General features: G+C 32.6%; 8 protein-coding genes across 44 annotated transcripts; 2 read left to right on the top strand and 6 right to left on the bottom strand.

Moving 5' to 3' along the window:
- Positions 1-33,124: 33,124 nt before the first annotated feature.
- Positions 33,125-34,614, bottom strand: LOC106619355 (putative glutathione-specific gamma-glutamylcyclotransferase 2). Its single transcript, XM_014237400.3, has 2 exons — positions 34,359-34,614; positions 33,125-34,282 (listed from the first exon to the last, which is right to left on the bottom strand). The coding sequence occupies exon 2, from the start codon at positions 34,260-34,262 to the stop codon at positions 33,234-33,236; it is 1,029 nt and encodes a 342-aa protein (XP_014092875.1). The 5' UTR covers positions 34,263-34,282; positions 34,359-34,614; the 3' UTR covers positions 33,125-33,233.
- Positions 34,615-40,098: 5,484 nt separating this feature from the next.
- On the bottom strand, positions 40,099-148,496 carry gish (casein kinase I gish). Of its 35 annotated transcripts, XM_070108284.1 has the most exons (16): positions 148,385-148,496; positions 143,939-145,508; positions 115,680-115,729; positions 90,200-90,414; positions 75,335-75,403; positions 74,638-74,748; positions 72,284-72,447; positions 65,429-65,543; positions 64,057-64,325; positions 63,824-63,994; positions 60,312-60,389; positions 57,541-57,621; positions 56,946-57,011; positions 53,367-53,465; positions 43,956-44,062; positions 40,099-43,804 (listed from the first exon to the last, which is right to left on the bottom strand). In XM_070108284.1, the coding sequence occupies exons 4-16, from the start codon at positions 90,309-90,311 to the stop codon at positions 43,729-43,731; spliced, it is 1,518 nt and encodes a 505-aa protein (XP_069964385.1). In that variant the 5' UTR covers positions 90,312-90,414; positions 115,680-115,729; positions 143,939-145,508; positions 148,385-148,496; the 3' UTR covers positions 40,099-43,728. The 35 variants fall into 35 exon arrangements, with proteins under 35 accessions (XP_069964385.1, XP_036229023.1, XP_036229024.1 ...); XM_036373130.2 differs by lacking the exon at positions 115,680-115,729; XM_036373131.2 differs by lacking the exons at positions 115,680-115,729; positions 148,385-148,496 and adding an exon at positions 147,197-147,404.
- Positions 148,497-148,806: 310 nt separating this feature from the next.
- Positions 148,807-150,365, bottom strand: LOC106619360 (JNK1/MAPK8-associated membrane protein). The gene is made up of 5 exons (XM_014237415.3): positions 149,966-150,365; positions 149,690-149,902; positions 149,445-149,611; positions 149,248-149,382; positions 148,807-149,189 (listed from the first exon to the last, which is right to left on the bottom strand). Exons 1-5 carry the CDS (start codon positions 150,187-150,189, stop codon positions 149,035-149,037), a joined length of 894 nt encoding a protein of 297 aa, XP_014092890.1. The 5' UTR covers positions 150,190-150,365; the 3' UTR covers positions 148,807-149,034.
- A 1,341-nt stretch (positions 150,366-151,706) lies between these two features.
- On the bottom strand, positions 151,707-160,454 carry rod (rough deal). Its single transcript, XM_014237402.3, has 22 exons — positions 160,257-160,454; positions 159,856-160,193; positions 159,469-159,792; positions 159,191-159,396; positions 158,910-159,118; positions 158,762-158,851; positions 158,532-158,690; positions 158,005-158,459; positions 157,526-157,904; positions 157,073-157,459; positions 156,468-156,969; positions 155,796-156,181; positions 155,397-155,730; positions 154,964-155,316; positions 154,726-154,905; positions 154,371-154,635; positions 153,442-153,644; positions 152,843-153,375; positions 152,702-152,779; positions 152,135-152,630; positions 151,947-152,078; positions 151,707-151,881 (listed from the first exon to the last, which is right to left on the bottom strand). The coding sequence occupies exons 1-22, from the start codon at positions 160,350-160,352 to the stop codon at positions 151,771-151,773; spliced, it is 6,216 nt and encodes a 2,071-aa protein (XP_014092877.2). The 5' UTR covers positions 160,353-160,454; the 3' UTR covers positions 151,707-151,770.
- A 968-nt stretch (positions 160,455-161,422) lies between these two features.
- Manf (mesencephalic astrocyte-derived neurotrophic factor) lies at positions 161,423-163,508 on the top strand. 2 transcript variants are annotated; one of them, XM_014237417.3, is made up of 5 exons: positions 161,423-161,518; positions 161,884-162,006; positions 162,099-162,223; positions 162,282-162,423; positions 163,270-163,508. In XM_014237417.3, the coding sequence occupies exons 2-5, from the start codon at positions 161,925-161,927 to the stop codon at positions 163,434-163,436; spliced, it is 516 nt and encodes a 171-aa protein (XP_014092892.1). In that variant the 5' UTR covers positions 161,423-161,518; positions 161,884-161,924; the 3' UTR covers positions 163,437-163,508. The 2 variants fall into 2 exon arrangements, with proteins under 2 accessions (XP_014092892.1, XP_014092891.1); XM_014237416.3 differs by lacking the exon at positions 161,423-161,518 and adding an exon at positions 161,525-161,670.
- A 140-nt stretch (positions 163,509-163,648) lies between these two features.
- On the bottom strand, positions 163,649-190,572 carry LOC106619362 (uncharacterized). 2 transcript variants are annotated; one of them, XM_036373182.2, is made up of 5 exons: positions 190,052-190,572; positions 187,848-187,977; positions 165,500-165,751; positions 165,285-165,438; positions 163,649-164,316 (listed from the first exon to the last, which is right to left on the bottom strand). In XM_036373182.2, exons 3-5 carry the CDS (start codon positions 165,740-165,742, stop codon positions 164,216-164,218), a joined length of 498 nt encoding a protein of 165 aa, XP_036229075.1. In that variant the 5' UTR covers positions 165,743-165,751; positions 187,848-187,977; positions 190,052-190,572; the 3' UTR covers positions 163,649-164,215. The 2 variants fall into 2 exon arrangements, with proteins under 2 accessions (XP_036229075.1, XP_014092894.1); XM_014237419.3 differs by lacking the exon at positions 187,848-187,977 and having other exon boundaries at positions 190,052-190,568.
- A 6,685-nt stretch (positions 190,573-197,257) lies between these two features.
- Positions 197,258-199,670, bottom strand: LOC106619353 (putative SERF-like protein). The gene is made up of 3 exons (XM_014237399.3): positions 199,511-199,670; positions 198,067-198,172; positions 197,258-198,001 (listed from the first exon to the last, which is right to left on the bottom strand). The coding sequence occupies exons 1-3, from the start codon at positions 199,515-199,517 to the stop codon at positions 197,926-197,928; spliced, it is 189 nt and encodes a 62-aa protein (XP_014092874.1). The 5' UTR covers positions 199,518-199,670; the 3' UTR covers positions 197,258-197,925.
- Positions 199,671-203,929: 4,259 nt separating this feature from the next.
- On the top strand, positions 203,930-208,277 carry LOC106619356 (phenoloxidase-activating factor 2). The gene is made up of 5 exons (XM_014237401.3): positions 203,930-204,379; positions 206,777-206,937; positions 207,046-207,302; positions 207,400-207,829; positions 207,942-208,277. Exons 1-5 carry the CDS (start codon positions 204,187-204,189, stop codon positions 208,101-208,103), a joined length of 1,203 nt encoding a protein of 400 aa, XP_014092876.2. The 5' UTR covers positions 203,930-204,186; the 3' UTR covers positions 208,104-208,277.
- The last annotated feature ends 19,096 nt before the right edge of the window (positions 208,278-227,373 follow it).

Here is a 227,373-nt window from a genome sequence, read left to right as displayed (position 1 = left end):
TTTTAAGAAACTCTGATATGGATATTTATGTATAAATATATATATATATACATATTTAATTGGATATGTATTGGGTCTATAACTGCACATATTTGTGTGTTTGTATTTTCAAAATTTGAGCGTGTATTTAAGAAAAACGTGCACAAAATTGTGGTTCAAAGTATTGCCCAACTGAAGCTATACAATCTTCTATCTTTCTGGAAATTAGTGGATTCAACTCCCAAAAGAACTGCGTCGGCTTGGCGGAAAAAAATTAATCAATCAAAAATTTAATCACTTTTCTAATAGTGAACCGCATACCAGTGAAGACGTCCTGTATCGACTTGAAGAAATGGTGGTCAGAACGGACAAGTTCTAAGCTATAAGGTGGGAGGAGAAATTTGTTGTATTTATTTTTCAAATAGTTTCCAACCAATCTTACGACATGAGGTCAAGCGTTGTCATAATGAAAAAGTATTGCCTCGTGTCTAGGCCGAGCTTTTTTTGGCAATCATTCGCTTCAATTTGTTGAGTTGCAGTGGGTAGCGTTCCTCATCAATGGTTTTATCGGGGTCAGAAGCTCATAATACAGCACGCCATTCCGATAAAACATTGAACGGTATATAGGGTGATCCATTTCGAGGTTCCCTACTTAAAAAAAAACACAGAAATTTCAAATTTATTGAGTAATGTTTATTATCATTCGAAAGAACATTTTTTGGCATTCATTTTATATTCAAATGTTGGCGGCGGCTACGTCTCAGATGGTCCACCCGCTGAGTCCAATTTCGATGACTCGTTCAAGCATATCGACTGGTAACTGGCGAATGACACGCGTGATGTTTTGCTCCCAAGTCTGAATCGAAGCGGGATTGTTCGCATAGACTTTAGACTTTGCATATTGACACAGGAAAAACTCTAACGGTGTGATATCAAACGATCTTTGAGGCTAATCGACCGGCCCGAAACGTGAAATTATCTGCTCACCGAAGTGTTCTCTCAATAAATCCATTGATTTATACGATGTGTGGGAAGTATCGCTGTCTTGTTGAAACCAAATGTCACCCAGATCACGAGCTTCGATTTCAGGCATTCCTCGTGCCGAATGCTACAATTTTGCTTATTTACATACCTATTGAGCCAGAAATAGGCCTCATAGCTAAACAAAATTTGGCTTGAAAATGTCAGATCTTCTTGATAGTGCGAAGCGATGTCGCTTGGGAAAGTTGAGCGACATCAATTCTTGCAGAAGCTGTATTTTCGTCGTTCCATACGTCAGTCCGGGTTGCTGCGAAAGGCGCCAAATCAACTTTCCAGTGTACACTCTCTGCCACGGCCGTTATATTTTCTTTACTGCGTGCTGGACGTGGTCTATTCGGTCGAATATTATTCAATAATAAATGCTGAGTCTTAAGATGGGTGATGGTGCTGCGAATAGTAGTTGAGTGTTAGCTTCACGCTTAACCTCATTTTTATTTAAAATTAAAATTTAAAAAATTGATATAAAAGCTTATATCATAAGGAACTACAACAAAATAAGTTGGAAACTATTTACTTATTAAATTTTTAATGGATATAGACTTAGAGGTATGTATATCAGATTTAAAGATGATGTTAGAATAATAAGACTATGTCACTAACGATTTCAGAAAAAACAAACAAAGCATCCCACATATATATAATTAAACTATAATATATATATATTCATTACCTAAACTTTCATAACGACTTGTTCATCACGCTTAAGTTGAGCTTTTTACAAACATAAACTAACAACAACAATGTACACACACCAGCTGTTATTGATAATCGCCAGCCTACTAGTGGATTTACTGCCAATTATGGTAATTAAAAAGCCACAACAACCAGTTGCCTAACTGGCTACTTTAATGCCGACCAACTGTGGCCATATATGAACATATATTGTACATATATATAAGTATATGTCACATTTATGTGTTCAGTTCCAGCAATTAATTCATTAAAGCACACATTTCGTAGCCATTTTAAACATCGCCGGCATTACAGCCATTTTATAAATGACATACTTGGTATTTGAACAATTCGAAATGATTTTCCAATAGTCAAGTGGCGGCAGTAAACGAGGCAGCTACAAGATAAGCTTGCCAATAAAATGTCTAACTAACTGCAATGAAATCAAAAAAATAAACGACAATAAAAAAATGAATTTGATTCAATCAATTAAGCAAAGCAAAAAGCGCGCATGCGCTAAATAGACGCGGCGTCATAATTTGCATTGAGTTTCTGAATTTCGTGCGCAGCTGTGCGCTTGACGCTGACGCCGCCGCATGAACATAAATAAATATGATCGCGTTTAGTTTAAAAATGTTCGCCTTTCTGTCGCAATCTCTGTCATTTTTAATGCATGCAATTCATTTATTTCCACTAACCATTAAGCTACTGTGCTGCGCTGTTGTTTTTCATTTTGACGCCCGCAATTTTTGTTGCGATGCCGTCGCTTAGAAAGACTTAAAACTTTTTTTTTTCTTGTTTTTTTTTTTTAAAGTGACAAAATCTTTTGAATACCATGTGTTTTCCCATTACAGGCATTTGTTATTTCTTCTATTTGCACTTTTGTTAAATATCCGCGGTTTCGTTCGAAAATAAACTGCGCTGTGAAATATTTATGTTTGTTCAACAAGTAATTAATAATACGCGATTGTTATCTTTCACCTTATTTGCATGATTTACAGCTGTGGTCACTGCTCATTTCTAATATATGATTGCATATTGTATATTTGTAAATATATAAACTATAAGATTAAATGTTAGAAAGGCTCATGCATATAGCTGCATGCTAACCCATACTCGTAAATACATACATATATCTCTATATATAAATATGTACATATATAACTATATCTTTATAATAATATTTACATTGTTAAATGGTTTGGTAGCAAAAATTTATCTTCGCAATAAATCCAAGTTAATGTCATGATATGAATATGCTAATAATGATTACTTATTGAAAGCAGTAATGAAATATCGCCATAGCAATTATTTAAACAAAGAACCACCATAATAATTGCAGGAAGTTTGTGCTAAACTAACTAAAAGATGGCTGGCTTGTTTCAACAGATAATTTAAAAATCTTTTCTACATATTTCATGTATATTTAAATAACTTAACTTAATTTTTATGTGAATATTTTAAATACTTTTGAGTTAGAGTCTTTAAAGTCTTTAAACGCGTTTTTCTCAATATTGCATTTTTCAAATTAGCTTGAGTGATTATTCGGAGACAAATGACTTTATCACTATAAAATATTTTGAAACTTATTCTGTATATACAATAGCCAATTTTTTATCCGAACTTAACTTAACTACAATTATTTTTTTAAAGAAAAGCAATTTTTTTTAATATCATCGGAGATCGTGAGTAACTCGAAAAATATTTAATTTTTTCCTTTTGTTTCTTTGTATATTTAAAATGTAAATAAATATAAATACTCTTAAAGTTTTAAAAAAATTAAAATTAATTTTTTTAATTCCCTAAAAGCACCTTTTTTTGGCTATCACACTAGGGGTTTCTTAAAAAGTTGTGCGAAAGAATTCAATATTTGTTATTTGACGAAATTATGTATGAATCACAATCATATTTGATACCTAATTTAAACAATGGATCACATAAGCACTTTGATTTATTTCTACATTTTGCTTTATGTCTATATTAGTGTTTGGGGCTTAGACCTATTCATTCATATTCAGCTAGTGTTTAAGAAAACATCTACATAAGTTCATTAAAATAGTTTGAAAAAGCGTATATTAAGTATATGGGGGCTAAGAGAAGTATTGACTCAATTATAACCGTTTTCGACACAAAGCCATAAAAAGACACTCTCTGAAATTCATTAAGATAACACATATATTTATCGTTATAAGTATACGGAATAAAGTAAGGAAGGTCAAACATTTTTATAGCAGGTATATGGGGGCAAGGGGACTTATAGAACAGATTTTAGCCATATCTGACGCAAGGGCAAATTATTATTGGAAACAAATTTTCTTTTGAATTCCTTTAATATTCCCACACATCTCGCTATAAGGTCACTAATAGGTACTGTGGTTCACATATTCGGTATTTGGGAACTGGGAAAATTATTTGTCCGATTTCAGGCATTGAAAGATAAAAGATTATTTATATAATGTAAAGGAACAGAATCAAATATAATTTAAAATTGTAATATATTAGAAGTATGCAGGGTTGTAGTCCGATTCTCAAAACGTAACATATAACAGATATTCGTAATTCAACTACTCTTATCATTCTCTCCTTACCTCCTCTCTTACCTCCTCTCTTGATCATTTTGATATACATAACTCCTTATCTATCTCTATTAATTTTAGGTGTTACAAACAACCACCTTTAGCAACATGTTGCGAAAGTAAAAAAGAAATAAATTAAGTTGGCAAAGATTAGAACATTTTTTGTAAAGCTTACTTAATGCCTCTACCTTATTTATATACCTATATTGAAACTTATCTATATTACATTATTTAATAAATTTGTTATATGGAGAAAGTTGAAAAGCTTCAAAAATAATTCAAAATACCTATGTGCAGTTATCTAAACTGCAGCAATTCTGAAATTATTGCCTACAATTTGGCTTATTATTTAAAATTTATCAAAAAATGCTATAAAAATCTTTTGTACACAAATTTGTTTTCAGAATTACAACAAAGTATGTATTAGGAATCTCCTAATATACATCATTATTTTAATGGTTAAGCCACATTTCATTTGTTTCGTTCCATAAAACAATTAAACATATATTCACGTTAGAAATTAGCGGATTAAAATCAATGAAGCTAAATTGAATTGTCGATGATGGAAATGAAAGAAAATACTCTAGAACTCCTTCTCACCAAACTGTATGATATTCAAGAATCGGAATTCAGTTATGAAAGATCTGAATGTGTGGTTACCATCAAAAGAGTTGCGGAAGCAGAAGCTAAATTAAATAAATTATTTATTTTTAATGGCAGTCTCTCCTCGAAAACCAGTGTAACGCTTTTGAGCGCGCTTCTAACTTAGCAAGTGTTTGTTCCTAATTGCTTCAAGTCTAGATTTTCTTCAAGTCTAAGTTCAATTTAATATAGAAAAATAAAATTTTAACTTTCAGTTCCGCTTTTAAGACAAGCATATCTATTTAAGTATGCGCTTACAAATATATATTGCATTTTATTATACTTTGATATATCTTTTATCTCTTAAAAAAATTTCTGTTCGTCTTTTATTCGCCGGCATTCATATCCTTCACTTTGTTCGGAGTTTTGCAGTCGCACCAAGTGACTAAAACTAATTTGCATGCAACAACATTTCGCATTTCACTTCTGTTTTGTAACTGAAAACAGCCAACATGTCGAGTGAGTGAGTGAGTGGTTGACTGCATAACCAACCGATTGGAATTGTGCGCTTTGCCAGCCACATTGGCGGACATTAAATGACTTTAAAATGTCTTAAAAGTCACAAAACTGTGTTATTTCAGCACATATGTGTGCATGTGTGTGTGTGTGGTGAATATGTGTTTTTGGTCTGCACATGTTTGCGTGGTGGCTCACATTTTTAGCAAACCGATTTCGAATTGCACGCTTTTCTTGTAATTACAACTTAATGTGATTTTTTGCCGACTAAATGCGATTTATTTTACATAAAATTGGAATGTTTCCTACAAAATTATGGCGATAAAATTCGCTTTTTATAGCATTTATTTGTGCAATGCATTTACAATTACAAGCACTTTAAATATTTTTTTATTGTTCGTATATATAATGTGAATGTTTTCGTATGTACTACCGTTTTGCATTCTGCTTTAGTTTCTTGTTTAGTATGCTGAGACTTTTTTCGCTTTTTACTTTCTGGATATTTTTTAAACTTTTTTGGTTTGTAAAGGTTTAGTTCTTTTTTTAAGTTTTGTAAAAAAAATTTATAAATCGAGCTAATACAGCCACCCAGTTCTATTTTTTAGCTGAGATGCCATACAATAAGACTTAATCTTGCAGCGAATCTAGTTGAAGAATAAAAACAATATATAATCAACACATTATTGATTAATATAGAAGACTAACAGTAGTTCGAAAAATTTCAAAAATTAAGCAAACTAGTTTGTACGCATAGCTACCCTCAACATTAAAATTAACTCCACTTCGCTGAGTTCAATCTCAATTGTTTTTTGGCCATAGGGCATAACATGGATTAAAGATCTGTCTTATAGCGACCCGAATAATGTATTTGAACTCACCATATGATTTTATATTTTAGTATTTCTAATTTTGAAGAGCGATAGTGACAGGCATAGAGCAATAGTGAGCTGGATCTCAGGTGACTCTTCTTGCTTCCAGAAAACTGCAGTATCTTCCAGATGGAAGTCGTTGCGGTCAAGAAAACGGCTGAGATGACTAACAACGCAGGAAACAACAAAAAAAGATCAATATATACGTCGATAGCCAGGTGGCAATTAAGGCAATAATTTTACATTGCAGTACGTCAGAGAATATCCTTGGAGGCAATGAGGCAGTCGATGTATCGGGTGGCGAATAACGGCTAGATATATACTAGATTACAGGAAACAAAATAATTGCTGAGTTAAACAAATCTACTACCATACCAGTATAGGATATACGGAAATCACTAAAACGATATTCAATGAAATTCCCGAAAGGACTGACAGACGGTTCACAGAGAGATGGAATGCCTTCAGATCAAATTAAATCGAACCGGCATTATTAAAGACCACCATACATGGAGGTGTACCAGCCGGCCAGATTAATCTAACATAACCAAGAATAGTGGTGAAGAAGAAAAGCAGCCATTTGCAAGTGCTTTGCTAAATTCGGTACACCGAAGACGATGCACCCAGTGGACCTCCAAGAGAAGCTGTTACACTACAAAATTACATTGAAGGATCATGAAATTAAATTCATCAAAATTGCAGATATCAAAGAAACATGTTAGCCTAGAGAGTGCCGCGGGTTCATGTTCTTTTCGGATCTACTTTTCCACTCTTAGGTTTCCAGAGAATGGTATCTGGGAAGAAAGTGCTAACACAGAATTACAAGTTCATTAAAAACGCTGGACTGACATTATATAATAAAAGCAGTAGAAATTTTCTATTTTTTTTTTGGAAAATGTATGCTTAGACTCAGGACCAGAATTTGGACTTTCATTTCTTATAGCAACTATATGTATAACTAAATCAGTAAACGTAAGTGACCAACAGTGCGAATCCAGTGGAAACCGTTTTCTACAACCTTCAAATCGACTTAAGCTCACTTTATAAAGAAGAAATTATAATTTTATATAGTTTGTATGACAGTTATATGCTTTAATATTCCGATACGAGCAATATTTTCGGAGATTGGAGCGTTACTTTAGACAATAATCTACGCCAAGGACATAATTTTGAGCATTCATTTTGTATGGCAGTTCCGTTATATGCTTTAGTGGTCCGATATTAGCGGTTCTGACAAATGAATAGTTTCTTGGAGAAAATGGACGTGTGCATTTTTTACTCCCTGACTCTGGGCTCATACAAGTAGAACTCTAGCGTATGAGTATAAGTTCAAATTTTAGATCACAGAAATGCACGCAAAATTGCAATTGTTCTTGTTCTTGTGAAATCATCAAAACTATTAAAGAGCTCTACATTTTACATATCTTATTTCTGATTTTTCCTCTTTTTATCAATTTACTTATTTATTTACATATTGATTTTTAGTTCTGTCAACTGCAACTACCGTGTTGTTACCAGTTTAATGACCCAGTAATAAATTTCAGTTCGTTTTTCAACATATCAATTCGCACAACATGCAGCCGAAAAAACGCGAGCGAAACTTCGAATCACACAAAAGACTTAAGCAACGAACTCGTATGCACAACACAACGAAAAAACGCAGCAAACCCTTTTTTTGATTTTTATTTATTTTTGATTTTTATTATTTTATTTCTTAACACATTTTCATGCAGTGGCCACTGGCTGACTGGCGTCAATGTCACAGCGAAGCAAACGGCTCGCTACAGAAACAAACACAGCCAAACAAAGCCAAGCGCACAGCCGAACAAAAGCGAAAAAAGGCAAATCCACTAAATATTTGAAGGAGATAAAGGATTGACTGCAACATTGAAATTTGTATAACAACAAAACAGTAGCACCAGAAACGGGTGTTAATGTCATGAAATCATATACCGGCAATAATAATAACAATAACAGGAAAAAGAAAAAGAAAAAGAGCAACAGCAAAAACAAGCAGGCAAGAAACGCACGTATATATTAAAGAAATGTAGAAAAAATCTGAAAAAATATTTATAAAAATGTGTATGAAATACAACGCAGCGAGGTGAGAAATAATGCATTTGAAGCCGACTGTGTGTTATCCGAAACAATGTGGCGCTACTTGCGACACGACGGCGTCAAAATCAAACTCTTTCCATTTATTTATATATACTTATTTGCAGGCTTTGTTAGTTTGGCTACCGAAACGAAATCAGTAGAAAGAAACAACAAAAACCAAATATGAAAACAAATAAAGAGGCAGAGTTAAGCGAAACAAAAGATTCTCGGAACGGCCAGCAGACAAATGTGAGACTTACAAAAACAAAACCAAAACAAGAAAAAACGTTAACTTCGGTTGCATCGCAGCTATAATACCCTTCACAAATACAAAAGCTTCCTTACAAGAACTTCATTCCGATCGCTCAGTTTGTATGACAGCTATATATTATAGCGACCCAATCTGAACAATTTCTGCGGATATTGCATTATTGCTTTAGGTAATAACCGATCGCTCAGTGTGTATGGCAACTATATGCTTTAGTGGTCCGATATGGGCCAACAAATAAGCAGCTACTTGGGTAGAAAAAGACGTGCGCAGAATTTCGATTGATATCTCAAAAACTGAAATCGACTCAGCTCAACATGCTGATCATTTATATATGTTTTACATATACAATATAATTTTTTAGGGCCTTTTCTGGGTGTTATAAACTTCGCAGAAATCTTAATATACCCTGATATATATACAATAGTAAATGAATATGAGATAACAACAAACGAAGCGAAGACACCAATAAGGGTTGCCGAATTACTGTTAAATAAAGTATAATAAAATTAAAGAAATTAAAAACAAATTAAATAAGTGTAAAAATATTAGAGTAGATTAAAAAAACAAAACCAAAAAAAATTAATAAAAAAGAAGTAGGCAACAACAACAACCAACCTACAAATAAACGGCGCCTAAATAGCACCAATATTGACTAAAACCACTTTTTTAACATCGGCTCGCTATTGTTGTTGCAACAAAGGCGTTAGCAGCAGCAGTACTTAAGTAAAGTTCGCTCGCCTTCTTGTTGGTCCACTCGTACGCTGTAGTTTTGTCGAAAATTAAAGTGTGCAATAATTTGTCTTTAACAACAAACGGCAGCACATTAATTTTATCCTTACACCAGCGTAGTAGGCAGCCACTGCTGCCGCTACAGTAGGCGCTTAGTCAACGTGCTTGCCAAATATGTGTTTGTGGCAGTGTGCAACAAGTTGCTTAAGCAGCATGTTTCGCCGGCAATTTAGACAAGTAACAGCTTTTATAGCAGCATCAACTTCAGCATCCTGTAGACGCCGTCCAGCCATCCTGTATGCCTCGCTTTCGGTTTATAGCGCCTTTTGTCTGCCATTGTGTTATTACAATGGGCGCTGAGGTGATGCTGTGTTTAGCGCGCTGTCTGCCATATGGGTGGTTGTGCTTTTAAATAGCATCATGCCACTGCACTGTCTCACTGCTGGCTGAAGTTTGGTGGCGATTTATTATTTTGCCATAGAAGAAGGTCTAACAGGAACTTAAAGCCTTCCTTACGTGCGTTATTAAAGCAAACGATCTCACACGTATTTGGTTTTTGTTTCCGTGGGTGATTTTGATTTTGGAAAAATTTGGACTTCCCAAAAATTTACTTCCAAAAAAAACTTCAGAGTGGTTTAAAAAACAAAATTAATATTTTCATGACAATATATGTATAGGGTATACCAACAATAATGACGTGATGATAAAATAAACAATTCAAATTTGGTAAAAATGCGTGCTGTATTTTATTTTTGCTATGCAGCTTCTTTTATGCCATTTATGTTTTAAACAAAATGCCGGCCAAAGGGCCACCATGACTCCGTTTGCATATCTTAACCCGTTTAGGGTAATTTTCGATGACTCGGTGCAGCATTTCAGCTGAAATTTCGGCTATAGTGCGCTGAATGTTGCCTTCGAGCTCCTTGAGCTTTGCTGGTTGATCGGCATAAGCCTTTGATTTAACATACCCCCGAAAGAACATTTTCTAGAGGTGTTAAATAGCATGATCTTGGCGGTAATTTGACTGCACCATTTCTTGAAATTAACAAGTCACCAAACTATACACGCAATGTCTCCATATTTTGACGTGGAACTTGAGACAGCGCGCCGTCTTTTTGGAAATAGAGATCGCCCACGTCAATCTCGGCAACTAATTGATGGTAACTCGCCTTAAGATGACGAACTTTTTCTTAAACTTTCGAGCGCTCAGTTTTTTGCTATACAGCGCTCTTTTTTATGAAAACAACAAACGAAGCGAAGATACCAATAAGGGTTGCCGAATTACTGTTAAATAAAGTATAAAAAAATTAAAAAAATTAAAAACAAATTAAATAAGTGTAAAAATATTAGAGTAGATTAAAAAAACAAAACCAAAAAAAAATTAATAAAAAAGAAGTAGGCAACAACAACATTTTATGTTGTTATGTTTTTTATGAAAAACGCTCGATCTGGTAGCCTTAAAATGGCTTTACCGCTACTTTTTCAAAAACTATTGATGACAGCTTTGTCTACTTTATCTAATTTGAAAAAATAGCATTCTCAATTGATGATACATATTTGTTGTTGTTTTTTTCTATTTTTCTAAAAGACGCCAATATGTTTACTGCATATAAATTACATATAAACTCTGAGTCATTACTAATTTGATCATTCTCTAACTTTAATTGGTCTATGATAAATGCATTTTTTGAATAACAATAAAAAATCACAGGCATTTTATGTAATTTTATGGCTCAACAGGGATGACACAGACGCTAGAAACGCTTTGTCTTTATTATCAAACACTTATCAGCGTAAGCTTTAATTTGCTGCACCAATGCAACTAAACCACTTAGTATATACACTAAGAATACAAAAGAGAAAAAGAACTTCTAACGGTAAAGGCTCTGTTGAGTAACTTAGAGCCAAATTGAATGGTTTTTTTAGACTGAGGGACAGATAAATATTCGCAATCAACAAAATCACTTAGCTAGAACTTATATTATAAATACTAACAATATGAAATGCGATGGAACAAGCATTTGAAGGTTCATACAAACAGTGATGACGCGTAAGTCCTAGAGCAGCAGACTAGGAATATTTAGTTGGATGTACACCATAATCAGGAGACCAATATTTGTCTATCTAGCAGTGGAGACTTTATTCCATCAGCAACTCACGCAGTTGCAGAGATTTATGTGACACGTGCTATGAGTATATGTCCACTGTGAAGAAAGTCATTTTAAATCATTCGACGCTCGATACAAAAGTTTAAAAATCGACCTACGCCAATCCAAATAAATTTTAGGGAAGATATATACAGAAAAAAGTCAAAAAAAAGTAGTAAACCTTTCTAGAGATAGAGCCAACGTATTTTCTAGCTACATTATCTGATCAAATTTGACCTGGACTAGTCCATTTAAGCTGCGCAAAAATAATTGATAAAAACATTTCTCCTTGATTCATGCAATCATTTATAAATTTGTAAGTCAAATCTGATCGGGGATCGGGGTGCGTCGGCAAATGAGCTCACCTGCTGTTGGCAGTTTAAAATTAAGTATATATTTTTAATACCAGAAAAGCTCTCATAACAATCAGTTACATCGATTATATATAAACTGACTTGTCAGATAAAAAGATAAACACTTTAGTCAATTAAGTGTACTTTGGTAGTTATTTCATCTATTAACACGTTTAAAGCATTTCCATAAGAGCAATATGGTTATAACCAAAAAAAAAGGGAAAAAACTAGAAGGTACAATATAAAAAAATGTTTTTTCTCTTTTTATGTTAACTCAGCTTTGTGCTTCAGCACTTCATCGCTGTGGTTACGACTGCCACTAATGAGCAACCGCAATACGACAACAGGCGCTTTAAGAATTTGTCACCCGAAATATGCTGTCGCTTCTTTATCAATGAATTTTTTATTGACAGCAATTTGGGAGCTGAAGTTTAGGCTGAAGTTGTTGTATTGTCTGGAGCTGCGTGCACGAATGTGTGCGTGTGTCCCTTTGTGCACTCTTTGTGGTCAATTATTTGCTTTTATGGCATTTAACAGTGGGGCAAGAGTAAAAAAATATAAAATAAATAAAAAAATTTAAAAACAAACGTTAAAAAATAAAAACATAAAAACACAAGACTGCAATAAAAATATAATAAAAATGAGAAAAGAAAATCAAATTAAGATCAAATGTGAATAAAAAATGAATAAAAATGAAACAAAAAATTGAAAGCGTTGACAACGATTAAAAATGCATACAAATATTTTAAGTGCCTGTCTGCACCGATTCCGTTGGGGAAGCTGTGTGTGACTTTATTGATTTGCTTATGTTGTTTTTTTATACTTTTTTCGTTTACTTCTTTTCGCGTTTGAATTGCTTTTTCGCTGCATTTCTAGCCTTTCATGTATCGATTTCAATTTTTTTCTCATATCGTTGTCGTAACATTGGCTTTGTCTTTGGCTGCATTTATACTTGTACCACACACTGCCGAGACGCATTGTGGCAGGTGACTTGGCGCTCTTACTACCAATCTGTCGCGGTTGCCTGCCTATTGACTGCCGCATTGGCGCTTATTAACGCTGACTCATTGCTACTAATGTGAATATTTTTGTCTAACGAAAATTTCTCTACTCAAGTGATGGGCACACGCACACACATATGCACATGCTCAAACAGTTACATTGTGAACATGCCACTTATGTGTGGCATAAGTATTGCATATGAGTTATCATTGTAGGCAATTTGTTATTATGTAAATGTGAAAAAGTTCGGCGCTTAAGTCTTTTGTAACAGCGCCACATTTCTCATGGTAGACTAAATATGCAACAAAAAATAGACAAAACGGTAATTTTTCAAACAGTTATCAATGAATGTGAAGTTTTCTCTCAGCGCTTGCTTAGCTTTCTTATAGTTTTTTCTATAAAATTATTTTTCCTTATTTTTTTTCTGAATTCATTCAAAATTTCCACGTCCACCGCGCCGTGATTCATGTATTTGCGCTGCGTCCGAGTGAGGCGTGTGCGACGTGCCAAGCCACTTGCGATTGCGCTAGCTCGTCTGTTGCACAAATGAATTATGTTTTGCCGCAAATGCGAGTAGTTGTGGCATTGCTACTGGTTTTTCGCTTTTCACCAACTTTTCACCAACAACGCTCAATTAACCACCAGCCGGCAATCGAGCACACGAATCAAGCAGACAATTTTTGGTTTACCGCAAATAAATGCAACTATGGCGGTAGCAGTGGCAATGGTAGCAACATTTTAGTATTTTCATCATTTTCCCATATTGATTTCTATACCCAGATGCGACACTTCGATTGGGGTATTAATGTTTTTTGCACTAAAGATTTTTTTATAAAGAATATTTTTAATACATATAAAACAAAAAATAAAAAACAAAATTTTACTTTCAAAAATGAGCAGCTTCTTGCGGAGAAAAGGCCGTAAATATTGCATTTAAAATTGATTTGAGTTAACATTCAAATTAATATTTTTTATTTTGTAAACTCGAAACTCGTGTTTAAAAATAACTATCGTATTTCCAATCCCAAATACCGGATTGAAAATTAAAAAAAAGGTTTATAATAAAAATTAACAAGTAACTGAACTTTTTATACTCTCGCCACTTGCAAGGCTCATAGACGGTGATATACCTTCAGGTGTTGGCGAAACTTCAAATTATAAAATCTTGCAAAAGAATTATTCGACGAAATCATAAATGAATTGCAATCAAATTTGATGTTTTAATGATTTATATTGAAGGTCATGTACTTAATTAATTTTATTAATGTATCTCAATTGCGTCAACGAAAATTATATTAAAATCATCCTTAAAGTAGAAGTATGTGATATAAACTCAATCGAAGAGGCTAACTTTAATATATTGAGTTGATGAAGAAAAAGGTCAACCAGCGGATCGCAATTCTTTGTATTAGGGATATGAGGTTTAGACCAAGATTTAGACCAACTCCATTCAGATTTAGCGCTAAGCCATATACTTTTTAAGAGAGCCTGTCCACTTAATTTCACTAAACTATCACATATTTTGACCAACCTGAAGAGTTTAAAGTCAATTGGAAGTCGTAAATCACTATACATGGTGTATTTAGGACAGAGAAAGGTCTGGGCTTGTTACAATAACTTTTGACACATACTGCCCGACTTATTTGGCATAAGGTTTTTTAGAAAAACGAAAATCATTTTGCTATGTAGCATATGGGTGTTAGGGTAATTTGTGGACAAATTTTAAATATTATCTATAATATAACAAATGTTATACGTTCTTTTAATTTTGCTAAGATGTTCTACATATATACTGCTATACATATAGGTATAAGTTTATAAGAGTATATGAGGTCTAGGCCAAGTTTTCACTCTCACATAGGGCCGACATATGCGGTATATTTTCGGGCGTAAGATGAAATACCTTAAAGGCCCTATTTGTGCAAAGTTTTATTCTGATAACTTCATTAATGTTTGATTTGTATACTGTAAAGTGAAAAAATCAGAAGGCTATTAAAATTGTGTTATATGTAAAGTATGCGCGGTTCTCGTCTGATTTCGCTCATTGTCGCTCTGTAATATAGAAATCTCGGGATAATATTATCTAAAGTATTCGAGTAGGTCCCGAGATATGGATAAATGTGGGCGGTGCCACATCCATCGTCCAAATTTGGCATCGGATCCTATAAACTTCTTTTGTATCATTTCGGGTGTAGAATTATATGTCTCTGACGCATTTATTTATAGATTTATCGCACTTTTTGTAGTTTTGTACAAAACCGATGTTTGTGAAGTGGGCGGGGTTATAATCCAAATTCACTCATTTTCATAGAGTTGGTAGAGATGCCAAAACATTTTCGCTGAGTGAATTTGTTTATCATAGTTTTAATAGCTTAGGAGATATGTGCATTAAACTTATTTGAGGACTGGGCAATTTTTTACAATTTTTTCAACCATGAAGACCTTCCCTAATGCAATTATTTGTACTAAATAATTGCCTTCTATCTTATTGTGGAGCTTATGGCACTTTATAAGTTTACATTTAATGGCATTTTATGGGCGTGACAATGTTCCGATTACGCCCTTCTGCAACACCAAGAACTACCAAGAAACACGTGTACCCTCACCATCATAACATGAGTTTCATCAAAATAACTCAATTTTTACTCCATTTATTGCTTACACGTACAAGCAGACGGACAGACAGACAACCATCCGGATTCAAACTCGTCTCGTCATCCTGATCAGGTATATATATATAACTCCATATCTCTCTCCATTAGTTTTAAGTGATACAAAGAACCGTTAGATGAACAAAGTTATTATACTCTATTGAAACATGTTGCAAGAGTATATCAATATTTCATCAATTTTAAATTCTAATATTGAGAGCAAAAATTAAAAAGTTAGAAATTTAATTTTAATCACGAAATTGAAACTAAAAAGCACGAAATTGAAAAAAAATTCAAAATTTTATAAATATACAATAAAATTGACAACCTTATTTTCGTGTAAATATTATACAAAATTTTAGTAATTTTTTTCGGAAGTAAGCACTTAGACACAAACTTGAGCACATTTTCTTATTACTTTAGTTCCAACCGCAACGAATACTTCCTTATTAATTTTTTGCGCTATGCAAAGCATAATTCACATAGCAAAATTGCAATTCCAACAAATATTTCATTCATTTGTTCATTCATAAACCACAGCCGCAATGCCAATACTGATTGTATGTATGTATATATGTATATATATGTGAAATATTGTATATGAAAATTAGCGTTTGATTTCAATTTTATTTTTTGGTTTGCAATTTTACCACAGCGCGCAAAACCAGTAGCCAGCAACAACAAGGGCAACAACTACTATTACTCGCAGCTCTAATGCTAGTACAAATAACTAAAATATATATATACTCGTACTAACTTTACACCACTCAAATCACTATATCCCACTCAGTGTTCTCCATCAAAGCCGCATTTTATTGGCAAGTGGGCGCGCGCATGAAAATTATGATTATTTTGCAATTTCAATTTGTGTTATTTATTTTTACTCGCCATGCTTAGCCGGACGCTATCTAAATGGCCACCACTGTTCTCAGCTTTATCGTTGTTTTTGTTGTGTATGGTTTTTTCGCTTAATCAATAACTGTTTTTTTTTTGTAGTTGTTTTTCATACTTCGCGTCAGCCGCGGCTTTGTGGGAAAACGTAAAATTTCCTCGCCAACTGGTTAAACCACGACAAAAGCTGTCAAGCGGATGTGTTAAAGGCACGTTAAGATTTAAGCATTAACTAGTGAGTTCGACTTCCGTTAATTATGAGTAATTTGTTTGCTGTATCTGTAGTGAAGCTTCTAGATATCTGCTGTAGGGATATTTGAATTATTTGTATCATTAATCAGCTGATTTAACCTTATGGGGCTAACGGTAGACTGGCATATACGATCAAATATCTACTCTCTGTCACATACAAGGTTGCAAAGGTTGACTTCGAAATATTTGAGCAAAAAGTTAAAAACGGAATTCCACAGCGTATTATCCACACCCAACTTTGGTTTCATTACAGAATCTCAAATGTTCGTAAACCACCAGAAATTGGTCAGTCCCCTGAACATTCTGACGTCTTTATGTAACTGAACATAATTTTTCGAAATTAAACAGCAATCTCTCCAACATTTGAAGTAGTTTCTGAAGCAATTAGTTACACAATGAAGCTTTTTAATAACGAGCTAACAGTCTTCGTGTGGCCAAACACAGCCTGCAAGAAGACATCGTGGTCGCATTTGGCTGCCCCCTCTGGAAGAGCCAAGCGAAAAGCTCCTGAGATGCATCCAGTTGCAAAATAAATCTGTACTGAATATAGGTGACTGGCAGGGGATTAAGGAAGAAAAGTCCAACAAAGCATGTAAGCCCATACTAGTGGCCATTTGCGACGAGTCGAAAGGAGCTCTATCGAAGGGTGATGAAAAAAAATCTGCGTCGGTATACGCAAGGCCAGATTGAAGATCAGACGACAAAACGACTGATGAAGACGACACTGAAGAGGTCGACTACAGCAGCCAGTTGCTAAGGGAGGTGGCAATAAAAGGGGATGTTCAAGAGACTTAGATGCTTCATGAAACCAGAGTATAACTCGAACAATTGCGTTCTTAATATTGAAGCAATTAAATATAAGTTGCACTTGGCATTATAAATATATATTCTCATTTTACATGCCTTCCTCAACGTTACAAAAAATACTTTTTCGACGGTCCACCTCGCACATCCGTTTGGTTGTCTTACCATTGGGCGACATTATGTCGACCTATAATTTTTTACTGCTAGACCAGAGTGTTTGTGTAGCCAATAGAACAGCAACATGACTTTACTGATAGAAGAGAGAAAATTTTATAAAGGACCACTTCCGTACACCTTCACGATTGATAGATCTCATAGGAAACCTATTAGTCGAAGTTATTTCCCTTATTTACACATTATCTACGGAATGCTTAGCAAGAAAATACATCGATGTAGTAATCGAACGAAGAAGCTTTGTTGAAACATTCTCCTCTTTGTCACCTAGCGAAAATAGAGGCTGCGATTTCTGAAAAAAGTTTGGTCATTATTCTTCTCCAATATTTTGAATGTTGCAAAATTAAAAGAAGAGGCTCTTGAGCTATACAAGCTCTCTAATACAACTTTCAAAATAGACTTTAGACCAAAACCAGAAGTAAATTTTGAGACTATAGTCTTCGAAGCTCTCTAGAACCGGCACCATTATATTTAGATATCACCAATATCCTAAAAATATCCTGCAAAAACTTACCAAGTCAAATAAGAAATAGGTTTAAGAAAATTCACCACTGCGACTCAGAGAACTAAACATTCTCCACAGCCATTTCAATTACACAACACAAAACTCCATCAACGCACTGGACAAATCGCCACAACTAATCAGAAACGCATCGAATGAACACATAAAATGTGTTAAATCAGCGCCAAAGTTGCAATAAATGCGTGTCCGCCTGTGTGAGCACGCTCGTAGATATCCCGGCTAGGCGCCCACTGGCTTTCGCACTTGTAATGTGACACCAACACTGTTGCCAATGCGACGCCGCGCGCAGTCAGCTATGAATAGCTACATGAGTATATTTCACCAAGCAGCAACAGCCAAACGTTTTCCCTTACCTTTGTTACTTTTGGAGCTACACAGTCCACAGGAAAGTGACGCGTAACGCCACGCTGCATGTGCGCCGCTTGAAAGAGTGTGAGCATCCATGAGCGCGCGCGCGCATCCTCTTAGTCATAAGCGTAAATATTGTTTATCGATCATTAGTTACAGCAGGGGGTCGAGCAATCGTTGCCCAGCATCACCGCCAATGTGCTGTGAAGCGAAGGGGACAAAAGGAGACAAGAGCGTGGCGCTGAGCGCGTACTGCTGGGCGCGTTGTGTTTGTGTACCGCGCACCTCTGCGGTATGTGTTCACGGCGACAGCAGCTAATGGCGATGAATTACGCGCTGCAATGCTCCGTTCGTGTTAAATTTCGTAAGAGCGCACCTGCGCTGTGATTTCGCATCGATTTGTACGTGTGTGTTACATAAAAACATTTTGCCGGTACTATTGTAGTGGTGATGCAGCAACTGGCACTTGTGGTTGCTTCATCGTGTTGAAGCGCAGTTTATTGAAATTAATTGAAATTACAAGAACTTAAGTGTTTATTAATAATTTTTATGGGAATTTATGTGGCAAAGGTGATTGGATTATGCGGAACGGGGGCTTATATTGGTGTGTATTGCAAGTTTTAAGATAGAAGTAAAACGTTTATTCACACTTTTTACTTTTGAACAGTATAGGTCCTTTTTTCTGAAGCAATAACATATCCTTAAGCTTTGGCTTTTCATTTTTTTAATTTGCTTTTTCTCTTGCTCTTCGTAAAAATTTAACTATTTAGGAGCTTTTCAAAAGTCTTTCAACGTCAAAAGTCTAATTCGCAAAGAGAAAAGTAACAGAATTTTAGCTTGAAAAAAAAATTGTAGTTTTTGTCTATGTAATAGTTTGACGGAGAGTTTCATACAGAATACTTCCCGTCCAACTTTCCCTGCCAGCTTGGATCTCAGGCCGGTCCATTATGGTACCTAGAAGTCCTATAAAATTGATCTTACATAATTGACAAAGCGTTTTAAACCGATTACAAGAGACGGCTAATGTCAGTTTCGGCTGTGTCTATTGGTTTGCCGAAGGTATGACTGTCAAAATGTTTTCAACCTCAGTCTTTCAAAGGGTGGAGAATGGAAAAGAAAGTGCTTGAACGTTTCCACCTCACCTTCTTCCATATAATTTCACAATCTGCGTCCGACTGGAGTTTTAGCCTTACAACATAAATGCCTATTGGGCAATGTCCAGTAAAAACTCCTACGAATACGGCGAGATGACCTTTGCTAAGGGCAAGTTGTTCAGTAGAACTCCTACGTCCTACTCTATGCCAGATAGATCTCACAATCGCACAGATGATGATCGTCGACCTACGCCTGCTAAGCGCACACAAGGTCCATAGGTCCAATGCTAGAGCACAAGGTGACAACGGAGATTCAACTCGTTCGATCTAAAATGGCATTGGTAAATGGCTATTGTTAGTGTACTCCGCAGTCCACCAAAGATGCGCGTGGACACGTTCAAACCTCTTAGCAAGTGTAGCCTTTTCGAGCGCCCTCCAGCAGACGAAACAACAACAATTTTTGCTTATCTTAGGTTTCTTGGAACCAAAGGACCACTTTTGGTGAGAGTCTCCACTTTTTCCCTATACCTCCTCTACAGCAATATAAGGCAACCGATGCATTTCTTACTCTTCTTTCTTTCTCTTTCTCAATATTTAGCCTCCATGAAAGCTTTCTATCGATCCAAATGAAGGGAGAAGAACATCTGGGATATTATACCTGCTGGTAAATCAACTCATTTCAGTTTCACTTGTGTTGACGGTTAAGCCGCTTCTATTTGTCTAGTTGGATATTACGCTGAAGTACTCAATAATATTACTTTTACGATAAGAGCAACATCGTCAGCGTAGGCTATAATCAAACATCCATGGAAGTTATAAATTCTAGTAAATAAAACTTAACACATGTGACGCTTTACGGATGTAAAACATGGTTTGTAGCCGACCGCCTTACTGTAAGGATGGCGGTCCTGTGATCTTAAAGATGATAGCAGAAAAGATAAGCATATGAAAATGCTTTAATGAGGTTCTATACTCCAGTATAAAATATAAGAAATGATGATCATGATTTTACAACTGAATAAATTGGTGTGTAAAACTTATTTCCGAACCAATATACAATAATTTCATTTCCAGCAAATAAATATAAAATTCACTCGCAAAATTCCTGAGCATGCTAATCCAACTGCCGACAGCGTAAATCACACGAACTGTCATTACCGTCTACGCGCGATGGCTAAAGTGACGACAACAACACAGCGTGTTGATTGTCTAGTGAAACAAGGCACAAAAAAATCAACAAAAAACAAGTAAATGTGCGCAATCAAACTGCAAATAAAGACTGCGAGTTGCATTTTTTCGGATGTAAATTTTGACAGCAAAGAAGGTGCAACAGAGAAGCGGAATGCTGTTTAAAATGCAGACAGCAAGTGCATCGGCGTTTAACGGTGTCAGTGAGTGTGGTGCAAGCAAAATATGGGTATATATAGGTATAGTATATATATAAATAAAGCATACACATATTTTTATTTAATTCTTAAAGCAATAGAAATTAAAAAGCTCATGCAAGTCTTATTGCCTCTGGCAATAATTATTTGCACAAAATGTTTATACATGTGTTAAATTCATTGTAAATTTTATACATTTCTGAGAAATCTTCAAGCGAAGAATTGACAAACACTTGCATTTTAACGTCGATTAAAGGGAAAGTATTGTGCAGCGGTCTAGAATACGAGGTCTACAGATTTCTTATGTAATTTTGGTAGACCTTGAAGAGCTGCATACGCAACAGGCATGCAAGAAACTAAGTATTTTCAGAGAGCGTCTTTAAGTAGGAAATTCTTCCTGTTAGCAACGGAAATAAATATAAGACTCGATTTGTGAGTGAGTGAAAATAGAGAAAGGTTTCAAAGCAGGGAAACAAAAATGTTCGGTTACTAATAAGAAAAAAACGAACTATAGAAATGCTTTATAAAACTTTAATAAGAGTAAAGTGAACGATTTTATATTTATAGAAGTCTTAGAATCAATGTGGGTAAATTGTATTGAAGGTATTTATAAATATTTGTATCTCCATATAACGTATAACTAATAATATTGGTATTGCAGGTTAGCACCTCTACCTAATTTCAACTTGCTAGATACATATATATACAATTATCTGACAGCTTAAACTTGAGAACAGCGAAAAGCTTTTGATTTAATTAGGCACCTACTCCTAATATTCTTATCTGTTTCGAATTATCGGCAAAGAAGTAGAGCCATCGATTGTTGGTACGATGAAGAAGAATTATCATTACGGAGATAATCTACCGATTATATAACAATCAGAGTATAAACTGAAAATAATAATCGATTTTTTTACACCCACCCTAATATACACTCTCATATACACACACTGCACACAGACAAGACTCCACAGAAATTATATAAGACTATTGTGTGGTAAATTCTTGAATTTAGCAAATTAAAAAGTTGCCAAACGATCGCAATGAGCCTAACATAAAAATCCGGTATCCCTTATATACATGCATATAGGTATGTACCACTGTCCTGCGGCCACAAAATGAGTGCGTATTAACATTTTCATTTATTTAAAAGGTTTACATCAATTGCAAGCTTTCAACAACCAGCCACAGCGAACCACTGCACCGCGCGCCGCTCCAACGCCTCAACACCGCCAATATGCATTTTATTATTTATTTATTGTTCTTACTTTATACCAGACTGCTACGCGAGCTTGAGGCGTTTGCATTGGTTGCGCATCAACTGCAGCGCTGCGGCGGTCGATCATCTCCGCCACCCGGCCGTGCTGTGCCACAATATGCTGTTGCGCATGTGCAAATGTAAAATGTAAATGCAGACATATGCAACTAAATATTTGCCTGCCACAGCTGGCATAAAGCACGCATGTGCAGCATACTATGTGGCAAACAACATGTGTAGGCATGTAGGGAGGCATGGTTGTTATTGCCATTGTTTTTGTAGCACATGCAATATTTATTTCAATGATGATATCGATGTCGCCTGCGAGCACGTGCTGTGAATTTTATTAGGATATTTTAATTATGGTCACTGCGCGATGCCCGGTGACAGGCGCGGCGGCGAGAGCAGTCACCACGGCAATAATAATAACAATAATAATGAAAGCGCAAGCTCATGTGCAATTCTGTGCGTATGTGTTTCTTATAGAAAGCCTTGCTCTATGAAAATTTAAAACACTTTTCGAAATTCTCGTTTTTTGCTCCACTTACATCAATCGTAGCTGCTTTTAATTGATTTCATGCTACAATTCGTTGCATATGCAACACTCAAAAGTATTGATCAGCACACTTTGATACCAATACGAATATGTTAGATGTTTAATGTATCTTCTGCAATAATTTTTTCCATTTCAATTAACGCCTGGGCTCATTAATTGGGCGCTAGTTAAGTGCTGGAATTGGATTTGCAAGGAAGCGATAAAAAGCGGTAAATACAAGGAACGTTTGTTACTTCGGCGAATTTTCGATTAGAGTTATGTGTTAGATTTTAATTCCGTTTTACTACATTGTTCTCGATTTAAATATATTCTATTTAACTCCCTATATTATATACAAATCTACAGCATATACCAAAAAGTAGCTTGAGGAGTGTTATCTGGGCTCTACACCAGGCGTAGAAAACATTAATTAATTATTTACTGGAACCCATATAGATGATACCGAAAACGATGAACCCAGGTGACATCCAACAGAAACTTTTATTGAAGAAAACGTTTACTTCGGTTACACCCCGGTTAAAATACCCTTCACAAATATAAAAGATTCCTTACAAGAACTTGATTTCGATCAGACAGCTGTATGCTATAATGATTCGATCTCAACAATTTCTGCTCAGATTACATTAATGCCTAAGCCAATAATCCGTGATGAATTTCGTGAAAATTTCTCGTCACTTGAAAAAGCTTTCCATACAAGCACTAGATTCCGATCGTTCAATTTGTCTGACAGCTATATGCTATAGTCATTCGATCTATACAATTTCTTCGGAGATTGGATTATTGCACTAAATAATAATACATGCCAAATTTCGTGAAGATACCTCGTCAAATGAAAGAGTTTTCCATACAAGTACTTTATTCCGATCGTTCAATTTGTATGACAGCTATATGTTATAGTGGTCCGATATTAGTGGTTCCGATAAATGAGCAGCTTCTTAAGAAGAAAATTACGTGTGCAAAATTTCACTATGATGTCTTAAAAACTGAGAGACTCGTTCGCTCTTCTTGTTATTTATTTATATATATATACAGACACTATAATATCCTTCTGGGTATTTGTGGTAAACATATACCCTGTTCAGGGTATAAAAATTCTCAAAATTTTTTTGGAAGACCCTTAAATGATGTTAGTCAACATAGTTGATATACTAAAGTTTTCAATGAAACTATTTGATAACATCCTTTATGAAAATTCGGGTAAGCAAGAGTTTTCTGGAAAATATGTGCCACGCTAGCTCCAATCTACCAATTCTAACTCTAATTTAAACATTATAGCCTGTCCATGCTTAACACCCTTGATTGATTATATTACCGCTCATCTATATAATCGAAAACGTCCTTTCTTCAGCATTCCAAGTATAGTCGTGTTGGTCACTTAGTCACTTGTTGAACTAGGATTGATCAGTACTGTGTCCAGAAATAAGAAGTTTAAAGTTTTATAGAATACGCGTAATTCAACCTCATACCCAACTTGGTTTTCTATGAATATCAAGAATTACTTCGAAGACATTTAGATTATTTATTTTCATGGCTCTGGCAAATAGGGCTATTCCAAGTGGATGACATGACACTTCTTCTTCTTCAGAGCAACCTACTGAACTAATTTCTATGTATTTGAGCTTTTCGACGAAGTGGAGCTATTGTTATTGCTGGTAGAAAACAAATTATTTTACCGAAAGTCTATGGTCGGATAGAAAACGAGCTCCGCGATTAGATCCAACAGTCGTAAGAACATACGAAATGGTGTACTGTATCCTCCATTAACTTCCAGGGCTGGAGCTAATGTGACGTCATAGCTAGTTCTGTGGGTGTATTTTCATATACTGAGCCTTATTGGCTACTTTCCTTACTCCATTCTATCACTTATTTCTCACAAAATAGTTCAAGTCCCTATACTTGTATATCGAACACCCGGTGGAATTTATATTTTATTTAGACTAAATTAGCTCATTAGCTTAGACACAATGTAGTTTGATATCGGAAACTTGGAAAACCCAGTCAGTGCAATGGGTACCGCATTTGCTCAGTTCGGAGTATGTGTGCAATCGTTAAACCACTTTACAGCAGTATGTGATGAAGTGTGGTCCGAAGGACTTTCTGAGCCATTTCGTGACTGTCGACGAAACATGGATCTATTGCTTTACACCAGAAAACAAGAAATAATTGAAACAGTGGACGAACCTGCTCCGAAAAAGACAAATGCTGTCCTATCGGCCTAGAGCTTTATGGCCTCCGATTTCTAAGACTCCCATAGTGTGATCTAAACATCGGCTACAAAATGGTTACAGGGTACTACTATGTCGTATTGTGGGATTCGTGGCTGAATGGGGGAAAAACGCCTTTCACCTTCCTCACGAAGGTTATTTGAACCCTAAGGCTAGTAATGACCACCTCAATGTAGCAGTTAGAAATATACTCTACAATTGCTGGGTTGGACTCTTTTTCCTACTAAAATCAAAAACATATTTTCTAAATGAGGCCCCGATACAAGGTATGGCAAACCTCTTCATCTTATAAGGCTCTCACTTTGTCGGATAATTTTTACGCCAATAAGAGACCACCATTGGAAAATCATCTACTAATAATTTGGCATATACATATGGTACATATTCCAAGGGGTAACACGCACATAGATACATTCAATCACAATTATATACTGAGTGGAATTAACTATTTATGAATATTCTCCAAAACATTGCAATCTTAGTTCATGACCGGACTTTCCAATCGTTTACTAAATAGAAGACGTAAAGAGACTGCCATATAAAATTGTACTGCCGAACTAACAAATAAAATCCTAAATTTTTCGGAAAAAATTTGAAATTCTTACAAGTATACTATCTCAACCTACCCTCGTAAATATATATGCGAGTCATCACCAATGCGTGGGTTGTCATCGTCACTTCACCAATTTATCGTACAATAGACTTAAGCAACGAACTCGTTAAAAGTTCAATATATAATATATAGAATATTCTCAATTAATGAGACTGCTGCATTGCGTTTACTAACGATATTCGATGATTTTAATGAAACTCTGATGACTCAAAGCACAAGCGCTGAAGCTAAGGCACAATACAATAATACACCACAACATAGCAACAAGCCAACGCCGAGTTAAAGTGATTAAAATCGATGTGCGTGCGCGCGTCAATGGTAAATAGAAATCAAAGAAAATTCAAAAATGGAAATGAAGGTAGCAGAAAACAACAATAATAACAGAGTTTAAAACCAGAATCATAACACATTAGCGCACGGCGTGATGGCGCGTGTCGCATTACAAACACAGACAGACGTCTCATTCGCGACAGCGGCGGCGGCGGCATCAGGCCAAATGTCTTTTTACTCATTTTTATTATGATTTTGAAGCTACTTGAACACACGTCACGCATTTGCAGCCATCTAATTTGAAAATGAACAAAAGTCTAACAGAAATCATCGGTTTTTCGAGTTGAAGACTAGAATAAATGATGTTCGGTTGTCAGCGTGTTGAGCGCTTGCGTGCGGAAGAACGGAAGTGTAACGTCGCGTCACGTTTGTGACAATTTTTTCTGAACTTTTCTCTCTACACTACTTATTGTTGTTGCTTTAGTTAGTTTAGTTGCGAGTGTTATATGTTATTGATCGTGTGGCAGGCATTGTATGCGCAAGCGCATTTGCTTTGTAGCTTCGCCGCGCATGTTTCAACAAGCAATTATTTAAATAGTGTTTAATGAGCAAAATTATAAAAAATAAATTTGAAAAATGTATTTAAATATATTTTAAACACGTGCCTAAATTGGAGCTACCCACAACGCGGAAGTCAGACTCTTGCTGATTGTTAAGACGTACCGGCCTTTAGAAAGGTAAAACTAAGCAAATCATTTAAAAATGGACGAAATCGAGCTATAACTTTCAAAGCCCTCGGATAGCAAATACGATGACGTCAGTACCTCAGCCTGAGTTTATACTGAAAATTTCAGTTTATTATTAAAATATTTTAAAGAAAATAGGTGATTATATTTTCCAAATAGCAATGTTGTTTGGTGATGAAAATTGATAGAATCGATTCAGTACTTTCCGTATCCTCCATATACCAAATTCCCAGCTAGCTTTTACATATGTACAATATATCGCACAATATGTGAGATATTTTAATGAAATTAATTTAACTTATTATCTTAGACATACTGGGGTATGAGACCAAAATTTGATCTACCGGTACATACCCGAAGCCAAGAAAAGGCGAAGAAGGCAAGCACAGCCCTATCGGTCAAAATGATGATAGCCTACGTTTTCTGGAATTCACAATGTGTGATCTACATAGACTACAATCTGCATAGAGTACAAAACGACCGAATTAATGCGGCGATTCGACAACGAATTGTTGAAAAGTCGGTCCAATTGGGTAAAGAATCTCGTCCTCTATGACTAGGTATTGGCTTACATTTCCACTGTCATCAAGCACAAGATTGCGAACTGCTATCGCATCCACTGTATTTACTAGATTTGGCTTCGTACGATTTCCTTTTGTTGTATCAAACTTTAATCAGCCACTCGACGGACAAAAACTTTAGTCGAATTTAGTAGAATATCGCCGCCACGGGGACCTTTTTTAAAAACCTTCAGAATTTTTCAGGTTGGTTAAAGAAATTAAAGAATCCTGTGATCAAGTGTATTGAGATAAAAGGCGACTATGTTAAAAAATAAATCGCCATTTTCCCAAAATAAACTTTATAAACCTTTAACTGAAAAAAAAGAATTATCACATTTCAAAACAATATTTACAATATTTCCTTTTCTTAACTTTATGCTATTGTGAAATATCAAATAATTGTTTATATTTTATACAAGGTGGCAACTTCAATAAATAATTTTTGAGCATATTAAATAGTATTAATTTCACAATTATATTGATTATTTTAATTTAATGTCATACAGATATTCAAAAAGTGTGGCAACTCCGTTTGAAAATAAATTTTAATTTTGGTTCAAAGCCATGAGTCGTGGTTTAAGTCATTAAATATGGCAAACTATTCTACACAAATTTAATTTAATAATTTTAAATATAGGTGGCAACTCATTTAATTAATTTTGCAATAAAGCATAGTAAATATGTATTACTAAGATATCTATATTACATAATTTTATTTAATTTTTTTGTTGTACCCAATTTTCTACATGTGGCAACTTGTTTTAAGCGCTATCCAGCTCAAAATATGTAAAAAAAAAAATTTCCATTTAAGTATGTTTTTTTTTTGCCTTGCCAAATATGTGGTAAATTTTCCCATATTATTGAAGCTAATTGAAACCATATTGATTGCCTCAATTAATGCAAGTGTTTGCCCGCGGCAAAACCAAATAATGCCTTCAACAATTTTTATGTTGATTTGAAACAGTTACTAAGATCATAAGACACACACAACCCTATCGACATTCTTACGTCTGCCGCACAGAACAGAGCAGTCAGCAACACCAACACCAACGGCACGCACACACACACACACACATGCGCCACACGGCGTACGCACCAGGCGGATAAACCACGAACGGCGTGAGCCAAACTGCGCGCGAGCTCAGCTAACTGACTTATTTGACAGGCTGCACTTAATTTAGCGCCACAATTTGATTATTTTCCAATATTGCAATGAGAAAATTGAATTTTTCTGCACAACAACACAAATGCATACACATACTTTCATACAAAAAAGGAAGGATATTGTTTGAATATCGCTTACATATAAGTATTATATAATATTTGTATTAAATATGTGCGTACTTGACCCCAGCACAGTACACACTGCCTTTGTTGTTGGTTGACCACTCAACGTTGAGTTCATTGCATTCACGTCGCTTGCGGTTGGGGCACCCTGCGGCTCCAGCTGTTCTCTGCGTTTGCCAGCACATTTATTTGCCATTCGCACTTGGCCGCCAAAGTGGGAATGCACACGTCCGCGCCGCACCGCCTCGCGCAGACGGCGTTCAGCGCGCGATCTGCGGCGGCGCGGCACACAGAGAATTGGCGCTGTTGTTTTACCACTTAATTTTGAGTCAAACAAATGAGTGCGTTTAGCAGCGATTGGACATGAAAAATCTGATACTCAGTGAAACAGCGCAAAGAACAATAAAAATAATATTAAGAACAATATCAAAAATAAAAAACAACTCAAAGGGAGTATTTTCAAGTCGCAAGTCGCAAGCTTTGATATTTAGTTTTTGTGCCGGCAAGCGGCTTTTAAGCGCTTAGAAGACATACATATGGAGCTTTTGTCAGAATATATTTGCAAGCAATGAATCATAATGCACGCAAAATAAAAGTGTCATATTAAAAACTTCGTTCTAACATTTGTATCGTGTCTTTTTGTGCTAAATAATCGGTGATCGTTATAAGACAAAGTAGCTTTGCTATGAACCTACTAAATGGACCACTATTTTAACTTCTCACTCTATAAAGAGAGAAATTGCATTAAAAAAGCTAAAATTTCATTAAAAACAACGCTCCAAATCGAACTCCATATCGAATATGAGGACCTCCTTGCCTACCATAATAAAGCGGAGCAAGGTTCTGCTACTCAGGTTCCAATTAGATCCACATCAATGCGGCAAGAGTTTATATACTAATTGAGACTCGGCTACCAGAAGAAATCTTCAATTTATTTAACGTTCTGATTCTATTGTTGAACTATTATTTGAATTCGACTTTACTGAAATATTAAAAAAAAAGTAAAAAATTACTTATAAGTTACTTACAACACTTTGCAAAACAAACTGAGCAAAAAGCTCAATTAAAGCTCTTAATCAAGTTTTCGATAATATAAGATAACACCATCATGCATAGAGAAAATAATAGTATATCTTAACCAACCAAGAGATAAAAATTTCCCATTAAGAGGTCTTATTTTCCGGTTCCCAACTCGCAAGGCTTACTATCTTTATATAGGCATCACATCATCACTCTTTTCACCGCTAACTAAAGCTCAACATCTTGTTCAAATATTGAACTTTCTTGAACCAGAGCACAATAATCTTCTATTTTTGGCAAATCCAATTTTGTTATAATACAATCTTACTATTCGCATTCACGAGACGCACAATTAATTCAAATCGAGTTACAGTTGCCATTCTCCATCACTAAGCTTTCATTTTTCAAACGCATTCGCTTCTGCCGGGCAACACCGCGGCAAAAGATCAAAGCGCGCGCATCATTTGTTGTCCTATCTTTAGACCATTTTATTTGCCTGTTACAAATTTTAATAGATTAGTTTCACATGGACCATGTAGCCTAGTAGAAGGAGCAAGCGGAGAAGGCGTACAACGCATACAAAAACGACGGCAATGGAGGTGGCAGCAGCTGTGCGCATCAATTTCCATATTGCACTCAAACGAAAGGGAAATGCGCCACTACCACTTCACTTTGCAGACGGCGATTGTAAGGATGGTCAACTTTACAGTAATGCGCGCGCACCGGTGTAACAACAAATCGGATGCGCAGCCGCGGAAGTTATGAAAAATTAATAATAATGTCGAATCGATTGATTTTGTAAAATCAAAAGCGGCACAGCGCTGCGGCGCGTTGCAAACTGATATGGCTGGGAGATACCCAGGGCGTTTGCGATGCGATGCGATTGCCAACACAGATAGCAAGCGCTTCGTTATCGAGCGCAATAATGTTGGTTGCCGTTTGCGCGCACCGCAGCGGCGGCGGTGGTAGCGGTGACCGGGTTGGCGGTGGCGCGCGCGCATATACACGCAGCCGCAGGCTACTTTTGGTTGAAGTTTTTCTTTTATACTTATTGCATTGCATAAATTTGTATTTAGAATATCTTAGTTACTTTTTTACTGCAAGCGCCTATTACTGCGCCGCTTCATTTGGTGAAGCGCATACCATACACATATACCTGCATTTCTTCGTTTTCCCCGTCAATTGCCAGGCGCGTGCATTTTTGCCTGTGCTCCACTCAACGGTTGTGGCGCACAAATTTATTGGCAAATGAAAAATAGCGCCAATTGCCCGCGGGGCGATGTGCAACATAAACCGCTGCGTTCTATTGATTTACTTTATTCGATTGTTATTGTTGTAATGTATGGTAGTAAAAAATCGTCTTCTTCCTTCATCGACGAGTTATTTTATGCGCAATTAAAGCAGCAACAATACGCCACACCATCCAGCTGATCACACCACGCTCCATGGACTGGAAGTTGTACTCCAATAGCCAAAGAAGTCTACGCTTGAAGGCGACAACATCGTCATCGCCTGCTTCATCTGCGATCACAAGCGCCATCTGCATCCACTGTCTGGCTAAGTATTATCTTACTTCCGCCCACCGTACCGTACCGCTTGCTACGTTTCGACAATTGCTGTCGTCACGCATTTATGTCGCGCCTTTTGTGAAAATAATTTCACTCGTTTCTTCATTTTTCCACATTTATTACCGATTTTAATATTCAATTTGTCCGAATGCCAAGCGTTTTAAAGCTTTGTTTTGTGCGCCTACTTCGAGCCTTCAGGGTCCATTTTAACGTACTTCATACAAGTATACTATATGTGTATACAGTGTTGACCATTCTGCGGCCGTCGAAATCGCAGGGTTGACAGCTATCAAATTGTACTGTTAAGTCAAATACAAATAGTTGACTTAACCACTTCTTATATTTTTAAGCTGGCTCGATTCCATCTTCGAAGTGGCTTCAAAAATTTTTTTTCTATCAGGGGCGCCCCTCAATCGGTGAACCTCCGGAAAATCCTAACTTCTCATTAAAAAACATAATCTATGTTGTAAGAACAACCATCTAATCTAGAACGAAAGAAGTGGCTTGTTCCAAATGTTACAAGTTTGTTAATACGACAAATAGCTTTGGAATATGGCAGCAGAAGCCGCCCTAAGTCGAACAGAACTGCAGTACAATTAATTGTATCCGACAGCTAATAATTCATGTTTCTAAAATACCAGAACTTGTCTATCTTGATAAAATCTTTTTCTATCTGTATACAGTCCCAACTTGCTGACAGATGTATTAGAACTCTAATATTGGAAGTTCGCTCAGAATTTTGGTTGTGGTAGTCGAGGTTAATCGCTTTTTGGTTACCGAACCCGAAACTCAATAAGGTTTATGCATGCGCTGAGATAGTTAACTTTCTTTGGATCTAGACTGGACCTTAAATATTAAAAACCGATGGGGGTGAGATTGAGCATATTTTTTATCTAGCCTAGGAAGATTATATACAAGTATTGTACGTGTGTCGAGCTTATTTGAATTTGCTGGTCAAAGTTTTGAAGACTGCAAAACAACTCATACACGGTCATATTCACGTTCTATCCAAATGAAACACCCTATTATATTGCGTTTTTTTTTTATCATCTAGCGAAAATACTAAAATATGACTAAGCACAAACCTCAGTTTATTTTATAGGCGTGGGACTTGCCATTTCGTTAGGTCGCTGCTAATCACAGTCCAGCTCTAAGACTCTCTCAGCTCTTTGACTAAAAAAGCAATATGAAAAAAAGACAATATTATATTAGAAAAATGACAAAAGAAGCATAGTGTGATTTTGTAGCTTAGTACCCAACAGCGTGACAAAAGTGTTGACGAGCCACACTCAACACTATGGTTCGATGTGGTGGCTTGTGTGAGCACGCGCAACTCTGTTCTAACTAAAAAGCATAAGCAAAGCTTAAGCGTGATGCTGTGAAATTAGCCGCAGGATAAACGATTAATGTCAATCATTATGTTAACGTTTCTGCGGTATAAACGTATTTATGACCCAATTGCTGTTGTTGCTTAACCCTCCCAATGAATTGTGGACGTCGTAATTCTATTAGGAGAGTATCAATGGCTTATATTGAGTTTCTAAAATCAAATTTGTTTAATTAATTTGTTAAGTTCATAGAGCTGGTTCATATATATACATACCAGATCTGCTATTTAGCTTAAGCAATCAGTTCATATAGTAGATTAATCGTACGTGTGATAAGATATCATAAATATCAGTATATTTAGAGTACAAACATCTAGCGATTAGACCTCAAATTATATGGAAGAGGCAGTTTAACCAAAAAGAAAAGTTTCAAATAATCAGCTTGGAAGATCAGAAGTTCCCACGGCAGTCGGGCCTATGTAACCGGAACGGACCCGGATTGTCAACTCGGCAGAATTCTGCCGCTACAACAACAACAACATCAGAATAGTGTCCGGCTACGAAAGTAATAAAACTGTTTCATATAACTTGTTGTAGATGGGACAAGGTATCAATTTATAGATATTTGATACCAATATTTCGTGCAATTTATGAAATCGGGTTTAGGGTACCCTGGACGTTACTATTACACATGTAGATATGTATTTTTTTTTTGTCTGAGTAAATTTGACTTGAGCTGAATTTTCGAATACGAAATTTATTTTTTATTTAAAATTAATATGTACATGCATAGCAATATTTCCTTATGCTCATATATCACATATTTAAAAAAAAATCGAATTAGTTTTAAGAGTTTGTGTCCTGAACGTTTTCAATTTGAGTGCTAATACTCTTTTTGATTTGAAGTGAATCTAGTAGTTGCTTAAGGCTATCCAATTCCTTAACCAGAAAATCCTCACGCCAACCAGGTTGTGTGCATACTTCGTATAAATGTTCCACATCTCTTACCGTCTCGCGCACATCGCCGTCTGTATTGCCCGTCTCAATAATTTCTACAATTTCATTCTTTAAAGCCTTCTCTAGCAATTTCGGCTCATACTCTTCGATTAGTTGTTTTACTTCCGATTCCAATTCAAATAAATGACGATCTCTTTCGCCTGGGAAGAGTTCACGCATGGCATTGGCCAAATTGAAGAGGTATTCACGATTCGGTCCGCTTGGACCGGCAGCTGTGAATATTTGTTGCGCTATCACTGGTATTTGCCACATGTTTCCTGCATACGATGAATTATCCGGTGTCGCTATATACATTGTAATACCAAAGTGATTCTCCAAATCTTCTGGATACTCAAAGAATTGTAAATCGCAACGTTCATAACCATTCTTTTCGCGATAATCCAAATGTGCCAAAACTTCCTCACGATGCTCCTCGGAAATACGATAAGCTATGCCATAAACACGACTTTCTAAACTAACGGTCGGTAGTAGCGTTACAACACGACCCGGACGTATTTTCGTGCCCCGATGATCGATGCTATTTTGGTAGAATAATCTACGGTAACCACGTATGTAGCCACGTTTTCGATCAATGAAGGGGAAGTCTGGTTTCCATATGAGCGAACCATAGCCAAATATCCATACATCATTTTCACTGGGTTTTATAAAACGTGTCTGATTGGATGATATGTGTAGTGATTTACACAGGTTATTAGTGGAATCACGCCATGGTGGCTGATCGGCTTCCGAAATTCTTCTTTCAAAATATTTCTCATAAATATGCTTCACAAGTACTTCCGTGCTGCTACAAATTTCACCATTAAGCGGCAATTTCAAACCTTTACAAAGTTCCACAAAATTCTCTCGGTTTCTAAGCATTTCCTCCCCGTTGTTTTCACCTAAATGCGTTTAATTTTTATTTCATTAAACAATTTTTTATATTTTATAAAAGAAACTTATCATGAATGAACTTACAAAAAATTTTGATAATAAACACTTGTCAACTCGGCAAATGAGACAAAGAGAATCGGCAGCGCAATGTAAATTGGAAAGAGTTGTATATATGTGCATAAACAGAGTTATGTAGACTTGTCGTTATTACAAATTATAGATTATTACCACTGTTTAGTCACCAAAGGTTTCCTTTGTATCTCGATATCAGAACTTAGTTAAAGCCATTCAGACATATCCTGTCAGCGATCTCTGTTGTAAATATTTACGAATGTTGTCGAAAAGCAAACGTCAATACTTCTGCACTGCCAACTGATAGATGATTGCGCGCTACCAGATGTTTATAGAAATCATGCATTTATTTGAAAATAAATTACCCATATAACTTGGGACATTGCTATCAGAGAACGTATATCTATTTTACGTTCTCTGCTATAACATTTCTAAAAGCTAATAATGGGCAAATTTTATTTCAAATTTGTTTTTAATAAATATACTATTTTTTCAGAATAAATTGGTACTTATTAGTAGACATCCAACTTACGAATTTTTTGTAAATTGATAAAGACTCGCAGCTCTTTGACTAGGAAATGGAAAGGTAGCAAAAGGAAATGGAGAAACCCCTTTTTTTTATTCTGAAATTTCTAAACATAATATAATGCAAATATTTCTACTGTGATATAAAGTTTTTATAGTCGGAAAATTTAATGCACAATGGATTAAACAAGGGTAATGAATCCTAACAAAAGAAGGGCAATCACGAAGAAAATCTTTGCAATCATGGGCTTAACACCCTATGATAGGGAGATGGCAAGTGTTCAAAAGTAAATAACTATCTCACCGTTGTTTTAAGCTTTTTTTCTGCAAGGAGCCTGACCCTTTCAACCATTAAATCCACAGTCACCATTTTCAAGAACTGGACGAAGAAGTACAGATCGGATCTTAATATCACAATCGATAGCATTAAAATATGGAAGATTTTAGGTGTTACGCTTGACATCCTGTGCTCCTTCAGTCCGCATACGACCGCGATTATTGCCAAAGTACAGAGAATAAAATCCCCAAGTCGCTAGCCAGCAGCACCTTGGAAAAAGACACAGAAACGTTGTTGGCAACATACAATGCAAGCGGGCGACCGGTCATTAACTATGCAGCACCGATATGGTCGCCTGAATTGTATCTACATATATATTGTCGTAAAGAAACTCAAAAATTTCCGGCATGTCAAAAGACTGTACTCTGTACGATAACAGGATGCCTCCCGATATCTCCAGTCGAATACCTGCATAGTGATCCCTGCATGCTCCCAGTTAAGTAACACAATGCACTGCTCTCCAAGCAGTTTCTGCTGAGATATTTTCCTAGAAATCATCCCTTACAATACATTAATACAGCTTTTTAAAAAAAAGAAAAACTAATGCCTGTTCGAAAAATTTTTTAATATCGTTTTTTTATAAACAAATAAACGTTGGTTTTTTCCCGAAAATCTGGAAATAAATTTCCTGAGGCCGCCATTTTGTTAATTTTAAATAAAACCAAAAAGAATCGTTAACTTGTTATCAGGGTACAAAAAAGTTTTGATCAAGTGCTGGATTATCTATTAATAAAACTAATTATACCCTGAAAAGGGTACATTAAGTATGCCACGAAGTTTTTAACACCCAGAAAACGTCGGAGATCCTATTAAATATATGTATATATTATATAAATTAACAGCATGACGAGCTTAGTCGATTTAGCCATGCGAATTAGTCCCTGAGTTTTTGAGATGTCGATCTAAAATTTTGCATATGTCATTTTCACAAGAAGCTGTTCATTTGTCGAAACAGCCGTTATCGGACCACTAAATCGATATCGGAAATAACTGCCATACAAATCAAACGATCGGAGTCAAGTGCTTATATGTACAACATTTTAATTTGACGAAATAATTTGGCATGGATTATTCTTTAAAGCAATGGTGCGATATCCGTAGAAATTGGTTAGTTGGTATGGCAGCTTCGGTACAACCGAAGTTAACGTTTAATATAGCTTTTGTTTTTTTTGTCCGATTGAATTTAGTTCCCTTATTAAGGTTTTCAACCAAACTGCATTTTGGTAAAAGTTTTGAAATTCAAACTCAAATCAAAAATCAAATCCAAAGATAAGTAAAAAATTTGTTGAACTGGTAGAGTAAACACCTGAAACTGGACGAGACAAGCTATTATTTGGAAACATTAATAAATTAAAGAGTCGATACAATTTACTACTTCTAGTCATATACTTTTTGAGTAAAATTCAAATTTTGAAGGGTTTTGCTTCTCTTCTTGGTGTTCATAATATTTAAAAGCAGGTTTTGTAGCAATCATAGATATCGTAAGTTGCTTCAGCCCAAAATTAAAATCATCTAAAATGCATTCTTGATAACAACCGGCAAAGAAATTGAGAGTTTGCTTTAACTTCAGTTCAACCGAGTGGAGTTGAAAACCGTAGCATGGCTATAGATTTTTGTTTATGCCTCTGACTCCACCCAACCTTTTAAACCCAACAGCCGGGGTAACGTGCAACAATCTTCCGTCAAAATAAAAATTCACTTTCAAATTTTATTTTATATATTTTTTTCTCATTTATTCACTCACTTTGAAATCAATACCATTTCATTCAATGTAGTAAGTAATTGCGTTTAGATTTGATCTTGTTTCATACTTTATCAGTAAATTTTTAATGCTTCCTTTTTTTTTTGTTTTCGTTTTTGTTTTTTTCTCATTTCATGCTATAATTCGCTTAAGTTTTCATTTATGTAATTTCTAACTCGTGAGACATTGATGTGGATTTTATTTTTGTTCTTTCATTTTCTTCTGTTTTTAATTGTTCACTTTTAAATTTAACATCAATATCATAATACACATACATACACGTACATATGATGATCCAAATATATATATATATAATCATATATAATTATGAATGTGAATATGTATTTTGCTTAACGACTTAATTAACTTAATTTAATTAGCATCAGCATACTCACAATCATCATCATGAACATCACGTTCACCAGCATGTTGATCATATCAATCAATGATCGGCTCAATGCAAATAAAATTACGAGTTCCAAGTACTTAATACATATAAAGTTAAATATGCGTATTTTGTATATATATACGTATATATATATATATATATATATATTTATATATATTATTTATTTATTTAATTTAGTTTATTTCATTACTATGTATATTTATATTTAAATGTATCGCTTATACATGATTTTTTGTATTTGTTTTGCGTTTTTTTTATTTAAATACAATATTTAATTTTTTTGTTTTTGTTTCTGAATTACGCTGAAGTTGTATTATTTAACTTCATTTTTATTTTTTCGATAGATTTTGTTTAGATTTCTCCTCTCGACTATCGCTATCGATTAATTATGTTTGTGTAATCATTTATACAGATGTATGCTTGTATGCATGTACGTATATATTTTTAATTCTATATACATATACATATTTGTTAAATTATTTAATTTTATTGTAAACATAATTTCTTTATTTGCTTATCAGTTTTATGTTTTTGTTTTCTTTTCATTAAATTACTACTAAATGGTATTTTACAGGATTTTTTGCGATTTGTAATTTTTATATCATAATTGTTTGTTTTCATATTTTGTTTAATTAATTAATTTTATATAATATAATGTTTAGACTATTTTATCATTTAACTATACAAAAGAGTGTGTGAAGAAGAGCGTAGAAAGAGCGGTGTGTATGTTTTGCCTTAGTTTAAAAATTTGTCATAAGTTTTTTTATAGAATCTTGTTTTGTTGCTTTTTAAATTTAAATTCTTTTAACTAAACTGCAATGTAATTTTTTATTTGTATTTTTAATATTAAACGTTGGAGTGATATCTTCTATAACTGTCATCAGGCAACCGACTTAAAGTATATTTTTCATTTATTTATTTTTTTATATATTTTTATTTTATTAATTTTTTTTTTTTGTTTTTTTTTTTTAATTTTTGTGTATTTTTTCCATTTCATCATTCAAATTCTCTTTTTATCTCATCACTATGCATACGTTTTATCCTCGATTTCTCCCATTCACCAACTTGTACGTGTTTTTGTTTTCTGTTTTTGCTGTGTATTTGTTGTCATTGAGTTTATTTGTGTAATTTGCATTTTTTCTTTTTTAATAAATGTGTTATAAATATAAAACATCTGTTGGTGGCGTTGATACAATTATGTCTCTTATTTAATTTAAACAAATAAAAATTTGAAAGCAACTAAGAAGAATATATATAGAAAAAAATAATAGTCATCGTAATTATATAAAATAAAACGCATTTTAGTTATTTATTTCTATACGTTGTTTTTCCGGTTTTTTGCTCAGTTGTAAAATCTTTTTAAATCTATGAATTTTTATTTAATTTACAAAAACAGAAAACAATTACGAAATCACTAAAATACAGAATTATATTTAATTTTAAATTGAATTTACGTGTTTAAATTGAATAAAATTATAGTAAATTTTATAAAAAAAAAACATTATTTCAAAATTAGAAATAAAAATAAAAAACTTAAATCAAAACTTGTCTATATTATTAAAAAAGGATTATTTATTATGAAAAAAATTGATTCAGCATAATGTGGAATATGTATAACACCATATATTAGAAAATAAATTTTGAACTTTTGAATAAAATATTTTATTTTATTTTTATTAATAAAGCAAATTCATAAAGCATTAAAAAACTAATTTTTATTGTACATAAAAAAAATATAAAAAAAAAACAAAGAATAAATAAATGTCTAAAATCTTTGTTGGCATAGTTTTTGAAAATTTTTCGGAAAACAAATTTGTAAAGCATTTCAAAACTAATTTTATTAAAAACCGCAATTTTAAAAACATTTATTTGGAATATATTTTGAACCTTTTTTTGTCAAAACAAAGTTTTGTTGTAAATAATCAAGACACAGAATTAGCAAGACATCAAAAATTGGAACTTCATAAACATTGTATTTTTAGATACTTTTCTGGAAAGAAAATACGTAAAGCATTTCAAAACTTTTTTTTTTTTTGTAAATAAAAAAAATACCAAAAACTAAAATTCTAAAAACATTTTATTAGAATATTTTTTGCAACTTTACTGGAAATCGTTGAAAGAAATGAAAATTTAAATCAAATTGCTTGAAATTTTGATTTCAAATTTGCAAAGATTATTAAAAATATGTTTCAAATAAAATTCTCTGCTAGGTTTTACAATTTTTAATATTCTTTTTTATTCGTTTACTAATTTTTTTAATAAAAAAAAATTTTTTTTAATATAATTTCAATTTTATCAAATGAAAAATTTTTCAAAAACCTAAAAATATTAACAGAGTTTAATTCAGAAATAAATTTTTAATCTTTTTTAATACAATTAAAAATAATAATAAAATTCCAAAAGAGATGTATATGTATGAATATATATATATTATTTTTAAGAATTTAAAAAAAATTTTCGAATTTCAAAAAACAAAGAATATATTTTTGATAAAATAAAAAAAAAATTATAATTTGTGTAATGTGCACTAAAAAACTATAATATAAATGCAAGGCACTCCAATCTGAATAACTTTATTACTAAAAGCTTAAATTTTTTCTTGTTTTTTAATTATGCTATAAATTAAACAGTTGCCGTTCTCACAAAATAAATTTTAAGTAAAAACTATTTATAATCTTTTTTCCAAACTGTAGCACTAGAAAAAATGTGTGTTTAAACAAATTTTTAATAAAAAATACGGTTTAAAGATTTTGTTGCTGATTTATTAAATAATACAATTTATGTTTACAACTTATTTATTTAGCAGCCAATTATTTTACTATTTAAAAAAAAAATTTTAAATACGTTTATAAGTTATTTATAATTATCTCATTCTAAAAGCCAACAAAAAACTGCAGCATTTTTGTAATATCGGCATTTTTGGATTTCAACCTTTAACTCTTCACCTACGAGACATATTTTAGATTTTTTCACAAATGCTTTTAAATGAGTAATGAGCAGTAGAACTTAGCCTAATTTACAATTTAAGTCATTTTAGTTGCAATAATTTTGTTTTATGTGATTTTTTTTTAATATTTGGTCTAGTTAAGTTCGAAATCCACATAATTTGAATAATTAAGCCATTTACTAAGAAACTAGGTATGTGTAATTTAAAAATAAATTTTCAAAATTTGGTCTAAATTTACAATTTATGAAATACAATTGTTTTACTTAAAAAAAATTAGTAATTTATAGCATAATCAGCGTTTTACTCGTACTATTAATACAAATAATATTTTAGGCGAATAATTTTTTGGATACTAAAAATACTATACATTTAAATTTTCATTCCCTTAACAAAAAATAAAAAAAATGAAAAAATTATTTTTTTTTACGATTTTCACAAAATGCAGAATTTGCTCAATTAAATTTATTTAATTTCTATTTCTATATGTTAATGCGTTATAAATAATATTTTTGGAAAATATTTAATTTTTTCTATGTTCATGTTTATTTTCATTCATCAGTTTACAGGGTAAATTTTTTCGAAAAATTGAGGTTAACAAAAATTAATGACTGAACCACAATTTTCTCAACGCACAGCAAACAAAAAAAAAATCGGTTAGCAGCAATTTTTTAAACGCTAAATCGCACAGCCATAATTGTATTTTGGAAAAAATGAATCAATAATAAAATTTAACAGTCATGATTCAAAAAAAAAAAAACATAAAATAAAATAAATAACCCAACTGCGCAGCACAATGAAGAGCCAAAGCAAATAGTACCTTAAAAATCATAACAAAAATGTGCCAACTGTTTCCAGCGCTTGTTAAAAATGGTTGTTGTTGTTGTGGTTGTTAACCTAACAATTCAAGTTGCGCAATAAAATTTTTGTTGCAATTATTGTTATAACAGCTTAAAATGCGCTCCCAAACTATTTAACATGAGCGTACTTGTTCGTATATAAATATCTGTAGCTCCTGTGACAGCTTTGGGTACAAGTATCTGCAACACCGCTGCTAATGATGATCACAAAATTAGTTTTGGAAAAAAATACTATTCTGTTTTGAGTGCACCTATTACAAGGTTTCAAGGAAATAGTGGAAGTGGCAATTGGCTGCAGCTAAATAGCAGTAACCAAATATGGTGCATATTTTCAGGAGTCAAGCTGTGATAATTGTTGCCCACCTAGCGGCGTATATTTTTTTGTTTTTTTAGAATTTTTCTATAGCATAATGAAAGCGTACTGTTTTTTAAAAAACTATGTTGCGCCGCCAACAATTTTTTTATGACTTTTTATTTATAGCAAAATTAGTTTTAGCAAAAATCGGTGCTCGGCTGCTGTTTGTATTGTAAGCCAATATTTGTTGCAGAAAATCAAAAGAAAAATTACGACACATTTTTGTAAAATTTCGCTTTCTTTGTTTTAATGTAGTATATGGTTGTGTATGTATAGATGTGTGTATATTTTTAATTATTTTTGTTTTTAAATTTACTTCTTTCATTGTGATATAATTTAAATTATACAATTATAAATTAACACAATAACGTAAATATTATTTAAAATAAAAATATTATAATAATTATAATCACTTATAATTATAAGTTATCAATATAATTATAAACATTAATTAATTAATTAATAGTAATAGTATCTAGGTAAGAAACGTTTGCTTTAAATTAAATAAACAAAAAATATATATATGTATGTATGTATATTTAAAGAAAAATCTGCAAATACAATTTGTTTCTCTTTCTTCTGGCGTTAGTTTTCGTTTGTTGTTTTTGTTTTTCGTTTAATTTTTTATATATTTTCCACTAAATTATGCATACAATGTTTGTCGGTAGCGCAAACGCAAAAAATCTTTGCCTTACTGCTGTGAGGAGCTGAACGAACAACTGCTCACATTTCAAAATATTTGACATTTTTCAATTTTTAGTAGTAACTTTTCGCTTTCAAACATAATCCATAGATAGCAGCTAATTAGTTGTTGTTGCATACACAGTGCTGGTTTGGTTGTGTTGATTGGCAGGTTGAACGCTTTAGGGGCGTGAAGGTGGGTGGTTGTGTATTAAATGTAGAGTATAGCTTTAGAATTCAGTGGGAAATTGAGGCGTAATGCGCAAAAGATTTTTTACCAGGGTTGACCGTGGGTAGGTAAAGCACAACGGCACCTTTAGTTGCTTAAAGTTGGAATTTTTCAGAATGGCGTTGATGGTTGTGCACCAGCTGTTGGGCGTGCGCTTTATTAGACGCATGAAAAATTGCTGTTTCGTGCAGAAGTTTACATATATGTAGCGTTAAAGATGGCTATTACGCGAGTAGCATGCCAAATTTGATAAAGCTTTTATATTTAAGATAAATATTACTTTATAGCAGCAATTATTACAGAGCCGATATTGTACAGCTACTTATTTTCTTGCAATAAATTTTCCAAAAATTAAAAAAAAAAAGATTATTTGCGCAAAATTATTGTTTCTGCACGTGAAATCAAATTTTCCAGCTAGTGCGCCTAAAATTATGCTACTTATACAACATGGCCGCTTTTAGGCAACGATATTTCAAAGCAAAGATTAGCTGTTGCACTTGTCACTGTGTTGGAGCATGCATACAACTATGTAATCAATGGGCCAGTTTTAGCCTCAACTACCTCCGTTTTTCGTTATAAACGAAATTTTAATTTTTTTTTTTCAAAAACGAGTACATACCCGTTTTTTGCGAACACTTTTCAATTTTTACAAATGAAATTTACATTTTTATTGTATTTTTTTGAACAGCGCATGGTCGCCCAAACTAACTGTGTGTGCGGGGTATATTGCTGACATAATTTGCTTAATTCCTTATTTCTTCTGCCGACTGTCAGCCAATTTGTTGTTGTTTTATATATATATATTTTTTTTTACAATTTACGCTTCTTCGTTAACGCTTTAAATGAAATGTGTGTGTTTTGAAAATGCATACATATTTTTTTTTGTGTAGATCTTACAACCGTTTTTCATAATCGTTTTACTATATTTTTGTAATTTTCTGCAGATTTTTATATTGTTTTTTTTTTCAAATTTTTTTTTGCATTTTCTTTTCATTTAAACTAAATAAATGGTAAATGTAGTATGTATGTTATGCTGCGTTATGTATGTTTGTATGTATGTATGTATGCATGTATGCGTGTATGTATATAATAAATTACAACGGAAGTGTCGGTGTGTTTGTAGTTGGTGTTGGCGTCAACATCGACGCGGATGGAGGATAACGCAACGTATGCTGTGACGTTGCCTGTTGTATATAATCCTGACTTGGATTATTCAATACGCTATCCCGTGAATTTGAATGTGAAGTGGCGCGTAGCAGTGTTACCGCTTCGCGTTCTGGACTACATTGGACACCGTCTAGTCATTTTTGACGTGATGATTTCTTCTTCTTTCGTTTAAAGAAGCAACAACATCTGCAAAGACAACACAGGAATGAACTGAAATCAAAATAGATTATATAATAACAACCCAAATCAAAGAAATAAGCAGAAAACTTTAGCATATGATAATTATTTATATAGAAAACTAACAAAGCATGTAAAAAATGTATGTATGTATGTATGTATGTATATGAGAACGACAACTTACTTCGTTTCATCGACAAGCTCCACTTCGGGCTGTTGCGTTATAGGAGTATTTGAGTGGCCAGCTGTGGGATCGTCCGCATTCAATTCGCCATTTGTGGAACTCACAACCTGTTTGTGCGAGAAAATAAAAAGAACATAAAATAAAATAATATAGATATAAAGTCATATATAGTAAATATATGTAAAATTAATTATTAATTATTAAAAATAAATTTAAAAAACACACAGTGTTTACGTAGTAAAAATTTTTATTACAATTTTTTAATTTTTTTTTTTATATATTTTTTTTTAATTTTTTTATATATTTTTTTAAATTTTTTTATATTTTTTTTTTAATTTTTTTATATATTTTTTAAATTTTTTATTTTTTCAAAATTTAAAAAAAAAAATATTTTTATTTTTTCAAAATTTACAAAAAAAAATATTTTTTGTTTGTTTTTACAATTTTGTTTTGTACAATTTTTTTTCGTTTTGGGAAAAATTTAGTTGGCTTCGCTTATTGGCCGACAATACACAAACATAATGAAAACACACAAAAATACGTAAAGAAATATATTTTAGTTGCAAGTTGCGCTATGCAAGACGAACACAAACGTGGTAAGAAAATTTAACGGTTAACAGTAGACGCTAGACAAAAAGGTACATACAGAAGTTTATGCTTTAGATATACATATTTATTAAATGCTATGTATGCAAGAAAGGGTGACCACACCAATAAGGTAAACCAAAAAACTGGTGCTCAGGTCGCTTGCTTAGCATTACATAGTTTGTAAATACATTTTTTCATATATAAAATTGAAAAAAAAAATCGACTATATAAAGGCGGAAATTGTTTCAAATTTGCTTCTAAGTGATTTTCATAATTAGTAGAAATTTTAACTAACACAACTTTACTTTACGTGCGTCGTAAAAGTGAGCTACTAACGAGTGTTTTTAACAAGTTAATGTGTTTGAAAAGAGAGTATAGTTTTTTAAGGGTTAAAGTTAAGATGTGGTAAGTTTGCCGCCCAAAGTGTGCTGTGCTAAGTGCCCTTGAAAAAATTCCTAAAATTTGGTGAATTTTGTACAAAAAAAAAATCGTGGTTAAACTCAAAATTCTTTATAAAAAAATATTATATAAAAGTTTTATAAACTAGTATAATATTTTTTTTTTAAACATAATTTAATTAAAAATATTATTAGACATATATTAATGCATTATTTGCAACACTAATAAACATAAAATTTAAATTTCTGAATACTATGAATTAACATTTTAATATTAAATTTTTACAAACATTTTTAATACTTTAAACATTTTTGTAGTTTTTGTAGGAAATAAGAAATTTTTATAATATACAGCGTCTACCAATAAGGATGACGTGATTTTCACAGCTCGTGTCGACTATGCTTTTTTGTGGATTTGTGTAAAATTTTGTTAGTGTGTTGTGTATGCCATTTTACCATGTCACGTATCACACTTTGATACAACGCTTGGAAGTTATCATCGGAAAATCTTCTTCTCAGATGAGGCCCACTTCTAGCTTAAATGGCTTCGTCAACAAACAAAATTATCGCAATTGGGGTGAGTCAAATCATCGTGTGGTTCAAGAAACACAATTGCATCCCCAAAAATGTACCATTATTTCTTTCGAAATAAGGCAATGTCGTTACCATCAATAACGAGCGTGTTATATGCGCTTAAGCAGAATACACAGTGAACCGAGGAAGGTGAGATTTTAAAAAAATATATTATATTAGCAAAACCAGCGCAGTTTATACACATTACCTTTACAAAAAATTTAAATTTTGAAAATAAATTAAACTTTTTTATATACATAATAACTATTACAAATTTATAAATTGTTCAATTTTGAAAAAGTATAATATATAATTATTGATTAAATTTACTGATTTTGTTTGTTAACTTTAACAGTAAAAAAATAACGCTTCATCGCACGTTGCTTTGCCCATAAAGGCACTACGCCTTAGTCCGTTAGTTCATTATAAGAGCACGTTGAAAAAAACAACGAATTTTTAAATGTCGACTTGATTTACGTGACGTTTCATAAATTTTAATCAAATATTTAAGCTTTACAACATAAGGCAGTTCCAAAAACCATTTAAAAAACTGAACTATACCAAATCGGGTTATGGTAGGTTCAAACTACTCAAAATTGGCCACGTTCGAGAAAAGTGGGATGCAAACAGACGCTTAAAAATTTTGAGCAAAAGGTAAAGGAATTTAGTACAAATTTAGACTAACCCGAATGAATATTTTGAAATGAGCTGTGTTAAAAGCAGACTGTAATGAAAAATTAAACTAAATTTTTCAAAAAAAAAAATTATTTAAATATGGAATAATAATTATAATTTTAATAATGATTTCTAACATGATTTTAATTTACCTTCTGCTCAACGCAAAACGAGACTTTATCCATAACTCGACAAGGACATGACATATGGCCATACTTTTTTTTGTTTAGGTTGGCAGGACTGTTATATGTTTACATGTCAAATTTGAGCGCGATCTGTCACATAGTTTTTTTTTAAGGCACTATAAACAAGTCAACCTCGAGTGTGTTTTTCGAATTTTACTACGGAAATTAACGTTGAGCAAAAAGTGTTTGTTTGAAATTTTGTTATTCCAATGGAATAAGTGTGACGGACGCAATGAAAATGTTGCAGAAGGCATATGGGGAGTCTTGCCTATCACGTGCACGTATTTTTGATTGGTATAAGTCGTTCAAGGACGGCCGTACATCGCTGGAGAACTTGCCCCATGATCGTCGTCCAGCAACGTCAATAAACGAAGAAAACGTCGAAAAAGTAAAGAAAATTGTGTTGGAAAATCGTCGTGTGACTGAAAGAGAGATAGCTAGTGAGCTCAACATATCAAATGGATCCGCTCATAGCATTATTCACGATGTTTTGGGCATGAGACGTGTGTCTGCTCGACTTGTTCCAAAATCCAGATCATACGTCTCGTCTTGTACGCGATTATTTGACCAAAAACAACGTAAATGTTGTTCCGCAAGCACCGTATTCACCCGACAAGGCACCGTGTGACTTTTTTCTTTTCCCTAAACTCAAATTGCCGCTTCGTGGAAAGCATTTTCAGTCGATTAAAGTCATTAAAGAGAATTCGAAGAAGGAACTGAAAGCCATACCTAAAGCGGCCTACCAGAAGTGTTAGGAAGATTGGAAAAAAAAAGGTGGCATAATGGTGACTATTTTGAAGGGGATAAAATAAATATTGAAGAATAATTAACCGTTTTTGTTGTTTGAGCCAGTCTCGTTTATATTTGAGCAGAAGGTACATAATAATTCTAGTATGATTCAAAATAAATTTGCGCAAAGATGAGTTTTATGAACCAACCATTTCTTTTTTGTTTATTTTTTTAATGTTGTGGTATGGCAGCAATGTCTCTGCTTATATTTTATATTTCATTTTTTTGTTGAATTATATATTTTTGTTTTATAATATGAAGGTAAAAAACATTAAGCTTGTTTATTAAATATTAATCACAAAGATTGGAATATGAAAATGAATGTAACCGTTACGAATACAACAATTTCGAAAAATTCTAAAACACAAGCCAATGAGCCACCAACAAGAAGCAGATATTACGAATCATAACAGCTTCAATCAAAAAATACCAACTTGAGTATAACATTTGACCGAAAAAAATAATTTAACGAAAACAAATGTCAATACGAGTGACACTGACCCGAATCAAACAACCACAGACAGGGAAAATCACATGAGACTAAATACTTTTTGTTTTTACAAATCTGCTATATACCTGTAACTTTTTGTGGGGCAACCAAGGATTGACATTCGGCTAAATCAAATTAAAATTTCAAAGTGTTAAAAAGTTATATGCTGTTTAAAATAAAAAATGTAATAAATAAAAGAAAAAACAAACTAAATAAATAAATTGTGAAAGCAAGTAAAGTCTTTGCTGATTTATTTTTGAAAATATTTTATTCTGCACTTCCATTTGCTTAGGCAACTTTCTCAGTGGTGGGCGCCACTGGCGCATGTATAGACACTTCATAATCGCTCTTTTCATAATAGGCATCGAAGGGGCTATCATCGTCGGAGCCTGAGTCTTCGGGATAACGCTGCAGGCACATTGCGTTTTCAATATGTTTGAGAACCAAAAATAAAGAGCAATAAAAATACAAAAAAAAAAAAAACTACTATTATAAGCTGAGCTAAAATAGAGAATTTTACCCCTTTTTGTGATTGGTGAACACAGATTGTACGCACACGTCATTGATATGAGCGAGTGATGAGTTGCTCATGCTAGCAATTGTATTTATTACTCACTAAATCTTTTATTTTTAAATATATGTCATGCCATAATGCATATAAATTTTATACCATAACGTAGAGCTATAATTATATCATGCCATAATGCATATAAATGTGTTGCCATTATGTATGGCTATAATTATGGCATGCCAAAATGCATACAAATGTTATGCCATAATTTATGAACCCAAGAATGCATTTTACTTTGACCGATTTTTGACAAAATGTCATCCATCTTTTAGGAAACAAAATATAATTTACCAAAAACAAGATTTGAAATACTTTTAAATGCAAGGTAATAAAATCAGATAAAACGAGGAGTGATCAAAATCAATAATGGAGCTCATAAGCTTAGTCTCATGGAATACAAAAAAAAAAAAATATACTCGTAGGTATATCTACCATAATTTTCAAGGTAAAGCAAGATTTACATATTATTTAAGGAAGATGACAAGGTGTCGGTTGTTTCGTTAGAATCACTTCAGATTCCCTAGAACATGACTTACAACACGAGAGGATATAACTTAATGTATTGTCTGTATATGTGAGACATTTAACGGAAAATTATGTCAATTACGGCAAAAGGACTATTCGTAAATATTTACCTTACCGAATATAAATGTTTTTTTATTTGATATAAATTTCATAATTACGAGAACTCATGCAAAACTAGTGCGTATAACGGTATGAATATCACTTCAATCAATGCTTTGATCGAAAATGAAACGCATAAAATCACTATAAAGTGAAATAAAAAGTTGTTTCCTTAACTTCTCACAAAAAAAAATATATCATGAGAGTAACTACCATATTAAAAGTGGCATGCAACAAAATCTTAATGCTGAAAAAATTCAGTTTGCAAAACTGAGTACAAAAAAGTTTCTACCACCAGCATCGAAAACAGTTAAATCAAACAACAAAATGCACGAATTTAAATAACACACATACAAATACAGTTAAATATGTATACATGTATGTATGCTTTTATACCACACAAATTTATATTAATTAATTTCGAATCAATTAAACTAGTTAAAAAGTGAATTCAACTAATTAAACGAACAGTCAAACAAACAAACAAACAAATAGGGTCGAGTACCTTGAGTTTATGTAGAGTAAATCAAGTGAAAACATTACAATTGAAAAGGCCAAAAATATAATTGTCTGCACAGTAGAGTAGATTAGTAGAGTAGAGTACACGGGCATAACGTAACGCAAGACAACGCAACGCAACGCAATGCAATGCAATATAACGTAACGAACGAAGGTGTTGTGGATAGTACATAGTAGGTATGTATGCATGTTTTTAAGTCACACATATATGTACATATGTAGGTATGTAAGGTAAGTATATACAAAAATAAATATTAATATACAGGAAGAAGTAGAAATAGCAGTAAAAGTAGAAAATTATATTAAACATATGTTATAGAGACAAAGAGAGAGAGAGAGAGAAAGGAGAGGTTTGTGTTGGAGAACAAATGCATGAAATAATGAGATAGACAGACGGTAAAAACTCAAAAAGACACAGATTTCCACGACTGGCAGGAATGAGAGATAAGCAAGTCGAGAAAAGTGTGTATGAAAGTGGCAAAACTTAAACTAAATTAATATATCTCAATGATATAGTTTATATAATAAACGAGTAAAGTGGAAAGTAATGAGTTTGTGCATAATGTATGAAATATTGTCAAACATTTTTGAATTTTAAGTAATTTTTTTTTTTATTGTATTTTGGCAAACGAACCACTTCTAAAGTAGACCTTTTATATTTTGATTATTAGAATTGCAAAATAAAAATTAAAAATTATAAAAAATAAACAGATTTTCGATTTTTTATCAATGCAACATTTTTCAAAATTCAACAAGCGCACTTAATTTGAGGTTAAGTGTAATGTGTACCTTAAAAGGTTTAACCTTTGAAGCAATTGAAATTCTACAACTTCCAGTGCTGCGATTTATATACTAAAAATTCAGCCTCAATACCAGATTTTTGCACAAATTTTATTTTTTAATAAAATTTTTATTTTTTAATAAAATTTGTTATTCGATTAAATTGCTTTTAGTAGATTTTTCATATTGAAAACCAAGTTTCTATAGTTAGAACAAAAGCACTTCGAAAAAGTGTGCAATAATCGTGTAATTGTGTTTTCCTGTTTTTTCTATCTTAATTTTAGTAATTTAGATTATTTAAAATAATAAGTTTTTTTGCAATTTATTATTAAAGTGAAATTTTCTTTATTATGGCCACAAAGGTTTCATTTCAAAATAACTATCCAAAAATTTTAGTTGGCATTGATTTTAAAATTTTCAGATTAGAATATGGTGTTTTAGCGGTTTAAAACTTACTGAGATGACAGCTGTCAAACCAACTGTCAAAGTTAACACAAATGTTTAAAGTACCTATGTACCATATGTCTCTATGGAAACTCTCTATGCACTCTTGAAAACAGAAGTTACTTCTGATATGGTTTGAAGGCAAGAAATATTATTGATCCATATTGTTTTAAAACTAAGCAAACGATGCCGTCAGTATGCTGCGCTAAAGATGAACGACTTACCACTTTTTGACTCTCCACTTTGGTATAAACTGTCAAATGCTAAATGTTATAACAGTGGCCCAACTATAAAGGTCACTTACTTGACTATATTATACTACTGTGCTCAAGCAGCTACGACTAACCTATTACAAACCCACATTCAACGTTTTTTTTTATAAGATTTTTTACAAGAAAAAATAATAATGTTTTATAGAAAAAATTGGTTTCTTATATTTCTCTTTTTTTTATAGAATATAAATTTAAAAATAGCAATCCTATAATTTAAAAAAAAAATATTTTCACTAAAATATCAAATACTTAAATCGTTTTTCATTTAATTGTTTGCTATAATAACTGGTTTCACAAAAGCAAACAAAAACATTTTTAAATTTTATTAAAATAAAATAGTAATCTAATATCATAAACTTAGTGGTAAGACTAAGAATATATAAAAATAGTATTTTAAATAATTTTAAATCTAAGATCATGGAAAAGTTTTAAGAATATTAATAAATCAAATAAGAAATATAAACCCAGTAGCAAAAAAATCTTTAAAACATGTATCTTTAAACCTTTAGAGCAAACATTTAAAATGTTTTAAAAATCTTCAAATTCAAAAATGATGAGCGACAAATGAGTCTTCGCCAGAAAGAAGTTTAAGGGTACATTGTTATTTTTTTATTAAATTAAAAACCTCTTAAAAAAATCCAAAAAAAATTTTTGGTTGGGAGGTTCTTATGCATCCACCTTATTTTGCGGACCTCAAACCAAGTGGTTGTCTATGGCAAATCATTTTGCTGGTGAAAAGTTCGGCTCAAAAGAAACTTTTAAAAATTCACTGTCCATTTGTTTATCTCAATAGGGACGAGGTTTTTTATGAAATTACTTACAAAATGCCAACAAGCTTTTTCTACGATGCGTATTTCACTTAAATCGGATAATTCTAACTATGCTAATTAGAACCCTTAATTTAATGAAAAAATAATGGATTTCTTATGTGAATTATAATTGAAATCGTAGACAAAAATTTAAATTTATTAAAGCCATATAAAATATCGTTTGAGAACAAGAAAGTAGCTATCGATTGTGACGAGTCATGCTTTCAGGCAATAACAAATATTTGAAAAAATTTTTGGGAAATACTTAACAGTAAATATAAACTAAATTTGAAAATGATAATTTTGATAACTATTGATTTGAATGACAATCACCTCTTGACAAAATGATACCAGTAAAATAAGTGACTAACAAGTGGGGGAGAACCATATGTACAATTTGTATTAGGGTGGATAAAAAAAATTTTTTTTTCGCTTCATACTCTGAAAAATAGTTTCTTAGACACCTCTACGAAAATCTCTCTAAGTATGCGCTCTTAATTGTAACGGGATGGTCAACCGCCTTACAGTTTTCTTATTATCAGATATAATAATTCATATATCGCTTCCAACTACTTGAAAAAATATCTCGTTTCATAGATTTTTTTAGGAAATTGAATGCTCTACAAAGTGGTCTCTCACGATTTTTTCGTAAACTAACCGTTCAATAGATAATAACGGGTGGAAATTTGATTATTTTAAGCCAATTTTTTTCCTATGAATTTTACAAAACAACGAACGGAAATTTACTGCGCTACCAAAAAATGGTCTCTTGTAATTAAAAGAAAAAAATATATATATACATTGTACATATATGATATGTATGGATGTTTGATGTGAATATCTCGTACACGCTTAATTTAATCGAAAAATTGTACGAAAACATTTTTGTAAGGCAAGGTCACCGTTATAATTAAAAAATGCATACTTAAAAGTGTCTAAGGACATATATTTCATAGTACCAAGCGAAAAAATTATTCGATTTTTTTTTTTGACCCATTCTAATATACATACATATGTATGCCTCCTACTTTATTCCGATTTTGCTAAAATCAGAAGAAAATATTCTAAAATTTTTATATGCCTACAAATTTGCTAAAAGTTACAATAGTTAGTCACAATAGCGCAAACACACATACACAGCCGCACAACAAACGTAAAGCAGGCTAAGTTAAAATTTTAGTTACACAGAATGTATGAATGTATGTAAACAAAAATGCAAAGACGGCGAGGGCAAATCTCAATGAGAAGTGGGAGAAAATATTTTACTAAAACTACAAGTATGTGATGGTTTAAAACAAAAAGTGAGACTTGCAATGGTTGGAGGGAGGGGTATGCATTTTTCGCCAATTACATATAGGCAGGCAATAATAACAAAATCAACCAAATACATACATACGTACATACAAATGTATACATAAATGCATTTATGTAAATGAAATGGCACAATTTGATTCACAAATGTTGGTTTGTATGTATGTATATGGATGTATAAATATGCATGTATGTATGTATAAGAAAATTTTGTACGGTTATATATATTAGTTGCAACGAGATAAGTTAAATACAAATAAAAAATACATACATGAAAATTGACATTTTCACTTAGTTTAGAGGTTAACTAGGAATAGGTTGCATGGCAAAACTTGGTTTCTTTGTTGTTGTTTAGTAGAAGAAGAAGAGCAAATGAAACTTACCTGCACGGAACCATGCCGATCGGCCGGTGTTAGATTGCCGAGTGTGGCGCCTGGTTTTGGCACATCCGGCCACGCAGCAACGCCTCCTTTGGCATTTGTCTATAAGGTTGACATTTTTTTGATTTAAATTTTTTTTATTTTTAATTCATAAAGCGCAGCCACAACAATAGCAACACCAGACACCACATAGCAGCGGCAACAAAAACAAGCGCAGCGTGGACACAAGTTTGTATGCGCCACAAAATATGGGTCAATTAGCCGTGTGCCATTTCGCGTAACGGTCACATGCAGCACACACACATACACAGTTACGATGCAGTTGCAGTGGCGGATACGGAGGCGTTGACGTTGACGTTGTCGCACAAGCGTTCGTTGGATTGGTATGTTGCAGTTGTTTTTGTTGTTGGTGGCATAATTGACACGTGTCGGCGGATAACGGGTAGTGCAAACATTCATAATTTTTCAGTTATATGGCGTTGGTGATGCAGTAATTTAATAGTAATAGCAAACGATGATGGGTAGGTATTTTTGTTGTTGTTGTGGTTGATGATTATTTCAATTGGTATTGGTTTAGTTGTTGTTGGTCGATTGATTTTGGTTGATCGTGATCGTGCGGCAAAATATGTTGCAATTATGTAAGATTTAGTTTCGATTTTTGTTTTTAGTTTGCGTTTTTTTTTAGTAGCGAAATTGGTTACAAAAACAAAAAATATACAAATTCGGTTTAGTTTCAGTTATTTTAAAATATTAAAAAATTTTTTTAATTTTTGCAATTTCTAAAGCTTAAACGCAAATTTATACACTTCAAATTAGCGAATACGAAATTTTGTCTACTTTTCGCTGAGAGGAAATCATATCTACAGGTGAATATTTACAACAATGTGCATGTGTATATGTGTTGTATGTATGTACAAATGCATCTATTTATATGTATGTATGTGTAAGAACTATTGAACTACTACTACAACTACGAAACGTGTGTGTGTGTGAAATGACATTGCCAAGTAAAGGAAGTGGCTAGAAATTGAATGGCAAATGGAGAGGAAATAACGGCACAACGGAAATGTTGAAATATAGCGCGAGAATTGAAAATGAACATAGAAATTTGTTGCAACGACGACAGGAAACTTGTAGAAGAGTTTTCAGCTGCTAAACGATAACAAATTGGAGTGTAACGGTAACTTAAACGGCAACGAAATTGGCAAGTGAGCTGAGTTTGTGTGTGTAACAGTATAGCCCGTCAACCGTCGTTCTGTCAGTTTTGTGTGCAATCGAAAATATTGAAAATATTGTTTGTGTGTATGCGTTTGGTTAAGTGAGGAATTGACCTAGCTACTGACAAAAGATACAATTGTGCAGCAAATGCCATTAATCGAATAGTCCGTAAGGCAAAATCCATTATGTTGTTGTATATGTCGACAATTTCAATTTCAAGCTGTGACATTTGACACGAGAGATTTCTTTACAGTTGTAACATATGTATATGGTCTGTGTCAGCATATACACAGATAAATACAGTTTTACGCTTGAGATAGTCACATAAAACGATTAAGGCGAACACCAGTGGAAATCCATAGAAGGAATGATGCATATTGTTTGGCATACATCAAAAAAGCTTTCAAAGCTTCTCTCAAAAATATATAGCACATTCATATGTGTGTATGCTATAAAATTTTGTTTACTTATATGAGTTTTTAATTAATTTTTTGTTAAGTTATATTTATTTTTGTATTTATATTATTTTAATAATTTTTTGTTAAGTTAAATTTATTTTTGTATTTTTATTATTTTAATAATTCTTTTAAATTTATTTTTTAATTTTTTATATTTTTTTTAAATTTATTTATTTTTTTTTAATGTTTTTTTTTATTATTTATTTTTTTATTATTAATTTTTTTTTTTAATTTATTAAATTTATAGTGTTTTATGTAACAAATTACAAATTTTAAATTCCTTTATTTTTATTATTGATATTCGTTTTAGTACTAGTCGTAAAACGCAGAATTTGGACAATTGCCCGGTGTGGAACCACATTTCTGCCAGTTGTAGAGCTAAATGATTTTGTTTTTTGTGAGATTTCGGTTATTTAGAACCGGACTCTCAACTTGGCAGTAATTCCCACAAACCTGTTCTGAAATATTTCATTAATTACAACAACAACATATTATTATCTCAGGACTAAGTTAATGTAATTGTAATGTAATTGTTTTTTTTTAAGTATTCTTTCTTTTATTTATTTATTTCAAAAAATTTTCGCCCATATACACTATATAAAATTATTGTATGGTTAAAAATTTAAATGAAGTAAATAGTCATAATACAATAAGTTTTCGAAAAAATTTAAGTCGAAATAGAAAGCTTAAAAAAAAGTAAGTAATTATATATGTATATGTTCAATATATATTCGATTTTAATACTTAATTGCATATTACTGTATAATTTCTGAAGCAGTTTTACTCACAAAAGAAATATTTTTAGATATCTTCAAACCATACCGCAACAATATGAACAAAAATTTAAAATCTTAGTAAAATTCGTATTTTATTAGCGAGTTTAAATGAATTTACTCAAGAAATTATTAATAAATTACATTCTAAATTTACTTTTTTATTTTTTGGAAATTTTGTACACATTTTTTTTGGGGAATTTATACACTAAATTGAATTTTTATTTATTTAATCATTTTATTTTTTGATAACTTTTTTGAATTTTATTTTTAGAAATTTTTTCTTAAAAAATTTCGTATAACTCGAATAGTTTATTTATTTATTATTTAATTCAGCTTTATCGAATTTATTTTTTAAAACTTTTTTTATTGCAACCGTCCGTTTAAGCGTATATTTTCCAACTAATTTAAAAATCTCAAAATTTCAAGGGACTTTATAAAATAGCCGAAAACTATGCAATATACAATTTATATGCTTTGCCGTATGTAATTCATGCTTACAGTACTTTCTATAGCATTAAATTTCTGCCGCCAAAATGGGTTTAAGACTGGTTAATAGTTTGGAGAAATGCGTTCACACACACTAGCTTTAAAAAACGCTCAATTATAAGCCAATAAATGACGTCCCAGCAAATTTACATTTTTTTCTCACATACTTTTAGGCGCACATAACTATTTTTGTGTATAAATATTTTTGCAAAAACCAGTTTTCCAACCAACGACCTTTATTAGTTGGAATTAGAGGTTACTCAAGGATGCATTAGTAAGTTTATCATGACATTAAATTGTTTTATAACAATTATTATATTACAGAAAATAAAAATAAAAAAGGCACTAGCGGTTATATATTTATATATATAATGGTTATTTTTGAATATCAAAAACCTTACGCTTTAACTACTATATTTAGATGCAATTAGAAACTAGGTCAACATACTTTAAAAATTTAATAAGCAGCAAGTAGCAATTACTATAATTTTCATATTTTAGCGTGATACTAAGAAAAAATTTCCAACATAATAATAAACAATATCTTTCGATAAACATCCCTCACATAAAAAGGTGTGGCAGGCGCTAGCTTCAGTTCACCATTTCTGTGCTATATACTAGCCAAACTACCATACAGTTCTAACCTCGAGTATCAAATATTCCTCATCACCATCATCCTCGTCTTCGTCATAATCAAAATATGAAATATCCTAAAGTTCAACAAACATCCAAGCGGATGGTAAAAGTGAAAGCGACGCAGGTAGTTAGTAGAAGTTTTCAATTTATTTTATTTTGTTCGTTTGTTTTGTTTCAGTAAAGCGGAGAGAGGAGAGTTTGTATCAAAAGAGCGCAATTCGACGGTCGCCCAGTGTACAGTGCGAACAAATAATATATAAAAAATATTTGAAGTCAAACTTTTTTTCTTAAAAAAAAATATATATATATATATCCATAAATGAAAAAGTAGTTTGTATAAAAATATACGCTAAAACAAAATTACCGTAAATATATGTATAATAAGTTTAAGAGTATAAGTTTGAGTATTAGAGAATTGTATGGGTTTAGTATACGATATGAGAGTGAACGCACGATGTATACATAAATTATGATATATTATATATAACTACTATTTTCTATTTTATTTTCCATTTTTAATTTTAGTTAAGCAAATTACATAATTACGAGTTAATTATAAGTGTAGAAATTTGTGTATAAAACTACAAAAACAATTACGCTTACCTTAGCCGTTACATTATGACGATCTTTATTTGGTGAAATGATGACTTCATGGCCGGTTTGCAGAGATCCGACGGGCGTTGACTAAATACATTTCGTTAAAATGCGACATACACACAGATAGAGAGACAGTTTTTCAATTTTGCAGGCAGTAAATGCAATATTTTTTTTCACATTCATTTAATTTTTTTTTTGTACGTTGCATTTGTTAGATTGAGGCCAATTTTCAAAGGTACAGGTGCAATTATTCAATAGTTGTAGTAGTTGCATTTTAGTTGATTGTTGTTGTTGGTGATGTTGGTGTTTTTTGTAGCAAACAACATATACACAACACACGAAGTTTTTGCATTTTTTTGGATTTTTTTAATTTGAATTTTGTTGCATTGGTGTTGTTGGGTTAGTAGTTGGTGATGGTATTTCGATGAGTTTGCAGCATAACACACGAATTATTTTTGGTTTTATGATTTGTTTGGAATAAAAAATGCAAAAAACAAATATTAGTTAGTTTCAATTTGGAAATTGCAATTTTGAACAAATACTACAATATACAATACATCTATATACATACATATATAGATAGCACACAAGTATTCATACATGTAAATCAGATTCATAAGCAAATACATATTTATGCACGAAAAATAGATTATATAAAAATTTAGCGATACCTACTAAATACAAATGCAAGAGTTAAAGTGGTAGTAGTTATCATATAAATAGCTCGAAAGGATGGTTCACGGCCCCAAAACTATAGGAATAACTATTTCAGACATTATAGCTTTTTGGAAGCTTTTTGTTGCGAATTAATCAAATTATTATTCAAAATTAGATATATACATATTTTTTAATCTATAATATTTTACTACAATTCGTTAAATAAAACAATTTATAAAATAACTATATAATCTTAATTAAAGTCACAAAGAAAAATTTAAAATACATAAAAAGAAATATAAAAAATAAACCAAAATAAAAATAAATTAAAAAAATATAAACAAAAAATTTCATTAAAAAACAAAACAAACAAGAAAATGAAAAACCCAAATGTTTATAAAAAAAAAATAATAAAATAGAACCAAAAAAAATATAACAATAAAATAAAAAAAAAAACGATATAAAAAAATAAAAATAATTTGAAAAAATACAAAAAAAAATATATAAAAAAATTAAAAAAAATTTTTTAAATTATAATAAAATAAAAAGTAATATGATTTTTAACAAATTATTATTAACATTTATTTTTTTAAATTTTATTGAATAAATTTTATTAATAAAAAATATAAATATGAATTTCATTATTATTCAGTATTGCATCGAAATTTATTCATATACTATGTAATATAAATAAAAAAAACTATATATAATTTATGTAAAAATTAAAAAACAATAAATAAATATAAAGTAAGATAAAATGGTTAATTTTTTTTAAGTTTTAATCCGTGATTGTATTAAAATTTTTGTTTAAATAATTTTAATGTTATTTAGCAAGTTTGGTACTTTTTAACAAGCTAATATAAGATTTTGTTTTCAAGGTAACATAATTTTAAAAAAATATTTTTTAAAATTTTTTTTTATAATTTCAATTCAATATTATATTGGTATTTATATATATATAAATATAAATATATAAAAAAGCTGTTAAAACATAAAAAAAATATAAAAAATAATATAAACAAAAAAATATTAAAATTTTTTTATTCCTTTTATGTTTATTAAAATTTATTTATATATATTTTCGTTTTTATATTTAAATTGTGCTTAAATAATTTTAATGTTATTAGCAAATTTGGTATTTTTTAACAAACTAATTTAAGATTTTGTGATCACGGTAACATGACTTTAAATAACTATCCTTTTTTATAAATTTTTTCGACAATTTTTATTTAATATTATATTGAAATTTGTATACATATATATGAATATGTATAAATATGTAAAAAACAATAAAAATATTAAAAAAATTATTAAGAATTTAAATAAAAATATTATAATTTTAATTTCTTATTTTATTAAAATTTTTATTTAAATACTTTTAATGTTATTTGGCAAATTTGATATTTTTAACAAGCTTATTTGGGATTTCGTTTTCAAAATTATATTTAATATTATTTTGACAATTTTACTGAACCAAAAATATTTTTTTCTGTTTTTTTAATTTGAATTTTTATTAAATCCATGATTTTTTTTTAAATTTGTTAAATATTTTTTATTATAAAATAATATAAATTAAGAAATTATTTTCAACTTAAATTAACTGTTGTCAAAAATATATTTAAGATTAGCGATTTATAAAAAATATGTTCATATACATACTACATACTTATATAACTGCAATGTTTTATCTAAAATCTCTGCTTTTTATTTAATGTCTCTGTTTTTGAGATATATATATATATACCTAAGTAAGATTTATCGAAATTTATTAAACATTATTTCTATTAAAATAATTTATTTAACTTTATTTCCGGTCATCCTACGATATACAGAAGCGTACTAAAATATTATATGCTTAAATTAATTAAGAAAAAGAAAAAACAATTAAAATGTTTACATTTACACATATACACATATTCTAAAAAAGTTCGTAGCGTTTTAAAGTGTCTATCTAGTTTGCGCGTTCGTGATTAAAAGATGTTCTTTAGTTTCTTCGTATATTTGCTTTAACTATTTAGGTATGATTAATTACGATGTCTCAAATGCGTTTAGCGATAAACAAAGAATTGCCAAAAAATTTTATAGAAAAAACATAAAGAACATAATAACAAATATAATACCTTGTCTGATTTATTTTTGGCTAAATGTGAAGGTGGCGCATTCTTGATAACCTTCATTTGTTCAAGTTGTTCCTTGGTCTTTGGGTTTAGTGATTTTGTAGTTGTAATAAAAATTTAAATTACAAAATATTGTGGTGATCATGCAAAAACTCAAAATTAGTTTAAGGTAAACGATTGCACAGTCGCTAGTGTAGTAAATATATTAAAAAAATAATATTCAAAACACTTTCTTTCATTTTCACTTTAAATTTATAATTTTGTGTATTTTATGGCACAAAAACCAAATTATTGCAAATATCATATAAATTAAAAATATAATAATTTTTAAAATTTTATGCAAATACCAAGATACGGATTTTCATATTGGTTAGAAATCCAATTGGATTGCATCCGTTATATTTACAAAAACAAAAATTAAAATATGCATGTTTATTTTAGTAACCGGTTTTAAGCTATTATAAAAAAACCAAATTAATAAATTTTTGAAAATTAAAAAGAAAAAAATGTTTGCAAATATTTAAAAAAAATATTATATTTTTAAGAGCTTTTTTAAGATCTACGGTTTAAAGCCAACCGCAAGTTCGAAAATTTTATATTAGGTATATGGAAGATAGGGGTAGTATTGACCCAATTTTATATATTTTTGCCATTACTACATATTATAAACAGAAAAGGACGCTCTCTCAAATTCATTAAGGTACCTCACATACCATCACCAATATATAAGGAGTAAAGTCAACCAGATGTTTGAAAATCCTTATATTTGTTTAATGGGGGCTAGGGCAAGTTTTCACCCGACTTCATCTATTTTAGGCACAAAGATGTGGCGTTATTAAAAAATACACGCTCTCTTAATTTTATTATGATAACTCTATTTTCTTTTCTATTAGGTATATGGGGCTAAATAATTTTTGATCCGCTTCAAACCATATGTCAAAAGACATACCGACATACTATTATTAGAAAAGGATTCTCTCCAAATTTCTATAATATATCACACAGATTGACCAATATTTTCAATAAAAAGTTCGCAAAAGGAAAAAGAAAAGGGCGTAAATATGCGGTATCCGGGAGCTTGAACAGTTTTTGTCCGATTTGCTCAATTTTATGTAGTAACGTCACACATTTCAAGAGCACTATTCGCGCAAAGTTTTATCTAGATACATTGGTTCTTGATTTGTATACTGGAAAGTAAAATAATCAGATGGAGTTTATGGTAGAATTGTGTTATATGGAAAGAAGTCGAAATTGTTATCCGAAGTCGCCCATTTTCACAGAATAATAGAAATGTCAAGATAATACTACTTGACGAATTTGGTTGAAATCGGTCGAGTAGGTTTCAAGTAATGGGCTTTCGCCTAAATGTGGCTGGTGCCCGTCCCAACCACTGACTAAACAAATTTAGCGCACTTTTCTTGTTTTAATTCAAAATATATGCATTTTTATTTTTTCATTAATGGGAAAAAATAAAAATGTTGAACTTCAAATAACCGCTTTGAAGATATTTTTCGTAGCTCTAGGTTTTATGTTTTTAGCGTTTATCTTTTTAATAAGTCTATTGCTGTATTTAATTTAAGTTATATATTTTTAGTTCTTTTTTACGGTAAATTAAAAATTTAATAATGTAAAGTGAATAATTCTATACAAATAGATATTTAAATTGTTGTATGAAAGTAATTATTATATTAAGTTTGCTATGGAATAAATTTGAGTTTTATGTTTCAATGACTAGTTTGGAAATGGAAATAGAGAGGGGCCGCGTTCTTCAGCACTTGTTGTTGTTTCACTGAGCGAACGAAATATGCTTGCTTGAGGCTTGAATGCTTTCTTTATAAATATTTTTTTGTGGTTTTTGCTCATTAAATTACAGTTTTTTGTTTTAGCGCTCTTTTGATTATTTTATTTTTTAATTTTATTTTTTCATTGATTTGTTGCCGCGACAATGGACAATTCTATGCAACGGTGGTAGTGCTTACAAACAGCTCACAAATACATTCATACATTTTCATGAATAGGCCAGCAGGAAGGAAGTACTATTAGTTGTTGTAGTAGCGGTAGTTTCATTTTCAATTGACACAAATTGTACGGGTTTCGTTAACGGTTGGATATTCAATTGGATTGCATCCGTTATATTTCAATTGCTTGATTTCTTTACGACAATTTTGTATGGCAATTGATTGCAGCGTGTTGTTGCAACAGTTTCAGTTCGATTCTTTACTTGCTTTGCGCTTTATATTTAAAAAGAATTTTTTAGTAAAGACTGCGTTAAAATTTATCGATCAACTTTTTTGTACTTGAACCCTTTTCCGAAAAGTTTTGTAAGAATGTTTTGTTTTTTTTTTGATTTGTGATATATTTCAAAGGGATTTGATTGTGAATGAGTTTTGAAAAATAGAAAATGCCATTAGTCAGTGCAAAGTTAAACGAAATTGTAGTAAAATGTGCATTTGTGTGCAAAAACAAATTGATAAAAATTAAACTACCCAAAATCATACAAGAAAATTAAAAAGTAAAAAAATATAGAATATTAAAAAAATATATCAAATGGTAAAACAAAAAACTTTCTATAAGTTTTTCACGCATGCGCAAAAGTTTAGTTTTGTTGCTCATGTGCATATATAGTTGTTTGTGTGTTTCATTTTCATTATGAGAAATATCTTATTATGTATACCCCCCATATTCAATAAACATATACATACATATATATGACTCTGAGCACCGAAATGCGCTTAACTAATACAATTGCATGTATGTAAGTATATTAGGGTATCCGTTATTTCCAAAAAAAAAAAAATTCTCAAACGTTTCGTGAGTTTTCAGTTATCCACTAAAAAAAATATCCAATGTAAACAAGCTCTTTATTTTCAATTTAAACCGTGTTTAAATCATATTTCTTTTCCCATGTAGCATATATATATTACTATGGGATATTTTGATATTTTGCTTTAAGCAAGTAAATCTGCCACTTTGAAAAAGTTAAATTCTAATACAAAATTATTAGATTGACTTATTGATTTCATAAAAAATTTCCTTTAGAAGTTATACTTACAAGTTCATTACATCAAATGTACGGAGCATGCATGCAAGTGATTTCTACATTCTGTGTTGCTCATACGACATGGTGTACATGTATGAATACAGTACATTTGAAGCATAACTTTAACTGAGTATAACTTTTAAAGGAATTTTTTTATGAAAAAATTATCAAAATATTTTACGTAGAGCGAAGCATATTTCTCATTATTTTAAAGTTTTAGATTTATGTACTTTGAGATAAAATCATAAAATCTGCAAAAGATCAAAAAATCGCAACTAAAATGTTTGGGAAAAATAAAAAGAATTAGGTACGATTTGATTTGAAAATAAAGAACTTGTTGGAAACTTAAGGGGACGTTTGAAAAAAAAAAAACAATAATAATAATAAACAACTTGGGAAATAATGGACACCCTTAATGTATATGTATGTTATTCATATATCAATTGTAAATTGTATAAGAAAAAATTGTATATACCATTGTCTTCCCTGTCCAGTCAAATTCTCCATCATCCACATAGCCTTTACGATCGAATAAGTCTTGAAACAGTCTTCGCAGAAACTCATAATCGGGCGTTTCAAAAAAATCTAATCGCCGCACATAACGTAAATATGTTGCAAATTCTTCGGGATGTCCATCGCAAAGCACCTGTAATTTTTTTTTTTATTTAAAATTCATTTAATGCATTTTTTTGTATGAAATTTGTTCACCTCAATGGGTGTTGCACGTTTTGTATCACCAATTTTTTGATATCGTTCTTTAAGTGTATCAGCCTTAAGGCCTTGCCACGGCAGTGAACCTCTTAAGAAATACATAAACATGTGTCCTAATGCTTCTAAATCATCGCGTCTTGATTGCTCTCTGCCCATATGTGTATTTATTGACATATAACGTGCGGTGCCGGTGAGAGATTTATGCTCCCGATATGGTATATGCCTATTTGTATCTAAATCAATGTATTCTTTGGCCAAACCGAAATCTGTGGAAAGAAATATTTTATAAAATTGAAAATATATTTTAATAAATTGAAAATATTATGGTGTATATGTATATGATATATGAAAGCAATAAAGCTAAAATTAACTCGCAGCGTAAATTTACGCTTAAAGAGAAAATTCCTTAACGGTATATTAAAGATTAAAGAGAAAATACCTTTTCACAACGGAATTTTCTGAATATCTCGGATCTACGTATGTATGCCTTTTAAAATTTGCTGTATTTTTATGTACATATCTACATATGTATGTATGTATATAGTTTCCAAAATCGCAATTATTTAGTAACTAAATATGTTAGAAAGCCAAAACTTACAAAATTACTATAAAATTTCTGCCTAGAGGTCCATATACAGTTACACTTCATTACACATAAAAGCACTTTATACACATTAAAGTTTAATTTTAAAATGTTGCATACCTATAGGCGTTCAACGCATGCTTTCACGAACTATTGACCGATTTACGTTACGAGGGTTACAACATACATACGTGCATTTAAGTTAAGAATTGCATAAACTAAATATTAAAATAGTTGCCTGTCTTTAGACGCATTAATAATTTTTTTCTTTATTATGGCCAACAAATAGTTTGAACCTTTTTTTTTTTTTTTTTTTTTTTTACCATATAATAAAAATTGATGAGAGTCCAAAAAACTTAGAAAACATATTTATCTCTGAAAAATTAGGCTTTAAAAATCTAAATTCTAGTTAGTTCCAAACACTATATTTAGTTCAAAAATAAAAACAATTACAACTATTAGACTTTCACGTGTTTAATTTTTACCTAACCTTAAAAGCATGCAAATATTTTCAATATTTGTTCTTTTTCTATAAATAAATTTCATTAAAGGTCTAAAACATTTACAAAATATTTTCGTATCAAAAATTGTAAACTAATCATAAACATCTCAAAACTTTTCTGCTCCAAAAGTATATTGTCACATTAGCTATTTCTGAAAGCGGTAATACTGATTTACTGATATTTAGGGTTTGCAGCATTTCATAAACACTTAGAACCTTAAAACTATGCTACACGTTTTTCAATAATACTCTTTCGCATATATGCAAATACATTTCATACTCACCAATTATGTGTATAATTTTTTCCCGTCTCGTTGATGTTCTGCCTATGAGAAAATTCTCCGGTTTCACATCCCTATATATTAAGTGCCGACTATGAACATATTCGATTCGGTGGAGCTGAACAGTTACGTTGTAATTGAGTTGATTGAATGATAGAAGAGAATAGTGTATTAGTGGCATATTAAAAACATTTCCGGGTATTTTTTTTAACAAAAAGGCATGCTTACTTTTAAGTAAATAAATAAAATGAAGTAAATGTACGCTATGTATGCTATAAATCGTTACAAAAAAAATAAAATGCATAAAAATATATGAGAGCGTACGAATAAGTAAATAAAAAAATATTTAAAATTATTAAAAATTAAATTATAGTCTGCGTTGATAAATAAATTTATAATAAAATGTTAAGAAACTATACTAATTTCTTTTTTAGTGTCTCAACTAGCGCTTATGCAATGCTAATGTAGAAAATAATATAAATGGTGTAATTAAAAAAAAAAAAAATTTTTTTTAAATAATTAAAAAAAAAAAAATTTGAAAAAAAAATAGAAATAAAAAATATTTCTAAAAACAAAAAATTATATTATGTTTTTAAGAAAAATTTAGTGACAAATTTTATGTTGATATTTTTGCTTTTTAATTACTTAATGCAAGATGGGCAAAAATTAAATATTTTAACGAGCTTGAACAATTAAAATTAAAATTTTCAAAACGGTAAATAATTGTGTTGCTAATATTTGTGCACGCGAAAACGGAACTAGAGGGATTTGGGGCACAATAGTCAAAAACAAAAACATTTAGAGAAAAGTGAAACACGCATCTTAACAGCCAAGTTTTTTAACTCAAAAACAATTATGTAAGTTTCAAATATATTTTTCATTTATTAATTAGCTAATTAAGCATGCAAAAATATGCTAATATCTAGAGACATAAAATTACGCTACTCCAAGTGCATTATTTAACTAGCGTTTTTTCCACAAATAACTTTTAACTAAATCATAGTTTTTAAATTTGTATTGCCAACTTTTCGAAAATAGTCACTTTGCAAAACCAAAAAAAAAAATTAAATTATATATGAAAATAATTCTAGGTCGACATTTTTGCCAGCCATAGCGCAGACCACAACCGATCTAGCTAGCAGAGGGTTAAACCGCCACCCTTTAGCAAAGCTAAGAACCGTTTACACGATCCCATGCACACGAAAACGCACTTTCAACACATACAAACGCACAAAAAAGCACTGACAAGAGCTGGGGAAGGGGTTCTACACCTAAAAGTGTGCTATTAATTCGGTATTTTACGCATGACTTTTTACTTTAATTTGATTTTCTATGATTTTGATTAGTAATTGTAGCATAAATACATAAATAAGTGATGAACTTTAGTGTTAAAATAAGCAAAGCGTAAAACAATTAGCAAAGACATACGAAAAAGAGTGAATTTTGTGTTGTTGGTAGCAGAGTATTGGTGCTAGTAATGGTGGTAGTGGGTAATTGAGACGTTCGATTTACATTACAAAACGAAATATTTAGTAATTATAGTGTTTTATTAGCGCAGAAAAACCATTAAAAACCATTTATAAACTAAGTCATTAAAACTATTTTGAATGTAATGCGATTTTGTAAATCTCTAGTTTGCCTATTTTTTTTTTAGTTTTAGCGTTCTAAATGGGTTTTGGTTATGCTGATTTTCGCTTGCTTTTGTTCTGTTCATTGGTATTTAGTTGATTTTGGTTTTTCTTTTTTGTTTATTAAATTGTAGTTGTGTACTTACTAATTGTATAGCTATCAGTAGTACTGTCTTCAAAGTGAATCGTCTGCCGCATATATCAAATAAATCTTCAAGTGATGGACCAAGCAATTCCATAACAAGTGCATTGTACTTGCCGCATGGCCCGAAGTAATATACTTCGGGTACACCCTCTGCTATAATTATAACAATTCAAGAATAGCACACTTTAAACTTTTTTATTGTACAAAAAAAAAATACAACAAATTGTAGAAAAATATATATTTTTTGTTTCAAAATTGGCAACACAAAAAGTATGTATTGTTGATGTGGGATTGCTCTTATATTAATACAAAATCATAATTCAAAAAAGATGTGAAAATTCTGGTTTCGAAAAATTATACCAACGAAAAAAAAAAAATATTTGAAAAATATTATTTTCGAATATCAACTAATTTTTAGCAAATTTTGAAGATTTATTTAATAGCTTTTGGTGTTGGCTGCAAACTTAACAATTTTCGACTTGTTGATTTAATTTAAATTCGAACGTAGTGGCAGCACTTGCTATGACGGCTTCGCAGCGCGTTTATTTGTTTAAAACAAAAAAAACCATTTTGTTGGAAATAAACTGTTTATACTAATATTTATAGCAAAAACGTAGTTATCATAGAAAATATATATGTACATATGTATATAAAGGTTAGGCGTCCAAAAGCTGTAGTGTTAGTACATAAGGATTTGATGGTACTCACAATAAACATAAAAAAAAATATTTAAAAAAAAAAAAAACAAATGTGAAAAAAACATACAAGAAATAAGCAAATAAAAAAATAAATCCCAAATTGTCGTTTTTTTAGCAATTGTTTTTGAATTGGTTTTTTTCCATTTGTTGCACTTGTGCTAAGCTTTAATTAAAGTAAAACAAAAATCTACATGTTTCATTAATATTTCGTTTATCACAAATGCAACATGAAGTTAGCACTTATACGCACGCACAAAAAAAAATAGAAATTCTCGAAGCATTTTTCGAAAACAGTCTGCTTCCTTAAACGCTTGCACTTTTATACTTACATATTAAAATATAAATACTTAACTAATTTACTTGTATGGTAAGAAAGACGAACACTACGGCTAAATATTATATTTATTTTATTTATTTACAAATATTCATGCTGCACAGAGTGACATGACGTCTACTAAAAGTACTAAAGTATTCAAACCAGTAAAAATTACTAGCAATGCAACCCTAAATTGTTTCAATGCTACGACTTTACATTTTTATGCAGCATACTTGTTGGCGAATATTTCTTTACAACAAGTAATACTCATGTGAGTAGCTCTTTTAATTAGCTTTAAAAAAAAAACCCAAAACAAACGGAAAATCATGTCACATGACGAACAATCAGAATCGCAGTAGTTCCCGGTACAAAATTCGCACATGTTCGATAAACGCAAAAATTATTCTATTTTGTATTGGCATATCTATAAAAAAAAAACTTAAATAGCTATATGACGATCACCGATTATTTAAGCGAGCTTATAAAAAATACGAACATGTAAAAAAATTTGTAAGATAACAAAAGCTCAAATCACTGCCAAAGTAAATATCTATTATGTGATACAAATTATTTAATACGAAAGGGTGAGGTTAAGAAAGACAATTTTAATGAAAGATCAAATCAGTGACAAACTTTAGAACAGAGTCATCAAACAAAAATTACAGACCACATTTTCTAAAATGAGTTAAGGGCTTCACGGCTTCAAAATTGTTCTTTTGTTCAATTGCAACTATTTACACAAAAACGTCCACAAATTTTCACCAAAATTTGCATATTTTTGTAAGCATGTCGGCTAAATATACAATTGTCACTTTTTTTGTTTTTCCTTCGTCCAATATCTAGTTTATGGGTTTAACCAAAACACGCATTTTTTACATTTGATGAACCTATAAGAATTCTTTCTTATTTTTAATTAAAAAAAAAAATGGAAAAATATTCCGTCGATTGCTATCACATAAAATTTAATCTTCAAAAGCAATAAATAAGCACCAGTTTCGGTCATAACATGTTGACTATGGCAACCTTAAATTTACCAGACATGTGAAATATGACATATTTTCGTCGACCAAAAGTCCATTGCAAATAAATGCTCAAATAAACATAATATGCAAACGTCAAATATCTAATAACCATACATTTAAACTGATAAGCTTTAAAGAAACCGGTTGACCTAAATTTTTCTCTACGAAATACAAGTATATGGGTTTTCTTCTCTTTTGATTAACACATATTTGTTTTTACACATTTGAAATTTGAAAAATGGTTAAGTAAATACGTTTTTTGGAAATTCAAAACCTATAGTGAGCGAAAAAAGTTTGTGTTCTCTCTGATAGCAATTTGACAGAGATAACTACCAGAGTAGACTAGCGATTAGTACTAAACATAGTATAATGAGTCATAAAAGAGAGTATAAATAGTAGAACTTTTAATTTGTACAATAAAGAAAATCAGCTGATATATGTGTGTATATTTTTAATATTTACAATTAATTTTACATTATAATACATACTTTATAATGCTTAGTAGTTGTAAAAAAAAACGACACTGGCTGTTGGGTTGTTGTTTCAAGGGTAAATAGAGCGCTGTCAACGAAGGTGTAGGGGAAAACAGTTGAACAGACGGCGTACACGATGGTTGATAGAAAGGAACATGCAATGCAAAGTAGAAGTTGGCGGAATCAAACCATTTTTTTTTTTTGTAAATACATATGTTTTTAGTAGGGCGGTTGATTTTAGTCACGCGTTTGTTTAATTTCAATAATTTCAATAACTTCAATAAATGCAAAAATTAAAATCTGATAAAAAAGCAACTAACGAATTTTTGTTTATTTACATGTCTCAAGATTTAACGGGACATAACAGTTAAAGTCGATTTGATATTTAATGAAGTAAATTTTAAGTAGTTCAATTTTTTTTTATCCAAATCTAGATTACTTTGATCATTAAGTATTATTTTAAATACTGAAGTAAAAATGTACCAAAATCAACTTTAGCTGTTTTGACGTGTCGGCATTTTTAACTAATTGTTTTTATTTATAAGAATCTAGAACAAACGGCAATAACAATAAAATTAAACTACAAAATACAACTAACCTTAAAACAAATGAAAACTCAACACTAAAAAATATTATCCTACAAAGAACTTCAAATCTAAGCGTAACTCGATTTAAAATACTTAAACTAATTAACACTTTTTTTAATTTAGATAAACACTACGTTTTAACAACAAATGTTAATTGAAACATTTTATAACTGTAACTACTGAAATACTGCCCAAATTATTATAATTAAAAAAATATTTTTTTATTAATTTAAAAAAAACGGTTAAGTTGCGCTTGGAAAACAAGAAGTAATGTACGAAAGATTCTTCAAAATCTTAAAATTATTCAAGTAATGCTTTTGTAATGAAAAGAAGTAAATACAAAACGAGCGATGGTCATGAAAAAATGTGAGGATTAAAACGAGACCGTTGATAAGGTAATACGAGTTAAAAGATTATACATTAGAGTAAAATTTATCCACTAGAATTAGATACAAAATTCGAAAACTAATTTGAACAAAAATATCTAGAAGAGATGTAAAACAAAAGTGATAGAAAGACAAAATCAATACACTTCGAATGTTCAATTTCAGTATTTGAAAACCAAATTACAAAAAATATGACAAAAACGCTCCAGATAAAGAAATTGATGCTGACTCGTTAAAACTGAATGTCCATATTAGTTTTGAAAACATAAATAAAAAAAAACAAGGCTGTTGAGACACTTACTTAAATATTATAAATAAATTTTACTAAAACTATGAAAATTTGTACATATATTTATAAAAATTTTAATTTTTAATATACTAATAAATAGTGAATTTGAGTTCTTTATAATAATCGAATACCTATACAAAGATGCATAAAATTAAATACGCCCATAAGCAGGGATTGTAAGCAATAGCACAAACAAGATTTATTAAGATGACTGATATTAAGCTTAAAGCTTTCATATAACTTTCCAGACAAATTAATAAAAGTTTCACCACTTTTAAGAAAAAGTTTCTTAAATGAAGAAAACAATGCTCATAAATATTTTATTTACTTTACTTTTAAAATTGAATTGCCTAGTGAAAGTTTTTTGGCATAATGGAAAACACTTTTGCCTTTTTTAATCGTACATAAATCGAAATTGTTCAAGGCGAACAAAATATGTTCTCATTAAAAAAACTCTAAAAGCTTTTTGGCTTTTTTGATCGTAAATAAGTAACTAAAAAAAGTAAAACTTAAGAAGAACAAAGTATGCTGAGTGCTAGACTATCAAGAAAAAGGCGCTTAAAGTTTTTTAAGAAAAAAACGGCACTAAAAGCTTTTTCAAATTCTAACACAAAGAAAAGCTTTGTAGATCATCAACATCACAGGAAAATTAATATATTTATTTATTTTCTTGTGTTGAAAGCTTTTTAGTGTTCTTATAACATCAAAAGGGTTTTTAACACTAGCAATTTGGGTAGAAGAGTTTTTAAGTATTGATTATACATATGCAAGTTTTAAAAACGTTCAACAGCTATGCAAAGTTTAAATATAGCCTCTCGTACTATTGACGATTGAAATTGGTATGCTTTGCAGGCTAAAAGCACTTTAAAACTGTGTTGCGCTGTTGGAATTTATTCTAAAAAAACAAAAACAATACAGAAACCATATGAAGCTTTTTCAAGCCTTCATTCTGAAATAGCTTAACGCTTCAAAGCTTTATAAGCTTTCATTAGTATCCGCTTTTCAGTTTTTTTGTCATAGACTTTTTTCTGTTCCTCGTATGCTTTATACATTTTCTTCTTATAACGTTTCCCTGTTTTTTTTCTATCCCTCGTAAACTTAGCTTATACTAACCGATCTCGATAAAAGCAGCATAGCGCACATAAGACTTATTTTAAACACAAAATTTAATGAGGCAGAAAAATAAATAAAACATTTAATTTTCATAAAATACATAATATTAATGTAGCAAAAGAGAAAGTTGAAATAAAAAAGAAAAAAAAAGGAAATTTAGCATACAGAAAATCAAAAAAAAAAAACATAATGTAAACTTACAAGTTGCTTAGATATCATCAGTACAGTCTTAAGAGAAAATTTACGGGAACAAATATTGAAGAGATCTTCTAAGGACAGTCCCAATAACTCTAATACCATGGCATTATAACGGCCACCACATGTGCCCAGATAATACACACGCGGTATACCCTCTGGACAATTATCTATTTTGTATATTCAATGTGGGTCACACGTCAGTGGTGAGTTCATTTTTCAAAATATTGATGATTTTTTTTTTTATGGTTGTTGGTGTGTTTGTGGAGGTGATGAGTAAAGTAGGATCCATGATAACAAGCGGTTGTAGCATATCCGGTGGAGCAGCATCATTACAGCAGGTGTTTTAGGAGTTTCAAATGCAATTCATCAATTGGACGTATTAGCACACGACGAGCAAAGGATGGTTGTCATAATAAATTTTTGGAGGATTTGTGTGCGATGATGGATTTATTTTGTGAATATATATATTTTTTGGTATTTTTAGCAATAGATGAATAGCACGCGCGCAGCAACAGCAACAACAATTAAATACAATATACAACAAATGTAAAAAAAAAAATTTATACAAATTATTCTCAATTTTAAAATATGTTTGTATGTGTATTTGCTACAGTCATTAAGTGTGTAGATTTATTACAAGAATTTTTTGGGATATGTATGATGAGACTTTTGTGAAAATATTTATTCTAAAGTTTCTTAATTTGCTTTTTTGGCAGCTCATTCTAGTGCGGTTAGTTCGTAGGGAATTTCTAATATTTCTCTTACGCACCGACCTTCGAAATATGTTCGAGAAAATCTATTTTTTTCTTACTTAATTATAATAGATATTGAAGCCTTAATTTTTTCATAGCAAATGTGCCTTTTCCCCCACAATGTGAGGACCTTCGAAGGCAATAACGGTGCAAACCTTTGAATTTTATAACAAGCAAAATTACGACAAGGTTTTATTTTATATGCGAATGTGGTAAAAGTGGGATATTCTCTAAGTTAAAAAGCGTGTGAAATAGAAACAACCAATCGCTGGTAATATTGCTAACTAATTTGATGTAACTTTTTTCGTCAAAAAAACAGGTCACCAATCTAAATAATTTACTAAAGCTTCGAAAAAGCTTTCGCAAACCATCAAATTTGTTAAACCCTTATTTTCTGAACGTATTAAATCAAATAAATCAAGCTTTTATTTAAAAATCTTTGCGAATGCTTACTATTTTTAAATTATATTATGCCCCAATGTACAAGCTGCAGGAAAGCTAGGCACTCTTTTTATATAAGAAAATCAAAGAAGCTTATATAATATTGCATTTTGTTTACAAAACTTTAACTATCTCAAATCGATAACTGAGAATAATTCAAAAGACTAACAACTTTTTTAAAAGCTTTACATTTTTGAAAAGCTAAAAAAAATATGTTACTTAAAATGCTCGAGCTCCTTATGAAAATAACTTGTTTTACTTCATTACAAAAGTTCACACTGAGCATTATATATGTAAGCTCTAAACTTTAGAAAACGTACCATTTTTTGGTTTTCTGATAGTGTATTGATCAAAGTTAGAACAGTGAAACTGAGCTTTAAATTTTTATGTTATATGTGAAAAAAATTGCAAATAAAAAGCTTTGTGTAAAAAGCTTTTTGAAATGTGTGTATGCACAAAGGCTACATACTTATATTTTATAAAAGTGACAAATTTTAACGGAAAATTTATATAAAACTATGAAACTTTTAAAACTTTTTCAAAGAAAGCTCAACATTTTTTATTATAAATCTTATAGGTGAGCTTTTCGCATATTTTCAACTAACATATCAACAAAAGCTAATTGTTATCAAATCTTTCTACTAAAGAGCTTTCACTTTTCTTTTTTGTAAATTAGAAATTAATACAAAGTTAGGAAGCTTTTTAGACTTTTTTATAAAGTGCATTACATTTTTTAGGAAAAATCTTATAGGTGAGCTTTCATTCACTATTTTTTATTGGCATACCAACAAAAGTTACCGTAGTTTTTGCTTTCACACTAAGTTATTCGAAAAGCTTTGTTTTAAAAAGCTTTCAATTTAATTTCTTTTTTATATTAGAACCCGTAAAATGATTCAAAAATAAGTTTGTGGCGCTTTTAGAAATGCCTTACGACAATTTTATTGAAAAATATACAAAAATATTTGGTTATTTCTATTTCAAAAATTAGTGCAATTTTAGGTTAGAAATTAGAGATTTGATGTTTTTCACTTTTAATTTCTATGCAGCAACTTAAATGAAGTAATATGCAGAGTTGGATTTTTTAGTTGAAGGAAAAGGGTTCAGTAGTTAACGGTTAAATATTGTATTTTTTTTAGTTTTAAGTAATTGAAAGCGATTACATACCATGTGATCCTAATAGTTTATAAAACCTATACTCTAAATGTAGTTGCGGAGCCTTTGACTTCATAGGCTCCATTTTTATTGCTACGTGTTCATTGTTGTACAGATTTTTGCCTAAAATTAAAAGAAATTTTTTTAGAAATATGTTAAAAAAAAATATTTAATTATTTACACATATAATTTAAATGCTTTACATAACTACATATAAATAACAGAAATATGCAATTTCAATAAAGTTATCAATAAAAAAATTTTAACACAATTTTTCCTAGTATTCGACAGTTAAAAAAGCAGGTATTCCACACAAGGACACCTTAATTTTAACTGATAGCAGGTCATGCTGATACATATTTTTTTATGAAAAAGTTTCAATATATGGTATAACCTATATAAAATATTTTACACCAACAACCAGAACTGCTGTTATGTCTTTACAGTCACCTAACACATAACCAAACAGGCATACAAATATACTGCGCAATTGCACCTTGCCATATCATACCATCCAACATGCACTCATCAGCACCACATCATCAGCATTGAGCAGGCAACGAGTAGATACGACAAAAAATAATACACAGAAATGCAAATTAATTTTTTGGCGCACAGGAATATGGAATTTTCGTAAAAACAATCACAAATTACGAAAAAGAAATCATTCCACTGCTCCCAATTCGTTTGCGTGCACAGGCTATCCTACCTTCTGCATCTGAACTGGCGTTGCCATTGCCACTGCCACCGCTGCCACCAAAAAAGCACATCCGTCGTCCTATTGACGCAGATTGCAAAATAAGTAAATAAAATATTCAGTTTTCTGGCATAATATATATTTTTTTTTATTGTTTGTTATTTGTGTGCGTGAAAACTCGGTGAGTTGACCTATAAGCTTTACATATGTACATACAAACCTACAGTAAATGGATGGACGATTAAAATTGAGATGGAAATTCTGTTAATGTACGCGATGGTGGAAAAAGGAAAATAAGTCAATCAGACCCGATGATCCTGTTATTTCAAAAATCGCAACGCCAAACATACCAATTTTGAACTGGGTAACCATTCGGAAAAACCCAGACCTTATTCTTGCAGCTGAGGAAATCAACCTACTATTGACACTTTTTTCAGCAGTTTACTGTCTTTAGAGAACGCTGGAGATACTTTATAGAGACATCCTACAGAATAAAAGGCATCGTAAGGTTTAGAAATAGGATAATTACTCAAACTACAGGGTGATTCATGCGAAAGCTTCAAACTATCAAAGTTAAGTTAAATGGCACATTCAAACTTGTTTTCCAAAACTTACTCGCAAAAAAACTTCCAATTAGTATAACGTCCTATGTTTTGGTTAAAAAGTAAAAGAAATAAATACTTCAAGTTTGTTAAACTTTTCGCTAGCTCCATCAAGGTATTTATACGTTTGTCGTGACAAACAGTTGTGTTTTCACTATCTTCTAACTCATTTGCATTTAAAGCTTCAGTTTTAGTTAAAAATAAATCAAATAAAATGCATTATGATAACCTTCGAACCGCTTAATCTTGTAGAGTAATGAATCGAACAAACAACTGGTATAAATCACATAAACTGGCATAATCATACAAGTCGTCTTTGATTTACCAAACCGCGAAGAGTGGCGATTCGAAAAAACAATTGGCATAAATCATAGGCATAATCAAATATATTAATTGACCAAATCTTCTAGCGTATTGAATTGAAGATACAATTGCTATAAACAAATGTTCATGTAAATTAAATAAATATATAATAGAAAACAATTATTAATAAGGTTTCGTTTTGGATTCAACTGAATAAGTTAAATTTTTCAATAGCAAATCAAATTTTTGACAATAGAGCAAATTTCAATCACAATACTCATTGCTACCTTTTGGCCTTTGTCTATTCGGAGAAACCATAAAATATACTATATTTATATAAATAATACGCGAACTAGGGCCTTAGCCTTAGAGATATGAATCTGTATTTTACTTCTCCGTAGGAAGTAGCTCATTTGTCGAAACCGCCAATATTGGACCAATAAAGCATATAGCTACAATATAAACGGATTGGTCAAAATTAAGCACTTATATGAAAAGCTTTATTAAGTATATACTTATACTATAAATGATCAACGTGACAAGCTCAGTCGAGCCATCATGTCCATCTGTATATACGCGAACTAGTCTCTTAGGTTTTGAGATATTGACCTGAAATTATGCATACGTCGTTTTCTCTCCAAGAATCTACTCATTTGTTGAAAATACATTTCTTCTCGTTTGTTTTTTAATGACAAGATATCTTTATGAAACTTGGCATAGATTATTGCTCAACGAAACGTTACAAACTCCGAATATATTGTTGAAATAGAACCACTCTATAGCTGCCATACAAACTCAAAGCCCCAAATTCAAGTTTTTATATGGATTTTTTTGTGCTATAGCTCTCGAGTTTTGTTTGGAGTGCATTTGACAGAAAATTACTCTGAAAAATTGACGTGTTCATCTTGTTCATAACGTTGTATTTTCAATCTTGTCTCTATCATTCTTGGAACGTTCTCATACTTTTTGCTGTCTCTCTCCCACTCTGAGCGTTTCCTTTTACAGTTCTGTAGTTTTTTATCAGAAGAGTGAAAGAATAAAATAATTTTTGATTTTTTGTACCATATGTACTAGTTTTTACTCTCTCGCTGTTAAATTCGAAAAATCACGAATCAGAAAATGTTTGTAAATTAAAATTTAAGTAAATGTATAATTCATAGTTTTGAAAAAAATTATAAAAAAAATCATCATAAATGTATATTTTCAACTATATAACGTTTTCATATTCGTAAAACAAGTCTGCAGAAACACAAACACAAGCTGATTAATGCTGATTAGTTACGTAAATAACTGTGAATAATAAACAAAACAAGATCTGTAAATACAATAAACACGCTAAAAATTAAAAAAAAATTAAAAAAACATTTCGCAGCTATTTGCGCAAATAAATTAAATAAAACATGCAAATAAATAAATGCAAAGCAAACAAATGTTATCACTAGGCAAAAAAACAGAAAAAAAAATACTGCAAATCAACATAATGATGAATGAATGGACATTATCACCAGTGCTGTTGCGGGGAAGAGGTCGAGGGCAATGCAAAAATATTGTATGTGAATATTTATGTGGAAATTTAACGAACGCACATGCACTTGCATTTACTACCAATATGTAGGCATAAAAAATCAATTGAAAATGCATTTGTGTCAATGACTAAAGTCAACAACGTACAACGTTGCTGTTAACTAACACTCGCCTTGTTGTTGTTGTGCTGTGGGAAGCTGACGCTGTTACGCCTGTAGCAGAGTAAAATAGAAACAACAAAACTCAGAGACTCTTAGAGACTGCTGTTAAATATTTGCAGTTATACTCAATTTTAATTTGACGGACATTCTTCTATTGACATTCATTTTAGCATTGACAAGTGAGAGGTGAGGCATAAATGACATTGCACACAATCGAATTGCATGTAAACAGAAAAATAAATAATTGAAATAAAGTTGTTGATGGAAATTGTGCGTATAAAAGTATGAAAATTTACTCAATTGGTCACAGCAAAACTCAGTGGAAATTTTTAAGCACGCAACAAAGTTTTCTCGGTAAGTCAGCTGTTTGAGCACAGAAATAACAGGCATCTTCAAATCGCCATTTCTTTGCTCGCTACGAAAGCAAAAGCAAAGTCAGTGAGTTGAGTTCGATATCAACTAAAAGTAGTGTAATCAATGCATCGTCTTGTCTTGTTTTAAAGATTTTAAACCAGTTGTACTATTTTGAATGGTTTAAATGACAAATTACTGTCAAAAATTAAAATACATATATTTTTATACTCTTAAGAGGATATATTAAGGGGTTAGGGGTAGTCAGTATTTTCAAAAAATTGCATATTCGTTAAGTTTAATATCTTTTTTGAGTTATTCGACAAATAACAAAGCGAGCTCGGGCACTTCAAAGCGCTCCGGAGCAGGTAGGTAAAATGCGTTTTTCTCAAAACTATGTTTTTTAACCTGGTGACAACATGCCACTTATTAGATTTTAATGAAATTTATACAGGTTTTAGAATACATAATAAACTCGGGAATGTTCGAAGGATTTTTTTTTTCAAAAATCTCGATATTTTAAGACCAACTGTTAATTTTTTCCCAAAAATCTAGAAAAAAAATTTCTGAGGCCGTCATTTTGTTAATTTTTGAAAAAACAAAAAAAGCTTCGATCAGGCCCAGGATGATCTATTTATAAAACTAATTTTTTTATCCGATTGATTTTAGATGAATCCCCAAGGACTTATGATTATCACCGCAAGGACATTGTTTTAGAACTGAGTCAACACAGACAGCTAAAACTTTGGAAATTAAATTTTCTTTTTTTTTGAAATTTCCGTGACTTCAAGTCAAAACATTGTATAATAATGCCTTACTACTAATTTTGTAAAATAAGATGATTTAATAACAAAAAAAAATTACTGAAAATTCTCACTTTTTCGTGCCTTTGACTACCCCTAACCCCTTAAGTTTACCACGAAGCTTGTAACACCCAGAAGGATGTGAGAGGAGACCCAATAAAATATATACTCACATTATATACTGACATATACCATACAAATTATGATATATACCCGGACTAGTCCCTCAGTTTTTGAGATATCGATATAAAATTATGACACGTTCTTTTCTCACCTAGAAGTTGCTCATTTGTCGGAAACACCGATATTGGATCACTATAGCATATAGCTGATATAAAATCTTTACGAGCAAAATCAAATTCTTGAATGGAAAAGGGTTCTATTTTACAAGATATGTTATACAAGATTATTATTCAAGGCAGTGCATATACATACGTGTATGGAAAACTGTTAACAAAATATCTTCACGAAATTTGGCATAGATTATTGTATAAGATAACTCTACAATATCTGCAAAAAAAATATTAGATCGGACCACTATGAGATATAGCTGTCACACACACTAACCCGTCAAATTCAAGATAAATATCTTTTTATACTATTTTATGTCGTGTTGCAACTGTCAAAGGTACAATATAGCTTTGGTGCAACTGAATTTATCGTTTTTTCTTGTATTTGTTTGTTCGGGAAATTCTAGCCAACAACGACGCAGGCGTGAAAGCAGAACGAAGAACAAAATAGAAGGAGAAATAAAAGAATGCACGGAAATGCATGCACATCGGCGTGACTTTGAAAAATAGTAATTTTATAGCAAAAATCATAAAAAATATGTGTATGTTTATTAGGTTGGTACTTATTTATATGAAGAAAAATTTTAAAGAATATTTCCAAACTTCCAACTGCTATTCATTACTAATACAACGTAGCCAAAATATAGCCATATATTGTACACAAATATCGTGTCCGCATAGGAAAGTTTACATTTTTTAACATCCATAGAGATATCTGACCTAAGATCTTAAGGCGTGTCTACCGTTTATAGTCAATGCAAACATTTAGAAGTACTAGATTTATGAGTGTACTTATCGATTAAAATGGTGATACTACAAAATCATTAAACTGGTATTATAAGTGCCACCTTTATAAACATATATACGTTTAATTAAAAGTGAAGAACAAAGTGAGATAGCATATTGTTAGTAAAGCTGCAAAGACTGCAACACTTAGTTGCAATTTGAGAACCGACAGATCATTGTAAATGGTGTACAATTTAAAATAAATGCTTTCAAAATAAAAACCAAAACGTCACCAGTAGATTTGCGTCTAATTCAAGTTTTGTTCAGAACTATTGTACTTTTCAATTCTTCAGAAAAAATCTCTCACTAAATTTTCCAAAAACTTCCAAAAGAACAACTTTAGAATTCTAACTATCTCAAAGGTTTGAGAACTATTTTGACGACGTTTCTTAAGTAAAATCACACATTTTACTACAGCGGCTTTAAAACTGTATTATTTAATAAAACATAGCTCGTAAATTTGTAAATAAATTCCAGTCAAGCCACAAATTATTTATCAGGAGTAAGTTTTAACCGAGATTATTAAAATTATATATACATATGAAAACAATTCTATATTTACAGTAATAATTTATTTACTTATTTATGATCCGAAGATTTGGTGCACAAACATATGATATCATGTTGTAGTACAACTAACATTCATTATTTATTTTCTCAGAATTGAACATATGGCTGAAGCATACGCGCCAAATAGCACGTTGTCTGCACACTTGCCTTCAAATATTAATTCATTTAATTTCTCTTTCACTCAAATTTCACTCTTTATTTGTTTTTATTATAATATTATGCTTCTGTTTTGATTCTTTTTAGCGCGCGCTTACGTGACGAAATAGTCAAACAACGTCATTGCTCTCAATGCTATGCTAATTGAATTACATACTAACAAATTAATGATGGCATGTTTTGTGTGAGTTCATCAAAAAATTGAATTTACACTGGCGGTCATTTAGTGAGCGCCAACGCTTTCAGTAGAGCTAACATTGTGTGATATATTTAAATTAAATTATATAGATTGAGGGATAAATGTCAAATCAAATGTCATCATGTCAAAGTACACATGTGCTCAGAGTACTACCACAAACCTTACACCAGATTAAAGTTCAAAAACAAAAAAACAAAAAAAAATTATTGGTGACAAACTCACAGAGCCTATCAATGAAGGCTCATTCACATACAAATTTCCTCGCTTTACGTGACAGTTCATGCATCAACAAAAAAGCGCAGAAAACAAAGTGTATGCCACAATGAAGGCTTTGCTTTCAGTGCTTTTTTCTAATAAAAATGAGGACTGTTGTTTAGCAAAGCGTTAAAAGATGAGAGTTACCCAATTTTATGTGAACATACTTATACAAAAGCGTGTATCGAACTTTTCTGTCAAACCAACTGTCTGATGCAAAGCAAAGCAAAAGTTCTATGTGAATTGGCCATAAGAATTACAGAATTCAAATCGTATTCAGTCTATGCCCAAAAGTTTGTACCGATCAGCGTTTCATCAGTACCTACACGAAACTTATCGATGTGATATAAATAATCAGAGGAAGGTTTTGTTCGCTTTTACTACAATACTAAAAACAATTATTGGTTTCGTTGGTACAAGTTAGACGAATCTTGAGTTATACTCTTATTTTCGGTGCCGAAGTGAATTAAAATTTTCATACTTAATTAAAATCGCCATGAAAGCGAATAACTCCGAAGAAATGAAGCGGAAATTTCTAGCTGCTCTTGAAAATCTAATAAATAGAGCACACAAACCCATTGACCGCATTAAAAATGCTTTCATACCTAGAACGCGGCACAACATTATCAACGGCACTTAACAGCATCGATGGATAAGTTAGAGAATATCTGAAGTAATTTAAGCTAACTTTCGACGTTTCCTAAGTATTCACAGAATTTTTTCGTTGTCGGAGATTACATGCAAAAAACCACAAACAACTAGCAAAAGTGCTAAAAAGAGCGAAAGTGCGGTTAGGAGTGGTGAAAAGAGGCAAGGGCAGGTATCGTGGTGATAGAAAATTCAATGAGTGCCGTTGAATGAAGACAAATGATGAAAGGTAAAACCACAATAAATTCAAAGCCGGAAAATTTCATTTAATTAAGCATAAGAATGGAAGCAAAGCGAAATTACTAAGGATTACGGAACAAATAAAAAAGCATGTGTGGGTTGTAAGTGAATAAGGTACAAAGATTTTACATATATATATACAGAACCACATACATATGTATACTAAGGAATGCTCGTTCGTACATAGATATCAAAGCAATGAGAACAATGAGCTGGATAGCAACCAAATTACTGCTTCCAAAATCAGAAAAAAAAGTATAAATCTTCATTATTTTATATATTAGATATGACATACATATGTCTGAGCAACACCAATGCGAGTATCATAATTGTTTACAGCACATCATTTAATATAATAAAACACAATTACGTAATTGTGATAACAGACTGATTAAGCGGCACTAAAAGAATCCAAAAATATATATATATATATATATATATATATATAAAACTTTCGTTTGAGTTAGTGGCAATATGTTTTTGTGGAAGTTTTGTGGAAGAAACATTTGCAAGCAAATTTGTCGTTAAATTACAGGGTAATCACGCTTTCAAAAAGAAGAGTGCAAAAATATCCACGGTGATAAAATATCTGATGAGGTTGAACGTTATTAATAAAATCATAATTAAAGTGATGTTGAATTTTTATTTGGTTTAATATCGGACCCACGATCCATCGAGTCATATACGCACAATTCCAATATTTTCAGAGAAAGATAGTAACACGTATACTACAAACCAAGTAACTAGTTATTATAAAATTGGAAAATTATAGTTTTTTTTCAACTATAGCGATCTGGTATTATATAAAATCATTCGACATTGGTTCAAGGAAATCAGAAAAGCTTTGAAATATTAAAAGAGAGGATATATAAATTATATATATAATTTTAACATGAGTCATTCGATTTATATAAAGTTGAGTTATTTTTGCGGCACATTTTTCACCTACAGTCTTTTAGTTTATCTGTCATCTATTTTCAAGTTTTGGAAAAACAGTTCAGTTAAATACTTATTAAGCTAGAATAGAGCGTATAGTAACTGCTTTTATTAGCGAGTTTCTTGAGTTTTAGAGGAGAATTTATGCAATTTAAGTCTATGTACATATGTATATGACAGACGCTTAGACAAGATAATTATTTTATTTGCGCTCACTTAAGAGTTGCAGTGAACATAGAATTAAAATTGCACCTGTCATATTTTTGTTAGCTTATAGTTTTATCTCTATCGTTCTTACTTGAGACCAGAACTATTCAACTCAAAATAAGCTTAACAAATTTTAATTATTGTCCATTTTCATATTATTAATTATATGTAAGGATTGGGTCTGTGTTCAATTGTTTTTTTTTTTTGTAATTTTTTACTTTTTGTGTTTTTATATTTTTATATATATTTCGCTTAAGCAATTATGTTATCGGCAAGTTTTCAATCAGGCCAAACTCAATGCACTAATTGAGAGTGGTAAATCAGTAAATGCGGAAAACATAATTTATAAAAAAAATAACTATTATTTACACACAAACATACATATATACAACCAACAAAAATTGTAACTATGGTGTCAGACTATAAAAAGCAAACCGAAAAACCACAAGCGATAAAATTGTGAAGATAACAAAACGCAGTTAAAGCAAGGCACACCGATCTGTGCGATCGATGGCAGGCAGCCTGGAGTTATGGGTAGTGCAAAAAGCAAAAAAAAGGCCAAATGCTCAAGTAAATGACAAGCGGTTGTTGTTCGCCGTTGCTATTGTTGTTGTTTGCAAAGTGTTACCATTATTTTATTGCAGAGCTTAAAAGTTAAGTTTGCTTCAGGTTTTTTTTTTTGTTTTTTATTGTGAATTATTTGTATAAAGGCGTGATGACTGCACTGAACTATTTACATATATATACATTACACATAAACACACATTCGCATTCATGCACACCACTTTGCGCTAAGGCGACAGCAGACAGGCAACCAAGCAAGATCGGCTAACCAACGGAGCCGACTTATGCCGGCAAACTTGGCTGGCATGAATCATCGGACAAAGCGTGAATGTACACAAATGCATACATAGCTATAAACATGTATGTATACATGCATAGATAGAAATAAAGATATGTACGTATACATATATGTAATCGTATGTGTATAAATACATATTTACTTTGTGAAAATGGAAGACAAAGAAACAACAACCTGCACTTCAATTAATGATGGTAAAAAATAAGAACAGCAAATGAAACCGCAACAAAAAAAAAACAACAACAAGAAGAACAACAATCAACATGAGATATGCAACATAGTAAAGATCATTTCGATCGATCGTTCAACAGCTGCTCCCAGTTGCTGTTGCGAAAAAGCGCCAAAGGAAATATTGTATGTGCACAAACATATATATGCCCCTAGTAATGTATATATGTATTAGTATACCTATATGAACTCTTATGCACTGTTAGGCAGTTTTGTTGTATGCGTCAGGTATGTACGAAGCTGCTGAAGTTTTCAACTTTTATTATTTTTGTACGCATTTTTTTGTTTTTTGATGCTTTGACTTTTAGGCGCCGCTGGTGCCGATTGAGTACTGAATTTATTTCTGTAGTTACATATATATAAATATATAAATGTTAGCACTTGAGGGGTTAAGTTAGCTGGCTGATCCCTCAAAATGGCGGGTACTCCAAACATATTCGATTTCCTTTAAATGCAGTTTTTTTTGTGAGAAATTTTTTTGTTGACATTTATAACTTTTTTAATAATATTTCATCTTCAGGTTAGACTTAACTAAAATTTTACGGATCCACCGAAAGGCGACAGCTACGAAACACCCGAAACTTTACACGACATGGCAATATCAATACTCAATGATAACCGCGTTTAATCGGAACAGCCGTTAACGAACGACCAGCTGATCTATTTATTTATATTAATTTCGGCGACAAAAAATTATAAGGTACGCCACAAATATCACTCTATATTCCTCTCTCAGTTAGTAGTAGTTTCAGACAAACATTTTCTCACTTGGAAGAATCTATAACCCTCAAATGAAAAAATTAAAATTGTTGATTTGAAATTATCCAAAAATAGAAAAATAAAAACAAGAAAAAAACAAAGTTGACGGTTGCACCGAAGTAAAATTTTTGATCTGAAGTATGCACACATGGTATAGTCATTTTTTAATGAATTTAATTTCATTTTCAAAAAAAACCTCCATAAACACATGTTTAATAACCACAAAGCACCCACTGAAGCATCAATTATTCATACCTTACCTTAAAAAAAAAGGTATACTTCTCAACACTCACTCTTTTTGCAAAAACAAAAAATATTGAATTCTTAAAACTAAATAAAGTCATAAATGCTTAGTAGAAGGGACACCAAGCACAGATAAATATTGCACATTTGCATAAATAAATTGGCGAATGGGGGCAAAATGAAATACGATCAAGTGTTATGGATCGACAGCAACACAACAAAAGATTAATTCACGGAAAAACAAAAACGCTGTATTGAAACTGGTTTATGGGCTGAACTGTACGATCGCAAAATGATTGTGGCTTAATAAATGTATTTCTTGATAGTTTTAAGAATTATTAAGGATGTGGAAAGAGGGTCACAGTATTCGTATGAGTAACAGTGTGATCGATCACTTGCAGAACGAAAAACGACTAACTATTGCGGTAAATGGAGTTATTCATACTCAAGAAACATTAAAAAATTTATAGTCGAGATTTTCACTGCTTGTGTAATATTAAAAAGTTTCACAGTTTACTTAAGCACTGTGCCTGGCTGATCGTGGAAAAAATATTTTGAAATATTAAGAAAAAAAATGTTGAGATATGTATGTACATAGGTATGGGAAAAAAGACAATTTAAGCTGACACTCTTCTCTTTTGCTGGCAATTGCATTGATTTAACAAGCTCATTGGACACAGTAAACGTTCGTTGAGCGTGACAACGCGATCTTTAAATGAATTACAAGTTTTATAAGCGGATTTGGATGCTTGTTCTTAAGTGAAAAAATAAAAAGATGTTTGAAATTACAAGTATATTGTATTTAAAGTATTTTTCTATTTACTTCATAATGTTTAATTATGATTTTATATGATCGAGGAGTTGTCATTTCAACTTGTATAATCGGATTTCATCGAACATAGGTAAAAATGAAATGAAAATCTTTGCTCTATCTTTGGTAAGATTTGTTAAAAAAATATCAGATTTGGTGGAAGTTTGAAATTAACAAATATTGAATTCAAAATCCACTAAGTAATTAAAAAACACGAGAATAAATCATCAAAACGTTAACTTCAGCTATTATACCTTTTAGAAGTGTATTTTTTATGGATTATGGTTATTTTTTATAGCGCTGACTTGGAAAGTAATCTGTTAAACTTTTGGTGAAGCTATCTTGTCAAGTAAAAAAGTGTTCTATACAGGACTTGAGTTTGATCGATCAGTTTGTATGGCAGCAATCTTATAGTGGTCCGATAGCAGCGGTTCCGACAAATTGAGCAGTCTCTTGGGAAGAAAAGGACGTGTGCTAAATTTCAGATCGATATCTCAAAAACTGAGGTACTAGTTTGCGTATATACAGACGAAGAGACGGACCTGGCTAAATCTAAAGCCATATGCTTCGTAGCAAACCTAATTTAACCTGTCGCGGTAAGCTATGGCTTAACCAGTTTTAACCAGCATCGAAAGGCTGTTGGATTTTATAATATGCTTTTTTATGGAAGAAAGACGCTCAGAGCTCGACTTTTGCTTACCGGAGTTCGACCGCTGGAAACACATAAATTTGATAAGATTAGTTGGAATATGATGTAGAAACCGCAAACCACAGCGGATACTTCAAATGGAAAGACATTTACGGTTAAATATGTTACTTATCGGATTAAAAGGCATTTTATAACAGCATTAGGAAATTATCGAGGTCTAGGAATTCCGATAGCAAGTTTCAGTACGTAATAGTTTTTTGATTAGGGTCTTCTGAATATTTCAAAATAACATCAACAGCAGAATAATGCTAAATAGACTGATTGAAATACTTCGAGGAAGAAAGAAGAAAACTTAAAACATATGTATTGGTATCTACCAAAAAGTTTAATATTTATTTTAATAGAAAAAATACATTTCTCTAAAGACACGTACTGAGCTTTTAAGGGTTAAATTAAAGAAATGCTATGATTTAAATTTAAGCTTATCTCAACTCAAATTCAATCTAAACCTCTTGTCACATGTTTAATTTTTTATGCTCAGAACTAACGGTATCTATTTACAAGTAAAGAGTATAAAAGCCACATCACCTATCTTCACTTATTCGAATTTCACAATGCAAGCCATAATAAAATGTGACATCACATGAAAGATCAACAGACAAAGATCGAAAAGCCATGGATTTTCGTGCTTCTCAGAATACGCAAATGAGTAATAAAAGAATGTAACAAAAGCATGTTGCAACACGAACAGCTGAGAAAACAGGTATATGAGAATTAAAAAGAAATAAAATGCAAGATGATTTGAGTTCAGACGCAACTTTCGAATGAAACAAAGAACGAGGAAACACGGAAAAAAAAATAACCAGCTTGAAACGAGGTTGCTGGCAAACGGGTAATAAGGCAGCAGAACAACAAAAAATCATAAACAAAGTACGATTTAAAGACAGTCAGGTAGACAAGTCAAACACCTTATTGAATGGAGTGAAAATTATAGGTAGAACTTGTGCATTAAACAGCTGTCAATGGTAATAAGAGTGAAAAGGGAAGGGCATTTAGACATATGCCAGTTTCATTATGAACCTTTTAAGAGTACTTAATGTATGCAATGAGTAACTCATATGCCATTTTTTTCACTCGCAGCATGTGATTGACTGTTGGAGAGCGACGAATCAAACAAACTGCTATAAATGTAACGTTATGTCACTTTAATAATATATCTAAATACATATTAGCTCGTGTCGAATTCCAATGAATAACTTTTTTGTTGTACTCACATTTTAATTTTGGGCTAAAGAGCAAAGCCCAAACTTGTTATAGGGGTTCGTAGGGGGTTAATAGTAAAACAATTCAAGAAATCAATAAGTTTAAATCACAATCAACCATTTATAACAGATATCGTATCACGAAACAATTTCAATTCTTCGAAAAATTTTTGAGCTACAAGAGCTTATCTTAAAATACCAACCACCCTTTGATGATCGCCGCGATTTGACAACAAAATTCTCATACAACTTTACTTAACGCTTACTCACGCTTTAATGAGTGAAGAATTTACCTAGTTGTAATTATCACTGACTTATGGCATGTGGGCTCAAATTAGATTTTTACAAGTACTTTTGTGGCTTGCTATCAGTTATCTTTATTTAAAGGTAGTCATAGACCTCGGAAGAATGAGTTTATAAAAACTTAATTCCACAAGAATTTAGCTTCAGTCGCTTCTTTACAAATCCATGAGAAATGAAAGCAGCGACCTTGCGCTCTAAATCGGTGTTAATATAGTACATATTTTCAAGGTTAAATTACCGCGAAAACTTTCTCTTCGAACTATAGTAAAAGTAGCGATTTTGTGGCAAGATATTGAAGGCTATTTTAAATAATGACAAGAAAAGATTTATTTAATGTCCAAGCCCGAAACAGAGGCTAGGTGAGGACTGACTGAAGAGATTTTTTCTTGGAACCCATTTCTATCTTGGATACCTCAAAAAGCTTCTTATTTAAGAGAATATTGACAGTTTCCTAATCTGATCCAGTGGCTCGAAAATAGTTAAGGCAGTAGTAGTCTGCTCTAAGAAATTTCGAATTTAATCCAATTTAGAACATAATTTACTTGGAAATTCCGTTTGAAGCAGCAAATCCACGAAAAGGAGAATATAGATAAAAAATAAATTCTTCATTAAAAGCAATTACCATTTTAGGAATATTAAAAACAAATATATTTGAAAGGAGGTTTCATGTTTTCGATTTGACCGTGGTGAGTTATTTGCATCGAACAAGATTTCAGCAACATTTCTTTTGCGGATCAGGTGGTGATTTTAAAGGTCATTGAAGTGCTTTTTTGAAAATACAAGTAAGTTCTAAAATAGCGGTTATGTGGTAAGATATTAGTTCTCAAAGCGATTTCATAAGCACGCTGATAAAAAATTATGTCGATATTGGTCTTCCCCGTTAGAAAAAATTCTATTTTAAGGCATTTTTAGGTAAACATGGCAATTTTCGTCTTCAAACAAAAAGCAAAAGCTTGGCGGTCACTACTATAACATCCTCCTTGTGGATCTTAAGGAACTCGCTCTTTTGCAAGTCATAAGAAGTGTCGAAAGCAAATGAAAAATGTATATGTCGAGTTAAAAGTGTTCACTTATGAAATGGTGTACAAAAATATGCTCTTTTTTTTACTAACTTATCACGACAAACAACCTGATATATGTTTGGATCGGTATGATCAACGCTAAAAATAGGTAACTACGCATAGATGTCAATAAGTACATTTGATTGAAATAAATTAGAATTAGTTGCCAATACTTGCATATTGAACCAACAATCAGCCATCGCATAAGTCGGCAGAGCGAAAAAACACAACATCGGTAGATCTGCTGATAGCGATACGACAGATGACTCTGGGTATTTGAGTCTAATTAACTAACTAATCAGTCAGCCTACTAGATGCTTGTTATTTATTATTATATTATAGGCAATATTATATATTTTTTAAGCGCAGAATATTGTGCAACAACAATGTTTTTATTTGTATGGATGTACTTTTCAAATAAAAACACAAAAAAACCAAAAGTAATGGCATAATCTCGTCGCAGATGCACGCGTAACGTACAACCGTCAATTTAAATTAAGTGCTGATTTCCTGCAAATAAATTGAGTGTGCTTTGTGGGTATGTAGATATGTGAGCTCTTCGATGTTGTAGACGGTGGTTGTTACAAGCATATATATATATATATATTTTTATAGCTTCCATTTTTTTTTATATTTTTTTGTTTATTTGTATATCTTTTGGTACTTACCTAAACGCAGTTCTCCGAAATTACCACAGCCAATTTTTTTACCAACACGAAAATTTGGTCCGACCATAAGTACCCCCGTGGAGGCGCCTACAGCTTGGCGGGTGGCATACATGTTGCCAGAGCTGGTTGTGTTACGCGTTCCGCCGCCTCCACCACCTCCGCCGCCACCACCACCACCGGTACCTGATGTTCCAGCAGCCTGTGTTCCACCACCACTACAAAAAATGAAGAAGAAGTGTATATATTAGCAAAGCTTTCATTATTTGTAATAAAAATGAGTTTGCAACAAAGCAATCGCTTATTGAAAAATATGTATTTCTTAAAAAATTAAAAAAAAAAAATTAAAATTATATTTATTGACGTAAAGGCCCGTTAGTTGCAGTTAAGAAACTGCTTACGGGTATTTGTTTACAAGCTGCGCTTAAACAACTTTACTAAATTGCTTTTATAAATACTTTTATTCATTTTCGCCATTATCAACATTTTTAAAATCAAAATGCATATATGCATTTTTTGCAATAGTAAACGTACAAATATTTTCTTATATCTCTTAGAAATTTCGGCGCCATGCTTTATGCACTATCAACAACAACAACACACGCACAATTATTACACGTTGACATTAAGTATTGAAATTTTGATTTTCGCCTTGTTCAAAATTTTGAAAATTCTAATTTTTTCCTTTTAAAAATGTTTACTTTATTCGTTTTCTATTTTTGTTTCTTTTTTTTTTGTTTTAGTTGTTTCCGTTATACCCAATTAAGCGCGGTTGGTATGTTTGTATGTATGTAATTTGGGTAGAAGCTTTAATTATTTGGTTTTGTTTTCAGATACGTACACATTTCCTGTCGAAACTTCCATTGACGCGACATGAAATATCGAATTTCAAATGCCAAAAATTGTGTTTTGTATGTGTTTTTTTATTTTCCTTTCACCGAACAGATATTTTTTTATTTATTTATGAGCCAAAATGGAAATAGTAAAACAAAAGTAATTTTTTTTTTTCAACTTGAAGTACAACTACAGGAGTTGCTGTTCAAGGCCAAGAAATTATTTGTAAAGTGAAAATAAATAAATGTAAATAATTGGGAAAGTTTTTTTTTTTGCGCTTGTGAAAATTTGATAGATCGAGTTTTGCAACCTAGCTAAAACAGTAAAATGTGAAGAAAACGGTTTAGGGTATTGGTTAGTTCATACAAGTGAAAGTGTTTTTTCGACTGTCATTTAGTTAAATATCACCAGCAGCTCTCAAACTTTGGATTAATATCAAATATCAATAGTTACTCATGCTCCGGTTATCTTAAATTTCTTTCAAAGTTCAAAGTTTCACAGTGGCTCCTCAACTGTGTCAATTAGAAGATATTTTTCCGGAATACGTTAAAGACATCATCACAGATAAAAATATGTGCTGAATGTAAAATGAATGTCTCATAAATTTACTTTCAGGTATACATTTTTTGTATGGAAGAAAACGGCAAAATAAAAATTGAGTACGTGAAGAGCTTGAGAAGTTTAGCCAAAATTAAACACGCTATTGATAATATTGTATGTATATATGATCTAAACCTTCAGGTTCCTTCTTTTCAGAGTATATTTTGGAGTCGAGACACTATCTATGTGACAACACATATGTCTGTATTTGGTAACTTTGAGAAAAACACAATCACCTCCTTACTTATATCAGTCGAAATATGCTATTCGAAGGAGAAATTAACGTTGCGGTCATTCGTGAGTATGTAACCAATTGCCTATTTTGCTATAACAACCTTGTTGAATTCGAAAAAAAATTGGCGATTTTTTGCTGTTTATATTCTTCTCGACAATTTAAAGACAAGTATCGATTGCCGAGGAGGCTTCAAAGATTATGGCTACCACTACTTGATGTTTTTTGTTATTTTCACTGAAACTACACCCTTACTTAATTCCAAAATATTCAACACTCAGTTGAGATTGTTAGCAAGCAATTTTACATAACGATAGCAGAATTATTTGGAAGATAAATGGATTCGTATGACTCATAAACAAAGAGTGGGCGGAACACAGATGTTCTTGAATTTATTGAGTTTGCAAAAACATAATTTTAAGACAAATAGCACAAATAATTGTTATCACATATTAATGGCGCGGAAACATTCGTCAAACTGGCGGCAATTTCATGCATGAAATGAACCCTTAAATAATATGAGAAGATTTTCGCTGGGAAATACATTTGTAAAAACGACAAATAACGCCGAAAATCAATATACAATGGTTGAGCAAAATGTGCAAATAAAAAGTATATTATATATGTAAAAACATAACAGATAAAGATTTAGGGCTTCATGGCATAGTAGATGCTCCTAAAAATTCTCAAAATAATTAGGAAAGGGAAAGTGATTCGCAGGCAGCTTCATTATGTACAACTGAATGTACATAGATCTGAATTATGAGCATTGACAAGCAGACAAATAAAGTAAAATTTTGTGGAGCAATTTGGAAAGCTATGAAATGGACAAAAACGAAAAATGCAAAGAAGCGAAAGTAAAATGGTTTGTTGGCGGCAAACTTAGTAGTGCGATGGTTACTTTGACCGCAGAAGAAAAAAATTTGAGCTTGAAAGCAATTTGCGTGATGGAATAAGAGGAGAGAATGGGGTATGAGTTGAGAAAATAGGATTTTTCAATTAGATAGAAATAGACTTTGTAGTAAAAACTAAAACCACTTTTCTACAAAAAAAAAAATAAATAAAAATACAAAAAAAAATCCATAATTTAATAGATAATATGATGGATTATTCTTAAACATGCACTTCCTTTTTATTATCTTCTAAGTTATGTATGTATGGGGGGGTATTCTAGTCTAGAGGCGTGCATTTCAGGTAATTTTTGAAGTGTCGGAAATAAAAGCCAATTAATAATTTTTCCATACATTTTATTATTAACTATTTATTAACATTATAAGAATACAGTAAGCAATTACAAAATAAAATAAGTTAAAAATGTCAAAAATTAGCAGCTGATGAAGTAGGGGGTTTTAAAAAAATTGGCCCATGATTTCAACTCTCCTAGCAATCGGAAACCAAAAAAAAAGTATCAATCTAGAATATTTTCGCAATGTCTGGTACTACGGAAAATTTGTAAAAAAAAATTTTCCACGAACCTGAGAAATCGTAGATAACGTTTTGTAAAACACGGTTTCGAGAAAAACGCGTTTAAAGTTTCAGTTCCGGCCGAACCAGTTTCGATGACGGGTCAACAAGTATTCGGAAAATAATTTGAATTTTGAAAAATCCTCTTGTAGGCAAGTTATTGAATAATTAAACTTTAAAAATGTACAAATATTTAAAAAAAAAATTGATAATTTTTTATTTCTAGACTAGAATACCCCTTTAAGCAACAAAACTAGTTATAATAATTCCAATTACTAAGTAAAAATAGGGTACTGTCACAAGCTCAAGCTCATTTTTTCAAAAAATTTGTTTACAAATAAGACGGTAGCGCTTAAGCATAATCAAGACTTCGTCAAAGACTACTTTACTCAACTTTCTTTTGAAACATTTTTGTTTAGATAAATAAGTCACTACAAACTTTGGGAGCAAGAATTAACGAAACTTTCGTTTTTGAAGGCTGACAAAAGCGGTCAACAATTTGCTCAAAGTAAACGTAACAGGTTACTTATTAACTTAAATATGCAATACCAAAACAAGTGGATACTTATCCCTAACAAAAGCTTCGCGAACAGATGTAAATTTTCTCCATATCTTGTACAAATTTTAGGGACCGTGCTGAGGTGATTTGTGTTGGAAGTTGTCGTCGCATTAATCTAAAGGAGGGCTCTGGGGATGATTCGCGCGGAAAGTTGGTTTACGATGACTAATAAAATAATTGTGGTTAGGTTAGGTTAGATTCAGAGGTCGAAGGTAAGACTACCGAGATGTTTAAGCTTCAGTCTTGCAAAGGCTAGACAATGGAGCAGAAAGTGCCTGGATGTTTCCACCTCACCCTCCTTCATACAACTTTGACAACTAGCATCCGACAAGATGTTTAGCATTATCGCATGAATGCTTTTGGACACTGCCGAGTAAGAGCCCCTACGATTGCAGCAAGATGAACTTTGCTAAGGGCAAATAGTTCAATACATTTCCTGCGTTCTACTCTAGGCCAAAGGAGTCTCGCAGTCGCATAGGAGTTGGTAAAAAAAAACTCGTTCGCATATCTAGAGAAGTAGAAATTTGCACGAGAATATTTTGTAGATCCTAAATTTAACAGTTTAACTATAACTGCTCTATACATAAATTTTAGCACTTTGTTGTTCGATAGGTATACTGATACGATCCAAATAAGGGTATCGTAACTCGCTGAGCGGAAGGTCAAAAAGTTACAAACGAAACAAACGCTTCCGTCTGAATGACATATAGTCGCTGTCACCAAAGAAATGGTTTTTAGTTAGTTATTTATACAGTTACTTTGATATTGTTGTTATGTTACAAATTCATAGAGCAATATTGTGCATTAAATAGATTATTTACAGGAAGTTATACACCAAAAAGTTATACTGAAAAACGCCTCAGTTGTTCCTACATAATCTTTTACCAGCGACTGTTGAAAAGAAACCCTTAATAAACTGGTTTAAGCCCGAAACTAACAAAATCCTCTACAAATAAAACTGTTGTAGTTCTTCGAGCATTAAAAGGGTTCGTAATGCTTTGATTGGAGTTTCATTTTTCATAAAAAAGGATTAAAAATATTTTCTATGTAATCAATGAAGCGAAAAAAGTGGATCGATCAGAAAAAATTATATTTATAATAAAAGCAGCTTAAAAACGATGAACAGAAAATATCGAAACAATACGAAAACGAAAAAAATTTTTAATATACTAGTTAAAGAAAATTACGAAATATCATAAAATAAGAAAAGAAGTGAGAGAAGAATAAGAAGAAAAAAAGTAAGAAAAAGAGGGAAGTAAAAATATGACGAGAAAGCGAAACGCTGCATGCCGTATGTTGCAGATCAAAAACGACATTTTATGAACTTGTAGCAACATATGTAAGCAGTTGTTGTTGCCTACACTCTTGGGACATTGTAGACTATAGGCAACAAAAGGACAATGACATTTTCGCCACACACGGACGTTGGTGACCAAGAAGAAGCCGAAAATGATGAAGAATAAGTCATGAAATAGAAGCTATATAAGTATAGCGAATGAAAAACCGCGTTCCACACAAAAAGCGCTAAAAGTGCCATACTTGACTATATTTGCCATTCACGCGAGTGAGACCCGACACACATACATACACAGCCACACACATGTGACTTGTGGTTTTTCTTCTCGTTTTTTTTTTTTTTTTGATTAGTTTAGTACAGTTGGAAGCAGCATGACTCATGGCAAATGTAGCGAGTATAGAGGTGACAAGTGAAGGGGGTGGAGCGCAGTCCCACTCAACACATGAATATGAATGTGTTTACAAGCGATAAAAAAATTCACAATTATTTAAGTATGAGTGTGCAATTGCACATGTACTTGTGTGTGTGTACGTGTTTAGTACTTTTTATTCATATTTACTTTTTGTGCGACATCAGAGGTTCGACTCGACTCGCTGCCGCATGTGCAGGCGCTTGTGCGAAAACGCTTAATTGCGTTAAAATGCAAAGGAAAGGAACTACAATTAATAGAAAAAGCACGAGTAGTGTTGGAATGGTGTTGAACTGCGTGCCAGTGTGCAGCAAGCGGGGGGGTGGGGCATTACACAAACTTGTGTTTGCAGTGTGTGAGTGTTGGTGCAAAAATAAAACTATTCAATATTCATGTGACAAGTTTAGCGAAGGCGAATGCTCATAGAATTATGCATGCAACTGCGAAGAAAAACAAAAATAAAATATGCAATAACAAAAAAAATATTAATAGACGCAAAGCGTATGGCAAAAAGAGAATATAGAGAGTAAGCAAACGATAAAATAAAATAAGGTAAAGTAATTAAAATAAAATAAATAATATGGAAATGAATGAAAATGAAATTGGAAAGAGAAATTCAAGAATTAAGCATTAAGACAAAAATAAATAATCACGAATAATATTAATTTAAATAAAGTTAATAAGCATAAAATAGCAAATGGAAAAATTACAACGAATTTAAATGTACAACAAATTCTGTTTTTACACGGTTGATTGGTTTCAGAAAAACACGTGTAAAAAAAAGACATTGATTATTAACCTAAATGTGTGCTAATTACAATTGCTCTGACCAGTAAACTTGCTTGTATTCACAAAAAGCGAATTTCTATTGAACATATGTATGTGCATATTTCACAGAAATTACATTTGACAAATAAAATGTAAGCGCAAACAATTATTAATCGTGCTAATTGGAATCAAATCGTGTAAAAAATTAAAAATAGCTTTATTTTCAAACCGTCTGAAATCAAAATCATCTAAAAAAATTTGTTTTATTGCAGAAATTTAATAATGAAAATAAAATAAACAAGGGACTATAATATATTTAAAAAAAATTGAAAATAAAGTATTTAAATATAAATAAAAACAAAAATTAAAAAAATTAATTCAAATGTTTAAATTAATCACAAAATTTTGTTGAACATTTAGTTGAATTTCAATACAATGTGAACCAAAAAATATGGTATAAATAAAATAATTGTGATAACATTAGGAAAAATCCAATGTAAGTGATCCACAGAAAAGAAAAATATAAACAGAAATACTTATGCGTATTGCCGAACAAGGAATATAAGGAAAAGTATACTTATATACAGGATGGCCCCGAATCGTGCTACAAAAACAAACCGTAGTAACACTTTTTCTGAGTGAATAATCGACTTACTTTTTTTAATTGGCAGGTTATTATTTAAATTTTTTAAAAATGAATGCTTGGTATACTTGGTAAAAGAGGGTTTGGCATTAGCAACGACTTTTCCGTCCAAAGGGATTCAGACGGGATTTTGGCGGCACTACCCCGAATAGATGGACCATTATGAGGTTGGTAAACATGTTTGTCATATCTGAAAGTATCGCAAAAAAAACAAATCGTACCCTCGATATCCGCATGTTCGTGTTCCAGAAACAAATCGCGGCTGTTGCATCATCAATTCAGATAAATCCAAGAGTTTCGACTCGCAACTTATCGGCGCAACTTGGAGTTAGCAGACGGTCATTACAACGGATAATTTATGATGACTTAAATCTGTTTCTGTACAAAGTTAAAATAACAAGTCGGTTCAATCCTCTAAATTTGCCTAGCCGCCTGGAATTTTGATCTAAACGGAAGCGTAAACAAGCTAAATTGCCGTATATAGAGTGAATCAATTCCAGAAATAATCCACGAGACGGAACTTCACCCAGAACAAGTTACTGTGTGGTGTGCAGTTCATCAAGGTGTATTGTCGGCTCATACTTCTTTGAAAAAAAAAACGGTATAACAGTAACTGTCAATGGGCACTGTTATTTAAATAAATTGAATGAGTGATTTTTTTTTATTCAGAACTGCGCCGAAGACGTATCCCTTTCAATAGCGTTTGGTTCCAGCAAGTTGAAGCAACTGCACACATAACCAGACCGATTATTGCGGAGCTCCAACGAAAATTTTAAAGCAAATTAATATTAAGAAACTGCACTTTTCGCTGGCCCCCAAGGTCACCTGATCTGACTGGAACAGACTTTCTTATGGAGTTATGTCAAGCGAAGGATTCACAAAACAAATCCCACAAATCTGACTGAATTGAAGTAGTCCATTAAATCGATAATTGAGGCAATTCCGACTTCAAACATTCAGAGCGCAATGAATAATTTTTTAATTAGGTATCGCATATGCGTGGCTGAGCTTGGTGGTCATTTAAGGTCCATAATTTTTTTAAATAATTAATTATGGAAATGAAATAAATTTTTCTATACAAAAAAAGATATTAAGGTCTGTGTTTGTAGCACGATTCGTGGGCCACCCTGTATTCAAAACGCTTACACATATATTATTTATCGGACGCTTACACGGTTAAGCCATTTGCAAGCATCATCAGGCAACAACATAGCATACATACATATATACAATGGATGCAACTATATAAATTGGTACATGTGTAATATATATCTGTAGCAACATATTGCTGGACAGCCGCTAGCAAATATTTTAGTTTAAAAAAAAGCATGACTGCAAAATCGTGCAGTCAAAATAAAAGAATAATTTAAGCTGATTAGAATGACAGCGATGCACTATAGGGAGTGGAAAGTAGGTTGCGAGTGTAAAAAAAAAATAATAATAACTATTAAGAAAAAATGGCAATTAAAAAATATATATAGAACAATGGAAAATATTTAAAAAAAAAACAAGTAAGGAAGGGCTAAGTTCGGATGTAACCGAACATTTTATACTCTCGCAAATTCAAATGGTAAACTCGTTTAAGATTTCTTTGTGGATTGACTGATATTTTCGGTAGAAGGTCAATTATAGGCACTGGGGTCCACATATTTAGTACTTAGGGGCTTGAACAGTTTTGGTTCGATTTAGACAATGTTTGGTCACAAGGTGGCATACTTTAAACGTATTATTCAGGCAAAGTTTTACCCCGATATAATCTTGCTTGATATGCATAGAGCAAAGTGAAAGAATCAGATGGAATTGAAAATGGTGTAATATGGGAAATAGGCGTGGTTGTAGTCCGATTTCCCATTCCCATTTTCGCACTATGACATAGAAATATAAAAAGAACGTTATACACCGAATTTGGTTGAAATCGGTTAAGCAGATCCCAAGATATGGGTTTTCACCTAAAAGTGGGCGGTGCCACGCCCACTGTCTAATTTTGAACGCGGTTCCTATAAAGTTATCTCATACCATCCCAGATCAATCCCAAAAAATTTCAATTTTTTAGGTTTTTGAACTTCCGATAATTTTAAGCAAAAGATGTTTCTCGTCGAGAGAAATCGTTCGGAAATCCTATTGAAGATCGATTTCGATCAGCGAAATCCAAAATTTTTAAAATGAACATTTCACCAAAAAACTTCTTTTTTTTCTAACTTTCAAATGGATATAACCCCTTAAGTGACAATAAAACGTAACCCTAATGTTGCAATGTGGCAACTCACAACTTTATCGTAAAGTTCGATATTTTTGATGTTATACATACATAGTCAGAAAAATTATAATTTCGACCAAAAAATTGAATTAAATCGCAAATATTTTAGCGCGACAATTTTTAACAACTTTCGACGTGCAGCAACTTAGCAACAGTGCATCGATGAACTTAATTCAATTAAGCGATGAGGCTCCATCAAGAACCAGTGTTTATCGATGGTATGATTAATTCAATCGAGCTCGTATTAATGTATTTTTATATACAAAATACGCAATTACTTCTAAATATTAATCAATATGTAAATACAACGGTAAAAAATTAGGAACACAATCAAATTTAGATTGTAAAAGTGCATACGACGTCCACGTTAAATATGTCATACATTTTAGTTGACCGGTTTAGCTGACGCTACGGTCATTGATCAGCGAGTAAATCGGGTTGCCAGCGGTCACTTGACATTACGAACGAATGTTGGAGTGACGATAAGCCATAAACTAAATGCTGGCATACATATGTACACACAAGCAGCTGACAAATGCAACACTGTGCATTGAAATTCTGCATGCAACTTTCATAAATATTGTTTGTGGCAGAAGTAACACAGCTGTCGTTAGCAGCGGCGAATGGAGCAACGAAATGCTGATGAAAAAGAAAGGAGTTTGCTCCATTTAGAACAAGCGAATGGCAAAACGGAAAACACGGTCAATGTAAGACGAACGAATGAAATGTGGCAATACGAAGCCATGAAGCCATGAAGCTAGTTACATACACACACACACACAAAATTTAAAAAAGTGACCACACGGAAGCAGCAATCAACAGGAACCGCTGCTGTGAGTGAAGCATTAATTAATAGCGTACAGCAGCACACAAATCTATATACATATTGTATATATATATATACTGTAATCTGTAAATAATATACAACACCATATGGCAATATGTTGAAAATTAAACATAACAAAGACACACAAACAGTGTTGCAAGTAACGTGGCAGCATAAAAATCGACTCCGAGTGCATAAAAGCTGAGAGCTAAACAATCGAACTAACGACAACACATGATTGCAGTCCATCGAGCATATGCTGCAACTGCAACAACACTCGTGCGAGTACATTAAAGTGCTCTTTAACTAATACACGCCACACAGTATGGGCAATAAAGCGGCACAATAGCTAAACAATATGTACATAAAATGCCGTGCAGCGTGTCGAAGCGTTGTGCTTGTAGAAAGGAGTGTTGCCGCAAAATGTGGCATGCCAAAACCGGTTGTTAGCTACAAAAAAAAAAACCAAAAAAACCAAAAAACAATAAATAAAGTAAAGCAATCGATGGAACTTTTAAACGGTAGGTGATATAGAAGAGTTCATTGGCTACTCAAGACTGGTAGCACACAAAGAGCGATCAACTGCTTGACGATAAAAGAAACGGGACAAACGAGGGTGGTAAGTTATGTGAGTGCCAGTGACATTTGCACTTTCAGAATGCTTAAAGGTATAAAAAAAGTATGGAAACCATTTTATACATATGATGCTGATTTTTAAGAACGTCCTCTTGAGGTCTATTACACAGAACTCGAGGCAATATAATGGAGAAATAATTTTTTTTTACACAAAAAATTTAAAAAGTGTCACTTACAGACTTTGCACACCGCCCTCGTTATAAACAGATTATCAAATAAAATTACTAGTTTTTCCAGTTTTGTTTTTGCAGCAAAAATGCCGTCAGTATATAGATTTTAAAAGATTAAACGTTGACTGAGAATTAAATGCTCTGTTAGGTTCATTGCGTTTTACAATTCTTCCTTTTACTTTTTACATCAGGTCAGGGCTTCATCAACGAATGTATTGGACGCTCAGAAAAAAACACCGAAACGATTTTAGCAAGCAAAGGACTGGGAATGAGAAGATAATATAAAATATATCACCAGAACATCTATACGCTCTCGCATTACTACCATGTTCTTAATCTAATTATTTGAGCGAAGAGCAGAATTCAATCGAGTGAGTTGGTTAAACCACGTGTTGTATAGAAAACTAATTTACAGTTGTATTTTCATAACACTTCAAAACTCTGGTTATAGTTCTGTTAGTAGAAACCGTTTGAAAGTCCCTTAAAACTTTAGTGGAAGAGAAGCAGCTACGTATTCCTTAAGCCGAAGCTTTCCTACCAGATATCATAGGGAATCTTTTAAGTAGTCAAGGCCTAGTATTATGGATTTTGCCTGAAAATAATGTAGTTCATATTTTTATACTTGTACGAGGGCTGCCATATATATTTCTGGCCTAGGCAACACTAAGTGTTGCCAGGTGCAATCTGACATTTCCATTGGAAAGTTTGACATTTTTTAACATAACATCACTCAGAACGTTTTGTCATTTAATCGTGAATTGTTTTATTTACAGGGAATTAAAAAATTCATCTCGGCCAAAAAATGGAATTAACTAGTGAACATTTTCGCATCGATGAACTAAAATCTTTGTATGGCTATGAAGCACCATCCTATAGCACTGTGAAAAACTGGTACAACGAATTCAATTGTGGCCGTCGTTCGCTCAAAGACGAATTCCGTGAAGGTCGTCCAAAAACAGCCGTTGTGCCAGAAAACATCGATGCCGTACGTGAACTGATAATGCAAGACCGTCATGTAACATACCTTCAGATAGAGGCATGCCTATGCATTTCTCGTTGGATCCCGCACAATTTGACAATAGTTTAAAAAAAAGGCTCGTGTGGATTGGTGTAAAGAAATGCTGAAAAAATACGATCGCGGTGCTTCAAAAAACGTTTATAAGATCGTCACAGGTGACGAATCATGGATCTATGCGTATGAGCCCGAAACAAAACAGCAATCGACCGTGTGGGTCTTCCAAGACGAGCCAAATCCAACGAAAGTTGTTCGTGGAAGAAGCACTTCGAAGCAAATGGTCGCCTGTTTCTTCGGCAAAACTGGTCATGTGGCGACTGTTCCGCTTGAGCAACGTAGGACGGTCAATTCTGAGTGGTACAACACCATTGGTTTGCCTGAAGTCTTCGGAGAAATTCTAAAAACGAACAATAGAAGACGAATCATTGTGCACCATGACAATGCGAGCTCTCACACATCGGCTCAAACCAGCGGATTTTTGACCGGCCAAAACTTCGAATTGATGGGTCATCCGCCGTACAGCCCTGACTTGGCACCCAATGACTTCTTTTTATTCCCACACATAAAGAAAATAATGCGTGGTCAACGATTTTCGTCGCCAGAAGATGCTATAGAAGCATTCAAAAACCATGTTTTGGAGGTGTCTCAATCGGAGTGGAAAAAGTGCTTCGAAAATTGGTTTGAGCGCATGCAAAAGTGTATAAATCTTGATGGAGAATATTTTGAAAAACAATAAACCATTTTCGTTGATAAATATTCGTATTTTCATTATTAGGCCAGAAATATATATAGCAGCCCTCGTATATGTATTTAAAGTGCCACTACTACAAGGGTAATAAAAGTTACATATTTACCAACAAAAAGGGGTGACCAAATGGTCAATGTGACTTCATACGCTTCACGAACTATTCGACACAAAATCAAAAACAAAAAAAATAAAAGCTAGAATATATCGGCCTTGGCAGCGTTCAGTTACCTCTACAAGCGGTAAAAAGTTGAGGGAAAAATATTGTTAAAAGTACTGCAAAACAAAGAATTATAATGTAAAAAGTCATAAATGCGTATGTGTATGTGTAAATTAGCCAATAACTGCAAGCAATGCAAGAAATACGTTCCATGTAGAATGTTGACTGCGATAAGCGCGGTATGAAAGAAACTCCGCTCACCTGACCGCTCACTAAGCAATCAATGTGTCACGAGTTGAATAAACAACAGCTGGCTAGTTATTACGACCGCCGTCGGTGAGTAAATACACTTACTGCCATGGCGCTGGTGTAGTACACATAGGTTGAGAGCCCAACAATGGACGCATGGAAGTTACTATTTAGGGAGCGTTGCAGGGTTAAACTAAAGTGGTCAGTGGTCAGATAAAAGTATTGTCGTGCCACACCCGGTATTTACGAGTGTTTAACTACGAGTATCATTGCCACAAATGCAGTCTGCTTGCTGGTTTACCTTTAAGTGTCTATAAAGCAACATTTCATTTTGTAAATTTTCATTTCGTTTGATTGCTTCCACAATGGTGCTAGATGTCCTGACGGCAATGCATTTGGCTTATGCCAGCAGTAAAATGTGTTTGTGAACTAGCTTATGTATTTGGGCGTACAAGTGATTACATTGAGCGGCGAGTAATAAATGTTTGCTGTATAAGTATAATGTTGTGTGTGTTGCAATACTGAAGATCGATTTACTAATTATTATTACACTCATTTTTAATTATTTATAGAAAAGAAGGTAGTCAAAAATAACGGAATTTGTACTGAAAATACGACCCCAGCTCAGTATTAGTAATAGTAACACTGGTTCAAGTTATAATACAAGATCGGGTTTGGTAAGCATTTTTATATACGGACTATGTAGCAGGCTCGTTTTTTGGAAAAAGTGGACATGTCGCACCGATACCACTAAAACAACGCAGAACAGTAAATTCTAAGTGGCACACAACCATTGTTTTTCAAAATAAAACAACTGCATTTTTGAGCACTCAAAATATCGATTTGTTAAATCATCCGACGCATAGTCTTGACTTGGCACCGAACGACTTCTTTTTATTCCCGTACGTAAAAAATGAACTAAGAGATCAACGTTTTTCGACGCCGGTTGATGCGTTCATGCGTTCGCATGTTTCGGAGATACCTCAATCAAAGTGGCAAAAGTGCTTTTGGTTCTAAGGCATGCAAAAGTGTATAGATTTTAATGGAGAATATGTTTTCATGATTAATATTTGTTTTTGTTCTCAATTCCGAAATATAAAAGGCAACCTTCATATCATGGGTTTAATTGTTTTTTTGTGAAATGGGCAAGTCAAATAATTCTTAAACGGCTTCGAAATAGCCCAAAGAGTAGAATCGCAGTGTCCGCTTTGGAACTTTGCTTATAAACAAGCCGAAGTTGTTGGGACACTGCTGGAAGTTTCATATATAACTACATTTTCGTAGCGTGAGCAATGTTTAAAGTCCAATAATGGCAAGACATCTGTACTAGTACACATTACTAAAGCCCAAGTCCTTTGCAGACGGCTCGAAGAATGGCTTGCGAGTTTTTTTGAAACTTAAAATATGTGCTGCGTGAGGAATAAAGCTTTTCTAAGGGTAGGCTGCATCATATCAGCTCAGAATGACTCCTAGAGAACGACAAAAATTATTTTAAAAAATATATTTAAAAATTTATTTATAACTTTGAAGCAAGATGATATTTTTTACAAGTTTTTTAAAGTTTTGGATACTTATTTACCACCCCTTTATACCGCACAGTAAGTGATAAAATTATAAAAACCTCATCATCATTTAACACTTCTCTTAGAAATATTCGCAGCGGCTTTTAATAACATTATCGAGCTGAAAATTTTTAAAATGTCAGTCTGATTGCTTGTTCGTAAACATGTATAATTTACGTTTCGTAATCAAAACAATTCATTATTTGCATTGCAACTAGTTTTACATTTGCGTCAATGATTGTTTTTTATTGTAAAGAAAATGTATGAAAGCGAATGTTTATATAATAATTGAACCACTGCAATATTATCAATGAGCGAATGTTATCATTTTCTAGCAATTATAAGAAAATTTATAAAATACGAGAAAACACACAAATTTATTAAGAAATATATAATTAAAGTGTAATAAATTTAACTTTAATTGTTGTTATATTTTAGCTTATAACATATTTAGTATCACTAATTATATGAGCGCCACTGTACACTTACTTATGAGCAAATATATACAAAAAATTTATAAACATTGTAAAATTTGTCCTAATATTTGTAGGTAAATATTTATTATAACAAGTAGTAGCTACTTACTACATACATATATATACCATATATGTATATACGTTGGAACATATATGGCATATGTACATATTATATATAACATATCCATTGGTGTACCTATATACGAATTTTCTACTACATAGCAACCGAAGTGCATTGCTGATGCCCGTAAACGGACTATATGTAGGTGGGTATGTATGTATGTGTAATCGGTAGCTATTACGTTAATGTCAGTCAAGGTTTATGAATAAATCATAAGGTGAAATTATTTACATAATTTATTTGTAAACATTTTGGAATGCGACGTGCGATACTGTTAAAGCGTAGTAAGATTCTTCGCAAAATTAGAAAAAGTTAATTCTGTTTACAAGATACATATGTATCTATATATAAAAATAAAAATAAATATACGAAATGATTGAAAACCGTAAATATTATTTGATAACATTCCAAATCCGAATATCCAAGACACCAACCAAGGTAATGTTCTATATTTTAAAACATTTAAAACCAGTTAAAACCATTAATGAGGATCGCTACCAATAACAACTGATTAAAGTGAAGCGAGCGATTGCCGTAAATCGTCTAGACACGAGGTCATGTTGCAAAACCGATTTAAAACTATTTGGAAAACAGCGGCTGGAAAGTGTTGTCTCACCCACTATATAGTTCAGACCTTGCTCTTTATTACTACCATTTGTGCGGTCGGTAGAGAACGGCCTCACTTGAATACGGTTCACACCAGAACAGGGCATCAAAATTGGCTTGATTCCCCATAAATTACCAGAAAATTGAGGAAAATGCAGCTTTAGATGGGCAAAACTTTGAATTATACTATGGTAAATGTTTTTCTTAAATAAACGTTAAAATTTTGAAGAAAAAACAACGCAATAATATAATTATAGACCCAATACAAAAAATTCCTTTTTCTTTGATCACTGAGCTCTATGGTATAATCCTTATATTAATTTTGTGCCTAAATGTAGATTATACAAATATTTTAAGTATACTTTATATTTTTTTACAATATTATATTTTTTTTTAATTGTGTGACCACTGAGTATTCACAGAAAATGCAACAACACCTCATGACAACAACTACAGAGAGTAGCAAATCACAACGCAAATAATTAGTTCACGCCAGCCCTGTGCTGTTTAGTCTATTTGAGAACTAGTAGCGCCAAATCAAATTGTAATTTGTGCTTAATGAGACTGTGTCTGTATTTATGTCCAGTGGCGTTAAATTTCTCTGGGAGCGAATTAGAAATTGTACGCCCCACTATTAGGACAGCTTTAAAACGATAAGCTACTGATAATTGGCCAGGTGCATTATGAGGACGCAAAATAGCATTATGGCGCGTGTCGCTCGAACAAATTATTTTTGGAAACGCTTCGTTGCCAACACTTCCCGCCAACGATCGATATTGTTGTTTTTGTGCTTTTTTTCTCACAGTTAAATTTAACCATATTTATGGACATGTGTCGCGTATGCGAGCTTCTATAGCAACTCATTGGCAATGTCAGCGTTACGTATGTATGTGTGTAGGTGGATGTGTGGCTACGTACTACGTGAATTTACCAAATGTGGACGATTGCGTTCCGTATAGTTGGATGCATGTTTGGTTGGTTGGTTTTGTTGACGCCACAAGATTTAACAAAATTATGTTGACACGAATGAGCAGCACATAAAACGTGTCAGTGACGATAGAAAAAATTATTATGAAAAAGAGCAGAAATGAAAATGGCTAAAGAAGCAACCGAATATTTTATGACAAGCAACATTATTGTCTACTTAAATATAGATGTACAAAAATAGATATACATATTTAACAAGCAATTTTCGCATTGTTTAAGCGCTTGCACAAAAAGTGTAGTTTTGGTTGGAATTAGTGGGGAATACGAGTACACTAGTTAAATTATAAATCTTCACATTTTTTACAAAGAGGAAAAAATTAGGAAAAATAACTACAAATACACAGTAATAAAAAATCAAATGCAATCTAATCTGAAGAGCTCCAAATTTGTTTTTACTTGAAGTTTCATCGTATATATCATACAAAAGATTCCTTACAAGAATTTTGTGCGTTCAGTTTGTATGACAGCTATGGTATATGCTATAGAGACTCGGTCTGAACAATTTCTTCCGATATTGCATCATTGCCTACAACAAATGAAAAAATGCCCTCAAATTAAGAAGTTTTTAATACAAGCACTTGATCGGTTCAGTATCATTTTATATCTTGTCAAATGAAACGTTTTTCTATACAAGCACTTAATTCCGATCGTTCAGTTTGTATGACAGCTATATGCTATAGTTGTCCGAGCACATATAGTGGATATCGACTCAGCCCGATTCGCTGATCATTTATATATAGATATATAGATATATAATATATTATAGGGTTTTATAGGGTCCAACCCTTTCTTTTGGCCGTTATAAACATGGTGGCAAACTTAATAAACAATGTTCAGATTTCAAAAAGTATTACCTACTTTTCAGCGTGGAAAAGCAATTACACTGACTATTATAAGTTGAATAAACCTCCAATTTGCGTAAAAAGTAAAAAATAATTGTTCCAAAATAGTTTTTATAATCTAAATGCATCGAAAGTTTACATAGTGTTATTATATACCATCGATAAAATATGGACAGCTTCTCATGAATGAATATGGCTCAACTTGTCAATATGAGCACCCATATATTAATATGCTACACCAACAATAACTGGTAGAAAGTACATATCAGGTTGGCAATGAAGTTTAAAGAATACTACAGCTTTGCTAACCATATGCGCACTCAAAATAGGGATGATATCTTAAACGAGAAAATGTCGAGTAATTTATCAAAAAATAACAATTAACTATATAAAAAATGCATGATTTTTTATCAAAATTTTGGTTACTTTTTAAGAAAAATAATTTAAATTTAATGAGAAATATCGATTCATCGAGCAAAGAGATGTTGTACTTGCCAACAAAATATACGGCTTATTTCCATCAGAGGATACCGAGTGTTGTATGAGAAAATAATAGTTATTAAAATACATTGTATCGATTAAACAATTAGAACATCCATTATAATATGTAATTTATCGATTTGAAATTTATAAAAACAATATATGTAACTAATTTTAAAAATAATTTGCAAAAAAATATCAAATGTTGTTAACAGTTTAACTAAAGCATAAGGAAGAATTACAAATGGCCTTCAAAAAAGATAATACCGATAATTTTATTAGACATAACTTTTAAGATATGTAAGGAAGCATATAAAGCAATTAGAAAATTTTGTTGTACTTGGGTAAAGAAATTATTCTGAAACTCAACTAGATATTCTATCGATCATGTATCGATGTAACATAATGATATCGATAATTAAAAAATATAATTTCATAGATAATCCATGTGAAAAATGGGTTTTACAAATTATATCGATATTCCTATACCTAGTGATCATTACAATAATTATTTAAACTAATATTTCGAGAAAAAATATTGTCCGTAATATCGCAAATACATAAATATTTATACAACAAAATAAAAATGAGATTATTCCGTTTAGACAAACTATCTTTAATTATATAAGCTAATATATCGATAACTATATTGACTAATATATCGAAAATACACAAATAGTTATAAAACGGAACATGAGCCATATTTTATATTGTTATTTATTTTTTACACAATTCTAGATATATCGATATATTTTTTCGCACACTGCTTCCGCCATTACTAACATTTTTCATCAAGCATCATTTTTTAAATTTCAACATTTTCAAAATAAAATAATATTTAATAAATATTTTATTTTTATTCAATATTATTGCTGGTCTTCACTACAGTTCGTTACTCATGCTCTACATAAGCCGATTCCACTATTTACACACTATCGGAATCAACACGACGGTTCTTGTGGTAAATTGGTCTATGAATTTGTAAATATGCCATGCAATAAGTCGCCATCTCATCGATTGAATGCTTCAACACCTGTCATATTAAGCAGTAAACCGACAGCGAATGCAGGCAATATGATAATAAAAAGGCGCCAATAGCTAAATGAACCAAGTGTAGGCGCGTGAATCGATTTTATGCGGCAAGAGCAAATACAAAATCGACTAAAAACCACACCCAACCACAGCAAACAAGTAATAATATAGATGGAGAATGATTGTTGAGGCGCCAACAGTTGGCAATATTAATTTTTTACGACTCGGCCAAATTTCGACCAACCTTCAATGTTCTCAATACAATGTAGCAAGGCAGCATTTAAGTAGTTGAGTTACCTTCGCATGAAGATGTGGGGCAAGGCATGGTCACCAAAGCGAAGAAAAGGTTAAACAAAAAAAATTATATATAAAAAAAGATGATGACAACAGACGATGACAGATGCGGACACAAATTACTGCAACTGATGAAGCGATGACTGAGTGAGTGACGGCGACTGCAAAGCGAGCGAAGGTCGAAAGGAAGCGGTGGGAGGCGCAGCAAGACGATGTGTATCATGGATAACAAGTGCCTATGAGTGCTTGCATTAATGAGTGGCGCCCCCGATGCGTCCGACCAACTGATTTACTACCAAATTACAAGTGAAACCGCATAATAAATGAGGAAGCGACTGCAAATGAGTGTAGTGTGGGGTAAAAGGCGAACCTATGGGTGGATCGAGGATCATACAAAGAAAATGAATAAAAGGCAAGGGCAACTGCTCGCACGTATGTATGTATACTACTTATATGAATCGCTATTCAAGAACAGATAATGACTTAGACAAGGGCAAGAAAAGGTAAAGAACTACTGCGAATAGAGCTGTGAGCTGCGAGACGACTGCAAACTGACATACACGATATGGGAAAGGCAAAAACACACACTAAAAATGCTGAAGGATATAAGAAATTTTCTTGTTGAATTGGTACTTCAATGTCAGAAAATTGCAGCAAGGCAGCGCAGGAAGGAAGTGCATACAGCCAGACAACAGTTACACTTCAATGCAGCGCCATTTTGCACCGCCTGGTGGATGTCTATATGCATATACTACATGAAATCATAGACTATGTACAAAAGTATGTATGTCGAGTGTGAGCGGAAGTGAGTATGTATTTGAGTGAAAATTATACGAAACGAAGGAGTCTACACGCTAGCAAATTACACAGACGGAAAATGAAAATGAAAATGCTCGTGGCGAACCGCGAAAACGCAGCAGAACAATGTAAGCATATTTTTAACAAACGAAATGCATTTAAGGTCGTGTTATATGTAAGTGAACAGCGAAATAAATGTAAATTGAATTTCAGAAATGCATTTTTGTTGCAGCATAAAAGCGTCGGTTATAGAGAATATTTCGAATATCAAAATGATAGGAAAGCAAGAAAAGCCTCGAGGCGGTTTCAAAACTACTTTTTTATTGCTGCTGACAACGCTTTGATTAAGTTATGGTTTATGAACGAGATACATATGTATAACACAATTTAAAGAAAAATTGTATACATCTGTAAATAATTTATAAATAAGAAGAAACGTTAACTTCGGGAGCGCCCTAGCTACGATACCCTTCACGAATAAAAAACCAGATTTTAATCGGTCAGTTCGTATGGCAGCTATATGCTACAATGGTCCGATTTTTTTCCGATTTTAAAAAAAAAATTAATTTGTAATTTCATTTGTCATTTGAACCTCTCACAATATTAAAAGTGAGCTAAAATATGCAAAACTAAATTTGACAGCATTAATGATAGAAGTTATACCATTTAAATGAGGTATCCGCATACTCTTTATATATATATATAACTTTGTTGTTGTTTTTACATGTAAATTTTTGGCAACGGAACAGAGAAATGACCAATCGAAGACAGCTATTAACAAAAAGTTTACTCAGTAGTTGAAGATTGTTTTTAGATTCGCTACGTAAAGGTAAAAATATTGAAAAGCGATATTATTTTCAAAATCCATTAAACTAAACCCACATCAGCTGAAACTAATTTGAGTATGCTGAATTCAAACCTACTGACTATTTTCTAGCTTAGCTGTCGTTTTCGTCTGCTTTACAACAACATTATTAAGTAAACTCATACTATTTTTTTGTTATTATTGCAAATTTCTTATAAAATTTACGGATTTGCAATATTTTCGCTGTTAAATCATTAACATTTTTTATAGTGCGCCATTTCGTTAAAAACATAGCATTCCGTTTTTTATTTTGTTTCAGATAGTGCGAGTAGCCAGCATAACCGTCGCCCGTAGAGGATCTCTCGAAAAAGATGAAACCGAAGATTGGCATACGTTGTATGAAAATGTCAATATGAAAAATTTTTTAGAGAAAAGATAGATCTTGTTTGAAGGTTCTAACCTAATCCCTAAAAAATTAAAATTAAATAAAATATATTTATCAAGGGTAAAATAGATTCAACATTAAAAAATACACATTTTTCGTAACTTTTGCCAAAAAAAAAGAAATAATTTTTCTAAGTGTGCGAAACTAATACACACCAGATATTAAAAAAAAATAATATGTATCGTTTAGAAAAAAGTTCAATGAAATAGCACAAGCTAAACAAAGCGCTTAAAGCATATTGCAACGAAAATTCAGTAAACTAATTAAAGTCATGGCTCGATTGAGCCTACATTGCGTATACATACATATTGTAACACATACATTATATGTACACAACCGAGCGCGAACATGCCATGTACATAGGTATGTACGATTTCAATACACAATGGCGCTCAAAGCACATTGTTGCATTTATGCCACGCTAAACTCATCAGATACCTTTACATATGTACATACATATATACTTAATATATAGTTGTTATATTTGTTGCTTTCAACATTGCAAAGCCGCCAAGGCAGTCAGTCACTCAGTCAGCGAGTCAGTGAGATAGAATGAGCGACAAAACCAACCGCCGCGGCATAACGAACAGAGGAAACACTCAAAGATAAGCACGGCACTACTCTATGCAAAGGTCAATCATACGCCATGGTGCACAACGTCAGCAATGTCTAGTGGAACGTTGCAGTAACGCCACGGAACGCAGCTGAAACTGAAAAGTGTGCACTTTCGACAACGTTCCTTCATACATTTTAATTTTTTTTTTTCATTTAGAGCGCTAAGCAACAAGGTGAGCGGGTGGGGGGGGTTGTAAAACATTGCCGTCAAGCGTTAGACAGACAGGCAGATAGCAGCGGAACAGTGGCAACAAACGTTGAAATGTGCATATGTTTGTGTTGCATACAAATATAAATACATATATATGTGTGTGTATTTATCGATGTGCGCGTATGTTTGTAGGCATGCATAAACGTCTATTATATTGCTCATCTGCTTAGCCAAGCATGCAATAATGTATGCGACCAAACAACGCTGACTTGCACGGTGTAAATATGCGGCGTGTATTGAGTTGCTACTTAAATAGCAAAGAAAATTTATTCGAGCTTCAAGCGTAAAAATAAATACAATTGTAAAAAAAAAGTGGCTACAATAAGGACAGCAAAACACGCATGTAATCGATGGTTGTGGAGAGTACGTGCCTTTCATTGAGCTGCTACCGTCGTTTTTGGACTGCAAGTATGCATATTTATATGTATATAAATATATGAATGTAGGTTTGAAGCGACACTCCAAAGTAGGCATATAATTGACATATGCATACAAGTAATAAGAGCGCATATATGCTTGCATACTAACATACATTTATGTACACACACATATCTACATATGCATGTACAATACATATATGTGCCTACAACTCTATCAGTTTTTTATGTGACGCGCACTCGTAACACTTGAGGTCACAGATAAACATCTCCCAACTCATTGACGCTTATCTAGACGCGCAACGACGTGTATATGAACACGAGTGAATTGTAACTATGTAGACTAGACGTGATTATTCTATATATATATATGGTACAAACACTGCTATACTTACTACATACATACGTATATAAATACATACATATGTGAAGCTATGTACATATATACATCGCTTTTTAATTGTAGTCGAGGCAAACGCTTATCAGAGACATTGTTGTTAGTTTTTTTTTATTGTTTTATTGCTATTTTTACCGCGCCTCAAGCCTAACAACTGATTACACTTTATATAAATTGGTAGTGCATAGCTAGTCCCTGCAGGGAAATTGATTAGTTTTGCAGTCAACGCGATGCCATCTAAATTAGGGTCGCTTGATTTGAGGCGAGTTCACTAATGATTAAATAAAAATAAATTAAAATCTATATTTAAGCTAATTCTTTTCAAAAAAAGTATGATTAATATTGTAATGAGATTTTTAAAATCATACTTTCATATACATATGTTATATACCCTTCTTATACAATATACATATATGTACTATTTACTATTAATAAAATAATTTTAAATATAAACAAGCGCTTAAATTTTTATCATATATCGATCAATTTCCCACAGGGATGCTACTTTTGTAGAGATTACCCACAGGTACCAGCGCAATGTCTGAAATACGTTAATAGAAATATTATGTAGGGAGTTTACGAGGAAGAAAAAGATAGATACATAATATATATTCATTCACTCGTTAAAACCTGAAGAAAGTGTGGCAACTCTAGGGTGTCTTTGAAGATTGTCTTTAAACGATATCGTCCGTCTTTTACTTAAAGGCTTATATCGACTTATGATCGAAAGTACATACATATATTTAAAAATATTCCCCGAAAATTTTATCCTGCTAATAGTTTCGGACCTTTTGCCTTTTATATGTTTATATATAATGCTATAAAAGCGGTTGATGCCATCAGAACGCATGTTTCGGAGATACCTCAATGAGAGTGGCAAAGGTGCTTTGACAATTGGTTCAGACGCATGCAAAAGTGTATAGATCTTAATAAAGAATATTTTGAAAAACAATAGAGTGATTTTTGATGATTAGTATTTGTTTTTGTTCTCTAATCCCGTTTTATAAAAGGCAACCCTAGTAAATATGTTTTAAAATAGGATTCGGTAGATGGCGCTGAAGTCGAATTAAAACTAAAAGTCGTATATCTAGCCCTGTATTGATTCTATGTGGTTTGTTTACCGAAAGAACATTCCTAACTCAAAATTTTCATCGTTTGATGACACTGGAATATAGTTAATTTCTTTCTCAAATTTTTAAACGTTAGATGGCGCTGGAGACGAAGTAAGAAGGAATAGAGAAAGGTTGAAGAGTTTTGAAGTGATATTTAGCCCAAATTTACTCGCGATGAAGCATATACACATCTAGCTTCTAAAATCTGAAAACCACACTCAGCTGTAATAAAACGGTATAAATTGTAACAGCTATTTCGTAGATATATATTTGAATCACTTCAAGTTTACTGTAATGTTTACGGAAGCCGACGTCAATGGGTTTTATTCCTTTTTTTCTTTGCAATGACAGTTTTTTCAATTGTTGTACCGCATTGATTTCTTTTCATATTTTGTTTTCTTTTTTTTTCTATTTTTGCTTTACTTAAAGGCATCTATAATACGATTTTATTTTAATTTATCGTCGCCACCTTCTTTCAGCGTATAAACTCTTTTTGTTGCCATATCAATGCGGCAATGCACTTGGCAATGGGGCAAAGAAAGTGTAGCTGGCAACAAATTGAATTGCAATAATTGCAAACTTGTCAGAGAGCGTTGCAGCGGTAAGTGAACAGCAAATAACTGTTAAAGTGAAATTTATAAAATTAGCAAGGGAAATTGAAAACTAGCAAATTGAAGATAAGTGGTTTAAGGCGGAACGTGCACACATATACATTTATATATAGTAATTAGATTTGACACCACAGCAACCGACAAGAGCTGTAGACGGTCATAAGTGTGTTAAGTTAAGAGAATAGCTGTTAACGGCGCAATTTGAATATAAGTAAGCAAAATGGGGGAAACTTCTACTTTTCTTCGATTTTTTTTGTTTTAATATTTTATTTTATTTTTTCATTTAACAACAAATTTAATGAAAACGAACACACCGTAATTGATGATGAATAAATTTGCAGCAAACATCAAAAATAAAAATTTTTAAAGCATGTAAATAAAATTCGAAAGCGAAAAAAAGTTTCCATCAGCCACGTAACAAAATTCGCTGCGTAAACACTTTAAGAAATATCAGAAAATATACCGATAAGCAATCAATTATTTTTTCTTGAACTCACACAGGTGTGTGTTTAGAAGTGAGTTAAGCATTTAAGCGATTTGTCATATTTATTTTCATAAAATTTCTATTGCATGTTGATTAGGGGGTGATAAAAAAGTGAAATTCGCGGTTTAACAGGGTACGAAACGCCAGGTAAAAGTTTATCGGTGAACACTTGCTACATTTTTTTTTGAAAAGAACGCACTTTTCTATATAATAAAACGTATATTGTAAAATATATGTATTGTACATATGTCCAAAGTCATTACAATATTTGTTAAGTGTTACAAAATTAAATAACTCTTAATAAATTATATATAAAAATATGTGTTTATAGAAATAATATTTGTATATTTTTTTGTGTACGTACTCAACTGAAACAAGCGCTTTCCAATAAAACCGCGTCCTTAGTTTTTAATCCTGCAATTGTATTGAGGCAGATGAAAAAAATGGGAATTATAAAAACCATTGACCATATGAGATTTTCACTAAATGCTGAAACACTGAGTATAAAAAGGAGCATGCGAAATATGTGGCACTCGTAAAAATACTTGTATTTCTTTGTTATTTTCTATTTTTCACTGAAAATACTTAAATAGATTTAACACTTAAATAGAATTAACTACTTTTTAACACTCATTGTTAAGTGCTTACTTTGGCATGCACTATATTCCAATGTTCTAATTTAATTTATTATTTTTATTTTTTCATTTCATTTTTATCACATTTCATGTGCAAAATATTTGCGGTAGGACACTTAATTTTATGAAGTTGTTTGGATTCTATTTTTTGTTTTGTTTTCAATAACTTTGGCGAAAGTACGAATAATGTCAAAATCAACGATTAACGGTAGGGTGATTGACGTAATCGCTATATTATCGCAACAGCTATGTATGTCAAACAAGGTTACCATTTTCGTTGCAATATTTTTTTAGCTATGTCGTTTAAAGTATTAAAATATATAATTTGTTATACTTTTATTTATAATTATTTAAAGCTTTGTTAGACAGAAACAAGTGGTGACATAAAGTTTTTTATTTATTGTTTAATAGAAATTTATAAATCAACGAATTAAGGAGGCACATATTTTTTATGCAATATTTTCGAGTACCATATACGAAGTGTGTTTAAAGAAAAAGGCGAATTTTGATTTTTTTTTGAAAAGTACCTATTTATTCAACAATATCGATTTTGTGCCCTTCAAAGTAGTCCCCCGCGAATATAATGCACTTGTGCAAACGCTTTTTCCAATCCTCGAAGCACTTCCGAAATGCGCTTTTCGTCACGGCCATCAGCTTTTTCCTCGATTCTGACGTGATCTCATCAATTGCGGAAAAACGCTTTCCTTTCATTGCTTTCTTCAGTTGTGATAAAGTAAAGGAAAAAGTCGCAGGGAGCCAAATCTGGTATACGGTGGTTGAGGCACGATTACGGTTTTGTTTTTGGCCAAAAAATCACGAATAAGTATTGATGTGTGAGCTGGTGCATTATCGTGATGCAAAATCCACGATTTTGTTTTTTTCACAATTCCGATCATTTGAGCCGCATTGCTTCACGCAAACGTTGCATAACCTGCTTCAAATATTCCTTATTAACTCATTATGCACCACACAATTGTAATCAAAGATGCTTTCTTCGCTTGTTGAAGTGCACTCACCGAATGCCACAATCAACATTTCAAGTGCCTTGCAGCACTTTATTATATTTTTAACGCAAAATTTAATACATATTCATTAATCCATTTCTTTCACAAGTCGAAAATCGAAGAGCACACAAAAGCGTGACTCACCTTTTCTGTTGTCAAAAAACAAACTACTAATCGAAATTGGCTCCTAATGCAAGCACACGATAAACTTATGTATCCGATTATAATAAAAACAAAATATCGATAATCGAAAGTACACAGCCCGCGAAAAACCAAAATTCACCTTTTCCTTTGAACACAGCTCTTATATAAAATTGTTTAACATACATCTGGTAGGCGGTTCGTTTAAATTATATTTTTTATATAAACAAAAAAGTCGCAGTAAATTCTATGGCTTTTAATAAACTAATAATACTCAGTACTGAGTAAGTATTTCATTAGTACTTATGTTTTTTAAAGTGCAACTTGATACAGAACATCCAATTTGACGACTTGATAAATATTTCTCATTTTTCACGTATTTAAATTTATTTTATATATATTTTTTTCTAAGAACTGTCAAGTTTCAATGATATTAATATTTCTTTTCAATAATTTTATTATTTTACCGAACGAGTTTTGTAACGCTGACGCATTTTGACATTTTTTGTATTTCCCCACCTTATGATATACTTCTGTATTTATTATTTTTATTTTTTGATGCATGCATTGTATATGAGTATGTCTGACACTTGCTGAAATTCCCCCCTGGGAAATATAACAAAAGAATGCGCTTTTTATGTTGAAACTAAGTTCTTTGAGTCTACAAGTAAAGCGTTAAAAAATTATTATTATTATTTTTTTTTTAATGCTAAAGTTTACTTTCCTTACATATGTTTATTTCGTTTTGTTTGCTTTCATTTGCACAATTATTATTTTCCGCTCCACAAAAGTATGATAGATAGCAAATCGCTGTTAAACCAATAGCAAATATTAAAGACAATAAGTAATTAAATATACGCTGGTTTAAACAAATATTATGAAATCTTCACTAGCAGCGAATTGAAACATTAAAAAAAATGTTTTGAAATTCAAAGCAACGGTGGAGCGCCACGACATGACAGCCAGACAAAATTCATTTGAAAGTACAATGAATTATACATACATTTAAAGAAATGAAAGCAACAGAAAAACATTGTAAAACAATAAAATGTCTGATAAAAATGCTGCGCTGGGAAAGAAAGCAAAGAAAACGTGCCCCATCAACGCCAACGGCCAATTAGTTTTGCCCGAAATTTATTATAACAAACAAAAAACATAACAACCGAAGTAGCGCTTATTTTCATTTACAGTTACTTGTTGCTTTAACATAATATTACCAAAAAAAATAACAATAAAAAAAAAATTACAAAAAAAAACAATAAAAAATATAAAAAAATAAAACAATAAAAATCAACAAAAAAAAATTATAATAAGAAAATTTATGCACTGCTATATTTTTTATTGTGTATAATTATGTGAAATTAACACGGCGACCACACGCAAACGTAACACAGCACTTAAGACGCTTTTCTTGTGTATTACTACTTATGTATATATAATATGTATGTTACGTCCGTATTTATTTTATTTAATTTTTAATTAAAACGCGTACAAAGTAACAGTTAATATGCAAAGGAAATAAATACATTTGTTGCCGCTAGTTGACGAGTTACCATGTAAGGCGCGCGCATACACTGTTTGCGGAATTTAAAACATTTCGTATTAAATGAAAGTATTTTTGTATTCTTACAAATATGGCGATAAATTTGTGAAAATTTAAAAATAACTTTGCTATTGTGTTATACTTGAAACGGGGAAGTTAATGCGAACGCCTAAAAACGGATATAAATCAACAAATTTGGTAAGTAGATTGCCAAAATCGTATTTTAATAGAAAAACAAAGGCAACAGTGCAAATAAACTCATTACAAAAGGCTTCTTACTTTGTTTACAGCAAATGGAGATAGTAAGGAGATAATGCAATAAACATCTGATCAAATCAAGAACCTCTTTCAGCATTTTTTTTTACGTTAAATGCTTGTAGTCGGTTGAGAACCCACGACATTTCAGTTTATTTTAAAGGTCATAGACTCACTTAGTTTTATTACTATATTTTACTTCCCGTCAGCGAAAAGTATGATCTCAAATGAGATATATGTGATAATATATGATATTGAGTTGATGTGAAAAGCATCAACTAAAGTATCGAAATTCATTGTATTGGGGATATGAGGTTTAGACCAAGACCAATTTCATTTACATTGAGCGCCTAACCATTAAAATAATTTTATAACATTTAAGAACACGTGTTCTCTTAATTTCATTAAAATATCACACGTTTTGAGCAACTTAAACGATTTAAAGTCAGGCGGAAAGTCGATAATCATTATATAGGATTCATTGGGGGCAAAAAATTGCATTAATTTTTTACATTGTTCTGATTTACTTGAGAGCTTATTTTCATATCATATAGAATTTAAAATTTTGCTTTAGTTAGTCCGATTATACCTCTTTTTATAATGTAACATAAGATCGGGAGGATAATGGTGCCACTTCCTACTGCAATCCCCTAAGCCAAATTACAGCTTTATATTTTAATTAACTGCTTAGTTATGGCATTTTATAGGTTTTCCATTAATGAAGTTATGTGGGCGTGACTGCAGTCGAATAACGCCCATCTACAAACCCGTCCTCACTTTTTTGTCAAGAAACACATGTGCCAAGTTTCGTTAAGATATCTTAATTTTTACTAACTATTTATATTACGAACGAGTAACCGGCGGCGAATTGGTCAGCAAACAGCCGGCAAAAAAATGAACATTTGTGAACGAATGCAAAAGCCTGGTACCGCAGACAAACAAATTGGAAGTATTTAGTTTTTTTATTGAAGTGAATAACTATTAAGTAGCCGCCACAAAGAAACGTGTAACTAAAAATTGCTGCAGCGAAATACAAGCACACAAATATCTAGTAAAAACTCTCATAGAAATGCAGTGACACAAAAGTGAAGTGATAAAGAGCGGGAGCGTATATGAAGTAGAGAAATTGACAGTCAGTATATACTACATTCATACATATATATGTATGTCAGTAAGAAACCAGCTGAGCAGAAAAGCAGGAAAGGTCGTCAATTTAGTTGGATATTCAAACAAAATTGTGTAGATGACAAAAAAAAAACCTATGTAAAATAAAAAAAATAAATAATAAAAAAAAATGGCAGTTGTAAAGTAAAACAAAAAAGTTGAAGTCACAATAACGAAAAAAGCAACTGTATAATAAATACTAATAAAAGGTGTTGGAAATTCATAACAGAAGCGTACGCACAAACAAATATGATGAAAAACAGCAAGCAAAAAAAAAAGCCACCAACGAATTATTTTCCAGGTGAAAGACTTTAAAAGGAAGCAGCACAAACACACGCTGCTGTACATGAATCTATAAGTTGTATATATTTATGGCACAATTTATTATGGATTGGTGACGTTGTGTATAAGAAATTTAAATAGGTTATAAATAGCAAAAGTATTTATATGTATATAAGTGTATGCATAAAAGATTACATACATATTCTTATTTAATATTGCGCACAGTTAAGTGCGACTTATAAATATGCAAATTGTTCAATGGAAAAATGTTTTTACATTTAAATTAATGCTAACACATATGGTGTATTTTATTCATTTGTAAAAACACAAAATACTTTTTGTAAACAATAGTGACTAATATGTGCATATATAGCGCTGCTAAGGTTGCAATAGCACTACACTGCACTAATGACTGCTACAGCAGTAGGCATGTATGCTTTGTGGTGAACTTTTTATTGAACAAAGCGTGTTGTTTGTTTATATTATTTCAATTTTTGTATTTATTAGTGTATAACTAGTTGGCTACGAAAACTGGTTTAAAAGGAAATGGTTTTTGTCAGTGAAGAATTTTCATCGCCACAATGCACTCATTTGCTTTGCCTGTGCTGGCAAGGGGCGGCGACTTTTAAGCAAAGGAAATCCAAAAAATATATAGTTTACTTGTTTAACGTCAGCATTTCGTTTGTAAGCGCAACGCAGTTTTGCTTATAAAAAAAATTTGCTTATCAAAAATATACATACATACATATGTAATAACTTGTCGTTAATTTAAAACTGTTATTCATTCTATATTAGATGATTTGCGTTGAAATAAATAGGAAAAGTAAGTTGAAAACAAAATGTAAGAGTAGTACAGTATATTTTCCTTTCATATCTTCGCCATTTTACATTCGCTTTGTTAAAAAATCACTTCATTTTCACTGTAGCAATTACTCGTACTCTCTATTAACACAATTTCGGTTTTATCTTCATTTTCATTTCGTCTCATTTTACACAGTTTTATATTTTGTATTTTTGATTTAAATTACTTAATTGGTTTCAAATACGAACACTTTAATTCTTCATTTTATTGCCAACAAACAAAAAATCAACCACAAATTCCACATATAAATAAAGTTTGTGAATGCCAACAACAACAATACCTATGACGACAAAATGTTGATATTTTTAGCTAGAATTTGACAGTTGCCGAAAAAGTGCAATCCCAACAACAAAACTATTAAAATATCTAAGAAATTTTGATTGTAAACACAACACAATGAAAACACACTATAGCATAGATACAAATACATATACATATACAACATATAAATATATACACAGATACATGAAATAAGAAAATAATTGCCACAACTCAATTTGTTGTACAACACGCACACTTTATTCAATTAATTTTTTTTATTTTTGATATTGTTGCTGGTCGTTAGATTGCAGTAGACGCGGTCGCTCGCTGCATCATTCGGAGTACACGATTAATTAAATTTTATTTTTCTTAAATTCTCAATTTGTTAACACGCCTTCGCAAACAACACCGTCTACTTTGCAGCAATGCGACTTACACGGCAAACGGCTGAAATTGTACTAAAGGCGAGATACATCGAATGGAAGATTCAAACGCAGACAACTGAGCAAGCAAACAAGTGAGCAACAACTAAATATCTGGCAATGAAAATACACCAAGAGAGCGTAACGAAAACGAATGCAATATGCATAAACGTAAATATATATATATATAATTTTTGGTGAATATTAAGAGTACGAATAACAAACAAAGCATACGAGCAAACTAACGAAGCTAGAGAACAATAATTCCAGCGAAGAGGCTATCGAAAAGCCGGAGAGATTGGAGAAGTAGCAGCGAAACGGGGGCACATCCAGAAGTGTTGGTCGATAGTTTTCACACATATACACCGAGAGTACATGAGCCGAACATGGCATGGCAGCGGTGAATGGCATAAAACATAAATGCCCGATACGTTTAGCACTCCTGCATGTAGTAACACCACAAAAGAATGATAAAAAGAAGTAAATTCTGCATTAAAATGTATACAAAACTTTGAAAATTAGTAGCCATTCAACTTTGAAAATAATATTCTTTTGTTGCCATCAACGTGATTTCAACGAAATCTTCGAGTCTTAAAGTTAAATACGAAATAAGTTACACAACACAGAAGTTTCATTTTATCACAAGTGCAATTAAAATGAATTACTAATAGCAGTTAATTAATAAATACATACCATAAGAGCACAAGCATATAAAGAGAGCGTAAGACAAAAACAAAAATGGTGTGAGTAGTTTCCAGCTGAAGGTAAGCTATAGCTAGCAACAAACTCCTAGTAAAATTTAAGTTGTAAGTAAATGAATTATAATTAGAATTCTTAATAATGTATATACGCATACTAGTCCCTCAGTTTTTGAGATATCGCTCTGAAATTTTGCACGCGTTCTGGCGGATCAAAATCAAGTTCATGTATGTTATATTTTGTTTTTGTGAAGGGTATTAGATTTTCAGTACAACCGAAATTAAAGTTTTTTTTTTTTTTTTTTTTTTTTTTTTGGAATTTAACTCACTATTCACTTTGAAACCTTTACGAAATTAAAATGTGCTTTTTTCACACGTTTATCCTGCAACATCGTCAAATTACAACAATAAAAATTTGACAGAGATATCGTAAACTAATCAGTTATGAGCCCATAAACCGGTCAAACATATACACCAAAAATGTCAAAGACATTATCAACGATTTTTTGACTTGCTTTTATCAAACAGCTGTTATCGTGCGTACCATTCGGCTTCGTCAATTGAACTCATACATTTTATTACACGTGTGCGTGTGTATTTATAATTTTGGATTGTCTTCGGTGCATGCTTTATTTTTGCCGTGAAAATAATTTTAAACGCATTTAATTTCCAGCGGTTCATTTAAATTAGATCAAATTTTATACACACATACATACATGTATGGTATATGTAAATATGTACACAAATATGCATAAATGATCATTACTAACAGTCCAGAATTAATTTAATGAAAACGAAGTCTAACCTTAAAACTATGTTAAGCCGTATATAAATATGTAAAAAGGTGAGATAAGAATAAGATAGTTAATGTGTAAATGATTTGTAGAAACATACATACATATATATTTACTTATACATATGTATGAAGGTACAAACACCTCTAATGACATGAAATAGAATCAAACTAAAAAATTGCTGGAGATCTGTAAATGTTAAATACTTGTAAATAAAGAGCCGGAAAGCGGCAGGGAAAACCCGTTCACTCGCTACTCGGCTACTTGCTATTTAGCTCATAAAGTTTTTGTTTTATTGTTTTTTTTTTCTTGACTGCGTGTACGATTCTTCAATTTTCTCAGTTTTTTCCTTTAAATTTATTTCTTAACTTTGTCTGCTTGCTTGCTGCTTTCTTATTTATTTATTGTGTTCACACTTTATATAGCTTCTCCCAGCTCGTAACTCAGGCAGAGCAACAAATAGTGAACAGAGAGCATATTGTGTTTTTCATAGTTGGGTACTTGGAAAAGGCAATTGTATTGATAAAAGGCAAACGTCAAACGTAAAAGTATGAATATAAGGTAAACAACAAAAGCGGCACAACTAGTGAGTGCTAACCAGCTGAGCAACTAAATTAGTGTGTGCTAGGTTCGGGTTTGGATGAATACCCAACCAGGCGCACAGCAAATGCTGAAACACGCTGACGAAGCAACGCATTGAGGAAATGTGCACGAAACAAAATCTTTAAACCTACTCGCCACTATATTGAGATCTCATGTATGTAGAGTGTTTGTGTGTGTGTGTGTGTGTGCGAACAAGAAGAAAGTGATGTTATAGAGTGCGAGTGCAGATAAGAACGCATTGAAAATGCTATATTCATGGAGAAACTGATAGAAATATATTTGCCATTGACACGAACTGCATTTTTTTGTGCATTTAATAGTCATAATTATGATTTCTAATAGTTCTTTATTGAAGCAGACATATTGTAGCTGCGCTTTAAGGGATTATATCCATTTGTAAATCTCAAAAAATCGATTTTTTTATTTTTGCGTTTTCGATTGCAAAATAAATATGTTATAGAATATGATTAGTTTCGGCGGTTTAAAGGCGTTTTTTGTTGAAGCGCTGTTTTCAGAGTCGACGAGGTAAATTCTTCGAAACAGCTCGACCGATCGACTTGAAACTTTTACATGCCATTCTTAGATATATTTGTCAAGTAATGATTTAAGGAATAAAATTTTTGTTTTTTAACCATTCTAAATTTTTTCAGAAAAATCGATATGTTGGTTGGAAACCCGCCATTTTATCACAAATTAAAATGTTTATTAATCGTTCGATCACTTCCTTTTTTCATCTCTAGCAAGAAGAACAATTTGGTTTTTCGATTTGAGATAATTTTAAGCCAAAACTTATTCCTCACCGGGAGTAAAGAACTCAATATTTTTCAAAATTAATCGATTATTAAAGTACATTCTGTAAATGTACATTTTTTTATTTATTCATTAAATAAAATGCATCTTCAAAAAAAAAGTGGAGAATATGTTTACATGAAAAATTGACAGAGTTACATTTTCCAAAAATGCAAAAATATTATTTAAAGGCGCCTTTCGCAATTATATAGTAACAAACTGAGAAACTGACGAAGAGAACGGAAACGCAATAGACAAATGCTATTGAATTGAATACGACAACATATACAAGTATTTATGTATTTGTCTAACAATTCACGGCTAGTTAGCATAATTATCCACGTGAGAAAAGTTTTTTGAACTTATTAATTTTCTGAATAATCAAAAATTAAAGGTGAATATGACCAACAATATTTTTGAAAACGTCAAAAAATTATTGACTGGCGTTGACAGAGCAGTATGCGTATTTAAATTGGAAGCAACGTGTAAATTTATTGAACAGCTGATCTTTTAAAAGAAGTGCTAAAATAATGTACACATTACCAAAAGTTGAAAAATTTAATATATTTGTCAATTCTTGACCATATATTTTCCACAAAAACTAAATTATATCACCATAAATTTAACAAATACTATAAATTTACTACAGTTCGAAGTGCAAATTCTTATCCTATGCGTAAAAGTTCATTGAACGCCTAAATCAGATGTCTAACCTGTGAAGATACGCACAGGACGATAGAGGTACACTATGATAAATACGAAAATAAAAGTATGTAGGCAGGTCAAAGTAGAGCATACTGTAACAAACGCATAAATAAAAGGCGTCAAAACGGATAAAATTGGATTTAACTCGTCTGCGTGTGGAGTAGCCCACGAAGAAGATGTAAGATACACCAACACACCAACATGCCTAGATGACACCTACACAATTGCCAGTTGAACGAACGAACGAATAAACGAACTGGCCAAGGTATTGAAAAGCAAAATAAAATCGAAATACGCAAAATTATTACACAGTGCACTTGGAATAAAGTGCAGTGGATTTATAAAATGTGTAATGAAGTGAGGAGTGCAGTGGTAAAGTGAGGTGAAGTGTGCAATTGATGGCATGACTGGTACTCGTATGTAGGTGAGTTAGTATTGTGCTAAGTAAAGGATTACTTTTTTGTATGCACTCGTTTTGAATGAAAATGGCTATCACTCAAGTATATTGAAACGCATCAACGTTGCAGATAATAACATCAATAGGCGCACTGAATAACTGACTGACTGTCGTCGGTAAAGTATTGGCATATCAATATGGCGCACAGGTAACTACTTGTAAGTAATATAATAAAGTAAGGGCGAAGAGCGAGAGAGAATAAATTAAAACTCAATACTGATTTATGTATGTGCCTACTATCAACTGGTACCATAAACTTGAAAAGTGCACACCTTGGTACAGAGTTGGCAGAGAATGGTAAGGAAGACTGTGGCGAGAGAGTATAAACAAAAAAATGTAAAACTAAACAGCTAAAAGACCGTAATAACAAGCGTTAGCATAAAGAATACATATTAAATGTAAGAAAGCAAATAAGCTTAAAAAGAATACAAACATAAAAGAGCAAGCCACATTCAGTTGAAGCACGATATTTGGTGGCAGCGAGCTTCAGCACAGCTAGTGGCGTAAAACTAGTGTGCCACAGATGATGAAGTTGACTGGTAGGTTGAGTACTAAACGGCGTGGACAATGAAAAACGAGCATGCTAGCAATGTATAGATGTGTAAGTAACAATTTTTATATTTCCTGCTATTTACTTCAAATTTTTTTACTCGTCCGTTTAGTTTTTTTTTTTTTTTTGCGTAACATTATTCTTTAACACTCAGTTGGTAGACGACATGTTTTCGGTTATTATTGCCTAGAGTCAAAATTTTTCTGTTATTACTATTGCGCCATAGTTTTTCTTGTACATTTCATTGAGAAACGTTTCACTATATCAATAGTCGTACATTTTGTTTGTTTTTTCCCACATGCTTATGTATATTCATTTGTGTTATGTTGCATGCGCTGTTCGGGCAAGCAGCAAGTCGAAAGTAGTAATTTTAAATTTCCATGCGTACCGACTAAATTGCAGCGAAGATATAATACCTTTCACAGGTACATAGGTAGCATAAAAGCTTATAAAAAGATCTTTATCTTGATTTTGATAGGTCAGTTTGGGTAGCAGGTATCTGCTAGTGTTCCGATCTGAAAAATTTGTACGAAGATTGTAGCAATGCTTTGGGCAATAATGTATGCCGAATTCAGTGAAGATGCCTTAACAACTAAAAAGGGTTTCCATACAAAGGCTGGACTTTGAGCGTTCAGTTTGTATGGCAACTACATGCTATAGTAGTTCGATATCGGCGGTGCCTACAAATGAGCAGCTTCTTGGAGAAAAAAGGATGGGTGAAAATTTTCAGAACGATATCTCAAAAACTGAGGGACTATTTCGGGTATATACAGACAAACATGGCTAAATCGACTAAGTTAATAATCGATATATATATATATATACTATACAGGGTCAACGGCGTTTCCTTCTGTGTGTTACAAACCACGTGGCAAATTTAATACACCCTGTTCGAATTCACATCATATTATGCGTATATGCCATATAACCCAAAGATGTGGTTTGAAGGTCTCTCAAACACTTGACACTCGTTCATGCATACCAATGTGCCAACCAACTTCACACTTTATCAAACATAGTTCTTTTCAACTGCAACAATTTTGTGCCGTTACTTCATATTTATTGCTGTTTTGCTTTTGCGCATTTTTTTATTATTTTTTTATTTTTTGTTGACCCTGCAGCAGTTTAAGTTGGTTGCATATTGCGTTGGCAGTTTGACTTATGAAATGTATACACGTTTATACACATACGTATGTAGATGCCAACATGTGCATAGAACGATAGAGAGAGAGCGCGAGAGAAGTCAAGTAAACAAACGCATTCAAATAACCATGCAAGTAATCATACAGCGAAGTCAATCAGCCGACTATCTAACCTGTCAAGTATGTGGGTAGAGAAATGTTGATGAATGCTGATGAACTGCTCCACCATACACACACACGTACACATTTTCCAATCGTTTGCTGGCAATTTATGAAGCCAAAAAGAATGACGAACGTAAAATACAGTAAAATTTTAATAGTTATATCGTGAATGGCTAAAAATTTGTATCAAATGAAAGGGCCATAAAATAAAGAATGCATTGTAGAATACGAAACAGAAGATAAAAAAACACAATTCAGTATGGCGGAGACACGATTACTGTAAGCTACTAAAAACCATGCAGTGCCTTCAAAGTTTGCTTAAAGCAATGAAGACTAATTAGATTAATATCTTACCTCAAAATTATCTTGGGTTGGAGTAGATGGAGAACAGACCACAACTCTCCGACAAAGTTGTATTACAATAATGCGATTCAAAAGAACGGTTTGGCCCAATCGGGCACGGGCACTGTAAATTGTCCAAGACCATTTAAGCATACAAATGCTTTATTCGAAAAGTACATGGGTTAGGAGGTTATGTACACTTGTGAATTAAAAAAATAATTTTTATATATCGTATATAGACATCTTTTTTTCGGAGGTTCTCCTGGAGATAAGCAACGGGATCAAGGGAATCCAAAATTTTTCAAAATTAATCACCGATTATTAAAATACATAAAATTCTATAAATGTAAGGAAAGTGAGAGTTATGATAGGACTCATATCTCTAGCACTTATATTTGGATTTCACTCACAGAAGTCTAAAATTGTAAATATTAGATAAATTTAAAAGAAATTTTTACCAAAAGCAACGCTTAAAAAAGTTACGGACTTTTGCTTAAAAACAACTTGAAATATACCAAACATTTTAAACAATTGCTGCGGAAGTGCAAGAAGAAAAATAATTTACAAATCTTCCACGTTAAAAACAATGCTTGATTTCAAAAAATTTAACCAAATATTTACAAAGTTCACTTAATATTTAGAGACTATATGGGGAAAGTACTTCAATGAAAGTTAAAACAAAACTGTCAGATTTACCTCAACCACAACCACAGCAAAACTGTACCTGAAATATTAAATTACGCATAATAATAGCTACTTGTTGTCTGGCTAAGCTACACAAAGCCACTTATCAGTAACTAAATTGATTTACCCTGCAAAATTTTCATCAACATCAGCGGTACCATTATACTTATTTATGTTTGTATGTAAGTATTCACAGGCATATCTACAACTACAACAAACTTACTAATTTACACGCACATCAGTCATTACGCTTTGATCCCATTGATTTTAGATTATTTTAGATAATTAAAAAGTTCGTCAGCATAATCACAAGCCCTATTAAATAACAGACAATGAACTGTAGGCATTTGTAAGCAGTTTTGAGGCGGCATAGAAGGAAAAACCTACTTCATGCCCAGAAAATTTCAACGAGACTTAATCCAAAAACTTTGTTTTGGTAAAAAAAAAGGTACGAGTATAAAGCAAAATATAAGGTAAAAAATTTAGTATTGCATGATTTTTGTATGCATGATAGTTATAGTTTCGGTAAACTTATCCAGCTCGAGTTATTTACTTATACCGACCGAACAGCTGATTTTGTTTACATATTTTGGGTATTTGCAAAATTAATTAGAGCAAATAAATAAAGTTTAATAAATGGGTTAAATGTGTCAACTTGTGCCTAGTTGCCTAACATTAGAACGTAACCCAAGTTTTGTAATCAAACGACTTGTGAACGCTAACAAAGGCGAAAGGCAAAATATGATTAAATAATGGTCGAGTGGGCTTTAGAAACCACACTAATATGGTACATATTTACATTACAGTCTGACGACCCAAAACACGGGCACGCACGGCATTCAAACCAAAGTTTATATTTAATATTATGTCTGAATTTAAAAATACTCATAAGTACATGTGTACATATTAGAGCTGCAGATTTGTGTATACTTGTATGTATGTATGTACTTCAAATACTTTTAGCTTGCTTTACAGTAAAAAATTAAATACGTATTTTAACCGAACAGGATAACATGGAAATGTGTGACTTTTAAATTTCATGAAGGTTCTGCGTCTAAATTGCTGCTAATTAGTAGTGTGTACTGTTATGAGAAGCGCACATTTTTGTCATTTTAAGGAATCTGTAGATATTTATGATGAACAACTGCCGTTGTAAAGGGAATAGTTCAGGAAAAGCTAATGGATCAGTAGTTGATTTGGGAAACAAAAATTCAGAAACTTGTAAAAATAATACAGTTCGTAAAAAAAGAAACAAGTATATTGTTTTAATGGGTTACATGAGTGTCCTCGAGCAAAAAGGGCTTATTTTCAATATATATTTTTTCCCCAAGATACATATTTTTCAAATATTTCGTGAGATTTTCAAAAAAAAATATTAAAAAATCGGCTATTACGACGTCTTTTCCGGCAGTCGCTCGGAAAAAAGGTGCCGCCGCGTTGACAACAGAACTTCTTGCAGGATCATCAAAAGTAAAAGGAAAAAAATACATTTTTTAATTAAGACCATAAACTAGGTATTGAACGAAAGGAAAAAACAAAACAAGTGAAAATTGTATTTTTGGCAGACATTTTTATAAAAAAATGCAAGTTTTGGTTTAAATTTCTCGACGTTTTTTTTTTTTAATTATTTTAAATTAAAGAAAATACTTCGTACAAGACCTTGTAAATTATAACTCGAAGACCTATGTATATAAAATTTCATTAAAATCAGTTGAGTAGTTACAGAGACATCTTGACAACCGACTTTAAAAACACCGTTTCGAGAAAAAAGCTTTTAAAGTTTTAAGTGATTATTTAGCTGATCTCGAGCGCGCAACTTTTCAAGGTTGTATCTCCAACACTATTACTCGGATCAACTTGAGCATTTAGGACAATGTGCTAGATATGTTATAGAATTAAATAAAACAACAAAAAAAATTGCTTAGACAGATATAGAAGTAGATAATACATACAAAAGGGTATTTAAGTATAGAAATAAATAACGGAAAGATTGAAAAAACGAAATCTGAACCAATTAAAATCCAAAAACAAACAGTTTCTAAACTAATAACAATGATATTTTGGTCTAAAAACCAAAACTATAATTTGTTGCTGCCACATATGTTCATACTCTTAATCATAAAGTATACACTAATGCCTGAAAAACTACAATTTTTATATTTCCACAATTGTTGTTCGTTTGATATTTTTTCATACATTCTCTAATATTTTACTATTACAAACGATTGGATCACAATCAAAATAGTTAAAAAGCCAACATAATTACAAAGCAAGTCATGCAGATGGGTAATTGTGAACGCTTGTCAAGATATAGCATTGAAAAGTGACGAGCAAACCGAAATTTGTACCAATTCCTATGCACAACCGTGAAGGGTATGATTATGTGCGTACTCTGCAATAAAAAATTAAGTCAGTGGAATAAATAATAGATACTATAATATGTATATTCGAAATATGTATATTAGAAATATGTACATATATTAGAATTATGTAAAATATATTACAAATATGTATCTATTATTGTTTTTGAAATAAGTTTTGTAGAAAGTAGGCAATGTCCGATAAAGTTCAATATTAAAAATTTCTACGCTTTATACCCGAAATTCAATTATTCTTTTGCAATTAAAATGGAATTTTCACTAATCGATGAGCATTTAAACTATGTTTGAAATCAAATATTCATTACAGGTACCAAATTTTTCAGAGTAGAAACTTTCTTTATAGTTTGGCAATATAATTTATTGCTTTCACGTTATTTATGCGTCCTTTTCGATTAAAATCAATTTCCGATATTTTTATTTTTATCGCGAAAATATTTGTGGAGTGTTGCCATTTTAGTGTTTTAAACTGACAATAGCGATATCAGTCTATGTTGAATTTTTTGAGCTTTTGAGTGTTTTAATATTTATCAATTTCACCTTATTTAATTTATTAATATCGATAAAAAATTAAAAAATGTATTTTTAGATTTTAATATACATTTGTAGATGTGATCGCAGTAGACCATGCCTTCAAGAGTTAAATTTTGGAAATAAAACTGTATACAAATTTTCATACAGTCACTTTTATACAGTTACCACACACCAATTACGCTTAATTTTCTATATAAAAGCATTTTCTCGCGTCACTTCCAAAGCTTTTCCATCGCCCGGTTTTTTTTACTCTTTGTGTACGATTAAAACTCGTGCACATTTATTACCGCAACACCAACAAAAATGGCAAATTACAAACTATCAACCATCACTGTACATACATATGTAGGAAGCGGTGTGTCTATCCACCCAGCAACAACATAAAATACTTATGTTTATGTAATATATATTTACTTGCGTGCGAATTGCCTTTAAAAATTTCCGAAAGCAATGGAAAATTAAAATGAATAAAAGCATTGGGAGAAAAATATAAATTCAAAGAAATGTTACGAAGAACATGAGAATGCCGCCAGTGATACCCATATCATTGTGATGACGACATAGTGTACAACAAGAACACAAGTGCTTAGATATTAACGCCGCCAACGCGTTACGTTAAACTTGAAACGTGTGACAAATACGTAATTTATATTATAGCATGGCTAAGCAAAGAAAATCTCACAATACAAGCATTTAGAAGATACGAGATTAATGTTATAAGTGGGCGTTTTCGCAACAACAAGTTATACAACGCGCGTAACGCTTCGACTGCTAAGTTGACAAACTGACCATTTGTTAGGGCACAGAACTGTTACGTGTGTTGCTAACCCAGAATCGTATAAAATAAACAAATTAATTAACAAAAGGAAGTTGGTAACTATACGCTTGCAGTTCGCTGATAATCAATGAGTAGAGTTGCTATGCCAAAACTTTTTGTTTCGATAAAATACATAACGCGTCTTGAATTATAATATTACCGAATTACTCTCAGTTTTCCTTGCATCCCGAAAAATTACTACTTCGTGGCGTTTGCATGCATTTTTGGTCCATACTCTCTATTAGCTAATTTTAAGCAATTGCATGAATTTTTTTATTGTCTTATTTAATTCTATAACATCTTTAGACTACTGTTCTAAATTCTCAAGTTGATCCGAGTAATAGTGTTGGAGATACAACCTTGAAAAGTTGAGCGCACGAGATCAGCTAAATAATCACTTAAAACTTTAAACGCGTTTTTCTCGAAACGGTGTTTTCAAAGACGGTTGTCAAGATTACTCGCGAACCACTCAACCGATCTCACAGGTCTTTAAGATATAATTTACAAGGTCTTGAAAGAAGGATTTGTTTTTAGTTTAATTACAAATATTTAAAAAACCAAAACGTCGACAAAATAGGCCTTTTTGTTGTTTTGTTTTTCCTTCGTCCAATATGTAGTTTATTGTCTTAATTTAAACACCTATGTTTTTACTCTTTTTACTTCAATGATTCTGTAACTTCTGTTGTCAACGCGGGGCACCTTTTTTCCGAGGGACTGCCGGAAATGACGTCATAATGGCCGAGTTTTGAATATTTTTCTTAAAAAATTTCACAAAATCTTTGTAAAATATGTAGCTTTGGAATAATAAAGTTTGAATAAAATATTTTATTTTTTATATAAAAAAAAAATCGATTGAAAATAACATTTCTGAAAAATATTTTTATAAGTAATTCCGTCACTTTTCAACCATATGGCAACACTACTTGATATCTTTGAATGACGCATGAACGGACATAAAATTAAACACTGTTTGCATGAGTTGATTATTTGACAAATTTTCACCGACTCAACGGACAACTTGAGACTTAAAATTGTTACACGTGTATATAAATATAGATTACATACAAATATACATAACTACAAATGTTTTTTTTGTGAAAACTTTTTTCGCTGTTTAATCTTCCGCCAGCAGCAGAAATGCTAAGCGGAAAGTGAAAACTGAGATTACAAACAGCTCCAAGCCGGGGAAGTGAACGAACTTTCGTGCGTAGGCATGAATAGGTGACTCACAAAAGGATTCGCATAAATTAAAGCATAGCAGCCTAAGTAGTATGTATTAACGAAAGGGTTGAATAGAAATAAATTTGGAATTTAGAGCGTTTTAAGTGGGATGACGTTGCTGGCGACGAGTGCTATGTTGTACGCGCTTAAAGGTGCACACATACATACAAAGATGCAAGCACGTACTCATTTGCGTGTGGCACCGGGTTTGACGAACTAATTTAATTAGACGTGCAACTGAGGCCAATAGTAGCAAATGTTAACGGATTTTTAAAGCACCTACACTCCCCTGCCATGTTGCGCTGCCAGCGAACCACTTTTATGAACGTACATAGCACGGTACACTGAATTCTACAGGCTATTAGGTGGATCAATAACTTACTTTGCTGACATTTGTAAGTGTTTTTAGGTGGTTTCGCCTACCCCTCTTGCCTTTTGTTTTATTATTTTCTTCTATTTTTTTATTTCATACCCTGAACAGGGTATATTAAGTTTGTCAGAAGGAACAACAGAGACCCTATAAAAAATATATATCTATACTATATCTTGAATACATACATATGTACATATGCACGTCTATATACATGTAATCATGTTTATGGTATTGTAATGTGCCGTGGAGCACTAGACAGTCAGTCCGTTTGTGTGTAGCCATTTATAACTTATGTGCTGTGATTGATTGGGTGGTTGAATTTATTATGTTCATTTCCTTCTTGTCGCCAGTTCTTATTTAGGTTACTGTTTTTTCGTTCTTTTTTAATATTCGCGAACAAAACTTTGCTAATCGCGTGCAAACAATTCGTCGACCCATTTTCGGCACGTTAACGTTTATTGTGTTATTTTTTTTTTGGTTGGTTACCTGCCGTGCTCCATTTATCTGCTTTGCTCTCTCTTCAGAAACGTTGAACAAGTTATATAAGAATATACACACATATGTATATATGAATTTGTCGAGATTTAGTATATATATTGAGACTATGTATCAAATTACAAAAGCAATGAACTATTTATTACGGTATAAGCGTGTAGATGCCGGCTCAAGGACATTGCGTACGAGACACTCACCTTATAATCCTTGTTCACTTGTACACACTTGGATATGCTTGGAAAAACATGCGTAACAGATTATGCTTTAACAAAATAAAGATTGTCGTACAGCCAGATTAGATTAAAATCTGAGCCAATTAGTTGCTAGGCACGTTGCTGATATACAATACTAAAATTTAATTTCACGGAACCGAATTGACAATTATTTTTTCCTAGATTGGTACCACCTTCATTTATGCGCATGTGAAGTTTGAACTCTATAAATCAATTAGTCTGTGTTTGGCAGCTGTTAGTTTACGACGCGAAATTTTTGTCTGGCGATTTTTATATATTGCGTCTCTATTGACCCTGCCAGAAGCGGAATTTTCAATTTCAAAAACAGAAAAAAGTCACAGCGAGGCAAATCTGGTGAATAAGGTAGCTGAGCGAGGTCTCTCGATTCTTGTTTGGCTAAAAAGTCAGTTACAATCATGCTAACATGTGGCAGCGCATTCAGGTCATTCGGTATGTGTGTAGCATTGACGCGTTACATAGCCAAAACATTAACCGAAATGTATTGAGTCGATCCAGTCGATGTTAAGATCCACTGCAAATGTTTTTCAATAAAATCAGACCCACGAAAAAGTTAAAATAATACTAAAGCTTACTTTTAAAACCAACAATAAATCGAAATTTATTTTTGGAAATTTTTTACATTTGCAGAAAACTTTATCGGGTCTATAAACGTAGCATAATGAAAGCCTATACAAACATAAGTTATGTTCGAAGCAAAGAAATAAATAATCTAAAATTTAATGCACATACAAGCAAACATATGTATATTGATAAAGAGGAAGCAGTGTCGCATTAAAACCAGTTATATACACTTACATTGTATAAGTACAAGTAATCACACACAACTGACGATTACAACAAAAACAAAAATAACTTTTGTTAAAAAAGCAATAATGCTTTAAGAATACAAACATATGTTTGTATGTGTGTTTGTAAGCGCATGAACCTGCGTTGAGGCAAATGAACTACGCTTGGGATAAAATGCGTCGACAACGGCACAACAAGGCATTTGGGGGCCTTACCCAGACGTAAAAAGCGATCAGTGAACGACAAAATAATCAACCGCAAAAACATACATATTTATATAAATATGTATACACATATCTACAATAAGTATGTGTAGAAAATCAATAGTTATGCGTAATGTGCTTCAATTTAATATGTAAGTGGCTGCAAATGATCGCTAACTGATTGACATACGAAAATACATATTTATACATATGTATATATATACATAAGCAGCAAATAGCCGCGTATCCATATATGTATCTACGCCTGCTGGCTTACAATTACTAAATATGCTGGTTGATCGTTTTATTTGCTCAACTCTTTATGAGCATTTGAACTTGAAAATGAGACTGGCGTTTAGGCGCTAAAAAAAAGGTGGCAAAAAACGCTTAAAAAATAATTTTAACGTTCCAAACATTTTAGCAAATTGTTATAATGTAGAAGTCTGTACATATGTAAGCATGGTACTTACTAAGTAATGGATGTGATTACATTCCTTTTGCTTTTAATAAAAACAAAATTATCTAGTTATACAGGGTGGCGCACAAATCATGTATTGAAGAAATGTAATAATGAAAATAAAATAAAAAAGTGACTATAAAATATTGAAAAAAAAAAAATTGTAAATAAAGTATTCAAATATATAAATGAAAACAAACATTAAAAATAATAATTTAAATGTTTAAATTAATTACACAATTTTGTTAAACATTTAGTTAAATTTTAATACAATGTGAACGAAAACATATGGTATAAATAAAATAATTGTGATAACATTAGGAAAAATCCAATGTAAGTGATCCACAGAAAAGAAAAATATAAACAGAAATACTTATGCGTATTGCCGAACAAGGAATATAAGGAAAAGTATACTTATATACAGGATAGCCTCCGCATCGTGCTACAAAAACAAACCGTAATAACACTTTTTCTGTGTGAGTAATCAACTTACTTTTTTTTATTTGGCAGATTACTATTTTAATTTTTTAAAAATGAATGCTCGGGGTACCGAATAGAGGGTTTGAATAATGCAGCGACCTTTCCGTCCAAATGGATTCAGACGGGAGTATTATTATTTTATTATTATTATTTTTGTAGCACGATTCGTAGGCCACCCTGTAGATACAATATGTAATTTTTAACGTAAAATTTCTATATATACACAGCAGTTCCTTAATAATTGCCGATTATATATATAAAATTTGCAACGAAGTTTGTAGCATCCAGAAGAAAATGTCGGAGACCCTATAAAATATATAGATACTTATATGATTATCAGCGTGACGAGCTGAGTCGATTTAGCCATGTCCGCCTGTCTGTCCGTCTGCATCTGTTTTTGAGATATCGATCTGAAATTTTGCACACGTTCTTTCCGCCCCAAAAAGCTACTCAATATCCGATACAACCGATATCGGAACACTATAGCATATAGCTGTCATACAAATTGAACGATCTAAATAATGTTCTTGTATAGAAAACTCATTTGACGAGATATCTTTCAAGAAATTTGGAAAATTCAATTTATTACAATCTTCGAACAAATTTTTCAAGTAGACCACTTGAGCTATATGTCATATAAACTCACTGATCAAAATCAAGTTCTTGTATGAAAAACTTTTTCATTTGACAAAGTATCTTTATGAATTTTGCATGAACTACTGTACAAAGCAACGGAACAATCTCTGAAGAAATTGTTCAGATGGTACCACTATAGCATATACCTAGCTGTCATACAAACTGATCGATTAAACTCAAAATAAATAACTTTTTATATTGCTATAAAAAATGCACCTGTGAAGGGTATTATAGCTTCCATGCAGCCGAAGCTAACGACTTTACTGGTTTTTAAAAAATTTTAACTAAAGGTCACTGATAGTTAATTTATTTTCAGCTAGAACAAAGAGAAACTCTAGACACCTTAACGCTAATTGTTCACTTATATAATTTTTGACATTTAGTTAGTTTTGCAACAAAATACAGCATAGCAGCATTCGTAATAAAAATGAATAAATTTCCTGCTGCAATCAATGAATATTCAACATTCATGTGAAAATTTAAGAGTCGGAAATAAAAACGATAAATTTGTATATAAGAATAAGTGTATATATGTATATATGGTATGTAGTTAAAGTTGAGCAGCGATAAAAACAAAACAACTTCAACTTCAACTCGCCAACCATTGCGCTGGAGCAATTGCTAAGTGCACACGACAATCAGCCGTCAACGTAGTTGTTGCACCAAATAAACTTTAACCAGCCAATGGTCAGAAAGAAACTTTTGCAATCAGCAATAGCAAAAATTACATAGTAGCTGCTGCAGCAGAGGCAACAAAAACAGTCGTTAAGCAGCACACCCAGACACGTCGACAGTCTACGCTAGAAAGCAAAACGGAGCAGCGTCGGTCGTGTGAGGCGTCCGGGACCGGTCGCTCAGCTCAGCAACAGCAACCGGAGCAAGACCAACTGTAGCTAAATGGATTTTGTGCTTTTATTTGTGTCAGAGGAATGAAACCAGGCGAAAGAGAATGGCAATGACCTTTTTGGTTAACATTTCATTAAAAATTTAAAACAATACCGGCCAACAGCAGCGCGTAGCCAAGCGATGTAGTAATGTTAGAGCCAGTAAAGTGCAAATTATGAAGGCAAAACAGCAATGGCGTTGACTGGCCAGGAAGTCAAGGCATAGGTGGGGAAAAATGTACTGCAACGATGACGATGGCGACGGCGGTGTTGGTGGTGGTGGTGGCGACGACGTTATAAACATTTTGAAATAACGCAAAAAAGTGTTTGGCAAACTACAGAGCCATATAATAGTTGTTGCTTTCACAATTGTTGTTTTTGTTTTGTTGTTGTACCTGTGAGTCTTTACTCACATAACTGACGTATTCGCAGTTGCTGCACATGTGAGTGTGTATATAAATATGGACGCATACGTCCATTCCACTTTAATGAGATTTGCACAAGAACGTATATATAAATATATATAAACAGAATTTCAAACAAAGCAAAATGAATACATAAAGTCAAAGTAAAGAATGCAATTAAAATAAAAAATAAAACAAGAAGAAAACGTTAACTTCGGTTGCTCTTCGGTCAGCTAGAATATCCAAAAGTTTTCATAAAATAATTTGATTTTGATCGTTCAGTTTGTGTCACAGCTATATAAAATAGTGATCCGATCTAAAAAAATGTATTCGGAGCTTATAGCCTTGCCTTGAACAATAACCCGACCAAATTTCGTGAAGATATTTCGTCAAATACAAAAGTTTTCCAAACAAGAATTTGATTTTGTTCGTTCAGTTTGTATGGAAACTATATGCTTCCTTGGTCGTCCGATATCAGCGGTTCCGACATATGAGCAGCTTCTCCAGAGTAAAGATGTGTGTAAAATTTCGGGTGACTATTTCAAAAACTGAGAGACTAGTTCGAGTGAATACAGACAGACAGACGGACATGGCTAAATGGACGCAGCTCGTCACGCTGATCATTTATATATGTATCTATTTTATAGGGTCTCCAACGTTTCCTTCTAAGTGTTACAAAGTACAAGTCTGCCACGAACTTAATATACCCTGTTCAGGGTATCATGATAGAAAACGTACGACTTACAACAAAAACTGAATGTCTAAATTGGTTGTAGCAGTAGTTTAATAGTGGTAAAGTACTACAAGAATTCAATCGGTTTAAGACAAACTGAGTGGAATTCGTTAGCGCTGCGAATATCGTAACGAAAGTGAATAATCTAAAAGCAAAGAATTTACAACGTTTTTTTCTCGCTTCGTTTTATTTTTAACGTAATTCATTCAATTTTCAATAGTAGAAGGTTTCCCTGTTCTTACCGCATCTGAATGTACCATATATAGTATGTACATATGTACATCAAATTTAACGATAGTACAACAACCAAAGTAGTAATAGCATTGAATAAAAAATTAAGGAATTACATAATATTTTACGCTTTTGACGACAACGATATATTGTAATACGAGGAAATTTAAATATATTTAAAAATATATATGTATGTAAAAACAGAATTTCATTGAAAAGAGAAATGAGTTTGAATAAAAATACTAAAAAAAAATTTATATTTCATCCTTTAGTGCAACTTGTGAATTATACACTTAAATGTTGACATTCAGTTTATCGATAAATATGTTTGAAAAGTAATTTACCAAAGCAACAAACAATAATTATTCCTACCCAATGGCAACGATGAAGTTTGAACACTTGCTAAAACTCAAAACGTCAGAAAATGAATTCCGTTATAATACGAACAAACGCCAAACATTTCCCGTCACAGCAAAGAAAATCAACCACTACAAATGTTCTTACAATAGAACTTAGAAGAATCTAAAAACTCAAGGTGCTTATTCGCTTAAAAAGGAACAAGGCGAAACATAAGGAAATCAAAACAACCGAAATACATTTCTCGTTCAAATTCGACGAATTGCTTCCTTAATACGAGTAAAAAATAAAAATTAAATAGCTGCCACTTTACTTTGAGTTGAAATAGAAAAAAGTTTTGGCATAATGACGCGCAACTCAAAGCACCGAAATAGAATATTTTGTTAAATTTTATATCTTTAGCTTCTTAAATGTGGACAGAACTTTTCGAATTGAGTGAATAGTACCGAAATAGACTTTTTCGTCGATTTCTTAAATATAAAAAAAAAATGAGAAAACGTTTTGGCTAACGGCCTCGTTTCGCACGTTTTCTTTTCTTGTGCGAGACTCGATTCGTTTAGTGCAGTTATTTTTACTTTCCACTAAATATTATACATATGTTCCGTTAATTATCAGCTGATTTTTAATTTTTTTAAGATTGTGCTGTAGTTTAATAAAAAATTGTGTTATATAAAATTGTATTAAATAGTGAAAATCAGTAGAGTTAATTATAACAATTAAATAATATTTGTGTGCATCTACATATGGTGCATACATATGACGTTCATACGTTTGCACAATCAGGTGGTGACCAAATTCAATTTCTGGCTTTTTTTTACATACAACTTGAAATTTTTATTTTCGGCGCGTAAAAAAATGGAGCGCAACACGTGAAACATAATCAGAATGAAGAAAAAGGGAAAATGCACATGCACAATGTATTTAGAGCGCTCAAAAAAAAAACAAATTGTACGATGATTAGTACTATGCTAGCTTTTGTGCCAGTGCACTTGTACCTTAGTATAATAGTTTGTGCCACTAAACTGCATTCATATGTATGCTTAGTTAGGCATTTTAAGCATGCGTATACGCCAGTGTGAGGTAGAAGGCAAAAGAAAATATACAAAGTACACGTTGGTGGAAAAGTTTCTGCGCTCGAAATCAAAAAATACTGTTTCTGGTACGAACTTTATATTCTTTTATTCAATATATTCTCCCTTAACTTCAATACACTTATTCCAATGATTATCCAATAATTGTATGCCATTCCTTTAATGACTTTCCGAAAGCTCTGCAAAATACCCGTCTACGGCTGTAACAGCTTCTTTATTCGACGAAAAACGCTTTCCAGCAAGAAATTGTTTCAGGTTTTTGAAGAGTTAGTAGTCGCTGATAGACAAATCTGGTGAATACTCAAGCAATTCATACTTTACATAGTTGAATTTTGTCATTGTTAAAACAATTTTGTGAGCAGGTGCATTGTCTTGATGAAAAATGATTTTTTTGTGCTGCAAACCAGTTCTTTTCGCACAAATTTTTTTTTATCCAGCTCATACAATAGGCGACCATAATATTCAGATTTCATTTTTTTACCATTCTGCAGATAGTCGATCAACAAAATTCCTTTTGCATCCCAAAAAACTGATGCCATAATCTTCTTTGCTGATCGTTGTGACTTCACCTGCTTTGGAGCTGAACAACCAGCTTCGGTCCACTGTAAACGTTCTTTTTTCAATTTAGGATCATGGTGGTATGGATGAGACTTGGATCTTCTTATCCATAGTTATAAAACAACGCAAGAAATCGGTTTTATTCTGCTTAAAACGCTCCAAATTATGCTAGCAAATTTGTTTTCGATCTATTTGTTTCCAAACAGCTTTTTCATATGTAATTCTCCATGTAAAATACGAAGTGCTCGTTCGTCTGAGGTGCCGATGGCATTAGCAATTTCCTGCTTAGTCAAACTTAGATCTTTACTAGCAATATTATGAACTTGCCCAATGATATGGTTGCAGTTTTTGACCGTACTTCGCGTGGATCGTCTTCAAGCCACGGTTAAATTCACCAGCTCAAAATTCAACAGTGCGTTTTGAAGGTGAGGACTCCTTATACACTTCTAACCATTGTTCATAAATTTCTTTTGCTTTTAAACCTTTCAAAACAAAGAATCTAATCACTGCGCGATATTCTATTTTTTCCATGGTAAAAAGATACTTTGACACGTCAACTTCAAGTGGCTTGTGAATAAATATATATAAAGCAGAATGACTTGTAACTTTGCATATGTTCTCATGACAGATGTACCAACTTGAGAAATTTCTTGGTAGGTCCAACCAACTTTTCAACCAACCTGTAGTAACTTGCCACTTGTCAAAGCGCCTAACAAGATTTCAATGTGAATTTCGTTGATAGCGCTTAAGCAAGAAGAAATTTTAGCATAGTTAGAGCATTTACACAGAAGCATACTTAAGTTAAAAAAATTTCGTTGTTTTCAACTCACACTAGTAACTGTATACCATAAGTAGTTTAGATAAGAGATAAATACGATATGGGATCTACTTGTAGTGCTTATTTATATATTATGTCCAGGGTTGCAAATACTTCATTAAAAAAATCATTTAATTAATTTGAAAAAAAATAAAAATATTTTGTAATCCTGAAAATTTTAATTAAAAATGTTTATTTCCAAATACCGGTTTAAAAAATTAAGCTAATTTAATCCCAATCTCCTAATTAAATCCCATTCTACCAATTTGAACTTGAGCTCGCACTGAGCTATCATCTTCAATACTCTAGAGCAGTGCAATTGTAAAAGCAGAACAATTTGTAAACCAAGATGTTTGGGATTAAAATTTAAATTTTCAATTATTACTATTAAAATAAAAAAATTTATTTTTAATTATGTTTTTGGTATTCGGAGGGATTTCCAAGATCTTGAATTATATTTTCAGTATATTGGATTAAAAGTTGTATTAAAAATTAATTTTTCAATTGAATTTTAATTTAAAAATATATTGCAGAAAGAGTTTTTTTGAAAATTATTTATTATTTTCATCAAATTTATACACATTAAGATTATCCGCCAATGTTTGCCACTTAATATTATATGAAGGTACATATGTGGATTCTATGTGCGGACAATATAGTAAGTTAGTAAGGTACCTGAGAACCAGCCACTAACAAATTTTGTTTTAAAATTAAAAAATTTGGCACTTGCTCTTTGACGTTTTCAATCAAGAGAATCGGACCAACTCCACTATTTGAAAAGTTTACCCCTACCATGATTTTAGCGCCGCTATGTCTGACTATTTTTGCCGTTCCCACGACCGTCGGGTCTAAGTAACCGAAACGGACACGGATTTTTATCCGGTCAAACACTGTCAACTTGGTACCATGCCTCGAAATTGTGTTTTCTGCCGCTAAAAAAACAACAACTGTTTTTGTTGTAAATCGTGATATAGGTATATTCCGTGTTAGATTACGCCGAACAAAGTATCTTTTTTTTTGGTTTTGGATTCATCTAACCACAATATATATCGCATTTAAGACATTTGTACCATTTGAGCAAAATATACTTCATTTATCGGATCTCCTTATAAAGGTAAAATACATTTTTCATATTGGCACTTCTATTATTTTGTCGACAACCTTAAGTATTTTTCACATTGCCAACATAGTCAGAATTTTGGTAATACACATGACGACATTTCTGTTTATATTACAGGAGTTTGGATACATGATATTTAGTGTTTCTGTTGTTAATAATAAGCTAAAGCGTTACGTTTTGAGAATGTATTTTTTGTTATATTTATCTAAAAAGGTAACTGATTCAAGTCTCTCACTTCTTATGGACATATATTTAAATGAAATAATAATTATTTAAATTTTGTATTTGTGTGTACTTACGAGCTCTGCCTTTCACGATTTTCTCGTCTTTGCATTTCTATTGCTGTGGTCGCAATTTTGCGTTTCTTATAGCTTTAGCAGCCAGCAAACTGCAATGTGGGTTGGTGCAGCAGAAATGAATGGTTTTGCAAATATTTGCAAAATAACCACAAAACCAAGTAGTTGGTAAGTGTTAGAAAGTTCTTATTGAAGGTTAACGAAAATTGTGAATTTAACTTAACCACGTGAAATTAAAAAAAATTTCAATTACAACGACTAAAAAAACAACAGAGATATTGATATTGACGGCGTATAACAATGATGAGTTACGTTTGTACGTTATGAGTTTGCCGTCACACGCACATGCACACACTTCCTCACATGCTAGGACACGCGAATCCTTACGCAATATAAAACAATAATATGCCTTTGTTGTTGTTAAATGCGTTACACTCAACAAACGGTTGTCGCTGATATTCAATACTCGATGAACTCAATTGCGTATACTGTACGTTGTATGTTTTTGAATTGCGATTAGCGTGATACCCGTTTATTATGGATGCAACCCCTTCTCTATGTCGACTATGGTTACACTGGGCTGCGATATGCCAAATTACATCGTTGTTTTGTTTTTTGTTCGAAAATGATATCTTATTATAATCTCCGCCGGATTTAAAGAATTTGCTGCCGTTGATATTGATTTTGTGTATCGATGATGTAAGTTTAGTATATTTTTAACCGCATGTTTTTTGTAGTGACGAAATCAAATCTTCACACAAATATTATTGAACTGAAAAATTGTTAGTGACAAAAAAATTACAATTGAGCATTTGTTAGTTTGACATAATTTATATTGTGGACTGTGGTGGAGCATTTGCATTTATTGTCACCAGGCAGAGTTTACAACATTGATTTGTTCAATAAATCCACTTTCACCCAATATTCAAATATTGGAGTTATTTAAAATATCCGGTTCGGATCAGTAACAGTATTGGCATGAGTTGTTGAACTGAATAGATTTTTTAATATTAAGTTATTTTTTTGAATTATTTTACCACTATATGAATATAAATCGATTTTTATTCATTAATTCAGCATTTTCAAAAAAAAAAAGAAAAAAAACATTATCTTGTCATATTAAACGTTGTAACCATTAATAACGTGTGTATATTGATTGGAAAATTGGCTAGACACTCCAGAAATTGTATGAACATAAACATCCGGTTTACAATTACTTTTATGTTGTTGTTGTTATTCTTTTTAGCAATTTTTAAGTTAGTTGTATTCGGTTAATTATTGATTTAACCTAGTCGTGTTTTTATTTGTGAACAGGATTTTTAATTTTCACTTTTGAGAACGTTTCATTCGCACAGAAGCATAAACGATACATACAGTCCCGAACATTAATTAGAAATTGTTAGGCATTATTCTCACTTATTTTCGAAATATTGTTTAAACATTAAGTAGTTTTGGCGTCGATTTATCAGAATCTGTATATGCACTTGCGAATAGTTTTTGCAATGTTTGCGAAATATGTACGTTGTAACGTGAGCTGGTGTAGTTGAAATTGATCGGTATTATTAATTTTAACCTGCAAAAATAAAAAGAAATTATAAGAAATGCATAGTTGATTTATTTATTTGTACAAATGCTTAAAACCCTATTAAGAAACCAGTAGTGTCAGTGACTTGTCGTCGGAGTCGGTAAATGATCAACATGACGAGCTGAGCCGATTTCGCTTTGTCCGTCTATCTGTTTTTGAGATATCAATGTGAAATTTTGCACACGTCCTTTTCTCTCCAAGAAGCTACTAATTTGTCGTAATGTTAAAACTTTAGCATATAGCTGCTATGCTATACAATGGAAAATTTTATTATTTGAAAAAATATCTTTACAAAATTTGGCATAGATTTTTGTCAAGCAATCTCCGCAGAAACTGTCCATTCGAACCACTATAGCATATAGCTGTCATACAAACTAATCGATTGAAATCCAGTTCTTGTATGGAAACTTTTTCATTTGAAAAGATATATTTACAAAATTTGGTTTAAATCAGACCACTATAGCACATAGCTGCCATACAAATTGACCGATCAAAATCAAGCTCTAATATGAAATATTTCGTATTTTTATGTATATATGTATATCCGAAGTTAATTATATTTTTTCTTTTAAATATGGATATTGGCCTTAAAACGTACTACATTCTCTATAAATGTACTAACTTCTATATATCTATATGTACTTAGATAAATATTGTGTACAACAAATAAGGCCGTCGACAAATTTATGTACGAATATTCATAAATGCTGTTAGCTGATGATTATCCATATAATTTTAAGTTTACTTCATAAACTGTTTAAAACGTTTATATGAATGTATCTATCTAATTTCGCGGAGATCAAGCCCTTTTCAGGAGCTAATTACAATTATTTATTTATATAACAATGTACTTACGAATATGCTATATCTTTTTTAACCGAATTCATAACAAAAGCACGGTGAATGTGCTGATAATGTTGTAAATAATTATTTTACAAAGCATTAGCTCTCGAAAAAATATATTTTGCCAATGCAAAAGAGAGTGCAAAGCAAACACTTTACACTCTGCACTTTGCAAAAAACATATTCACCACGCTACAAAGTGAGTGAGACAGATAATAGAATTTTGTGTTGTATTGCTTTTAATTTCTAATTGATTTTAACACTTCTCGATACAGGAAGAAAGCTCAGTTGCAACACTTAATAACCTGCATAATATTCAGTTTATTTCAATAAAAATGCATACTTCCAATATGTTTAACAAAATGGAATCCATGTTTAATTTTCACAATTAAAAATCTGTAATCGTACTCATCGCAACACAACTCAAAATACACCACTCACACCTGCAAAATTTCATATTTGAATATAGGCCAACAAGATTAGGCACACACATATGTTTTGCAGATATTTCAGCAAAACGAGTTGAATCATAACATGAAATTCAGTTGGAAAGTTGGTTTTTTATTTAAAAACGGAAACACATTCGGCTGTCCTTTTGCAAAGGTAATCACCAAGCCGTGACTTCCATGATGTTAAAGACAGGTGTTATTATCTGTATTTTCTTTATGCGATTTTTGTCTCACATTTGATGAATATGCACACACATATATATGTATATATATATATATGAATGAATATGTACATATATGTCTGAAAATCATTTACCTCCATTGCATCACAAATGTAATGTGTTTAATTTATTTTATTATAAAAAAAAAGTTTTCATAACTTACAGTTATTAGCCAATATATGGACCGAATTTTCACTTATGGACAAACATATACGTAATGATTGCAACATTTTGGTTATGGAACATATCAATACTTGAGGGTAATTTAGCATTCTTCAAGCGCGCATAAACTAGTCGAGTAAAATAGCTACAAGCTTGTTGTCAATTTATTTATTTCAATTCCAAACAAACTAATATGCACTAAATATTTCACTTTTATTCATATGTTTTGCAATTCTATTAATGAATTTATAATTTTAATACCATATAAATACACTTAAAAGAACTGTCTCGCCGAATAGCCGCATTGCAGCTTCACAACGAAGAGGCGAGACGAAAACACCCAATTTTAATCATCATACCCCACGTATATTTTAACACTGTCACCCTGTGGACAATAAGAAACGAAACCGCAGATGGTTATAAAAGTCCACTAACAATGGCACTCTTCAGCACATATTGCGTGCCGCCTTAGTGTGAACGGGACAAAAACAAGAGTGTGGTAGAAAACCGCACACCAGATAGTGAAGTTGAACGAATTGGTAAGCAGTTGGAGAAATCTTAATGGATAAAATGACAATACGAAAATCTTACTAATTATACTGATTTAAAGTCGACAATATTCGATTTATTATACATGTTTGTACAACTTTTAGTTATTTTATAGTACAATTAATAATTTTCCATAAGACGAAGGCGAAAGTATGCATATGCAACAATATAAAGAATTTGAATATTGTTAAGGTTATGATTTTTTTAAACCACAAGGTTTTTGCACAAAGTTAAGGATACTGTCAAAAATAGGTATTGTAATTATTATTATATTATAATTTATTAATCAATTAATAGTCCACATTTTTTGATTATTTGTCAATTTTCTTCATTTCTACTTTGCAGTCACAAGTTTTGTGTGTACACGATTTTGTACTTCTTCGTATATTTCATTAATTCTTTTGCAGTTTAGTACACTATTTGTCTCGTTTTATCGCGAAGATTTTAAAAGTTAAATAATTTTCCCGTCGAATCAAGAAGGAGCACACCCTACACATTCATGCAACCGAATGAGTGAATTTTTCCGTCTGCCGACACCGATAAGCAATATTTTCAATATTATAGAATTAACACATGCGCTTTTCTTAAATCGTAAATTATGAACTTTCACAATTTCTAATAAGCTTGTAAGATATATTACCGGAATGATATTGGTCTGGAATATCTTGGTCAAAATGACCATATAATCCCAAAGTTCTATATATACACCACACCAAATCACTGCAGCAAGCAATGAAAACTACGAAAAATAGACGACTGACTAAATTGGCGTTGCCAAATGTTAAAAAAGTTTATCTCCAGAAAGTGTGGTGAAATCTGATATTTATAAATTGACGAAACCAGAGGATGTTAATGAACAGAGAGGGCGCAAATATTAAGTGTACTAAAACCAAAGAATTTTAATGTTCTATAAACATTTTTATGGAGTCAGATAAAGTTAATGAATGAGTCAATTCGTTTTCTTTTTGTTATTTTAATTTTTATTTATACGCATGCGCATATATTTGGTGGTGAAATTTAATTTTCGAACTTGCGCTTTTTCAATGTTCCCTCATAAAAATGTATATTTTTGAACAGCCAACATTAGCGCCTGTTCTATTTATTATCATTCTCTGTTTTAACAACTTGTTGTTATTACAAATATGTATCGGTATTTTATTTCCACTGTTGTGAATATTATAAGATATATGGTACATAATGCAGACATATACACATATTACGAATAACATTATTTATAAATTAAGACAAATATTGTACAAAAATAAGAACTAATGTTTTACTAAAAATATACTAGGTTTGTCGAGATTCCACTTCACGAAACTCGGCTGGGTCAGTGAATCGTACAGTTAAAATATAGAAAATCGATGGAAATGGGATAAGACATAAAAAGGCATAATGGTGGCCCAACGCTACTATACCGTAGGCTAACAAAAGCCAATGAACAGCTGAAAGACAATTTTATCATAGTACTGGCAATTCATATATGCACTACTTTTTACTTACAAATAATTACGAAATTTTTAACCTCCAACAAGGAAGAGCGTATTAGCGATTTAAACGTCTGATCCAATTTAACTGAATAATGTATAGCGTTTGTTATCATAGCAATCCCAATGCTTAAATATGGAAAGAACCAATCTAAAACGAAGCGTGTTAGTAGATAATAAACACTTATTTGCTATAAATGTATTCGAATTTACAAATAAGGCCGCAAGCAAGCGCATGAATGGATGTCAAAAGCGGGAGAAAGTAAAGTGCCGCATAAATGGGAGCCTTTCCACGCACATCTGTAATGGCGCTAACAATTGGACGTATTAAGAACATTGTTGCTAAGCACAGGAAGTAGAATACGAGAACGATAGTTTGACTGTTGGAAAAAGCTATATTAGAAAATTTCAAACATACATATGTACATATATATGATTTTGGATTGGGTAATACTTACAGTGGATATACAGCTTCTTGAGTGCAATGCAGACGCGTTTCGTAATTTGGAGATGGATTGTAAAATAACGTATACCAGTCAGTGAATTTACGAACACCACAAGAATGCAAACGAAATTCCCACATTGGTTCCATAAGTAATATGGCCAGTATTGTTGAAAGTATTATCTCTATGAAGGCGCAGGCCGTAAGTATTAATTGCTTGCGTGAAAATCTATTGAAATAATGTATAAATATAAATAATAATCATTATTATAAAATGTGGCGCAGTATTTACTTGCGATCCTTCGCATTTAAATCAATAAAGAAGCAATGCAGCATTAATGGCAGCATTGCCATAAATCCTAAATACAACCAGGAGTAAGTGTTCAACTCATCACGACAGGGTGAGCAAACGAATGATTCGTTTACGCGATAGCCACGCTCACATGCTCCGCAATCGGACCAGCTACCATTGTCATACAAAGTGCGTCCACAATATTGGCCAGGACAACGGTCCATGTTTATGGTTTTGTTTAACACTGTTAAAGTGTGTAGTTCACATTGGAACAATTTGCTGCTGTTATTTGATAATTTTATTCAATATATTATAATACATTGAATCTTGGCTATATGTTATTGTACATTTGATTTACAGAAACACAAACTTTTGTCAATTCTTGTTTACCAATTTCTAACAGCTGATTTCTTACATTTCTGCATCCCTACTTTCTTCCATTCACAATTGATGAGTTGTGAACGTTTGCTAAAATGTTTATTTTCATATCTAACAGATGTCGCACTTACTAGTATTAATTCAATTTAAGAAACAATTCTTAAAAATTAAGTTAAGTTTAAGTTTTAAGAGTTTTGAAATTAAAGAATCACGGTGGATCGAGGCTAGGAGGGAAGGTTGGAGGGGGGGTTTTCTGCAAGGAGCTCTCCGTCAGTCTTAGCTTCAGGCTACCGGATCACTGTAGTGTTTTTCAGGCGGTAGAAATACTGCTGCGCAGTGCAGCCTCGTTTGTAGAAGTGAGCATCCACTCTGATAGTAGGGCGGCAATACTAGCTTTGAGCGCGCGTACCGTGCAATCAAAGCTAGTCAAGGAGTGTCTGTCCTCTTTAGAGATAGCGTCTGGCTATTTCAACATCAGCCTCGTTTGGGTGCCTGGTCACAGCGGAATCGCTGGAAACTGCAAAGCCGATGAGCTAGCCAGGGGGGCACCTTTGCCCCGCTCACATCGGAATGAGATCGGGTTGGATCTCCGTTAGCGCCTTGCACTCTAGCCTTGGATCAATGGACCTCGCGTGCACTCATCAGACGCTGGTCCACGACTAGGTCCTGTACGACCGCGAGATCCTTCTGGCCGAGAGTGGATCACAGGAGGTCGGGGGAACTTCTCGCCCTGAGCAAAGTGCATCTCGCCGCTAAGGTAGGAGCTTTCACTGGACACTGTCCAATGGGCACTCATGCGGTACGGCTTGGTGTACTACCCGACGCTAGTTGCCAAAGTTGCATGGAGGAGGGCGAGGTGGAATCATCCCGGCACTCTCTCCTCTAATGTCCGGCTTTTGCTAGGCTGCGATTGAAATATCTCGGCAATCACACTTTAGGCGGACCTGAATACTTATCCGAAATGGATATTGGCCGTCTTAACAAGTTTGTAGTAAGCACAAAGCGTCTCGTCGACTTGTAAGGGTCTTTTGATCCAGATTATAGGAATTCTGTAGGTATCACAACGGATTGGCGTCTTAAGCTGTCCAAGTGGGATCCTTTCTGGGATCGACCTCCTAACCTAACCTAAATTAAAGAATGGACACATTGAATTAAATAAGTAAGCAGAAAGGCCCTTCGCAAAAAAAATATTAAAATTGGCAGAATGTGCGACCACAAATTGAAGCGCGCGGAAAGCTAATGGCACCTTGAACTTGATCAAACACTATATTGATCATACTCATCTACTGAATGTACGCTTGGTCTTTTGTACCAAATTTACAAGAATATTTATTTCAAGCAGTTTAATAAAATAAGTACTCAATTTATGATTACAATCCTTATTTATTTATATTACTATCCCTATCATATGTACATAATTATTACATCTAAAGATCCAGCTCTCTCAGCGCAAAGTTTAAAATAACAGACATCAGTCCCGCATCTTCTAATTCTAAAATATCTTTTCGCATTTGTTCATTTTTTTTGGGTAAAATCAACTACACAAATTAAAAGAAATAAAATATTACAAAGATTTTTAACAAATACATTTGCAACTTATTACCATTTTGATATGTTCACGTTTCGCCTCATCCCGACACAATGCCAATGCCACTGCTGCCATATGAGCACGATCCAAGCAAATGCATAGCTCCGCAAATTCAACCAAATTCAACTTGTGTACAATTGGACAGCCCTGAAATAGTATGAAAAATATGAAATTAAATTATTTTGATATAAATTTTAACTCACCTGCAAGCGGAAAAGAGCCTTTTGCAATACTTCCTCCTGTGCAATTGAACGCGTCTGGTTGGCAGTTTTAAATGGTTGCCACAATACACATTCCCACGCAACTACCAAGCCTTCTATGTCTAGGATTTTAGTTTCGCATGACAATATATCCAATAAAGCATTTAATTCACGTACCATATTGAACATGGCCATACGCTTCAATATACCATTCCAGATTTTTGAGTGGGATATATCAAAGCCCAAACAAATGTTCGCTAATATTTCGAGTGTGTGCGGATTTTGAGCATTGTGTTTCCAAATCGTTTTTAATAGATCGACTTTATTGCAATTTGTAAACTTTTCCAAACTTAAATTGTAACCCAACTGTTTTAACTCATGCACACACTTAATGGTAATGTATTGCTTCTGGCTAAGTACGTTTTTGAATGACTCACTGCCATCGTTTAATTTCGAGAAACATTCGTACATTTGCAACTGTTTGCTGGTGCTTATACCGCTGAAAATGTTTAAAACAATGCTTGTGCTATTATACGTTTTTTTTTTTAATGTAATTGCTTCATCACCTACCCATCATCTGGGAAAATGTGCGCTACAAAGAAGTCTACGGCCTCCTTCTGCGGCCAACTATTTAGTATGTAATTAGATCTGCATTATAAAAAAAAAAAATTTATTTCGACTGCCAATAAATATATACAATACCGTCACAACCTTATCACATTTTCTGCAGCATTGCCCGCATTCTCTTCGTTAACATCGTCTGCACTCTGTTCTTCGAACAATGTTTCTTCCAATACATTTTCAGTACTCGAGCGTACTGTAAAAGATAACCACTTCTGCAGCAATTGTAATTGCATCGCCGCCAAATCTAAATTATGCAATTCTGCAATCTGCTTTGCCACTTTATTAATATTCAACTTGCTCGACTTCAATATCACCTCATGATGATAAAGACTATAAATAAGTTCAGTTGGGTTCTCAACTAGACGCAGTAGTTTCTCTTCGGTAAGACCGTATATGTAAAGCAAATGCTGTGTCTTAAGTATGGGATATTTTCGTTTGATTTTCATCAGCCGATCTTGATAATTTTCATTAGTTATAAGATCGCTATGCTCCATCGCATACTTGTAGCATTCATATGAAGCTTCTACTTGATCCGCGCCATCTGGTGCATAGTTCGCAACAAAATAGAGTATCATAAATATTTTGGACGGATTGTTGACATACTTAACGAGGCGGAGTATCTATAGATGTATACAAATCAAGTACTATTACATTTTAGCATACAATTAGTGAATTTTCAAACTTACTGATTGTAGAAATGCATTATTTGTAGGCTGCAAATGCCATATTTCGGACTCAGTTTTGGCTTTATACTCGCCAATGGAGTTTTTCACCGCCGACATGCAGAAGTAATCGCGCACTTTGGCCACATCACTTGATCCTTTGAGTATTGTGTGCATTTGCATGAGCGGAAACCAGCTTTCACAGTTTTCTACACTTAATTCGTTGTCTAGAAATAAAAAAATATATATATAAAACAAAATATATAATAAAAAAATACAAAAAAAAGCTAAAAAAAATAAAATAAACATTAAAAAAAATAAATAAAAAATTAAAAAAAATATATAAAAAAAATTTAAAAAAAATATATATAAAAAAAAATTAAAAAAAATATATATAAAAAAAAATATATATAAAAAAAATTTTAAAAAAATATATATATAAAAAAAACTTAAAAAAAAAAATTAATAAAAAATTAAAAAAAAAAAAATAAATAAATAATTTAAAAAAATATCTAAATTAAAAAACATAAATTAATAAAAAATTAAAAAAAAACAAATAAAAAATTAAAAAAAAACGAATAAAAATTAAAAAAAAAGTTAATAAAAAATTAAAAAAAAACGTTAAGTCAGTGGTACCGTAGCTAGAATACCCTTAAAAAAGAAAAGAGTTTTTCACATATGTTAGTGATCAGCTTCTTGGGAAAGAAAAACATGTGCAAAATTTCAAAGCGATAGCTCAAAAACTGTGGGACTAGTTCGCGTATAAACAGACAGACAGACGGACATGGCTATATCAAGTCAGCACGTCACGCTGATTATTTATGCATATACTTTATAGGGTATTTTTCCTTTTGGGTGTTCTTCATGGCGAACTTTATATATCCTGTTCAGGACACAATAATATTAAATGGATATTCTGCAACAGTTGCAAAGCTTCAAAAAATCGCACTCACCCAAGATATCTTTTAATGGTTGCTCAATGATCGGCTTGAATGGCAAGCGAAAACGTGCAATTTTCGGCATAACACCCATTTCACTTTGCGACTGCAACCACATGTCGGTCTCCAATGGGCCAGGCCGATTGCGGCGCCGTTTCATCATTTTATGCTTGAGAAATTGTAACATTTGCTTCCAAATTTCCATTTCTTTGGGCATTTTATCCAAAAAGGACAGTACTTCTATAACATATAAATAGAGCTCGTAAAAATAAATGTTGATCTGTAACAGTGGATGAAAAAAGGAAAAACAAAAAAAAATTTTCAATAATGTGATAAATCGTTAATGAAAATATATATTTATGTAATTCACCTCATTTAAGAATTGCAACAACTTCGTCGTTATTAGATCGACATTTTTTATCGCATGCAAGTATGGTTGACATAAATTGCGTATGTCGGTAACTGTACTTAATACAATCAGCTCTTCCTCACCGAAGGCATCAGTCTTTATTTCATATTTAAACTCCTGGCCAGACAAAATGCTTAGTACCTGAAATAATTTTTTATTTGAAAAATGTATATTTTTGAAAATGCGCATGCCTCTTCACCTGTGTTGTAAGCATTTCCTGATAATCTAAATTGAAATCACGACTTATACGCTCCAACCATTTCACATCCAACTTCTTATTGTAAAACAATTTCAATAATTGTTGTATATTATCGGTTTCGAGATTGAATTGGCCTTTTATGCTGGGATCTTGTTTGATGAATTCCATATAGTAGTATTGCTTTAAACGTCTGCATCGTATTGACTCCACATGATTGTGGCCTTCGAGGTGCACATGGTACATTTCCGAAAGTGTGAGCAGATTTAAACGCTGCTGATCTGTTTTCAAATCCTTGCTCAGCATATTGAGTAGAGATTCTTTGTTTTCATCCGCGATCAGCATGACAAAAAGATCTGCAATACAAATAATAAAATACTAAAATTTAGTAAGTACAATCACACACACACACAAACAGCTAGGCGCACGTTGTTACCTATAAAATTGACATCCTTATTCAACATGACATTTCGAAATACACGCGATAAATGTAAGGATACGAAATCCTTGCCGATTATATTGCATTTGTGCCGCTTTTGATAATCCAAAATGAATTGCACTATTATATACCAAACATCATGCATTTTCGCTTTGATCAATTGCTCGAGTGACGAGAAGAAATCATCCATTGCCTCATCCTTCTCAATATCATCGCTTAGCATTGTGCGTAATTGTGCTAGCAAACTGTTAGTGGGCGAAGTTTCGGCTAAGAGCAGTAAAATGCTACGTGCCACAAATTTCATAATCGAGGTTTGCTCAATGTTATCACTCTGTTGCAGTGATGTTGAAAGTATTCATTAGTTTATGTTTGGTGAATATATTTATTATTACCTACATTTTTATATGGTTGCCCAGGTTGTACCTCGATTTGATCGAAAACCGATACAGAGTAACGGCTTTTCGCTGGCGCTGCTGATTTGGCATCGAATGAACTGTTTAGTTGCGCGGATGAGAAGTTAAGTGTCGTATCAGCTAATGTAATTTCGGTAGCATCCAATGCTTTGCAAATATTCTCGTTGACCTCTTTCTCTTTGTCGACGTAGAAACTGGTTAAGGCGTCAACGGGATAGGTAATGGCGGCTAGCTGCACATACTTTAACAATTCTGACAATTCCGATAGCTTGTAGTGCTCTTGCAGTGAGGCTTGGACGAGTAGTTCATAGACTATGGGAAATGTGAGCACATCGGTGTCTTTTTCTAGACAGTTGCTCGTGATGGAGGCTTTATTAAAACAAAAAAAAATAATTAATACAAATTATTTATAACAAGTAGCGAAGAGCTAAGTTCGGGTGTAACCGAACATGTGATACTCTTGCAACTTGCAAGAATCAAAGCCCGTGAAATTCCTTCAGGTGCTGGCAAAACTTTCTATTTAAAAATGTTGCGAAAGTAAGCATTCATTATTCGATTAAATCGTGAATAAATTACAAACAAATTTGGTATCTTCTAGACTTATATTGAATGCCATAAACTTAGACTGCGTTGAAGCAACACTTTTCTCACTCACCTTTACAATTACGCAATGCCAAGATCTGCTGTGTTAGCAACTCTAAGGCTAAGCCAATGAAGTCATCCTTATTTTGCGGCGTACAATCTACCAGTTGAAGTATAGCATAAGCTAAGGCGCTAGTAAGCGGCAGACAGTGTATACGCCGACTTATATGCAAGACACCATAAACTCTTTCAAGCTGTAGGGCTGCACATAAATCTGCTACTTCGCTAACAATGAAACGCGGCACATTTACCGTTGCCTGACTACGATCCATTATACATTCAATGCCGCGATCGAGAAGCTGCAAACGTTGTGTCAGTGGTACCAATTCACTGACGCCGCCGACATGCAGACGAAACTTGTGGCAGAGTACAAAACGGTGTTGTATGGCGCGCAGACGCTTCTCAAAGCTGCGACAATTGGCATGTGGCACAATCAATTGGAAAAATTCAATTAAATTCTTTTTCTTCTCCACATCCGCATCATCGATGGGTGCAGTGGGGTTCTCGAGCATACTCTATAGTTGCATGCCAAAAACAACAAAACAAAACAACAAAAAAAAAAAGTTAATGAAATATAAATAAAGTTGCTCTGATACAATAATATGTTATCACACTAACTGCTAAAATATCGATGACTTCCATGGAGGCTTTGTTGTGTTTTTCACCACTTAGTGATTTGAAAAATGCGTAGGCGCGATCAAGCTTCTTTTTGCGCACTAATTGATAACAACAAATGAAATTGGCAAATGTGGCATGCTCCGGTGATGCTTTCGTAAGTACACGTATGTCATCCAACATTTCGGGGAATTCCATTTTAATCACACGCTGCACAAAAAGTTGCATATTTGCGTCTACATCACTGTCCGCTGGCCAGCCATATTTTACTTTCATAATTTTTATAACTTGAAATTCATATTCTATATTTATTTTAGTTGCTATTGGGTGCGTAGAATAGCGAAATTTTATAAGCGGATTTACAACATCCGACCAGGGCACGGGCGCGCTCTAAATGATAAAAATGAATGTATGAAATATATAATGTGTATTTGCGCCAAAAGTTCTCGTTCATACTTTTAATACAACTAAAGCGCACTCCATTCTATCATCCTCGTTATGTAGCAGTTCAATGCAGGCCACCGAACGTTCAAGCCAGCTGCTCAGCGAGTTACGATTGACTACCAAAAGTGTGATATACTGACGTATTGCGTCCACTGGAGTTTTACCTTTCTCTTGAAATATGGGATAGAGAAAATCATTAACCAGACTTTTCAAATCAACCAAATGCACGCGTTGGAGTATATATAATGCTGTCTCATCCACCGAGTCTTTTAAATAACTATCTAGTGTAAACATTAAATTATAGCGCTTTTTCAACACCGACAAATCCTCCAATGCATTCACCAAATCTCGAAATTTAACAATATTGTGTTCGTGTTGACGGCGAACGTCGCTAGGAGCGAGAGAAGAGTTAGTGAAGGAGAGAAATATTTAAGAAGTTAATGATGCAAATGTTGCAAATAAAATGTTTATAATTCAGCTTAGATGCCTACCAATGCATGAATTCTATTTCTTCGAATATCTTCGCCACTTTGCTGGCAAATTCCAAACCAATCTCTGGCCAATGGTCCACATATTGTAATGTGCGCGTCTTTTGTATACACCATTCAGCAATGTAGGGTGTCAATTTTGGATGTGTATTGCTGACGGTAGGCACAAATTGACGCAGCCATTGCAACACGTGAAATGGTTCTGTGTGATTCGGTATAAGACTGAGTAGTTGTCGTAGTTCCGATTCTTTTAAATATTTCATAGCGCTGGTATGTCGTTTGTAAATCAAACATGCCGCTGGCATATCGGTTTTAAATAATGCTACAATCATTTTGGAGAGATTTGCTTCGTATACGAATTTCGACCATTCTGAATTTATCTCATAGGGATCCAGAATTGTGAGCGTTTCTAAACGTCGCAACTGTTCATGTATTTCTAACCAATCCCTTTCATCGTTCTAAAGATGGAAAAAAAATTATTAAATAAAAAACTATATATATATATATATTTCTGAGCATGCTATACATACTTCGTCTAAATGTTTCAGCATTTCCAGCAAATAACGCTCCAAAGTTCGGCGCGAAGGCATATTAATCATGCGATTGTTCTTGAAAAATTCTCTGTTCTCAATATTTTTTAGCACGCCCAGTAAGTCATTGAAATTTTGTTCTAGTAACTCTGGGTTATTCTATAATAAAGATAAAATGTATATTGAAAAAACTGTAAAAAAAAAAAAATCTTACGACTTTTACTACTTACATCGCCGAAGGAGGTAATCGTCAGTAGTATACGTTTAGCTTTTGCCTCATAAAGCGGTTGCAAGCACAGTTCAAACTGCTTGCCAAAACTCTACAAAATTATATACAATTTATATTTTGTTTATTTTAAATAAATTTGTTTCACTAACCTCAGCTTCATCTAAAAGCCCCTTTGATAGAAGTTTTTTAAAACGTTCACTAGGATGCGTTTCCGACACCAGAATCATTTCAATCTCTTTTGGTATGTTATCTGCATTTACTTCTTTACCACTGAGATAGTATAAATTAGCGGAAGATTTTGGCTGTTGCACAAGCCATGCATGTTCTGATACTTCCAGCTCATTGTTGCATTTAAAAGCTGGTTAAAAATTATTAAATATTTTGTAAAAGTGATGAAAAAAAAAGTGTGTTAAATATAATATTTGCTTACATGGATACTCCACAAATTTAATACAGCGTTCTTGTCTTTTCTCTGACAACTTGATCAGCACGAGCAATTCAATATCATTCTCATTGCATTCCATAATGACTAGTTCATCAATAAGCAGTTCGTCGTTGTTTGGCATTTTAGGAAAGTGTAACATATTTGTAATAGGACAGAATTCTATCAAATGACCGGAGTATGTTAAAAGTAAACTGAAAAGACGACATACATTATATACGTAAATAATCCCTTGTTACATATTTCCGCTTGTTACAAATACTCACATATAATTATCTAAATTGAATAAGCGTTTCACACCATTGAAACTTTCAGGCAAACTTATTTTGAAAATATTCCCATTTTGTCTGCAGTAAACTTCCTTATGTGTGCCTGCTATATAAAGTGGTAACCCTTGTTCTACAGCTGTGTCGAAACCGCTCTGCGCTACCAACACCGTTGCCTCCAAATTGTTTAAACCAGGTTCATGGCTCATGATCCTTGTTATAGCCACTGCTTCGAACATGCTCTCATTAAAAGTAATCGTGTCATTTTCTGTCAGTGACATATTTTGGTTTGCTTCTAATGGGGATTCGTCGATTTCACTGAGCCTGTAAAATGGTATAAATGTAGCTATTCTTTCCAAATGATATATAATATATGAATTTACTTACTGATAAACACTTCCATTTGTACAGCTTATGAAAAACTTCCCATTCAGTTGTTGTATACCCGCGAAAGTGCGCCCCGTTAAATGTATGTCTTCTGACATAACGGTTAAATTAAATATCAACAAACCTTTTACAAATATTCCATGTATCTCGCCGTTCTGCAAACCGACCACAATTAAATATCCCGTTTTAGATATTGCTACTGCATCAATGTGAGCATCGAAGCTCAGAAAACTACATTTGGCAACTAATTCATCGTCTAGTAGGATTAAACTTCTATCCACGGAAATGACGACCTTTCTATTTTGCAATGAGGCAATCACTTCTGGATATTCTTTTACCTAAAATCAAAAGAATATTAGCAAAATACAAGTTTTGTACATAGATATTTATGTTTTTTTCACCTCTTCTGCGCTTTGTATTTTAAAAATACCACGAGATGAAAACGCATTGGATATGGTTTCATCCTCGATTTGTGATTGCTCAAAAATAGACCACATTTCGGGTATTTTTTAATAAATTTTAGTTATCGAAAAATATTAAGCTGTTTTAAACATTCGCGACGCGCGTTCTTTCACTTTTGAACTTTTTCTATTGCGAATAGATTTTTATGTGATGGAAGGCGACATCTACTGTAATATTGGAAACAATTCTTATTGCAAATAAAGCTGTATCCCCATAACTTAATATGCGAAAAATGATGCGTAACAATTCGCTGCGTAATATTACAGCAACTCCCTATGGTGCGTTGTTAGTTGCGCTCACTGAGGCATATGTTAAACATTGGGAGGGGAGTAGAGTTTTTAAATTTGTTTCTCAATTTCTTTTTTGTTTAAGTTTTTCTGTTATGTCTTCAATAAGTTAAAGTTTCATGGTTTATAACTTTTAAGTGTTTTACTCGCAACCCTAATTTTCAGAGTCAGTGCCCTTCATAACTCTAAAACTACTGACCGATCGTTTTGAAAATTTAAGCACCATGTCGCAAAAAACGGTTTTTTCCTTCAATGTGTTCCTAAAAAGTGAAAAAATATAGTTACGAAAATTCTCCAGCGTTACCTGGCAAATCGAATTTCTAAAATATATAAATTTGATTTTTTGATGGTTCGGCATCGAATTAAGAGGTGCACCGTGAATGCTGACATATTTTTTAATATTTCTACATTTAAATTTAACAGAATATTCTTTATATGTCATATTATAATTATAACTCTTTCGTCTCTAAACCGTAATAATAATAATAGGCCTTGTTTTACACGAATTAATCTTTCATTCTAAAATAATTTTTTATTCATTGCTATTGACAACAATGTGTCTATCTATATATATTGCGTTTACGCAAGCCAACGCATGAAAGTAAAAAGTTTTCAACTTCTATGCGTATCCGAATCCAAGTTCGAATGTTTCAGCGTTGTATGCGTAAACTTTGTAGTTAATCGCATAAGAATCAGCTGAACTCATGTTCAGAGATTACGGTCAAAGAACGTATATAGCAATTATTTCTATTTATACAATTTTTTCTTGAAAATTTTCCAGTATTGCAGTTAGAAAAATGTTTGTAACATATCTGGTGTGTAACAGCTGGGTATTTGGGTATTGCCATGTTTCATAAATCTACGTCATCACAAAATCGCATATGAGCAAGCATCAGCCAATGACAAAGCGACAAGTGAGTGTCAAAAAATATTCTCCTTATTTTAATTTCACCGGTTAAGAATTTGTGAGCAGACAAATTAGGTTTTCAAACAAGACTTATCATTATTTATTAAATATACAACTTACAGAATAAAGTGGAAATTACAAGTTTAAAGTGAATTAGTTGTAAGTAGATATTACATATAATACATTTAGCTGAAGATATTTGTATTCGGTACTGATAAGCGAAATAAGAAAATGAAAGAACCGAGAAGTAGAAAAAAATTGTGCCACACACTTTTCTATGATAGAAAACGCTTACGTTGCGTATAAACTTGCCGAATTTGGGAACTATCTGTTGCCCTGCAACTGTTTAAACACACTTTGTTTTCTTTCCAGAAATTTCGTAAACTAAAGATTCTATAAAGTAGTGAGCCAATATGCGTTCCCTTTTACTGGTAATGGCCTTTGCCTTTGTACTAATTCAAAGCAGCATAGCGCTGAAGGAAGACGAATGTGAAGGTAAGTTGTTTTGCAGGGGTGGTGTTCCAATTGAACATATTTTATCAAGGCCAATTTAAATACGTTTCTATATGTACATATGGTATTTTCAGTTTGTGTGAAGACTGTCAAACGTTTTGCTGATACATTGGATGATGCCACAAAGAAGGATCATAAAAAAATTGAAGCTGAATTTAAAAGTTTTTGCAAAAAGCAAAAGAATAAAGAGCACAGATTTGTAAGTAAAACAATTGTATTATTTTGTGGGCGTATACATTATATGCTTATTCTTATAGTGTTACTATTTGGGCGGTCTGGAAGAATCAGCGACTGGCATTTTGAATGAACTAAGCAAGCCATTGAGCTGGTCCATGCCTGCCGATAAGATCTGCGAAAAACTTAAAAAGAAGGATGCACAGATCTGTGATTTACGTTATGGTAAGTTAAAATAAATGAAAATAATAGTGTAAATTCAGCATTTATGGGTTCTAAGTAAACAATGTTTGTGGAAAAACCAAACTGTTGCAAAAATATTAGAAAATGAGTAAAGAAGTGTTAAATGGCATTAAAGCTATTTGGTTAATATTTCATATCACCATTCACAATGGTGAATTAAATACTGTTGTAATGGTAACAGAAACGACTACACCCAAAAGGAAATGGCGAATATAAATATATAAATGATCAGCGTGACGAGCTGTATATACGCGAACTAGTTCCTCAGATTTTGGAGATATCGATCTGAAATTTTGCGCACATCATTTTCTCGCCAAGAAGCTTCTAATTTGTCGAAACAGCCGATATCGAACCACTATAGTATATAGCTGTCATACAAATTGAACGATCTAAAGCAAGTTATTTTATGGAAAATTTTTTATTTGTCAAGATATCATTACGAAATTCGGCTATTGTTTAACGTAAAGAGGCAAGCTTTGAAGGAATTGTGCAGATCGGACCACTATACCATATGTATATCTGCCATACAAACTAAACGATTAAAATCCTACATTGTATAGAAACTTTTTATTTGAGAAGATATCAGCTTTTAAGTAAGACACTACTCTCGTTCTTATTTAATATAAAAAACACTTGTTGCTGATATATACATCCTTACGCGATTATTGCGTTCCGTCCTCTATCAACGTCTGTCTACACATTATATCCCAAATTAAATAATTTTTCAAATACATACTGTATTTCTAATTGAAATATGTAAAAAATAAAATTCAAACATACCATATTTTAAAATTATTTTAAATTACTTGTTTTTCGTTTTACTTGCAGAGAAACAAATTGATTTGAACAATGTTGACTTGAAAAAATTGAAGGTTCGTGACCTGAAGAAAATCCTCAACGATTGGGATGAAAGCTGCGAAGGTTGCATTGAAAAAACTGACTTTATCAAGAGAATAGAAGAACTGAAACCGAAATATGCGCACAATGAGTTATAAAAAATAATGGATGATTATAAATTTAATTTATATGCGAATAATTAATTCTACTCACATGAACATTTATCATTACTTAAATGCTTTTCAATTTTTTTAGAAGAATTTAGTACAAAAATCTATGATTTTTGCCTAATAAGGGTTGATAATGTGAAAAGAAATATATATGAAGACAGTATATGAAATAAAACACAGAAACCAACTTAAAACACAAGTTTTGTTAAAAAATTTGTTATTTTTCTTTATTCGATACAACAATCACACAACAGTAAACATTTTGTTGCTTAAAGTATATTTCATATTAATGCGTACATATATGAGTTAACATCTACATACATAGTACTTTTTAAATTGAAATTTGAGTTAATTAAAAAAAAATTTGCACTAATTTCAGTAAATTCATACGATGAGCAAAGAGAGTGTTGAACAATACACAAATTAGGCAAGTATGGTGAGTAGGCAGATAGTGAAAAATGTAGGATAAGGTATAATAAAATTTTATTCTTTAATAAAATTAACTTTCAATTTACAAATAAATTGTAATTAGTTTGGTAAAAAATGAAGGTCGAGTATAAAGTTTCTGCCATTTGAAATGCTGTGCATATTATTGCCCTTGTGCTTAAAATTAGGCTGATTTTTCAAATGCTGCCGAGTACACACATACATACATACGCCCATGGTATGATATATTTTGCACAGTTTGACAAAAAAAACAAGTTGCTTCACACCTTTATATTTCTTTAAATATATTTTATTTTTATTTAATCGTTTTCGTTGCTCGTTTAACGGCGGTATAATTGTTTGTTGTAACGTCCCCTTTCGTTCTCCTGCAACAAAACCACGTATTCACTGTAAACAACGCACCAGCAGTAGGAGAGAATTGCTGTTAAAAAGAGATAATTAAAAAATTTAATTTTTGAAAATATAATAAAATTTCAATAAAAACAAAAAAAAATACGTTAACTTCGGTTGCATCGAAATTCACAAATACTTGGCAGCTATATGCTATAGTGGTCCGATCTGAACCATAATCCATGTCAAATTTGGTGAAGATATCTCGTGAAATGATACATATGATGATCCATACAAAAACTTAATTTTGATACTGATATCGGTTCCGACAAATGAGCAGCTTCTTGGAGAGAAAAGAACATGTGCAAAATTTTAGATCGATATCTCAAGGACTGAGGAACCAGTTCACATATATACAGACAGATGGACAGACAGACGGACATGGCTAAATCGACTCAGCTTGTCACGCAGATATATATACATATGTATGGCTATATTTTATAGGCTCCGACGTTTACTTCTGGGTGGATAAATATTATATAATAAAAAATAATGTCGTAATAATATTTCAGAGAAAAATTCGAAATATTTAGCATACTTTTAGGCGTCACAAAATTGAGATTCAGAAATGGAACGAGATCAGGCGGCATTCTGCGTTAATCTATGGACTTTATCTTCAATTCTGTTGCAGCGTATATCGATTGATATATATCTATAATCGAAGACACTAGCCTCAAGTAAATACACATTGTTATATCTATCGGAACGCTCCAAGCAGGGAACCGAAAGATAATTGGGACTTCATCAACAAAACGGAGAAGAGATGACATTGCTTGGATTGACTTTGTAACTCCTTTATGTTTAAGCAGCATTTAAAAGTAAATTAAATACAATTAAATATAATTGACCGCTTAACAAACGGGATTACATTTAAGTGTTAGGATATCATTAAAATTGGCTTGTCGATTCGAAAAAAATCTATGTTTGCAACTAGAAACCCTACAGCATCCAATTAACCTAACCCTCGATCCTGTTATGCGCATTCTATGTTTCGCTTACCTGTTGTGAGAAGTCCGAAGACTAGCCACAGTATACCAGTCAGCACGTAACCGTCAATGAATACTTTCACGGCAGTATATATCACCGATATTAGTAAGCCAATGGCTATCATAATGCCTAAAACAACCCATGGCATCATCAAATAGTGATTACGCTGCAAAATAAAAACGATTATAAATATTTTGGTGGTATACTGATATACGCCCGTCACTCACCTTCACTACGCCAATAATCATGAGCAATGATATCAGTATTGTCATACATAGATTTATAATTAATATAATCTTAACAGTATCCTTTGGCAGCCAATCAAAGTCTATGGTATTGAAATCGATGCGTAATGTCAAACTAATAACGATCGTTATGATGGATAGCGTGATTGCCAGAAGACCCGATATAATGGATCCATTACGTAGAGATTGGCAGAAGCAACAAGTGTTCGTCAGTGGCTTAGACATGTTGGCAAACTGTAATAAGAAGTAGAACGCAATTAAGTATTTGAAATGCGAAAGTAAACAAAAGTATAAATTAGTATTATAAAAATTGTTCAAAAACAAAAAAATCGTTAGCTTCCAAACAAGGAATTGATTTTGATCGTTCAGTTTGTATGTCAGCTATATGCTGGATGAAAGACGATTTTGCATGTTAGAAATACTGCTTAAACGTTAGAAAAAGAAGTCTTTTTTCAACAGATTGTGACTGGTGATGAAAAAGAGATCCACTACGTCAGCCCTAAATGCTCTGCATTTGGTCGATTCAGAAGGGCGTGTCGTATTATGAGCTTCTAAAACCGGGAGAAACTAATAATGGGGAACGCTACCGACAAGAACTCATCAAATTGAAGCGAGCTATTCCGTATAAACGTACGGAATTCGCGATTATATACAAGGCAATAATTTGCCATCATGATAACGCTCGGCCTCATGTTGCGAAACCGGTTAAAAACTATTTCAAAAACAGCGGCTGGGAAATTTGCCACAACCGCCTTATAACCCAGACCTTGCTCCTTCTGATTACCATTTGTTTCTGTCGAAGCAGAACGCCATCACTGGAGTACGGTTCAAAATCAAAAGAAAATATCAAAATCTGGCTTAATTTATACCGGCGCAACTCTTTAGATAGATAGGACAGAAGAAATTAGCAGAAAGTTGGGAAATGTTATAGTTTCAAATGGGCAATACTGCCATTGCACTTGTTTTTCTTAAATAACAGTTCCAATTTTGAAAAAAAAAACGAAAAAGAAATGTAGTTATCAAAAATAAAATTAAAAAAAAAATGCATTTGATTTCCATAAGATGTTTCACAAATTCAGCTTTAATTACAGTACAGTATATAAGTAGCTTTGAACATAAAACAAAGCACTTGCGATTTATATCCAATATCACCATAGTGTGCACCCATTATATATATATATATATATTGTATATATATTATACATATATAAATAAAACTGGAAGAAAGAATGCAAATGTATTGTATTTATATCAATTTTTATATATTTTTGCATTTCTATTTACAGTTGGCAAGATCTATAAATAACCAACGAATTACGTAAGCACAATAAAGCAATTAAAGAAAAACCAAAATGAAAAAATAGATAAAAAAGTTAATTTCAATTATAGGAGAACTTGGCTTAATAAGTGAAGTGTAAGGGTTGGAGGATGGTAGTATGATTGAAGTGTGCGAAAGCTATTTCCACCACAGCTTTTTTTGTCAAATGATTCACAGATTGCACTTGATTTCAATGCAAAGTAACGTGTGCTCACGCGATGACGGAATATCAGTTGCAGGATGCAGATAAAAGCAAGTTTTCTTTAAATGAAAAGACTGCAAATATGTTATACAAAAAAAAAAAAACGACGTGACAGTGCGTCAGTATTTTTATTAAATATAAAAATAGTATATACCCAAGTATACAGTATGTGCAATAACAAATTATATTATTTGCACAGCATTCGTCGGCTATTAGACAACACAGGCCGAGCTATTAATATTAAATATCACCCAATTAACTATATCCGTTCGTTGAAACCGAATAATAAACAACAATTTAATGGCAAAACGTCGCTTTGTTTGTTGTTCTTGGATGCACAGTTTTACTAGTTTCACTGACTGTTGATTGCCACGTTCAAAATTCGATTAAGTCAATATCAAATTCACGATTTCAATTACTTGTCATTCGCCTGAAGCGGGTAAGTGTCTTGTGCGTCATTGCTTAACGAAGATAGCGGGATAAGTCAGCGACAATTTAAATGCAAAACCGTGCCTGTTAACTACAAAATCTTAAAGTTAATTTCTGAATTATCATCAGGATTTTTAACAGAATTCCTTTCGAGAGGGTTTTTAAAATCACAGGTACAATAAAATTTGTTTTATTTGACAATTTCAACAACAAGCTACGGTGTTTTTGTATTTGACAAACATTGACAGGAGGAAAAAACATAAAATTTTTAAGTTAAAAAAAGATAACAAGAAAATACGTCAACTTGGGGCGCACTGAAGCTATAACATCCTTCTTTATCTTGATTTTGATAGGTCAGTTTGAATACCAGATATATGCTATAGTGGATTGATCTAAACAATTTGTTTGGGGATTGTAGCGCTGCCTTTGACAATAATTTATGGCAATTTTCATGAAAATATCTTGTCCAATAAAGAGTTTTCCATACAAAAATTTGATCTTGATCGATCAGTTTGTATGGTGACTTTATACTAGTACATGGTTCCGATAAATTTGTAGCTTTATACAACTACAATACAACAAAAACTGCTCCGGATAGGTACGTCACAAAAGTTTAAGAGACCTTTCTTCGACGGATATTAGCATGAAAATCTATCTGACGTAATATAGCCATCATACTCGCATCTGGCGACTAAGCCCACTATCTTAAGTTAAAGTAGCAACTCGATGACAATATATTTGATCAAATTTATTAACCTTCTATCCTGTAGCTATAAAAAAAGGGTTTGTATCGACATTTTTTCTCTTAATTTAAAGTACACATATTTATCAAATTGTCTCCTTAGTAATATTTTACGCTCGCTCCTTGTTTGTTGATATTTATAGAAGACAAAAAATTCAAACTAAACGCGCAACATGTCACCGCTGGTAGTGCCCAAAGGCGTACGAATATTTCCGAGTATTGGTGTTTGTATTTGCATAAGATCAGCGCTGATGCATTCCCCTAACTGTTTTTTGGATATATAGTAAAATACACGGAACGTCAAGCGCTACAACGTAAGACAGTCTTTAGTGATGGCGAGCAATGAAGACGAGCTAAACGCTTATGTTCACAAGTTTATTTTAATTCCAACAAATTAAAAAATATAAAAATACAACAACTTGTTGGAAAAAACAAAATAGTAATTGCTTACACAAATATATTTATACAAGGCAGTTGACTTTTCAGATGATTTGCAGTCAAGTGCATGACTTTGAAAGCGATCAAGCGCTATGAGAAAGTAAAATATGTACAACAATATATATACTTGTATTGAATACTTATGAACAAATATGTACTTATTTATATACGTAGTATAGCAGTAAAAATTTCATTTGAATTTTATTTAATAAATATATATATAATTGCTTTTTCATTATCAACAAACACCAATGGCCGAAATTTTACGATCTCTAGGTCAAAAAGCCAACATAATAAAATAATCTAGAGATTGCTGACAAAAATATGTTAAAAATTAAAATTAAATATTATTAAAATTACACGCAATCTTCGATGGCACTAAAAAAACTCCAAAATTTTTGGTCGTTTTGGGTCTGCCAAATTTCAATAGTCAGTTTGGATAAAAAACTTAGACTCAGATCATTTAATCGTGATCGGCTCATATCATAGCTCATATGTCTTTGCATATATCACTGCAGCAAATTTCGAAAAATGCTGTTTCGAGAAAAATGAGTTTCAAGATAAAATGATGAGCCTAATTCAATTGAGCGGCTACACTTTAGAAGCGCATTAACGCGATCTGTTGAAAGATTGTGAATAGCATTTACTGCTGTTTGATTACGTGTGATTCGGCGCGGGATCTGGATACTTAGTGCATTAAAATCTATGGGAGATATGCACAGAACAATTTTCTTACGTGTGCCTAGAGCTTATCTTAGAAATGGCGAGTCCTACAGTTTTTTGTCAACCTAAGCCGGTTCTTGTCACAAATACACTCGAACTTTTTCTTGTTGAATAGGTTTCGCTGTTATGATTAGAGATTTTTACAAATTTACTAAAAGAAGATTTATTTACAGTCCGCACAACTCCACCCAACACTTTTTATTTAGTTTTCATTTAGCCACCGCAGAAGCGAGGTGTGGACAGTTTTGTGACGGCCACACCTTAGCAACATTAATGCGCAAATCAGAATTAACGCACTTATTAAGGTGAGCAGATCAAGTAAAAACAAAAAGAAAATAGTATGCAGAAGATCAGGCTGTATAGCCGATATGCGGTCCAAACAAACCGTGCCATAAATTAAGCACGCACTCATAGATGGATATACATATATTTACAACAACATATACACATTTATAGTAAAGTTAAGTACAAATAAAGATGCGTGGTTTTATCGAACGGGCGCGCTCTAGATAACATTTGCGCAGATCCGCTTGTAGTTCGCAAAATCTATGTAACATTTTTTTTTTGCAACTGATTTATCGTGCATCTGGTCAATTTAGCTGGCGGCTGCTTATCGAATAAATACAATTAGCAAAAAAAGCAAAAAACAAATTAATGGTGCCAACACTAACAACATTTGTCCAGACAACACCGCCAGACCCAGCTAGACGCTAGTGAGTTAATGAACTAATTGCCACCGACGCCAATTGCTTAGGCCGTTCAAACGAGCTGATTGCAAAAAAAAGCCAATGAACAAAAAATATAAAAGAAAATATTAAATAAATACCCTCTGGGGACAACTCGACAATTATATAAATTGTATGAAAACAGATTTAAAGATACGTCAATGCTTCCAAAATTAAATAATTTGGGAGGCAATATGGAAGTTTGTAGACTATTCGTACTTTTCAAATAATATGGATGTTTTTAAATTTTTAGAAAGTTTTTCACCATCTTCCGAAGCCAATGTTACTCCTTATTTTCTGTTTCTTTTTCCCCTATAAAGAACTCTCGGCTATTATTTTCTTACACATCACTTTTGCCGAATTAATTCAATCTTACTTCTTTATTGCGATTTCGTCTGATTAAAAAATATTATATTAACCTAAGATTCAGAAAATTACTGTGCTTGAATATTGGTTAATGTGATTTTTATTCGATTTGGATCAAGGCGGGAAGCATGGAGTATTAAAATTAGTGGTAACTTGAGAGAAGTATTTATATTGCATACTTACAGAATTAAATGCTAGAATTGGAGGAAGCAACATAAACTGTTCAACTTTCACAATAAGTCCAAATATACACACCTCATTTCGTATTCGTCATGGCACAATGTGTCTAGAAAAACTGTCGTAATCTCTACTTCTTTCGTTCTTGAGTAAACACATTAGAATTAAACTAAGGTGCTATTATATTTGTTTGCAGTGCATTTATATATGTATACTATATACATCTATACACTTGATAACTGTTACAAGGTTTTTTAGCCGCATTGTGGCTGCTGTCGCTGGGTCGCTTAGAAATTCACACTGGGCTGTGATATTTTTCCAGCTGGCTGGCGTCATGTCAGACCTTCTCATAATACTCACCCACATTTCTACATATCCATTTTTAATTAAAATAATGTATACAAATACATATTTGTTAGTTCTGATTTACATTTAGATTTGGAGCATTTTCGTTTATACATGTAAATTAGAGTGAATTATGTAAGTTTATATTTTTGTTTTTTAATTATTTGTGTATACGATTTTTTATTTGAATATTCTTGAAGATTTTACGCAATGTGGATTCTGCATAACTTAAATATATGTGTGTGTATCTGAATTTGTATATAATTTTAATTAATCGAAATGTTTACTTAAAAGATTTAGGCATATTTTTTAAAAGATGCTACCTTCCGGAGCTACAATTCGGCAGCAATTGAAATCGGTGCCTTAATGGGCTTATTATTACTTTGTTTAGTTTTAACATTTGTATATCTCAGCAATTGAAGGTCGATGGTTTAAATTCAGGTCGAAGCAAAAAAAATTACAGAAAAACCTCAATTACCGATACGGTGTTGTAGCTTCTCATAAAATCCATCTGTATTTTATGGCAGATTAAAAATTCTGTAATCCTGTATTCGTCGGATAACATGAAGACGAGCATCCCAAATGTGAGAAGCTCGAAAAAATATCGAATAAGTAGCAAAACTTCGTCAAGCAGGGATAGAGTCACAGCTACTTTTCTCATTTATGATTACAAAGCATGAAAAAATTTCTCCCAAACAGGTATGAACCTTGACATTGCCGCCATGGCTGTGTTATCGTGTTCTCGAGATCGTGTAAGAGCGCCAAAGCCATCCATCGAGTAAATAATTTTTATATATATCAAAAATGTATAGATCATCATATATCAGAGGTTTTTTCGGGATCATAAATCTTTTGTGGAATACAAAATTGGGGAAAGTAGTCTTAACGCAGGTAGTGCTAATCGGATATGCAATAAGACTCTTTTACAGGCTGTGGGGTAACATCATCTATAGCACAATGATCACAATGTATATAAAAAATAAGGTGATTGGTAAAAAAGCGGAAATAATATTGGTTTGTTCATAAATTTTAAACTTTTTTTGGCTGATTTCTTGCTTTATTGCGTTTTCTTAGTTGTGAGGAAATCTTCACTAAAATAATATACAACAAATGCACAAAACAATGTGTTAACAACCAATCATTCAGAAAACAACTGAATATGATAAACAAATAATAGTTGACTGAGCAAAACCATTAAATTAGTTGAAACTTCACGCTTTGCGTGGGTGTAAGACCTGACTGCCTAGGTAGCTCAATCATGCTCGTGGCATGGATCACGTCATTTTCAACGGCTACAAAAAGACACGTAATAAATAAAATATTTCTTGTAAGTTGTTTATTTGAAAATATTATATCATAAAGCTTTCGAAGAATCTCAAGCGTGGGCTGTAACTCCAACGAAATTTGCATAAATCGCATAAAAATCAATGACGTGCATCAAATGACAAATGAAATTGATCTCTTTGCAGTCAGCAGTCATGTGGGTAAACATACACATACACAAGTGAGAAGATCTAACATATTTGATAAGTTTAATTTGATTTTCAGTTGTTGGCTGGAGAAAGAATTCATTAGCAGTTCTACTTGTATTGATAAAATTAATAATAAATTGCAGATGAAAGACGTTTGCAGTAACGAAATATATTTCATTTTCAAGGGGCGTGAAAGAACTAAAATTAAAGTTAAGAGCCTTTTAAGATCAATGAGATGTCATTGGGTGAAATGTGTTTTGCGCGAAGAGCTCTTACATTAGCCACCGTTGAACGTGAATTTGCGTAATAATCTTAGAAAAATTCCAAGCGTTGTACCAAAGTGAAACGCAACATGAGTAAATGGCAAACCTTACTGAAGACACTGACAAAATTGGACACAAATCCGTAAGCAAACATGGTTGCCACGAGCTGTCTAAATGCTAGAGGTATAACTAAATCTGAAAACGTAACCGGCCAATGGTTTGTGTTCAACGGAAATTGTTGCTTTCTAGCCACTTTGTTTAATATAAACAATATTCTGGTAGAATTAAGGTTACTTAATAAGGAATTTAATTTATCGTGATTTTGATCGGTTAGCTTGTATGGCAGCTATAAGCTATATTGGTCCGATCTGAACAATATGTATGTTCGGAGATTGTAGCATTGGATTAGACAATGCCAGGTTTCGTGAGGATATCTTGTGAAACAAAATAGTTTTCGTTCGATTAGTTTGTAAGGCAGCTATATCCGATAATGCTTCGATATCGGCGATCCCGACAAATGAGCATAAGATATTAGTTTGCGACAGACAGACATGGCTAATTCGACGCAGCTTGCTACGCTGATCGTCGCATTAATAACTGCTGATCTAACCACAAAATTTTAAAACCACAACAAATATTATTGGCTTGTATTATTACGCAATTAATTATTTTAATGATCGATGAATAAGAGTAACAATTGAGTTACACAATTTTTTTCGCGAAATAATGATGTAATAACCCCTTCTTTAGTAAAAATTAAACTGTGTAAACTTATTGATCGTGTACGGAATTAATACCTTCAATAATATTGTGCAAAAAACTATAAGAGGCAAATGTTGAGCATTTACATACATACAAATGTACATATAAAAAAATTAATTGAAATGTGTATGTGAGGACATACATACATACATATGTACTTATAAATGTATATATTATATAATAAAGTTAACTTCATAACATATCCTACAGTAGTGCGGCGCACTGTTTGTTGCTTACCAATTACGTCATATGAATTTTAATTGAATTGGAGCAATATTTGTAAACAATAAGTACACGCATGAGCGCACGTCTTAAAGAAAATGTGTAAACACCAAAACAAGAAAGACCAAAAACTTGGATACTAAGCATTACAAAATTGCATATATGCATGTGTATGTACGTACATATGTATATATTTGTTGGTATGCAATGTGGCATAGAATTTATAAAATTTTCTTACGTTCACTTAGAATTTTCAAACACTTATATGCACTTTCGGCTTTGCACTCGCTTTTACATGCATATAGGTGTGTGTGTGTAAGTGTATATGGCGTCGTGTATGTGGCTACTGTAATTGTCTTCAAGTGGAAATCAATTAATGCATTCAAGCGGCAAACTTCAAAGCAGTGAACACAACAGTAATCGGTCAGATCGATCGATCGCTTGTTGGTTTAATCAAAAGCGCTTAGTCTCCACTCTGCTGCTGCGCATTTTAGGCTTGGATGCTCGACATGTGTGCATTCACTTAGAGTTGGTTTCATTTACGGTCAATGATTTTTACAAGTAAATTACTGAAAAGTCAATTAATGCGAAAAAAAATTAAGTTTACAAGTTGTTGTGTGTATTGGAAAGGATTATTTTTGCAAATAAAAGCAGGTAAGGTACATGCTACGCTCAGACTAAGATAAGTTGTTGGGAAATAAAATGATTCAGAAACTTAAGAAAATGTTCGTGAAATTATTCAATATACAAAAAGATATCATTGTGAACCTAATTTGGATATCATTGCTAGATACGCCAACCTGTTGTAGGAGTTTTCATTGACCTCGTGTTAGGAAAAGTTCGTTAAGCAAACTATTTTAATAGGGTCGGACAGTAAGAATTTAAATAAGTAGGTTTAACAGAACGCAATAGCTGGTTGGTGTCAGAAGTAGGCTTTAGTTTTAGTTTTACTGCATATCTATCGAATGGTCCGAAAAACGAAAGGAAGATAAATGTAGATATAAACAAGACCTTCTGTCAAGCTTAAGGCTTTTGTAGCATAATCTGAAAGGCTAACTTTCAGTTTAGTTACTTAAGAATCTTGATAATAATAATTCAGTAATAGCAAAACTTATATGTGAGATTTTTTCGGCAATATACAATTTTTTAGATTATAAAATAAGAAAATTTTTGGAAAAAATTTTTTTTTTACATCTAGAGGCTTTTAAAGTAAATTTCGAGTTCAAATTTTTTTTGGTTTAAACTCTTAACATATATATAAATATTACCGAATTTGACGGTTTTTGACTCAAAATATATTTTAACGCTTAAGGAAAGCATGTTGTCGTTTAAGACTTTTTTTAAACTCCAATAATGACCACAAAAAATATCTTTAAGTTGGCAACTTTTAATTGGCCAGGAAGAGGACTCTCCACAGCTTCTAGAACACTTATCAAAATTTTTTTTACGAAATAAAAATTTTTACTCGAAATTTACTTAAAAAGTGAGTAGCGCGCCAAGAATTTAATTTTTTTGTAATCTACAAATTTTACCCAATTTTACCCTGTTATATATGTATATATGTACCTATTTACTATGTATGTCGCTCATACGCAATGTACATACACTTCAGATGACTTAACTAACACATACAGAGGTTATTATGTAGCAGCATATTACTACACAGTTATACACAAATTTTCGTAACTAGCTGGTAGTTTCTGTAAAAGAGGGATCAATCAAGAGAAGTATCTAATTTTATGTATATTAGTTTTGTGGAGAATATAAAACTACCCATACTAAAAACGAAATTTCCTCTTAAAAAATTTAAAAACAATAAAAAACGTTAAGTTCGACTGCCCCCTAGTTATGATACCCTTCACTGTTGCATTTGTTTAGCATAAAATAAGAGCCTTATCTTGATTTTTAACGATCAGTCTGTATGACAGCTATATGCTATATTGGTCCGATCAGAAAAATGTATGCGGAGATTATAGCGTTGGACAATAATTTGGGCCAAATTTGATGAAGATATCTTGTCAAATGGATAAGTTCTCTATACAAGAACTTGAGTTCGAACAATCAGTTTTTTTGGCAGCTATATGCTCTATTGGTTCGATATAAACAACATATTCGGAGATTTTAACGCTGTCTTGAGCATTAAGTTATGCGAAATTTCATTAAGACATCTCGTCAAATAAAAAAGATTTCCATACAAGATTAAGATTTTGATCGGTGAGTTCGTATGGCAGTTACATATATGTTACATGGTTCGAAATGAACAATTTATTTGAAGATACCGTTGCCTCGGACAATAATCCATGCCGAAGATATCTCCTCAAATAAAAAAGTTTTCTGTACAAGAACTAGATTTTAATTTGGCCAGTTTGTAAGGCAGCTATATTTTATAGTGGTCAATTTAAATGTTCTATTTATTAAAATTAATAGAATAAATTAGCTAAAGAAATATAATTGTTAAGCTAAATAGGCTTACAGATAAACTATTTTTGGAAGTTTTGCTCTTGAAAATTCTATACAATTAAAATAATGAAATAAATGCAATATTAAAGTTTAGGTTAAAAAACCAAATTTATGTGGCTTATTTGTAATAAATTTCTAAAAAGATAAAGAAGCAACACAAATTGAAGACGTTTCTGACTTCAACAAAGCTTAGAATTAAAATATGTTTAAGGAGCGTTGCCACGTGAAATTAAACGTAAAAATAAATTGTTATCAAAGCTTCAAAATTTGTTTGTGGTGAATTTCTAATACTTTTCCTTTCTCTTAATACATAAAATGCATATTTGTCACGCACCAAAGAAAGTTTCACACATACAATTTTTTTTTTTGTAATAAGTTATTTTCATAAAAGCGCCTATATTAGAAAAAATTGTTTTTCTAAAAACAGCAATTTTTATTGTAATAAAAAAAGTTTATGCATAATTGTTTAGTGGTTTACAAAATAGCGCCTCAAAATTAAAAATTAAAAAAATCTATGAGATCATTCAGCTATTTTGGAAGCTATACCCGATTTAGGCATAACAACTTACACATGCGGCAAAAAAATGAATTTCAGTAATCCAACAGTTTAAACAGATAAATGCTAAAATTAAATTTGTATAAATACCTATATGCACATGTACCGACTAGCATAGGTTAAAAGGTAAACAATCAACAAAAATTTTATTATACAATCATAAATATTCGCCGGTATTTTTGCAGCAATCACCAAAAAAGGTAAATCATGCTTGACCGGTTATTGAATTGCTGTTAATGAATGTGGTTGGCCGCCTGCGCATACGACTGTGGCGCCACCGAAAAGTGGTCAGCGAAATATTATTTGAGGCCTACACTTCTGATGTTGTTAGAATATTAAATTTTGCATAGTTTTTTAAATAAAGTTCTTGAGTTAAAAATAATTTCTATTAAATTTTTCTTTCAAATATACATATGTACATATATGTATAAAAGTGTAAATATTAGATAATTGGCTGACACCATGCGCCATTGTGTTTACATTCAACTAAATTATTTAGAGAATTGAATAGTGTTTTATACGAAAACACTTCCGCGGTGAAAATGTCCAATTTAATTGACCGTAAAATCCAGTCAACAAAAATAGACACATTTACGCAAATGTCAAACTAAAGCACCGGTAAACTATGAAAGCAGATAGACAAAACATATGCATATGGATACGTAAGTATATATATAGGTACATATGTACAAGTATGTATGTGGGTCTCTACATCTGTCGAATGCCGTCGACTGTGTGCACTTGTCAATGACCGCTAGATTTGTTGGCCGCGCGTTCGTAAAAAAGGTGCGTTGACAGTAAACAAACGTGCACACATACACACACACGTGCCAAAAAAATATGTATGTAAATGCGTGAATGTGATTGAAAGCGATCAGATAGACATTCATAGACCCACAAAACAAAAAACAGAAAAGTACTTGAAATGAATGGCCGCAGTGCGTCGTTGGAAATGGTGCGTCTAACGCAATTATCACACGCGTGCAGGCACAAAAAGCGCAAATGAATACTTGTAAATGTACACTTCACACCTGACAATGTAAAAGTGTCTGAAAACAAAGTAAAATAAAAAGCAAATACAAATAGTGATGACTAAAAAGTTGGGAAAATAATTTATAGTATTCCCACAGTATTAAAGGGTGATTTTTTGAGAGGAGCAGCACTAACCGAAATTGATAGATTTTTCTTACATTATATTCCCGTGAACATTGCCGGCAGGTATATTGCTGCGAAGTGTGCTCAAGGGCTCAGGAGAAGCTAGTTATATGAAGGGGTCCGAACGAGAACACGCTGAAATTATCTCTTCTTCTTCTTTTTCTTTACTCACACACCGAAGAAGAATATGTGGATGGGGAGAAGTCGCTGGAGTTGAGGAGGAGTGAGCTTTTCCAAGGATGGGTCAAAGCTAGGAGGGAAGATTTGAAAAGGAATTTTCTGTAAGGAAATCTCCGTCAGTTATAGTTTTAGGCTACCGGACCACTGCAGTGTTTTTCAGGTAGAAGTGGCTGCTATGATGGTGGCAGTAGATGTACTGCTATGAAGTGGAGCCTTATTCAGGGAGGCGAGCATTCATTTCCTCACCAGAGCGGCAATACTAGGGCTGAGATCGCGAGCTGTGCGCTCAAAGCTAGTCAAGGAGTGTCTGTTCTTACTAGAAATCAGATTCGTTTGGGTGCCTGGTCTCATCTAAATGGGACCACGTTGGTTCTCCATTGGCGTCTTGCGTTTTAGCACTGGATCAATGGACCTCGCGTACGCTTAGCAAGCGCTGGTCGACGATCAGCTCCTGCGATCAGTTACTGCGAGATCCTTTTGGCTTAGAGTAGAACGCAAGAGATCTACTGAACTTCTTGAACTGTCAAAAATATATGTCTCAGCGAAACGATACGAACTCTTCAGCAGTTTAAAAACTTTTATTAGGCAATATAAATTAGCGTATTGTAATATTGTTGTACCAATAATATTTAATAATTTAAGTCAGTAATCAGCCTAGGTAAAATTTTTTTCAATTTCTGTTTATCAAACATGGTACACGCATGCCTTGGCAGAAAAAAGAGGATGAGGATGATAACGCCATTAATTGAAAACCATAACTAAGCCGCAAATTAAGAGACAAACCCGTAATTTGGTACAACAAATCGCAATAATTAGGGGCCCCTGTAGTTAGCCAATTTGTTTAAAAGTGGGCGTGGCCCCGCCCTCTAATAGGTTTATTGTATATACATATCTCAAAACTATTCAAGCTATTTTATATTACTTAAATCTAGCGGCAGCCTAAATATAAGTGAAATCGGCCACCACGCCAACAGCTCATGTAACGGTTTTGCTAATGACATTTTGCATTCCCATGTTACAGTGTAAAAATGGGCGAAATCATACAGTAACTACGCCAACAACCAATATATTATCAAGTATACAAATCATGTATTAATTAATATAATATATCAGGATAAAAATATCCACGAATATTTCAATTAAAATATGACATTTCAGGCCTAAAAATTGTCAAATCGGACCAAAACTATTCAACCCCCCAGACACCGGAAATGTCCTATGGCTGACTTTTTGAAGAAAATATCGGTCAATCTGTGAGATATATACAGGGATAATGTTTTTTTGATAATAATATATCCTTGTGTCAAAAATGGGTTGAATCGGATCAATACTCCCACTTAACTAATACCAGGTTTTTCGAGCATCAGACTGACTTTTCTCCACATATATGTTTATATTTATATATTTATAAAATTGCATGAAAATAAGTTCTTAAGTGTAGCTGAGCAATTGTCAAAAATTAATTTTAGTATAATTTTGGCTGACGGGAAGTAAAATATAATAGTAAAACTAAGTGAGTCTAAGTGATCTTTAAATAAATTAATATGATACCAAATTTGATTGTAATCCATTCACCATCGTCGAACAATGAAGTTGAACCTTTTCGCTACATTTCTTAATATAAAGTTTTGCCAACATCTGAAGGTATTTCTCCGGTTTTAGTCCCTGCAAGTTGCAAGAGTATAAAATGTTCGGTTACACACCGAATTTAGCCCTTCCATACTTGTTATAATAAATTTAATTTATTGACAGTGTTCGCATGCAAAGTTAAATTGTAGTCTTTGTTTACAACAATATTGTTCGTGTTTTTTCGTTTATTTATTTTTGTTCGCTCAGCAAACAAAGCCAAAAACGTCATCATGTTGTTGGTGTTAAGTTTTTCACCGCAAAGTGTTACAGAAAGCACAAACAAGTTTTTGTTGTATTTACCTTAGTACCATATGTCTATCTGTCCGGGCTTTGTGCACAACGTTGGCGGTTACACGTTTCTGCGGAAGTGGTTTCCAGCAAGTGTCATATTACCTTGATAAATAGAGCATATACAATTGTACGAGTACTTTGTACAAGCAGTAGAGTGATTTAAATATAGCAGTATTTAAAAATGTAAACGTGAAAATATTTATACTCGTTTAACAAGAATTTTTTTTTGTTTAATAATGGCTCTTAAATAAGTTTTCTAGAGTACAGTCAATACACTTTCTCTCTTCTCCAATTCCTTGTATTGCTTTAAAACTCTCATTAGCACTTATGATCAGATGAGTGATCACCTGATGCTCTTTGGTTTTTAGGACACGCATTTAAAACGTTAGTTAATTTTTGTTACTCACTGAATTCTAAAATAACGGCAAATATCTGGTTATTACGAATTTTTTGCTTATTCAACCTCAGAACATAAATTTCCATTCATTAGTCTCAACCGCTTTCTTTTGGCGCTTTTGTGTCAAAAATAAGAAATTGGCAAACGAAATGCAAACAAATTTATTACCATATAATACATATATACATATATATATTGTTGGTATAAAGAATTCTGTTGAATTTTTCAGAAATTTAGGCAAATGTGCCGTTATTTCAGTGGAAAGAAAACATACTATATGTACGAGTGGAACAACAATTTGTGCTAAAAATAAAACGCAAATTTTTTTTTAGTTTCCCTTTATTATTGTTTTCATTATAATTTTAATGAAAGAAAAATTAAAACGTAAAAAATTAGATAAAAGGAAATTGTATTTTATGTCTTGCTTAGTCTCATAAATTTTAACTAATTTTATATTTAACCCTTTAGTGATCAAGTGGGCTAACAGATAAAGATTTACATTGTTCGTTTGTAGACCCAGAAATCAAACAATTTTGAGCGAAAAATTTTAAAATATATTGAAAATGTATACTTTTTTGATGTATATTTAGTTAAGGAAATAATAATAATTAATTAATAAGTAAACAGGAAAAAAATAAAGACAAATAAAAAATGTTACACAAAAGAACTGAACTTTGACCGCTCAGTTTGTACGGCAGCAATATGTTATGATGGTCCAATCTAAACAATATGTTCGGAGATTGCAGTATTGCCTTGGATAATAATCTGCGTAAAATTTCAGGATGATATCTTGTTAAACAAAATTTTTCTATACAAGCACTTGTTATTGATTGATTAGTTTGTATGGCATATGGATAGTATGTAGCTATAGTGTTTCGATATCGGTGGCGGCGACAAATGAGCAGCTTCTTAGGGTGAAAAGAACGTTTGCAAAATTTCATATCGATATCTCTAAAACTGAGAAAAACGCTGATCATTTATATATGTATGGACATGTGTATATACATATATATTTTTTATAGGGTCTCCGCCGTTTCTTTCTGGGTGTTACAAATTTCGTGGCAAACTTAATATACCCTGTTAAAGGTATAAAAGTAAAATAAATAACTGAAAGCTTATACTAAAAAGAGAAATATTTCAGGAAAATTTCTGAGTAAAATAAAAGTTATGAAAATATGGAACCGTGGTTTTTTCTACTATTTCTATCAAATCGTTATAAAACTTATCTAACAAAAAAATTTGATACCTATCTTTAAACATATATTCCAATTTTTTTTTGAAATTAGGAAAAATATCATTTGCGCACTCGAGGGTTAATGAATGGAATATTTCATAGCTTTCACTATTTTTCAATGCTGGCTAAATCATAGTACAACGAATTAACTCATCTCCATAATAAAAGTGCTATCAAATTGATTTATTAAATGCGCCAACAGCCATAACAAAAAATCATTCGTAAAACATTCGAATATAAAATCACAAAAAAATGTTGCTGAAGTTGAACTGTATTGTGAAAAGTCAAGGTTGCCAAAAATGTCAAAAAAATTTTGAAGAACGTTCGGAAATAGTATAAAGAAAATAATAATTACATAAACAAGCAGAAACTAGCAGAAACACACCATTCAAAATTGAAATCAAAGTCTTTCATTTTTTTTTGTTTTAGTTTATAAAGTGATTTGCGTCACTGTAGACTGTTTATGTAAATCCGTAACCAGATTTCACCTTCTGCGTTTGTTAAACTCATCGACCTAAGAATTATATAAAAACGAATGTCACATATTGTCGGCGTCGAAAATCCCTCAATCATAATAAATCTAGTGACGCCAAATTTTTTGTTTCTAATGCCCGTAAACTAAATTTTTTTTAATACATTAATTCGTTTGACACATTATTCCAATCTATTTTTCATACTAACACCCACCAAACGTGAGAGATTTCGTGAGAGATCTTCATACAAATTTTTGCAACATCGATACACATGTATTTTACATACACACATACATATGTACCTATGGATGATAAGTATATGCAAATTTCATGCTTTCTACTGATCTTTCTTCACTCTCGTTCTAATGTAGCTGTCTTTGAGCGCTTTTGTGCTTTTAACACTCTTTGAGATAAGTGTGTAAATATGTATATGCCCCCAAAGATACATACATTTGTATTCATTTATTTATGTATTTATCTCAATAAACTTAACCTTCAATTTCACTTTTGAATAAAGACAAAGTGTTCTCAGCGACATTGAACTTTATTTTCGTACAAATTGGATAATGGGATTTTTTTGTTTGATATTTCACGTCGTGAGAGTGACATTTTTAATTTATGTACATGCATACATACTTATATATATACTATACATTTGCACTTACATATCTGTTATTCGAAAAAAATAAAAGTGATATTTTTTGTCAGAAGATTTGTGCAAATGATAAATTGAGAAGCATGTTTGTGCCAATTTTTTTACAAAGAAAGTGTGTCAGCGATGATGCAATTTTTAAAAAATTATGACTCATTTCGAAAGTAAAAAAGAAAGTGCAAGAAAATTTATTTTGAGAGCATTTTCAAAATTTAAATATTATATCAACAAAAACTGAATTGCATCATTATTTATGGACTTAAAACAAAAACAATAATAATAATTTGAAAAAGAAAGAAAATACTTTTTTCATCAAATGGTTATTCAACAGAAATCTACCTTTTCTGGAGCTAGCGGGCTTTTTGTGATAGTGAACCCGAACATATAGATAAATAGATATAAGATATAGAAATAATTATTCGATTAGCCCGAAAACCGATTATTCGAAAATCCGGTTTGAAACCGTTCGTACGAATACTATCCGAATAGTACTATGACTATTCGAATAGTTGCTCTGCTGTGAGTATTTGAATAAATGAAAATTATTTGAAATCCAAGCAGAATTTGATTTTTGCCTTTTTCCTTTTTTTTTGAATGACCGCTTTCTTTAATTAATTAATCGAATAGTCGACGACTTACGACTATCCGGAAAGTGCAAACCGATTGTAAAAATCGAATAATACCCTATCCGGTTAATACGGTTAGTCGATTAGACGAATACCAAAGCTCTAGTAAGACCTTTGTCTCTTCTGCGGAAATCTTACAACGGTTATGACGGTGACGTACTCCTTTTGCGTATACGTTATTTGGATGACCTTTACGTGCAATCGCCGCGCATTCATGGAGCAGATGACCCGCCGAGGGATCGCAGAAATAACTGTTTTCTGTTGCGCAAATGTCTATGTCTGACATGTCAGTCTGCAGTTGGCAGTGTGCATCGCTAAAAGTCTTAATAGTAGTCTAATTTGTCTCAGGAGAAACTGAAAAGTCTGTACTGTCTGAAGCTTTTCAGGTTGGGTATTCCAATATAAATATGACTTCGATAGACAAAGTTCAGATACCTTTAGCCAAGGAATCCGAATATTATAATACATTGTACTTTTAAGTAGCGGATTTCCTTCTCCGTCTCAGCATTTAATCTGACAAGAACTAAATCTAACACATGGAGTATATAATGAACCGCATGCTCGAAGATATGTTCCTTATTGTTGGAAGTAGACTACACCGTTATTTAAATTTCTCCCTTTCTTGTCAAAAAACTTTCTTGTATAAAAACCCAGACTTCGGCGTTTTCGATTGGAGTTTTAAGCGAAAATTCATGTAACTGTACAGTTCGAGGTATGTACACTACTTTCTGAGAAAATAGTATTCTTGAAAATACTCTCTCTTTTCGAACAATAAAAAATGGCATACAGACTAATTTATTACAACTTTCCAACGATCATATTGACCTCATCACGTCATGCAGCATTCAAAATCAAGCTGCCAGCTAAAATACACACATAAAAAATTGTAAATCTTTAATTTTGACAAGATTAAAGCTTCATTGTACACCCACAATTTGTATGGCCATGAATGCAAGAAAACATTTACATTGTATTAAACAAATATTTCCATAAAAGAAAAAGCAGCAGAGCAATAAATTTACACAACCTGTTTGCACGAATGCTTCTCTCAATTTATTTGGCAGAAGAAGGAAAAAAAAACACAATAAGTAATCAGTGGAAAATAAAAGAATGTGCGATTCTTGTTTTTTGTTTTTAATAAATGGTAAAACAACTTTTTAAACATGCGGCTGCCGAAAAAGGCGCCTACAACAAAGTTAGTAAGTCGTTGTTCTCATTCCATTTTTCGCTATGCATCAGGCGTCTGGATCCAGTGAGGTGAGTAGTCAGTCAGATATTTACTGATCGTAAGCTATTATTGTCATTATTAGTAATCTTGTATATATTTATGTAAGTAGGCATACTCGTACTGATACCTGAGTCTAAGTATATAATTTTCTAGAGGGATAGCAGATCTGTGTTTTACTTGCAATGAAAGTTGTACACCGTTAAAAACACCCTTTATAGATATATACAAGTATATATACAAATATGCATATGTAATTTAAAAGCTTCTCTAACAAGCATTTGGAATTTTATCTTATTTTGCTGCTTTCATCGCAATTCTTTCCACTGTTGACAGCCGTTCCTCTTATTCTTACATTTGAGAAATAAAAAAATAAAAATTAGTTTCCTAAATGCTTTTACATTTAAAAACGACAAATATATTATTATAGAATGAAAATAAATTTGCGCACTTCCCTTTGTGGCGATCTTACTTATGGATGTCTGATTTATTGAACACTCTTGCCATTAGTTCCACTGGCTTAATGACCCTGAGAATAAGCGAGTAAAATGTGATTATCAATGAAATAAAAAAAACCAAACACTTTTTATTTACGAGTATCATTAAGAAAGTGTGTTTTCACTTGAGAATTGTCGTGTCAGCTTCTAATTGCTTTAAAACATTTTCCATTTTGCAATTTGTTAGAATTATGAAGCAGTTATGATAAGATTAGATTCCCACATCAATTTAGTACCTTACGCTGTGTGTAGCTGGCGTGGTGAAAGAGATTTTTGTTAAATTGCGGATATAAATTTAATGAGCTTGATGTCTTACACAGTTATCTCATAATATTGTCTGTGATATAGAACGAATATACGAGTTTAAGTTTCATTCGCTAAGGCAAAATCAGGTGACGTTAATGATTGTTACTATTTTACCGGAGATGTATTGCTCAAAATAATTGAATCAATGCTTTTGGGTTCTTTATACCCTAAATGGGGTATATTAAGTATAAAAAATATATGTATGCATATAAATGATCAGCATGACGAGCTGTCAATTTAGCAATGTCTATCTGTTTGTACGCTTGTTTTTATATACGCGAACTAGTCCCGCAGTTTTTGCAATATCGATCTGAAATTTTGCATTCGTTTTTTTCTCCTGCAGAAGCATTTCATGTGTTGGCACCGCTGATATCGGATCACTATAGCATATAGCTGCCATACAAACTAAGCGATCGGATTCAAAAGCTTGTATGGAAAACTTTTTAATCTGACGAAATGTCTTCACGAAATTTGGTATTTGGTTATTCGTCAAGTCATCGGTGCAATCTCGGAAGAAATTGTTTAGGTCGGATCACTGTAGCATATAGCTGTCATACAAACTGATCGCTCAAAAACAAGTTCTTGTATGGAAACTTGAAAGGTTATTATTGCTTCGGTGCAACCGACTTTAACGTTTTTTCTTGTTTTTGTGTTTGCTTACAACTGTTCAAGATATAACTGCGTTTACAGCATAGAATTCAATTTACGTGACGCCACAGGAAGTAGTGTAATTTAGACATATCATATGACCTAGATGGCTACTAAAAAGAACATTTTTTGGTATTCCCACGTTGTGTGGCTTATTGCGGTGTTCTGTTGAAATTGTTGGCACTTAGCTTATACTTTGTGTTTTGTGTATAGGACAAAAAATCGTCTACAAAAATACATAACCCCATTTTAATTGAAACTTTAAATGCCGAATAAATTAGAAAATCAAAATTGTAATTGTAATTGTAATTGTATTTTCTCTAGCTGGATGTTTTATACATATAAATTAACGGGTGTACATTTAATTATCTTCTGTATTTAAATATTTTCGCTGGTTTTATGAACGATCTAAATATGCGGCAAAAATAAAAGTGAAATAACGATTTTTTGGAATTAAAAAAAAACTCTAAGTAAACCTAATCACATCTAAGTGGTAGCCCAAATTTGACGCTTCCATGCAAGCAAATTATTTACGTAAATGAAATTCCATATTGGCTAACTGTAAACTTTCTATTGTCACTAACAGAAATTAATTAAATATTTCGTAGTTAAAACCATAAAAGTAAACAAAATAGTTTGTATAAGTGTGAGGTTACGATAAAAATGAATGAACAATCATTGGAGCTTTGTTTTGAAATAGTATATATACCTACATGTAGTTGGTATGTGCAGTATGCAAATCTGCTTCCACAAGTAAAGAAATATTTACAAAAATAGTTGTAAACCAAAAATACATTGCAAGTAATAACACTTTCGATTACTGAGATCTGTTCAATGCAGTTAGAAGTTAATATGAAAGGTGTTCGCTAAAGCCACATTGGCGATTCATTGTGACAGCTAAGCTACTCACACAGGTGTTTATGAGAGACCCCACAAATAATATATGTAGCTACTGTTAGTTATCGTTGTTGCTGTTGTTTAGGGTTACTGTCGATTGGTTGGCTGGCGTATGTCGCGTGCCTTCCACATGTGTACGCTGTTCGTCATTTCTGTTGTTGTACGCTTGATTGACCGACCGTCGGTGGAGGGCGCGGGCAGGGTACGATGCACAGCTGTCTGTTTGGCTACTTGCTTTTGTTATTTGCGTATTTAAATTAGACACCGAAAGGCAACAACAACAATTGTGACAAACAAAAAGGCAGATACAAAGTTTCGTTTTAAATATAAAAAATGTAAATAAATTGAAAAATATCGCGCTCACTTGTTTGTGTTGTTATTTTATTTTATTTATATACTACGTAGCGCTACGTGTTATTTTTTTGTGTGTGTGTTTTTTTTTTAATTAAGGTGGCGCCTCCTCCTTACAACTACTGTACGCCTGTTAACTCAATTTCCGAGCGATCGTTTATCACTTCGATTTCATCTCAGAGCAAGAAAAAGCAATAGAAAAAATCGCCTTTGGTTCACATATTCACTACATATAAATGCAACGCGAATATTCACTATTTACATATGTATGTATGTACATAAGTGCTCATATGAGTATATAGTTTGTTGTAAATAGAGAATTTGCACTTAAAAATGCTGTTCGATCATTTATGCAATGATCTTGGTGATGAGGCATGCAAATGCATACCAATTGACATTGAGCGCATACCAAATATATATACATACATATTTTTATAAACGTGTACGTATGTATGTGCTTATATATATATATATATGTATACTTACATAACACCCTATATGTTTATATTATATGTATATGCATTTAACAAATTCATTAGAAATAAAAAAAAAAAAATGCTTTAATTTACCAGCAATCAATAAAAAGATGCTTTCTCTGTTATCGGCGCCTGTGAATTGGCGGATCCGTATTGATCTTTATCAGTGATCTGCAGGTTGCTGATTACCGCTGGTAGTGTTTTTGTTTACAAAGGTCGCTATCTGTTGATCAAAAGATAAGAAAGCAATACAAAGGTTTTTGTTATTGCCGCTGTAGGCAGGTTATAATGCCTTAAATAATATTTGTATTTTTCCAATATCCAGTTCTTAAATCTTCCATTGTGTAGTAGAAAAGTTTATTATTTAAAGGTCGTTTAAAACTTAGTAATTTCTTTTGCTTTTCTTCGAATTATTGTTACGGATTTTTCTTTTATGTCACTTAAAAAATATCTTTTTCCCTTTTCTTTCGCTTTTACAAACATTTCAATTTAGTTCTAATAAATTTTTTTGCATCTCTGTGATTCGTTAATTATAAAGAGTAATAACTTCATGAGACTTGGTATATGTTTCCTTTGCTTTATAAGCAAATAAACTCATATTTCAAAGTGCTATTTATGTTGAATACTTTCATCTCATTGGAATTTACAAATGAATAAACAAGAATAATTGAAGGCATAGAAAAAAAAAATGTTTTGACCCTTACTCTTGGAAAAAGTACGACAAAGGTTAATATTAAGCTTCTCCAACCAAATTGTCGATTATTGCTCTATATATTCAACAAGGTGTCTTCAAATAAGGATTAAGTGAATATTTTGGTTTTCATATGAAATGAAAATCGGCGCAGTTGGTCTAATATTGAATTTTATAACTTATGTTGATTGAATGACAGATTAATTAATGTATAGTTCCAGAAGTGCCAAGTTAATATTGGTCGGAGACTTTTGCGTAGGATCCCTACTATTTCCGGAAAATTTTCCTGTCATACAAACTGACCGATCAAAATTAAGGTAAAAACATTTTTTGCTATAAGAAATGCACCTATGAAGGGCAATATAGCTGCCGGAGCCAGCGTTTTTTCTTTTCCCTATAAAATGTTTATATATGTAAATGATCAGCATGAGCTGAGTCGACTTAGCCATGTCCGTCTGTCTGTTTATTTGCGAACTCGCAGTGCTGCAGTTTTTGGGTTATCGATCTAAAATTTTACACACGTCGTTTTCTCCCCAAAAAGCTGCTCATTTGTCGGAACCGCCGATATCGGAGCACTATAGCATATAGCTTCCATACAAACTGAATAGTCGAAATCAAGTGTTTTGGCATTGGTTATTGATTTGAAAACTGAACGATCGCATGAACTTCTTGTAAGAAACCTTTTGTATCTGTGAAGGGTATTATTGCTTCGGTGTAATCGAAGGTAACCTTTTTTTATTGTTTATATGTATATTAATATCTTATTTTTTATTGTGATATAATTTAAAAAAAAATCAGATGGTTAATTAGAACATAGAAAATAAAAAGGAGCTCTAGAAAGGATATTTCGAAACCAAATATACATATGTATGTATGTGTCATTGGTCGATGCCATTTTAAGGACATCATGGTACGTTAGGGCCTGAATTATAGAAAATGTATTTTTTTTCGAACCGAGGCACGTGCTACGTGCCCGGAGTTCCTAAACACTTTTAAATTTTCACACTTTTTTGGCCAAAATATTTTTTTCAACCTAGTCCTAAGAAATCCTGTTCCGACCACGAACCTCATTACAGGCAAGCCTAAAGTCAAGCACCGGTCCATCTATTATGCTGTTTTCAATCTCAGAGGAAAATTTTTTAAATACATATTTATTTCTTAATTGCAGTAACCTAAAAAAAATTTGAATTTTTTCGTTGTTTTCTCGGAGAACATCTTGAAAGTAAATGTGTCCACGTTCTAGAGTGGTGTAACCTCTGAAGCTGGTATTGCATGAATATTTCCAAACATTTTATTTTTAGATGGAACAATTTGGGGATTGGAAATCTTTGGGCTTCTTTCAGTTACAACGTAGGGCTTTCGGAAGTTTGCCGAGCTATGTAAGTCAAGAAGGTTGTTATTGCAGCCACAGATACCCAAAGGATTAAAAGTACTGTTACATTATTGTATTTTTAAATACTATATACATCATTCATAGTGCCTTATTTGAACGACATAGTCATATACTAAATTCATTAACATATGTATGTATGTATATAAGTAAAGTATACTACTTTTTTGAGTAATATTTATTTGTTTATTGATTTTGTTTTTGTTTAGCACTTACAGCTTCTTTATATTTCTGCGCTCTTGGTTTAATTTGCAATTTTTCGTTGAGATTCTTTTCTAGTTTTCACAATTTACAAACGTTTTGTATTCTGTATTGGAATTGTTGTTATTTTTTTTACGTAAATGCACGACTAGAATATTGTTGAAGCACTTAGCTAATGCTAATTTATTTATTTCCTCGGCAACTCGTTTGCACTGAACTTGAAAATACGAGTACTGCACGTTTTGATTTTTCCTCACTTGGGTTTCTAACAGACTTAAGACTTTTGTTTTTTTTTTTTGCGTTATTTGCTTTAGATCAACAACATCTGCGCTAATTTAGTCATCGGTTTCAAAATTCAACACCTCAACTTTTATTTACGCAATTTATTTCGTACGAGGAATATTTCGAATATCAACAGACGCAACCGTTTTTCGAAACTCGCTTCTCAAATGCTAAACCGCTTTAGTACGCTATGTGCGTTCATAACGTAATTCAATTCACGACTGAGCGTTTTCAGTTCAGCGTTCCGTTGGCAGCTGCCGTGTACGTGTAGCGAAACTTTTCAATTTGTTTATTATGTATTCAACTGTTTGCTAAAGCTTTTATTGTTGCTATTGCCATTGCGCGAACTCTCAGACAGGCAGTCACTTAGTCGTCTAGTCAGTCGTTCAGTCGTTTGTTCAATTGTTGCTGCTGATCTTGCGTCGATCTGGCAGATATAAACAAAACGTTTGTCAGCAGCAAAGATCTTTGCTCGACGCTGCGCGGTTCTTGATACTTTGAAAGCTCGCTGTGTAAACTGTAGTTGTTTCACATAACGATTCAACTAAGCTTATGCTAATATATTAATTAATATTAAATCTCTCTGAAAAGAGAGTAAAAATAAATACAGCAATTGAAAATAGTCAAAATATTTAGTACCGGAAAATCAATTGTTTATACTCTAAACAGGGTGTACTAAGTTCGCTACGAAGTTTGTAACACCCAGGAGAAAGCGTCGGGTACCCTATAAACTATATGTAAATGAGCAGTGTGACGAGCAATGTCGAAGTTTGGAAATCTTATATTAGATACTTGTATATGAAAGATAGGGGTAGTATTGAAATGATTTTATTTATTTTTAACAATACTAATACTATTATTAACAGAATAAAATTCTCTCTAAGTTTCATTAAGGTACCTCCGCCATGTGATGTATCGAATTTGGTTGAAAATGGTCTAATAGGTCCGGAGATGTGATTTCATTTGAAGCTGGGCGATGACATGCCCAACGTCCAATTTTGACTCTGGTACCTATAAAGCCCTCTTTTACCATCGCGAATGTAAAATTTACTGTATATAATGCATTCAGTTACTGAGTTATGGCAATTTTAGTAGTTTTTAATCAAAACGTTGTATATGTTAAGGAAAGGGAGGTTATTACACGATTTTACCCATTTTCACATTGTCGGAAGAAATAACATAAAAATTTGTTTCGAGTAAATTTGGTTGATTTGGTTTTAGTGGTTTTGGAGATATTTATATTAAATCTATTAGAGAACGGGGCCACGCCCATTTTTTAATAATTTTTACAACCGGTATGGTTATGGTACATTATAGTTTTTCGATTAATGCAATGATCCGATTATGATCTCTTTTGGGTGCCAAGGAAAAAATGCAGCAAGTTTTATCAACATATCTCAAATTTTACTCAAGTTATCGCTTGCACAGAGAGATAGACAGACACCTGGACTTCAACTCGTCTCATCATCCTTATCATTTATAAATGTATATATAACCCTATATCTATTTCGATTAGTTTTAGGTGATATAAACAATCGTAAGGTAAACAAAACTCGTATATACTGTAGTAACATGTTGCAAGAGAAGATAATAATATAACTTATTTATATATCATCATATCCAAATTTAAGTCAGCCCGGAAATTTTTGGAACTCGATAAAGAGGGACAGGTAAAACTATGACGTCGTCATCCAGCTCTGTAGCAGATGGCACTACACTAAGAAAAAATTAACATATTTAGATATGACACACGTTGGCCATTATGTACGATATAAATTTAATTGAGTGAACGGAGATTTTAATATTCGACTTGTGGGGGTTGAGAAACGATACTTCGATCTGTTGCAAACTCAAATTCAAATCATTACCATGCATATGGTGGGCACAGTTATGAATCGTTTTTAAGCTGGTACCAAATTTGATTCACATTGGTCTAGTGAGTTGTGAGATATGAAATATGAAAGAAGGCGGTGTTAGGCTTATCATCTAATACTTTTAAATACTACGTTAACAAGCATTTGTCCCGCTCCCGCTTAGTTTGTCGTCCTCAAGTTATTCTTTATATACTTATTGCGTTTGTAGTAATCTTAACTAATTTTGCTTTATGATTTACCAAAAATGGAAATCATCGACTCCGACCATCATGTAAGTACAGTTAGCTAGAAGCTCACCATTGTACAAAAAACATTTAAATAAGGCTGGATACGAAAAGAAATTCGATTTATGGTTGCCACACCAGTTAATGCTTAAAAGCCTAATGTACCGAATTTCCATCTGTGAATCGCTGCTGAATCATAATAAAAATCGATTCATTTCTGAAGCGGATGGTTACTGGTGTTGAAACGTGGGATGTATGGTAGGAAATCATCTACTATGAGCTGCTCCCCATTGTCAAATTCTTAATTCGGATCTGTGCTGTTAACATTTTTAGCGTCTGAAAGTAGCAATCGCCTAGAAGCGACCGATAGGAATCGTGTTTCATCAAGACCACGTCAGGTGACACACATCGATAGTTACTCGTCAGAAGCTTGGTTGGAAGGTATGCATAGATACACCTCATAGTCGGGAACTGGCAACAAGTGATTACTATCTGCTCCTATCTGAAGGGGCATTATTGATTGATGGAAAATTCGCCTCAAGACAAGCTTGTGAAAATCAACTCCCAGATTGGCGGCAATAGGTGCGAAGTTTACTGTGAGAGTGGCATTATCCAATTACCTTCGAAATAGCAAAGAGTTATCGAATAAACCGGTGCATTTATGACCTAAATCGGATCATTCTGACAATGCTATAAAATCCTTCAATTTAATACAAAAATAATGTATTATCCAGACCTATTTTATGTTATGGTTCTTTAGTAGTTCCTAATGTGAAGACATTTGGAAGAGTCAGCATTTAACTGACAAAGTCAACAGCTGCATCGGGTCCAAGGAGCTATTTATCTATTTAGAGTTGAACAACAGTCAATGTCCGTTATTAGTGATTTTCTTTCTTTGTTTACTTCAGCTATTACAAATAGGCCTGTTACATTCTTCTCCGCGTGACGCTTGCGACACATATTCCCTTTCTTGGCTTTCTCAGTTATGGCACAATTATTTGTACCAATGTTGTTTGTTTGTTGTTATTGTTAACTACCCATTTTTGGTCTATGAACTTTTAGCATGCCACATTGTGAGTCGCTGCAGCGCGCTAGATAAATTGAACTTTTCATTTGCAGCAGCTGTTGGTGTTTTTGTAGCTGGCGGTAATGCGCTGAGCTGCGCTTTCGTGTGATTGTCAACTGTTGAGTTATCAGCGCAAATGTATATATGTACATATGTATATATGTATGTATGTATGTAGGTTTTGTGTGAGCATTGAAAATGCGGAAATTGTGTTGTTTCGTTTAGATTGGCCAAATCGATGGTGGGCAAACAGGCAGCGCACAAATATAGAGAACAACAACTATACAAGGTGTACGATAAAGAAATAGTCGACAGCCATCAATAGCCGCCTAACCATTTAAGACAACACGTTAACGATGCTGGAATTACTTACATTCGATTGCAGCTGATTTGCTTCCACAATGCTGCAGCAATAGACACCGCTTCGGTTGGTTCTGTCATGCGCTACCAACAAATGTGGGGTTTCACTGCAGCAATGCGGTTTGCCGCAGCAACAGCAGGACGTCGTGGGTCGTTGGCGATGTCATTCACAGCTACTTTCTTTATTTTTCGCGGAATTTATTGTATTTCAATACGCTCTTTACCAATATTGTTGCTTTGTTGTTGTTAGAGTTTTTCATTTTTTTGTTTTGTAAGTTTTGTAACTCAGTGCAACACTTGTACTTGGGTATTTTAATTTTGTACAGCTAACATTTGCCCACCGTCTGTCTTTTGATGTAACGGTTAGTTTCATGATTATGTTTGATTTGTTTGTTTCACATAAAGTTAGAAGTGAGAGGTCCACCATGATAACACCAAACGAATCGAATGGAGAAGAAAGTGAGCAGATAAAACTACAGTTATTGCACAATATAGGACCAGAAGTAGATCGATATTTGTTTTGCTAGCTTCGTAAACAGACGACAGAGTGGGGCAGAGGGGTTACGAAACTTAAGAGCAGTCAAGACTGAAAACAAAGAGTGATCACCGAATCGGATCCACAGCAACCATGTTCACGAACTGGACCCGTTTCCACGACAGTCGGGTCTAAGTAACCGGAAGGGACACGGATTTTTATGCGGACTACCTATGGTCCGACCCCGTAGAAACAGTACGTTTATTGCTCCTTCCGTTATATGATTTTGATGAAAACTGACTTGCGCCGTGCCACTCAAACAGGGTTGGTCCAGATAACCGCTACAATGACAATAACAATCGAATCGTTCCCTCGATAGTTGACGCTTTGTAACCAGAACATAAATGCATCCAGCCAAAAACTACCAGCTTTTCTCAAAAGTTTTCTATCGCTACAAAAACAGTACTGACCTTACGCAACCAGAACTCACCTGGATTTATATCCGACCAGAGATTATCACTCGATACTATTACTCAAAACTATCTATGATTACCGTCCGCTTAGTGTGCTTCGTCGGTTTAAACATGGATTTTACTATTGACCGATTTTGTTCACGCCGAAGGAGAGGTTATGGAACTTCAGATGCTTATGTGAGTCACCAACCAAATCTCCAAATTAAGATCCTTATGAAGGGTTACCTAGCTTCAATTTAACGTAAGCTGACATGAAGCGTTCCTTTAATAAAATCGTTGCTTCCGTTGGGTAGTAGTAGAAGCTCGAAATCTGCAGACCGGAAAGTGTCCCTGCTTATATGTATTATGCAGAAGTACCATTTATTAATCTTGATGAAGGCTGTTTTTCGAATTGATGTATTTTTTTTTTGGTTTTAAAATTTTGAATTACAACTACTGGACCTGTACTGCCACCTTATAAAAAACAAGTAAGGGAGGGCCAAGTTAGCGTGTAACCAAACATTTCGTACTCTTGTAACTTGCAGGAAACAAAAGCGGAGGAACACCTTTAGGTTTTGGCAAAACTTTATATCAAACTTAGGAAAGTATCGCCGTAACTTCATTCATATAAGGAATGTTATTAGAAGATTCTTTCTAAATTTCATTAATATAATATTTCTTGCATATTGACCGATACTTGCGGTATAAAGTGAACCGGACGTTCAAAAATATTTCTGATTGGTACATGGGGGCTAAGGGAAGTGTTGACCTGCTTTCCCCATTTTTGGCACAAGTTATAACTGCGATTTTGACAAATTTTGGACGAAAAATTAAATATCTTGAGGGCACTATTTGTGCAAAGTGTTATTCTGATAACTTTATGGATGTTTGATTTGTATACTGTAAAGTGAAAGAATCAGACTGAATTTGAAAGTTTGTTGTAGGGAATTTAGGCGTGGTTGTCATCTAATTTAGGAATGTTTGGGTAATCTCACACACCAAATGTGGAACTATACCTGAGGTATAGGATTTTACCTAGGCGGTGCTACGCCCCTTGTCTAATTTGCACACCAGAGTCTATAGAGCCTTCTTTAGCATTCTGGTTGTGAAATTGAATGCTTGTGGCTCATTTATTCAGTGTGTAATCGTACTTTAAATAGTTGTTAAACTGTTATATGGGGAGTGGGCTGGTTAATATCCGATTTTACACATTTTCACTGAGTTTGAAGCGGTAATAAAATGACTTCTTCTAAACAAGCTTGGTTGATATATCTTAAGCGGTTTGGAAGATATGTAAATTAAATCATTTAGGGGGCGGAGCCAAGCCCCCTTGTTAAACATTTTTAGCCCCCTCGAGTGTATTTAGAACTTAACATTTCATATGAATGCAATTTTATATAAATTTTATAATCTAATGCCATATATGATGCATAATATGAAATAAATTAAAATATTTTAGGCCGCTAATAGGCCATGTTGCCAATTCTCTTTCTGAAAGGAACATCAGACAAATTCTTCAATTTCGGATTTTAAGCATCGTCGTGAGGAAGCAGCTTGTGGGCGACATGGAAGTGCGAGGGGATGGTGGGATTTTAATGGGTGGCTATTTTTGTTTTTCAATTTTAGTGCAACCATTCAAATATATTTTCTTTCATTTTTTAAACTTCATTTTTCGCATTTGCGGTAATTCCATATGAAAACCGAATATGGTTGACCAGGCGCACAGACAAAGAGCGCAGTTCAGAGTTATAAACGATCGCACTTCGTTTTGTAGCATACGCGCGTTTCTTATGATTTTGTTTTGTCACTTGCCCGAATTTTTTACAAATTGCATATTGAGGGACATACATATGTACATATGCACATATTTATTTGCATAAAGAAAGGCAATTTCAAGAATATTCATATACATATCGGACATTTGAAACAAGTACACAACGATAGTTTTTGAGTTCATACATTAGACTATATCATGTTGATATTATCCGTGGTGCTGCTCATATAGCACACTTCCTTATTTCAACATGAAATATTTTGCCCAAGTTCAAATTCTATCACAGATATTTTTTTATTCTCTTTTTTATTTTTATAAACCTTTTTTATTAAATGACACTTTAATTCTATTTTCATATTATTTCCTTCATTATTTACATATTCTTGTCATAAGTCAATTACTTTCCTTTTTTTTAAATTTTTGTTCATACGCATGCGAAAGCACATCTGTGCATACAATTTGCTTGGTTCCCTCATAGAGTGGTGTAGTTCGTTTAGTTCTCTGATAGGGTGGTGAAATTTCATTTTCGAACATGAGCGTTTTCGATGTTCCCTCAAAATAATTAACATTTTAGAACAGCTAACATTTGCGCCATCTCTATTCATTAACATTCTCTGGCAGAACCTTGTACCATACAATACATCAAATTTATTCCTACATACTTTTTTTATTTTAAAAGTAATTGAATAAACAGTAGACATTAAAAATGCTCAATTTATTTATATTCAACTGATTTGCGAATCAATAAGACTCTTACTTAGCTTAGATTTCGCATATTTATTTGTATATAATTTTTTGTTTTGCATTATATTGCCTTAAAATACTAAGTAACTAATTTCTAATTGAATTCTTTAATTTCTCTCTCATTTACGCCCTTGTTTATGGTGTGCATTTCATTTTTGCATGTTGGTCGTGTTATTTACTCATGACGCTAATTCTAGCTTCCCTTTTCAACTTTAATCGTTATCTAAAAATTTTTGGTTTTCGTTTTTCAAAATTGTTGTAGGTATAACTTTGAATTTTCAAAACATTTTATTCCATCTTAAATGTTAAAATTTAGTCAGGTAAAAATAACGTCAATCATCATGTTTTAGAGAAAATATAGGCGAAACTTACTGGTACATGTAAAAAAAAAAATAATGAAATAAACAAATATATGGTTTCTACATGTGTGGGTAGGCATCAACAATCTGTACAGGAATTTATTGATTGCTAATTTGCTAAATTATTTTCTGAGTGATTGCTGCCTTTACGTAGTAAAAGATTTAGCTGTTTATGGTTTGTGTTTACGTTTTAGTATTCTTTCACTCATGCCTTCAACTAGTTAGAAATTAAATATGGCTGCTATAATTTATTTTGCTGCACTTATTTAATTAGATTATTTAACTCTTTCCTGCGGCACCCGCACGAGCTTCCTCTTCTTTCTTTTTCTGTTTTTCTCGCATCAACTCAGCATCTCTGTAGTGGTAGAAATTTATTTAGTATTTAAACTACATCGCATCAAATATAAATGTGATAAATACCTTGCTTTTCTTTGTTCCACCGTCAAATTATCATTTCGTTTTCCCTTACCCAGTTCCTGATTCTTTTTCTGGTTTTTTTGGCGCGCAAGATCTCTTTGATTTCCACCTGTAATTTTATATAGTTGGCTGTTTAAATCAGGATATTATAATATGAGTAACATTGCCATATAATACATTTCACAGATGTATTTTATATATAATAAAAGGGTATAAAGTTATTTATCTGAATTTACACCGGTCAGTTTGTTAGGCAGCTATACTAGTCCGATCTGATTAATTTGTTCGGAGATTGGTCCTATATCGCTGGTTTCGACAAATGAGCAGCTTCTTGGATTTCACAAAAAACTAAGGAACTTGTTCGCGTATATACAGACAGACAAACGGACTTGGATAAATCAACTCAGATCGTCATACTGAGCAGTTTCCTTTTGCGTGTTAAAAACTTCGTGGCAAACTTAACCCTGTTCAGGATATAAAAAATATGATCATATACGATTAAATTAAAAGCTTTTCGTAATAAATTTCATTTATAGAAGCTATAAATACTTTAGTTTTAAAGCATCTTAAAATACTTTTCAGCTTTTAATAACAATAACTATAACTCTAAAAAACATGTGTCTATAACTTATGTGAATTAACTAATTTTATTATTTCGCAGACCTTGGGACAACAAATGCTTTAAGGAGTCATACGCCATGAAGAATTAACACTTAATATACTGTTAATTGATGTTATTTTTTTCGGGTATCATTTTGCTATCAATTACTTTATCTATATATTTATACTGGCTATCTTGTTTGATTTCAGCCTTTTTCAACAACATGCTTTCAGTTCATAAAAACAATGCACATTTTAATGTTTATGCCTTTGTATTTTTCAACAACAATAATATTCACTATAACGTATAAATGTTTATACCGGTTTATAATTAATATGTTTACGTATACAAGTATATGTACATATATTAAACATAGGCATGTAGTCACAAATCGTATCGTTGTTGTTTACAAAGAAGGAATAACATTAATTCAGCCACATATGTACAACAAATTGCTTGCAGTCGCTTTTGTATTGAAGTTGTTAACTATCTGGAAGAAGTATGCAAATAGTAAACAAATCCACACCTTACCTAATAAAACAACGCGTATACATATTTACTTACTTATATACCCTAATTTTTATGTGTGTGTGCATTTCCACATGTAAACCAGTATATTTGCTTTGAGATCTGCTTGAACTTTAATGAACTGTTATAAAGCTAACGATATTTTCATATATTATCCAAACATCCACTTTTATATAAAACAAATTTTAGAAATGGAAGCTCGCGTTAACATCCCAACATATTACTTGTGATAGACCACTTTTATATCGTGAGCAAATCTAATTGCAAACTTTTATACCGTTAAAAATCTTACACACTTTGTACAAATTGAAAACTTACGTGTCATGATTAGTGTGTTATAGTAAAGTTTCCAACAAAATTATTTACAATATTTAAGACTTTATCCGTGGCCGAAACGCCTGTCAAAAAATGTTCACATCAATCGTTCTCGATTGTTCTATTAATTTTATTTGAGCCAATTCGCTGAGGCAACTCGTTGCCTACATTCAATGCAATCGTTTGTTTTGTTTGGCAAATCGTTGCGGCCCTTGTCAGAGAGCGTATATCATAATATAATATACGTTCTCTGTTTTAACAGGGTGACTTCTTTTTGTTACTATTAGAGCGAAGTTGTAGATGTCGCCAAATGTCAGTATGTTGGATGACGGCACAGTCCAATATACATTTTTTCGTTCATTTAAATATTTAAATTTGTAAAATAATAGAACATATGTACATACATATACATATATTATTTTTGACACATATATATTAATTTATTTTCTTAAAGCTAGTAATTAAAGTAACTATATGTTATTTATAATCGACACTTATACTAATAAATAATTGGAATACGCCGGTACTTTGTATACTTGTCATGAAAGTCCTCATGAGTGGGCACAATAGACCCTAGGCCGCGGTGCAAACCTCATACACATTCTAAGTTCTTATAAGAAAAGAATAATTGACAGTCCACTTTAGTAATCGGAGGCTAGATTAGTAATCATTACTACTATTTAAGTATGTAACATAATAATAAACCAAAGCATCTACATATGAATATATGTTTGTATGTCTACTGTGTAATCTTCGCAAAAACTTGAAATATATGTGTGCCTAAAAGTGCATATAGTGTTCGAAATAATGCAAATGCATCCAAGTTTTACTTCGTTCACCATTCACTGTCACCACACAGAGCGAGTTGGCTGGTTCATCTAAAACTTTATACTTATATGTTCGTGATTGTATGTAATTGCAAACTAAATATGAATTAACAATCAAATATTTACTGTTATGTACATATATAACACATATATTTTGATAGTAAGGTACGTTAATTGCAACTGTTATCAATTTTAACTGGAATGAACGATTTGACGGCAGTCCAAACTTTGGCCATTCGTTCGTATCTTTAAGAAATTGGTAAATAAATAGGGAAAACCAGCAATAATTATAGCATTTGATAAATTCAACAAAATTATCGATAGTAATTTAAGAGTTAAAAAAATAAGAATCGTCAAATATAAAACTACGCATATTGTCGTATTAATTTAAGCTCTTACCTATTTTTGTTCAGCTCATAGTAACTTAGAAAAAATTGTTAATGAGATAATAGCCACACCCGAATAGTTTTAATGTAATACATACTTTCGAAACTACTAGAGCTATTGTTTTAAAAAATATACCGGAAACAAATAGGTAGTGCGAGTTTGCATAAGCTTAGGCAAAATATTATAAAAGTTATATTATTGATATCGATTTAAATAAAACTTGAATAGTGCATATGATAGATATCGCAATAAGATTTGGTTAGAGGTTTCGACAGGTGTAATGTTCATCGGCAGTAACAACATAAATGACTAAAACGTTTCCTACGTAATTCCAAATCTCCGACATTCTATTACTATCATTTTAGTTAAACTTACCTTGGAATTTCTGATATGAAAACTTTCGCCAATCCACCTTTTCTTTATACCCTGAATAGGGTATATTAAGTTTGCCACGAAGTTTGTAACAATCAGAAAGAAGCTGTTTGTCGGAAGTGCCCATATCGGACAGCTATAGCATATAGCTAACATACAAAATCAGGAAATTTGGCATGGATTATTATGTAAATGAACGCTATAATCTCCGAACATATTGTCCAGATCAGACCATTATAGTATATAGCTACCAGAAAACTAACCAAATTTAATATCTATATAAAGATATTTTTTATATCCATTTATGCTATAAGAAATGCATTTTTGAAGGTTATATAGCTGCAGTGTAGCCGAAGTTAACGGTTTGTCATGTTTTAATACTTTTTTTTTTTTTTTCTAGGTTAATAACAAAACGCATTTGGAAGCAGCAGCTTGACCGAATAAAAAGTCGCCTAATTTATATTATTATTACTATTGTTCAAAACAGTGTTGCGATTTATGTCATTCGTCATGGACTTAGCTAATTTGAAATTTCTCTGAGAACAAATAAAGGTTGTATTGTTAGAGGCACAGAACTTTGTTTAAAATACAACATAGAAACATAATCTACCATACGTACCTTTCAAAAAGGTAGTCTAACGGAGTCAAATTATCTGACCTCAATAGGTGGCAATTGGCAGGCTTATTCCATAATATAATGTGGTCACCAAACATTTCATCGCAATAAATTGATGCTTGATGTAGGTATCAATCTCAATGCATGTGAGGGTTGGTTTTGAAAAATTAACTTTTTCTAGACGCAAGGGAGTCTGGTAAAGCTCTACAAGATTATTCACAAGCATAAATTCTGCAAGTCCTCTTCTTAGTCCCCAAAATACGAAACACGTTTTTCAGAATTTTTGCATGAAGATTTGCTAAAGTATGCTGAACATAAATGTCAAACAGGTGGGTCTACTTTGACAGCTGGTTTTACAGCTGTTTTCATAGGAAATTCTATAGTTCTAAAAGAACACCATGTATACCTTTGACAGTATGTGTATGCTACCTGCATAAAGAAAAAAAAAATACAACTAAACAAATATTTATCAAAGAATATGTACATATATAATTGTATGCAGACAATTCATTAGATGCGCATGCGCTGTGGCCACTTTTTCTCCGCATACTCTACATTATTCACTATATATGGATGAATGTATGTATGTATGTCTGGTAAATCAAACTATAAACCAACAAATCATATTTTGCGCTGTTGTTGACTTAACTATCACCGCTGTTGCTCACTGCTCGCTGCAATCCATTAAGTTGTTATAATCAAATTATTTGCGCTAACAGTAATTTCACATGTCACACAAGCGCCGTTTTTTAACACTGATTGCAGCTCGTCCAAACGACATACGCTACCATTTTTTTTACACGTTACATTACATTTTACAAAGCTAAATTACTAACCAAACAAAAAAGTTCGAAAAAATTGGAAATCTAACAAAAAACGTCATTTTGCCTTCATGCGCCTGGAAAATCCATCAGCATGCGCTTAATGAACTTTTATTTTTTTTTTCATTGCCTTTACCTTGGTATTGTGTGTATGTACATCGATTTGCAGGTCGCACCGATAACTACTTACCGTCCGATGGCAATGCAAGAGAGATTTACTGTCGTGTAGCACATTCTTCTAGAAGATTACTGACAAAATTTTAACCAAATCGGACTAATAGTTTTTTATTTTTGTACCTTGTGTGGAAACGGGAGTGTTCGGGGATTTTAGAAAAACGTAAAAAGAGTAATATCGGTCGGTGATTTCATTCTAGTTTTTGGAAGAAAAGTCGCTTAATGAAATCAAGGAAGGATAACGACCGTGAAAACTGTTTTAACAAGACCACGGAGGATAACGGTTAAGGTTAATTGAAGGTGTGCGAGATAGCTGAGATAACAGGAATTCAAAGAAGCTTAAAGAGCATCAATTAAGATTATAATTTTAAACCAGAGGTCAGAAAACAATAAAAACGAAGGCAAAAACTGTCCTATCGGTCGGAAAGTTGATGACCACCGTGTTCTGCGATTCATGAGGTGTGGTCTACATCTTCTACCTAAAGTACGATAAAATGGCCACAAGGCGCTATTAAGTCAAATTATTGGCGAGTCGCGACCAAAACAAAAACGCTCTTTCACCATAACAACGCACCGTGTACGCGTAGGTGTACGTCGTCGTCACGGCTATTTTTACTACGAGCTGTAATCCACTGTATTCTCCGGTTTTGACTCCGTTCGACTTCTATTTGTTTCCAAACTAAAAAAAGTTACGTGCTGGACAGAAATTCGATTCGAGTGAGGTGGTTATCGAAGCCATGCAGAGCTACTTTGCAGACTTCAAAAATTCGTGTTTTTCAGACGGGTTAAATGTTAAACATCGTTGGGTCGTGTGTACTGAGCTAACAGAAGACTATGTTGAGAAAGAAGAATAACTATGTTTTCAAAATTTTCATTTTGTTTTTGTTGGCTACGTATTAATCGAACCACCGTCGTACAAACGTGTGTATCATCACAGTGGGGAGGATCGACCGAGCAAACGGCCCTGTGCTCGGATTGTATTCAATAATATTTCATATGTGTTATGTTTCGTTGCCTGACTGAGCAAATTATCCACGAGCGTGTACCAACGAGCACTTCCACGAATTGTTTTTCCCCAGTCATTTATTTACATTGTTATTGTATATTTATTTATTTAGGTGTATTAGTTTTTTTTGCAAGATTCTTCTGCACTCACACTGACCGCTTCAGTTGGAAAATAATAATATTTCATATAAAATTAAAATGTTTCAAATTATGGCGAGCAGTTGACGAACGCTACTTGTCGAGTGGATTACTTTTGTGGCTGACGACTAAGCGTGCAGAGTTGCAAGTGATTTCAAACTGTATTAGTGGCGAACACACGCGATAGCACAACCGATAAATACATTCATACCAAAAGCACACCAAAGTGTTAGCCACACACACACACATACAAATACACACATAGTGACTGTTTGCTTAACAAAGGACCTTCTCACGAAGGATTGTTACATTCATATTCGCAATTTCAATTGACGGAAAATGCATTTCCACTTCAATGAACTCGTTTTTAGTTGTCTGCTGTGCATTGTGGCGCTTTTGTCGGATTACATTCATTACGCGCATGGTTTATCCACCGTTGATACAGTACGTCGCGGTGCAGGATTTACATTTAGCTCAACGAATGGCAGCAGTAGCGGAGACGATAACAATCCTGGAGCTTCGCCGGCAACAGGTGAAACGAGTTTTCAAATGCTTTCTCGTTTGGGTTATGTGAAAGTATTGTGAAAATATTAATTGTATAAAAATACACAGCAACACCAATTTGCTGCACTTAAGAAATTAAGAGTTTAATAACAATAATAATAATATGGCGTTCGACAAAAGTTTGCCAATTTCATAAGTAATTTGACCAGTGTAGGCCCTAAAAGCAGCCTGAGAGCAAACTTTGATAAAAGAATCTGAGGAGACAAGAGGAATCGATTTGTATACCCTAAACAGGGTGTATTAAGTTTGTTACAATGTTTGTAACACTCAAAAGGAAAAGTCGGAGACCTTACGTGACGAGTTGAGTCTGTCCGCCTGTATATACGCGAACTAGTCTCTCAGGTTTTGAGATATCGGTCTGAAATTTTGCAAGCGTCCTTTTCTCACCACAAAGCTGCTCATTTGTCTTAACCGCCGATATCGCATAATTGTAGCATATCGCTGCCATACAAGTTGAACGATCGGAATGAAGTGCCTGTGCGGAAAAGTTTTTTATTTGATGAGGTATCTTCAAGAAATTTGTCAGAGATTATTATCCAAAACATCGCTACAATCTCCGAACAAATTGTTCAAATTAGACAGCTATAGCATATAGCTGCTATCTAAATTGACCTCAATCAAAGTCAGATTGACCTCGATCAAAGTCAGATTTAAGATCTTTTTATATCCTTTTATGCTATAAAAATGCTTCTGAGAAGGATATTATAGCTTCTGTACAGCCGAAGTTAATGTTTTTTCTTTGCTAAGCATGTATTTGAGAGTAGAAAAATGTGTTATATTCACTTGTTGAAAGAAAGGAGTTACAGTTGGCCCAGTAATTTTGAGAATCTTTTTTCAAGATTGCCTCAATGGTCTTTGTCTACATATGTGTTTTTATATTTAAAATAAATACATTTTTTCAGAAAATGGGAGATGTATAAAACAAGTTAAATAATGAGCAATAAATTTGTTAATTATAACAAGTAAGGAAGGGCTAAGTTCGGGTGTAACCGAATATTTTATACTCTTGCAATTTGCCAGGATCAAATCCTTTGAAAGACCTAAAATAAATAAATTTTATAAATATATAACTCATACATTGAATGACATATTCAGCATAGGGTTTGTGAGAATAACAAAAATCATTATATGTATAATATGAGGGCTTGGATAAATCGAAGACCAATATCACATTAAACTATAGTATGTCTAATATTATCTGTTCAGTTAATTTTGTTAAAATATCTTGCATATTGACCGATATATACGGTATAAAGCCAATCGGAAGTTTAAAAATCTTATATTACTATATGAGAGATAGAGATAGTATTGAACCTTCATTAAAGTACCTCACATACCATCACCTGATTTAGTTTAATTGAGGCTAGTGCAAGTTTTCACCCGATTTTATCCATTTTATGCACAAGGATACAATGTTATAAGAAAATCCACTCTCTAATTTCAATTAAGATAACTCACATATTGGCCGATATATGCGGTATAAAGTCATTCGGAAACTCAAAAATCTTTATATTAGGTATAGGGGGACGGGGGGTTCGATGCAACCCATTTTTGGCACACTAGCATATTAATATTATATAAAGATTCTTTGTGAGTTTCTATAACATATCTCACTGGTTGACCCATATTTTCGATGAAAAGTTCGCAATGGGTTCATATATTCGGTACCTGACGATATCCGATGACGGTTCGATATCGTCCATTTTCACATTGCGATATAAAAATGTCAGAATAATGCTACCTACTGAATTTGATTCCGATGCGTTTTTACCAAAATGTAGGCGGTCTTATTTTGACGCCGGTTCTTATTAGGCCGTCTTGTCTATCTTATTGATTTATCGCGCGGTTAGTAGTTTTTGAAAGTCCCGTATACGGGGAGTGGGCGGGGTTACCAAAACTTGTACCGAGCGGTATAGTATGCAACAGTTCCACGCAACCATTGGCTTGGAAGTGCTTAGTGCGCGAACAACTTTTGTTGGATTCGGCTAAATCCACGATTCACCACCTGACACGGTGCCATAGATGTGTTTCGAAGCACCGCTTGCTGAGTTAATTCCCGTCGAAAGTTGTAAAAAAAATTTCGCAATTTAATTCCATTTTTGACCAACATGAATATTTTAAGTTACTGTAAACAACACAAATAACACTCGTTTGTCTAAAGGTTCTAAATATGTATATCAATAATAATGTCAAACTTTGCGAAAAGTGAGTTGCCAGATTGCAACACTAGGGTTGCCGAATTCCGAAATATATAAGGCAACCTACGTATAATTTCACTTATTAGTATTACGTTTCACCAAATAAAGTTCAAGTAAATTTTCTAATTAAATCATCAAATTACATTTACGCCCTCCAAATATTACAGCTTTAACTCGACAACTAATAGTGGGCACCTTTCCGCAACTAACGCTCCCGTCTATTATCTCTTCGTATTGTATTTGTGTGCCGCCAGGCTCTTGTCCTAATCCCTTGCCAACATCACCGACGGACGGCAGTGGACAAATCGACATACGCATCGTGAATAATGTAAGCATGTAATGCAGATTTACATACATACATACGTACTTATATGCATACATACATATGTATATATGAGTATGAAAAATGAGATATTGTTATTTTGATATTCATTAGGCAAGCACTACAAACCCAGTTTTACCCCCCACGTGCAACTATGGACTTCAGCTCTGCTGTCAAGCGGGCCCGTACCAATGCGGACGTCGTTATGCGCCACCGCCCGGTAGTACAGCAGCTGGTGCAGGTCAAGCGCAATTCGGCGAATATCCCTGGGTAGCTGCATTGCTTACCACCGCCGAAGTATATTTGGGTGCCGGAGCGCTAATCACGGCACAGCATGTGCTTACAGCCGCCCATAAAGTTTATAATATTAGGTAAGGTCAACGCGTACTGCTGTTTTTTATGGTGTCGGAAGCTTTGAAGTTTTTCTACGTTTTTGTTTTTTGTTTTTGTTACTTCTCTGCCACACAGCACGTCGTCTTTTAAGGTGCGCGTTGGCGAATGGGATGCAGCAAGCACCTCCGAAGTGATACCTGCACAGGATGTGGCCATCGCCAGCGTTTTCATTCATCCGAATTTCAATTCGGCCAATTTGCAAAATGATGTCGCCATCATACTGCTCGCCTCGACCGTCTCACTGACGACCAAGTCCACGGTGGGCACTGTCTGCTTGCCAACCACCACATTTGTGGGTCAAACTTGCTACGTAGCCGGTTGGGGTAAGAATGATTTTGGGCCGACCGGCGCTTATCAGGCTATACAACGCGAAGTCGATGTGCCGCTCATTACAAATGCAGCTTGTCAAACGATGCTGCAAGCCACGCGCCTCGGACAAACTTTTCAACTGAATAACAGTAGTTTCATTTGTGCTGGCGGACAAGCCGGCAAGGATGCGTGTACGGTGAGTAAAATGTGGCGCGGTTGAGAAGTCGCGTGCGAACCAAGTTTTTCCAACACGTAATGCGCTTAATTATACTCATGTGTGTGTTTCTTTTATTCTCTTCTTCGCACAGGGCGATGGTGGTGCACCGCTGGTCTGTCAGAACAACAATATCTGGTATGTGGTCGGTTTGGTGGCTTGGGGTATTGGCTGTGGTCAAGGTGGCGTGCCCGGCGTTTACGTAAATGTAGCAACGTATTTGGCGTGGATTCAAACAGTTTTAGCTTCTTCTTAATTGGTGACTAAATATCATTAAGTTTCATATAACGTAGCATATAGAATAAATCCTAATGTATGTGCTCGCTTAATTAAAAGCACAATTATGTACATGCTAACGCTAGTTTTGTTATTTCATAAAATAAATAACTATATTTAGGTTAAACCCAACCTTTGATCGATTTGGAAATTATATTAGTGTGTTTTAAAGAAACCTAGTTCAATTGATCAAAGTTAAATTATTTTTTAAGTTTTGCAAAAATAAACTAATGTCATTGCTAAAATCAGAGACACCGCTTCTAAATAGAGTTAAACGCAAAACTGCGTCTTTAAAAAACTTAAAAAGAGGCTAGCGGTTTCCAATATTAATATGATGTTTAATTCATGCCACTTCTGCGGCCATTGTATTCTGCAATTAGGCTCACAAGAAATGCGTTATCATTATTCAGCATGCAGCTAATACCAAGTTTATAATAAAAATATTGAATTTGTGACCAAAAAATTAAAGTTACATGTTTCTTCGTCATATGTCATATCATATTATTATCACCAATAATGAAATGTCCAACTATTTAAAAACTGACGGCATGTGAGTATAAATTTTACTGCCATTTCAGCGGTTTCTATAAAATTCAGGGCGAAGCGGATTAATGTCATATCTTAACATCGAGGGTGAACACCTTAAATAGCTACTGTCACTAAGAATTTTTCTCAGTGTTGTACATTCTTTATAAGTTTTCATTACATCAAATTCTTTGACAGTCATGATCAACAATAAAAATGGTATTATGGTACTTGTATAAAATATACTTTTTTTTGACGTAATGTCATTGAAATTGCACTATTGTCATTTGCGCGTCATTGAACGTGACATAGTCAAAATAATGCATTTTTTTTTAAATTTATCACACGGAAAATACTAGTATAACTAATAATTTTGTATAAATATACAGTAAATATGTTTTGAGAGACTTTAACGCTACGTGTTAGACATATTAATTCGAACTTTTGTTTTCACCATGTAAATATGTGATCTACCTTAATGAACTAAATAGGAAAGCAAGTAGCGACAAAATTTGATGGTTTCATTAAACTCGTGGGATAAACTACATATGTGTGCGAAAAAGTATTACCACGTTTTTCATGAAAACTCCAGTTCTATATAAAAATAAAACATTTAAAATATCCTCGGCTTAATTTAATTTTCGAATATTCGCACATAACAGACAATAATTTTGTGGCACAAAATTTACAGTTAATTGAATTTTTCGCTGTTGTATGTCTGGGAAATAGATTCAACCAAATACGCAAATGCATATAATTATCAACATTTGTATGAACACACCCATTAACAAACGTCCGTGGATGAATAAATACAAAGCAAACAGAAAGAAGTAAAGAAGGGCTTAGTTCGGGTGTAACCGTATATTTTATACTCTTTCAAATTTTACGGATTAAAGCTGGCGAAATACCTCTAGGTGTTGGCAAAACTTTATATTAAAAAATGTTACGAAAGACTTCAATATTCATTATAAAATCATCCTTAAATAAGAAATATGTGATATAAACTCAATCGAAGATGCTAAATTTAATAGATTTAGTTGATGTAGAAAATGTCGGCCAGATGATCGAAATTGTTTATATTGGGAATATGGGGTTTGGCCCAGTTTCAATTCCATTCATATTGAATTGTGGTAAACCACACAATTTTCGAGGAAACTTGCCCATTTAATTTCACTAAAATATCACACATTTCGATCAACCTTAACGGTTTAAAGTCAGGTGAAAATTTGAAAATCATTATATAAGCCATATTGAGGACAGAGAAAGGGACTGGGAGTTTAGACATTGTTCAGGTATACTTGAGAATATATTTTCAAACAATTTTATAAATATATAACTCACGAACTGAACGACATATTCGTCATAAGGTTTGTTAGAAAAAAGAAAATCATTATATGCAGTACATATGTATGTAGGTATATGTGAGTGGGGATAATTCGTATATATGGTATAAGACCAACCGGAAGTTTGAAAATTTTATATTAGGTATATGGGGTCTAAGGAATGAATTAACCCGAATTTATATATTTTTTATATGGAGGCCAAGTCAAGTTTTTACTTGATTTAATACATTTTAGAAACAAAGTTTGTAGTAAAATACGCATTCTCATTTTCATTAAGATAACTCACATATTGGCCGATATATGCGGTATAAGGTAAACCGGTGGTTTGAAAATCTTGGTATTAGGTATATGGTTGCTAAGAGAAGCCTTCATCCGATTCAACCCATTTTTTACTTACAGACATTTTGTTATCAGATTTCAAAAGTTTGCTTAGAATTTCAATAAAATATCTCACAGATTGACTGATATTTTCGATAAAACGTTCACGGTAGGAACTAGGTATATGGGGTCTTGATCTGTTGTAGTCCGATTTTGACAATTTTGGCATTAGCACATAGGAATGTTAAGATTAATTAAGATTAATTACATACCAAATTTGGTTGATATCGGTTGAGTAGGTCCAGAGATATGGGTTTTCACCTAAATATGGGCGGTGCCACGCCCATAGTTTTATTTTATGTGAAACGTTAATGTTTTTGTCAAAAATCACATGTATCAACTTTTATTACGATATCTCAATTTTACTCAAGTTACTGCTTGCACGAACACACAAACGGAGGGACAGACACTCCATCCTGATCATTTATATATAAATATATAACTGCATATCTATCTCGATTAGTTTAAAGTGATACAAATCAACGTTAGGTGCACAAAACTATTATACTCTGTAGCAACATGTTGCAAGAGTAAAAACAAAAATACAAAAAACGCCACATAGATTGCCGACAATTTATGAGTACGAGGTGGCGGGGCATAAAACTGAATATGCAGAATACCAATTGCGACCGCAAAAAGGACATTAGCAAGTTGAATGGAATGCATGTACCAACAGGTGTGTCGCTGAATCGCAATTGTGTGACAGCGGAATGCGATGAGTAGCTTCTTTATGCTCTAGGGAAATGGCAAAAGGCAGCACTTTAGCGCGTTTCTACTAAAATTTATTCTATGGTATGTAGATTACAATGCTACTTTCGCTCTTTTGTGTGTGTGGTTAGATTAGTTGGCGCTTATAGTTAGAATTTATTTTGCTATTCATTTCATAGGTTTAGTAGCTAGTTAGAGTAGGCATTCAAGGACACATACGTGGATACATGAGCTCTTAGAATACCTGCTGAATGGATAAGTGCCGCTTTATACTGCTGAGAATTATATATTAACACAAAGTTACGCTTAAATTCAGTTCCTGGTGGAATAGTGCTATATACATATATTTTTACAGTATTTTTGAGTTAAGCCATCGCTAATTAGAATCAGAGTTCCAGTAACGTACAGTTAGCTACATCATAATTTCATCTATGAAAATTTGAAGTGACCCAATTATTGGATAGTCGAGATAGCTCAGTTGGTCTGACTTGAATGATTTAAAGTCCCATAGTGTCGTAAAAGATTTTCAAAGCTCTCTTGACAATTTAATATTTAATGCTGTAAAAATATCCCAATAAGATAGCTTAGTTGAGAACAATACTTTTAGTAGAGTTTCATTACCTGGTCGACTATTACCACCGATGTGTAAGCAATTCCGATGATTTTATTAAATAAGGCCTCTTTAAGTATTTTATAATCAGAATGATTCTCATTGGTATGATTTCTCTGCATAATATAAATTTTTGAAAATATTATGAGGCAGAACAATGTTCTAAACGGACTGGTTGGTGATCATATTTGATTAATCGATGTTATAATAGGATTTTATCTTAGACAAATAATTTTGGAAAAATTTCTTATTAGACTTATTTGTCAGGTATTTATGTATCTCACGATCATTACTTTTTTTTAGTTTTTGAATTTGAGATAAACTTAAGCAAAACAAAAAACATTCTCACCACATGAAATCCCTTTTTTTTTAAATGCGACGCGGACAGAGTTTTGGGCCGTACTTCTATTTTTATTAGTGATGCGGTCTTTATATTTTCCAACAAATTAGTTATAAATTTCCACCAAACTATTTATGGATTTAATAAAAGCATTTTCCGTGATTGAAAAACATTTCCAATTGAAAATAAATATATATTTTTTACTACGATTGTGATTTGACCACATGACATACTGAATATTAGCCATGTACAAAACACTCCACACCGCCGCCCGCCGTTTTCCTAGTTATGCAATGCAAATTTAGTGTATTTCTAAGAAAATAAATAAAAAAGCTACACTGCCCGAAGTAATTCCAGAAATGCCACGTTAAACAGGTTTTTTTTTTTGTTGTTGTCGGAGGGGGAATCTTACATAGATACCGATATTTATTAGTATGCAGTATGCACGATTCGTACTGGCCGCTAAGGGGTACACCTCTTTCGGGACCACGCCCAGTCAGGAGTATCGTCCCAAGTTGGACTTGCGGCGCAGTACGCCTACGTACTAAACCCTGACCTCCGTCACCTGCAGCTTTGGTGAAAGACCCTGCGGTACCGCCGTTAGGCATTTCATCGCAGGGTCAGCTTAGCCTTTTGGCTCACATCATTTGTTCGCTATTCGCGGCTCAAGCTTCACTGCTTCTCTGTCTTTCGGCTCTTCTTAGCTCTTGGATTATCAGAGCTGTCGTCTTTTCCATAATGCTCCATACATGTCTCGATTCCAACATGTGAGGCACTATATTATCTGGAGTTATTTGGTCTGCCACTTTTTTTTACAGATTCTGTCTTTCTTTTGAAATTTTTGGGCAGTGAAAATAGATATGCATTGCATTTTCGTTACTGATACCACAAAAGGAGCAAGCGACTCCATTGTCATGTCCGTACTTATGCAAGTACTCTCGGAAACACCCATGCCTGTACTTTTTGTTGGCAAAGGTTTCTTCTTGGCCGTTCCATGTCCTTGTTGATATTTATCATTATTGCCAGATGATCACTCTGGGTATATGTGTCAGACACCCGCCAGTCTGTTGATCGCAATAACGATCTGCTGGCAAAAGATATATCAATACTGGAGCCACGTCCATTCTTTTCAAAAGTGTTTTGTGTCCCTGTGTTCAACAGTACAACGTCTAGCAGACCGAAGGCTTTGAGCAATGTACTGCCTCTGCGGTTAGTGGCTCTGCTTCCCCATTCTAGAGCCCAGGCATTAAAGTCCCCTGCAATTTTGTTAGGTGTGGTGGTCATTTCTTCTTTCACAACTTCGTCCAGTATTTTTTCGTAGTCAGTATGCGATATACTTGGCGGTATGTAGCAACTGTAAAAATAAATCCCACATATTTTACCTCGTGTGACGTACGCATTTTGCGTGAGTGGTGCAACCTTATTGGTGGTATCTGAGACCCACGTGTTAGTGCCTTTATTTTTATATTGTTCACAAATTTTTGCTATGTCAATATTGTTTTCATAGGCCGTTTGCGTTAAGAGATCCTGAGCTGCCTCGTAGTGGTTCAAGTTTATTTGCAGGATCTTCACTTCTTAGTTTTACTACATGCTGCTGTGTAGATGGGGCATCTTCGGCTTCCTATTTGGTGGTCAGTGTTCGTTCTCCCACTGTTTTTGCACGCAGTACAAAAAGGTTTGTTAGTACAAGTTTTGGCCCGGTGGCCCGCTTCTCCGCATTTAATACAGCACTGACTCCTGTCCAAGCATCTAAAACATTTCCTCAGTTGGTGCTGCTCTCTTATTCTGCATACTGTCCAGCCGATCTTTATCTTTTGCGCCTGCAATAGATATTTTGCTTCTTGCACCGGAAGATTTATCACTGCTTTTTGGGTGCCTGCGTAGGCCGCTCTGATGCTTTTTATTTGAAGACGGATCGCTTCTGCAATGCGTTAATCAGGTGTCGCACTTTGTTTGTGATGTATCTTATGCACTTATGTCGCGTGTCGCATGACACAAATAACAACAAACGATACACAAATATTTGACACAAGCAGCTGCAACTGGAAATGACTCACTACTGGCGACTATAAACTAACAAAGAGCCGAGATATAGAAATCTACATGTACATATAAGTATACATATACTTGTATATATATGTATATAAACACTCCTCATCAAATACTGTGCTCATATATCGTTCACATACGCAAATGCCTGTGTGTGCGTGCACGAATATGTTGTGCTATTTACATGCATACTTAAGCAGCCAATTCTTAACTGTCGCCCAACTACGGCGACCATACATATATATGGACATGCACACACACAACTGCAGCCACAACGTTAGTTGCGCCTCAAGGCTCCTTTGCTCCACTTCGATTTGGCATTTTCCCCAGTTCGGCGCATTGTGTCGGAGCCGTTGGGCTGCCGCTTGCTGGGTCAGTCGGTCTGTTGGTCGACGCATTTTTATTGCTGCTTTGTGTTGCCGCAAATGCAATCTTTGCTCGAAAATTTTTCTTACTTTTAGTTAGCCAGCACTATACAGTAACGCCTGTTTGCCCTTATTCAATTTGAAGTGTTGTTGTAGATTTTCTTGCTTGTTTTTGATGTTTTTCTTTTCATATCTCCTTTCACTTTTTAGTCGAACTATTCGACACACTTTATAGTTGGCATAAAATTGGGCAATTGACCGTTGTCTGAACTTGCCTTTGAATTTGATTCCGTTACTTTTGTTTTTGTTTGTTGGCCCTCAAATAATAACAGAGCGCGAAAAGTGAGAATGGAAAATATAGAAGAAATATTCAACAGAACTTTGCAGTGAGCCACTAGAAAGCATAAAAAGCGTTACGAAAAGGATAACGCAAAAAAAAACACAAAAAGTATAAAATCAGCTGCACGAAATGTGTTGTTGCTTGTTGCTTTGTTGAATTTCCAATTGTTTTGAATTTAGTCAATGTGTTGGATTCTGCGCAGTGCGTGCGGTAGTATAAATGGTGTAATGAGGAATATTTACTCTTAAAGAGGATAAAATGTTGTATTTTTAAGAGAGAGAATAAATTTTTTTTAGATTAAAATATCTTCTGCAGTACTTTTTGAACAAAAAAAAAAATACCAATCTTTAAAAATTTCATTAATTTTAAATAGTTTTGCAGGTATAAAATAAACAAACAAAAAAAAAATTTTATTTCGGCTCCACCGAAACTAAATTCTTGTCACAGGTGCATTTCATATAGCATAAAAGGGTATACAAATTTGTATCTTGACTTTGATCGATCAGTTCGTATGGTAGTTATATATTATAGTGATCCGAGCTGAATAGTTTTTTCGGAGATTGTACCGTTGTCTTGGATAATAATCCATACCAAATTTTGTAAAAATATCTTGTGAAATAAAATAGCTTTCCACAAAAAGACTAGATTTTGAACGATCAGCTTGCATGGTAGCTACTTGTATATCCTATAGTAGTCTAATAGCAGCTCCGACATATGAGCAGCTTCTTGGAGAGAAAAGAACATGTGTAAAATTTCCGATCGATAACTCAAAAGCTAAGGGAATATTTTGCGTACATACAAACCAAAACGGCTAAATAGACTCAGCTCGTTATGCAGCTCATTTATATATTCTATGGTTGCTGTCGTTTCCATCTCGTTGTTACAAACTAAAGTGTATAAGGCATTAACACTGTTTGTTTTTATAGCGGTAATACTCTCCAAACAGCCATGGTATTTTAGGTAAGTAATAATATTTTGTATGTTGGGGTCCGTGGTTTGGTTTAATAGTTAGTTTTAAGTACATTTGTCAACAAAAGACTGTCAAATCAGTTGCATTATACAACAACTGCATATTCTTAGAGCGATTTTAATTTAAATTCTCTTCTTTGAAATTACTCTCTTTCATGTCCTTAACAATTCATTTCCTTCCGGTTTGCTCTGAAAATTAGTCAAAGACAACTACTCAATCTCACCGCTTAGTAAATGCAAGCTCTACTTTATACCCAAGCAACTTTTATTTGCAAACTGCCTTCGTTATGAGTTCAGATCACAGACGGAGTAAAATCTAAAATTATTTTGTAGTACAGTGTAAAACCTAAGATAAGCATATAACTTAGAATAAATCGGTCAGGGTGGGAGGGCCACATCTGGAGAATTATACTCTGAACAGGATATATTAAGTTTGCAAGAGAAAGACCCTGCGAAGACCCTATAAGTAATATATGTACTTGGTATTGCCTTAAACGCTATTACAACGTTTGCAATGCATACAGCGAGGAGTAATTCGCAGAAAGTGTCGTTATTTTTTATTATAATTTGTATGCAGTGTCTACTCTTATATATTAAATTCAGTTCAGTGTTTGCTTACGCTTATTAACAATGGAGTGGAGAGCGCTAAAGTAAATCGTATTTTGTCGATTGCTTTATATAAGTGTGGAAATAGCGCAAGTAACATTTATGTGCTTTTCAAAAATTTTAATATTTCGAGAATGTTGGTTTATCGCTATCGATCGTTTTTCCACGCGTCTACAGTTGATGGCAGAAAGAGAAGTGGTCATGCTCGCGTTGTTCGGATCAACTCAGCCATTAAAACTTTTCGCAAAAATCTCCTTAGAAAACAGCAAATTATGCCGAGGGAAATATATATATCGACCAAATCAATGTCGATCAATGACAAAATCTTCCAAAGACACAAAAAATATTATTCCAAGCGTTAAAAGTGGTCACCCTCCAGCGGCTGTAATGGTTTGACACTTTGTTACATATCACACGTATTTAAGTCTTATTTCTCATACATTTACATTCTGTTTTGAGTAATACATAAAATTGATTTCAGGGGTGTTGTAGAATCTGATAGTTGTCGGAATGAGAATTGAAACCGATAAAAAAATATAGTATGTGTGAATTGAATTCAGAAATTATTGGTTTGTGAGTTTATGGAAAAAACCATATATTATATTTTAAGAGGATTTACAAAACATAATAAACGTAATTTAACATCCAAATGCGTCTTTATTCAGCCGATAATGTGATCAAAAATTACTATGACAATCATACGAGTAAATGCAAGAGTATTAACGTTCGGCTGCACCTTTTCTACTTCTTATTTTCACATTTTGAGTAATATATAAAGTTGATATTAAAATACTTGAAAGCATACTTAGAAGCAACGCTTATAATGTTGAAACTTTCGAAAGCTTTTGTTTGTTGGGAGTTCAAAGAATAATTCACTTTCACATGCATACACAAATATCCATACATACTTGTGCATGCATACATATTGAAAGCAGTGGTGAATATCCTTACAGTCAAAGCAAGAAAGCTGAACTCATATTTACAGGCTGCCACGGCACGATGCCTTCAGTCCGTCCTAAGCATTCACACGTAGCAGACGCCAAGGAAACGTGAAAATATAAAGCGGCAACGGTATTATCATAAATATAATAAATTTGTTTGAATTGAATTTGAATTCAAAAATTATGCCAAACAACTGAAAGTGATATGTAAGGAAGAAATTTAATCGCTGAGTAATTTCTTGAAATAAAATATTATTATGACACTTTAAACGAAAGTAAGCATTTAGTTAATTAAAAAAGTGTGTATTAAAGTTTAAAGTGTTGCGTGTTTACTTATGTTTTTTTCTGCGACAGTTCGCTGACGAATTATTTATGCGCTGACTAAGTTTACTGCGTTTCTCAGATTTGTCAGTAAGTTTTGTGGCAATTTAAGAAAGTTGGTCATAACTTTGCATATGCTAAGGTGAATGCGGGCGCAAAAACAAAAAGCAGCTTGGCGGTTGCACGGAGAAAAGTTGCTTACACAATACTCGCAGTTGCCGCCTAACAACTGCTGAGCGCCTGCTGCACACACTAATTCGCATAAAATTTGTTTCACAACGCACGCACACATATACGTATATATATATATATATATATATATATAGTGCATACATACTTATGTATTATGTATGCGATTTAATTTTCTCTTGTGCTAGTTTATTTTATGTTGCTACTTGTTGTTTTTGTTATTACTCATTTCCTGTTATTATTGTTGTAATTGAAATTTTGAAAACAGGTGGAGACAGTGTGCTGAAGTTCGGTGTTGTGTAATCAACGGTGGCAAATTCGTGAAGTTAATCCATTTAATATGCCAAGAAGATGGGTCAAAAACGAAAGCGAAGTGAATGAAAAGTGAAATTAAAATTTCAATAAAAATAATTTGTATTAAAAAATTTAATAAAAAATGCATTAAAAATAATTTTTTTCTAAATATGTGTTCGTGTTAAGCTCAATTTAACGAAAAGCCGTGAAAATCTCCGCTGAAAGTTAATACATACGAGGCAAAAAAACTTGCTTGACCAACAGAAGAGTTAGTTAGTTAAGGCTTAACGGTAAATGGCTTTTTGAAAGTGTTGAAAATGTTGGATAAGGGGCATTAAGCGGTCGCTGTGTGCCAACACATAGAAAACTAACAAGCTTACGGATTTGAATCAGAAAAATGCTGTAGAGTGGAAAATGAAGCGCGTAATTTGCACGCAGATGTCCTTGACTACGTCTGCTTGTATTTTGTTGTTGATCTAACTGTGACTCAACTTACGCACACCATTTCTGTCAATAATTTTATTATTCATTAGTTTTTCGTTGCTTGTTGACATAAATTGAAATATTTTAATAAGTAATTGAAACAATAAATATTCTGATATACATTAAGGTGTCCGTTATTTACGAAATTGATTCTTTTTCACAAGAACTACATAAACTTTTAGTTTTCCATCTAAAAAAAAAATATCAGACCATAATAAGCCCTTATTTCTCATGATAAACCTTGCCCCAAACACGATACATTTCCCATTTATATAACATGGAGTTTTGCCACTTTTTACGATTTTTTTTTTTCTTGAACAGAATTGATGGTTCTACAAAAAAGTTCTTGACAATTTTTCGATAAACTTACTCCTTTAAAATTAACCTCTGGGTAATTTTTGGAATTTTCGAAATTTTACAGTAAATTTAAAATTTTTTTCGTAAAATTCAGTTATTTATTATTGATATCCTAATACCAAATTTATTGCTCTATAAAAAAGGTCTTAATAATTTTTTTCATACAAGCATTGCTTTAAAAGTTATACTCAGTTAAAGTCTTCCATCAAATGACTTGAGCATTCATTCAAGTGCCTTATAAATTCTATGTTACTCATACGACAGGGTGTACTAACTTTTAATTGTTTGGGGCAAGGTTTATCATAAAGGCTTATTATGGTCTGATATTTTTTTTTAGATGGAAAACTAAAAGTTTAGGGTGCGTCTCGTGAAAAATAATAAATTTCGTAAATAACGGACACCCTAATATACATATATATATATATGCTGTATGTGCATTTTATATGGCTGATTACCTACGTCATATTTTTCTTAAACTTGCAAATACCCTAGAAATAAGAAAAAGAAAAAATATAAACTTCTAAAAAGAAAGTCAAAATTGGGCGGTAGTTTTCACGGTCTTATATAAAAATATAAATATATGAACTTCGTCTTTGCGGTGGAGAAATATAATTAAGAGGATTAGATATTTGTTTTGAAACTAATTGCGAATCTTATTTAAACATAGTGCAGTTTGCAACCCAAAATAGGCGAAATCCATCCATACCTACCTTTATCTCCTTTTCAATCAATATATAACATTTGAGTGTTTACTCTAAGCTCAAATTTATATCAAACATTAGTTTCTAGATATAGAAACTGCCTAAATTGTTTCAACTGAAACTTGAATCTAACTCGCTTGACTGTTTGTTTGCAGGCATCTGCCGCTCTCTCATCTCTTTCGTCGAATTATCGATTCCCAAGAGATCCATTTGACTTCTGTTTAACTCAGTCTAGAGAAAGCAGCAACAATTTTTCACAACTCTTACCATACAACCAAATATTTACTGATATGAATATTTTGAACTTAAAATATTGGTTGCCTGAGATTCGCTGGATCACGAAGAGTGGATATCAAGAAGTCCAAGGAAATTCTTGTTTTGATCAACGTTCGTCTTGCCTTGTTGTAGGGCCTCTAAGCGATCATTGCCAATGGACATCCATGCGGTGAGAATTTTTCCGAAAGGAAAATCGTTTGGTCATAGACTATTTATTTCGGCATTTTAGACCTAACTTCAGTTTGAGCGTAGATTTTTTGAGACCAGTTATTATGAGAAATAATCCTCAGGTCAAAAAACTTTTGATTTGGATCCTCTGTGATTCAATAGAACGGTGGTAACAGGAAACAAAATTAGTCGCCTTCATATTTGCGATGAGCTCATGTGGCTTTGTCGGTCTATTAGGGTTCATTTTAAGGGAGTAAAAATTGCAATACCCTACTCATTATAAAAAATATATGGTTAAAAAAAGTATAAAAAATTTAATTACTGTTGTTTTATAAATTAAAAAGATTGTTCTTCAAACAGCAATTACAATTTTTCGGGCATAAAAATATTATCTACATTCAATTACGTTTACATTAAACTAAAGCGAGAAATCTGATACTTTATAAAAAAATAATGCCGTCGTGCAAAAGAATTAAAGGACAATAGCGGTTTAGCTCATTCAAAAATTAAATTTCCGCTTTAAATAGAATAATATTTTTTTTTCATTATCAATTCGATTCTTTCATAAAATAAAAAAATTTGGTTTAGAAAAGAGATGTAGTGAAATATAATTAACATTCTCGCAGATAAACTTTTTAGCACATTCTAAGTGCTACAAATTACGTACAAATATCGAATTGGGACCGAAATTGCTTATTATTAAGGAGAAATTAGATTTTGGATGGAGTTAAGCCGGTATTGCACTCAATACGTGGCGTAATTTTTTTATATTTTTCATAAAGTATGAGATTTTCATGTTGCGAAGAGATCAAACAAAATATCGCTTAAACATAAAACACACCAATACACATACATATGTACATAAGATATTCAGCCATTTTTGAAAGTAATGAAACAAAAGAATTTTATTTAATTGCTAGCTGCCAGCACGATTTGGTGCGACACGTGGTATGAGTGGTTTTCCAAAATCGCCTAAGCGCAAATATCACTCATACGCCGTGTTGGCATGAGAACGCCAGCATATACGCCTAAGTACATATATACTTATGCATATTCATATATATGTATCTCATAAATGTAACAAACGCATTATTGCCATAATTAGCAGCTAAAGGGGAAAGAAAAAATAATAACAACAACCACATAAAGGTAAAATTGTAACAACAACTACTGAAAGCGAATGTAGAGCGCAATTGCGCGTGTGGTGTCGTGCAAAAGAAAAGAACACAATCCAAGCGAACGCAGAGTAACAGTGTAATTCGAAAGTAGTTACAAACGCTAAAAAACAAAAACAGCAACAAAAATTTACCTAGCAACCAGCTCAACAGCAAGGCGTATTGCTCAATTGTTTGTCGGCGTTTTGAGCGTTGCGCTGGAGTGCTATTAAAACGTCGACCACTCTACATAATTTGGCACTTTACACTGCATTACACGCTTGTGTGAGTAGCGTGCATTAAAAAAGCGAAAAGGAAAAGCGAAAACAACAAATATCGGTGCAGCAAGTCAACTGGTGCGTATCGCAAGTTTAGCGTTTATTTCCAAGCTTAGATAATTAAGCGAAAAACAAATTTTGAATTTTTAAACTCTGTGCTTGTGTGCATGTGTAAGTGGGCTCGTGTTTTTGAGGGTTACTCAGTTTTGTTAATAAATATTTGTGGGAAACTTTAAAAACTTTTCATTGCATAGTTGTTGCACGGTGAATTTATATAAGTATGTATTTGAATAAGCATTTGGTTGGCACTGCATTGTAAGTGGCACAATTGTTTGGGTTCAATACACACATAACACTTAATTAATACGTTTTTTAAATAGTCTTGCTACAATGCACTTTTTATAAAAAAATTATATTATTTATCAATAAATATTATTTTTATATAAAAAACTATATATTATACAAATATAATACAATTTAAACATATAATAAAAAGTAAAAATAATAATATTTTTAATATAATATTTTATTAATATTTTTGTGTGTATGTCAGTTATATTAATTGAAGTATTGCGCGAAGCATTATCGTTGCTTTTTTTATTTAATAATAAATTCGTAATTTTTATTTTAAATATAACAATAAGTTAACTTTATAATCGACAAAATAAGCGATCATAAAAAGAATCGGTAGAGGCGGTTACAGTAAATGTATTATTGTATATTTTTTTCAGTAACGATTATCACTTTCAGAAATGTCCCTTACTCATTTAGAAGGGATTAGTTAAGTTATGAAGGATAATATATTTTTACTAATGACCACATCACCCAATTAAGGAACCCCTCTACTAATTCAAAAGCGTCTCGAACAACAGCTTAGTGATCTTTTAAATAGTAAAGTTTGTACGTTAAAAAAACATATGATTCGTTATCATAGCTAGCCAAGGATTTCCTTTTAAATTTTTTAACTCTTTTATATAAAAAATTTCATCAAAATTTTCAAAATTAATATTCATATCACAAAAACAAACTCATTAAATCAGTTACAGCATGCCACTTGGTTTTTGCTTGCAAAAAGTTTATGAAAGTAATCGTTGGTTTCTTACTCAAGCCTGCTTTGCGTAGAAGTAATTTCTGCACTTCAACGATTTTAAAAAATCACGTATACCACGTGTCGCACAATTTCACACTGGCAGCTGTTAATTGGCAAAAGTTCTTTTGTTTGTTGGAGCGCTTTCATTACTTCTGCTGGTAGTTGTAGCAAATTATATTCAGCATCGTTGTTTATGAAAGCTTCATAGCGTGTTGATTTTTCCTCGGTCTCTGTGTATCATATTGTTTGAATGAATTAAAAATGCCGAAATATATTTAGTATTGTATACAATTTACTCAATTGGCAGTCTAAATAGCCTATTATACTCTTTTTTAAACTCCCACTATTACCTTAAAAATAATTTTGGTAGACGAATTCAAATCCTAGTCTGAATTCTCGATAGTAATTTCGATGTCAACTTAAAGCTCAATAACACTGTACATAAAATCACTATGATCCTTTGTGTATGGACGTTGGTATCAAATGTTTTAACTACTGCAACTCTTTTGCGACCGCTACTCGACGTCACACATCTACTCGAACGTTTTGCAAAAGATTCAGATTCAGATTTTTGTGTATACGTCTTTCATGCATCATACCCAATGAGTCAATCCATAAGAGATGTGGAAATGATTTCACATCTCTTTGCTGCCAACACGAAGATTTTCAGGCACTGTTTCTCGAACTTTTTCCATGTTATCGTCGTTAACAGAGGTGGATGGATGACTCGCAAGATTTAGATGAATTCTTGGACGTCACTGAATGCTTTGTGCGACTCAAATATTTGTGTTTGTAATAAACTAAACTCCCTAAAACACTTCTAAAACATTTTAAATGATTTCCGTGGTAAAATCTCTAGACAAACTTTTTTCGTCATAAACAAACAATAATTGAGAAATGGATTTCAAACTGCACACGAAGTAAACTAATTCTATGGATTCGGCTTGCGCGCAGTTTATGTGGAAAAGTCCGTGTAAATTTTGAACACATGATATGATGAATTTGATTAATTAATGACAAGCCTGTGAGGAGCTTATCTGAGGTATAGTTTGAAGGAAGTACCATATTAGATATTTTAATGTAAACATATGCAAGCTTGATTGTTAAAAGGCTCTTCGAATTTGTTTCCATTTCATCAATCGATAGATCTTCAAGGAACTATTTTTAAGTCATTAAAAATGGTGCTGAAGAAAGCTGCTTACTTGATAGCTAATGTATTTGTCAGAACCAGCCATTCGTTAGACAGTTTTAGGTCAGTTAAGGTAATAAAAATACATACATCTACAATATATATATATTTCTTTCTACCGTAATAACATTGAAACGCTTTATATTGGAAATTATTTAATGCTGAGCAATCACATAGTTCAGCGCTTCATAAAGAATTTATTGCAAATGTAACCCTTTTGGCAATATTTGAGAAAAATGTTACCACGCTTAATATTATATAAATATGCATGCGGCCTCACACATACTATGCACATACGAATATATAAATATATAGTATATGGTATATATGCGGCACGTATTTGTTCTGCTCTTCAGAACGCGATTGCACTATGTTAAAACAGTGTATAAATATCATGTATATAATCCGTCAGAAAATCCCACTTGAATGACTGTTGGACAAATGACACGCAGTTTAATCGTTATCTGATACAAATGATAAATCTGTATATGTTGCAGTGGATTACACCAATTTTAAAGCATTATTATTGTAGTCTTGTTATTGAATTTTATTCTTAAAAAAAAGTCTGATAGGTACATTTTATAATATTGAAGGTATAAGTAGATACAGGGCATTACATTATTTTGTTTACCTTTGCAACATGTTGCAGAAAGTATTGTTATTTTTTTGACGGTAAACTGAGAAAGATATAAGATATATGTAGCAGAAATAAATAGAATGGCTAAAGGAATTGATTTCCGGATGTTTGTCTGTTAGTCCCACCTCACGCGTTCAATCTGGTTAGCGATAACTTCGATAAAATTTGAGTTCCCTAGAAAAAATTTGGTACATATGTTCCTTGGCTTTTTGAGGAGGTTGATATTGTGAATTGCTGTCACGCGCCCCAAAAATAAAGTCTATAACTAAGCCATAACTTAAGCTACAAAACTTCAATTTACTACAGAATCACGGTAAGGAAAGACATATTTTTAAAAAGTGGCGTGACCTCACCTCTAAAAGACTTAAAATAAATACCTCCAAAACTCCTACAGCTTTAGCAACCGATCATACAGAGCACATTTCTATGTAACATTTCTGCATGCAAAGTAAAAACGCAACCATTTTACCATTTAATACAACGGTTATATTCAAAACTATCAAAAGCACGTTAGCGCTCTACAGAAAAATGTCAAGAACTTTAATCCAAGGGTTTTAAAAATTGCTCAATGGACGTAGCAACGCCCACTTTCCGGCTGTTCATATCTCTCTCTCTCTCTCTCTCTCTTTCTCTGTAAATTACCTTTTCAATTTGAATCGGTATTGTGTGCCGATCAAATATGATTGTGATCTGAAACAAATTCACTGCACCGTTGCACATTATTACTTTTAGTTTTCAGCTACAAAATTAACCCAGTTTTAGCATAGTTTTAGGTACCCACCCTTAACAAATAAGTGTACGTCGGCAAACACAAAAGCAATTCCCTTCAGGCTGTTAGAGCGTGTGTTACACACGCTCATTTATATATTGTAAATATTTGCATACATTTGAATGCAGTAAATTATATTCACAAGTGTTGAAGTGGAAGTGTTATACACGCATGCCATACATAACTGAATGCTGTTTGCTTTGCTGTTTGCTTTGCTGTTTTATGCGGGTTATGCCTTCATTTTCATTGACGCTCCAGAAAGGCGTCATTTATTATTCACATTTAAGCGGGTTTTGTAGAAGGGTGAAAACTTATTTAAATGTATGACGGAGGGAAAATATTAAAATTAATATATATTTAATATGAAATTTATAAACCGGTCTTAAAAATGAGACGCAATAACGAAATAGTAAATTTATTATTTGAAAATGCAATATATTTAATAAATGAAAAAAAGCGCGTTTACAGAATTGAATTTACTTTAATAATCTGGGATTCATTTTGAAAAAATTTTTATACCCTTGATCTCGGAAATAACTTCCAGGATTACTCCCTAAAAAGTGTCTGGCTGTGAGGAAGATTTTTCTGCTTCAAATTAGCTCACATCCAAAAACTAAAAAAATTATTAATACTATAGATAAATACAGGTAATGATCGACGTACTAGTCAAACATTTGATTTTTGACAAAATGGCAACTTCCCCCCCCCCCAAAAAAAAGAAAAGATTTTTGTTAAAATTGAATTGAAATTTGTATATATGTAGAAAGGTCATATGAAAACTTCAAGTCGATCGGTCCAACCGTTTCGTAAGAATTTTCCTCACCGACTCTGCCAACAATGTTTCAAGAAAAATGCATCTAATATTTTGGGAACCGATTACACTAATTTCAAAAATTTCTACGATTACAAGTACGCTCTTATTTTGGAAACTATTATATTAGCCAGATAAACTTAAAATTTAGAGAATAATCTTAAATATATGTATATATCGATATATATGTATATGCCAAATATAAATGGTTTTTTTCATTTCATAAGTGGATATAATCTCTTAAGTTAAATTTGTATTAAACAAGAAAAAAAGTAAACTTCGGTTGCACCGAAGCTATAATACCCTTCACAAATACAAAATATTCCAAAAGAATAAAAGAACTTTATTCCGATCATTCAGTTTACATGGCAGCTTTTTACTATAGCGATCCGATCTGAACAATTTCTAAATTTCTTCAGAGATTGCATTAAAGCTTTAGACAATAACCCATGCCAAATTTTGTGAAGATACATATTTAAAGGAAAAAACGTTCAATTTCTATGGCAGTTATACGCTATAGTATCGGTAATTCCGACAAATCATCAGGAGATAAGAAGATGTGTGCAAAATTTCAGATCGTTATCTCAAAAACTAATGGACTAGTTCGCATATATTCGGACATACGGACATGGGTAAATCAACTCAGCTCATCATGCTGATCATTTATTTATATATTTTATATGGTTTACGAAATTTCCTGCAGGGTGTTACAAACTTCGTGGCAAGCTTAATATTCCCTGTTCAGGGTATAAAAATCGTTTATTAAATAATGTTAATCAAGCCACAGACTTTGTCAAAAAAAAAACAAAAGATGCAAAATAACTGAAATTATTGAAATGGTAAAAGTAAGGTCACAGGACCTTATAAACTAATAATATTTTCACCATATTAATAATTATTATCGATTTTGTTTGTCACAAAAAATTCCCTTTTTCCAAGTCAATGATTTTAGAAGGTTTCAATGTTAGTATAGCAAGTCCTTTTCTCTCCAATATACTCTCCAGAGTATTAATATGTTCAATAATCATAAACGTGGAATAATTTCTCATTTAAATTTATTGTTATTGATATTATTAAATTGATTAACTATAAGCAGTATACAAATATTTCTAGTCTCCGTTTGCATGCACAAAGTATGCACCTATATATCTATGAAATTCTTCATAAGAAATATATGCATATAAATAAATACCTATACTGTATGTATTATATCAAGGAATTGTGACTCAGTTCACTGTAAAAGGTGCTCGGGCAAATGGAGCGTCAAATGGTGCAACTCGCATGGGCGTATCTATGCTGTATTTTTAGATGCCTTTTCTGTATGAACGATTACCTTTATGCCATTTTCGTTTTTAGACT

The sequence above is a fragment of the Bactrocera oleae genome, chromosome 2 (genome assembly GCF_042242935.1).
Source record: "Bactrocera oleae isolate idBacOlea1 chromosome 2, idBacOlea1, whole genome shotgun sequence".
In the NCBI taxonomy this organism is placed as follows: Eukaryota; Metazoa; Arthropoda; class Insecta; order Diptera; family Tephritidae; genus Bactrocera; species Bactrocera oleae.
The sequence above is the reverse complement of the archived record's forward strand: the minus strand, read 5'-3'. Positions and strand labels throughout refer to the sequence as shown.

Bases quoted from the DNA above. Each gene is read 5' to 3' on its own strand.
- LOC106619355 (XM_014237400.3), bottom strand. From the start codon at position 34,262: ATGCTTAGAAACCGAGAGAATTTTGTGGAACTTTGTAAAGGTTTGAAA.
- gish (XM_036373130.2), bottom strand. From the start codon at position 143,973: ATGCAAAGACGAGAAAATCGTGAAAGGCAGAGCTC. The intron at 72,448-74,637 runs GTATGTAATCGC...TATACAAAATAG, and splicing joins TAAACTATTAGGATCACATG to ATAATTGTCCAGAGGGTATA. The intron at 44,063-53,366 runs GTAAGTTTCATT...TCGCACAAACAG, and splicing joins ATCGGCATGGTTCCGTGCAG to GTTGTGAGTTCCACAAATGG.
- LOC106619360 (XM_014237415.3), bottom strand. From the start codon at position 150,189: ATGGACCGTTGTCCTGGCCAATATTGTGGACGCACTTTGTATGACAAT. The intron at 149,903-149,965 runs GTAAATACTGCG...TTATTTCAATAG, and splicing joins TTAAATGCGAAGGATCGCAA to ATTTTCACGCAAGCAATTAA. The intron at 149,612-149,689 runs GTAAGTATTACC...TTTTTCCAACAG, and splicing joins CAAGAAGCTGTATATCCACT to TCAAACTATCGTTCTCGTAT.
- rod (XM_014237402.3), bottom strand. From the start codon at position 160,352: ATGTGGTCTATTTTTGAGCAATCACAAATCGAGGATGAAACCATATCC. The intron at 156,182-156,467 runs GTGAGTGAGAAA...GTTTTAATAAAG, and splicing joins GGCATTGCGTAATTGTAAAG to CCTCCATCACGAGCAACTGT. The intron at 155,731-155,795 runs GTAGGTAATAAT...TCACTGCAACAG, and splicing joins CTGGGCAACCATATAAAAAT to AGTGATAACATTGAGCAAAC.
- Manf (XM_014237417.3), top strand. From the start codon at position 161,925: ATGCGTTCCCTTTTACTGGTAATGGCCTTTGCCTTTGTACTAATTCAA. The intron at 162,007-162,098 runs GTAAGTTGTTTT...TGGTATTTTCAG, and splicing joins GAAGGAAGACGAATGTGAAG to TTTGTGTGAAGACTGTCAAA. The intron at 162,424-163,269 runs GTAAGTTAAAAT...TTTTACTTGCAG, and splicing joins GATCTGTGATTTACGTTATG to AGAAACAAATTGATTTGAAC.
- LOC106619362 (XM_036373182.2), bottom strand. From the start codon at position 165,742: ATGTCTAAGCCACTGACGAACACTTGTTGCTTCTGCCAATCTCTACGT. The intron at 165,439-165,499 runs GTGAGTGACGGG...TTTATTTTGCAG, and splicing joins TGATTATTGGCGTAGTGAAG to CGTAATCACTATTTGATGAT. The intron at 164,317-165,284 runs GTAAGCGAAACA...TCTTTTTAACAG, and splicing joins CTTCGGACTTCTCACAACAG to CAATTCTCTCCTACTGCTGG.
- LOC106619353 (XM_014237399.3), bottom strand. The intron at 198,002-198,066 runs GTATTTATCACA...CTACCACTACAG, and splicing joins GTGGAACAAAGAAAAGCAAG to AGATGCTGAGTTGATGCGAG.
- LOC106619356 (XM_014237401.3), top strand. From the start codon at position 204,187: ATGCATTTCCACTTCAATGAACTCGTTTTTAGTTGTCTGCTGTGCATT. The intron at 204,380-206,776 runs GTGAAACGAGTT...CAAATATTACAG, and splicing joins TGGAGCTTCGCCGGCAACAG to CTTTAACTCGACAACTAATA. The intron at 206,938-207,045 runs GTAAGCATGTAA...GATATTCATTAG, and splicing joins ACATACGCATCGTGAATAAT to GCAAGCACTACAAACCCAGT.